The sequence below is a fragment of the Squalius cephalus genome (assembly GCF_949319135.1).
Source record: "Squalius cephalus genome assembly, chromosome: 16".
Lineage (NCBI taxonomy): Eukaryota > Metazoa > Chordata > Actinopteri > Cypriniformes > Leuciscidae > Squalius > Squalius cephalus.
Genome location: NC_137137.1, coordinates 21583764 through 21872121, shown reverse-complemented (window position 1 = coordinate 21872121; position 288358 = coordinate 21583764). Strand labels below are relative to the sequence as shown.

At 37.7% G+C, this 288358-nt stretch overlaps 11 protein-coding genes across 24 annotated transcripts in view; 4 read left to right on the top strand and 7 right to left on the bottom strand.

The window, feature by feature from the left end:
* Positions 1 to 19665, bottom strand: part of LOC307173594 (multiple epidermal growth factor-like domains protein 9) — a 48677-nt gene extending 29012 nt beyond the window's left edge. The window contains exons 1-2 of the mRNA XM_079896819.1: positions 19043 to 19665; positions 8481 to 8679 (exon numbers count right to left, since the gene is read on the bottom strand). Coding sequence (XP_079752945.1) covers positions 8481 to 8679; positions 19043 to 19490 — 647 coding nt within the window. The 5' untranslated portion in view covers positions 19491 to 19665. The remainder of the gene's footprint in view (positions 1 to 8480; positions 8680 to 19042) is intronic.
* Positions 19666 to 22504: 2839 nt separating this feature from the next.
* On the top strand, positions 22505 to 40911 carry golga1 (golgin A1). 2 transcript variants are annotated; one of them, XM_079897950.1, is made up of 23 exons: positions 22512 to 22677; positions 23326 to 23603; positions 26137 to 26227; positions 26901 to 26975; positions 29263 to 29393; positions 29500 to 29628; positions 29855 to 30024; positions 31034 to 31145; positions 32185 to 32280; positions 32733 to 32858; positions 32946 to 33041; positions 33180 to 33275; positions 33361 to 33456; positions 33728 to 33880; positions 33976 to 34071; positions 34790 to 34879; positions 34972 to 35074; positions 35709 to 35869; positions 35954 to 36109; positions 37363 to 37422; positions 37520 to 37774; positions 38601 to 38687; positions 39698 to 40911. In XM_079897950.1, exons 2-23 carry the CDS (start codon positions 23478 to 23480, stop codon positions 39773 to 39775), a joined length of 2583 nt encoding a protein of 860 aa, XP_079754076.1. In that variant the 5' UTR covers positions 22512 to 22677; positions 23326 to 23477; the 3' UTR covers positions 39776 to 40911. The 2 variants fall into 2 exon arrangements, with proteins under 2 accessions (XP_079754077.1, XP_079754076.1); XM_079897951.1 differs by lacking the exon at positions 26901 to 26975 and having other exon boundaries at positions 22505 to 22677.
* A 3459-nt stretch (positions 40912 to 44370) lies between these two features.
* Positions 44371 to 49249, bottom strand: arpc5la (actin related protein 2/3 complex, subunit 5-like, a). The gene is made up of 4 exons (XM_079896830.1): positions 48866 to 49249; positions 47048 to 47120; positions 45105 to 45281; positions 44371 to 45010 (listed from the first exon to the last, which is right to left on the bottom strand). Exons 1-4 carry the CDS (start codon positions 49006 to 49008, stop codon positions 44948 to 44950), a joined length of 456 nt encoding a protein of 151 aa, XP_079752956.1. The 5' UTR covers positions 49009 to 49249; the 3' UTR covers positions 44371 to 44947.
* A 3080-nt stretch (positions 49250 to 52329) lies between these two features.
* LOC307174329 (uncharacterized protein) lies at positions 52330 to 57170 on the bottom strand. Of its 2 annotated transcripts, none has more exons than XM_079898089.1 (2): positions 56903 to 57170; positions 52330 to 53535 (listed from the first exon to the last, which is right to left on the bottom strand). In XM_079898089.1, exons 1-2 carry the CDS (start codon positions 57064 to 57066, stop codon positions 52710 to 52712), a joined length of 990 nt encoding a protein of 329 aa, XP_079754215.1. In that variant the 5' UTR covers positions 57067 to 57170; the 3' UTR covers positions 52330 to 52709. The 2 variants fall into 2 exon arrangements, with proteins under 2 accessions (XP_079754215.1, XP_079754216.1); XM_079898090.1 differs by having other exon boundaries at positions 52608 to 53532.
* Positions 57171 to 81296: 24126 nt separating this feature from the next.
* On the bottom strand, positions 81297 to 105866 carry olfml2a (olfactomedin-like 2A). The gene is made up of 8 exons (XM_079896964.1): positions 105519 to 105866; positions 90060 to 90323; positions 87845 to 87952; positions 87582 to 87761; positions 86651 to 86918; positions 84949 to 85197; positions 83173 to 83358; positions 81297 to 82562 (listed from the first exon to the last, which is right to left on the bottom strand). Exons 1-8 carry the CDS (start codon positions 105585 to 105587, stop codon positions 81958 to 81960), a joined length of 1929 nt encoding a protein of 642 aa, XP_079753090.1. The 5' UTR covers positions 105588 to 105866; the 3' UTR covers positions 81297 to 81957.
* Positions 105790 to 110332, top strand: pop5 (POP5 homolog, ribonuclease P/MRP subunit). 2 transcript variants are annotated; one of them, XM_079896966.1, is made up of 6 exons: positions 105790 to 106284; positions 107434 to 107615; positions 107720 to 107862; positions 108030 to 108179; positions 108282 to 108365; positions 109850 to 110332. In XM_079896966.1, exons 2-6 carry the CDS (start codon positions 107467 to 107469, stop codon positions 109951 to 109953), a joined length of 630 nt encoding a protein of 209 aa, XP_079753092.1. In that variant the 5' UTR covers positions 105790 to 106284; positions 107434 to 107466; the 3' UTR covers positions 109954 to 110332. The 2 variants fall into 2 exon arrangements, with proteins under 2 accessions (XP_079753092.1, XP_079753091.1); XM_079896965.1 differs by lacking the exon at positions 105790 to 106284 and having other exon boundaries at positions 107514 to 107615.
* Positions 110333 to 110465: 133 nt separating this feature from the next.
* Positions 110466 to 121670, top strand: rnf10 (ring finger protein 10). Of its 2 annotated transcripts, none has more exons than XM_079897533.1 (17): positions 110466 to 111013; positions 112510 to 112700; positions 112893 to 113098; positions 114213 to 114303; positions 114390 to 114574; positions 115778 to 115914; positions 115991 to 116148; positions 116474 to 116608; positions 118057 to 118255; positions 118368 to 118501; positions 118678 to 118795; positions 119141 to 119242; positions 119387 to 119524; positions 119600 to 119691; positions 119877 to 119934; positions 120041 to 120208; positions 120565 to 121670. In XM_079897533.1, exons 1-17 carry the CDS (start codon positions 110863 to 110865, stop codon positions 120636 to 120638), a joined length of 2337 nt encoding a protein of 778 aa, XP_079753659.1. In that variant the 5' UTR covers positions 110466 to 110862; the 3' UTR covers positions 120639 to 121670. The 2 variants fall into 2 exon arrangements, with proteins under 2 accessions (XP_079753659.1, XP_079753658.1); XM_079897532.1 differs by having other exon boundaries at positions 110496 to 111013; positions 120044 to 120208.
* Positions 121671 to 126830: 5160 nt separating this feature from the next.
* LOC307173581 (putative aminopeptidase W07G4.4) lies at positions 126831 to 139382 on the bottom strand. Its single transcript, XM_079896799.1, has 16 exons — positions 138540 to 139382; positions 137346 to 137387; positions 136070 to 136160; positions 135843 to 135991; positions 135556 to 135664; positions 133730 to 133854; positions 133543 to 133642; positions 133378 to 133453; positions 132377 to 132462; positions 132193 to 132297; positions 132040 to 132115; positions 131841 to 131959; positions 129073 to 129156; positions 128938 to 128995; positions 128679 to 128860; positions 126831 to 127238 (listed from the first exon to the last, which is right to left on the bottom strand). Exons 1-16 carry the CDS (start codon positions 138548 to 138550, stop codon positions 127110 to 127112), a joined length of 1542 nt encoding a protein of 513 aa, XP_079752925.1. The 5' UTR covers positions 138551 to 139382; the 3' UTR covers positions 126831 to 127109.
* fahd2a (fumarylacetoacetate hydrolase domain containing 2A) lies at positions 139329 to 156020 on the top strand. Of its 4 annotated transcripts, none has more exons than XM_079896807.1 (8): positions 139329 to 139403; positions 140099 to 140361; positions 141513 to 141729; positions 141932 to 141991; positions 148660 to 148822; positions 148906 to 149014; positions 152449 to 152536; positions 155813 to 156020. In XM_079896807.1, exons 2-8 carry the CDS (start codon positions 140099 to 140101, stop codon positions 155873 to 155875), a joined length of 963 nt encoding a protein of 320 aa, XP_079752933.1. In that variant the 5' UTR covers positions 139329 to 139403; the 3' UTR covers positions 155876 to 156020. The 4 variants fall into 4 exon arrangements, with proteins under 4 accessions (XP_079752933.1, XP_079752935.1, XP_079752932.1 ...); XM_079896809.1 differs by having other exon boundaries at positions 139364 to 139403; positions 140160 to 140361; XM_079896806.1 differs by having other exon boundaries at positions 139385 to 139567.
* A 91-nt stretch (positions 156021 to 156111) lies between these two features.
* gpat2 (glycerol-3-phosphate acyltransferase 2, mitochondrial) lies at positions 156112 to 209746 on the bottom strand. Of its 4 annotated transcripts, none has more exons than XM_079896782.1 (22): positions 209667 to 209746; positions 202816 to 202923; positions 197894 to 198004; positions 194084 to 194157; positions 188254 to 188364; positions 185686 to 185820; positions 185031 to 185130; positions 181918 to 182051; positions 179372 to 179471; positions 175493 to 175678; positions 174236 to 174334; positions 172094 to 172176; positions 170732 to 170850; positions 170549 to 170619; positions 169376 to 169640; positions 168148 to 168290; positions 167649 to 167726; positions 164740 to 164865; positions 162398 to 162518; positions 162181 to 162249; positions 159043 to 159098; positions 156112 to 158846 (listed from the first exon to the last, which is right to left on the bottom strand). In XM_079896782.1, the coding sequence occupies exons 2-22, from the start codon at positions 202879 to 202881 to the stop codon at positions 158721 to 158723; spliced, it is 2373 nt and encodes a 790-aa protein (XP_079752908.1). In that variant the 5' UTR covers positions 202882 to 202923; positions 209667 to 209746; the 3' UTR covers positions 156112 to 158720. The 4 variants fall into 4 exon arrangements, with proteins under 4 accessions (XP_079752908.1, XP_079752911.1, XP_079752910.1 ...); XM_079896785.1 differs by lacking the exon at positions 209667 to 209746 and adding an exon at positions 209353 to 209469; XM_079896784.1 differs by lacking the exon at positions 209667 to 209746 and adding an exon at positions 209290 to 209310.
* Positions 209747 to 271961: 62215 nt separating this feature from the next.
* Positions 271962 to 288358, bottom strand: part of LOC307173579 (uncharacterized protein) — an 18650-nt gene continuing 2253 nt past the window's right edge. For 2 of the 4 annotated variants that reach the window (XM_079896794.1, XM_079896795.1), the window contains 11 exons: positions 287854 to 287961; positions 285897 to 286004; positions 285253 to 285360; positions 284609 to 284716; positions 283965 to 284072; positions 283321 to 283428; positions 282677 to 282784; positions 281641 to 282265; positions 277761 to 277828; positions 276998 to 277126; positions 271962 to 272178 (listed from right to left, as the gene is read on the bottom strand). In XM_079896794.1, the coding sequence (XP_079752920.1) occupies positions 277013 to 277126; positions 277761 to 277828; positions 281641 to 282265; positions 282677 to 282784; positions 283321 to 283428; positions 283965 to 284072; positions 284609 to 284716; positions 285253 to 285360; positions 285897 to 286004; positions 287854 to 287961 (1563 nt within the window). In that variant the 3' untranslated portion in view covers positions 271962 to 272178; positions 276998 to 277012. The remainder of the gene's footprint in view (positions 272179 to 276997; positions 277127 to 277760; positions 277829 to 281640; positions 282266 to 282676; positions 282785 to 283320; positions 283429 to 283964; positions 284073 to 284608; positions 284717 to 285252; positions 285361 to 285896; positions 286005 to 287853; positions 287962 to 288358) is intronic. The other 2 variants (XM_079896796.1, XM_079896797.1) reach the window with 1 other exon arrangement.

The window sequence follows — 288358 nt, the reverse complement described above, 5'->3', positions numbered from 1 at the left end:
GTTCTCATTGAGACGTGGTCTGGGAACCACATGTTCATTTTCTCGTATTTGAGGCGTGGTTTACGAATGCCCAGAGCCGTTTATTGGGCGCTACGAATGTCTATGAAATGCGCCTGTACGTAGCTCATAGCCAATCGTTTCAATTCTACCATGACGTATGTAGAGCGACAGAAATTCGACGAGGAAGAAGACGATGGCTGAAGAAGACTAAACTACTTAGAACACTATCTAAGGCTGCATCGAAAGGCTACTTCGCGTCTGCTGCCATGTTGGATCCATAGATATAAACAAACTGCTTCGGTGTGTCGCATAGACGTCGTCATCGTCTTGCTGCTCCCTCCCCGTTCTGTGATTGGTTCCCTCGCTGAGGCGAAAATCTGGTCTATGGAATCCAGGATGCCTAGCAGCGTGAATAAAATTGCGCTGTGCGCAAGGCAGCATGGGGAAACCCAGGCTACTTCTGAAGGATCCTGTGCCCACAACAAAACTGCCATTGAGACGAACGGGAATGCTAACATATAGCTATATCTAGGTATTATAGACCTCCTTGGTTTAAATCCCATACCCAACGTATCAGCAATAGCAATAGTGATGCTTGTCTTAGCAAGCCCACTAATGACCCCTTGTGCTTATCACTCTTTTATTAAGTAATTTTGCTGATTATCATGTCATTTAATGGATGCTTTAGACCTTACTCTTTCAGAACAGTCATTAGTCGACTCCCCATACACATAAACACTCCTCCATATCCTACAATCACACACATACTCACACCCCAGGGCTGTTGCGTCAGGTCTGGGGTGAAGGTTGAGGCGAGGAGGGGTTTCCAGGGGTTGTGTGATTGGTTCTTGTGTATGAGTGGAGCGAGTGATAGATGAGAGAGGGGCGACGATGACACCCGTGGGACAAGCTTAAAGTGCTCAGCCATGCTGACAGGATCTCAACACTGGAAACCCCAGAAAAACAACAACGGCCGCGATAAAAGAGCCGACGATTAGAACAAATATAAAAAGGGAAAGAGAAAGTAAGGAGAGAAAGTAAGGAGATTTTGAAAGAGAGAAAAAGAGGGTGTAATTGAGGGTGTATTTAATTATATATAGGCCTACACTTTTTTTGTAATACAGTAATGAGTTTTAAAGGGAAATGTGAGTAACTGTCATTAAAATAGCATAAAAAAACTATAGATGAATGGTCCTAAAAATAGGGGCAGGAACAACATCATCAGTGTCATCACCATCCACCCACATTTACAGACTGATTGTCGATAACATATGGAAATTGTGACACTTCTGTTCCACAGAGATGTTTCCTGTGGTGCATCAAAGAATCTCACCTGCCCTGCACCTCCATACACTCACACAATCTGTAATCTGAATGCATAAATACAGACACACGTCCTGAATTATATATTACTGGTCTAGCCGAAACAGGGGAGTGAAGTAAAGCAGAAAGAGAGACAGAAGGAGAAAAAGACAAAGAGTGCTACACCCTCCTTTGAAGACACCATTAGTAATTTGACCTGAGTGAAAATGAGGTAGTAAGGAGCAGACATATAGTCCTTTGCTTAAATGCTTGTGTGTGCATTATATTTGTACTTATTTTATTGTTTCTTAAATATATATCTATATATAGAGAGAGATACAGAGTATTTAAATATCTGAAGTCTACATTTTTGTTGCATTGTGACATTATTTTCATGACAAATTAGCATTTCTCTCCTGATTCACAGTAACCAGCTGCCAAACCTAAATTATACAAATATCTTATCATTACTGTTAGATAGTGTTCTACTGTGTTAAAAAACACATATTTTGTTTAAATATAATATGTAAAAGTATACATATATTTTTATATATTTCTATTAGTAACAATTGCTTGCTGCCATGAATTTAATGCTGTTTTTAATTAAAAATCACTGTGTCAAGACAGGATGATTTTTATCATATATATATATATAGTAATACAATAATAAGAATCCTCACAATAATGTCACAATGCAAATAGATAAATAAAATAAATAACGGTCGTAATAAGACTTCATTTTCTTTATTCATTATATTATATCTTATATTTTCCTCATCATTTTGTAGTTGAATATGATTCTCCTTTCCCTTGTTGTCATTTGAGGAGAATACAGTCTATAGCAAGTTGGTTGATGCAGTTCCCATTCTCTAGAAATGGTGTAACACTTCCTAACATTTTCCTAAAGTGTGTTGCCACCACAATAGATATATGTTTAAAAAAAATCCCCTCTGCATTGTTACCTAACACACATCCTTTTAACATTTGTGGGGTGTTAGTAGATACACTTGCACTTGCTGTGGGAGAGCGTGTGGGTGGGTGTGTGCGTGTGCACGGGCCAGTAGACAGGTTACCATGGTGATGGCTCGGCACCCAGAGCATTCTGAGGGAATGAGAGTGAGGTGTGACATATATGACCTATCAATCACAATCTCCAGAGAAAGAGCACGGGAGATCAAGAAAGAGAGAAAGACCGCCTGTTAACATTTTAATACAACCCGGAGAAAAGAGGTTTTGTGGCGGATAAAAAAAATACAAACATCTGTCCTTCCTAAAAACACTACGGATTCAAAAAACGAGTCAGTGAGAGCATATAAAGATGCCTGTTTCCCAAACACACACACACACACACACCCACACTGTATCACACACAAACAGTGATTATCAAGGTCAGATAATGATCAATCACACGCCCTTGCCTTGCATTCACATTCATTAGCAGACAGACCCCTCGTCTGTGTGTCTGTGGGACATAGACGGCTCTCTAAAGCCAGCTGTTGAACAGAACCATTCATTAGGGTGGCACATTTAGCATTTGTGTAAACACCAAACAGGGTGGCGTTTTGTAGCGTCATGATGCTTATCTAAATCCAACCACCCCCGTTCTAGAAAGCAAATTTAGCCTTTAAAAAAGACATGCGTATGGATATAAACACACCATTTTGTATTATTTAGCAAAGCCAGCTACTAAAATCCGGGCTGGCAAAAGATGTAGGCTATTTGTTGTGATAATATCAGTAAAAAATACTTGTAATACCAGAAATAAACCTGCACAGACTCTCAGGCACGTGGCATTTTGGTATGGACAGGTCATTTGTAATATGATACACCATCACACAAGTGTCACATGATATTTCACAATAAATATTTCAGTCAAGTGTTACACTGGCAAGTCAAGTATATTTGCAAGTTGATTTAACTCAGATCTTTGATTAAAGTATCATTGTTTCCACTTAATTATTTAAATTGATAAATAAACTCCACACAGCCTCAAGTTAAAGATTTTGAGTTATCAATTTAATTTAATATATTTTTAATTATATTACCATTCAAAAGTTTGATGTCAGGAAGATTTTTTAAGAGAAATTAATGCTTTTATTCAGCAAAGATGCATTAAATTGATCAAAAGTGAAAGTAACTAAATACATTTATAATGTTACAAAAGATTTCAAATAAATGTTCTTTTCTATTCAGAGAATCCTGAAAAAAATATTAAGTAGCAAACCTTTTTTCGACATTGATAATATTAAGAAATGTTTATTGAGCACCAAATCAGTGTATTAGACTGATTTCTGAAGGATCATGTGACACTGAAGACTGGAGCAATGATGCGGAAAATCCAGCTTTACCATCACAGGAATAAATTACTTTTTAAAATACACTCAAATAGAAAATGGCTATTTTAAATTGTAATAATATTTTAAAATATTACAGTTTTACTGTATCTTTGCTCAAATAAACGCAGCCTTGGTGGACATAAGAGACTTATTTCAAAAAACATAAAAATCTTACCAAACCCAAATGTTTGAACGGTAATGTACATAAATGCAAATGTTTTTATATAAACATAATTTGAAAGCCAAATACATTACTTATTTGAGTTCTAAAACATAATATTTCAAGTAATGTTTAATAAGGATCACACTGTGAATTAATGAAAATTTTAACTGACTTAGCTTAAATAATAAGATATATTCTAATAATGAGGCGTTAATTAATCAAAACTATTTAATCACTTGTCAGTAGCTACATTTACATGAACACACGATTCACGATTGATGAATCCGAAAGTAGTGTTTACATGATCGCTAAATACTGTCCTGCTCCACTTCTCATTAAACACTTCTCCCACTTTATTAGAATTACACAACACTCATTTATGACACTTCATCAAAGACTTTAGATATTCAAATATGGTGCACTCATATTACTTTGAACGGGAGAAAGTACAATGCGCAATATGGCGGAATAAGTCCAGCCTTCTATATAAAAGACCCAATCGCCGATTGGTAAAGTCTTCTATGAGACAGTTGTTGTCAGATTTCATTGGCGATTTCAAATATGAAATTTAATCGTAAGCTTGGTGGAATTTGATGTTTCCCCATTCAAAGAGATAGGAGCTGTGCTTGCATGACTGAAATAGCTAAACCACTCCTTAGTCCTTACAATAGGATTTAGCCAATTTATTCCGATTGATGTGGTTACATGTCACTTTTTTCCCCCGACTGTGCTACTAGTCTGATTACAATAGGATTATTAGAGTCCATGTAAATGCAGCAAGTGACTGTACTTGTTTGAATACAAGCCCTTATAATTTGACACACTAAAACTGATCAAATAAAAACAATTTGAAAGCAAAAATCGACCAGCATCAGGCAGCACAGCCAGATTAGTACACTAAAGCACTCAATGCAGCCGGCTTGACACATAATATATCATAATAGCATCACCAGGGGCTTCCTTAATCATTTGGATTGGTTGTTTATGTGTGCGTACGAGTGTGTTTTCAGAGAGAGAGACTGCGTTGAGCAGGCAGCAGTAGCAGAAAGCTCATTAATGTTTCAGAGACCCTGGGGCAGATCAGCAGCATATTAACTAGGTCAGTGTTACACAACGACTGGATCCCCTCTTCCCTCTCTCTGTCTCTCTCGGCTGCCATGGAGATGCCAGCATCATTCTCCTTCCTGCATCCTTCACAACCATGACAACCGTGGAACTGGGGTGCTGTGAACCTCGCCTGATGCTTTTAAAATGAAGGCTTAGATGTTTTCCTGAAGGGGTGTAGAATGCATGGAAGATTTGGTTTCTAAGCAACTGAAGTTGTGCAGATACTAAAACCTTTACTTGTTTTGCATCTTACTTTACTGACTGACTTAAACCACACAGCAATATATATTTTGGATTAGCGATGCATGATGTGTCGGCCACCTTATCGGTATCGGCCGATATATGTAAATTTTTAATGTTATCGGCCTGATAAGAAAATTTGGCCGATATATTAATCCTGATAAATAATGGATTATTTCCTTCAGATGTGCACTGTTCACCATAATGGTTTTAAATTGCTTGAAATATGATTAGAATCACTACAAAACAGGAAAATAAAATTGGCTACATAAAATTATAATTGTGTGGTTGGGACTTTTAATGGTGAGACTTTTGTTTTTGTAATCAGGCTGTCAAAGATTAGGCCTATATAAAAATGTGGATTTAGATTTATCGGCCAATATATCAGTTATCGACTTTCAAATAAAGAATTATTGGTTATCGGTATCGACCAAAATTTTTATATCGGTGCATCCCTATTTTGGATATGTCATACAGTTTATACTAATTGTTGACGGATTTGGGAACAATTAATTCCAGTCATTTAAAGTCAGCATAAAACGGAAGTAGTGATAGTCTTTTCTTCTCTATTGTGAAGTATATCAGAGTGAAATGGCTTCTCGAACAAGAAATGCCGGACTTGATAGGGACTTGATTTTGTCCATCGGGAATTGATTGGATGGTTGTGGTTTGCTATTGCTGTGATGTCATTTGAGTGTCAGGTTGTCCCGCCCTCGCGTCAGACAACGTCAACAAAGAAGAGGAGAGAGGGAGGGGAACTTATTTTGATTAAAGATTGTGACGGCACACGCATATTTAAAAAAAAAACGATATGCACGGATAAATAATTTATAATACTGCAATATAAGACTTTAATCTGATTGGCTGAACGGCCCTACTTGAGTATTGATATAACAACCCAAAAACAGAGACTTTTTACTGTGCATTTGCGGGTTCCAGATTTAAGTTCTCAACACACTTAAGTACACTTTATAATAATGTCAAATTATAAGTTTTATTTGCAGTAGTATGTAAGAATGACAACTAGTGGTCGACATGGCAAAATAGAAAATTGGCAAATTGGCAACGTGCAGTATCACAGACCAAAAAAACCCCACACATTCCAGCCTGGAAACGCACATTTCAAAGTAAAATAACTGGCTGTAGAAGCGTTTTTCAGAGAAACGAGTATGTGACCTTAGCATGTTCCCTAAATATCTGCAAACATATTATGGTATTTTTATGCTTTAGTAGAGTGAAAAAGTTACATACAGCACCCTTATTGAAAAGAAGTACACTTATTTTGATGTGTTGACTAACATACTAAAGCACATGTAAAGTACTTGATTATAATATTATAGTGTTTTTCAGTATTACATTTGAAGATAATATTAATGCACTGAATTGCAACTTCATCATTACAAATGTGTATATCTTAGTTTTCCATAAACACTTGTCAGTACATTCAGCACACTACACTTTAACTTAGAGATTAGTTTAACCATATTTCAAAGACAATAGAAGTCATTATTAAATTAGATATATAGATTGACTTTAGTCTTAAGTGGTTCAAAAAGCACTCAGTTCAGCTAATTGCATTTAATATTGACATTTTAACTATTTTCATTTAATTGCAATTAAAATGTAAATAAGTATCCGAAAACATTACATTCAGTTCACACTTGAGTTTTTTTGTTTTGTTTTTTTACGGTAAATGGACATTATTCATTTAGAAATGTTAAAATGTAGAAGAAAGAAAGAAATATAATCCCAATCAAGAGCCGATATTGAAATAAAGAGCTACTGATGGTGTACAACTGACAATTTACCTCCCACACTACTTAAATCTTGCATCAACAAAGAACACACAGCTGGCCATGGATATAATGCAGTATATGCACATTACAAAACAAGTCATGAAATGCATCTCTTCTGTTACAGAACTGCAATCACCACTGTACGATTACAATAGTCATACACATTCTCTCCTCTGGTAAATTTGCATATAATTTGTATACATCACACATGCAGTTTTTAAATGTGTAGATGCATCTTAACATGGGTACTATGCTGTTCATTGGGAAGCTAATCTCTTTTAAGAACAAACAAAAAAAAACAGCCTTGGAATTTTATTAGGATAAGAACTCATAATATTCAATGGACTCATATTGGCTATTATAATTTCCCTGAGGAGCTCTTGAGGTATGAACACAGTATAAGAACAGCCTTAGCAGACCAATGGATTCGCAGACAAAACTGTAGCCATCCAAGTACAGTATAATTAGAATTTGTATTAGAAGCTTCATTACAAAGATCATGCAACATCAAAGCTTTATTGCTAACTTAAAATAATGTGGTGGTCTAACTGAACAATGAATGACTGACTTATTACAGCTAGATATCAACTCTTTCTCCAGCGAATCAATGCTTGGGTGGGTTTTGAGAAGGTATATAACAGATCATAAATTTTGACCTTCATAATGTGAGACTGAACTAGCATCTATTATGCTGCAGTTCAAAACTGATCTTAGTTGAGCAGTCAGCTAAAAAAATTCTCAGATAGCCAACAAAACTGTGCATTTGTCCTTAAAGAAATGTCCAAATTTAGACTTAATCCTGATTATGGAATCATGGTTACTGGCTCTAAAAGCCAATTACTTTACGGCCTCATCCCAAAACAAAGACAGACCACAATAATCTGCTCCCTGCGGGGAATGTCATTTAATTAGGCTCAAATTGGCAATACACAGCATTTCTCTATGTAAATCTTCTAAACAGTTAAAGCACAGGACAGTATATGCCAACAGGAAACTGATATGTCCTCAAGGTTTTGAGAAGGCGCAATACGGGATTGAGATAATCTGCCTGATTATCTGCTTACTTAACTATACTTTACGGAGAAAATTAGCTAAATCTTACAAGACCCTGCCTTTTGGGATATCTGGGAACATTCTCAAAGGATTCTATATTCTTAAATATAGTACTTTTTTTTTGTTTTATTCTAAAAGAGTTGAGGAATAGAATGAGGAATATCATTTCAAAATGATTTCTGTAGGACACTGAAGAGTAACGGCTGCTAATAATTCAACAACCAAAGGAATAACATATATTCAAATAGAAAACAGTTATTTTGAATTGCAATAATATTTCACAGAATTACTGTACTTACTGTATTTTTGATCAAATAAATGCAGCCTTGGTGAGCATTAGAGATTCTTTCAAAAACGTACAGACCGCAAACTTTTGAACGGTACGTTTTTGATTTCTAATCAACAAACTTGCAACAACAAAAAAATAATAATAATTCAATAGCAAGACACATAAGAATGTAATTTTCCCACAATGCCTCTCACCTGTCACAGCTTGAGCTGTCCGCACCGAAGGAGTCACATGCACAGGGCAGGCAGCCGATGGTGCCATTGGTGAAGTGATCTTCCTCACACTCTTCACACTGCAGCCCAGTGTAACCCGGCATACAGTCGCACTGACCAGTCTCACGGTCACACTCATCAGGGTCCGACACTCCTTCACCGCTGCAGTTACACACCAGCTCTTCAGAGGACACACAGACAAAGGATTCCTTATGAATTTTTGACAACCAAAGAGGGGCAATGTTAAGATCATGAAATATTGATATGAAGTACAGACAAATTCACCCCGCACACTCTTAAACATAAAGGTTCTTTATAGGTATTGATGGTTCCATGAAGAACCTTTAACATTCATGGAACCTTTCCATTGCACAAAAGGTTCTTGATAGTGGAAAAAGGTTCTTTAGATTATTAAAATGTTCTTCACACTAATAAAAAACGGTTATTTTAAGAACTGTTCATTGAACGGTTCTTCAGGGAACCCAAAATGGTTCTTCAATGGCAACGCTGCGAAAACCTCCCGCCTCTTTTGAAACAATTATTTCTGCTGTGAATATCTACTCTTCGTAATTAAGACAATGTTTACCAGCCTTTTTTGTCTTACAAACCATCAAATGTAACAGACGTAACAGAGCTGTTTGTGTAAACCTCACTCCCCTGCCCTCAAGAGGAGAGCTAGCAACTAACGCTAGCAGCTGTGGTCTTTAGAGTCCTTGTTAGCGCGCCCGCCTCCCACGCCAGAGACTCCTGTTCGAGTCCCGCTCAGAACGGGTGGAATAGGACCAGTTACATTTGGTGCCGTGACCCGGATGGGAGTGAGGATTAGGGGGGTGAGTGTAACGGACATAGGCCAGTAAGAGCTGTGCGTGTAAACCTCACTCCCCTGGCCTCAAGAGGCGAGTTAGCGACTGATGTTAGAGGCTGCTGTCTTTAGTGCCGGAGACCCCAGTTTGAATTCCGATTCAGAGCAACTCGAGTAGAAATGGTCACACAAAGATCCTTCAGTACAGGTTACCCTTTATTTTAAGGTGACATAGGTACATTTTACTTACTCAAATAAGTGCTGAGTAATATTAATTAACTACATGTACTTACTATATAGAGTTAGGGTTAGGGTTTGGTTTAGGGTTAGGTTACTTGCAATTATGCATAATTTTCTGTTATTACTATAGTAAATACATGTAGTAACATGTAACTACGTCACCTATAAAGACACACACACAAAAAAACAATTGTACTATGGGAAAAAATAGGTTCTAAACTTGTATATATAATCTGCAATGAATGTCAACTAATGTAATTTCTTTGAACATTATTATTATTATTTTCACTAAAAAGGAGCAGATTTTCAGTTTTATATAGCCTGGCAAGCCAGACCTACATCAAGATGTTAGGTCTGGCAACTCACCATAGACAGGGCTCAATCCGAGGGGCGGGATAAACAGTGGTCTTTCAAATTCCCTCAGCATGCAATAGGACAGCGCTTCAACCAACCAGAGAGTTTTCCCAACAGCGGAGCTAACGTTAGTTGATAGATTCAACTTTTGCCATATCTGGCCGGCAAAACTACGGACACATCTTCCCTTTTTAAGAATGACTTAAGTGCCGTTCTTTGTTCTTTTCTCAAAGGAAAGCTTAACTCTAAATCCTCCAGAGTCGCGGCCAAAGCTGATTCGAAAGACCGCTGTTCGTCATCAGCCATTCTTTGTTTTCAAGTAGCAGGGAATTCACACGGAACCGTCACAACTCTGTCGTTATTATGTTAAGCCCGCCCACCGATGTGATTGGCCTGACCTGAGTTTGGTTTTTCCAGCTCAAAAAGTCAACGGAGAGTTGCTAGACTACCCTGGAAGCAAAATAAATTTTGTTGCTGCTAGAGTGCGTCTAGATTTCAAGGCTAAGTTTTATACACACTCTCATAGCATTTCTAACTATTTTACATTTTGGCGAATTGGTGGTGAATTCGTACAATCTCATTCGTACATTTTCGTACGATCTGCTTATGCTCCACTTCATGCTTTGCTTTGTTTTGTTTTTTATTGTATGTTTTCGCAAGACTCAAATCATACAAATGAATATGAATTTCTTATCAATTCACTAAAATGTAAAATAGTTATGGGTTGGTTTTATACACTGGAATAAATGTTAACCTAAAAACCTGCTTGCATCTAATGTGGTAACATATAACTTAATTTTATTCAAGTCAATAATATTGTAATATCACTGAATGAACCTAAATATATCAGGTTACAACAGCCAATAAATAAATAAATGCAAGGGTTAGAAGTAGGTGGAATTAGCTCCATACGATAACAACTGCAAGTTACTATTTTTGCAGTGTAGGTTTAACAAAGCGAAATCTTTCCAAGTGCCCCCTTAGGGTACACATAACCCTGGTTTAAAACTGCAACTAAAGAAGAAACCATGATAAATTGTCAACCGTAGAGTGTTCAAACATAAATCCCTGTTAATGCAGCACTCCTGCTTGGTAGTAAATTTCTCCAAGTCTGCTATGCATCACTCTACTCCATCTTGCCGATCTCTGGCAGCTATAAAGGATGACTCCCTCCAGCCTGATTCTTTGACACTTCATTAAGTTGATATTAGACTGAGAGAGTGCAGATCTTTAGTATGCAGGAGAGGCTGTAGAACCACAGAGGAAGAACACAACCTCTAAAGGCAAATCAGTGACATTATATTTCTACATGGCAGCAAATTCCAGCACAAGGGAAAAAATGAAGCTTGTGTAATTACAAATCTATACCAACTGCAATTAAATCGAAGAGGATTTTCCAGAAGTGTTGTTGTAATATTTAAATATTGATCTAAATTTAGGCTGGAAACTATTTGTCCCAGCATTTTTTAGCTAACCAGCAACAGGCCAACTTCGAATAAGCTTATAATTGAATATAGGATGTAGATTTTCTTTTCTATTATTTCTTTTCTTAACACAACTAGAGACAGTTGAGAGGGCCTGGCTTAAACTTCATGAACACCACAGCTCTGTCTTGAGTATGTGCTAATTTGCTAGGACACAGATCTGTTTGCTAATGATCAAATGTGTTTGATCTCAAAAACCAAAGTGGGCTGCATTTATAAAAATGTAAATCTGAAAGAGCACATTTTGAATCCATCTTTCATGTAATACATGTTTTTATTCATCAGCCTTTGTTCATCTGCGTGTACCCGAAGCAACCTCTTATCCCATAGAGGGAACGGCCTATTCCCTTTGGTGGTCATTTAGTTCAGGGGACAGAAATCAAAGCCAGGCGAGGTGTTAAAGGAACAGTTAATCCACAAATTAAAATTCTGTCATCATTTATTCCCAGTCATGTTGTTCCAAACGCTGATTTCTTCCATGGAACACAAAAGGAGAATTTTACTTGTCCACCATTTACATGCAATCAGTTCCCATGGGTACAAAGGCTTCAAGCTTCAAAAATGAAGCAAAAACACCATAAAAACATCACAAAAGATGTCTGTGCAACTCATGCACGATCTTCTGAAGCTATTCGAGAGATTTGTGTGAGGAACAGGCTGAAATGTAAGGTGTTATTTGATGAAAATCCAGTGTAGCCGGATCATTAGCCCCTTTCACACAGTATCCCAGTAAATGACTAGCCTGGAAATCCAGACCTAAATCTAAAAGATTAATGGTCTGGCGTCGACTAATCGCCCAGCTCGAGGGGCGGCACCAAGCGTGCATTTGAAAATCTCACTGCACGCAATTGGATAACATTACGACCAATCACAACAATAAACCCCATGCGCTTAGCTACCAGCGGAGCTAACTGGTAGATTAGACTCTTACCATATCCGGTCGGCAAAACAGCAAAAACGTCCTTCTTGCAAAGGAACGATTCGAGCGGCGTCTTCTGTTCCTGTTTTAGATAAAAAGCCAAGTCTAACTCGTTCATTGTAGCGGCCAAAGCCGTTTCAAACAACTGATGTTCATCCATAGCCAACTTGCAATGTTTATTAATGACTTCGACGTCAAAGCGCTGTCGTCATCTGTTTAGCTCGCCTCTGGCCCGCCTATATCAGATAACCCGATGTGATTGGTGCAGCTCAGATCGAGGGGCATATTTAATGAGCATCATTACTCGACACCAGAGTAACTCGCTGAGCAAATTCAACTTGTGCTCTCGCGAGAACTCTGGATTTACCAGGGTAGTAAATGACCGTAAAAATTACCAGAATGACTTTATAACATTATTAACTTGATCAATGAGTTATGACAACATACTTATTTGCATTGCTAACTCTTCAAAATAAGTTTCAACTTTTTTTTTTTTAAGTTAAACAAGGTTCAATTCTTTTTTATGTCAGTTTAATGTAATTTAAGTTGAAATTACTTAAACATCAGAGTTGATTGTACTTAAAAAAGTAAGTACTGGTAAATATGCTGTTGTTCACACAAGCAACAGAGGTTTGGCTTGTTAGGCTGGGTCTTGAGTGCGTAAGTTAGTGCATACACATTTGGAGTGAGTATTGAACACACACTGCAAACCGCGGACACACACACCCAGAGCAGTGGGCAGCCATTTTTGCTGTGGCAACTGGGGAGTGATTGGGGGTTAGGTGCCTTGCTCAAGGGCATTTCAGTCATTTCCTGCCAGTATTGAGAATCGAACCCGCAACCTTTGGGTTACCAGTCTTGCTTTCTAACCATCAGGTCACAACTGCCCATAAAAAAGCTGCAAGACATGGTGCAATGGTCAAAGAGATCCATTTAGCGCATATTTACATAAAAACTATTAAAAAGCAGCGGAGCTATCATGTCATCTCCATAAGAACTTTATGACTGGCACAAAGACTTCTTACATCAGCGCGTTCTGACTTCGTACATGCTCATACCGGTAATCTTACTTCTTTGTTCACACACAGCATCATTACAGTAATTTACTGGTAATGTTACAACTTCTCATACGGGTAAATTGGCACAAACGTTTTACTGGTATTGTTTTAAAAGGTCTCGTTCTCAATCTCACATGATCTCTTAATGGTAAATGCACCAGTAAAGACTGTATATGTGAAAGAGGCTTGTGAACTTCTTTCTTTTGTAAATAATGAATGAATTTTTTTTTTTTACAGGTGATAGCTAAGTTTTTTTTTTTTTTTTTTTGAAAGAAATTAAAACCTTTAATCAGCAAGGATGCATGAAATTAAACAAAAGTGACAGTAAAGATATTTATAAGGACTCAATGATTCGAAATAAATTATGTTCTTTTGAACTTTATATTTATCAGTGAATCATGAAAAAATCAGTTTCCACAAAAATATTAAGCAGCATTACTGTTTTTAACATTGATAATAATAATAAATGTTTCCAAAACAGCACCAAATAAGCATATTAGAATGATTTCTGAAGGACCATGATGCTGAATATTCAGTTTTGCCATCACACAAATACATTTTTGTGAAAATAATTAAAAAATATATATATTAAAATATAAAACTGTTCTTTTAAATAGTAATAATATTTCACAATATTACCGTTTTTACTCTCTTTTTGATCAACTAAATGCACCCTTATACAAGTATACAAGACTTCTTTTAAAAGTATTACAAAAATCTTACTGTCCCCAGACTTTTGAATGGTTGTGAACATATAACAACGCAATAATCAATGCACTCACACATCTATTTAGAGCATAGTCAATGTAATGTTACCAATAACATTAACAATGGCATGTTCATAGTGCAGTTTAATATGACTGAAGATTCGGAATCAGATCAATGAACTCCATTAAGAGCCATGACATCTTTCTGTGAATCTCTAAAGCCTTCATCCCCAAGATCCCATTTTAGCAGATTTACTGCAGTAGGTCACCCAGAGGGGCACCTGCCGAAAGGGAAAAGCATCATTTGTATGCACCGACAGACACACCTTCTAACACACAGAGCTGTGGAGTGTGTACGTAAACACCTTCTGCTCCTGAAGGGGGGCTGTGGAGGGTGCGGATAAGAAGCTTACAGATCCCAGTCTGACAGATTATGCATACATCCATGTAAATGAGGCTACCAGACTCATCGCTTTATGAAAAAATCATGAAATTATTAAATATGACAGTGCGATTACAACTGAACCATCTGAGAGGATGAACCTTTGATGTGAGGTAAATGCGACGTGGCTTCATTGACCTCAGACGTGACACGATAATGAACCATCAAGTAAATAAAAACATGAACTAATCATCGTTTACTGTGAAGGGTGCCGTTGTATATCAGGGGTCGTTCGATGTTACATGAAGCTAAAAGACGAGACGGACACTGGGTGTCAGACAACAAAAGAAAGAACGCATGACAAAGGTGTCAGTGTGAAAGAGTCAGGACAAACATATTCTTCTGTCCATTAGTTCCAGTGGAAATGGCACTCATCCCACTCCGGCACACAGACTCGAATCAAATGTAGGGGGTAAAGAGAGTTCACTGGGCCATCTAATGCACAGCTGCTAGCATGTAGGTCAAACCCGCTCACCTCTAAAATCATACTCATCATAAAGGATTTATCTGTTCCCATTAGAATATTTCAGATGCCCCTCTAGCTAAAGTCCTATGCATAAGAGGAAAGCTCTGACTTCTGCAAATGCATCTGGATTAGTACAACGAACAGATGTATTTTATAGGGTTGTGCAACATCTAGAAGTGAATCACCTTTTGTTTTAAGAAGAACGCCTTTTAAATTAAAATGGAATAAAATAAAAAGAAATTGCATCTTGTTGCAGTTTTCAATTATGATCTCATCTTTCTGTATGAACGACCAATCATACACAAAACGGAAATTTCCAGAGACAAATGAATTTAATTTAAACAATTCAATTTACATACAGTAAATGTGTTCTTATTGTTAATGAAATACAGCTTAAATTAAATTAAATGTAAATACTATAAAAATTAACTTTTAAATGAAAATTAGAAATGTTGCCCTGGCATTTCCTGGCAACTAACTGAAATTAAATAAGTTCCAGTTAAAGTACTAAAATTATAAAATTACTAAAACATAAATAAAAATAAACTAAAGATAAATAGAAATATTAAGTAAATAAATAAAAATTACAAAAACAAAATTACTAAAACTCAAACTAAAATGAAAATGGGTCAATTCAAAATATTAATAAATAGTATAAATTAATAATACTAAAATATTGTTGCAATTAGTTATCACAACTTAAAATGTAGTGTTTTTTGTTGTGATTAAACAAAGTGTTAAGGTAAGTTAATCTAATGTTGAATTTTAAGTTGTGAAAACTAATTGCAGCAGCATTTTTTACACATTATATAAACATATGGAGTATTTCATAGCATATGGAGTATTATACACACAAAACATATGGAGGATTTCCAGAAACAGATGATATGATGTATAAAATATGTTTCTGTAAATACTACATATGTTTCGTGTATGATAACATGGGTAGTTCATACAGAAAAATAAAACGATTATGCTGTATGATTAAAAATTTCTTATAGAAAGTTAATTTAAAAACATTACTTTTTTTACAGGATACATTACACGATCGTATCTCTTCTTGACCATCTTGTTGTTTTGGACTGATAAAATATTTGGAATGTGAATTCAATAAATTTCTCTTCCTCTCAATGTAATAAAAAAAATCCAGTTCAATATTAAATTTGCGTGGCCAATTAAGTTAAAAAACTCATGAATTGAAAAAAAGAGTCTTAAATTCTGAATTTGCCCAACCTCAGTCATAAATGCCTTCTGAACATGTTGTGGATACCTTTACAAGATGCCTGTTGTACAGTATATCAATCTAAATGGAAGTATTTAGTGTCCACTCTCAATTTCTAGCCCACTTTCTCAGACCCTGCAGAGGTTCTGTTGTGTGAAGGGCTTCCCCTGCACTTCCTGTGTCCTAATAACGGCAGGCTTAGACAGTCTATGCTTTTGTGGACATTGTCTCCTGATTATAACCTCGCCATAGGAACAATAGCTGTGGAATGTCTAATCACAATGACAGGCCAGAGAAGGGTTAAACATCTGTGGTTGACTGCTTACTCATCTGGAAATATATTAGTGTTTTTTTTTTTCATTCGGTTCGTGATAATTTCTTGCATTTTGTTTGGGAATGTGGTTGGAGATTAGTGCAAGAAAGCAAATTTAGTCAAATTTCCTTATGCAGAAACATAAGTGATCCAGCAGCTCTTCTTTTGAAAGTGAGTAAAGGTTTCTAAATGTCTACAAACATCTAAGCCTATGCAGTGTAAACTCACTGGGGTCAATGACCCTTTCATCAGTGTGCTGGTGGTAACTGTCAGTTTTGTTGTCTTGGGGATTTAGCTTTATTATGGAAAAGTAGGCCAAGTCTATAGATATTTCCATATGAACAATTGGTGCACCCAAACGACTAGGCTATGTAAATGCAAGATTTATGTAGACCTCAGTCTCATTAACAGTGTGACCTGGTTATTTTACACATACACAAAATGGATAAACTGCAGTCCTTCTTTCTCAACAGCTACTAGCAACACACTAAAAAAAAATACCATTCTAATACAAATGTTAACAATCCCAGTTGGAAATACTGGCTGATATACTGGAAATAGCTGATGTCCTTTAACTTATAAAGCCCACAGCTCCTGAATCGCTTCATACTGAAGAGTTAAAGTCAGGACAGACAGACAACTAAATAGTTAGGACAAATACCCGCAGTTCAATCAATAAAGAGCCTGTATGGGCACATTATAATATGATTTGCCATATTATATCAGTGGATAGGCCAGTTAGACATCATAAGAGCCTGTTACATAATAATGATATAAAAAAAATCAAGGTCAAAATCAATGCATTCAGATGGATGGAATGATAGATGTGGACATTATGATAGATAGATAGATAGATAGATAGATAGATAGATAGATAGATAGATAGATAGATAGATAGATAGATAGATAGATAGATAGATAGATAGATAGATAGATAGATAGATAGATAGATAGATAGATAGAGAGACAGAGATAGATAGATAGATAGATAGATAGATAGAGAGACAGAGAGACAGAGAGACAGATAGATAGATAGATAGATAGATAGATAGATAGATAGATAGATAGATAGATAGATAGATAGATAGATAGATAGATAGATAGATAGATGACAGACAGACAGACAGACAGACAGACAGACAGATAGATAGATAGATAGATAGATAGATAGATAGATAGATAGATAGATAGATAGATAGATAGATAGATAGATAGATAGACAGAGAGACAGAGAGATAGATAGATAGATAGATAGATAGATAGATAGATAGATAGATAGATAGATAGATGGCAGACAGACAGATAGACAGATAGATAGATAGATAGATAGATAGATAGATAGATAGATAGATAGATAGATAGATAGATAGATAGATAGATAGATAGATAGATAACAGACAGACAGATGGCAGACAGACAGATGTATAGATGTATAGATAGATAGGCAGACAGATAGATAGATAGATAGATAGATAGATAGATAGATAGATAGATAGATAGAGAGATAGAGAGACAGATAGATAGATAGATAGATAGATAGATAGATAGATAGATAGATAGATAGATAGATAGATAGATAGATAGATGGCAGACAGACAGACAGACAGACAGACAGATAGATAGATAGATAGATAGATAGATAGATAGATAGATAGATAGATAGATAGATAGATAGATAGATAGATAGACAGAGAGATAGATAGATAGATAGATAGATAGATAGATAGATAGATAGATAGATAGATGGCAGACAGACAGATAGACAGATAGATAGATAGATAGATAGATAACAGACAGACAGATGGCAGACAGACAGATGTATAGATGTATAGATAGATAGGCAGACAGACAGATAGATAGATAGATAGATAGATAGATAGATAGATAGATAGATAGATAGATAGATAGATAGATAGATGGCAGACAGACAGATGTATAGATGTATAGATAGATAGGCAGACAGACAGATAGATAGATAGATAGATAGATAGATAGATAGATAGATAGATAGATAGACAGACAGACAGACAGACAGAGATAGACAGACAGACAGACAGACAGACAGACAGACAGACAGACAGATAGATAGATAGATAGATAGATAGATAGATAGATAGATAGATAGACATACAGAGATAGATAGATAGACAGACAGATAGATAGATAGACAGATAGATAGATAGATAGATAGATAGATAGATAGATAGACAGACAGACAGACAGACAGACAGAGATAGATAGATAGTCTAGAGTGAGGTGAGCGTGCTATCGATACCTCATCAATATATCATGTTTCATGGCTATGACTGCTAATGAAGTGATTTCTGAGAGGCGGACTGCAGGAATGATGATGGGTGGTTAGCCTTACAGGACAGGATTATGAAGCAGGAAAGGCCTGATGTTCCACTGATTAGATAAAGGCCTAGCTACTAAATGGCATATGCTTAATAAAAATACTCTCATCTAGCATTTCTGTTGTCATAAATGTGATTTCTACATTTTGGTATTCAGTTCTTTCGCTATCCATTTGAACTCACCTTGAGAATTGTCAGAGGTTGTGCTAAAATCGGGCACGATGCCTGATCTGTCTGCTTTATTATCAGAGATCTGCGTTTCTTTCATCTGCGTGTCAATGGAGCTGAGCTTCCTCCGATAAAACGCGGCCATGTAGCTGGGATTCGACATGGATGGGGTGGTGGTGGGGTCCGTTGTTGGTGGTTTAATGGTGGCTGCTGGTGCGGCGACATTTATCGGTTTTCTGGCGGACGCGACCGTGGGCGCTGGTGTCAATGCGACAATACCGAGCCGGTACCCTGGAAACTCGCTCGCGCTCGTATCTGGATGCTCTTCTGCGATTGCTCGAGATTTCCTTAGCACTAACGGCAGCGCATCGTAGGAATGAACCGCCTCGGATAACCCCATGCACATAAACACGATGAATGGGAAAGCCGGAGATGTAAACATCATTAAGGCAAGCCACCACATAATCTCAGCGCTCCATGAAAACCTCCTCGAGACGGACTTCGCAATGCCCCCGTCCTCCAATTTCCATCGGGTTATTCCAAACCAGGTGGTTTCCAAGCCGCCCCGATGTAGCCTACTCCACCATATCCGAGAGAGACCCCCTTTTTTGTCAATGGCTCTGAACCGACTGCAAGGTGTTTGATCCGCACCGACCTGTAGTAGGAGCGAAGCGCAATGGAGTGGCACACAAACTGACCAATCAGAATGCAGGATGAGATAACCGCTGAAGTGAGATGTGTGTTTTTTCTCACCGCTTTATAGACGGTGAGGCGTCTGATTGGTTCAAATCAGGCGCATCCAAACCTCGCTGGCTGGTTCACGCAGTCAGGCGATCATTACAATATTTTAATTTTACAGCCTATTGTTGAATCAGCCGTGGAGAAAAAATAGGAAAACACGTTCCAAAATATTTAAGGACTTTCAAAACAACATTTTCAAGCAATTATACTTCATTCTACGTCCGCATGAGCGATTAGATCATCGCATTATAAGGTTGTTTAAACTCTAAAGGGATTATTATATACACCACACTGACACTAGTTTAGTGATTTAATTATTTTCTGTTTTATTATAATTTTATTTATTTATTTATGTCGTGGTGGTGGTGGTATTTGGAGCTCTGGGTTGATTTCAGTTGCCAAAGCACTGTCAGGTTATTATCATCAGCAGCACCATCTTCTGGTTGTGCAAAAGAATGAGGAACAACTCTGTGGTGCATGTGACACTATCCTGAGCCATCCATATCAGTAAGATGGAGAAGTCCAATTGTTCCACTGGATTGTAATGCCAGGGTTCTAAACAGAGTTTTAAAACAGAGCTTCCTTCACGCCTCACCCTCATCCCTGCTGTTTTGAGACCTCATCAAGGTGAAGGCCAACATCCATACGGACATCTCACGCATGTGTGGACGAACACCTGGGGCTCTGGCAGTGAGCGGTGACATTGTACAGGTGGAGACAGAATAGAATAGAATAGAATAGAATAGAATAGAATAGAATAGAATAGAATAGATCTTTATTGTCGTTGTCATTAAAAGAACGAAAGACTGTTTAGAAGCTCACAAGGATTGGCAAAAATATAAAAAGCATAAATATAAGAACCTCAGAAATATAAATATAATACCTCACTGGTATACTTTGTGCAAAAAAACATTATAGTGCTGTAACAATAGGCTATGTGGTATAGCTATATACCATAAATATGACAATATATGTAGAGATACATGTATGTATGTATGTATGTATATATATGTGTGTGTATATACAGTATGATTTGTATATATATGTATATATATATATATATATATATATATATATTTGTGTGTGTGTGTGTGTGTGTGTGTGTGTGTGTGTGTGTGTGTGTGTGTGTGTGTGTGTGTGTGTGTGTGTGTGTGTGTCAATGTCAATATAACAACATGCACATGTATGTGATAGTGCACATATGGAGTGTGTTGGTAGGGGAAGGTGGGGGTATTGTACCAGTTCGAGAGGCAGGTTTATTGCACTATTATTTGGAAGTGAAAGGAGGTAAATTTGCATTTGACTGCCTGTGGGACAGACCTTTTTTAATCTGCTAGTTTTTGTTTTGATTAGCCTATATCTCTTTCCAGAGGGCAAGGGGGAGAACAGGGGACGTCCAGGGTGAGTGGGATCATTTATAATACAACTGGCTTTCTTTTGGAGTCGGCCAGTGTAAATGTTTCTGAGGTAACCAGAGATTGCTTTTGACATGAATCTTCAATAAGGAAAAAAGGGAGAGTACAAAACATAAATGTGGGTGAAGGGGTAGAGGCGGGGGTGATGGTGGGAGGCTATTTCTAGATATGTAAATTGTCACTTAATGTGTTGTTAGGCCACCTATTTCAATTTTTATAGGTTTGCATTGATATATTTTTTCCCCTTTAGATTTTAGATCATTTATAAAACAAGGATTGAAATTCAATATACATGTAGTATTGAGAATTGACTGGGACACAATAATAGGCCTATAGGGGTTTTCGAAATAGTGATTCTCCATGGCTATAATTGAAACAACTTTTATTTGTTTTTAAAATACTTAGAGCTGAAAGGTTGTGGTTACTATAATAAAACAATTAAAAGAGTTCCAAATTATGCACAATGTTAACAGAAACACCCGCTGGAGGACAGTGCTACTCGTGTGTAACAGGCATGGGCCAACAAGAGATATGAGGGCCAAAACAGTTCACATGATTACACAACCCACATGAGAATCATTTTAAAGGACATGGTGCGGAGTATGCAAATGGCCAACCGTAAGCTGTCAAAAAACCTTCAGCCCTCATCTAGAGATCTTGAATGTCTTATTTATAAATAAATAAATAAATTAATAATTTATTGTTTTATTATATTTCCTTCTTTTGTTTATTACTGTCATTTGAGGTTTGTTTGAAATGCTGTTGTTAGTGTTTAGATGCAAAGTCACCTATAAATTCATATGGTCTTTCCAGACATTTTATATTAAAAGTGAGTTTTTGATTATTCCCCTATACATTCATATACATGGTAGGCTATATTTTATATAGGAATGTAATTACTCTCTTCTTTAGATTTATATTCTTAATTTCAATATTATATTCACAACAAAGTGATTTACAGCAGGGGTCTTCATTGGGGCTTTTTTTAAGGAAAGCATGCATTTAACACAAATATAATGTGTAAAAAAAATAGGTCATCTTTCATTGTTACGGAACATCAGAGTGTAGGCTGTTTAGTTAAAATCGTACAATCACTCATTATTATTTTAATATTTTATATAATCATCTAAACAAAGTGTAAATACATTCATATGTCATCATTATACATTTTAATAATATTATGCGTCTTTAACGTAGCAATGCTTCATCTGACAGCTTTCATGTTTGACATAAAATCACGCGAACATGTAGCCACGCCTCTCTCCTGTGGACGTCCAATCAGCGCGGGGCGCAATCGCCAAGTTGTTCCTGGAACGTCATCAGAATTCTGGTGACTGGAGATTACGTGGTGAAGTTAGTTAGCCACTAGCCAGTTGCTAGCCCCGACATAAACAGCGCACAGATGTAACGACTGGAAAAATGTTTTATTTGCGTTAAACGTGCACTTCCATCACAATAAACATCAGTTCTTTCAGAGTTTATGGAGGTGTTACGGTAGGTTCACGCTTGTATTGTTTTGTTGGTTTAGTAAGGAAGATGCACGAGCGCTAACATCAGCTAGCTCTGTTTACTATTTATCTCTTATTTTTCCGCTTTACGTTTTTTATTTGACAGTTTAAATTAGATGTTGTCATGCACTGTCTGCATGTGATGGATGAATGGTTTTGACATCAAGCTTACGTGTCATTATTAAACCTGACACTGGTTAGCTTACTACACTGTAGCATATCAAGCAAAGTCAACATTGAGTCCTTTTACTCATGTAGTCTATTCTAAAACATTGAGCCGCAGCAGAATTTGGTTTTATGAATTGATATTTGTATTTAACTCTACTGTATTGCCGATGTCTTGCTTGAAAACAATGCATCTGCTTTAAATAATTCTTAAGTCGAGTGTCAGTATAAGTGTAGTACTATTTTGATATGTCACTAACTAGATAAACAGGTGTATCATCATAATACACAGGCACAGATGTACACTAGACAGTGTTGTATACTAAACAATTCACTCTTAGAATGCAGGTTTCAAGCACAGGAGACTCATTTTATTCAAGTATCTGCTGTTTAAAAGCCTTGTTTGATTGTAGTGGTGTAGTGAATTTCTTCTGCTAATGTAATTCTAGTGTTGTGATTGTCTCCACAGAGTCAAGGCCGCAGAGAGTAACCCCAGAATGAGTTCTGCGTATGCCGTGGATATAACCCGTTCTGCATTACGAACACCCTAAAGCATCTCGAGAGAGTCATTCAAAACATTGCTTCACACACACGGCTGCAGGCTACATCTACACTACTGAGATGTTTGCAAAGTTGAAGAAGAAGCTGGCAGAGGAAGGCGCCGCTGCCCCTCGTTCAGGCCGCATCCCTCGCTCCATGAGCAAAGAGTCCATCACTTCTGTGGGCGCAGATTCAGGGGATGACTTTGTGAGTAGATCCTTCTCTTTTTTGCGATCTCATATCTTCATCATGCAATTATAAACCTTTGTGGTGTGTAGATCAATTAAGTTGCTTGGTCGGTTACAAAATTAAGAAAAAAATGATGATGAGATATTACTGCCTACAACCGAATTACTGCCAAACAATAATGTGTTAAACTTTTATAACGTTGATAAAATAATAATAATAGTTTTTAAAAAGTCTCTTATGCTCACCAAGGCTATATTTATTTGTTTATAAATACAGTAAAAGTAGTTGTATTGTGAAATATTATTACAATTTAAAATAACAATTTTCTATTTTAATATATTTAAAAATATTATTTATTTCTGTGATAGCAAAGCTGAGTTTTCCAGTCTTCAGTGTCACATTATCCCTCAGCAATTATTCTAATTAGCGGATTTCTTCTTATCAATGTTTTGCTTATTTTTATTGTGAAGACTGTGATACTTTCTTTAGATACTTTTTTGATGAATAGAAAGTTAAAAACAACAGCATTTATTTGAAATAGAAATATTTGTCTTTATTGTCATTTATTGTCAATTTAATGCATCCTTGTTGAATGAAAGTATTTATTTATAAAAAAGGTAAAACTTTAATTTACAGTGTCCTTGTTACATGTACTTACCAAGTAATAACAGTAAATTATGCATAATTACATGCAACCTAACCCTAATTCTACCCTAACCCTATAGTAAGTAGGCTACATGTTGTTAATTAATATTACTTATTAATAATTATATACATTAATATTTATATATTATAAATTATATAAATATTATATAAATACTATATATCATTACATGGTAACAATGTCACCTTAAAATCTTTCTGACTCAAAACTTATGAAGGGTATAATCTTGGCTTATTCTGATTTTGGATCAAATGGAAATAAATATGCATTAACCCTAATGCTACAGTATGTTTCTCTTAGGCTTGTCTGTATGGCGAAAAATATTCCCCCCCTAAAAAATATTATTGTGTTTTTAATTCTAAACCAAAACCTTCCAAGTGTACTTCCAAGTCTAGTAAAGTGCCAGCTGACACATTCTGATTGGTGGACAAGAAATACCTAAATATTTCCTATTGCAAAAGCAGAACTGATCTAGTAAAACAGCATGATAGTTATTCCTGTTTCAAATAACTGGCTTATCCACAGCATCCATTCTAGAGATAGTCATATGACTGTGTTTGCACACTGCTCTACATGAGGAACCTGCTAGTGTGTCTGAGGTTAGTACTAGAGGGCTGTGTTATGCTGCTTGGGAAACCAGTGATGTTATAGAAAGTGCTAAATAATATCACAAGCTTTGACAAACCAGTGTAACCTGACACTCTTGTCCTCTAGCAATTAATGGTAACACACTCAGGGTTGGGATCAGGTTGTCTTTCGCCCTAAATAATTAAAGCTGCAGCCTTCAGGCTTGATGGAGAATGAGAGTTGAAATCAAAGCCACCCTTATAGGTGTTTTATTGAGAGAAACTGATGGGTTTGGACCCCAAGGACAATGCAAATGTTTTAATTATTATAGTAAACACCTTAATGATTCTGCATGTGTGGTCAGTTTAAGGGTTTCTCCTTTTTCAATTATATAGTTCTTATGAGGGATGTGCAATTATATTGGTTTTTTTTCCCCCTCAGATAATAGTGTTTTGTATTTTTCGAATTAATTGTCTAATTTGTATATTTAATTGTTCATGCTCATTTCCACTGCTAAATGTAATCTAAATTAGCAAATCTCAAAAAAAAAAAAAAAAAAAAAAATTCTTACTGTACAATATACAGTATATACAGTACAATGTTTAAAAATGTTTAAATGATATATATTTATCAATGTTTAAAAAAATGTGTATGTGTATAAATATATATAGGCCTACATACATAAAATTTTATATATATATATATATATATATATATATATATATATATATATATATATATATATAATATACACATACATTTTTCTTGGTGCAACTGTTTTTAAATTTTTGTTTGCTGCTTACATTCACTTGCATTTTAAAAGTGTTAATATTATTTTTAGTGTGTTTTATTAAATTTTACAAACAATACTATAAGAATTTTAATATTAGACATTTATCAGTTATTGGCCATAACATTTGAAATAAAACTAAAACATACTATAAATAATATATAATCGGTAATCAGTATTAAATGGTAAAACCATAAATAATAAATAATACTAATCAGCATTAGTAAATGGGATGGTGTTATTTTTTACATATAAGTCCCTTAAAGGGGAGAGATTATAAATTTTTTTTTTTTTTTTTTTTACTATGCTACATATGATATGATGTGATATACAGTAGTGAAAGGCTGATACAAATTCAATTAAACCACCAAATATGAGGAAATATTTTAAATTATTTGGCAAAAAAAAGGCAAACTACAGCTACAGGTTTTATTTTCACAGTATTACTTCTTTAATATTGATGCATTCGTCTATTTCTATGGTGCTATTAGGATGATAAATGTCTCTTCATCTATATCTTTCGCTTTCAGGCGTCTGATGGCAGCAGCTCCAGAGATGACGCCTCTTCTCAGATTCAGCGCAGAAACGATCAGATACGAAAGCTGGAGGCCAAACTCTCAGGTATCGTCAACACAATACAGAAAGAAAGAAAGAGACTGAAAGAGGGGAATAAATATGAAAGGCCATCGTGACAAAATCTAAGATGCAGGCTGTTATTTTTACACTCTTCTTACCTTGCAACTCTTACGTGGTCTTATCTATTTCAGTCCGTATTTGGATACCTTTAAACCTTTTATACCTTTTGCCACAATGGAACTGTTTAAAGCACATAGTATTTGACAGATTTGCCAACCAATGAATCTCAATGAATGCAAATGACTGGAAAAATCAGCATGAATAATAGATACCTGGCTCTCACTATCAGCCTGTCTTGGTATGCAGTTACACACAGCCTGATCTAGAAACTCTTTTAACCCTAAATGAGCTGTGCTAGATAAGATGATTGCATTATTGACCTGATCAGGGATGATGTATTAGTTTAAAGGTCAAAGGTCACCAGTGGAAGGTAGCTGTCATTGCACAGCTTCAGTCAGTTTGGTTTTCTCATCTCAGAAAATCATTCTGTTTTTCCCTCCATTTGTTTATCTTCTCAATCATGTTTATCCCTTTGTTTTCTCGTCCCTGTTTTTGTCCCTCCTCCTCCCTCCCCTACCCGTGATCCTCCCCCTCATCCTCCTCTGCCTCCCTCCGGCCGTGTGTTTGTGTGTGTGGGTAACCCATTCCCCAACCCTAGACTACGCTGAGCAGCTTCGGCTAATGCAGAAGACCAAGGAGAAGCTTGAGATTGCATTAGAGAAGTATCAGGATTGTACGTACCGTTCTTTTCCTCCCATTTTCACCTCTTCCTTCTTTTGGCTTTCTCTCCTCTACTCCTTTCCCATTTGTTTGTCCAATGCTTTTACACAAACATGCATTCTAGCTATACATTATCAACTTATAGACAAGTGAGGTTGGTTCTTGATCAGAAACCAAAAAAAAAAAAAAAAAATGCAAAAGAAGACCGTTAAACGGTTTATTCACTTGTTTTATATCAATTGTTTTATCACAAACCTCTTGGTCTGGGTTTTATTAAGTTAAGCTCTATCAACAGCATTTGCAATCATGAACATTACCACAGAAAATTATTTCTACCCGAAGTTGTTTAACCTTTTTAGCTATTCGGGGTCTTTTTGACCCCAAATGACATTTACTGAAATAATAAAAAAAATCTAAATGGCATGAGACTTGATGTGATGGTTGACACTTGCTAGCTCTACAAACAATAAAATAAACTGGTATGATATCAGGTTGTATGTTAGTGTGAACAACAAAAAAACTCCAGAGACCCCAGAAAATAAAATGTGATTTTATAACATAATAATGTATTTTTTTATTTTTTTAACAAATGTAATATCACTCACTTTATTAATGTTTTTACTCTATATTTGTGCAGTGTTGGGGGGGATTTAAGGATTTTTTTTTATTTATATATATATATATATATATATAAGTATTTTTTTCATAGACATAAATGGGAGACTATAACTTTTTGTTACATAATTTGTCACAAAAAATCAGTTACAATGCAGAAAACACACAAAATGAAGGGGCAATACTGCAACACATCCTTGGAGTAAACGCACTCAACAGTGAGTGTACATTAAAAACGAATAGCTTAGGAGGGGTACAGTAAATAAGCTGACATGTGACTACTAAGGGCCAGTTCATACAGGTGAAAAACACGAGACACATGGCAGTGTTACTGAGAAAATGGCAAGTCTAGAGATGTGTTTTTTTAAAAGTTGCACTTCTTTTAACTTTTTTAGACTGCTTTTTTAGAACACTGTGTCATGCGTGAGACGCTGCAAAAGATGCGAGATGCGCGGTCAAACACATCCATCTAGCGCATGTTTACAATGGAAAAGTAGCGCAGTGGAATGGAAAAATGTGTTCTGTGTGAAAGTATTCTCACATCTCAAAAATGATTCTCAAAAAACCCAGTTTGCGAGGTTAATTAAGTGAATACTTATTTGGGTAGGTAAACATCTGATGTAACTTTACAAAGATAAGGTCAGTAAGTGATTATATCACGCTAGTCATTAATAATAATACAAACAAATGAATAAACTATAACAACAATATATTAATATAATACCATTTGTTACTGTAATCTTGCAATTCCCTCAGTGTTTTTTTTTTTCTTTGTTTAAAAAATTAATCAATGATTCTTTTTGGTAAATTAATCAATAATATGCCACAAATGCTGTTGGTGGAGCTCTTTAACCTGAAACCTCTTGCTTTGGGAGTTTTCAGTGCATAGGAAATATGTGTCTTTCACGTCATGGCGTCTGAGTTTTAAAGGTGAAACCTATAGAGAAAAGTCCTTTGCCACTTTTTATGACATGATTTTTTCAGCAATTGTAGATTGTGCCTATAACAAGGTAATATAAGATGCTGTTTCGCTCTGAAACGTCATGATCTGAAAACACAGATCCCATTTATAGACCCAAATTAAGAGGATAAATGCACTGAATTGAATAAATTGAATAAAACAACTGAATACAAATAAATGCATGTACTAACAATGTGTTTTACAGCTTTACTACCAAGGACGTCTGGAAATTAAGCAGTGTTGTTGTTCTTTACATTTCATTTAATGAAAGTGTGTATTTTTGTCTCTAATAACATTTAATGCAACACTAACAAAGGTAACAAAATGAATACATTATGTATTGATATGTAACACATTTACTTTACATATGTCTAACACCTGTGATAACACTTAACCACTGAGTTATAATGTTATGTCTGTTTAAAAGCTGTTTTTAGAGTCACAGGAATATTCCCGGGTTACTTACAAACATTTAGATTGCTGAAAAATCAATTTATGTGCTTTAACAAAAATACGAGCTGCAAATTTCTGCTTTTAAACCCTACAGACCTCTTTTCTGCTAAGCTTCCATTATAAATGTATTAACTGTAAAAATTGTCTTCTGAAACGGACTGTTCGCCACAGATGCGGCCCGTAGCCATTATGTTGAAAATGATCTGGATTATTTCTCTAAGAAGGATTTCGGAAAAATTTAAGCTTTTGACTTGTTTTTGTTTTCATCCAGCATCCATGCGCAAACTTCAGGACCAGAACGAAGCTTTTCAGTCTAACAGAGCCAAGATGGCAGAAGGAATGGCCTTAGCGTTAGAGAAAAAGGACCAGGAGTGGATGGAAAAGCTGGCTTCACTGGAGCAGGTTAAGATGCTTTGTGACATACTGGATAAAGTCGCTCTAATTAGTGTTTTGTAAGTCTAATATACTAATAATTCATAATTGCTTTGTTCCTCTTTCTCTCAAACAGGAGAAGTTGTCACTGACCGCTCGGTTAGACGAGATGACAGAGCAGAGTTTAAGTCTGTTCCAGAAGAGAGATGATCTGGATGAACTGGAGGGCTTTCAACAGCAGGAACTGGCTAAAGTCAAACATATGGTCAGCACATTAGTTGTATATAGCAAAAGAACATAGTTCGAAAAATTATTCACATCACCTTCCTACATTTCTGCATTCAACAATCATTTGTATACTGATGCATATCCAAGTTAAAGGAATGTTTATTCTAACACCAAGCCGTGTCAGAAAACTCAAGACTAGAATAGCTCATATTCATTGCAATAGACAACAAGAACAAATTTGTTAGTGGGCATTTGTTCTGCAGCTGCTGAAGCGAGAGGAACAGCTGAGTCATCGGGAGAAAGAGCTCAGATTGAGAGGAGAGGAGCTGAACACAGCGAGACTGACCCTGAGCCAAACCCAAGACAAGCTGTACGAGCTGGGAGAGGAACACGAGGAGATGTGCAGGGTCAACTCACAGCTACAGGCTCAAAGGTGTGTGAGGAAGCACAGGAGAACTTGACTTCCAAATTGTGAGAATGTAAAATAAGGTTTGACTCCATTTTATCAAAGATCAATGGCTACGTTTACATGCGACCAAATAATCTGTTTGTTATCGGATTGACGACTCAAATGAACAGAAAAGCCTTCATGTAAACACCTTAATTGATCCGATTGAGCTCGATACGAATGAAATTTCAATCGGATTGAAAGGGGTGCTTTATTCCTTTAATCCGATCGAGAGGACTTGTAAACACTAGATCGGATTGAAAACCGAAACTGAAAGGACTGCGCATGTGCAATGACGTTGAAATGGCGTAATGACGTATGACTTGCTGTTGTTCCTGTTGAATAAAGTGCCATATACTGTTTTTTTTTTCATTTTTCCTGCATTTTTCCTGCTTGATAAATATAAACAGCACGGCACAACGGTTCATATGTCATTGTCTCCAAATTACAACCAGAAATGGATAAATACTAAATCTGCTGTTTAAAACAAATAAAGAACCGATGTATGAGTGGTTATTATGCACAAACAGCGGGAAACTCGATCTATTCTTGCAGTGTGCACGTCAAAACATCTACGCACATCAATCCAATCACACGTTTAGCATTCATGTAAACACTTCATTTCAGATTCATCAACCGATTGAAACAAAAGTTGTGCATGTAAACATAGCCAATGTTCTTCAGACTTAAAAATAAGGGTGTGCAAAACCACATTTTTTCATAAGTTGGGCAACAAAATGGAACAGAATATGGCAGTCTCAACAAAAATATAATTTGAAAGATTTTAAATCTAGGTCATCTAGTTCAATCACCCTGATTCATTCCTACTTGAAGATATTTGGAACAGGATGAAATGTTTCAAAGAGTGTTGAAATATTCATTAAACATAAGCACTTTCAAGGCTTCCTTCTGAAAAAGCGATTGCAGTCAGATTATTCTGTACATCTGTGGAGTTTGCTTATTTATTTCAGTTTTTCTATTTGGTCTCTCTCAGGGATGAGTTGTTGAGTGAGAGAGCGGAGGCTGAGAGGAGGGTTGTGGATCTGGAGAGGAGAGAGCAGGAGTTACAGCAGCTCATCCAGCAGGTCTCGCAGGATTTCCAGAAGGTGGGCTCTTCATCAACACAGATGACACTCAGAAGCCAAGAAGGTTACTTTTGGGAGCATATAGTCACCACTCCCATATAAGTGTTTTCATTTCTTTCACTTTTATTTATGCATTATATTTATGCATTTATAACAGTGTTATAACATTGCTTATGATCGCATTGCTTATGGTGTGCACCTAAAATGTTAAATTAGCCCATGATTTACTCACCCTCGAGCCACCCTAGGTGTATATGAATTTCTTCTTTCAGCCAAACACAATCAGAGTTATATTAAAAAGTTTTTGAACTCCAAAAAGTGCATCCATCCATCATAAATGTAATCCATATGGCTCCAGGGGGTTAATAAAGGCCTTCTGAAGCGAGACATATCCATATTTATAACTCTATAAACTATAAGCACTGGTTTCCGGTAACGTCCGTACCCGAGTCTAGTTCTGGCCGAAGAGTGACCTTTGACCTGACGCAACTCAGGTTCTTTTCACTCCCATAAAGCTTGGGAGAGCCAGGATATATCACTCCAATTGTGTTTTGCTAAAAGAAGAAAGTCATACACACCTAGAATGGCTTGTGGGTGAGTAAAAATATGGGATCATTTTTGGATGTACTAACCCTTTAAAGAAGACATCTTTTTTTATTATTATTATTAAAACCAATTACTGAATTATTTCCAATATTTGCATATTTTATTATTTTTATTTCTTCTATTGCTTGTGTTTGGTCTTTATTTTATTGCTGACAGTTTACATCTCTTGTATAATTATTATTTTATAAATATCAAGCAATAATTGCATCGTGACAATCTTTGACTAATATTTTAAAAAAGCGGATAATTTATTACATTTATAAAAAATTTAAAAAAACTGTTGTTTAAATATTTTAACCCTTGATTTCACTTGCATAAATTTTTCCTAGTGTAACCATACAGTCCTGAGGAAACAGTCAATGTCTGTTTAAAGAAACTGGAATATGTTTTAAATTTTCCTTGAATGGTATGACAATAATCATTTCCACATTCTATTGTTTCTTTTGCTCTCCAGGCACAAAGCAATGCAAATGTACTAGAGAAATCAATGGAGCAACTCCAGTCTGAACACAATAAGCTAAAGCTACAGCATGAGCAGCACAAGAACAAGGTCTGATTGACTCAACAAAGAATTCCTTGATACTAATAATGTAAAGTATTTACTCGCATTTGCACGTGAAAATTACTGTCTGAGAATGTGATAAATTATTCAGACTCACATGTGAGTGGCAACCTGTAGGTTATAATATTACATCAGAATAAACTATAAATGCAAATTACATTTCTATGCTTTCCATCCTGATCCATTTTATATCCAATTTGTTTTTTTAGACAGAGTGTCAAAGTAAAGATAGTTTAAACAATGCATCTTGACACCCTTGGGCTTTATTCCCTTTCATTGCTCTGCATATAGCTGTTTTTGGACCCAAAAATATGTCCTGTTCCTAAGCCCTGATGCTAAGTTATATATATATAGTGTGTGTGAATGGATTGACCTATTTGCAACTCTTTATTTCTTTGTCACTTTGGTATAATTCTTCATACCATACTGTGATTGGTCAGGTTGCAGTGACAGAAGAGGAGCGAGAGCGTCTATTGGCTGATCTGCAGGAGAAGGCCACCTCCTTAGAGAGGAGACTAGAAGCAAACTACTCTCAGGATGAACACCTACAGGAACTGCTGAAAGAGGTCAGAGGACACGTGTTTATACATGCCTTTCATCCTACTGCAGTTTCAGTCATCTAATATCGGCATGTTTTGTTTGTGTGTGTTTAGAAGTCTGCATTAGAGCAGAGGTTAGAGGAGGCCAGAGGTCAGTTACGGGAGACGAGAACAAATCACACCACAGCAGTCAGTTCACTGGAGGCCCAGGTAACCCAGCATCTAACCTCATTCGCTGCTCTACATTATTACATGTCGTTTTTAAAATGTTCAGTGCTTAGTGCTGCCATACTGTATTGTTTCATACAGCTATTAGTGAGAGAATTCCTGTTTCTCATTTGTTTCCAGATCTCTCGACAGAAAGCCAGCATCACAGATCTGCAGACTCTGGTCAAGCACAAAGACGATTCGTCCAGGGCTTACAAAGAGAGGACAGACGCACAGGTGAGAGCACTGCGATTCTCCAGTTAACCCACACATCACATGACCGTGGCTGATTGATCTGAATGATGTGAATGTGTGCTGTCAGATCTCAGAACTGGAGCAGAGACTGGCTGACTGCGCTGAGAAGATGAAGAGTCTGCAACAGCAACTTGAAGACAGTGAAACACACACAGGAAAACTGGTACATTATGTCAGTCAAAGTCTCACCAAACGTCCCAATAGCCTGTTCAGTGCCGTCCATCGGTTTGTTACGACTACCAACTGTTTTTGCTGAAATGTCGCCCTCTTCTGTCAGAAATCTGTCATACATACTGGGACGGCAGCATTAGATGAGGAAAAGATGTTTAGGGTTATTAAAAAATGGGCTTGTTAGGCAGCTCAGTGTCTGTCTTACAAGTCAGCTTTGTTGTGAATCCCTTAAGAGTTTTGACCTTTGACCTTTGGTCCCATAGCAGGTGGAGTGGTCGGAGGAGAGAGAGCGACTACAACAGCAGGTCTCGACACAGAGACAGAGAGGCTTGGAGAAAACAGCCAGGCTGGAGGAGGAACTTCTTGCACTACAGAGAGAGAGAGAAACCGAGGTCAACAAGCATCAGGACAACCTGGTGTGTAACACATCACTCGTGTTTCTTTGACTATCATGAACTTAACATGGGGACATTATTAAAGGTTTGTCTGATGTTTGTGTCTTTCTCTCAAGCGGTTGCTGGAGGAGGAAAAGGCCTCACTGTTGAAGAGCAAAGCTGAGATTGACAGCACTGTAGAGAGACTGACAGCAGAACTCGAGCAGTCTAGAGTGAGAATCATCTGCATCTGCACAAACAGATTCACTATGTAACACTACCATGCAAATGTTTGGGACGATAAGATTTTGAAAGAAGTCTCTTTATTTGATCAAAAATGCAGCAAAAAACATAATATTGTGAAATATTATTACCATTTAAAATAACTGTTTTCTACTTTAATGTATTTTAAAATGTAATTTATTCCTTTGTTGTCAAAGCAGAATTTTCATCAACATTACTCCAGTCTTCAGTGTCACATGATTCTTCAAAAATCATTCTAATATGCTGATTTGGTGCTCAAGAAACATTTCTGATTACTATCAATGTTGAAAACCAGCCGTGCGGCATAATAGTTTTTGCAAACCATGATAATTTTTCCAGGATTATTTAATGAATAGGAAGTTCAAAAGAACAGCATTTATTTGAAATAGAAATTAGAAATGTGTAAATACTGTCACTTTTGATCAATTTATTGCATCTTTGCTGAATAAAAGTATTAATATCTTTAAAAAAAAATACAAAAATCTTACTGCCCCCATACTTTTGAAAGGTAGTGCAAGTTAAAACCGAAGGACAGTACAGTTAATATTATAAAGCGGTCCATCATAATCCCGACTGGTTGACCATCCAGTCAGTCATACCGCCCAGTCCTACTGTGCACGTTTCGAGCTTGAGTCGTGTTGCTGACCAGTATAGCATTTGTGTGACATGTATCTGTTTGTGTCACAGGCGGATTTGCGCAGCAGACAGACGGTCAGCGTTGAAATTGCCAAAGCTCTGGAGGAAACCAGAAAACAGAGGGAAGAACTCCAACAGCAGGTTCATTCGCTGGCATATTGAAATATGCATAATTGTTTTCACTCATAAAGTCATGCACCTGTTTTACTAAATGTATTGCTTGTCTTTTATAGGTCAGCAAAATGACTGAGTCTCTTGAGAAGGCGGAACAGGAAGTGAGTCGTCTTTCTCAGGATTTAGGGGCAAAGGAGGAAGAACTAAACTTGTTGAAGGAAGGTGAGGGACCAGATGTGTTCTTGCAGCAGGAAAGAAACTGGTTCAACCCCTCCATAATTAGCTATTTATTTGAATAGAAAAAAAAAAAAAGGTTTTGGCTACACATTTTAATGTTTTAAATATTTAAATATGTTTTGTTAATTTATTGCTTTTTTATTATTACTTTATATATATGTGTGTGTGTATGTATGTGTGTGTGTATATATATATATATATATATATATATATATATATATATATATATATATATATATATATATAGATATAGATATAGATATAGATATAGATAGATAGATATAGATAGATATATAGATAGATATATATATATATACTGACTTTGATACTAAGATTCTCAAACCTTAAGAACACAAAACACCTTCAGTTCATTTCTTGCTTCATTTCAAATTCAGACATGACCAAAAGTAAGGTTGTTCAGTGAGTCTGATGTTAATTTAGTATCTGCTTTGACTTATTTAATGGGTTGGTTCAGTGAGAATTTTGTTTAAATGATTTAAACAGGTAAGTAGTGTGAGCAATTTATTAAAAGAACCAACTTCAGAACGTTTATGTGCTTTATAATGGTCAGCATTAAAAAGCTTCTGTTTCTCATTGTGTGTGTGTTTGTGTGTGTCAGAGCTGAAGGCAGCCCGTAGCAGTCTGTCTTCTCTGCAGGCTGAGTGTGAGTCTCGTCGTTTGGAGGCTGAGGAGAGAGAGCGAGAACACACCTCTCAGCTGACATCACTGCAGCAGGAAGTCCTCACACACACAAAGCAACTCTCTTCTTACCAGTCCCAGGTCACTGTGTGCTTTTATGTAGTTAGATACATTGTCTTACCAATTTGATGTTTTTGTATTGACATATCTCTTTGTGTGTGGCAGGTGTCTGATCTGGAGGGTGAGGTGTTGAGATTAACAGCACAGTCACATGCAGACGAGTGTGATGGTGAGCAGAACGGGACGGTTACTGCAAGTGATCTTGACCAGTTACAAAAGGTCAATAAAGACCTCGAGCAACAACTGGCTGAAAAAAACAAGGTGAGAGCAAAGAAATGAATCAATATAAGTTCTAAGAAGAGCAGCAAAAGCCTATAATGCTTTTTGGATATTAGCTTTCATGTTGTGTGTAATCTAGCTGTTTGTTAAGGTAAAGGGTCTACAAAGCAAACTTGCTGCTTGCAAACTACATCTACCTTGACCCTTACACACTGTAGTTGTAGCTGAGGCTTGAAAGAGTTTTGTTCGTGTTGTCGTCATGTCAAAAATGTCTGTTTTATGTGCTACGAAAGCAAATTAACTTTGCATGCATTTCCAAAGAATGAGGACTCAGTCTTGAATTTATATGGTAAAACCTATGCCATTGTTACTGTTCGTATCACTGTGTATCCAAGTGCTGAGGAAGCCTTCGGGGCTAAAATTCAGATATGGTAATGGAAGTTTCATAAGCGGTCGACCAATCCCAACAGACTGGGCCGTCTGACCAATCAGAGCAGAGTACGCTCGTGCGGAAAGGAGTTTAGAGAGACTGAATTCTTTATCGAACCATTTCTGACACAGAAAATAATGATGTTGAATAAATTATCATAATTATTTTATTTTTTTTTCCTTGCATGTAAATCTTTTATTGAAGACCTACAGAACAAGAGCCTTTAAAAAGGCATAATAGGGGCACTTTAACATTTTATTTTTTTTAAATTATGAACTTGTAATTTTATGTAAGAGCATAATTTATACAGAGAACATGTTTTACAATATATTATTTAAATGAATCACATCAGTTATTTGGAGAATGTTTTAAGTGGTTTAAAATGCAATTGTCTTGAAAGACAAAATAAAAAAAAGTCTCTATTTGTTTACTTAATATGTCTAGTTTCATTGTGCACCAATCATTCTTACATATTACTGTAAAAAATAATACGTATATATGTAAAACAGTTGTAGTCAAATTTTCATTACAAATGTAATACGTTTCTCTGCATTTGAACCAACTTTGCTGACATAGCCAAGCTTGCACTGGAGGCGAAACATTGTATTCATCAATAATATTACCCTATTTTAATTATAATTTAGGTTAAAGGGTGAGGGAAGGGTCAAAGATATAATTAAATATGCAATTACAGAAATAAATTACAGCTGTAATTACATGCAGGTATTTTTTAAATTTAAGTACAATGTACAAACATGAATATATATAATGATACTACTATTTTATATATATATATATATATATATATATATATATATATATATATATATATATATTCCCTGATATTTTTTTATTTTTTTGTCAGACAATAAAGCAGTTACAGCAGAGGCTTGCAGAACTGAAGAGGACGCTACAGAAAGAGCTGGTACGTGTGTTTATTCAGATGCATTTGTCAGTGTACTGTATGAAACACAGTCCATGTCAGCTGTCAGCAAACATTTCCTCACGTGTTTATGCAACAGAAACTGAAACCAGATCCTGACTCTGAGATGAGAGAGAGACTCCAGGAGAGGTCGGCCGATAAGATGCTCACAGAGACACAGATGCCCACCACAGCTCCAACCCCAGCTCCAGGACTCCCTCAAACCCCAGGCCTGCCACCCATCACCGCCAACACCACAGTCACCAACAGTTCAGACCTCACCGACACAAGAGAGATCAACTTTGAGTACCTCAAACACGTGGTGCTGAAGTTCATGTCATCTAGAGAGGCAGAGGTGAGGGCTTCATCGCTTTCCGAACTGTTCAGATTACTTAATAAAAAACAATGTACACTACCTTTCTAAAGTTTGGGGTCAGTAGTGTGTGTGTATATATAAATTAGAACTTTTATTCAACAAGAATGCATTAATTTGATCGAAAGTGACAGTAAAGACATTATATAATGTTACAAAATATTCTATTTCACTTAAATGTTCAAATTATAATAACAGTGATAATAATAATAATAAATGTTTCTTGAGCACGAAGGGGCTGTTCACACAGAATGTGTTTTTCCATTCCACTTTTTTTCTAATGTAAACTTGCTAGATGGACATTTAACCATTGTGATCACGTTTTTTGCAGTCTCGTGCATGACACAGCATTTAAAAATACATCGCTAAAGTTAAAAGAAGTTCAATTTTTAAAAAGCTTGTTTCTAAAAGATCATGTGACACTGAAGACTGGAGTAATGGCTGGTGAAAATTTAGCTTTGCCATCAAATAAATAAAAAAAAATATATTAAAAACATTTAAATTGTAATAATATTTCACTATATTACTGTTTTTACTGTATTTTTGATCGAATGAATGGAGCCTTGATGAGCATAAGAGCCATCTTTCAAAACATTAACAATTCTTACTGACCCAAAACTTTTTTAGTGTACATCCAATCATCTTTTGTTGTCCTATAAATGTTTTTTTCGGTACATTATTTACCCTAATAATCCTCTTAATACAATCCGGTTTAGTATGTGCTTCAGTGATTTTTAAACTCCGGACTAGCGTAGATGTAAGTGATGCTTGAATGAATGAGATGTTACCTCTCTCTCTCTCTGTTCAGGCTTTCCAGCTCATCAGAGCTGTTTCAGTACTTCTGCATTTCACAAAAGATGAAGAGGACATGCTCAAACAGACACTGGAGTACAAGGTGTGTAAGAGAAACAAGTCTAAGTATGATAGAGGACGACATGTAGAAAGTCAGCTTGCTTTCTTTTCAACCCTCGTCACACCCGGCAGCGTTCTCCTACGGACGCTTGAGCTAACTAGGCCACTCTGCTAAGGCAGATAACAAGGTGGGTCAGGATATCTGGCTCACCGCACCGAATCAAACCATTAGCTCTCAGTGACACGGTCAGGAATAGCAGCACAGGCTGGTATTTATAGCTCAACCCAGCTGGAAATCACTGCACATCACTGTGCTACATTACACACGCTGCCCCTTTGAACACCGTGGTACACTGGTACTCTGTGGTGTGTGTATATGCTTTCCTGTAGCTTAGTGGTTCTCAACGGGGGCATTCAGAGAACAACGGGGATCGTTGGAAGCAAGATTTTTTAAAGGGGGGTGTTCAGGTGTTCATGGGACCTGATTAATGGATAGGGGGCGCTGGCCCAAAAAAGATTGAGAACCTCTGCTGTAGCTCAGACAGTAGAGCGTTGGTGCTTGCAACGGCAAGGTCATGGGTTTGATTCCCAGGGAAAGCAAGAACTGATAAGAATGTAAATGTGTACCTTGAAATGCAATGTAAGTCATTTTGGATAAAAGCGTCTGCCAAATGCATAAATGTAAAAATGTGTGGAGGATTTGTGAAAAAAAAAAAAAGCTTTTGCATCTGAACTCTTCATATATATATATATATATATATATATATATATATATTATCAGAAAAGCAGATTATTATCAGGGATTATTCACCTCCACTTCTGTACTCAAAATGTTTACAAAATGTTTTTGTAAAAGACATTTTCCAGCTTAATTAAATTTGTTATTTTGTTTATTTAAAATACTGTGAACTCTTTCAGTTTTTTTTTTTTTTAATATCAATATTGGATGGATATTAAAAATTAAAAGGAAAAAAAATTATAAATGTATAACATTCTATAGCTGTGTGAAGGATAGAAGCACTATTTAAGTCTAATGTTTTGTGTGTGTTTCAGATGTCGTGGTTTGGTTCCAAGCCCACACCCAGAGGAATCATACGGCCTTCCATCTCAGGAACCTCAAGTTTGAGCTGAGAGACAAAAACATCTCTGAGACAAAGCGAAAGAGGGAACGGTGAATGATCTCGGTAGGAAACTACTGACGTCTGAAGGGAACAATTGCAGACTCTGCAGTTTCAATCTCTGCCTCAGCAGTTCCTATGTAGCTCATGCCCTTTAAAGAATGGGACACAAAAACAAATCTGTCCATTTTACACTCAAATATTGCAGGGACTAAAAACAAATGCTTTATGAACATCATCTTTCTGTGACCTGAGGAGTTTCATCTTTAATGGTTAAATGACATCATCCGTCTCAACTCATGCACTCTGTAGTTTCATCCGCTTTCAAAAAACTACCACTACTGTTTCCAAGAGCCTTCAACTGAGGAAGATCTTTCAACACGAGAAGGAATATTTTTTTTCTCATTTACTTTTTTGTAAAACCAGTCTGAGCTTGAACTGGTTCAATCAAATCCTCTACTCCATTTCACTGGTACTCATGAAGACAATAATATGGCCTTTTTTCTCTTCAATACTGGACATCAGTGAAAATCAGGAACGGGATGTTATAAGATATAATGTTGTGATTTTGAATATGTGGAAGCATCTTACTTTAATCTGCCTTGTTTATGTCTAAATTACAATTACGTACATTCCATACAAGTATTTATATATGAATACCTGTATATAAGTGATAAGAGGATTTATAAATCAGTGGATACTTAAGTTATGTTTTTTGTACATCATATACATGGCATTAGTCACAATACTGTTCATGAGTGTGTATGTGTATGAGATTCTTCACTGTGGGCTTGAAACTGTAATATAGAGGCATATATGCACAGACTGAGGAAACAAGCATGCATGCCTTATACAACTGAATGCTTTGATTGTACTTTGGTTTTGAGTGTATATTGAAGCATTTGAGTACACTTAAAGCCTTAATGTTCAAGGCTAAAATACTGTCAACTGCATTTATATTTCTCTGAGAATAAGTCAATAGAAGCATCTTTTCATTTTACCTGTGAAAACAAAGTCGTTTTCGGTCAGAGCCAGTGTTTTGCTGTCAGAACGATGTCATTTTGTGTGTTTTAACACTTTAAGGAGCATCAGCAGTAAGGTTAACCACTCTAAATAACAGACTCTTCTGGTAATAATAGCTGAATTCAACATTGAATATATCTGTGGGATGCTTAACGTGCGTTTGCTGTTTTTAGAAAAAGAAACCCAAAGAATTTCTGTTTTATGTAAAGCTTGAGTCAGTCGATTCAAAAAATTTGCTGTGCCGTAAATGAAGGTTCTCTGAAATCCCATTGGAAAATGCAGATAAAATGCCCTGTGTGTGAACAGTTAGGAATGAGATCCATAATGCACTTTTCTACAACTGTATTCATGTTTGTTTTGATGTTATGATACTGTAGCTATCACGACAGTATCCATTGCCTCTGCTTTCAGCAAAATATCACTACATCCTTAATTTGGTTTGACTTCATGGTATGTCAGGAATATCAAAACTTGATAAAAATTGAAATCTTTCTCAGTGACTTAGTCTAAAGAAGACTCATTTGTACTTCTATGTGGTTACCAGTGCTGACTTAAGTGTTTTTGTTCTAATAGTGGATCTGAAAGTGATGAGACAAAGCCTTTCTAAATCATTTCAGAGCAGAACTAACAGATCAATAATTAACGATGAACATTAGCATTCAGTTTCACTTGAGAGATTATAGAATAGTTACTATATAAGTTTTTTTTTTTTTTTTTTTTTTTTTTTGTCAATTCACCTTTTAGTGCTAATCCCATTCTATACACACAGAGTTCAGTCATTTACGGGAGTGACAACTGGATTCTACAACCAAATTAAAAATTATATGCAGTGTGCACAGAACCAAACTGAACTAGTTATTAATGACGTATTTAAACACGCATCAGAGTCTCTCTTGTATGCACAAAAAAACACAGGAAAAGAGGTATGAGCCTTTACTTAGGGTATGTTTACACGTCAGTGGCGGTAACGGTATCGCTTTCAAAAACGTGCACTTTAGGGGCGTTTACACGACACCGTTTTCAACTAAAAACGGATAACTTTTTAATGCGTTTTGCCCGTTCATTTACACGACAATGGCGTATTGGGGGCCTGAAAATGGAAACTTTTGAAAACGGGTTTCAAAGTTTTGATGCTCCCAAAACACCGCTGTCAAGTCAAGTCACCGTTATTTAAATAGCGCTTTTTACAATACAGATTGTTTCAAAGCAGCGGAAATTTTTATGTAAACTGTCGTGTATGACCGGCCAAAACGCATAAATATTTTTTCAGTTTTTAGTTGAAAATGATCTTGTAAACACCCCCTAAAATAAACCTAATAAATCCAAGTGCTTTTATATTGAAAATAAGACAAAAATATCACAACCCCATTTTAATAACTCCATAATGTTGATGGCCTTATGAGCCAGGCCCAAACAACAAGCTCATTATAATAATATGGGCATGGCAATACTGCAAGAGAGTGCCCTGCAAAGCAACCTTTCAATCATATAAAGAAAAACACAACACTTCTGTTGATGGTGGTTTAGTTCAAATTGCAGAAAATAATGGCCTGGTTTCACAGACATGCTTAGATTAAGCCAGGATTAGGTCTTAGTACAGTGACGGTATTTAAGTGGCTTTTGTAAACATGCCTTAGAAAAAAAAAACATTATTGGTGTGCATCTTGAGACAAACAATAGCAGTGATATGTTTTAAGATTTGTCAGTGCAAGTTGCTTTCAGTTAAAACAGCTCAAACGTGCATTTTAGACTGGGACTACAATTAAGCCTTGTCTGTCTTTGGTCGCTTAATGTTACTTTGGTCAAGAATAGGAGATACCAAACAGTCGTGTTCCGTACACACTTAGCGGTAATTTAGGGCATCCATTCCGTATTTAAATGTGTTTGTCACTTCTGAAACTTTAGTGAGTACATGGCCAACTCAACAAGTACATAGCTGTACTCAATAATGCATATTCTTTGGCATGTTATGTGGCAACCTGTTATTGTTGCTATAGTATTGCTCTACCAGCGGCCGCCATGGGGGGTGTTGGCAGGGGTATAACTGGGAACATTGTCCCGGACCCTGTGATGAGAGGGGCCCACAAATCTTGTCTTGATCCCTCTAAATTTTAGCAGCAATAATGAGTATCACTATTAGTATTCCTCATTTTAGGATTCAGGATTAGAGCAACCTCCAACCCTATGTTTTAAACCCGATGTGAAACAATCTACATTCTGTGACATGAATGATGCCTCAAATCATGTTTGTTTTTTGTTTTTTTAAGGAGAGATATACATAAGTCATACCTAGGGGAACAATTCCAAAGAGACTTGTGTAGGTAATCCTTGTGTTGGAAAACCATATATTTTCCTCAAAAACTGTAAAGTGAAAAGACTGGAGCGCTTTATGAACAGATTCAATTTAGGCTTTTATTCACATATAAACATTTATCAATGCACACATCAGTTGTGGTAAACGAAAGTTTAAGCATGTTTGCTCGATGTGCAAGAATAAATTAGGTTTATTCTCGTGTTACGCAGCACGTTTGAGCGTCAGCAAGAACCAATGAGGTTCATCCTCGTGTTACGCAGCACGTTTGAGCTTCAGCAAGAACCAATGAGGTTCATCCTCGTGTTACGCAGCACGTTTGAGCTTCTGCAAGAACCAATGAGGTTCATCCTCGTGTTACGCAGCACGTTTGAGCTTCTGCAAGAACCAATGAGGTTCATTCTCGTGTTACGCAGCACGTTTGAGCTTCTGCAAGAACCAATGAGGTTCATCCTCGTGTTACGCAGCACGTTTGAGCTTCTGCAAGAACCAATGAGGTTCATTCTCGTGTTACGCAGCACGTTTGAGCTTCTGCAAGAACCAATGAGGTTCATCCTCGTGTTACGCAGCACGTTTGAGCTTCAGCAAGAACCAATGAGGTTCATCCTCGTGTTACGCAGCACGTTTGAGCTTCAGCAAGAACCAATTAGGTTCATCCTCGTGTTACGCAGCACGTTTGAGCTTCAGCAAGAACCAATGAGGTTCATCCTCGTGTTACGCAGCACGTTTGAGCTTCAGCAAGAACCAATGAGGTTCATTCTCGTGTTACGCAGCACGTTTGAGCTTCAGCAAGAACCAATGAGGTTCATTCTCGTGTTACGCAGCACGTTCGAGCTTCTGCAAGAACCAATGAGGTTCATCCTCGTGTTACGCAGCACGTTTGACCTTCTGCAAGAACCAATGAGGAGGTTCATTCTCGCTGATCAATGTTTATATGTGAATAAAAGCCTAAATTCAATCTGCTCATCATAAAGTGATTGAGTCTCAATTCATATGGATTAGTTTTACGATCTTTTTGAAGATTCAAAGATTCAGTTGCATAGCTGCAAATGGAGGGATTAAAATCTCTCAGATTTCATTAAAAAGATCTTCATTTGTGTTCCGAAGATGAACAGAGTCTTACGGGTTTGGAATGACATGAGGGTGAGTAATTAATGACAGAATTTTTGGATGAACTAACCCTTTAAGTGTTAAGTGTAAAGTTAAAAGCATAAAAACATTTTTTTTTTGCCATTAAAGCCTAAATGTCTAAAAATGATGTCCCCGAGAAGTATATCAGATATGTAATGACCAAATAGTCAGATAAAAAGAAAAGATATACACTCTTAATGTTCTTTATTGCACCAGGCACTTCACAATAACCCTCCCGACGCCACACTACGAATTGAATTGACCCATAAATCCACCACCTAAATACTATATATTAAACATCATCCTCTTTCTGTACAATAAGAAAAACTGAGAGTTGGAACTAAAGAAATGAGAACTACACATCCGAGAGTGAGTGTAAACTAAGTAAAACAAGCAAATAAAACTTTCATATTCGTCACAGTATTTAACGCCCTGAAACTGCTGCTCAGGGCTTATACAGCAAAGTCTCTTCATGAGACTCATAGTCCTTCTGTCTCAATTCACAGACTGTCACACAACCGCTCACCTTCATTAGTCGAGAATCGAGTCTTCCGTATATTGAAGAATCAATAATTTACATTAAATATCATAGAATATCTCTGTATTGAGTGAAACAATCGCTTGGGCTTGAGTGGTTTTCCCCCGGATAAGGTCGGGTTGTGAGAGAGGAAATTGTCCATGTCTAAGAAAAGAGAAACAAATCTGATTTCTTTCGGCTTCTCAGACAGATTTTCTCGCAGTCAGCACCCGTACGATGGACCCCAGACCCCCCACAGCGAAAGCCTGAGTGAGAATATGAGGACAAAAATAGAAATAGTCATGTGAGATGGAAAAAAAAGGCTTAAAAGAAATCGAACCTCTTTATTCCCAGACCGACCTTTTCGTGCCACTGGAGCAGGATGGCGCTGCTGTTGTCTGAGGGCTTCTCGAAGCCTCTGTAGATGTACTTCATCAGCAGGTCCACTCCGTTCTTGTCCAGGGACTTCACTGCCGGCTCAATATCGCTGCTCTTGAATGCAGTCAGCACTCGTAACACCACCGCCTGGGCCCGCTCCTGAGAGAGGAGGAGGACGGAGCGAAAGAAACAAGTGGAGGTGGTGTAAAAGAGAAACAGCTTGGACCGTTCAAATGTGCTAGTGACGCACCAAAATGAATTTGAAACGGATTTTGATCTTCTGAGAACACGACAGCATACTGAGTTCAGTTATCCGCTTCCCCAAATTTAATTTTCAAAATGTTATTTTCAGTTTTCAAAATTTCGAGTGTCTTAGAACAAAACGCAAAAGTGTCGTCAAGTTATGTTTACCACAGACTATATTTTACTCATATATTGAAAAACCCCATTATAAAACCCTATAGGACAATCTCAAAGGAAAAAGAGGCAAATTAGACTTCCGAGTTCTGACATCATCCCTGCACCACCATTTAGACGAAAACTGAAAATAACATTTTTAAAATTAAATTTGGGTAAGCGGATAACTGAACTGTTTGCTGTCGTGTTCTCAGAAGATCAATTAAACAAGTCGTAATAATTTTTTTTCAAAAAAAATTGAGCTGCCTCACGAAATTTTACATATTGCTTCTCAAGCATCATTTTTTGGTTTTCTCTGCATCACTTTCCTGTTTACTTGTTGTAGCTTATACACATTGGGGGAACAAAATAGTCACTGTCACAGTCAAAAAGCAGAGGAAATCAGAGGAGCAGAAAATAACATTTTGTCAATGATTTTCTCAATTGCCAAAATTTTGGTGCATCATCACTAATAATGATGCTTAACATTATTAAAGGAATATTTCATGTATAAGTTAGGCTCAATCGACAGCATTTGTGGCATAATTTTTGTTACTGATTGACTCGGCCGTCGTTTTCTTATATACATGTATATAAATGATATATAAAAGCTTAAATCAAAGCTACGGTGAGGTGCTTACTAAGGTAGTGAATGGGGCCAATTTTTGGAGGATTTAAAAGCAGGAATGTGAAGCTTATAATTTTGAAAAAGCACTTATATTAATCCTGTTAAAACCTGTGTACTAAGAGCTGTAAAACTTTTCAGTTTTGTATAGTCATGTCAGGCATTACGCTGTAAAATTGGATATAACTTTACACAGAAAAGGTTAGCGAGCTAATTTTTTCACACCAAAAACATGTCAACGCATACTGTTATAAATAGTATTTCATTGTTTACCAATCGGCTCCATTCATTTCCATTGCAAATGCCTCAGTATGGCCCAGATTTAGCTATTTTTGAAGAAAAAGAAAGACAAGTAGAGATTAATTTTAGTGGAATCAACATTTTGTAAATGCTGTCAAATGAGCTTAAGTTGTACTGAACCCAGAATACTCCTTTAAACCATCCAGAAGGCTGAATTTCACACCCCTCCAGCTAAAAGAACAGCACGTTTAAGGCAAACAATGATGCCATTGTCATCACAACCTGTTGTGCACAAATAGGGCCTCTAATAGAACAGTGAGTCCAAAATCACATATTGTCTGAGTAGGTACTACTACATTTCAGTTTAGCCTACTTCACGACCATTAAAATGTACATTTGATATATTATGAATATATGTAGTATGAATGAAATTCAGATGAATTACATCCGCCATGTTGTTACTGTCAAGTCATAAATCATCATAGCCATTCATAAATCCTCTCCCATGGCCTCACTGGATAGTAGTATCCATCGAATAGTACTCTTTTGGCTTACTGTTTTTCGCATTCTACATAGGCAAGAAGAGAAGTATTCGATTTCGATTTCTTCTTGAACATCTGAAATTGATAGATCAAACTGTCTGAGTAACAGAATTGGCTCTTACTTTCACTGCTGGATTCTTGGAGTTGATTGGTGAATTCCTCAAGGCTATGTGAAATGCTGACATCATGTCCCCTGTGCATCACAGTTAGTTAAGGAAAGCTGACCAACCAGTCACTCTCAAAGAACCACGAAGAGCATTCCTTAGAGAGAGGAAATCTTATTTTTGCGTGGTTTAAATTGTTTTTGATGATTATAATAAAAGTTTACATAGAAGCTGGTGTTCAGAAGTTTGGTTTGAACATTTCTGGTGTTGATTTCGCTGGCTAATCATGACTTAATATGTTGATTTGAAAACACTTCTTCTATCCCAGCTTAATATAGAGATAACTATAAATAAATCATTAGTGGGTTGATTTCTCAGGAAAATGTAAACTCTCTCGGATTCTCTGTGGTATATCGAAACATCATTCTGTTTAGAAAAATATCATTCTGACCATCCCGACACTAACTCAAATGATTTTGGGGTGGGACTATCTAAAATAATCAACTGAAAACACGTAACCTGCTGCCAAGGCAAACCTTTAAACACTAGAATAGTCCATACGCTGATGACATGAACATGAAAATCATGTCTTTATTTCATAGTGAGGGTAAAACCTCATTAAAGATCCTATAGTCTAAAAATGTGTCTCTGAGCACCAAAAATGGACACAAACGCTGATGACCTGATTAAATAAATGACATCACGCACAGTTGGAGGGAAAAGAGGGAGAGATTTTTTCTCAGAAACTAAATAACTGTTTACGTTCTGATTTGGCAACTCTGGTGTGTCATTTAAAAACACATCTGAAGATTAATGCTTATCTATAACGCGTTAAAAATACACGACCTTGTCATATTCAAGGTTATTTGAGGTTTAAAAAAAATAATGTATTTAGAAAACCTGAAACTAAATTTTGGTTATACTAACGTCCACGTTACAGTGTAATAATACATTTAAGTACTGAATAATAGTAATTAACTACACGTATTTACTATAGGGTTAGGGTAGGATTAGGGGTTCGTTTAGGGTTAGTTGCATGTAATTATACATAATTTATAGTTATTTCTAAAGTAAATACATGTAATAACATGTAACAAAAACACATTAAAATAAAGTGTTACCTAAAATGTTAATTGAATCAAAAGTAATGGCACGGTTTAAAAAAAGAGCATAAAAATATTTAAATATTCTCAGTCAATGTGTTAGAACCCCTTAAGGATATGAAACCTAAATATAATAAATTATAAAATAATTGATAATTGATATATCACTAACTAAACTAACACACAAAAAAAAAAAAAATCTGTGACAACTTACTAAAACTATTGCAAGGACAAATAAATTATAAATAAAAAATAAAAATGCGAATAAAATAGAAATAAAACCTAAATAGTCTACTTAAAAAACAAACTGAGCTATAATAAATGAATGCAGAAAGTAATAAGCATTTAGCACCAGCGATAACTCCACAAAATAACCTGTTACCTCAAATAAAATAAAAACATCAATCATTTCGAACAAACCTAAAACCACATTCCTATATCCTAACTATTTGACTATTATTAACATTCGTCTCAAACACACAGTGAGCTGCCTACACTTGGACAGCATATCTGGACAATGATGCCTATAGATAACGTTAGCTGACTGGTGTTTAAACACAACATGTGTCTAAATAATGTACGAGTTAATCTAAACTAGGACAAGGTTGTTTTTTGGGTGCCCTTAAAAGAGATGAACTTTTCCCTGCCATGTTTTCTAGAGATGATAAACAATATCCGTCATGGATAATATACAGTATAATGGATGATGACAGTGAAGGCAGCTGAAGGATATTGTCCGATGAGCTCGTCCACCTCACAGGCGTCCGGTTCCTGCTGCTGCTCGGCCGCCTCGTCCTGCTCGTCCACGAATTTATTCTCGTCGTATTCGTCGATGTCGACTCCCCGGAATCGTGAGGACAGGGTGTTTTTCGCCATGAGGAGAAGCCCGGGAATGTGCGATAACGGACAGGTCTGCAGCTTCCCTCAGTGACAGTGCAGAGAGCCGTTAATGTGTTCATCTGTCAGTGGGAAGGTGCGGCTGTTATACCTCCTCTTCCTCCTCCTCCTCCTCCTCCTCCTCTTCCTCTCTCCCAGCTCGAGCATCTCCACACATTCCTGCAGAGCGGACACAAATCCCGACTGGAGCGGAAACGGAATTGCACTCCATGGTTTACGATGTGACACTGTGTTTCCGTTTCCTGAGAGGCAACGATGAATGCGGCTTGACTCAAATGAAGTTGCTTAAAAAATACTATAGATTGTTGTAAAGCCTTGAAATGTCATAATTTTTAAGGAACGTTGTGTTTATTTTGTAATTAGAGATAGGTGACCGGTTGCATAAACTGCTGAGACTAGTCTTAAAGGTTAGTCATCTAATTGTATTCTTCAAGACTAGTCCTAACTTTTGAAGTGAGCATCAAATCAGCATATGATTTTCTGAAAGAAAATGTGACAAACTAAAGACTGCAGTAATAATGCTGAAAATTCAGTTTGGCAATTGCAGAAATAATTTAGGCTCAAACAGATCATTATTATTTTACATTGTAATAATATTTCACAACATTACTACTGCTTTTACTGTATTTTTATCAAATAAATACAGCCTTAGTGACCATACAGACTTCTTTCAAGATCATTTAAAAAACTCAATTATTCCAAACGTTTGACCAGTAGTGTTTATAGCATATTTTCATAAAAAATCGTTTTGAAATGTTCTAGTTCAGCAATGCTAATTTGTTTTATATGAAATTTATTTTTGTTATTGACATATCAGATGAACCTATTGTCTCCCAAGGTGTTTGGAAATATGAAGAGTTATAAAGTCTGGAGAGTTTGTGACTATAAATAATAATAGTAGATTTTACATTTTAAAGTGCATTTGGGGTTAACATGTTATAATAAGGTTTCATTAGTTAACATTATTTATACTTTAGTTAACATGAACTTACAATAAACAAAACTTCTACAGCCTTTATAATTTGTTAATTTCAACATTTAGGCATACTAATACATTATTCAAATCAAAAGTTGTATTTGTTAACATTAGTTAATGCACTGTGAACTAACATGAACAAACAATGAACAGCTGTATTTTTATTAACTAACACTGACAAAGATTAATACATAAAGTAACACATGTGTTGCTCATTGTCAGTTCATGTTAATTAATACATTAACAAATGTTAATGAATGAGACCTTGTTGTAAAGTGTTACAGATTTTGGGGAAAGATAAGAAAGGTAGAAATTAGAGAATAAATAGTCTATACAGTTATTGTGTCTGTTTTCCACAGGTCAAAAACAGAAAGTGACCACTAGAGGACAGCAAATGTTTTCAAGTAAATCTAATGTCTATTCAATTTCACAGATGGATCAAACCACCCCACCATCTTGAACACATGTGTTTTATTTGTTTACAAAAATACATTTGTTGAATTATATACTGTTTGACAATGTCAGACATGCAGCTTGATGATGCTATTACATTATCTTAGAGAATTGGATTTATTAAACTTTAAACAAGTAAATTAAATTATCCGGTTCATGTAAATAGAAAACATTTAACTCAAATTTGACTTTAATGAAATAGCATGCAGATCACTGAGAGTGTCTGACCCAGTCTGTTCCCATATACCATCATGATTTTCATGAATTACTTTCAGTGTTTTTCTACTTCTACATGTATGTTTTAGCAGTTGTTCTTGCCTTGCAGCTAGGTAATGTATGTTCAGGATTTATCAATACCCGGCTTACATCCTCTCTCTTTCATTTTCTGAGGGCAATACAAATATTTACTCTGAGTCTGAACTGGAAGGGAATGCTGTGAGACAGAGACCTCTGGGTATTCCACACAACCCTGCTGCTGTTTTATGAATGTATAGTGTTCATTTAATCAGAAAATCTATGGCATTGATGGAAGTCTCGAGTTACACTCTTTGAAAATGTTTCAAATCTGAATAATTCATTCAACATATAACAGTACAGCATATAGATACAAAATGAAAGTGTATAAAGAATGACTGATTTAGAGAGCTGTGAGCATGTCATTGTGTTCTTCAGTGCCTTAAAAATGAACTGATTCTTAATATATATTATTATTATTTTTGGAATGATGCATTTAAGATATTTTGAAGAATGTTTGTAACCAAACAGTTGTGGGGCACCGTTGAACTTCATCGTATGGAAAAAAAATTAATACATCAACTGCATGGTTACCGACATGCTTCAATCTTATTTTGTGTTCAACCGAACAAAGAAGTTTATGCACGCTTGGACCAACTTGAGGGTGAGTAAATGATGACAGGATTTTTACTTTTGAGTGAACTATCCCTTTAAGCAGCACAACTGTCTTCACCATTGATTATAATAAGAAATATTTCATGAGCATCAAATTAGCATATTAGAATGATTTCCATAATATAGCATATTAGAATGAAGGATCACGTGACACTGAAGACTGGAAGACACTGAAGTTTTGCATCACAGGAATAAATCATATTTTAAAATATACTAAAATAAGAAACAGTTACTTTAAAGTCCGCGTGAACCGGAAGTTGCAAACTACTTTTCTCCAGTGTTGTGACGTATTTCCCAGTGAAACGGAATATTGAACAGAGGGCAGGGTTTTACTCTAGCGCTCCTCCTCTCCACCTCTGCTCATAACAGACTAACGGTTTGAGGGGAGTGGTTAAGCGTTTCCCAACCCAAGCCGTCAAACCTACATCATCAGAGAAGGAATGCCATTCCAGACCGGAAGTAACTTTTCAGACTTTGATTAAAGATTACGACGGCAAACAATTTTTTTCTGTGTATTAACTTGCACGGATTAATTTTTCACCACAAGACTAGTAATATGCGCTAACAAAGTAAATAGGGTCAATTTTGATTTCAGTTGGACTTTAAATTGTAATAATATTTCACAATATTAGTGTTTTTATATGTGTGATCAAATAAATGCAGCCTTGGTGAGCAGAAGAGACTTCTTTCAAAAACATTACAAAAACTTACCGACCCTAACCTTTTGAACAGTAACATACATGGATATATTATGTTCACAAAACAACTCATGGAACTGATTTCAGAGAATCTGTAATTTACCTTTTAGTGTGCAATACACTTAAATGTGCCTTTAGTTTCAAAATCAACAGCTGTTTTTGTTTAATTTTTTGTTGCGTTGAGATACTTTTCTCTTTGACCTTCAAAAGTCTTATGTAATGCCACTCCCCAGTGCTAAAAGACAGTCACCAGACATGATTTTTGGATGAAAAAGATAATTTTTTTATTTTTACATCAAGTCGGAAAGAAATAAAAAGCACCAAAACCCGCAGAGATTCAATTTTCAATGAATCATAATAATCGGTGTCAATACCATTCACTGAGAAAGACCAGATGGGAGTCAGAAATACTAAAAAGTCTATCATTCTTCATTGCTGGACTGTATTGAAAGAGAGAACATTGCAGACGGTGCTAAAAACCCTTCTTCTCAAAATGTCTTAAGGCATTTGAGTTTATTAACCCTAAAGTGGTCCAACGTCCCAGTCTGAACTGATTTGATTCAATCAATCAGTTTTTTGCAAAGCAGATTTTCTGTATTGTAAAGGCATGAAAGGCAACACACATCTGTGCCGTCACGTCGCTCTCAGACTGAATCCAGGCTTCTCCACCTGTTCACATGACTTTCTAGCTCATACACTGTCTTAGTCTCTTGGGGCCCCTCTGGTCCCCACAAAAACGTCTTGGTAGTTTTCATTTTACGAGGCTGGGACCCCCTGTCAGTGCTCATTATTTTGGGGTGGGGGCTGACTGGCGCTCCAGCCCTTGTTTTTAATAAGCAGGGATTTCCTTTTATTTCTATGGTATGTCGCATGTCATTCATCGGCCGCGCAAATCTGCTGTCATCACAGGCTTTTCTGGTCCTTGTTTTGGATCGGCTGGGTTCAGACGTCGTGCTGAAGCGATAGCCAAATGAAGTTCTATAAAACGATGGCAGGACGCTAACAGAGGGAAAGGGATTTCTGTTGGTCTGGGTGGACGGGAACGTTAGAGGTGTAGCTGTGGCCGGAGAACGTGTTTTGGCATCATACGCTTTGTAAGAACTACTAATCGATATGGTCCTCCTATATATGCCTTCAGTCTTCTCTGTGACGACATATTCTGGCTTGTCCTCTATGATATTAAAAGATCTGCCAATGTCATATTGACTTTCTGTGGTTTCTTGTTGTCTGTTGGCGTCTTGTTGGCGTCTCTCCTCCATCATGTCATTCTGAAAGGTTTCCTCTGGAGTTTCGTTCTGTGTGTCATTCCGACAGGTCTCTGTAATATCATATCGCGTGACATCTGTGAAATCATTTTGTCCTTCATCTTCTGTTTTGTTGATGGTGGCGTCTTGTTTTTGGCTCTCCATGGTGATGTCACGCTCTCCGAGTTCCCCTGTGACATCTTGGTTCTCGTGGACCTCTACGCTGCTTTTAAGGAAAACAAATTGTCAACACTTGAAGGGAAAAAAAGGTACACTGTAGTTATAACAACTTAAAATTTGTTGAGATAAATATCCAACTTAACTAAACTAATTAACTAAACTTAATATTTTAAGTCAATAACTAACACATACTTTTTTAAGTTGAAAAAACACATTATTTCTTATTCTAATGTTGAATTTTAAGTTAATCACAGCAATCCTTTATTACAGTGAGAAAACAGACTGTTTAAGTCTCATCTTGTTTGGAAAATGCTGCGCACATGGACTATAAAGTTTACATATTTGTTCGTAGATTAAAAGACTGTTTTGTCTGGAGGGCAAAATAATTTTACAGCATATTACTTTTAAAACTATTTTGTTTTAGATTTCCAAAAGTCATAAAGAGTGATTACATCCTGAGGCTAAGTAAACCTGAAATCCCTTCTCGATTACAGCACCCCGGAGAGCTATGTTCAGAGAAAAGAGTTTTGCTAGCCTGGAACATGAGCAAAAGCCTAATGTGGAATTATATTTGCAGCCTGACCTACAGCTGTATTACAGCTGCTATGATACTGAAACATGCAGTGAACTATGTAGTCATGGGAAACTGAAAATATGTACAAGACAAAACGTACAAATTTCCATTGTAATGGGAGTAGATTGGAGATTAGCTCTATTGGCACTCTGAAAATGCTTTAACGGTACAGGTGGCATCAATACTTCATTAGGTTAATTAAGTCAGCGATGTGACTTATGCTGGCTGCGTTCATGTGTTTTGAAGGAGGCGTGGCTTTAGAGACGCTCTGAAGGGAGGGTGGGATCTTATGATTTCAAAACTAGCTCGCTATTGCTAGCCTCCTACCTTTGCTAATTGCCTACCCTACCTTTAATTTATTTAAAAATACAATAAGAAAAATTACTTGAAGCACCTTCCATTATGAGCATGTTTTAGTTTCTATTACATATAGGTTCAGATACATATGTATTCTAGTACATATAGACACATGTTTGAGGTATAAAGTAAAAAAATGTCAGAGTGATAGAACTGTCCTGATATCATATAAGAAAAAAAAAAGCTTAATTAGAAGAATGAACATTTTTGGCATAATCTTGTATTATTATCTCTCAATATCTGTATGTATCAAATGTAATATGGTGTGAATCCACGAAAAGTTCAATGTTTAATATTATTAATTTGTGATATTTATAGAACAAAGATAAAACAACACTGTAATAAGATCAGCAAAATTTTTGGTAAAAATGGCAGCTGTGGTTGCCAGAACTTGACTGTAAAAAATTTGGTAGCAACATTTTAAGTTTTACAGATTTAACTTAAATTTACAGTAAAAATTTGCATATTTCAATAATTGAAATAATACCAAATTACTAAAATCTGTCTTTTACCTTATAACATACTAACAATACGGAGCCCCTAGGGACGTGGTGATTATATGTCAATGCGTTACTTTGTGTTCCCTCACAAATGCTTTGGTTCCCCCGAGAAACTTTGTGTTCACATGTAAAATGTTTGCATCCTCCCAAGAAACTGCGTTCGCTCAACAACAAAATGTTATGTTTCATTTTTTTGGAGAGTAAACAATGAAGATTATTCTTTTTCTGACTAAAAATCGACATAAATTTACTTGCGGTGGGCTGTATTATGAATGGGCCCCTTCCATCCAGGCCAAATGAATAGGCAGTATCACAGAAGACCTTAGTGGGACCCCCTCACCACAGGAGTTGAGGCAATGTTCCCACCCTGACGACGACAGTAATGTCTGAGTGCAGTTGACGAGTTACATTTACTTCATCTGTGAGTGTCAGGTTAATGTCATTCCTAGCATGAGTTCCTCTAGTCTGTTGTGAGTTTCCATGGAAGTGAGAACATCATACTGTCACCATCTGAATGGCAGACACTAACCACACGGCTTACAATGTCACTTAATACTGCCTCTGTAGCACAGAAGACTCATGATATCACTCACGTATCCTTAGTAACCGCTCAAGGGGTTGGATGAATGAGTCCAATATTTTTGGCATTCGAATATGCTAGCCATCTATTTCGTTTTATGTAGTTGTTACTGTACAAGGGCTTTACACTTAATACGTTCTTACTTCCAAGGTGTCCGATACTGCCACATGTTGAAGAGATAAGGCTGCCAACCCATTGCTGTCAATGAGAAAAACTTTGGAGTCAGTAGAGTGCTGCAGGATTGACTTATTTTTGTAGGCCAAACTGGAAGTTAGCGTCACCCTGTTTCACTTGGCAAAAACCTTGTGGTGTCTGTCAGGAGTTAGTCAGAACCACACGAGACAGCAGAACTACATCCATCTTGTTTACTCTTCACTCTTCGCGTTCTCCACACATTACATCATTACACAACACTACATAAAAATAGTGACAACATAATTCACTCATGAACACAACAAACCTAATAAGATTTTTCCATTGGCGCTTGAATTACAGCATAAATTAAGCTTTATGACCAACAAACATTTATGAATCTTACGCATTTTTTGGAAGATAATCTTCATAAATGAACATACGTTTTATGAATTTTGAAGATAATCTTCACAAATGAACACCACTTTCATGAATTCTGATGCCTAAATACAATTTTAGGCATTTTTTTGTTTGTTTTGCCCTAAAAAAGTACAGTATGTCATTACTGCAGCACACTGTAGATTTACAAAGAAGTAAAAGAGTTTTATTGTTATGAAATTATATGTTGGGGAATAATATTGTCACCATGACATATGTTGAGGTATGATTTTCACTTCGAACATCCACAATAATTTTAATAACCTAAAATTTCACTATTAGCATATATGTTTAAGCACCTAACCTCAAAAGTTTTCAATAAAACAACATTATATAAAACACATAATTGGCTATTCAGATAAAAATACAATAATGTCTTCCATAAAATGACAAATATTCCAAGTATTTTGAATCCAAACTATCACATTGTTTGAGTAACAGAGGCAAATACTTTACATCGCGTCCTAAATTGCTGTCTGAAATAATGTTACAATGTGAAATTGGCCATTGGCTCTAAAGTTTGTATTTTTCTTTGAACGAAATGTGACTAGAAGATTATATGTTTGTTCGGAGCATTTGACTGCAGATTGTAATTGTAAGTGAGGTACAGTGTAATGAAAGATGTTGAAAGATGAAGAAGACAACTGTATTGGATCTGACAGCAGCTGCATCACAAACCGCAAGTAAACGATTTCTATGCTTTGTCTGCAAATGACTTTTATATGGATTATGTTTTCAAAACACAATGCAATAGCCAGTGGGAGTTGATACTGTCTCCTATGCAAAGACGTTAGCCAAATCGGTTAGTCTATCAGTTCAGTTTTAGTTTTACCTATTATCCTGTCGCGCAGCTGTGTCTTCTCCCTGGTCCTGCGGATGGTATGATGAAGGCAGGTAGAGATGTAGTGATGGGGATAGATTGCCCTCAGTAAAATGTCCATGAGTATCTTGAAGGACATTTTGGTCATCTTTTTTTCTCCAGACAATTTTACACATGGGAGTTTCTCCATAAAGAATGAAACGATTGAGAATTAGTGTGTGAGAAATGGACTAAGAATGATTTGTAAATTTGCCGCTCATGACTGTGTCTTGTAAGCATTTGACACTATTTACTTTGAGAAGGAGAACATAGCAACAACGTTCTTCCGCTAGTTTATAACTTTGATCATGAGACCTTTGAGATGACGTAAACAATTTATTCAATCTCATGTTCACAGGTCAATGACTACACTTGTCTCAGATGCCACACAAACTCTCAGTTTGCCTTTGCTAAGCGAATAACATTTCGAGCATTATCTTTCATTTTGTTATTAAATATTTAATGGCGTGTATTTAATATGGAATAGCATTTGAAAAGCAAAAAGTGCTTGTTCTACATCAAGGGGTCATAATCTTCAAAAATTAACTTTTATGAATTTTTAAACATAAATATATATATTTTTTTCATTTTATGTGGTTGTGGCTTACAAAAAATAAGTAATCCCTGCAACACTCTATAGACTTATGCAAAGGGGAATTTTATCATCATGACATTATATGTTGGGGACATTTTTTTGTCATTTGATCTTATACAGAGAGTCTTATACCTGGTGTGCTTAGTGCTCGCCGTCCCATCTGATTCTCCAGTGGGACAGTGGAAGGCCGGTGGGTTGAATCCAGCGGGACTCTCTGTCTGTGTACTCCGCTCCTCGCTCTCTCTCTGTCCTCTGTTCTTTTTATCGCAGTGTATGATTCCCATACCCTCAGTTCACCCTCTTTTTCAAAACCGTCTCTACTGTATTTCTGTCTCCTTGCAGAAGAGGAATGAGGTCTGTCTTTCTCGTCTTTATGAGGTGATGATGTGGAGCAGTTGGAGGGTCGTGGTGACAGGACACATCGCACTCCACATGCTGCGAGAACATAAACAGAGATCTTGATTAATAGGGTTTAAACGTCTTTAACTGCAGCTGCTGCCAGCATCAGCTGGATCTTGGTTAAGTATTAGGCATATTTATTTAACTGTTAAGTAGCCAAATAATAGGCAGGATATGTTAGTATCACAGGCTGATTGTGCATTTTTCCTTGCATAATATAAGGAATAATTGATGACGGGCAGTTGAATTTTTGAAAAATAATGCACACTCAAGGTGATAATGCAGTCACAATGTAAAGCTGTAAAGAAAAAAAAAATTAAAGATTAAAGAGTCCAATCGATAATAAAAGTTCATTTAATTGGAAAAATTGTAATCGTTTGCCATTTTTATCCTATTGTTAGTCGTTTTTAATTGCCTGGTCACTATCTTTTTGGGCTTTGGTTCATTTGCTGTTTTTAGGACTTTTAAAATAGCTGAAATAATTTAACTTAAACATCTTAAACATCATTAAACTTTAAACAAGTGAATTGTAGTTAAAAATGAAAGGCAGCAACTTCTTTTTATTTTTACAGTGTACAGTATAATGCATTTGTGTCATTGGTTCCTTGTTTTGTTTGTGTTCCCGTGCTTTTGTTTTGTGACTTTTAGCTTGACTTTTGGTGTGCTCTATTTTGTAGTCCCTTTGTAGTTTTCTTGTTAATTAGTTCCCTGATTTTTTCCAGGTGTGTCTTGTTAGTCTATTACCCTGTGGGTATATAAATCCCAGTGTTTCCTGTGTTCATAGTCCGGTCTTTTCTTTCCATAGCTGTTTTGTTGATGTTCTTAATTAATGTTTCCTGAGTTCTTAGATGTTCTGCATCTAGGTTGTTTTGTTAATAAATTACTACTGCAATTGGATACTACTGTCCTGCGTTTTTAAAATTGACCAAACTTTACCGTTTAAGACCTGGAACTACTTCCTAGCTTTACATTTACTGGAAAATAATTGCGTTATCATCAACCAATCAGAAGTAAGCATTCAACTGCCCTGTGGTATAATATAATGTAATGTCATGTCATGTCATGTCATGTCATGTCATGTAACACTTTAGTTTAGTGTCCAATTCTCACAATTAGCTAGTTGCTTATTGGCATGAATATATATTAGCTGTTTATTAGTTATTTTAAAGCACATATTAATGCCTTATTCTGCATGACCATATTCTACATTCATTAATCCTCAACACCCAAACATAACAACTACCTTATTAACAATTAATAAGCTGTAATTAGGAGTTTATTGAGGCAAAAGTCATAGTTAATAGTTAGTTAATAATGATAATTGGACCAAACTGAAATATAATATAATATAATATAACATAATATAATATAATATAATATAATATAATATAATATAATATAATATAATATAATATAATATAATATAATATAATTTTAAATACACAACATCTGTTTAATTGGTGTGCAAAATCCCACTAAGCATGTGTAATGTAGTGTTTAAATATATATTTCATACTTTCACATTTTAGAAAAGCATTGATATATAGTTAATTACCTATGAGCAGAGCTTTTTTGGCTGTGAATGATTTCTTGGAGGTTTTCTCTGAGAGGTTTCTTGAATCTTTAAAGGACCTCCCCTGAAGCATGCCGTTGCTATAAGCATAAGTGTTTGGAGAAGATGATCCATGTTGATGTATTGGAAATGTTTTAAGAGGTTGGACCCCTCTCTGGTTTGTGACTTGGAGCTGCAGTCTTTGTTCCAATATAGAGTTCCATGCCATTGAGCCTGCTGTTCTGATGGATCCTGTGTGGTCTCTGAAAAGTCTCACGGGACGGAACTGCATCCCATGGCTGTGCCCATTTTTGTTCATGGGTCAACAAGGGACACCTCACTGAATCTAAAGTGATTGCTAACAAGTTACACCTAGAGAATGCAAGAAGAAAGAACGAGAGAGAAAAGATACAGTCATAATAAATCTTACTTTCTGTCATTTCTGTTATGTATTACCTTTTGAACTATGTACTGTTACTTTAACAAAATAACCATACCTTTAATAACATATTTCTATAAAAGGGTATATCAGACTTCCAGAAATATGTTATGGTCAAACTCGACTTTATTAAAGATGACTTGATTATTTACACAATAGAAAGAATACGAACATGATGCAACCCATCAGGATGAAAATAAAGAGCTATATTTACCCATTGCTTAGTCAGAGATTAAGAGGGAATTTACATGCGAACATCAACTTGAAATTAATTTTGATTTGTTTTAACCATCTTTGGAAATTTTACAATTATCATCCTAATTTCTATAACAGAATGGAATGTATGGAGCCACTAAAGGGAAAGGGAAATTATATTTCAATGGGTTTGTGTTTATTGCCAAACTTGTGCATTATCTCAAAGCATTTGCATTCTCTCACAAAACGTTTGCAAGCGAAGTCAACACAAAACTAGTGTTGTAAAAAACATGAGAAGAGAGGAAAAACTGTCTGTGTCCAAAATCGTATAATAGGTACTTCTTTTGAATAAGTAATTACTTTGCGACTGCTAACAAGTATGTTCTGTATAGTATGAATGTGTATATGAATGTAATCCGGACAAATGCTGCCATTGTCATGTGACCTACTGTACCAGTGTCAGTTGCGTCATTTCATTGCCATTCACAACTCCTCTCCCGTGGCCTCATGGGATAGGAAAGTGTTCATTGTAATGGTTACTTACTGCCAGACATTTGCGTTCTGTCACAAAACATTTGCAAGAAATACCAAAACTGAGATGAGTGGAAAAAATACATATTGGGGGAACACAATGGATCAAAAGTGAAAAACTAAAATTATTTTCATACTTAAAGGGTTTATTCACCCAAAAATGAAGATCTTTTAATGAAATCTGAGAGCTTTCTGTCCCTCCATTGACAGTCTACGCAACTACCTTTTTCAAGCCCCAGAAAGGTAGTAAAGACATTGTTAAAGTAATCCATGTGACTCCAGTGGCTTAACCTCAATTTTATGCAGCGACGCTTTTGGAGTTTTGTTTCTGTTTGCAGAAAAATATAATTTACCACTTTATTTACAAAATATTAATCTCCAACGCACGTTCATGAGAGCACCAATGCATGTTGCCGCGAGATCAGATGTTGTTTCGTGAACATGCGTTGGAGATTAATATTTTGTCATAAAATTTATATTTTGTCAAAAACATTATGGGCCCTATTTTAACGATCTGAAACGCAAGTATCAAACACGAAACGCAAGTAACTTTGTGGGCGGATCTTGGGCGCTTTTGCTATTATACCGGCGGGATAAATGACTCTTGCGCCCGATGCAAATCTAAAATGTGTTGGTCTGAAGTAGCTACATTACTCATTGGTGTGGTTTGGGCGTAACGTGCAATAAACCAATCAGAGCGCTTGTTCCATGGCGGATTGCTTTTATAATGGTGGATTTGCAGGCGCACACCAGGAGCGGTTCATAGCCGAGGATACCAACATTCTCATCAGGGCCGTAAAAGACAGAGAAGTGACATTGTATGGGGATGGGAGAAACCCACCCAAATTAGCTTCGGTTAAACAGGCGTATAATAGAGCCCTGCACGGGCCAAGAACTCCAGCCCTAACCCGGCCCTGGCCCGTGGTGTTCAAGCCCTACCCGACCCCAGCCCGACAACGCCTGCAATTCTTTAAGCCCGAACCCGACCCGACCCGACCCGAGACCAACATCAATCACTTTTAAGCTCTCTCTGACGCGCGCGCGCTCTTTGATGCGCTCTCTCTCTCTCTGACGCGCGCTGTCTCTGCTACACACGCAAACACACACACGTCACACGCTACTAAGAGGTAAACTTTTATTATAGGCCTGAAACATCATGCCCAAAATATTGGACAAACTGTCCATTACACAGAAGCATAAACATGAAGGGAGAATATAGTGCTACGGGATCAAACCGCAAAAATAAGTAAATAAACGGCCTACCTTTCTTTGCTTTTCAACTCCCCACGATCCAACTTCTCCTTGATGCCCTGCATGGTCAACTGTCAGTGTCACCTGTTTAATGCACGTGAGTGACGCGCATCGCGAGTGCGTGTATGTATGCGTGTTGCGTTTGTGTTACTTTCTTAGGCGATGTATAATATTTATAATATAATCAATATAACAATGGGCTTGCAGGGCTCTAGCGTATAATAATTTTGGTAAATGTGTAAGCTAGATTTATGCCTATTTTTTCACATCTTCATGGACACCACATTGATTTCCCTCATGTGGAATATTTTCCTTGTAATTATGTATGGTTTGCAAAAATGGCAACTGCTAGCGTCTGTGTAGATGAGAGAAGCAAAGTGTATGCATGTTGTGCACACGCTACATTATGGCCAAGCATGCACCCTTAAAATAGCATCTGAACGCGCCACTGACTTTAGACTAGGTTTTTCCTGGTCTGTGGTGGAATTGTTTTCTGGAACTGCAAAATAGCACCAGGGAACGTTTGCGCCGGAACACACCTCCTCTTTTCCCCCAACCCCGGGGGTGCGCAAGTTCATTCCCTAATTTATAGACGTGCGTCTGTGGAGGGAAAAGTCCGCTGTGCGTCGGGTGCAAAATAGGAATGATACATGAGTCGGTGTACAAAGTCAGTTGCGCTGGGTGCAAGATAGGGCCCTACCTCATAAAATTGAGGTTAAACCACTGGAGTCACATGGATAACATTAATGATGTCTTTACTACCTTTCTTGGCCTTGAAAGTAGTAGTTACATAGTCAATGGAGGGACAGAAAGCTCTCAGATTTCATTAAAAAGATCTTCATTTGTGTTCTGAAGATGAACGAAAAGTCTTACAGGTTTGGAACAACATGAGGGTGAGTAATTAATGACAGAATTTTTGGGTGCACTAACCCTTTTTAATCCGATATGTAAATATACTAAAATGAGGACTGACCCGGCTAAACCTGGATTATCTGTCAGTTGGTGCTGTCAGTATGACTCTTTTAAGGAATGTAAGTCCCAGCTGCATCTGCTGCCTGCACGGAACCCATGTGCTCTCTGCGTACAACCCTCTTGCTCAGCGTTTTGATGTTTTATGATTTTGGACAGTCAGTTAAGCTCTAATCCCATGATGAAAAGGCTTCGGGATGGCATTTGGAATGTGAAGTCAACAGTAACACCAATAAGGGCTTCATCATTAGTCTTTAATTAGCTCAAGTTGTGCGGGTTTGTTTTTCTGTCTGTGCCACATATTGTAGCAAGACGTTCAGACAAACTTTAGGCAATTAGACATGATAAACAACTGCTTTCCCATGCACAATGTTTTGCATGCATCCATATAGTCATCGTATCCTGTCTAAAGGTTTATCTTCCATTGATTTTACTTTAAAATCGTGCTTTAAAATAATATACTCATGTCCGAACTGAATGTAATATTTTCAGAGACTTAAATGCATGTTATTTGTGATTAAATGAAACTTAGCCTATAGTTTAAACTGATACTAAATGGAATTAGTAGTTTTAAACCACATTTTGACTTCAGTACATCTTTATATGTAATTTCATAATGTAAAATATGGTTAAAGTGCACTGCCAAGCATGTACTGATAAGCATTTATGGGAACTAAAATATACTTTCATTTAATTTCTATTGAAACTTGTATGTCATGTATTTATTTGTAACACATTTTTTAATGATGAAGGTGCAATTTAGTACAAATATATTTTAGATGTAAAACTGCAGTTAACATTATAATCAAGTACATGTCAAGTATAATCAAATTTTTTTTTAACATAATGATTTTACTTTACGGTGAAACTTTTAATTTAACATTATTCCAAAGTGCTTAAGTGTGATAAAAAGCATAGTATTGCACTCTCTTTAAAAACACATTGTCTTTAAATTATATTGACATTCAACACAATTAAATGCACTCCTTTTTCACAAGGTTTGCTTTGAAACCATCTCCTGTAATACATTGTTTGCAGCTTTTACAATGAATCAAGTCTGCGATGTGTGGAAATACACGGAGGGCCTTCATTACACCATTCTCATGCACTCTCAAAATGCACAACATCTGTAAATCCTTAAATTATCCACCAACCAAAGAGATACATACGTTTTCTTTCATGCGGCCCAACCCTGAAAAGGGATAGTTCATGAAAACCCCACTGGTTCCTTTGAGAAACGGGAAAACATGTAGGAAGATTTCCATACAGGCTTCACTCGGTTTGTTTGAGAAGGTTGCAGCATCTTACCTGCCAATAAAGTTAAGGTCCGAAAATGGTTCCTCTGCTTTTATACAGTGTTTTAAACTCCAGTTCAAAAGTATAGATGTCTCTTTGTTGAAGGTTTGACCATCTTTGGAGTTTCCTAGGGAACTTGCAGCTTTGATTTGTGTTTTGGTTTAGTGTCTGGTGGCAAAGGTGAATGAGAAAGACCCATTATGTCGTCAATGGATACAACAACAAAACCTTGCATGAGCTCTATAATTATGTGTTTCAGTGTTAAACCAGGGCACCGTTTCAAATCCGAATGCTCAGCGTTTCCATGATTTCAGAACCTATTCCAGACAAATGTGTTCCGAATATCTATGCATCTGCAATCCACATTCTGTGCAATATATATGAAAGCTTTAGCAAACTACAAAAACACCATCTAAAGATTGCGAAACATATCGCATATGGATTAACATTCTGCCTGTTCGTTCCCCCTTCCCCACCCATTGTTAAACTGTCAGGGCATGATGATGGCTGCTAGCTAAGAAAAGCATGTTTTCGATTTATAAGCATGTGTATTCATTCCAATAGCATGTACCTTTGATTCCAATAAAAATAATGCTTTGTCCATCTATTACAATTATGTGGTCTGATAGTCTAAAGTCTGAATTTTGATTTGAATGTTAAGTGTTTTGTCTTATTCTTGAGTCTCATTTACTCGACAAATCTGTCTGTCAGCGCACTGGCCAACGCAAGCCCCCATGATCCTTTGGGGCTGCTGACTTATGTCAATTCTACAGACGTGCATTACCTTGCAGTACAAGTGATGTCATCTCCTTTGAGAGTACGCTTACAAAACAAGCTTGAATAGATATACTGGAATGTGATTTTTAAATGTTGGCATTTCAACTAGCATAATAAAATCTCTCCATCTGATGTGTTTTTACAATGAGGGAAACGTGTTTTAATAATTTTAAGGTCTGGTTTTATTCTTTCAAAAGCCTAGATCAAATTTAAACTGAGTATTTAAAAAAAACGGGTTTATAATATAAATAACATATTTGAAAAATAAATAAAATATATGTATTAAATAAACAATAAATTAAAAAATATAAAATGAATTAAAGTGAAATATTGTTTTTCTTTCAAATGTCTCTCTCTCTGTGCTCTTTGTTTAATGGCAACATTCCCAACGTTAGCCAACACTAACATTAGCATTATGAAGTGAATGTCTCAACATTTTATAGATTACAGTACAGTACAAGTTTTTGCTTTTTCATCCAAATGCTCTTTCTTTTCTTCACACTTCTGTTGATTTTCACATATGGAGCCAAGCTTGCTGCTATATAAATATGCTATCATGTGTATTATCAGTACCATGTTGCATTGAAACTGCCCACTGGCCATCTTCTTTATTATTTTAGCAGTAAAGCATGACACGCATTCTTTTTTAATGTGATTTGCTTGGTGCTGTGCTTGAGTTGGATAATATCAACGAGAACCCTATTGCACAGTTTATGCTCACTGTCAGTGGCTCGCTAGTACTTCCTTTACATTTCAGATGGATCAAAGAAGACAGTTGGCGATGGATTCAATGAGGGAAGTCTCGGGGTGAGGAATGCAACGGACACTCACTGTATCGACTTCAATATCATCTCAAACAAACAGTTCGGTGCTGTAGAAATTCAAGCAGCACATATTACAGCCTGAGGCTTAAGATATAGATCTCTTATGAATGTCCATTTCATTTTTCAACACTCAGTTTGAGGTCTGAAATGCATCAGGTTCCCTCAGCTGACCTCCTTGGATAGATTCAACATCCAATATGTTTAGGCTCAGAAAGGAGTTCGCAAGCCCTATAACAATGTTTCCTATTCCTGCCCTGGAGGCTCTCAGACTCAGAGCATCAAGGGACATGAACGGGAATCGCTGCCGTATACGATTTAAAACATGCTTTATTAAAGGTTTAAAAGGCATGTCCTGATTTTGCCGAGTTAGACGCGTTCATGGGTCAACATATTTTGTTGATCCTGTAACAACATTCCTGTCCGAAAATTTAGTCCTAACCATATCCCTACCCTTAAACCTAACCTTACCCATAAGTTATCAATAAAATCAGAGGGAAATGATAGGTGAATAACAGTGATGTAGAAGCACCTAACCCTGGTAGTAATCCTAAACTTGACATAAACTGTAAACTTGTCCCTCAAATCTGATTGGTTGATTGGAATGTTGATCTGGGATCAACATTGATGTTGATCCAGGGACATGCTGTCCGTGGTGAGATCAGGTTCGCGTCTAAAGGCATCTGAATGGATCATACTAGGCCACCATTAAAGTTTGATTCATCAAGTCTTCTGAATTTACTAATATTATGAGATATAAACACTTTTCTTACAGAAACTCATAGGATAATTATTTAGAATTTTGTTGTATATTATAATTATGAATGTTATGTTTGGCTTATGCCGTTGACTTATCTTTAGACACACACACACAAAAAAAAATCCTAAAATATTTTTAAAAACTGATTAAATATTTTGCATTTATATGCTATATACCAAATGCATATTCCTGGTGTTATTGTACAGTGCACATTTTAAATCTTTTTATTAATGCAATGCCTTCCTCTGAATAAACATTTTCTTTTCAGTCAATGTTACAAAATTTTCAAGCAGTTTTCAAAACCTGATCAGTAAAGTCTAATGTTGTCATATTTTCCTTGAATATGCATTTTCACTCCACAAAAACATCACATTTCTGACAGTAAAATATGTTTAAAATGTTGTTTAACATTGCCTTTAATGTCAACTGGAAATTTTAGTTTTTAATCCAAAAGATAGACATCAAGTCTTAAAAAGTTTCCAAACAAAAGGTAAATTCATGTTTCTCCCGCATTCAAATCATTCTGAGTATTTAAACATATTTTGGATCACTGGATACAGGTCCTGCTTTAAAACATGTGAGGTTTATTATGACGGATGCATTTTAACATTGTTTGAAGCTGGATTATGAGTAGCGCTGAAAATAAAGTGGCTGTCTTTGGCTAAGTGGAACATATTTAATAAACAGTACATGAACAGCACATATTTCAAGTTGTCACATTGTTTTAAGTTTATGCTTGTTCACATTCATCTTCTCAGCAACCTCAGGGCAGTGGCTCCTTAAAAAAATCAGTTCATATTTGTTACAGTTGGCAGTGGATAAGTGATAAAAAACAGATGTAATCAAAGAACAACTTCTATAGCTCTTCCATGGCTTTCCCCCATTAAAGGGGTCCTATTATGCCCTTTTACGAAGTCTTGATTTTGTTTTTGGGGTGTACTAGAATATATTTTCATTAATGATTGTTCAAAAAACACATTATTTTTCACATATTTTACATTATTACAGCACCTCTCTCCCCAGTCTGTCCTGAATGTGCCATTTAGTTCCTGTTTCAATGAAGCCCCTCCTTCTAAAATGTGAAATGTGCTGTGATTGGTTAGCTGGCCCAGTTGTTGTGACTGGCACTGCTTAGTGCTTGTTTGGGAAATGTCATCTCCCTTACCATAGCCGCGAGCTCTACTCAGATGTAAATATTAAGGATGCCATCAATTTCAAACCATTTCATGCCTGATTCAGACTTCAGAATGTTAACAAAGAAGAGCATTGTACTGAACGGATTTCCAGCACAGACTTTGCAAGAACGGATTTATACATCATTTAAGTGTGATATTTGTCTGAAAACTATGGTAATACAAAGTAATCGATCACAAAACCATGGTTCATTTTCACAAGGGGCGGTGAACCATCTTATAAAAGCAAGAGCTTACAAAAGCTACAGTAAACACTAAATCAATATTGTAATGTTAGTTAGCAGGCTAGCGGAGGCTTTTCCCTTAGTTTACATCATAGAAACAATATAAAACTTATAAATGTAACTGTTAATAGAAAACGGAACTACAAATAATAAGACATACTTACAAGTTGTGATCCAAGAACAACAGATTGTCCCAACAAAGAACTGCTCCATTTCAGGAGAAGCTTTTGTGTGTAGCCTGCATTGTACTCTCTTCTGGAAGCTGTTCTCCTTAAAATGTGCATCACACAGCTAAACGTTTAAAATAAATTGAAACCACTCTAAGTTCGTCAGCCTTCATCATCAGTTTTGGAAACGGGGTGGAAAAAAACAGCGTCTCTTTGACATAGCGACAACACTGTATTCTCTAATGCAGCTCAAACAGGCCTCGTCCCCTTTTTTGCGTATTGGGCGGGGATTATTTAAATGAGTAAAATTGTGAATTCAAATATCTCGAATAAACGCGTTGTAGTCTAAATGAGGCGTTTGTTGTAGTTCTTGGAAAGTGAATTCTGTTAAATAAAATATCACCCATTGGAGTGGACTTTGAGCTTTGTATTCTTGCAGATCTTTTTTATGCACAAACAGCAACATTACACACTAACTAAAGTTGAGAAAGTAAAAAAGCATAATAGGACCCCTTTAAGACAAACAATAAAATACAATGAACTGAAGGCTTATATCCACTAATGTATCCACTCTCTTAATAACTCTCTAGTGCTCCTGGATTCAGAGATGCTGCTATTTCCTTCAGAAAAACCAAACAGGCAATTCCATGGAATGAGCGTCTAGGAATTTGCCCTGGTTCTTTGTCTTCCCACTCAAATTTTACAAGTAAAATGGACTCTTGCCCTGCCAACATCTGTTCTGTGGAAGACACCAGTAAATCCACTTTTATATTGGCTCTTTATCTTTTTACCCAACACATGCGGATACTGCTGATGTCCACCTCAGCCGGTGGAGGAGATATGTGAGTGAAATAGCGATTTCAGAGCTTTATGTAACTTTGTGTGTTTGCATATGAGGCGTATAAGCTGCATCAGTTCAAGTGTTTTTATGTTATGTTAAAGGAATAGATTACCCACATTAAATGTATCATAAAAATCATCCATATGACCAGTGCGCCATACGCCAAGTCATCTAAAGTCCTATCGCTTGTGAAAAAAAGTACACTTTAGCATACTTTAAAAATGAAAATAATATACTTAAGTGGGAACTGAATGTAGCGTTTTCAGACACTTAATTGCATGTTGTTCAAAATTAAATTTAATATGATAATATAATATAATATAATTTAATATAATAATATAAATGCGATTAGCTGAACATTATAGCACTTTCTTGACACACTTATGCAGGACTTAAGTACATCTTTATTAGCCTATAAGTTCATCGTCTTTGAAATATGGTTAAAATGTAATGTCGAATGTACTGATAAGCATTTGTGGTAAACTAAAATATACATTAATGTGATTTAAAATGTCCTTTAAAAGGAAAACTTTTGTGCCTAGTTTCACAGTCTAGTCCCAGACTAAAATGCATGTTTGAGCTGTTTTAACTGAAAGTAATATCTTAAAATATGTCACTGCTATTGTTTTGTCTCAAGATGCACACCAGTATGTTTCTTTTTCTCTAAAAAGAGAAAAGCTACTTAAATGTCTTAATTTAGCTAAGGCCTACTCCTGGCTTAATCTATGTCTGTGAAACCGGGACTTGAATTGACAAGCTCAAGCGACATTTCTCTTTAAAAATTCGCGCTTTAGACTTCTAATTCGTGACCGGTGTATTGTTTTCCTCTATCCTCTGTGCTTCCACGTTCGTCAATTCATCAACCGTCGGGCCAGAGTTCACTCTTTGCCCGGAACTCGACTTGTGTACGTAAGCCAGTGATTCTAGGTTTGAAAGTTATAAATATGGATACTTTTCTTACAAAATCGCATCGCTTCGCTTCAGAAGGCATTTATTAACCCCCTGGAGCCGTTTGGATTACTTTTATGATGGATAGTTGCACTTTTTTAGTCTTCAAAATCACTGTTACTATTCACTCCCATAATAAAGCTTGGAAGAGCCAGGATATTTTTTAATATAACTCTGATTGTGTTTGGCTGAAATAGCAAAGTCATATACACCTAGGATGGCTTGAGGGTGAGTAAATGATGGAATAATTTTCATTTTTGGGTGAACTAATCCTTTAAGTATGTTAGAAACATTCATGCACACGTGTTCTCTTTAAGTACATTTAGCTAGACTTTTGTTTCAGTATACTATATTATCTCAGCTTAGTAAAGTAAATTACACTTTTGAAGTTTTTGAGTTGAAGTAGATTCTTCTGGGGCATTGCTAGTGTGGGGAAAAGTGGGACTGAGTAGAGGGGGTCCAGATCACAACGATGCCCCTCCCCGATGGCTCGATGCGATTTCATTTTAGAAAACCGGAATGATTCATTCATAAATTGGACTGATTGAGTTCTTGAGTTCAACTCATTGATGCATTTATGTTGTTGCAGTTATAAACAGCTCACTGGAGGTGGAGCTTAACAGTGAATAACTTATTTTGGTCTTTTCCTCACACAAAGCTATTATATGCCTTCAGAATATAAACCACTTGCCTGATACTTATGGTGCTTTGTGTATATTTTAAACTTAAAATCTAAGATCTTGATTTTTAAGTGAACTATCCTTTTAACTTGGGTTTTGGATAGAGCTATTCTTTCCTTCTCCCCAAACTCCAACGCTCACATAAATCAACGTTCTCCAATTCAGTTCCGGGTGATAGTACAGTTTACTTTTCGAAACCTTCCTTTTCTCCACTTGTTTGCATTGGCACAGCATCTGAATATCATTGGCTTCAAAGTCAGTTGCAGAACGAGGCATAAAATCAGTTACAAAATGACCCACAAGCATCAGAGATGCAGGGCGATCTGATTTCACAACATATGGCATCACCTGTTCTCTGGAGGCGAGTATAATGCTCATCCCACCGTATCCCACTCAAACATCTGTGGCTAATTTATCATTCTCACATTAAACAGAGGATTTTTCAGATGCCTGACTGAATCTGCTCTCAAGCCCAAGGCATTAAATCCTGTTATATCACTCACAGCAAATCTCAGCTTGTCATAGAGAGAAATGTAATATTACACCATGTGTTTGGCCCAGTTTATAGAGGGTGGGTTGGTGGATGTATTAATTAAATGTGTATTTGATTTTACCAGAGATTGGGTCTTGCAGATCAGATTAGATGAGTAAAACATGTAAGGGAGTCATGTCATCAAGTCATCATGAAGGAAAGTCGTTACAAGTACAAAATCTCAGTTTACTCAATAAAACCACACTAGAATATATTCGAATAAGGGTCATGCATAATGAAGGTAGAAGGTATTTAAAATAAAAAAATTACCAAATTAGCATATTAGAATAGTTTCCGAAGTATCATGTGACACTTAATACTAGAGTAATAGCTGCTGAGGATTCAGCTTTCCCATCACATAAATATACTACTTTTTAAAATATATTAAAATATTTATTTTAATTTATTTTATTTTACAATATTACTGTTTTTTTTTTTTTTTTTATTAACTTATATTAGACTTCTTCCATGTGGTTCCTTACACAATACATGACCTGAAAACACTACCATAGAGCTTGATTTGTAAACTCATACATCTTGATGTTTGCATCTAGCTCCGTATGTATGGATACAGCACTCGAGTACGAGTATTTATTTCACAATAATTCTGTTTTTACTGTATTATTGATCAACTAATGCAACCTTTGTGAGCATAAGAAAATTCTTTCAAAGAAAAAAAAGTGACCCCAAACTTTTGAACAATAGTGTACTCTTCACATTTTTGTATGTGTGAAATCAACTAAAATAAACCTTCCTAAAGAAATATTCACTGGAGTAAAAAGTGACAATTAGTTCCCCTTGTATAAATATGAAAATGCCCACCCACAAAATTCAACTCTCAGCTCAACTGAGCGATGCATCTCACAAATAAAAATAAACAAAAGCTGAAGTAAGAAAATAGTTGCTCATGTGTGTCATTTGAAAAACACCGTGGGCCAGATGAAGGGTTTCATTTACGTAAGGCCTCACTCGGGGCATTGGGTGATGTCATCAGGGCCTTTTCTGACTGATTCTCAAAGGCATTAGTTAGAATAATAAATGTAAGTGCATGTTATGGGTTCAGGTTACTGGGCTGTTTCCTCGTGTTGGATCTGGAGAGGAACAGGGCCAGAACAGGAAACAAATGATTAGTGTTTTTGTCAAATATTGTACACGCACTCTGACCTTGTACAGGAAATTAGTCTTTAGTGATAGAATGTGTGAGTTTTTATGTGTGAAAAAGCTAAAATAGGTGCAATAATAATTTAGCGGTATTGGGTGCCATAAAACTCTATTGCATTATATTTAGTGTGACATTCAGTGTTGTTTTTCTTTTTAAAAAGATGTCCAGAAACACACTAATTTACAACATGAGTGAAACAATGCTTTTTATTAGAAATTTGTGGTGCACAAGAGAATAAAAGAATGATTCCAACGAATGATTTTTGATTGATGGCAGAGCACATGCCCTAGGGAACAGCTGTTGTTGACAACAGCATTTTTCCAATCCTTAGAGCAAATATACGTTTTGATGTGAGTCCGATTACTCATGGCTCCCAGGAATCTGGAATCTCCTTCATCCAGAGAGAAAGCAAGAAACAGAGTCAAAATGTATCAACACTTGACATTAAGTCCACTTCTTTCCAAACAAATGAAAGAATATTTCTGCAGAGGAATAACACACATCTGTACAGGGCTGCTGATAGCGACACATTCTGCCTTTATGTCAGCTATATTAAACAAACAGTCCAAAGCTGCATCAATATTCATGTCTTAATCTATGACTTTTTTCCCCCTATAATGTTTCAGCTCTTCCTAGTTCCCACAGGATTTTTGTTTTTGTTTTAATTGCTCAGAAGACTTAATGCAGTTACATTGAAGTATCATCTTTGTTATTTCTAACTTAAATTTCTATATCTACCTATAGGCTCATTGAAAAAAATGTCTACTTACATTTGTTCAATACAACTCCATCAACTTTTCAAGAAAATTTTGATTACAGAGGCATATTATCAATTAATAAATGCTTATTTCCATGCAGTTCCTTGCACTGAGCTACTTGCACTGAGTTCCTTGCAACTAAGCTACGACCTCAAAACAATTTTACCATAGAGCTTGATTTGTAATTGTTTGCATCACATAACCAGCTTTATATGTATGGATTTTCTGATGTAGTAAACTTGCTCTGACTGTAACTCACCTGGTACCTGGTTCAGGTGTGTTTGATTAGGGTTGCAGGACAGTGGCCCTCCAGGACAGAGTTTGCCAATGGTTAGGGTATTAACCAGACATTTCATTTTTGAACTGCCGCGATACTTACAACAACCAGCGTGTTTACAAAATGTCTGATGGCTGATTACAGACTTTAGATATTTTGGCAAATCTAAGCACACTTGTTGAGACCTCTTAAATTATGGAGAAGATATTATCATCAACTACAGTCTAAAGGCCCATTCACACAAAGAATGACAACTTTAACGATAACTATATATTTCGTGTGAATGGGCCTTGAGAAAAAATGTTGAGATATTGAGGTTTTTAAGGCCTACATTTGCGTGTAGAATCTGTGTACAATTTCAAAATATAAAATACTAGTTTAATATTCAGAAAAAGCTATAAGAAGACCATTTGTAGGTTGATTCCTCTCCAATGTTGTAAACACTCACTTTGTCCGAAATCGAATACTTTTACTATATAGTATGCAAAAAACAGCACACCAACAGAGTATGTCCAAATACATAATGTTGGAAAAACCTTAGGTGAAAAAAGTCCCCGGATGACCTACAACTTGTGCATATAATGGACACTTTACAATCCCATGAGGCCACAGGAGAGGGTTATGAATGGCAGAGATGCAACTCAACTGACATTGGTAGGTTAGAAACAACATGGCAAATGTAGTATGTCTGAATTTCATTCATACTACCCATATAGAACAAATTTTTTTAATAGTCATGAAGTAAGTTCCAATTGAAATGTACCTATTCAGATAGTATACAATTTCGGATGCACGACTGTAAAACATCTTATTATTTTGAGGATCCCAATCAGCTTGACAGCTCAACCAATAGCATTATTTTGGGGTGGATCTATCCGTTTTCTGACCAATGACAGCCAGAAGGGAAACATGATGGCACACATTTGGCTGCATCCAAAAATCACATACTTCCCTAATATATATTAGGCGAAAAACAGTATGAGACAAAAGAAGTACACCGTACAGGCAAAACGTACCCGGATGACCTACTACTTCTGGCGATATTCCGAAGTGTGCATATGATGGACACTTTACTATCCCATGAGGCCAAGGGACAGGATTTGTGAATGGTAGTGACTCGATGCAACTGACGCTGGTAGGTCACATGATAATGACAACATGGCGAAGTACATCCAGATTACATTCACACTACACACACTCATACCATATAGAACATACTTTTTTAGCAGTCATGAAGTCATTCAAAATAAGTACCTACTCAAGAGAGTATGAGATTTCGGACGCAGCCAGGTATTCCATTCGGTGACACGTAAATCACACACTTCCCCTTTAACCCATGTTTCATTTACATTGCTTATTGTATCAGCCAACTCTGAAACACTGATTGAAAAATATTACCTCTTTACCTTGTTTATTGTGCTTGTCTGACCCCGCCACTCCCTGTATGTTGAAAGAGATACTTTCACAGTTGAGCGACTTGAACCACAAGGATTTTTTACAGCATTACGTTGTCTTCAGTGGTGCTGAACTCAGTCTGGACAGCACGCGAGAGTTGATTATTCTGGCATTTTACAGCACGCTTCGTGCCTGCATGTGTTTGTGTGGATGGATGGGTGATTGACCGTGTGTTTGTGTGTGCTGAGTGTGTATTTTTCTTGGCTGTTTGCCACACCATTGTGTTAAACAGAGCAGCTGGGTAACCCCGTTGCCGCGTTTTGTTACATAGTTTTGGTCTTTCAAGCGCCATTGCCCACACTGCTGAATCAATAAAAACTGGTTTTGCATCATTAAGTTTTATGTGTTTTGTCTTTTGTGTTTCTCCTTGTGTGTCATCATATGTGTCTGGAAGTAATCTGTTCTGCGTTTGTTTGTAGATTTGTTGCTCTTTACTGTACATGGAACATGTGGAATGTTTCTTTGGAAAGTACCAATTAGTTTTATTTATCACAAATTCCCTTGTGAAAAAGAAGTGTGCTTAATTGCAATGAATGTACACATGTGTGCTTCAAATCTTAAAGTCCCCGTGAAATCAAAATGGAAGTTTTTGTATAAATATGTTAGCCTTACTGTTATCTATAAGTGCTCCAAAACAATGACAAAAGTCGCTTTTAGAAGGTATAAGCATTCAAAACTTACAGTCTCTCACTTCCGACAATATGGATCAATGATTTTTATGACATCAGTTTCTCATCAGATTTTCTGTCCAATCAAATGCTCTCTAGAATCTTAAGCATCCCACCTCCTACATTATAAATAGAGGCTGCTAAAATTGGTCACTTGTTCACACATTTACTATTTTCTACTCGAATGAAGTCTGGTTCCATGTTTGTGTCACGCGAAACGCCGCAGCACACACACACAGTCTGCTCCGGTCCAGAGACACGATACACAGAACGGATCATAAGCGCGAGTCATCGCAGAGCAGAAAACGTAACGGACCCATTTGAATTCTGCACAGAATGTTATATTTTAAAGCGATATGGAGGAGAAAAGGTTAGAGATTATGAGGAAACTGTGTTTTTACCGAGCTCAACGGCTCTGGCCGAGCTGATATAAACGATACGCTATTGGCTATTTTAAAAAAGGGGAGGTGCTGTTAGATATGTCCCGCCCTGTCTTCCTGTTTCAGTGGAAATTACGCCAACGTTGAATAATGCTGCACGTTTCAAGGCACTTCAGTGGGCCTTTAAAGTATATTTTTTAAACTGTACTTATGGATTCTATATATTAATGAAATAAAAAGGCCACTTAAGGAGAGGACACTTTCATGACTGTTTCTACACTAAAGTACACTTTTAAAAAGTCCACTTTGTAATAATGTAAATTAAAAATTTTACCTTATAGTATACGTTTTAAATAATTATATTTTATATAACAACATTTTGTTGTACTAAAGCACATGTAAAGTACTTCATAATTTAACTGTAATGTGTTATTCAATATTATATTTAATTAGTACTGTCAAATCGGGATTAATCGATTTGACAGCACTACATTTAATACATTTTAAATGTACGAAGCTGCAATAGAAATTACATTAAAATATTTTAAAAGTACATTTGACATTTTAACCATATTTTAAAGACAATAGAATTATGAAATTACATTTAAAGATGCACTTTACCCCTTCTTAAGTGTGTCAAAAAAGCAACCAATTGACTTGAATATACATTTATATATTATATTTATTTAAAAATGTGTGAAATGTCTGACCTCTGTATACATTTCGCCACATACTTACCCTGGGAAGTATTTCCTTTTGCTTTCGAACACTGATTTATTAAGTGCTTTAAACCTGCTTTGTGACGAATGTGCCTCTTGTGGTTCAACCTTTTAAGACAAATGTCCCTTCCTCTATACAAACCATTCTTTTCATTTCTGTTTTCTCTCAGTTTGAAACTTTGAACGCAGTATGTTAGCCTTTGTGACTGTATTTACATCACAGTTGAACATGTTGAGCTTTTTCTGTCACAACACGGGTCATTATTCTCTCTCTCTAGACTCTCTTCCCATGGATGACATTTGCACTAAATGAAGACAAACTGCATTAATTCAGCTTCCTGTTGCAGCTGAAACTCTCAGCACTGTGGTTGATAAGTGTTACACAAAGGCCCTCTCAAACAGAGTGCACTTTATGTGAAGAATCAAACCAGACATCCCAGACATTTTTTAAACCTATAGATATCTCATCAGAAACAGCATGACTTGGGTCGGTCATATTTCTTGTCAGGGTCAGAGAAAGGGTCATATTTCTGCTATATGCCATGCTTTTTATTTCAGGCAGTGATCTATGAAAGTGACGTACATAAGTATTTGAAGCTTTAAGATGTGTGTACAGTCTGTGCAGATATTTTCAAGCTCTTTATCAAGATATAATATCTGAACATCAACCTCTCATTTGACATCATGAGTGGGAACTCTGAATTTTTCAGATTCTTCACATTTGACTCCATCAGTCCTTAAAGACAGCATTGTGTTTTTTACAATGGCTTCCTACTGTGCCCGTACACTGTGTGTGTTCGTGTTCGTGTGTGTGTGTGTGTGTGTGTGTGTGTGTGTGTGTGTGTGTGTGTGTGTGTGTGTGTGTGTGTGTGTCACGAGGTCACGAGGTCACAAGGGCTACTTCTTTTTTTCTGATTAGGTCTGGTCATACCCCTCACATCTTGTTAGTAAATGCTTGCACTACACGACAGGACACACCAAATACTTGCCAATCTATTACTGATAGAGTCCAGTTTCTTCACTCCTTTTTTTCCGCAGCAGACTTTAATCAATGTTGGGGAATCTATTTTGAAACTGTAACTTGTGACTTATAAAGTAGTTAAACTTAAGTTATTCAAGGTTTTTTTGGTATATATAAAAATAGAAAACATTAAAACTACTTGATTTTACCAAGTTTCCAGTGACATAATTTATTATATAATTTTTATACAAATTTACATTTTTTCACATTTTTTTATTTATTTTACAAATTTAACAATTACAGTGACAACTTAAATGAATAAATACATATACACTGAATATAAAAGAAAAAACCTACAGTACCACAAATTAAATTTGATAATTTTCTCGTAATCTGTAAATTTATGTGAATTGTCTGAATGAACCGATTCACTATAATGAATCAGACTTTCCAATAGGTGTGTATGACTTGAAGCGGCACTGCGCATGCCGATGACTTCAAAAGTATGACATCAAAGTACAGCGAGAGCGAATAGAGAGCAGACGACTCTGTATGCTTTTGATTCGCTCTCGTGGTAGGCTACTTTAATGTCATACACCGATCGGGAGCAGCGCCGTTTCAATTTGAACACATGTAATGCTACACATGAGAAACAGAATCACTCAGCATGAACCAATTCACAAGAAAGATTCAGATTTTTGTGTGTGTGTGTGTGTGTGTGTGTGTGTGTGCTATGAAAGAGAGGATCATTAAGAGTGAAGGACGATTGTTTAGGACAAATCGACTAACTAATAATTCTGATTTTCCAATGCTAAATGTGCTTCCAATGCTACGAGAGAAAGAAATCTTAAATGATTCAGTAGAATGATTCAGACTTTCCAACACTTATGAGATTAAGAAAAAACCATTCACTAAATTTATTCTGACTTATTCTGTCCAAAATCGCATACTCTCTACTAGGTACTTATATTGAAGTAATTAATTTGTGATCGCAAATCTATATAGTATAAATTTGTGTAATGTGTATGTAATCTGGAAGTACATTCGCCATGTTGTCACTGTCATGTGACCTACCAGCGTCAGTTGCGTTGCTTCACTGCCATTCACAACTCCTCTCACATGGCCTCACGGGATAGTAAAGTGTTCATCGTATCCACAAATCAAAATCTCGCTGGAAGTAGTAGGTCATCTAGGGAATTTTTGCCTACTCTTTTATCAGTGTGAATTCGGACATACTACTCTTGCCACTTACTGTTTTTCGCCTTCTATATAGTAGGGAATTGTGCGATTTCGTATGCAGCCGATACGTATGAAAGAGAGTGTTACATAGAGGAATGCTACATAGAGGAACAGAAACATAGTTAGATGAAAGTTTGCTGAGCACCAGTCCTGGAAGCTACTGAGGGCTTTTAATTAACTATAGCTTGTTGCAAACTTCACACATTTTCTTGTTTTGATGGGTTTCCATAGAGGGATCAAGTCGCTGTTTTAAACAAGTTCAGTAATGTAATGCATGAAATATGATTTGAGTCGAAGCCAGACATTTGCAAATGCAATTGATAAATCAAGGCTTATTTGCTCAGTGTCTTGCGTAAGTGAAGGGGGCTTTTGGGGGCTTCTAGCAGTGTTATTGTCATAATGAGTTTCAATCCTCTTGCGGTCAGCCTTCAGATTAGGTTTTGTACGCCTTAACTGCATTCTGAGAGAACTGAATTAAGGACTGGAAAACAACCTCAATGAGCTTCATTAAACTCAACAGAATCCAGTTATGCCTGTAGTGAAGGTCAAAGCCTCTGCTGGGCTGGAATGGAAATCCCCTCTTTGAGTAAACAGACATGTACAAAATTCAAGAATTTATTGATCATCTTGACATTTTTTTCTTGCATGTCAGGGAATGAGTGTTCAGTGGCTTCAAAATCTGTTTATTTAATGTTTTTAAAGGAATAGATGACTCGAGGTCCCAACACAGTGATTTGGATTAGGGTGTGTATTGGAAAGGGTGAGCAGACTCTCCGACACACATAGCGACTTGTAGGAAAGCCAAGAGGACCTTTAGGGGGTCTGGGACACTGGAGCTGCACAACACTAACCCGCCACGGCTCATTTGTCTTCTCAGTTTAATCATATTAATGACATCCTGCACCAAATATGACAACCTGCAGCTTTTATTAGGGTTGCTAGTGAGGTCTTACATGTATTGATGCCCATATTAACAAAGAGATGCAAGTCTCCAAGTGTGGCTTTCACATAAAACAAATTCTTATCCTGCTGAGCATTCGAGCTAACAGATAAATGCGGTTTATTTGTGCATCATTGATGGAGTACTGATGTTGGCTTGAAATTCTGCTGTGCAAGATTTTGGCTCACGGGGAAGTGTCTTGTGGGTTAATTCAGATGCGAAGACTCCACACATTAAAGAAGAACCTCCACCCTGTTCTACCAACAATTCTATACCTCTCCTGAGTTCCTCTAAACACACACACCGTGTCATGTCAGTCAATCATCACCACACCCAGACCTCCCAAACGCAACAATGACCTCATGAAAACACTTCTGGGTTTTATATCTGGGTTTCCTCTTTCCTGCTCAGACAGAATTAATGTGACCTCAGACCTGGAAGACAAGAAATATGCATGCCATTTGTGGATAAACACCCACTGATTTTCTGACTGAAAACAAAGAGTGTTATTAATGGGTTTGAGCATGTTACTATATGGTTGCTATAGGGTGTTCTGTGTGGTTTTTACTGTTTTTGTCCATAGACTAAAAGTCAATGGGGTCCAAAACAACCCTGGACCCCATCGATTTTCATTGTGGACACAAGACGTGTCTCAAATTATCATGTTTTAGGTTTATGATCTAGAAAGATTTGGAACAATGAAGGTAAGTAAATGATGACAGAATTATAAGTTTGGGGTGAACTAACTCTTTAACTCATAGGATTCACCCTGGTGAAAAAGCGCAATTAAATATGCGTTTGTATAGTGTACTTCAAATCTTAATATTCTAGCAAATGCTTGCTAATAATATAATATGAAATTAAAGTGTACTTAAAGAGAGTACACTTTCTTGACTATGTTTCTTAACCCTAGAATGCATAAAGGGGGTCAAATTGGGTTGATTTTTGAAAGATTTTTTCATTGAAAAGATTTATTTATTTGATATTCCATGAATTCTTCAAAAAAACTTGTTTCTGACCCTCATCAATGTAATTTTAATTTTTCTTGGCCACAAGAATGCATAAAGGGGGTCAAATTTGACCCGTATTCATTTCCTATGGAATTCTGGCTAAACAGTTTTTTTGGATACCTTTTTGTCAATAATAATATTTATTTTCTTAAAACTTTATGGATTACCTGTGAATTATTTTTGTTGCTTTTTATTACACATTTTTATTTATTTGCCATTAACATGCAATTGAGTGTCAACAAAAAAAAAAAAAACATTAGTTTGCGCTTAAGTATATTCTGTTAAAGTATATTATTTTCATAAGTACTGCTAAAGTGTACTGCTTTTTCACACAGGGCTAAAAGAAATAAATATCCATAAATCTAAATCTTACTGTACACTCTGACCTAAAGTTATTTCCCACTATGCCTTTTCCACTTTTCTCACTATGTCTATGTCTTCAATCATATGTTGCAACATTTTTAAAATGTCAGACATCTGGAGATGGGGAGATGTATGTCAAGTGACAATGATTTATTGTATCTGAATTATGTATGGTTGCATACTGTATTATACAGTATGCCACATATTGAAGTGCAAAATGCATAACATTACATTGTGTGTTATCAAGTAAAAACAGCAACTGATTTTAGAAAGTTTATTTGAACTATTTTACACAAAATGTGAAATTTTACACATACTGTAAATGCAACATACAAAACATTGTAACTCATCCAGGAGTAATCATAAGTAACCACTTATATTGAGTGACTACAATCTTAAATATCTGAGGATGATAAATCTGAGCTTTATAATAGGAATATTGTACCACAAAATATTTACAATGAGAATTTAATATTTTACAAAATGAATAGCTAAAATAATGAAATTTACATAACATTTAACATCCCACCCCTCCAAAATTTGATTGGCACAGAGTTAAATGATATTTGGCTGTTAAATGATTTCACAACACATTTCGCAAATCTTGAATGTAAGAATAAACATTATGGCACAAAGCTGTGTAAAACAGGTTACACTTTATAATTGTTCAGTATCCTTAACTGTACCCCTATTTACAGTGGTAAAGGTTTGGGGACTGATAATGAACTAGATAGAAAATGAGACATGCAAGTCCTTAATCTCTTTAGTTGAGGGTAAAAATATATTCCCAAATAACATTGACTCACTTTAACACCTCATCTCAATCATTATACCAATCAAGAAAACAATGTGCTCCTATAAATGGTGTATTTCCTTATTCACCAGGCCCAATTACGAAAACGCCCACCGCGTCAGATTTTGGACCTTCATTGGCCAACAAAGTGAACATTGTAGGTCAGCTGATGGCCATTGTCCCATGCATACAGCACCTTTTCTTTGGGATTGTAGTCCACTTGGGTAACAAATGCATACTCGTTTGTGAACGGCAAACGTGGAGCGGCCTCCGTGTTCGTGTGCGTATCGTAGGCGTACAAAATCTCGCCCTCTTTCTGGTTGTAGACGTCAATGGCGTACAGCACGCCACACACGATGAAGCAGTTTCCGTACGAGTTGCGTTTCAGCCCAGTCCTCCATGTCGTCTCCTTCTTCATGGAGAGGTCGCTTGGGTCCAGCTTGCTGATGACGATGACTTCGTGTTGCGAGTAGTCGTAATCCAGCGCTGGGTAGATCACCCAGAGGCCACTCTCGTCTACGGCGAAATCGATGTCTGAATGGCCTCGCCATTTCCAGGGAGTGGTGTCCTCGTAGACCGCATCATGAAGCTGAGTCCAAGCTGCCACGTAGCGCATGCGCAAGTCATATTTGATGATGTTTTTGGTGAAGGCTCTGTTATAATAGAAGGCACCGTTGTAGACCACATGACCAGTTCCTATCCAATTGTAGGGAAGCTTGTAGAGGTTACTCCAGCGACCTATTGATTATGATACAATTTGTTATTAGTTACACAATAAAGGCCATCATTAATATTCTCATACATATTCTCAACTGCATTTAACTCAAACCATAATGGGGGAATTTACTGCCTGTGTTTTAACACCCAATTCTCAAGAAATTATACAAATCAGTACTAAAGTTTTCGCTGAATGCCATTTTTCACAGTGTGATTCTCCATGTAGCAGGCCAGATTTTGAGGACCCCCAACACTGCAATACTGACACCTGAATTGGCTCTCAAAAATGCCATGCTCTTGCTATATGTCTGGTTTTAGCGTTCTTCTCCATGATCAATCATTATTTCATTCAATTACTGCTGCCACGATAAAAAAAAAAAAAAAAAATACGATTTAAGAAAATGTATGAATAAAACAATAAAATAAAACAAAATGTAAAAGTTTTGTGAATTAGGGATGATCTATATTCTAATTTACATAAAAAGAGACATTTCACCAATTCAAATAGTTATGGTACAGTGCTATTTTATTGCACATAATTAGCAAACAAGAATTACTGCTGTAAACTGCCATGGAAAAGGTGCACAGTTGTTTAATGAATTTACCCCTCTTTGTTTTTGACTGTTTTTACCTTGTTTGAAGTTCTCCAGGTTGCGGAACTCCACCAGGTTATTGCCGTAGTAGTAGTTTGTAACATAGATCTTGTTGTCTTTGGCCACTGGGTCTTTCATCCAGGCTCCTTCATTCCGTCCATAACTGTGATGCTTCTCTGGAATCTCCACTGAAGCAAGGGTGCCCTCACAGTCTAGAGATTTACCTATTCAAATAATAATACATAAAATTCCATTTTACACATATCCCATGAAAATCTAGAGAATGTGTGTGTGTATATATGTGTATATATATATATGTTTATGTTACATTCCCGACGTGTTTGCCAAAGGCATTCAGTGGAAGGACAGTGATGTGTCAGAGCTGACAAGTATTACACGTGACAGCTCTATATACAAAACTCTTTTTTTTCGCATCCTCGTCTTTGTTTTTTTATATTGCTTGCGCTTAAATTAGCTGGTTTCCATGGCAGATCACACAATAAATAAACACGTAATCACTTGCTTTAATGGCCTCCGTGTTTACTTCTGTATAACAGCATGGCGTCTTTTTATCGTTCTTTTACGCATGTGCAAAATATGAAAAGACAATGCAGAAAAGCTGAGTGCATGTGGCGGAAGATATAACTTGTAGTCCATTATAACATCTATACAGCCTTCATGCTTTCAATGTGGAACTAGGCAAAGCTAGACAGACTTTCTTCTCAAATATTATAAACAGAAACATAAATAACACACGCACTATTTTTGCTACTGTAGAGAGTCTAACAAACCACCCCCCCCCCCCCCCCCCCAAGCCAGATTCCCAGTGAAATGCTCTCAGACAGCAAATGCAATGAGTTTGCTTCCTTCTTCTCTGAGAAAATCTAAAATATCAGAAAGGCAATCAGCATATCCTCATGTGGCACTGAGGTAAGACAGATCAGAACACATTCTCAGAAAGTTGCTATGTCCGATTTTGAAGAAAATAATGCTAAAATATTGGAAGAAAGAGTACAGCACCTTAAAACTTCAACCTGCGCCCTTGTCACACTCCCCACCTCCTTTTTCAAAAGTGCGTTAAACTGTTTAGAAGCAGTTCTCCTAGAAGTGGTAAACCCCTCATTTCCCTTAAAAACTGCAGTTGTCAAGCCCCTCCTGAAAAAGAGCAATCTGGATAGCAACATATTGAGCAATTACAGACCGATCTCAAATCTTCCTTTCAGAGGCAAGATCATTGAAAAAGTTGTCTTCAATCAGCTGAACAACTTCCTTATCTCAAATGGATACTTTGACAATTTTCAGTCTGGTTTCTGACCGCACCACAGCACAGAGACAGCGCTCATAAAGATAATAAACGATATTCGGTTAAATACTGATACAGGCAAAACATCAATTCTGGTACTACTCGACCTCAATTCTGCATTTGACACTGTGGATCACAACATACTTCTTGACAGGCTGTAAAACTGGGTCTGGCTTTCTGGCATAGTCCTAAAATGGTTCAGGTCATACTTAAGAGGGAGAGGTTATTATGTGAGTATAGGAGACCATAAGTCTGAATGGATTTCCATGACATGCGGAGTCCCTCAAGGCTCAATTCTAGCGCCACTCTTGTTCAACCAGTACATGCTCCCACTGAGCCAAATAATGAAAATGAACCAAATTGCTTACCACAGCTATGCAGATGACTCACAGATTTACTTAGCCCTATCGCCTAATGATTACAGCCCCATTGACTCCCTGTGCCGATGCATTAATGAAGTCAACAGTTGGATGTGGCAAAACTTTCTTCAGTTAGGCTAAATAAATTGTACCTGCTTTGTGCAAATGCATCTTTCCTCCACTGCCCATTGGTTTCTCTGGAGCTGGTGTTGACAAGGTTGAATTCATGATTGGCACTTCCCTGGTGGTTGCTAGTGTGGTGCTTGTTGTTGTCACAGCAACAAGCGTAGTGGTGGTTGTTATTGGCGGTACAGTCGACGTTATTTCAGAGGCTTCCAAGACTAGCTCGGAGCCCCTTTTGTCCTCGGTTTGGTGGCCAGTGTGGGTTTTGGCTGGGTTTTCTGAAAAGAGCAGTAAGAGAAAGACAGGGAGGGTTTGAAAGGAACATTACACCTCTTGGCCTAAAGTTTTACCCCAAGCATTTCAGATTCCTCACATCAAAAGAATTATTAATGAGATGTTGCACTCGAAGAAACATCCTGCATTGTAACCCAGTCTCTGCCTGCAATGCTTGGATTCGACATTCCTACACTGAATCCATTTCATCTCATGCCATGTACAACAGATCTCCGTAAGACAATGTCAGTGGAGAGACCCTAATCTGAGCTTTCTCTTCCTGCACTGTGGGACCGTCTGGAACATTAAACATATGGACATGAGCGCAGGAGAGAGAGTACATCAGATATTAATACACACGCCATCACTGCCATCTGTCATTCAAGGACACAGGGCCATTACTGTAATAGTTTAGGACACCTCAACAAACTTTTGATTATTTTCACTTCCCTTCATGTCATGTTTTTTTAGACAGCAATGTAAATGATTTCATCCCAGAGGAAAGTTATTGGTGATACTGCTGATGAAATAAAGAAATACAGACCAGCCTTTCACTAAAATAACGTAAGTTTGTTGCCGCCTCTCAAGAGAAGCATTTAAAGAGATAGTTCACCCAAAAATGAAAATTCTGTCATCATTTACTCACCCTCATGTTGTTCCAAACCTGTATGAGTTTCTTTCTTCTGCTGAACACATAAGATATTTTGAAGAATGTCCGTAACCAAACAGTTGATGAACCCCATTGACTTCCTTAGTATTACTAATGGGGTCCATCAACTGTTTGGTTAATCATATTCAAAATATCTTCTTTTGTGTTCAGCAAAATAAAGAAATTAATACAGGTTTGGAACAACTTGAGGGTGAGTAAATTATGATAGACTTTTCATTTTTGGGTGAACTAACCCTTTAAAACAAGAGCAAAACTAATAAAACGACTATACTGTAGATTTCATGTCCAGATACCCAGATTTCATGTCCAGAAACCCATTTTCCTAACCATGGGCTATTCTGGTGTTCACAATTACTACAGTGTTTTAACAAGGAATCAGATATAAGTGGAAAGGGATTTTGGAGGATTTTTTATAGAGAACATGTCAGAGATCCAGTCTTACTAGATGTTTGTGGAATATAAACAATAAAATGTTTCTCTCAACTTTCTGCTTGTAATCTGCTTGTTCACTGTAGCATTCTCAAAGCCGTGGGTCACAAAAGGGTACAGCTGCAAACAACTATCCTAAAACTCAGCTAAGCAGTATATAAATATGAAACAAGAAATAAAAAATAGGTGGTTGCTTATTGGTCCAATCAAAACATCTCATCCTCAAGTCTCTACGATGTGTTTTACCCATTTTATCACCTACAGTTAAGCCAGTTGCGCTCGGCTCTGGTAGAACTATACTGAAGTGGCTTTCAGAACACATTAATTGAACACAGATGTGATGTGCATGGTGTCCATACCTCTCTCTCCTCTCCCTGCTGAATGTGATTCAGAGTTCTCTGTCCTGGACGCTTTGTAGTATGTGATCCCCCTGATGACTCCCGTCTGGTGGACTAAGGTCTTGGTTTTGGAGGTGGGGTCTGGCTTTGCAAGTTTTGATGCTTTGGCAGGAGCCTCTTTCTTGGGCTTGACAGGTTTCTCTTTAGGCTGTTTGGGTAGAGGTTTGACAGCTGGGGGTTTCTTGTTGGGTGGTTTTAAGACCTCCTTGGACTTTTTACTTTCTGTGCCCTGGAATCATAAAGTTTTGAATTACAAGGCTGATCTTGTGCAATTGTGCGTGTGTGCTATTGTGTTGGAGAAACCGTGGGCAATATTTTAATGATCTAAGCGCATGGTCTAAAGCGCACGACGCAAGTGCACTTAGGGCGTGTCCGAATCCACTTTTGCTAGTTTAACGACGGGAAAACACCCGGCGCATGATTTAAAAGGGTTGTCCCTATTCTCTTAATGAGTAATGGGTGTGCTTTAAGTGTAACATACAATAAACCAATCAGAGTCTCATTTCCCATTCCCTTTAAAAGCCAGTTGTTCTCGCACCATGGCGGATTCGCTATTTACATGACGGAATTTTCAAGTGGAAAAACTGAATGCTTCTCTAGCGAGGAAACGGAACTGCTGATGTGCGGGGTTAAAGCGCACAAGCAGACCATCTACGGGACAAAGTGTACGCGCATTCTGGACCCGCCTATAGGCACATATTACCAACACGCTAACATAAAAATATTGCGCCATTGACTTCAGGTTTCAGTTGGTAAATGGCGCAATCTATTTCAGTTGCCTCAAAATAGCAATGCGCCAGCTGAAAATGATAACTGCGTCAGGCTGAAACAAGCAAAAAAACACTTGCGCTGGGCCTGGCGCCACATTGTATGATAGGGCCATGTGTTTTACCTGTGCTTTACTGTCAGAGGCTGCATCTTTCTGCAACAGCTGCAGTCCCAGGCTGGAGATCTCTTTCTTGATGCTCACCATGATGTCAGAGTAGTTCTCGTAGCGCTTTAGCTGATTAGACAGATTCACTACACTGTCTCTCACAAAGTCATTTTCCCTGGTAAGGTTTGTCTTTATGGTCTATGAAGAGATCATCAAAACAGTGTCATACTTATGGCAATTTCCTTGAAGCTTGAATCTTTCATATACAATCTGATGGTTACCTCTTCTAATGTGTTCATCTGAGACACAACCTTGTTCATGTAGGCATGGACCTTCATTAGATCCATACTGTACAATGTTCCTTCTAGCAGATCCACCATGGAATGGAGCTAAACACAAACAGGATAATAAAGAATGTTTAAGCCAATATAATATTTAATATGAAACCATATCGGCATGGCTCTTGGACACTGCTCTTTTGAGCACTGTGGACAGCATCTGCATCATGCTGCTGATTACCACATAAAACCATTTGACTTTCAGTTAGGGAAAAAAAAACTAATTCTGTCCATGTGTTTTTTTGTTATTTTTACCAGTTGAGGGGTCAATATTATTTTCTGTTGTAACCAACAGCATCTGTGCCATGCTTTCCATTAACACATTTTTTTTGACTCCCAGTAGAGAGGTTATTTTGCGTTTGGCACCTCTTGATGAATATGGTACAAATTCAGGCCTAAGTATCTAAAAAATGTCAAATTAAGGCCTGAACTGCTTTATAAAATACCAAATTAAGGCCTAAACATCTTAAAAAAAAATGACAGATTAATGTCTGAATATCTTTTAAAAATGCCCAATTAAGGCCTGAACATCTTTTAAAAATACGAAATGAAGGCCTAAACATCTTTAAAAAATGCCAAATTAAGGCCTGAACATCTTTTGAAAATACCAAATTAAGGGCTGAACATCTTCAAAAATGCCAAATTAAGGCCTGACCATCTTCAAAAATGCCAAATTAAGGTCTGAACATCTTGAAAACGCCAAATTGAGGCATGAACATCTTTTTAAAAATACCAAATTAAGGGCTGAACATCTTCAAAAATGCCAAATTAAGGTCTGAACATCTTTTTAAAAATACCAAATTAAGGTCTGAACATCTTCAAAAATGCCAAATTAAGGTCTGAACATCTTCAAAAATGCCAAATTAAGGTCTGAACATCTTGAAAACGCCAAATTGAGGCATGAACATCTTTTTAAAAATACCAAATTAAGGGCTGAACATCTTCAAAAATGCCAAATTAAGGTCTGAACATCTTTTTAAAAATACCAAATTAAGGTCTGAACATCTTCAAAAATACCAAATTAAGGTCAGAACATCTTGAAAAGGCCAAATTGAGGTATGAACATCTTCAAAAATGCCAAATTAAGGTCTGAACATCTTGAAAACACCAAATTGAGGCATGAACATCTTCAAAAATGCCAAATTAAGGTCTGAACATCTTTTAAAAAATACCAAATTAAGGTCTGAACATCTTGAAAACGCCAAATTGAGGTATGAACATCTTCAAAAATGCCAAATTAAGGTCTGAACAGATTTTAAAAAATACCAAATTAAGGTCTGAACATCTTGAAAACGCCAAATTGAGGCATAACATCTTCAAAAATGCCAAATTAAGGTCTGAAAATCTTTTAAAAAATACCAAATTAAGGTCTGAACATCTTCAAAAATGCCAAATTAAGGTCTGAACATCATCAAAAATACCAAATTAAGGTCTGAACATCTTGAAAACGCCAAATCGAGGCATGAAAATCTTTTTAAAATACCAAATTAATGTCTGGACATCTACAAAAAATGCCACATTAAGGTCTGAACATCTTAAAAATGCCACATTAAGGTCTGAAAATCTTAAAAGATGCTAAATTAAGGTTTGAAAATATTAAAAAATGTTAAATTAAGGCAATGATATCTTAAAAAAAAGCCAAATTAAGGCCTGAATATTTTAAAAACAAAATCAAAGTAAGGCTTAAACATTAGGCCATTATGGCCAGAGCATAAAAAAAAAGAAAGAAAAAAAAAAGCCAAATTATGGCCTCGCATGGAAATAAAAAGGATAAATAAAAAGAAGTTAACCTTCATAAAAAGTTGCTGACCGCCCTCAGGAAGTCAAACTAAATATGTGAGCTTCTTTTATTTAAATTTATTTTATTTTGCCTTTTTTTTTGCTATGCTGTTACTAAAATGTGTCTAAATAAATAGTGTCTTAAACATTACTTTTTGGTTCATAACTGAGTGAATATAAATTTAACAGATTTGTTGAGGTGGTATGATCCAAATCCCCATTTCAGTTCTTTTAAAAATGTACTTCAGTTTGGTGGCTATGGTGCAACTTAACTAAAAATGCCATGTAACTGGAACATTCTTTTAAAATAAATTTTTTGTTTAGATTAGAATGAAAAATCAAGTCACATCAAAATCTTATTTTTGCAATTTTTTTTTACCTTGAGTAGTTCAGGAGCTTGTTTCCTGAGTTTTTCTGTTCTCCATTCATTCTCACAAGGGTTGAGTGAGGATGGAGGAGCCGTGCAAGAACATTTACAGTCAGAGCCTGAGCTCACCGTCTCCACAGTGTAAAAATCATCCACTCGCAAGCTTCCGTCTTTGAGCCTCGTGCACGCCTCAATACTCAGCGGCCGCATCACACACTTACAGCGGCAGTCTGATCCCTCAGATATCATCCGGACCGGCTCCGGCTCACCAAAAATCTGACAGAGATAGACAATGTGAGAAAGTCAAACATCAAAGAAAAAATACAAAACACCTTTACAATAGAACTTATTATAATTCCGTTCAAAGGTTTAGGGTTGTTAATGTTTTTGAAAGAAGTCTCTTATGTTACCAAGGCTACAGTAATATTGTGAAATATTATTACAATTTAAAATAACTGTTTTCCATTTGAATATATTTTCACAGTGATGGCAAATCTTAATTTTCAGCATCATTACTCCAGTCTTCAGTGTCACATGATCCTTCAGAAATCATTCTATGATATGCTGCTTAAGAAACATTTCTTATTATTATCAATTCAAGTTGTGCTGCTTAATAAATAAATAACGGATTCTTGATAAATAGAAAGTTCAAAAGAAAAACATTTATTTGAAATAGAAATCTTTTGTAACATTATAAACATTTTATCTGTCACATTATCTTGTTTTTGAATGACTGTTATATTCATATAATATGGTGTAAACATTTATATGATTTTTTTGGAATTATGTGTAAAAAAAAAAAAGGAATAATTATTATCATATCCAGCCTAAACATGAAGATCAACATAAATCCTTCAAGAGTTAGCAGAATGACGTGATGCAATTGTGAACAAAACAAGTTTAACCCTTTCACGTCCCTCTTCAATCATTAGATTCAAGTCTTTCTGCACTTTAATTCACCGTAACAGACTTTGTCTGTCGGCTTGAACCCTGGCGCTCTGGAAGTGATCAGCCGTTACACTCTGGCCTGTGAGGAACCCACTGCAGTAAAACTTTACCAGGCCCTATAACACTTGCCCACAATTTCAACTCCCTACCAGACCTTCATAAACACATACTTTTACTTGATGGATCTGTGCCATTTATAGCCTATACGTTTAAAGTCTTATCTGAAGTTCCAAGTTACACAAAACTTAAAAATCTATCTACTTTTTATGAATCAAGACTACTAACTCTGGAGAAGATACAGAAAACGACTATTTTCTCTCTCACGCACACATCTGTTGTGAGTTAGCGCTATAGCTTTTACCATGGCACTGGCTTTGAAGACGGCCTGGGGCTTTAGATTCCCATAAATTCAGCACAGTGATGGGACCTGAGTGGATTTGCACCTTCTCCCATAAACAACTTGTTTTTAAACCACATCCTGCAGCACCTCACAGTCTGACAGAACTTCTCTCATTTCTCAATAACAGCCTTGCATGACATCCAGTGAGATACATGTGAATATCATTTACAGAGTATGTATTAGTGCCATAAAGCAATAATTGGAATGATATGAAGCATCATGAAAGCCAGGTGTTGTTGAATATGGAGGTTGTCCATATATGGTGCTGTGCTCTCTGAGACGTCTACCACATGCACTTCAAAAAGATGAGGAGCTTTTTGCCTCTGTTATACCTGCCTGACGCCGACAGCACTAATAAATCCAACCTCATGAACAGTAGCAGTAAAAGCGAAAGGAATATGTCAAGCCACAGGGGAAGCAACCACAGAACGGACAAAAGCGCAATGACGGCATACAATTAAGAAAGAAGAAGTAAATGATGCGCAGATGTGCTGGTTTTTTTCTCAGGCTGCCAAAACAACCTGCTGCTGTTGAGTATGTACTGAAGAAAGGGTTGTAGGAATGATCTGAAAAGTTACAAAACCTTATTTCCTTGGCTCATGAATATGAATTAGGTGGCCTAACACTCTACTCTACTGATTGACAGAAGCTCTGCTTTGTCTTAAAGGGACAGTCCACCCAAACATGAATTTTTTACTCACCCTGTTTCAAACCTCTATGGCTTTCTTTCTTCTGTGGAACACAAACAGTGATTTTCTGAAGAATGTTTCAACTGTGTATGTGTATACAGTGGAAGTCAATGGGGTCCAAAATTGGATTGGAACAACATAAGGGTGAGAAAATGATGACAGAATTATCATTTTTGAGTGAACTTTCTCTTTAAGTTCCAAGTTCCCGGTTGTTCCAAACCTGTATGGCTTTCTTTTTTCTTCGGAACACAAAAGGTGATTTTCTGAAGAATGTTTTAACTGTTTAAGTGTGTACAGTGAAAGTCAATGGGGTCCAAAATTGGTTTGGAACAACATAAGGGTGAGTAAATGATGACAGAATTATCTCTTTAAGAACTATCTCTTTAAGATCACTATAGTCTCAATGACATCTTTAGTACATCAGCGCATCAGAAACGTTCCTTTCTGGTTGGCCTTAATATGTAAAGACAGTATGACCCTATATAAAAACCCTACTGTATTTGATTGACATCAGGCTCCGCCTCCATCTTGGCCCTTTTGCTCTCTGACTGTTTGCCCAAAGAGCTCAGGCCTGTCCTCTATCTGTACTGAGATTTAGAGGTCTCTATAAATGCCCAGCCATAGCACATATGGAACTGCTTACAGACAGTGAAAGATTTCAGCCTTTCCGAAATTCTTTATTATAAAAGATCCGCTCTGTCTTTGAGACATCCATTTGTCTGATCTCGCAACTGCCACGTAGTCGGGTATAATGGGTCCAAAGGCTCAGCGGGGTAAATGGAACTCTTGGGGTTTTTTCTCTCTCAAAACAATAAATAGCAACAAAAGACACCACAGACCTAAACACCTGTTTGTTGTTATGTGCTGTAACATTGTCCTGATCCATGAGGTCATCATGTGCAATGTCTAAAGGTTTTTTTTTTTTAGGTAATTTAAACATTTCATCTCATGAGAATCCTATAACATACATTTTTGAGACAAAAGCTTGGAGAAAAAATGCCACAAAAAACACTGAAAGAAAGAATAACTACTTGAGAGGTTTTGAAAAGTGAGTATTTAAATACTACTTATGAATTAAAATGAAAATAAATTAATAAATAAATACATAAAAATGCTATATCATATGAGGACAAATTTTGTGGCCATATATCACCTCTATACCAACCTGTAATAATAAACTGTATTACTAGGTTCTTTGGGGACTTTTACCCCAAGCTGCCTTTATTTTACAATTAAAATCAAATGTTTATTAAAGGGGTCATGATTGAGATGAGAAATCAAATTTGTCTTGATCTTTTGACATATAAGAGGTCTTTATACCATTAGAATATATACTGCAAGTTGTATAGCTTAAAACATCCTCCTCATTATAAACAAAGCATTTATTTAATCACGCTCCAAAAATGGTTTGTTTACATATAGTGTGACACATTTGCATATGACTTCCTCTAGAGCAAGAGTGTCACGTTGCGTCAAAAGCGGATAGAACCCATTATAATCACTGACGTTGTCTACACCGGATACAGTATACAGATGCATGTTCAGTTTCTGACACTCAACGGCACGCGCACGACAGTTGGAAGAGTAAATGGAAGCGTAAGGGAACATTCGCTTTGACGCGCCCCTGTTCAAACAGTTCATTTGCTCATTTCTGTAAAGACTTCAGAAGGATATACCAGCGTCATGAACAAGTGGATAGTTTACTTTTAATGGTGTCAGGGATCGCCTAGAAGGATAATATATGTATATATTATATGTATATGAGGTGTATATGTTTGCAAAGAAACTGTTGACAGATAAAGTAGCCAATTGTATTGGATCTGACAGCAGCTACATTGTGAACAAGGAAACAATTTTGTAATGCTTTGCTGTAAATAAGGGTTTTATATGGATATTTTTTAGCCAAGACATTGGCTAAAGACGTTAGCCAATCATAACAGTGGCCATTTACTGACAAGCCTTAAAGGAGCCGCGCCTTAAAGGAGTAGTTCACTTTGAAATGAAAATTACCCCATGATTTACTCACCCTCAAGCCATCCTAGGTGTATATGACTTTCTTCTCTCAGACGAATACAATCGGAGTTATATTAATAAACACCCTGATGCTTCCGAGCTTTATAATGGCAGTGGATTGCAACCATTGTAACCATCAGATTGAAGCTCAAAAAAGTGCATCCATCCATCATAAAATAACTCCACACGGCTCCGGGGGGTTAATAAAGCCTTCTGAAGCAAAGCCATGAGTTTGTGTAAGAAAAATATTCATATTTAAAACTTTATAAAGTCAAATAACTAGCTTCCGGCCAAACGAACATACGGATTCAACTTTAGTCTAAAGCACAACTTATGTGAGTAATGCGACGTACTGATGATATTTATGCTATGCCATGATGCACTACGATACTTCTGAAGTAATAAGTTGCGTAAGTTGCGCTTTAGGCGTAAGTAGACTGTATATGGCCGTTTGTCCATGCTAATATTCAATAAATTAAATTTATATCTTTAAAAGGGTCATGAACTGGCTTTTAAATTTTTTTTATATTGTTGTCTGAGGTCAACTTATGACGTTCGCTTGGTTTTTACATTCAAAAACATCAAAATGAATAAGTAATAGGCTATTTTCTACCCTGGTTTTGAGCCTAGCTCCTGAAACGATCGATTTTTATGGGCGTGCCGCATTGAAGACTTGGAAGTAAACGCCCACTGCTATGATTGGATAACAGTTTTGCATATTATAATGAGTTTCACGTAATGCGCGAATCGGTGGGCGGGCAGTGTTGAAGTAGGCGTTGATCTTCTTCTGCGGAGGTGGTGTTTGATACCCTTTGACGTCATAGATCCCCACTTTGAAAAACCTGTCGTTCGCTGTGCTTGGTGTCAATAAAAGCTTTTATTGGACTAACAAGGAAGTTTTCAGTTCTGAAACTTACAGGATATTCTTATAGTATGATGAGCTCTTACATGTCAAAAGCTCAAGGAAAATTAGATTTCTCAGTTCGTCACCCCTTTAAATAATCATTTACATCAGAACCAGAAAAAAAAGTCTGCCAGATGGTTAAATGTAGTTATTACAATTTAAAGTAAATTATTCATATTATGGGCAGGGAATCCCATATAGACTTAAAATGCATTTGTAGTTGCCATTTAATTACCTGGACTGACAGATCAAAACTCTTATATTAACAAGGCTTAAAGTCCAAGTCCTTGTGGAGACTTTAATCATGTAGTTCCATGACAACCACACAATAATGCACACAGGGTGCCACGCAGAAACTGAGCTGTCAGCTTGAAGTGGAAGGATTTAATAAAGCTTTGCTGTTCTTTTGTGTAAGCTCAGACTGATAGGGGATATTAAAACGATTTAATCTGACAGTAATTTGCCCAACTTCTTAAAAACACATTTTATCCTCTGTTGAAATGACCAGAATGGCTAAACGAGTTAATTAGGTGAAAAGTCCAGCAACGCTTGCAAACATACTCACACACACACACACACACACGTAGTGTCTATAAGGCCTAGTGGGCTTTGACAATAAGAGCCCTTGTTAACTGGAATGAAAGAATGTGTTATGGTCATTTTGGTGTGTGCATCAGGCATCAAGGCATACTCAGTTCTTTGTAGGCTCTATAGCTTCCCAAACACCCTCTAATACATACACATATGTATTATACACTGCCCAGCCAAAAAAAAAAAAAAAAAAAAAAAAGGATTAAATAGAGTCTATTGGATCATTACTACAGTGATTATTATGTTTCTAGCATGTTATTTGTTTGACAAAAGTTCTTCTACCCATAATTGAAGGAGTGTGTAGCTTTTCATTTCTTAATGTAGGAAGACACATCAAAGCCATATTTCCGGATCACAATGTCAAGATTCATCAGTTGTGAAAGAATGTTTGGGAGGGAGCATGAAGAATAATTTTCACACATGAATTGGGACCTCTGAATCCTATGGAAACTTATTTTCGCCACAGAATAAAACATTTTAAAAGATAATTGCGACTTTTTATCTCACAATTGTGAGTTTACATCTCGCAATTCTGACTTTACTTCTCAGAATTGCGAGATATAAAGTCAGAATTGCGTGATATAAATCGCAATTGCATGTTATAAAGTCAGAATTGTGAGATATGAACTCACAATCGCATGTTATAAAGTCAGAATTGTGAGATATAAACAAAATTGCGTGTTATAAACTGACAATTGCGAGAAATAAACTGACTTTTTTAAATTCTGACTTTTTTTCGCAATGGGGAGTTTATATCTCGCAATTCTTACAAAAAAAAACAAAAAAACGCAATTTTCACATATTTTCTCAGAATTGTGAGATATAAAAGTCCAATTCTAAGGAAAAAAATACTGACTTTTTTCATCAGAATTGCGAGTTTATATCTCACAATTTTCACTTTATAACACGCAATTGAGACTTAATATCACGCAATTCTGAAATAAAAAGTCAGAATTGCAAGATGTAAACTCACAATTGTGAGAAAAAAAGTCAGAATTGCAAGATGTAAACTCACAATTGTGAGAAAAAAAGTCAGAATTGTGAGATGAAAAGCAATAACCTTTTTTATTTTTTGTTCTGTGGAGGAAACAAGCTTTAATAGAGTCCAGGCTTAAATTCATTGAAAGTCTTTGGGATGTGCTGGAGGAGACTTTACAGAGTGCTTGCCTCTTGCATTGTCGAAACATATAACATGCTAGAAACATAATAATTACTGCTCTAATAAGACTTGTTTTGCGAAATTCAGCATGGTTATACATTTAAGCTGTATTTCAATAGAAAATTTCACACACTTTTTTTTTTTAAAGATATTTGTCATTATTTTACTTCCATATAAATGAACCACTAGTGCACATTAAAACGGGGTCTTTACCACACAATTTTAGGTCTAATCAATTAAACAAACAGCATTCCAACAGTTCCAGGTCATGCAAACAAACACATTTGTTATCTAAACCTGCTACACTGACATTTGGTCTAACTGTACCAGTGTACCTCAGTCTGACCAAACAGGGAATGGGCTGCTGTCCTGAGATAAGATAGTTGTTTTTCCAAAAATACTTGGCAGGAGCAGTTGTCAACATTGGCCGCTTTCCTGAAAAGGCCTCTTAACCTAATAACCCCATGCCTGGTGAAGTAGTTCAGGTTATGAGTCTGATCTCTGCTTCAATGAGGTGTTGTCAATGGCCGGCTCATCTTCTCCCTTTAATCTAGTGCTTTGAAACAACAATAAAGCAAGTTTATGGCTAGAATTCAAGATGATCCCACACTTAAAAAAACACGTGGAACTGTCTAGAGCATTCTGAAATTTCAAAGATACATTTCTTTGATGCGCACCAGGGTCACGGTTCATATCAAGTGTGCCTTCATTATTCTGCTAAACAAATAATAACATAAAAAAATTATAATAATAAAAACTTCCGCATCATCCTTCAGTGTCTTCAGAAATTATTCTAATATGCTGATTTGCTGCTCAATATATATATATTTTTAAAATGATTATCAATGTTGAAAACAGTTGTGCTGCTTAATATTTTTGTGGAAACCATGATTTTTATCATGATTCGTTTATAGAATTTAATAGAGAAAGTTCAAAAGAATAGCATTTATTTGAAACATAAATCGTCTTCACTGTTACATACATACATACATCCATCCATCCTATCATGAAAAAATATATAGTATACTAATATAATTTATCTGTGGCTAAAAAAGGTTATATTCTGGTCTGGTGAATATTGTAGATCTAAAATATTCTATCATTGTTGGATGAATTGGTTGCTTCTGTCATGAAATTTAAATCTTTCTTTTCTATATGGCGTATCTTGACATCTTTCTGTCAATACGATGACCTGATGAATCAAGGACATGGCAAAAGAGTCAACATTAGCATACCAAGACAATCTAATCCCGTGTTAGTTGAGAGTCTGGGTGGCGTTCCCGGGGTCACAAAAGACTGACAACGACTGATAATAAATCAATGTCGTAACATATCCAAGCAAAACATATCAGTGCAGAAGTATTGTATTACTTGAATCAACTGCGGTTATCACAGCCTTGAAGACACTTGACAAAATAATGAATCTAGATCTGAAGACACAGACCTCTCCATCACTCCATTCCAACAGGACACACACAGACACACACATGCCATTAGGACAGACGTGTCAATTAGCCCCAAACTAGCTTAGTGAGCACTTGTTGATTTTGGGGACACACAGCTACATTCCAGATGAGTGTGTTTATGTGTCACAGCTCTCTCTGAACCTCAAACTCTTCATGCTCTCAGCACAGCCAAGAGATGCGAGACGTTCTGGCTGAGGAAGTCAAACAGATGGTTCACGCTGAACAGAATCAGACTGCATCTCAGATACGGTGATTTCATTCAATGCGAATTATAACGCAAGCTTTTTTTGTTTGCACATCAAATGATGCATGATAATGATATCAGTATTTTCACGATTTTTTCATTCTTTTAAGGTTTTAGTACATGTAATCATTGCATGTTTGTGTCCCCCTGTGAAAAGAAATACACTTTAGCGTCCTTTTAAAAAGAGTACTTTTTATGACAATAAAAGAATATACTTTATACAAACGGAACGTAATGTTTTTCCGACCCTTAATTGCAATTAAATAAAAATGTATTATAGTTTACATTTATATTAAATGCAACTAGTTGAACTTAAGTGTTTTTGAGTAGTACTTCAATTTCATAATTAACTTCATAATTTCTTCCATTGTCTTTAGTAAAAGTGTACTAATGAATGTACTGACATTATAGTAAACTAATAAGCATTTATGGTAAACTAATATAGATTTTAATGTAATATCTGTTGAAATGTCATGTTTTTAAATATCTTTGTAATTGGACATTTGTAAAGATGTATACGTATATTATAAAATATATTAACTTTAAATGTAATTCCCTTTAAGAGCAGGCGTGCTTGTTCAATGGCGGATTGCTATTACAACGGTGGATTTGCCAGGCGCACGCCAGGAGCGGTTCACAGCCGAGGAGACCGACGTTCTCGTCAGGGCCGTAAAACACAGAGAAGTGACACTGTATGGGGATGGAGAAACCCACCCAAATTAGCTTCGGTTAAACAGGCGTGTAATAATTTGGGTAAATGTGTAAGCTAGATTTATGATTTTTTCACATCCTCATGGACACCACAATGATTCCCCTCGTGTGGAATATTTTTCCTTGTAATTATGTATGGTTTGCAAAAATGGGAACTGCTGCTGTCTGTGTAGATGAGAGAAGCAAAGTGTATGCGCGTTGTGCACATGCTACATTATGGCCAAGCATGCACCCTTAAAATAGCATCTGAATAACGCGCCACTGACTTTAGACTAGGTTTTTCATGGTCTGTGGCGGAATTGTTTTCTAAACCTGCAAAATAGCACCAGGGAACGTTTGCGCCAGAACACGCCTCCTCTTTTCGCTGAACCGCCCCCGGGAGCGCAAGTTCATTCCCTAATTCACTGATGTGCGTCTGTCGAGGGAAAAGTCCGCTGTACGTCGGGTGCAAAATAGGAATGATACATGAGTCGGTGTACAAAGTCAATTGCGCTGGGTGCAAGATAGGGCCCCAGGTGTTCTTAGACATGAGGCAAAGTTGTTTTGCTCTTCTTTGTGACAGCAACAGCATTGGCCCGGTCCCAAATGGAACCCTAAGATCTTTCTCTGAGCATCGAGTGCGAATAACGGTCACAAAGGGTTTTCACACCCTTCTGAAACCCAAAATGACATATAGGATACTCATGGTCTTGTGGACTTAACGGATACATGCATACAGCGTCCATTATAAGTACACAAGACCATATGAAGTGCATATGAAGTGTACCAATTTAATAAAAACCACCAATGGTTCAATAAAGTGTAACCAGCATAACCAGCTCTTTTGCCAAGTAATATATGATATATCTCCACGTGACCCCTCCAGTCCTACTTGCCCTGCTCAGAGGGCGTAATTTGGGACTCAAACCGGCGTCTCCAGCATGGAAGGCAGGCGCGCTAACAAGGACACTAAGGCCCCGTTCACACTGCAGGCAAAAGTGGCCCAAATCTGATTTTTTTGGGGTCAAGTGACCAGGTCAGACTTCTTCAGAGGTAGTGTGAACACTCAAATCTAGCCCAGATCTGATTTTTTCAAATCAGATTTAGACCACATACATATGTGGTCCTGAATCAGACCCAGATCAGATTTTTTTCAATGCGGCTGCAGTGTGAACAACCAAGGCGGATTTGATGCGACTTTTACGTCAATCTACGTCGACATTTGTCACAATTATGCGCCGGCGAAGCCCTAGACACAACAGACAGTAGCCTAACATTAAAAACTTGACTAGATATGGAGAACAGCGATGGAGCGAGTCAATGGAGGGAGAGTGAGGTGTTAGACCTAATTAGTATATGGGGAGATACTTCAATTCAAGCTAAACTAGAAGGATCCTACCATAACCGCTCCGTTTTTGAAAAAATTGCACACGAAATGGAAGAACGGGGACACAGGAGAACAGCATCTCAGTGAAACTATTTATTCACATTACATTCCCACCACTCCTGGCTTCGTCTACGCATCCACACAGACCTCTGTAGTGAATTTGCAGCCATAAACTCGCCAAAAAAAAAAAAGTTTTCGAACTCTTTCTCTTCGTTCTTCTCCTCAGCACCTGCTCATTAATGTTACGGCTTCCATTACACAAACATTTTGAAATAAATGCGAATATGCTTACTTCCTCCATAACCTCCCGAACTTTAGTGCAACCGCGTGCTGCATCATTCTGATGTCATTGTTATTGTTCTTTTGCGCATGCGGGTTAGTTTGAAACCTCAAACAGTTCACACTGCAATCAGATATAGGTCACATTTTAAAAGGTAATGTGAACAGCCAATCAAAAAATCGGATCTGAGCAAAAAATCTGAATTGAGCATTAAGACTTGCGGTGTGAACGTGGCCTAAAGACCGTAGTCTCAAGCGTCAATGCTACTCGGCCTCTTGAGATCAAATGAGTGATGTTTGGTATGAACATGAATTCAGGCACCAGAAAGGTTTTATACATTAATCATTGGGGCACTGATGACTCAGTTTTCAAAACGATTACGTAATTTGTGCATTAAAACATCAGTTAATTAGTATCAACAATGCTATAACACTTCCTATTTGATTTGTTATGATTTGATTTGTATGACTTTTGTTTATCATGCATCTGAGCATGATCACTAGTTTTTAAAGTGCATTGAGGAAATTTGAATGGAGCAATGTTTCAGCGAACTTCTGACTGCCTGGAACCAATTGAGACACACCCATGGTTCATTATTCTAATGCTGTTTATGTAGTGTGTATGCTGTTTATGGTTTCCAGGCAACTTGCCGCATTAAAATAGAATGAGCATTGGCTTTGAACACGGCTTATCCAATCAGAATTTAGAGTCAGAACTATCTGTTCTATAGAGTGCAACAGTGCCCGCCCACTATTTCAGCGGCGCTGGTTCCGGAAGTATTTTTTCCATTCATTACTCCCATAGGGTTAAAAAGTCTTTATTAAAGTATTATAAGCCATGAACCAATAAAATCAGCTGAGGAGAATCACAACACTACAAACTTTGATTTGAAGCAAAAAAGTATTTGAAAACCAGACAAAAATACAAAGGTACAAGACTGTGTATTCAACGGCTTTAGGAAAGAACTACAATCCCATGAAGCATTGCGTACAACATAACTGAATTAAAAAAAAAAAACGATGGAGAAATATGAAACTGTTAATTTAAAAATATTGATTACATCTAGCGCATTTTGCTCGTGGTGGCTCTCTGATTGGTGGAATTTTCTGTAGAGCATCATGGGTAATGCAGTTTTTCACCATGAATTTTCAAAAAAAATAAGTTGAAATAATGCAGACTGACAGCTTCAACAGAAGCAAATATCATCGATCAACAACCTTGTATGTCTGTCTTTAAAGAGTTTTTACTTCCAAACCCCATCTGTTCAAAGCGAACATCAAAAAACTACAATCGTTTGTTGATTTAACAGAGAGTGCAGAAAGCACTTGAAAATGAATGTCGAGAAACCCAAATGTTTTACGCAAATATGCTGCAAATAGCCCAGATTCATGCAGGCAAATAAACATTAACCAAACATCATCTGCTGTGGCAGACCATGAGTTATAATAGTGCTGGATGGTCAGTAGCTGCCAACAGAAGGGCCACCAAAGGTCCAGATCTTGCTCACCACACAACCAGTGTATTTCCTGTTCATTCACTAAACACACCGAGGTCAAAGATCAACTCTTATATAAAGGTCTATATAAAAGAATATTGGCATTGTTGCAGCGTTCTGAGGCTCAGTGTCTGGTCCGGATAAAAATATGACAGCCCTTCAGCTATGATGGCCATCATTACCGTGACGGCTCGGTAAAAGATGTGACGCATTAAATGGGACACAGATGTTCCCGGTTACTCCTAGTTTAAATCTTGTGGTAGAAGTGTTACGACAGTTTCATAAACAGGAACTGCTTGAGTCTTTGATTGGCATTGTGTGAGGTATATGTCCCAAGAAACTACAACCGATAGACTTTTTCTTCTGTTTTAGCATCAACCCTATAATTCTTCATCCCTCCATCTTTGTCTTCATTTTTTGCCATAATGTGCTAATGATAGTATATTTTATGTTTAATGTTAAATAGCATGTATTTAAATTAAAAAAATATTTGAAATCACTGCCATGACAAATCTACTCTAGTGACTACAAACCTTGTTTTTATTATAAATGACATGATGCTTTTTTTGTCTGTATTTAATAATTTATTTTAAATACATAAAAATGTATATATTAGATAGATAGATAGATAGATAGATAGATAGATAGATAGATAGATAGATAGATAGATAGATAGATAGATAGATAGATAGATAGATAGATAGATAGATAGATAGATAGCATTTATTAACATTTAAATAGCTTTTATTTTTAACAACTTTCATTATATTTCATTTCAGGTTTATTTTAATTACTGCAAATTAATTTGAATAGCCTAGTTTTAGTTAACAATAACAACACTTAGACAGTTAGACACTTAGAATGAATTACACTTTTTGCTTGATTTTTTTTTTTTTTTTTTTTCACCAAATAAGTTATTCCATCAAACATGTTCTTGAAAATGCAAAAAAAGTTCATCAACCCTCTAGGCGACATAAATGTCTAAAGAACAAACACATTCTCTTGGCTCTTCAGTTTGAGCTTTTTTTAACACGCAGATTTGTGGTTTTTACAAAATTTTCTGCTAATTATCCCACATAACAGGTTTTTGTTATCACAGCCCTGCTGCCAATGCTGTTTTAACCTCCTCACCTTTTCACACATTTAACCAACGACAAAGACGTTTTAAAAATTTTTCGCAACATAACACGATTAGTTAGGGTTACTGAGTTGGTGACTATCATTTACAATGAGTCAAGACCTCTCTCTCACACACACACACACACACACACACACACACACACACACACACACACACACACACTCACACCCAGTCATAAGAGGGTAGGGCATGTTTCTGTGGGACCGACAGGGCTGTTCTTAAGTGCTACAGCTGTGTAAGCAGACATATATTGTTTTTAACCCCAGCAGAACTCGACTCCAATTACCATACTAGGCACCAAGCCCAAAACACACTCACACACCCTATCAGGGTCAGTTTTAAAACAAATGTCATGGTTTTCAGAGGAAATGACGGCTGTGCTGTCTGTCCAAAAACGTTATTGAGGGACATCTGTCTCTGGTTGTAATCGCAGCCTCAGTTGCACTGTTAACACAGCTGAGGTTTGATAAACTGATTCATCTGAGTCTAAAACAGGGACAAACAGAGCAAAATAAATACATTAGGGAGCTTTGACAGGGACTTCGGCTACTTTACAACTCAGTGTGGTGTTTTGCAGGTGCACTGTGCATTAAAACTATCAAAGCAAGCTGCATTGTGGTCAGTTCTCACAGTTTTAGCCTAAAAGGCCTGGACTGGATTTAGAGTAAGGTCAGGGGTCTAAAATGCCAATTAAATCATATTGCCATGCCATCTCAAGGATTAAAGACTGGAATGTTCTGGCAGTGCCAGGAGTCATTTAGGCCAAGGCATATGTGCCAAAATATGTTGCCTGTATGCCGCTTTGGGAGGGGAGATTGTGTGAGAAAGCATATTTGTTAAGTGTTGTTTGAGTTATACTGAATGTTCTGTCTGTGAAACTGACTGTGAAAACCTCCCTTCTCCCATATGGGCTTTTCTGCCCAGTTGCACCACTTGCATAGTCTGATCTGGAACGCCGTGAACACGGACAAGTCGAGTGATGCAAATCCCAATGCCTTTGAACTTAACATCAGCATTCCTGGAAAGCCGCTTGGCCAATCAAATTCAAGGACTGGTGTCTGGAACTGTCACCAGAACGATTATTAAACACATAGGCCCGGTTTCACAGAAAGAGCTTAGATTAAGCCAGGATTAGACCTTAGTTCAATTAGGGCATTTAAGAAAGCTTTTATAAACGTGCCTTAGAAAGAAAAGAAAAAAAACATTAATGGTGTGCATCTTGAGAAAAAAACAATGGCAACTGACATTAAAGATTTAAGATCAGTGAAAGTTGCTTTCAGTTAAAAAAGATCAAATATGCATTTTAGTCTGGGGCTAGATTTAAGCCTCATCTATGAAACCGGGGCATAATATAATATAATATAATATAATATAATATAATATAATATAATATAATATAATATAATATAGGCCTACTGTTCAACAGTTTAGGGTTGGTAAGATTTTTTCAAATGTTTTTCTCTTATGCTCACAAAGGCTGCATTTATTTGATAAAAAATACAGTAAAACAGAAATATTGTGAAATATTATTATATAGGCCTATATAAAACTTACTGACCTCAAACTTTTGAACGGTATGTATAATGACTTAATACAGATTTCATGTTCCTTCAGAATCCTTTATTAAGTCAGATTAACATTATGCATTTGACCTCATGGAATTTCACGTTTCATTAACGCTGATTAGGACACGTTATTTCACAATCCCCAGATGAACTACCATTTCAAAATCTCACGAATGCTACAAATACAGGCACTCCCATGATCCAGCACTATTGCAAAATCAAGAAAATACTGTCTGCTCTTCATAATTTGGCTGGAGGTTTGATGTCCAGTCTTCAACTCTGCCAAAAACACCATGCGCAACAAACGAATGGCATGCCAATATTAAAGACAAACGAATCTAGTAATCAGATGATAAATGCACTTGTCAAGTAATCGAAACGAGATCATACACTAATAATCATGTTTATTGCAAAAACGTGTTTTGCAAGCTGTGCGTAATCTGTGCGTAAAAAGTAGCTATTTGTTGTTCAAAATAAAACGAAATGAAACGCCTCTTACCTTATTCATAGCTCTTGCATCTCTGGCCAAAAGAAGCATATATGTTAAAATACTTGCGTAGATCAACATTTTTCATTAACTAACCCAAGTCCTTTTTTTAATGCACACCTTCCACCTGATGATATGATTTGGCGTCTCTGAAAGCACCTGTATCCTCAGCCTGGAATTATGAGCCTAGATCCGCTAGAACACAGGTTTACGGCTCCATGATTACAGGTCGGTGCCATGCAGGGTTGTGTATGTTGTGACGCGCAACTTCAGTATAAGCAGCAGTTCGAGCTCGAGCTTTGCTCCGCGCAGATCTGTGATAAACGCGCGCACACACCCACCACCATCATCATCATCATCATCATCATCCCCATCTCGGACACGCGGTCTGTGCCAGTGCAAGGAGGGGAACCACTGGCACCACTTCTGTGCCACAAGGACATTTGTGTTTTGAGCGTATTTGTAAATCTCCAAGGACATTTAAAAGTCACCGATGACCACTATAATTATATTTCTATAATAAAAAGTTATGCGTAAGTTGCCTTCGTGGTTGATGCTAGATACAAAACCTCTCATTTTTATGTTTCATGTTGTTCTTATTAATAATAATCGTATCGATATTATTAATGTTAGTATTATATAGTTTATATTTTCAGTGACAAATAATGGGCAACGTAAAGCAACCGTCAGGTTAATTTTTGGCTGTTGTCTAGCGCCCTCTTTCAGTTAATAATGATATTACAATTATGACGGGAACATCTCGTGTGCTTAAAATATGGTGAGTAAAGTGTTTTTAAATGTACCAGACATGTTAGAAGTGCTTATGGTTCTTTAACTACAATGTATTAACTAACGAACAATACATTCGTTTCAATGTTTATTAATCTTCGTTAAGTTATTAAAAATAGTTAGCTAATGAAAATGCAACTGTTCATTGTTATTTCATGTTCATTTAGGTCCATTAAATAATAGCCTATTAATAGATACGACTTTTGATTTTTATAATCTGTTGGTAAATGTTGTAATTAACAAAGATTGATAAATGCTAGAGGCCTAGGCCATTTTTCATAAACTGATGTTAACAAATGCTACCTTATGTAAAGTGGTTAACACTTTATTTTACAGTTTTCTGGTAACACGTTACATGTAGTTACTGTACAATAACTATAAATAATGCATAATTGCATGCAACTAACCCTAAACCAAACCCTCATCCTATAGAGTACTACATCTAGTTAATTATTTTTACTCAGTACTTAAATGTAAAATTACACTGTAACACAGTCACCTTAAAATAAAGTGTAACCGTAAAGTGTTGATAAGAAAAGCATAGGCTATCTATTCTCTTTCAGAAAAAAATAATCAACTTTAATAAACAATAATACAAATTCAAATAGGCTAAATAAAACGTCAATAAATACAATAAATGGGAAATTTAATGTACATGAATAAAATGTCAGCATATGTGCATTAATGAATATGATTAAGAACTGCTTTCAAATATCAGCCTGGTTTTTGTATAGGCCTAAACTTTCTCTCCAGAAATGTTATTTACATTTTTTTTACTTACTCACCCTCAAGCTGTTTCAAACATGTATGAGTTTCTTTCTTCTGTTGAACACAAAAGAAGATATATATTTTTTTAAATGTTGGTAACCAAAGTTGATGGCACCCATTGACTCCAATAGGGAAAAAATAAAAATACTAGGAAGTCATTCTTTAAAACATCTTCTGTTGTGTTCATTAGAAGAAAGAAACTCATACGAGTTTGGAACAACTTGAGGGTCAGTAAGTAATAAAGACAAAAATTTCATTTTTGGGTGAACTATCCCTTTAAGATAACAGGACGACGAACTGGCAACTAACCTAAATCAATAACCTAAAAAACTACTAAAAACCTCTAATATTATTTCTGTTTTAACTGTAGTGATCTTCAGAAGAACGGTCTGCCACTAACGTTATGATTATTGTGTTACTGATGTCAAACTGTCACCCCGCCCATTTTGACCAACGTGGAATATTATTGGCCAAAAGCAACCCGGAAGCAAAGTGCATTGTTTTCAAAGCCAGTTATGCACGTGTTGGAAATATGGTCAGATTTAAATCGAGGTAATGAAGAAGCAAACAAATTCAAAAACTGATATTTTGCACTTTGGTAAGTTTTGAACTTCTAAACAATCCCGACCTTTCGTTATTCTTTGGACTGTGTGCAGGTATTTGCTATGCGAGGTTTGCTTCTCTGAACGGAGCAGTCTGCCACTGTTGGAGGATAAAGCCATTTACCACACAGTCCGAGCAGCCGTGAACCGAGCACACGGGGACTACGGATCAGCGCACTTCAACATAGGGGTGATGGGTAAACACTGGTCTTGTTTTCATGTTGTGCTCAACGTATAGAAGTGATCCGACTGATCATCTTGTTTTACATTACCGTTACTTTAACTCATTTAGCGACATTGCATTTACTTAGCTCAGCCTAACGTCTCGTTACAGAAAGGTAAAATCTTTTCAAATGTTCTTTAGTGAAATACCTGAATGCCCACACCGGAGTGGTCCTCATACGCTGCAGGAAAGGGCATTATCAACTCATCTGGTCTGCCCTTACTTTCATCACCTGCCTTGAGAACAGAGGCCAGAGGGTGCCGTGCTTCTTCAACTGTTTACATGTTGGAGGTACTGGTCCAAGTTTAGAAGTCTAGATGAAAGCCAACTCCCCACAATGTCTTTGCATGTATTTCTTACTGCCATCCATGTCCTTCTTGATCTCCTCCACAGGAACGATTAGAACATGTCAGAAGTTTCTAGTTAAGTACAATAGACAACAGCTGGACAGAATGCTGCTGGACTGCAAAACAGATGGTAAGTTCTTGCTAAGTTACATTAGAGCAGGGTACAGCTCAGGTGTGTTTGATCAGGGTTGGAGCTAAACTGTGCAGGACAGTGGCCCTCCAGGACCGAGTTTGAGGAACCCTGCATTAGAGCCTACAGGAGCCCTAAGAGGCAACGTGTAATTATTTTTTCGTGTTTTCTTGTGATCTCGACATAAAGATCCAATCCATTATCAGACAGCAATTAAATTTCATACCATGTGTATTAGGAGCACTGTACTTTTGCTGTAGATTAATAACATGAAAGTCCACATGAAATGGAACTTGATAGTCTTTTCTTCCTTATTGTGACAAATCTGAGTTAAATGGCTTCTAGAACAAGAAATGTACAGTAGGGCGAGACTTGGTTTTGTCCATGTGGTTGTAGTTTGCTATTGCTGTGATGTCATGTGATGTGAGTGACAGGTTGTCCCGCCCTCATGCCAATAAACATCATCAGAGAAGAGATGTCACTGCTTATCATTACTAAGTAATTTAATTATTTTCCCCTTGAAAAAGTAAAGTAAGGGATTACTCTTAATTTACTCTTTTCTGTTATTTAATTACAGTAATTGCATTAAATACTTTATAGACTATAGAACAATTCTATATAAAACAGTAGTGGATTTAACATCAACATTGAATTTCTATGTTAAAATGTATGATTGGTGAATACATGAGTTGTACATGGTATCTATTTTAAAACAAGCTAAACAAAATTGCTGCTGATGACACAAGTTTTACATGAGAATTTTACTACCCTTAGGGAGATGATTTAGGATTTTGATGTGTAAATCAAATAATTATAAAACTGAGGTTAAATTATGGAATAGAGAATTCCAAAACTAAGATTAGATTGGTATACTGTAGGTTTTTTTATTATAATTTAGGTTTATTTCCTTACTTTGTCTGTTGGTATGTTACTGTGTTATGTAAAAGTCCAAATGTTGTGTTCTGGCCGTGTTATGGAAGTCCAAGTCAAATTTCCCAGAAATGATGCAATAAAGTATATTCAGTTTAATTCAATTAATGTAAGCTCCTTAATGTAATTCTTTGGTAAGTTCAAGAATAATTTATGCAATTTTCTATTATTTATTTGAATGAATTAAAAGAGCAGTTTCATGTCTATCCTTGTATTGTTGAACTGGTAATGGTTGATATGGGATTTAGAAAGTAATTAGTAATAACTAATGCAATACTTTCTAAAGAGAGTAATAAGTACAGTAATCTAATTACTCTGTTGAATATGTAATTAGTAGCTAGTAATTCATTACTTTTTTAACACCAGTATATTAATTTCTTTTGGAAAAGAGTGGCAGATGGCAAACTATACATCTCTGGAAGTACTATAAATCCAATATTATAATATAAGAGTGTTATTTTCTTATAGTTTGTGATATTTGAGTAGACAAGGGATTTAATATGACAAGTTTGTGAGCACACCGTATTCTGTGTTTCTCTTCCCTTCCACAACAGCCGAAAAACAAGAGGTTAGGAGATCAATCCTGAGCTGTTCCCTGAGTGCTGTCAGAGAAGAAGAAGCTTACGAAGATTGGAGTGATGATAATGAAGAGATCTAAAACCCCTCATGCACAACTTTGTGGTAGTTGTGTAGGTCTTAAATGCATCTTGTAACCATGCAGTGATCAGATGTTCTGATATTTTATTGTATACAACTAATAGGACATGGCTCATGTGTGAAATAACATTAACATTTCTGATAATATACGAAACCGTTTTCATTTTATACTGTAAGTGATTTGTAAATTGAGCAGCCTATATCTTTACGTTACTTATATAATTGTGTGAAGACTATGAACTCTGGCCATGTGTTGTGTAGGTCACGTGTACTTTTTCTTCTGTACTAAAACAACTGCTGCCTTTTTGTTATTAACTCAAAACGTCTGTAAACATTTATTTTATTTTATTTTCTTCAAATAAACCAAGTATTAATAACAGAACTCTTCGCCTATAAAAAGTATGCGAGATTACACATGCATTACACCCATAGACTAAGATTACGCCACATTTTGCAGTCGGATGCACCAATCAGAAGCGGCGACTCCGCGCATGCGCACTTCGTAACCCCTGTGAGGCTTATAACCCTCATCCGGGTGTTTACGGTTCCCGTTTGGCGACCTGTCGCCATATGCCTGACTTTATTTAGCTGAAGTACAATTTGGGTTAAAACCCATTTATTCATCCGTTTTCCTCTTTCGGAGAGCGGCTAACGCCTTGTGGGGCGCAACAATTCCCACGCCAAGGAAAACTGCGCTTTTCAAGGGGCGAGGCCCCGCTTTTTGGGCACTTGTTTTTTTGTGTTAGCGCACAGCTTTTTTTTACTGAGACATTTGGATTGTGTCTCTATTTTTCTCGGTTTGTCTGTGGTCAAGATGTCGCCGTAATGGAGTCTCCGCGTTTGACAGAAATGAATAAGGGCCTTCGTCGCCTGACCCGCGTTCACAACAACCCGTTGTTCTCCCCGTTTAATGCTAAAGAGCTCCGAAGCTCTCTCCCCGGAGTTCGGCCTCAAAATGGAGAAAAACCCAAACGCAAACAACAGCAGCAGCAGCAACACGAAGATCCCGCCCCGTTCTAGCTCTACAGGCTCGACTCCTACTGACTCTAAAGCCAAAACAGGTACAGGATCAGCGTCTTATACACGCAAACACACACTTGTCTGCTTCCAGGGGAAAGTATTTATATGTTTGGGACTTGCGGCATGGTTTTGTTTGTGTCTGCCGAGATGACGTAACGTTAGCCATGGCTAGCGATTGGCCCATTTCTCGAATAAACAATGGAAAAACTCGTAAAATATCAATAAAGCTTAGCATTTAACGTGTCAGAAATTAACTGTTATTCATTAAGAGCCAGTAGTTCCACTAGAGTTGTTTTTCAGGTATGTTTGACTATTTTAGTGTACATTCATATTTTAATCAACATCAAATAAATCCATATTAAACTAGATAGACCTATGATAGAATATATCAAATATTTTATATAAAAATTATAATAATATATAAGTACATTTTAATGAACAGTGTTATATAAATTTATGGGAATTCAGTTTGTTTTAGAGAAATATTAGGTTAGTAGTTAATTGGATTTGTTTTGAATCAAAACTATTGATATCTGTTTATTTATCTATATAGAGGAGTGACAATCACTAGCCGTGTTATCAGATCATGAGTAACTGTGAGGTGGAATGGATTTATGCACTGGACACCACAATAAATTACATAAACGCATGGACTGAAAGCTGTAAACTCTTGGACAAATGTGGAACTCTGAACCTTTTATGGGATACTAGTTCAACCTTTTCCCAACTTGATCAGACTTGCTTTTCCTGTGATTGTCAATTAGTCTGGTGTCCATCTATATCAGTAAATATATATTCACAGTCCACTTAATATAAACTAATGTTCTAATAACACAACATGGGAGGTGTGTGTGTGTGTGTGTCACTCTCTTGTATAGATAAATTGATATCAAAACTGAATTCCATTAAACTAACCCAACATTTCCAACTGCATTGCCCCAAGGAGAACTGTTTAGTATTCCCCCAAGGAGAAACATATTTAGGTTTATTGTGTCTGCTACTCCTCTTAGTAGCAGATCAGATGCATGAGGATCATGGTCAGGATCTATTCTTGTCAGCAGTCTGCCATGTGACTAGACGAAAAGCTTCAGTGCTGTATTGCCCTCCAGCATATCAGAACCAAATCACTGTAGATAACTTAAACCGTGTTGTCTATGTTTTAGTTATGAGTATGACAATGTTTTGTTGTGGGCTTGTGAAGTATATGGGACAGCGATCTCTGCTGCCAGATGATAAGCAATGTGTGTTTACACCCCTTGCTCTTATCATGTGGTCCTCTGAAACACTTTAAAGTGCAGTGTGTGACTGAATTGATTAGCGAAGGCCTGTGTGAAATTCAATGTTGTCAAAAATATTGAAAAGTGCACTGGTCTTTCATTTTACATTTGACCATATATCTAATTTCAGCTTGCAGAGGGACGACACACATCACATTTTCTATATTGCAATCAAGAAAATGCTGTCAAGTAAAATGTTATGGTTGGAGTAATATATTCATGTATTTTGACGTATATCATCCTTTTCCCTGTTCTTTTAGATGGTAAGAATAATGGGGGCTCAAAGCGCTATAGCCGCAAGCGCGAGCCTACTTTTGCCAAGGCCGAGAGCTGTCCAGGCCCACGTCGCTCCCAGCCACAGAAAAGCAAGAATTTTGACAAGAGACCCCCTCAGAGAGGTGGCGGAGGGGGGCGACAGTATGGCCTCGCTGGTGGTGGCAGAAGAGAAGAGGTGTGTTACAATAAGCCTTTGGGTTGTGATTCATTTGTGCTTTCATTAAGGGCTGTTTTTATGCTTCCTTATTGCATGTTTACATGCTGGTTTGCAGTTATTATGCTGGTTAATGAACTACTAGAAAATAACACAAAGTAAACAAATAGATCTGTAGTTATGTGGAATAACTTTTGGGTTCTCTCTCATTAGGTAGCAGAGAACCGCCGGGCAGAGTTTAGCCCGGCTCAGTTCGCTGGACCCAAAAAGATAAGTCTGAACCACCTGCTCAACTTTACGTTTGAGCCACGTGGAGGCCATTTTGGCTCCGGAGGAGATGGCCATTCCTGCTGGGGTCGCCGCAACAAGTGGGGTCACAAACACAAGCCCTTCAACAAGGAGCTTTTCCTACAGGCCAAGTGAGTACAGCAGAATGTTGCATATTTTTATATAATTTGGTATTAAATCACACGCAACAATATTTAGTGTACTGTAGTGTTATATTAGTATCATTATTGCAGTATTTTATCATTTATTAAAGGGCTCATGACGTGAGAAATCATATTCGCCTTGAGCTTTTGACATATAAGAGATCCTTATACCATTAAAACATCCTGCAAGTTTTAGAGCTTAGAACATCCTCCTCATTATAAACAAATTTTTTATTAAGCTCCAAAAACTGCTCGTTTTGATATTGTGGGATTTGTGATGTCACACTTGCAAATTTGCTTATGACTGCCTCCAGAGCAAGACGTCGACAATAGTTATAGATCATCTCACCATAGTAAATTATTTCATAATGCTTTGTCTGTGAATGAAGGTTGTATATGTATAATATTTTCGAAACACAAACTTGCATGTAATAGCGAGTGGGTGATGATACTGTTTTCTAAGCAATTACGTTAGTCAGTCATAACAGCGGCTGTTTACTGACAAGCCTTAAAGGAGCCGCCTCTTAAAAACTGATCATTTCAGACAAAGGGTCAGAATGAAGGTTGAAAAGAAGCGCTTTTTTTGTGCATATATAGTTGTTTTTTGTGCAAAAAACTTTATTAATATTAAACCTGAAGGAAAATATTAAAATAAAATAAAAAATCCATGTCATGACCCATGTTTAATGTAGTAGGATTATATTATTTATTTATATTTAGAATTTTTATTTAATTATTTTTAACTACAGTTTTAGTTTGGTTTAGTTTAGTATAGTTATAGCTTTGATTAGAAATGATGCCTTGGCAACTAACTGATTTATTTACTGAAAGTATTATCTAAATTGCTTTAAATTTTATTTCAGTTAACATAAATGTTCCTTAATAGTTTTAGTTAACTGTAATAACACTTTTTAAATGTACTGTTTAAAGGTTAAATTAAACAGTTTAGGTCTGCTCCACCTTTTTCCATTTGGCCAAACTGGATTAACAGCTTGCAGTCAATGTGATGGCTTAATTTGTTCTGGTGTATTTTTGTGTCAGTTCATGTTGTCAAAAGAGAAAAATGATTAGCTGATGAGCACATCTTCCTTTTCTCGACAAGTTGCCAGTTTGTGGTGATTGACGATCAGGACTATCAAGCACACTTCACGGATCCGGACACTTTGGTGGACTGGGACTGCGTGCAGCAAGTGGTCAGTTCAGACTTTACTCTTCCTTGTATATGCTGTCAGTGCAGTTTCTTCAAATGTTGCTCATGATTTGTTCTCTTTCCACACAGCGCATCTACAGTCACGAGGTGCCGTCTTGTCCGATCTGCCTGTATCCCCCTGTGGCGGCCCACATCACGCGCTGCGGCCACATCTACTGTTGGCCATGCATGTTGCACTACCTCTCTCTGAGTGAGAAGAGTTGGTCCAAGTGCCCCATTTGCTATGAGGCCGTGCACAGCGCTGATCTCAAGAGGTTCATACTGAAACTGGCAGTTTATAATGCTTGTTTTGTTTTGGTTGAAGGTGCAGTAAGCGATTTCTGAGAAACACTGTTGATATTTGAAATCGACACCCAAACAAACACATCCCTCCCTTCATTGCTCGCCCCGAATATAACAAACATGCTGATGCTGTACATCACAGGCAACCACAAACCACATTAAAAAAGTTCACGCAAGTATGGATGAATCCTCTGCGATTTAACAACAGCTTATCTTGGTTCTGTTAAACAAAGCAAATATCAGTGTTACCCATGTATCAAGCAGAAACAAAAGTAAACTCTGCATCCATTTCCAGGCCTTCCCGCTCTCTAATGTCTCTAGCGCTGGAAAGCTTCTACAATATTAAAGCAGGTCCTAGGTCTTGCCTGATTGTAATTCCAGTTATATTCCTCTGACCATTCCCTCTTTGGTTATATCTCAGCCATCTCTCTTTCTACAAATGTCCCCTTTGCTCACACTCTCTTCTCCCTCATGATTTGATACAAGAGTGTTATGGTGTTTGGTCTAATAGGTCCGATCCACTTTTTGTTTTTCTCCTTTTCACACAGCTAGGACTTGGTACAAACACAATATTTTTTTCAGCACACACAGAACAGACATCTAGCAAATACTCCCTGAATTTTTAAAAGCGCTTATCAGAAATCGATTACTGCACCTTTAATGTGAACATCATTATGTAAACTTTAGTTCTCCTCAAAATCAAACACCTGGTACATAAAAGTGCCATATACATTACCTACTGCTCAAATGTTTGGAATAATTAAGATTTTTTTAAATTGCTTTTGAAAGAAGTCTCTAATGCTCAACAAGGCTACAATTATTTTAAGAAAAATTCAGTAATATTACGAAATATTAACATTTAAAATGACTCTTTTTCTATTCTAATGTATTGTAAATTGTAATTTATTCCTGTAACTGTAAAGTTGAATTTTCAGCACCCTTTGCTCCAGTCTTCAGTAGCACATAAAAAAAAAAAAAAAAAACATTCTAATATGCACAATATTAGATTTTATTGTGTTTTTGATCAAATAAATGCAGCCTTGGTGAGCATAAGAGATTCATTTAAGATAACAAATTAATCATGCCAAACTTTTGACCAGTAGCGTACATATTTACTCAAAGTGAACTAATTGTAATGGCTCGTTGTCAATAAAACCCATCTTGTCAACTTTCAGTGTGGTTGCAATGGAGACCCGTCAGTATGTGTCTGGTAACAGCATCACTATGCGTCTGATGCGGAGAGAGAAGGGATCGCTGGTGGCTCTTCCCAGCTCTCAGTGGGTTAAAGTGGAGGAGCCCATTCATTTCGAAGGTGAGGCATTCTGCTGCTTGCGTGAGATTTTTGTGGTGATCACTTGAGTATGTCTTATTTGACACTTTTTCTGCAGATGTGCATTTGCGCGCATACTCTAAGCTGCTGCTGGCGTCTCAGCACCAGGTTTTGGGTTTGCTGGCTGAAGAGAGGATGGCTCTCCAATTTCAGCTCAGCCAGGAGAAGGACAACCCACAGGCCTGTTTCATACAGAGCGCCTTACTGCAGCTGCAGGTACACATGCATTCACACCGGCATATGAATGTTGGGTTGGACAAGCTGCTTTGAAACTCAAAACTAGCTAAACAAGTCACACTGCTGTTTTCAAAAGTAGTTTGTATAAGTTACTCAACTAGTTTAGATGTTGACATTGAAGCTATTTAAGGGGACAAAAACATGAGTTGTATAACTCAGGTTATGCAATTTAGGTTGATGGCAGCAAACTTGAACTTACATGCAGCCAACTATATAATGTTTAAAAACTGTTTTATAAAACTGAAACACTCCAAACACTGCTCTCTTAACATGTAACCCTCACATTTCATCTCTGAATGAACAGGAGCGGGAAGAGGGTCTTTTGAAGTGTCGCCGTAAGGATGGCGGTTCTGTTGATATGGCGGACATGAGGAAACTATCTCTGTCAGAGCACTTCTCTCCAGAGGTGATTGTGGTCAAGAACCTCACTAACTCCAAGGTCAGTAGAAACTGTGCTCCTTCCTTTTAGGACTCTGCTCTGCTGCCCCACAGGCTCTGGGCTTCAGATTATAAGCTTTCCTGTAGCTCAAACAGTAGAGTGTTGGCGGTTGCATCGCCAAGGTCATGGGTTTGATTCCCAGGGAAAGCAAGGACTGACAAGAATGTCAATGTGTAACTTGAAATGCAATGCAAGTCGCTTTGGACAAATGCATAAAAAAGTAAAAAAAAAAAATGTAAATAATGATCATGATGGTCTCAATCAAAGGCTGTTTGACAAATAGTCATCATCCACTGTGCTTGCGAATTTTGTCATTCATTGTTTTTACACAGCATAGGAAAATGTCTAAGTCAAGTGCTGTGTTGCAAGTTTATGGCTAATTCAGCTCTAGCAATATGATAGACAGTAAACGGTGTGATCTGTTCAAGAATTATTCCACTGAACTCCACTTGGAATCTTTTATTTTTCTTCCTAAACCTGTGCCGCAACAGCTTAAGGCTGTCTACACTGGACGAGACAAAGCGCTGCATCCAGTGTAGACAGCATTACTGATTATAATGGGTTCTGTTTGGGTCATTCCATGTCAAATCAACCAATTTTCAGAAACTTCTCCAGCTCAAATTTTTGATTTTGTTAATAATTTTTCTGAAGAAAGATGAACATCAATGATGATGAAAGCCAAAATATTAAATGTCGTAGATATAAAAAGAAAGAAATGCTTTTTCCAATTTTTTAACTGTCACCATTGGTATAAAATGCAACAAAGATTGCAAACATAAACCGATTTAACTAATAATGATGCTGCTATCTCTCTACCTCCCTGTAATTTGGCTCCAAATCTCAGGTGAAAATGGTAATTTTGGCCCCCCTCTACAAAATAGTGGATTACTCAGGAAATATACATTCATGACATTTATTATTTTGCCTTTCTTCTTCGTTTATGTATTTCTTTCACCAGGAAAAAAAAGAAAAAACAAAAAACCAAAAAAAACTATGACTTATTATACTCATAAGTCATACTATGCACACTCATACTATGCACTTATTAGTAATTGCGATAGCTGGATAATAACTAGGTATTTAACTTGAACCTGCCCCTAAACCTAACCTTAACCCATGTAGTAACAGTATTACCCAGTACTTTCTTAGGCAAGTGCACATACTGTAAAATAAAGTGCAAACCAAAACACTTTTGCTGCTATTGAGGTGGGATACGGGTAAGGTTAGAGTGTAATTATAGATTTTACAGAATTACAGCTGTTATTACCTGTGGGTATTTTTTTCTGGTAAAGGTACAATGTAAAACATGTAAGCACACAATAAGTGCATTGTATCAAATGATTAATTTAAATGTTAGTATATAGTAGTTAGACACTTAAAATGGAACCTGAATATTGACCAAATATCACTGCGCGTCATTGGGCTTAATGTAGTGTGTCCCACCACAGCCCATCCTGCAGTATGCCTCAGCTTTTGATGATGAGCTACAGGAGGCTCATGAGGAGCCAGTGGAAGAGATGACCGCTCCGAGTGTTTCTGAGGTGGCTGAGGAGATGCCTGAAGGGGCTCTGGAAGACAAACCTGTAGAAGAGACCCCTCAGACCAGTCAGACTGCTCAGCATGGCCCATATTACTACTTCTATCAAGGTGTGTGTTAGTCTATTTGAAATGAGGCTTTAAACCTCTTTTCCAGTTATATTGTAACACTAACTATGTGTAAGCAATGGAGAGTAAATATGACTGTTATTTCTCTCTGTAGCTGAGGATGGTCAGCAGATGTTTCTGCACCCGGTGAACGTGCGCTGTCTGCTGAGAGAGTACGGGAGCCTGGAGAACAGCCCTCAGTCGATCACCGCTACTGTAGTGGAGATTGATGGACAAACGGTCTCTGAGGTACACACAGTCTCTCACATTTATGACAGTACTGTCACACATTTTCAGATGACCTCAGTGCCCAGTTAACATCCTGGCATCAACCCCTTACACCGTGAATTAATGTTCCTCTCAAAGGATCAGGATTTAAGTAATGCCTACTATGATGAAGTAATTAACACAGAGCTCATTTGTAGGATATTCGCCGTCGGCATCGTTACCTCTCTCACCTGCCCCTCACGTGTGAGTTCAGCCTGTGTGAGCTTAATCTTCAGCCACCCGTTCTCTCTAAAGAGACCCTGGACAGCTTTGCAGGTACATGCATGCTAAATAATACAATACTCCACTATAAAATAAATGTAAGTGATAAAGAAATATTAAATAAATGTAAGTGATAAAGAAATATTAAATAAGTCAAGTAAAATACATACCATACTCATGTCTTAATTTCTGAACTTGCAAGAGTTAAACCATCTTGCTTTTATTTTGATGGAAAACTGCACTTTCTGTGAAAACCATGTTTACAAAGTGGAAATGGGAAACTATTATACTACATGTCATGATTCAATGTTTTGCTATTCAAGTTTGGGGAAAAATAAATAGTGATTTATCATGTAATCGCTTTTGTGAGTTCTACAAACAATTTTGTCTGTCTTGCAGATGACTTGGAGAAACGGAAGCGCCTGAGACAGAAGAAAGCAAGGGATGAAAAGAGAAGGGAGAAGAGGATTGAGATGGAGGAAAACAGGAAACAGGGGAAATGTGAGGATTTAATTCCCCATTGCTTGTGTTTCTGAATAAACTTTTTTTTATTTTATTTTTTATTACACAATTTTTGAACTCAATTTAGATGTTGTAGTTGGTTTGTCAGGGTGTGATAATTGAATGTCTTGGTGTGTTGTTCAGATCCAGAGGTGCACATTGGGCTGGAGAACCTCCAGCATTTTCCTGCGTTTGGATCTCCTCCTCAGAGCGGCTCAGGGATGCAGATCCCAGAGTTCCTGCTGGGACCCCCGTCCCCTCTGAGCACCAGCCCTTTATCAGGTAACACTCACTCTCTCTCTTGCCCTGGCCTTCAGTGCTTTTGTCTTTTGTGCTTATTTCCCATATTTATTTCAGATGGAGTGATGTTCCCTAATCTGAGTGAGCACAGTCCGTCTTTGAGTGTCGCCAGTGTGGAAGAGGACTCTCACTGCATGTCCTTCGCTCAGGTTTGCCTAAAGCACTTTCTTTCACGTTTATAACAACAAAAGTCAATTTCGTAGCCATCACATTGTGTTCATGTTGTGGGAAAATCTGCACTAAAATGAAATTAAAACTAAATTTGAATATAGTAAGAAAATAATGCCATTGTGAGTGTCAAATTGTCCCATACTGATGATCCTCTCTGGTGTAGATGCTGAAAGATGGGAAAGCCCGTGTGGATGCCGGGCCTAAAAGCACCCCAAAGAAAGGTGAGCCTCCTGTCAACACTTGACCTGACTGATACACTTGTTTCTTGTTGGCTCACTAACTCTTATTAGCGTAGTTTTGTAGTGACGTGTGTGTTTTCCTCCATAGCAGACATGTTCCTGGCCCCTCCTATGGCAGACAGTGATGGAGAGAGTGACGGCTCTGATCGGGTCCCAGTACCCAGTTTCCAAAACTCCTTCAGTCAGGCCTTCGAGCAGGCTTTGTCTCAGCTGGACAGTGGACATCAAGGCCCAGCACAGGCTTTGCCCATTCCTGGTGAGAAAAACATTTATATACACTACTGTTCAAAAAGAGGTTAGGTTACAGTTTATTTTAAGGTGTCTTTACACTCACTTTTGCTTAATTTACTTTTTTAAAGCAGTGTCACGCCAGTTTACTTAAAAATACTACTAATAAAACATTTGTTAAACCACAAAAGTGCATAAAATACCACACAGGGACTTCTGGACAGAGACCTTTCAAATGAATCAGTAAATCTTTTCTTTGAACCAGCAGAGTCATTCAAATGAAACTCCCCTTAACTAGCTCGCTCTGAAACGAAGGAAAAATGAAAGCGGATTGAAAGTGATTTCCAGAACGTTTGTTACACATTCCCTTTCTTTTCTTTGTAGATGAGAAAGGGGGGAAGAAGAAAAAGAAAAAGCAGAAGCTTCTGTTCAGCACCTCTATGGTTCACACAAAGTAAACACTGAAGTTCACCCTTCACTCCCGTCACTTTCTTCTGCCTTATTCCTCCCATTTGCTTCGGTTTCATTATTATCCCGCAATAGCAGCTTCCCTCCTTTCAAGCCCCAGTTGAACGAGACCCTCTCCAGACGTTCAGTGACCAGCAGGAAGTTCAATAGCAGCAGTGATTCAGTATTATAGATCAGTCCCACAGTTCTCCAGCGTCTCCTACAGAAGAGACTTACTGGAAGAACTGACTCCTGTAACTTCAGCATATGTGTCTCCTATCAGCATTTAAAGAGCTTTAGATCAGTTCCATTTGATAGTTCAGTGCCGATACTACATTATTGTCCAGAAAGTGGTTGTTGGTTATGGGTTGCAGTGATGTATTTCGGGGGGTCCTGAGGTAGCAGTCAGCCAGCTGTAGAGACGTCCTGCCCCCCCTTCATCATATCTGTGACACCCTTATACTTCAACCTTCATGATTTAAATCTTGGAATAAACCTTAGCAATGCTTACAGCAGAAAAAAAATGAAGAACCTGAAGTGAGGATTATATGCATTTGAGTTATTCTTCCTGTCAGGCACAAAATATGCTGATTTCATGCTTTGTTTACACGACATCACACATTTTTCTCCCTACTCTTATTGTGAACTTCATTTTGTATTCAACTTACCAGCTGAGATCATTTGTCTAGCCTGAGAACTGCCTTTCAAAATCAGAAATTAATACATAAACATGCAAATGAGAAATCATCTTTTTTTTCTGCTGGAATTGCTGAGAACTTAGTGGGTCTTTTAAGCACTTGACTATTAGAACCTCCAACTATTAGACGGGGTTCGGAGCTGCTCATGTTCTCTAGATGTCACTGCTTGCTGCGTGTTGAGTGAACAGAATATGTAAAGACAAAGAGAGGCTATATCAAATTTTGTAGAGGGTTAATTTTTTCCTCTATTTTCTTTTCTTTCTTTTTTTTCTGATGAAACCTGTGGTAAAGAACCATATGCATATAGATTAAGTTGAATGAATAAAGGATTCTTATGCACTGGTATTCTGTTTGTCTTATTTAAAACATTTAATTTCACACCATAAAATGACAATATTTGAACATTTGCATAGAAATATATTGTATGATTGTAGTCACAAAGATGGCACTGCATTAAAAAACAGGTTTATATGGATTTTGATGTTTTCATACAGTTTATATTGTTTTTGCAATTCTTTTAAATGCATGTATTCACCATGGCTTCCTTTATAAATGTTTGTAAACAACAACGAAAAAAGTTTCAAATTTTGAAACAAATCCCTAACTACCTTACTATTAATTAGCAGTAAATTGGAGTTTGAGGAAAAAGTGAGGATAGTGTGGAAGCATTTGGGTAGCAATATTCAATTTGAAACGTAATATGCAAAATGACAATGCAATATGTAAAATGGCAATGCATTTGTATTTAAATTTACATTTTCCATTACATTTATGCAACGTTTGGTGCAAAAATGAAAATTAAATTATATAATTTACATTTGCCATTTCATACACTCAATTTAATATGTGAATTGAATCCATAGTATGGCGTTCATTCATTATTCTATTTCGGAATGAAAGATTAAATTTAAAAAAGGGTGCAGCTTGGTTTTTTGTTTAAAAGAAAAAAAGCAGAAATGGCTCTATTTTGTTTTCCGAATGTATTGTTGTCATCAAATAATAGTATTAGAAAATTGGACGACATTTCCGATCGGTTTTTAACTTGTAATATTTATTTGTACGTTTATTGTATTTCATTTGACTGATCCTATCTTTACCCGGAAGTAAATTACACCGTCGTGCGAAGCATAGACAGTAAGAAGGTGCGAAGTCATAGATATCAGAGAATGTCTAATATGAAGAGAATTTTCGAATTTTATTTACTTAATTTTCGCGCTCTGCACTTTCTTTTCTCTCGAGGCATCGATAACACAGCTGACACAGGTAAATACACGTGCTAGAAGAGTTTTTGTTTTGTTTGTTTCTAGTCCCGCTTCGGATGGCACGATGCCATCAAGCGGTATCTCTGGTCGTAATCAGTCCTTCACTGACCGATCAGCGTTCATTAGCAGAATGCTAGCGTGTTATGGGCAACAACAACTCAGCCTGTACGAAATCGAAAGGACATAAGTACTCGTTCATTCAACTTTCGACCTATAACCCATGTTGAACTTGCAACACCTACAATAAATTCTGAGATTTCTCAACGGCAATCGGTTGAAAGAGACGAATTTAGCCGTCTAGCCCCATTGACTCCCATTCATTCTGCACTCGCCCGCGATCACCTCCAGTGGAATTCTAATGGAACTGCAACCAAGATCGATACAATGGCTCTCCGTAGACGGGCTCTGTTGATACATGTCGCCTTGGCTATGGCAGTTTGGACCGCTTCAGTTGGTTCACGAGCTTCAGTTCTTCAGTTCACGAGCAATGCAATCGCGCCTGCGCCTCCATGATTATATTTTCTGCTATATTTGCCGCCTTATTTATTAAATCCAGACAACTGGTTGATAAAACATTGATTAAAATTAAGATACAATTTATACAAAACGAAATTCACTTTAAAGAAAGGCTTTCTACAAAAAATAAAAATATCTTTCTATTCATCAAAGAATCCTAAAAAAATTAAATAATTGTTTTCAACATTGATAACAATGAATGCTTTTTGAGCATTATTCATATATCATATTAGAATGCTTTCTGAAGGATCATGTGACACTGAAGACTGGCGTAATGTTGAAAATTCAGCTTTGATCACAGAAATAAATTATAATTATTCGTATTGAACTGTTTAGTACGGAGACTTCTTCAGCGCGATTTCCTACTGATAAAATATAATTTTAAAAATATCAATAAACAGCAAAGCTATCCAGCTTCCCTGGCAATAAGATCGGAATAATAACATAAAAAAATACATAAACCATGATAAGATAAGATCTCGTCGTGAATAAATGTTGATTAAACAGCTTCTTTGCTGCAGCCCGACAGGCAGAAATAATTTTGGCAATATTGGCAATATTGTTTATAAAATGTGACTCACGATGTTAATTTATTTTTAATTTAACTGTTCCGTTCCGTTTGCCTTACATACTTAATAATCGTGACGTAAACATTACGTACACCAATAGCAGCGCTTAGTAATCGTGACGTGGCCAATAGCAAAGCAAAATCATTGTGGGAAATACCGACTGTTTTAACGAATAAAGGTAGAATTTGTGTTCTTATCGTGTTTAACACATCTGTATTTGATCGCGCGAGTATATCCAACGTGAAAAATCGCAGCTTGAATTTCCAGTCACCGTCGAAGAGAAACAGAGGTCGTGTCTGCCCTATATAAATCCGCCGCGCGCTCCGTTAAAGTGTAGGGTGATGAGCAAGCGGCAACCTCCCCGTCTCTCTCTTGAAATCAACACGGAAGTGAGTTAAACTGCAATTCGTTGACTGGCCGCTTGAGGCTGTTGTCAGAAGTGAGTCAAATCTGTATCTCCCCCATGTTAAAATGCCAAATTTTACAGCAGAAAAAAACGTGTTTAAAGCCTGGTGTCTGTATGTGGATTTGGTCTATACAGCTCATTTTGCCCTTCATAACAACTGTGAGGGGGGTGAATTATTTTATAACTCGTCCGTTTAGTTGATTAATATTTAAATTTAAGGGTGTGGCCAAGCCACTTGAGTGACAGATGGATTGCCGCTGTCAGTGCTAGCCGTTTGTCTGCTGTTACTAGCCGTCACTTCACCTCAGCAATGTTAGCTGCTGAACTTGCCATCTCTGCAGTGTTTGTGCTTTTTTTCGGGATTATTATTTCATACAATTTAATACTTGGGTAACGTTACAAAGCCCACGTCTTTGGATTCCGTCGTTATCGTTCGAGAGAAAAACCAGAGCTGTATTTCAGTTGTTTTCCTCTGTGAACATGCACTAATGGATGTCTGGCAATTTCGTTGCTTTTTGGGGTTTTCAAATTTAAAACGTCAATAAATGCTCGTTCGTTCTGCTCTCACGGAACAGATGGATTATAATATGCTTATGTAAGTTACCGTCAGATGAAATCATGCAGGCGTCGGCGCTTTTCCGTCCGTGCAATAAATGCACATGAATGAGCGCGGATTTTCTAGCACATTTACTTGCACTTCAAAGGCAATATATCTATGGTTTAACGGTTAAACCATAACCCATTTGAGAGACGGCCAACATCAGAATTTAAAATGGACTGAATAAGCTACGAACTTGAGCGATGCCGCGCTGACGGACCATGAAAGAGTGACTGACATGTATGCACATAAATCACTGTCACACACAAACACTCTCGAAGTAATACACAGTCTCACTTGTAGCCATGTCTTTTAACTATTATAATATTTCGAAGGGCAAAAATAGGAACGTTTAATTGGCTTTACATCATCAGCTAACTCGATCACGTCGAGCTAGGTGATTTCAGATAGCCATAGCCAAGCTCCTCAGCTCCACTCACGCTCCGCCTGTTTGCCTATTTTCTGTTATCCGGGAGTGACGCAAAGCCAAGATGGCGACGGCCGGCTCCGCCCACTTTAGGCTTCAAAAATGCTCTTCAGAAACCTACGGGTGACGTCACGGACACTACGTCCATTTTTTTTACAGTCTATGGTGATGAGGCTACGAGCGACACCTGACATCCCATTAAATCACATTGATGGCTGATGAATTGGCTGATCGTGGTTGCCGATGATTCTGCTGATCTGGGCGGGTGACACTCATCGTTTTACACTTGTTTTTTCTTCTTCTTCTTCATGATAATGTCATAAAATGAGAAAATAAGTAAGGGATAATGTATAGAGAGGCGGTCGTTATAGCGAATAACAACCCCGACAGGCTGAACAGGACCCCGACGCGAAGCGGAGGGGTCTTGAATCAGCCTGAAGGGGTTGTTATTCGCTATAACGACCGCCTCTCTATACATTATCCCGCTTATTACATGGCTACCTACAAAATAAATAAATAATTTGCCACGAATTATTGATTTAAAAAGGAGTTTATTGATTTAAAAACGATTGTATTGCTTCCGCCAAAGAAAACAGTCCGTTCCGCGTCCATAGCAACGCGCTGTTTTTCATGGCAACGGTCTGTTATACTTCGCAGCGGTCTGTTATCAAGAAATAACAGACCGCATTCTACATTGGAATTCAGCCAAGCCATGTAATAACTAATGGTAATATTTCATATAACATTAAAACACAATACAATCATTCAATACTTTTTTGCAATTACGGTGTAATTTACTTCCGGGTAAAGATAGGATCAGTCAAATTTCAGTCAAATGAAATACAATAAACGTACAAATAAATATTAATATAAGTTAAAAACCGTTTGGAAATGTAGTCCAATTTTCTAATAATATTATTTGATGACAACAATACATTTGGAAAACAAAATACAGCAATTTCTGCTTTTTTCTTTTAAACAAAAAAACCAAGCCGCACCCTTTTTTAAATTGCATCTTTCATTCCGAAATAGAATAATGAATGAACGAAAAAGTACACGGACCTGAACTAAAGTGTGACCAGATTATTAAATTATTTTTAAACACTTGAAATTTAAAACTGTTTGTTTGATGTTTTAAATAAAGCAGTAACACTTAAGGTCTCATTTGTTAATATATTAACATGAACTAACAATAAGCAATACTCTTACAGCATTTATTATTTAACCTTTGTTAATGTTAGTTAATAAAAATATTCACATCCATGTTAAAATCAACATTTACTAAGATTAGTACATGGTTTGTTTATCATTAGTTCATTTTAACTAATTAAACCTTATTGTAAAGTGTTACAAATAAAACTAAATAGTAAATTAAAACATTTTAAATGCACATTTTAATTAGGCATTTCACAAACTTTCAAATCATATTCTACTCAGTATTCACAGAGACATTTATTCTTATGGTCACAGCTAAACTGGACTTCCAGTTGGATACACAAGGCATCATGTTCCTTTTGTTTGCCAAAATGCTTTTATTCTCATATTTTGATTACATACAAAATGGGCGGTTACACGATATGCAACATTCCTCCAACAGTATTACCAAACAAAGTCACAGATGCAATTCAATATCAAAATCACTGGCTCAACTTCCTCACCCTCTCTTTAATGTCACCTCAACTGAGAAACTGTAAGGCTACAGGGTAAGAACGGAAATAAAACTCTGCTTTGGTTAATTAATCCGAGACAGAAAACCAGCACAGGTTCAAAATGATAAAAATGTGATTAAGATGATTTTTGTGTATGAGAGAGCAGCATATAGGTTTTTTTAGGACGTGAAGAGATGAATATATGCATGAAGCGATAAAATGATAAAGATGGATGGCTTCGCCATTATTTGGCCACACACTGTCAGACGGAGCAGATATGAAAGCCATTAATTGAGAAATGGCACAAGACGGAAATGATTGAATTCACGAAGGAACAGAAAACCATTGGACGTATGTTTAGAGCTGCAGGTATTTTGCCGCCATGGCAAGTATTGGGGCTCCTGTCGGGACCCCAGGGAAAGGGCCGCTGGATCCAGCAATGTCGATATGGGAGTAAGGCAGAGGTTTGTCCGAGTCCACTCCATGCTGAGGGGCAAATGTGTAGATGGTTATTATATGTATTTTTGCAAAAGGGTTAAGATTTGAACTTTTCGCCACCAGCGTTTTATTTTTAGGTTGCCAGACAGCACCAGTTTTTTGATCATATTCACAAAACTTGCATGGCCCCCATAATGTTTTGTTGTATGATAACGTGAACAAAAAACTAAATTCATTCATTCTTTTTTTTTTTAATCAACACTTTAATGTTGGTAACATTTTGAACAAAAAGCTGAGAAAATGGTATTTTTGTCAAAGACTTTGCATGTTAAAAATGTCATTCTGTTTCGTTAAGGCAGTTTTGATTTATATGCAGTTAAATGTTTTATACGTGATATTTGGTTCACAAGAACGAGACAATATTTGAACCACTTTTAAGAAATCTTCAATGACGAAATATTGAAATAATACTGAAATGTTTAACTAATCTAGTGCTGTCGCTAATGATTATTTTGGTAATAGATTATTTTGATTACTAATCGAGTAATCAGATCATTTTTGTGGTAATAAAAATGGACCTAAGTGAACAATAGCCTTTAAAATGACTTAAATAAATATAGAATAACAATGAAGCAATTATATTTGGTTTAAAAGCAAGAAATCATACGGTTTTATTGAACAACACTATGTGATATGCTGTACATAATATAAACAAATCAACTTATGTACATTATTACAACAAATGCCTGCAGAGGGTGAGTGTTGTGGTTAAACTTTACAGTTCAAATCCTTGTTTAATATTAGCCAAACAGCATTACAATTCAAATGTCCACTTGATCTTTAATATTTGCTCACTTCTTTATGATAGAAATGCTACAGCCGCCGTCATTTCTTGAACAAGAACATTTGGACATTAAAACGTGCAAACTCAAAGCAAGGGTTTGAACTTTTATTTTGAAATCGGGATGAACAACAATTCACATATTTAGAAACATGTATTCTCCTGTGTTGGCGTAGGCTTATAAATGATTTATATTACAAATCTGGTGAAATGGCGCACGTTGTGTTCCCAGATGAACGTTATGACCAACTCAAACTCACAGCATATGCAAAGATGGAGTTTGAGACGCTCCACGCATGTAAATGCTAACAGCGCAACACTTTGCAATGAAACGAAGCGTGTCAGACTTTATATGCCTTCCCAAATGCACGTTTTTGGAAACCGAAGCAAACAGCAAGGTTTTGCCACAAACTCATCTCATGCTGATATCACCAGACAGCTTTTCAGTTCGACGAGAAATATCATCACGTTTTGGTATCGCGAGATCTCGTGGCAAGAGCACTCGTCAAACACCCCCAGCGGGGAAGTGCTTAAAGTGTCATAAATAACGAATCCTAAACTGATATTACATCAGGAATAAGGTTTTTCCCATAGTTCTCTTAACGCTGAAACCTTAGGCGAGTGTGTGTGTGTGTGTGCGCGTCTACCTTATCCAGTCCAGAAGCCATGATGAGGAATGCGCCGGGCGCCTGGTGTCCGCGTGGTGTGGCAGACGAAGGCAGGTTATTGGACTGCAGGATCTCCTCATACTCAGACTTCCCTTTGTGGAACTCATAATCCTCCCGACGGATAGTGGACACCTCAAACATGTCTCCCAGCACCTCTCCCGCTGCCACACAGACAGATTTCAGATGAATCAAACTACGTTGATGGAAACAAAAACAAAAAGGTCTTAGCTCTTCTTACCTTTCTGCCACTGCAGAGCGTTTCCTGAGCGTTGAGCAGCACCGTTATCCATTATGATCTACAGGGACACATGGAGAGGGACACGGTCAAAATGAAAGCGGAAATGATGTGTGATGAAGATGTTCAAGTACTCACAGAATAGTGCGGCCCCATGGCTCTGACAGCATGTCCGGTCAGAGTGGCAATAGTGAAGAGCTGAGGAGACACCTCCCGCAATGCCTAGAGAAACAAACACGAGATGTCCAGACCAGCAAAAAGGATAAATGTCATATTTAACTGTTTCCCTGCCATTGATGGAATTTTCCAGCTTTCCTTGTTTTCACTGTTATAGACCTTATGTAGCTCCGCCCCATTTCAGCGCTGGGCTCGTTGTGTTCTGTCTTCCGGTTTGTATTTTCAGGACATGAAGGTAAGATCTTACGGATTTATGAATGAACCGATCGTTTTAAAATCTTCCCAAGCTACTGACATTTGTTATGATGTCGCTTCAAACATTACAATGCTCATGATAACTTTCATTAACTCTACAATAAGTAAATCCACGTCACCAGCTAATTACTCTTCGACAGCGATGCCATAGAAATATATAGAGCTACCGCAAAAACAGAAGTTCAAACACAAAATTCTAAAGTTGGCTGCACACTTGTTTCTCTGGCGCATAAGGGCTATACGGTAGAGGGCACCATTACACCTCTTCTGACAGAATCTCCGGATCAAAACATAGATGAAGAAGCACAAACAAGCAATAAAACAAGCGGCAACCTCCCTGTCTCTCTCTTGAAACCAACATGGAAGTGAATTCAACGGCAATTCATCGACTGGCCGTTTGAGGCTGGGTGCAGAAGTGAGTCAAATCTGCATCTCCCCCATGTTAAAATACCCAACTTTACAGCAGAAAAAAACACATTTACAGCCTGGTGCAAAAAGTGGCTTTGGTCTATATAGCTTATTTTTCCCTTCATGACAACTGTGAGGGGGGTGAATTTTTTTATAACTCATCCGTTTACATTATATTAAGCCTTAAAGTTCTGCATAATTAAGGGCGTGTCCACTTTTGAGTGACAGGTGGATTCCTGCTGCTGTGGTCATTAGTCATCATTAGCCGTTTGTCTGCTGTCTGTTAGCCGTCACGTTACTTCAGCTCATTGTCTGACTGTAAAAATAAATAAATTCGGGAGTGACGCGCTGCCAAGATGGCGACGGTCGGCCACGCCCACTTTAGGCTTCAAAATGGTCTTCAGAAACCTACGGGTGACGTCACGGACACTACGTCCATATTTTTTTACAGTCTATGCAATAAAAGCATTGCTTATGCATGTTGTAGTCTTTGAAAAAAGAAAACGTGATTTTCTCGTTTTTTTTTTTTTTTTTTCGAAATGTTGCTTTTTTTAATGAAACTTACATGCTGATAAAAAAATAAATACATGAAGCTAGAATACATTTTTAAAGCAGAGGCTCTGTTCTTTCTTTTGATATATTGCATGTTCATACAACACAATATTCTGGGGGCCATTACATTTTTGTGAATATTATCAAAAATGCTGGCGGTGGCAAACAACTTTTTTAAAAAAAACACTGGCCGGGAAATAGTTAATATAATAATTTAACAATTGAAATAAGCATGAAATAAAATTAAGTATTACATTTAATAAAATCAAATATAAAATGTTAGATTTTTTTTTTTTTTACTTAAACTGAAAAAAAAAAAAGTTTGATTCGTGTACGAATATGTCTAAAACTTATAAACTATTATTATTATTATTATTAATTAGCCTGCATTATTATGACGTTTTCTTAAACGAACGGTGTTGAAATGTGCTGCTCGCACAGAGACGCTTGTTACTAACATATAAAAAGATATGCAGAGCTGTAGGTGCTACACATTTTAAAATAAGATGATCTTGATCTCATGATAGGACCCTTTAAATCTTAAAATAGTAATGCGTAATATTCTATATAGGGTTGGGTACCGAAACCGGGCACCGGTATGGAACCGGTACCTTAGTAACCGGTGTGTAACCGGACCGAATCAAAAAGCAGATTTTGGTGCCTCATTTCGGTGCCACTTAAATGCCTCAGCTGTCAGTTGAAATGGCTCACACCGGTATGATTAGAGGGTTTAGATCGCGTGATCATCAACTGCTAAAATTCAAATTTATGATATAATGCATTAAATAATACGTTGTTTAAATTGTTTTTAAACGTGAATACGTCTATTAAAGAGTGTATGTGTACAAAGAGAATCGCAATGCTGACAAAACTTTTTTTTTATATAAAAGTTGCTGATAACTTCTAGATTTGAAAAAAAAAATAGTGATTATGTGTTTGTGGTATAGCCGTGGATCAGTTACGCACTGCAAACGCAGCATATGTGAAAGCACTATAGCGCATGCTGCTCCTGCACCACATACACACTGCAACAGAGTGCACCGCATACACACTGCAAACGGAGTATGTGTGAAACGGGCACAAGTCAGTAGAGGTGTATTTGGCCAGAAAAGGCAAAAAATGTGAAAAGAATGGCTGAAATTTAAAGCTGGTTTGTAGCATACCAAGAATACAGTTAAATTGTGTTAAATTATTGTATTTGGGTCAGGTGGCTAAGGTTTTATTGTGTATTTGTTATGTAAATTTGTTGTGTTTTGTATTTAGACTACTTATATTTATAAATTTACACAAAAATGTAAATATATTAAATTAAGAAATTTTTATTTTATTTTTTTCAATAAAAAAGCCATTCTTTTATGTCATTCACCATCGTTTTGAGGCTCTCTTTTTTTAAAAGTATCGGTTCAGGCACCGGTTAGGCACAGGTACCGTTTTAAAAGTATCGATCTGGCACCGGTATCAGAAAAAACCCAAACGATACCCAACCCTAATTCTATATGCTGATATATGTGTACCTGCTCCTTCATCTCACACAGCAAGTCCACCATGACCATTCTTCCTTCAGCATCAGTGTTTCCAACTCGGATTCTACGACCAGCGCGAGACACCACCAACTCGTCCGCCACATAACAATCTGTCAAAGGGTAAAAAAAACAAAAAAGACTAAGTAACAGACACCCAAACTGGTAAACACATGCAGACAAAGTTGCTTACCAGACCCGACACTGTTCCGCACCATTGCCATCGCACCCACAACCTTCAGGTGTTTGGGCTTCAGTTTGGCTAAGACCTAAAACAACAATGATATTAGTCTCTAAGATTCTTCTGACCGTCAGTAACACGAGCAGGTGTGTGTGGGACCAGTACCTGGAAGAATCCAGCAACAGCCGCAGATCCGCATTTATCTCGGTGCATTCCAGCCATGACTCCACCGGCCTTGATGTCAGCTCCACCGGTGTCATACGTAATGCCCTGAAACAACATACAACGTTCATATGGACTGGACAATTCTCTGTCCTGGGTGTCCAGATACAGTGAACTGAAATATTACCTTGCCAACCACCATGAGAGTCTGTTGAATGGGTCCTTCTCCAGAGTACAGCAGTTTGATCACTCTGGCCTGATGACGCGGCACAGCTGAAGGAGAAACATCTTTTAGCACATTACAGAACACAATCACTAATGAGATCCAGAGATGAAGTCTTGGTCTGGGTCATGGTCTTATGGTTTATGGCCTCATACCTCATCCTACTTCCACTGTACTAGGTGAAAATGGGCTCAACAATAACCACATGCTTACTTTTATTGACAATGTAAAAATGTATTGTAAACATTAAAATTCCATTATGCTCACCAAGGCTGCATTTACTTGAACAAAAACTACAGCAACAGTAATATTGTGAAATATTATTTAATTAAAAAAAAAAAAAAAATTAAAAATAAAGCTGAATTTTCAGCATCATTACTTCAGTCTTCAGTGTCACATGATCCTTCAGAAATCATTCTAATATGCTGATTTGGTGCTCAAGAAACATTATTATTAATGTCAAAAACAGTTGTGTTGCTTATATATATATATATATATATATATATATGTATGTGTGTGTTTGGTTTTTTTTTTTCAGGATTCCAAAATGAATAGAAAGTTTAAAAGAACAGCATTTACTTGAAATATAATTTTTGTGACATTATAAATGTCTTTATTTGATCAATTTAATGGATCCTTGCTGAATAAAAGTATCAATTTCTTTCAAAAAATAAATGAAAATAATAAATTACATATTTTTTCTGCTTTTGGAAAAATTAAACAAATTCAGTTTTGAAATAAAATGTTATGATGAATATTTTATGAATACATACTGCACTTTTCTCTTTTTTTTATCAGACTTGGTTCTGGATCAGTACTTTGAGGGATCTAGTTTTGGCTATAACTGATCTGAAACAAGTTGTGTTTAGTATAAATTGGCTGAAATCTTTCTGCAATTTCATATTAAACCCATAATATTCAATGGATATAATATCCACATATTCCATATTAAACTGTGCTCTTACTGTTAGCACAGCGGTTGACTGCAGCCAAACAGGGGTACTCCTTCTCCAGGGTATTCAAATTACTCACTACAGTCACCTAAGAAACACATGGAGATGAATGAAGCATGCCAATGCTAACACGAGATACAGCTTCAAACTCTATTGAACGTTCACTCAAAGACTCACCGTTACAGGACTATCCTTGAAGACAGCCTGAACATACTCAGATACACGCGGGGCAGCCATGCGCTCCGGGTCAGAGCCGCCGATATCACGACAGACAAACCTGCATTATACACAAATGATATTTTTTTATTGTACAAAAATTCAAAATGATGCTCCTGAGAACACAGTAAAGGACACACACTCATACCTGCCGCTCTCCAGAGCAGTGGCCATCTCAGTAATGGCCACTCCCTCAGTCTGGTTCTTCACCCAGATGCCCAGAATCGACACCTTATGAGCGGGGGACGGCTTGGACTCTCTCACCTCTAGAGGCTGGCCACACAGATATTAACTAGGTTATGCTGGTACTGACAAGCATTAAGGTCTAAAACTAAAGAACAGATACTGTAGGTCATTAGTTCTATAAGATCCAGTGTTAGTTTAGTTTTACTTGTATAGTATTTATTAATAGTTTGAATTTTTGGTTTTTATTTTAATTTTAGTTCAAGTTTTAGTAATTTTGATAGTTTTTTATATCTCTTTTTGGCTTGAATTTATTTTAACTTCAGTTTTACTCACTGAAATTAAACATTTTATTTCAGTCAGTTGCAGTGGCAACATTTCTAAGTCTCGTTCAAGTTTCACCGTTAATTTCTTCATCTAATATTTATACATATTTTTTTATTCAGTTTTAGGTGCCCACATTATGTTTTTCAGGTACTTTATGTTTTTCAGGTATAACCTTTCATTTAGGGTGTTATAAAAGCTGTATATTAATGTAAATTTGTAAAAGGTCAAAGATGAATTGAGTTATTGTCTCCCCCCCCCAAAAAAAAGAAATGATTCTGAACCGCCTGAACGAATCGTCAGTGATTCCAGTCTTACTTTCAACTCGAACCAACCTAGGTTTGTAACAAATCTGCATAATGTCACCTATGGTCTTCAATGGCTACTTGCAAACAACGTCTGCTTTGAGCCTCAAACACTGTAGTTGTAGCTGAGACCTGGAAGAGTTTGGTTTGTGTTGTCGACATGTCGAGAAGATGCGGTTTTCTGCGCTGCCAAAGCAAACTCACTTTGCATGCACTTCGGAGGTCTACTTTTACCGGTTAGAATCCGAAGTGCAGATCTGTGAACACTCTAACGGCTAATATTGCCCACAACCCATCGTGCGTTGGACGAGGATTCGATTAGAACTACAAACAGGAGTAAAAAGTGTTTTAAAAAAACTACAGACATGGAAGATGTGCGAGTCTGGCGGTTATGTAGAGGTTAAGATAAAGAGGTTTGAGTGATTCATTATCGGTATCTAACCTGACAAAAATGTATTTATCCAATGTTGTCCACATTATATTGCATCTGCAGCTGCACTGTGAACTTTTGTAAAGATACGTTTAGCCATTAACTCTTAAATGCATCATTATATTCAAATTGCAAACACATGAGAAGAGTCTCCGCATGAAAGACCCACGACTGGCAGATCAACGTGCTACAACATTTCTCTCATTTAAATTAGACTGAATAGAGGATTTGAACTGTGACAAGATGATTGACAGGACAGTTTACAGTGACAGGATAGTTTACGGTGACAGGATGGTTTACGGTGACAGGATGGACGTAACTAAGCGGCAGATCTGTCCGTTAAAGATTGCGAAGTAGTATATCCCATAGCTTGCCTACTTTTTTGCTACACACTCAAAAGTATGGAATTTTTCTTCACAAAAATAGTACATACTTTTAGGGCACAGTATAACTAAGCGAACTGGGATGCAGCATGAATCTTCAAACGAGTTGTTTTCAGACTCTTTGGGAAGTGAGGTCACGTGCAATGTATATTATGAGAAAATGTTTTTTTAGACCTCGGATGCTTGTAAACCTATTGTAGGTCAAAATTAGGAACCTTTAAAATAGCATAATAGGAAGTCTATGTACATTTGGGGGTAAACTGAATTTTTAATATGTGACTATTTTGATGATTTGATGAATAAGTAAATATTAAAAATGTAAAATTCAAACAAAAACAGCGCTTCTTACCATGTAGAGAATTTGCAGGGCTCCTAGCACGGCTGCCAAGGTGTTTTTTGCATAGCCGTTGTGTTGGGGACAAACCAGCAGAGGGCGCTGCATGCCAGTTTTCAGAGCCCTATATGATCAAAAATCATTCAGATCAATGAAACAAAACCTTTAGATGAGTAAAAGTCTTCTTCAAACACAGAAATATGTCCTCGAAGGACAACAGGCCAAGGACATGAACATTAAAGACACGATGTTGTTTTCAGAGGATGTAAGATGATCGTCACGCATCATGTTTGCATAGGCACCTCTTAACGCCTTTAGCAGCAGCATCACTGAACCGCCTGATATCATCATAGTCCCGATTCACTGGACCGGTGGAGGCAAACAACAATCTGTTTCCAGGGAGACCAGGGGCCTTGACAACCACGACCTCTTCCCCGAAGCAACAGTCCACCTACACGAGAAGAGTGACAGAAGTGAGCAAGAGAAATATAACTCAGAGCTGGTTAGATGTGTGTGGTGTTGAACTCACTGCGCTGTAGTCCTGTAATGGTGGTTTAAAACACACCAGTTCATCAGGAAGCTGCTCATAACTTTGGGTTACTAAGATAATGCCATCAAAACTGTAAAAGAGAAGAATAATCCAAATCAACCTTCAAAATATATAAAATATACAGTATCTACTTTCACTCTAATATATAAACATCCTTAAACCACAAAAACTCGTGAAGCAGAATTGTGTAAAGGTTATATTGGGTATACAAAGGGTTATATTAAGACTTGTTTTCAGACAATATATCCATTAAAAAACCTTTTTGTTCATTGAAATAAAGCTGAAATTAAAATACAATATACTAAAGTACTCTTTAAAGTACTCTTGCACTTTCTAACTTTACAACAACGCTATACTGTGGTTGCACTACTGTTTATACTGTGTATTGTTTAAATTATATTTATATTGTTTATTTTATTCTTTATTTATACTAGTTATTTATTATTACTTATTGTTTTCTGCATCTTTTTTAGAGCTGCTAACTCCATTCCGTTGATGTGTACTACTTTGTGCATACGACGACAATAAAGATTCTTATAGATATTATGGAAAAAAGAAAAGAAAAATACTGAATTGTTGCTTTAGCAGCTAACTGAAATAAGTTTAAGCTAAAGTACAGATAATGACTAAAACTGAAGTAATATAAATTAAAGCAGTACACAACAAAAAACAATTTAAAAAAACTTAATTCAAAATATTAATAACCTCTATAGTCGTATATAAACAAGCTGCTTCTGCTGGGATCATTTTTGCTTGTTAAATGTATAAAAAAAAAAATTTGTTGTCGAGGAATACATAATAAAAACTAAATATAAAAAAGTAGATATATTCTTGAAACGCAAGTCTCATTATATTACATAATTTGGTTTTCATGTATATGAACAGGTATGTGGTTTTGAATATGTTCAAGTAATTTTACTGGAAAATACAGACACAAAAACGGATACATTTTTTTGGAAATGTAGCTCAGTTCACAAAGAGTCACACTCGACACAATCAACTATACTCTTACACATCAGGGATAAGAGAGCGGTCTAAAGTCTAAAGTCTGTGTGTTGTAGATTGCAAAGCAGACAGGTCAGGTAACAGCAGTGAAGATTGATTCATATCTAAGATAGAAAGTCACAGTTCCAGTGATGGTGATGAAATGAAGTAGTCTATCACCCTTCTGAATTAAAAAAAACACACCATACTGCACGTCTGTGAGCCAACAAGATTGCAATAGCACATTCAGTTTGAGACAGGATTTACTCACTTCGGGTCCTTGCAGTCAGAGGTCCACTGGATAGGCTGAACACTGGATGGAAGGAAAGACAAAGAAAAGATTAAAACCTTTACACATGTGCTGAGATATTTCCTTTAAGTGAATCTAGCTTAGTTATTATGCATATGGTCATGAGAGGCTCTTCAAGAATAAAAAAATAAAAATGAGTTGATGTTTAGCTTGACTCGTTTCCGCTACGCTCGTGATTTCTGATAATGTTTGATTGACATTTGAGTGTCTTTTGGCATCTGTACAGTAGGGTCCAAAGAACTGAGACTATGACAAAGGACTGTGAATATGAAAAATGTTTCCTTTTAAAAACTTGTTTTTAAACTAATGGCAATTTATGCACGTTTACAAATTTGATTTGCATCCTAGAAATTGCAGGACTTCTGCTACTGCAAATATTTAGCATTTAAATGACAATTCAATTCCAATGAATTAATGCACTGAAACATTTGCAATATTCTTCAGATGAGGGACGAATAAACAACTTGCAGCTTCCACAAAAACAGTTCCTCAATACTTAATAATTAAACAGTTTCAGCAAAAACAGTTCCTCGTTGCTGACATAATAGCGTTAAAAATACGAGCGAGGAATTGTTTTTCCTGAAGCTGTTATTTAATTATCCTTCATAAACTTGACACTCTGGATGGGGACTGCGATGGGGGATAGTGAGTGTATGGAAGACTTAGAAAAGTAAAAAAAAAAAAAAAAAAATGCACGACAGCATAAAGTTGCAATTTAGAAACTAGTAAGAAATCATATCAAATCACAAAATAATGAATTAATAAAAAGGTTAATACGTCCCCCAAATAGTATTTTATTCATATTTATAATATTTGTATTTTTCCACAGCATAAATGGGTCTTTGTCGATAAAAATACACGCCATTATATTTTACCCCCTGCTCTGGAACAAAGCGCAAAAACCCAACCAAAGGTCATTTGCATTTTTCTGCCAAGAAACAAAAGAAAAAATAAATCACAGAAAAATATTTCAACACGTCTATTTTAGCACTGACTACGTAACGAACCAGCATCTAACGTTTAGCAAGTATTACTTAAAATAATTGAATTTGAAAAAAAGATATAATGATCATACCAAACACAATATACCCCAGAAAAGAGTAGTAATGACGGAAACTTATTTTAAACATTAACAATTATAAATAATCCTCTTACCTTGCAGACATCCTCACGTTTCCTCCTCACGCCTTGCAGAAATGAAGTCGTGATGTCAGCTGAGCTGATAAAGTCTAATCACATGACCAATGCAGTCACGTGATGTATGAAAATGTAGTTTTTCCGAACTTTGTGATGAAATAAAATGCACATAAATTGTGGAATTAATGCATTTATTTATTTAAAATACGCTATTTTAATAAGCATCAATGTTTTAACCCACAAGTGTATTATAATATGACGAATTCCTTAACTAACATCCTTCTCAACAAATACTCATCAAACTACAAAATACAAACCGGAAGTCACCAGTGATGACAAGTCCAATTAATTTCTGCGAATCGGTTCTTTTGAACATTACAAACCTGTTAAAAACAACTCCGTAATTCTTTTATCACCATTTCGTGGCTGGCACGCTCTAGTCACTAAACATGACTGTTATTACGTTTTTATATTAAGTTTTATTAACAGTAGTTTTTATTATTAAGATTTGTAAGTATTATTACGATTATTAAGTATTTATTAATCCCGGTTCAGTTTGTTGAAGCCATAAAGTCTTTTCACATACTAGTAGATTTATAATGGGTGATTTAAAATTTAAATCACCCATCTTTAAAACTATACTGATTTGTTTCGTATGTATTTTAATGAATGGTCGTGAACATACTTTTTTTCTTTTTCTTTTTTTTTTTCTGAACAATATTTCTAAATCCTTCAAATCCTCACAGTGAAATCCACAGGTCATGAATCATTCTGTCCACTTTTGTGAACCGGTTCAATAGATACACTGAAAAGATCCGACTCAGAAGACGATTCTTTGACGAATCTGGACGTCACTAAAAGTCACATGACAGCGACGACAGAGTAAGCGAGCTGTACTTGTATCAAAGTACAAAGATTGTGTTATTTTAGTCAAATCACATTGAGATGGTACAGTGAGTAACACATTAAACCTGAGCTAGGTCATTTTGTTATCGGTTTTCAACGTGCACGATCAAACTATCATTTTTTCTTTGCACCAAGATCAGGTAGGATATCGCACTGCAAGAAACTGAAAGCGACCTCTTATCTAAATGCCTTGCATGATATCTTATTTCTAGCGATAAATAGGTTGTCTTAAGCAATACGTAATCTGACGATTGCTGAATATTGTTACATAATCGAAAAACCTGCTAAAGATTGGGTTTGGGCGCTGCTTTGATGTCTTCATCTTAAATAATTCTGCTTTCTGGTGCACCTGGGAAACTCGTACCTCCGAGTTGGGCATTCAAGTCAGAAACATAACAAGAGCCTAACAAACAAAGAAAATAATTATATTGTAAACAATAAACGAAGTAGATTCGTTAAAGTTGCTCCAAATTTAAATTTGACCCCTTAAAGCAGTATATATATATATATATATATATATATATATATATATATATATATATATATATATATATACATACACACACACACATATATGATTCCACTTGAAGGGCACATAACTTGTCCACTTCTCTTTTTCACTGCTGTATGTCCTTTCTTCTGTCCGTCTCTCTTTTTCTCTGTTTTAATAGATGAGAATTCTGGGTATCTCTCAGCTCAGTTTGAGGAGACTCAATGCCGTCTTTTCTGCAGGCACCATCAGAGGCACCTCAAGCTCAGCCGCTATGAGACTCGTCCAGTTCTGCCACAAAGGCGGTGAGGGGAGCGTCAGAGTCGGGGTGGAGCAGGCAGAAGGTCAGGGGGTCATTGATCTGAAAGCTTTCGACCCCTCCATGCCTTCCACTATGAGAGAGTTTCTAGAAATGGGGCAAAAGGGAATGGACTGTGCTAAGAGGTATAAACTTCAGAAACTAGGAGAACACAACATTTACAGTCACCTGCCACATAATAGAATGGTCATTTTGTCCGGATCTATTGATTTTCTATTTTTAAATAACATTAAAAATGCAATTTCTACATACAATGACTCCAATGCACCTCGTCTATGATTTTGAATTGTATTTTTATGTATTTTTTGGGACATAAAAAAAATGAAAATAATATCACAGAGAGGACTCCTTAAAGGGATAGTTCACCAAAAATGTCAATTTAGCCATGATTTACTCACCCTGAAGTCATCCTAGGTGTATATGACATTCTTCTTTCAGACGAATACAAATACAATCAGAGTTAATAAAAAATGTCCTGGCTCTTCCAAGCTTTATAATGGAAGTGAATGGCTGTATGTCTTTGGAAGTCCATCAAAGCGCATCTATTCATGATAAAAGAGCTCCACGCGGCTCTGGGGAGTTAATAAAGGCCTTCTGAAGTGAAGCGTGAGAAAAATATCCATATTTAAAACTATATCAACTAAAATAACTAGCTTCCGGCAGACGGTCGTACACATCGACTTATGCCAAAATAGCAACACTTGAACTTGATGCAACTTAATGACGGCAGTTGACGCCTCTCGCGGTTCAAACGGGACTGAGCAACCGTGTTCGTCATTACGTTGTGAAAATGATGAAATTATGAAATAATGGCCACAATTTTTGGCACCCCTAGAGTATTCCCATTAATATTTACCTTTTTTAGCACACCAGGGTGACTAGGAACATGAAATTGTCCAGCTATGACTTCTTGTTTCACAGGAGTTTAAATATGAGGAATTCCCTTAATCATCCATCACAATGACGAAAACCAAAGAATATAGTTCTGATGAGCAGCAAAAGATTGTTGAGCTTCACAAAATAGAAAGTGGCTGTAAGAGCTAAAGAATTGAAAATCCCCATTTTGACCATCAGGGCAATAATTAAGAAGATATAATCAACTAAAGATGTTACGAATCTGCCAGGAAGAGGACGTGTGTCTATATTGTCTTAATTGTGTTTATGAAGACTAAAGGCATACACACATTATTAACATGATTTGTTAATTATTAAGGCATTCAAGAGCTGATATGTATGTGGAGCGTGTTATGTCTTTATTTTACCGTGTCTCTCTCAGGGCTTTGTCCAGCGGTCAGCATGTGGTGTCGCGGTCAGATATCAGGCTTCTATCCCCCGTGACCGGCCCAGAGAAGGTGGTGTGTGTTGGTATGAATTATAAGGACCACTGCCTAGAGCAAAACGCCCCGATTCCTAAAGAGCCCATCATATTCAGCAAGTTCTCCTCCGCCATCACTGGCCCTTATGATGACATCATTCTACCGGAGGAGAGTCAGGTGAGCTCAGGATTGTAATTCAGTTTCAAACAAACACTTGGTGTCACTTTAACCCAACAATTATCCTCAATATTAAAGAATGCTCTGTATACAGTTTATGAGGATTGAAGATTTTGTACATGTAGAATAATGCTAGTGTTTTTACTCCGGTGTGCGAGAACGAAATCACATTGTGTTTCACATTGTGGCGGCTCATTCACAGGAAGTGGACTGGGAGGTGGAACTTGCCTTTGTGATTGGACGAAAAGGGAAGCATATTAAGGTAGTAAAAGAGTCATTTATATCTCCATGTGTTGACGTATCTTAAAATGAAAATGTTCTGTTAATTGATTGATCAGATTTACTATATTAAACATTACAGGTATAATTTCAGCAGCTCTAGTGAGACACAATCTCCTTTAATTTTTGACAAATGCTAAATGTGAACAGTCAAAATATGCAATATAACACTTTAACCCTATAAAATCGACTATATCATAATTGATACAAATTTCTAAGGCCTCTAATTTTCAACATAAAAAAACGTTGCTGATTAATAGTTCATATTTTTAGCAAGTCAAAGGCTTTTTAGGATCATTCTAAAAGGTTGTAGGACATGTGTCTTTTAGTTGTTAAAAGCTGGAAAACCGATTTGGTAACACTTTACGGTAAGCAGGGCTCCAAACAAAAAAATCAATTAAGGAGCCAATGGCTCCTATTGGGGAAAAAAACAGGCGCCAAATAATTTTTTTAAGAGCCACATAACAATGCACTTACTTTTAGTCACCCTGTTGTGTGCATGTCTCTCCTCTTCTTACAGTTTCAGCATTTTCATCTTGTGAATGTTCTGGGAACTGGAGCTTATTTGGTAACTGAATGTCACTTCCGACTTATGAACTATTTCATAAGTTCATATTTTGGCGCTTTCACTCAGTGAAACGTTCACGCAAAGCATCTCATTTCATGACGTTAAAGGGACACTTCACCCATTTGCATTAAGCTTTGCATTGTTAGAAACCCAGTCATACTATTGAATGGTCGTGCAACACTCTCTCATTTTCCCCTGAGACGGGAGAAATCTGTTATTTACCTCTTACACTTCCTCCTACAATGACGCAAAAATCGTCATTTTGCGTCATTGTAGGAGGAAGTGTTAGAGGGGGGGATTTCTGTTAAGACTACAGACACTAGTTTCTCATCTTTCCCAGGGTGGGGCGCGCTCACGCTACAGACCTATTACAGATCAGTGGGTGGGACTTTACTCTCTGAAACTGAAAGCAATATCCTCCATCTTGTTTGAAGCTAAGCTAACAAGCGCTGTGGAGACAGATGTAAAGTTATGACAATAGCGGAGCAGAGTGCTCAATATGATATAGAAGAAGAGGATTTCGGAAGTCTGATGCTTGAATCAGGTGTTTGTGGCTACCTTTACAAGCCGCATTATAGCGAAGAGCAGCCGAGGCAGAAGACCTGCCTGCCGCGGACGAGGAGCCCGGACTGGCTCGAGTTAGGGCGGACTGGTGGCGCCGGTGATCTCACAATGCAGCTACGAACCGCTACGAACACAGAGATAGAGTCCGTCTGCGGCAAAGAATTTCAACGATGACAATTTCTCCTGGACGAAATCTCTGAATCAGACGAGGACACGGACGTTTGTGTTGTGAACTAGTTTCCTAGTTTCGCACCGCATATGTTCTGACTGAACATCCAGGTACCATGCAATAATTCACCTTTTCGAAAGAAATACAAACGAGGAGTAATGCACTATATGAGTTCGCCAACTAACTAGACATTTTGTGTGAATGTGAAATGAATTTCAAGCTCTGGTAGTAGCTAGCCTTGTAGACGGAAGAGTGATTTCTCTTATAGGCAGATATGCGCTTTCTGGATTAGTGGGAGTGGCTTGCGGAGCTGTGCAATGTGGTGCATTGTGGGAGTTGTTGTCTTTCATACAAATGCGTTCTGAAGTTATTTTTTGTCTTTTCTCGGTCACGAAGGCACCAAATTCAAAAATTATTTTACATTTCGACTACATATATGACCCACTTTAAATAAAAAACAATGTTCAAATGGGTGAAATGACCCTTTAACAAAACAAATGAAGCGATAGGCTAGGGGTGGGCGATATGGCAAAAATATCATATCACGATTTTTTTCAGGAAAATCACAATTCACGATTTTATCACGATTCTTTTTTATGTTGGTTTTACTATTTTGTGACTGAGCATTACAGCCAAACTAATGTCCACATTTTAAAAACAAAGCTTTAGGTAACAAAATATAAAATAAAAAAGAATGGCAGAAAGGGGCGAAGATAAAAAATGTAGTCATTATTTTGTTTGTTATTAAATATTAAGATCAAAGATAAACATTACACATACACAACTTAATATACAAATGAAATAAAGAGTGTTTTGTTTTCAGCTACAGTAGGTGTATTTAACAGTAGCATTGAAGAAAGTAATTAAATTAACACATATGAAAATAAAACAAAACATAGACTTCACTGTATAAATTATAAATTGATACTTATTAAAGCTACTATTAAAGTTATCAGTCAAGAGCAGTGAGTAATTTTCTCTTTGCATTTTGTTGTTTCATTAACATTAAAGGGATAGTTCTCCTAAAAATTCAAATTGTCATAATTTACTCTCTCAAGTTGTTTAAACTTGAATACATTTTTTTTCTTCTGTTGAAAATAAGTTATTTGGAATAATGTGGGTAACCAAACAGTTGATGTACCCCAGTGACTTCCATAGTATATTTTTCTCCTTTGGAAGTCAATGGGGACCAGCTACTGTTTGGTTACCCACATTCTTCAAATTATTAATATTAGAAAATATTAGAAGGAAATTAATACAGTTTTGGAACAACATTAGAGTGCGTAAATAATGAGAGAATTTTTATTTTTGGGTGAACTATCCCTTTAAGGACAAGCGGCAGCGTGTTTACTATTGCTACTGTCTCTTTAAGAGCTGAGCGCGACACGTCTAATGTACACGCATTTGACAAGCAGATTTTCTCTCAATTTTCTCAAGTTTGCTTTCACTTTAGACATAACCGACTTTATGTAAACCTTGTGTGTATTTAACATTATTAGCACAATAAGACTCGAAAGATAACTTAGTCCAGTATCCAGGCGCTGGTAGACAGGCTTTTAGTGCATGTGAGCTTCACATGTACGCGCTGAGAAACGCACACGTTAGAACAGCGCATCAGCATGCGAATTAAATGTTTAACCGACAAGGCATTAAAGCACATGCAAATTATTAACTTTTGTGAACTGCAGTGTCCCGTTCCGCTGCGTTAACATTTTATGTGAATATACGTCGCGTTGTTCAGTATGTTGGGACAGAGGCGCCAGAACAGCAACTAGAATGCACGATCAGTGCCGGCCCGAGCCTTTTGGGGGCCCTAAGCAGAATTTGATTTGGGGGCCCCCTCCCACCACGCGGAGTCACCTGTGCTTGACGATTATTGACACAATGTCACTCTATAATGTTACATTATACATTAATACAATGAGGTTATGTATTAATACAAAATAAATATTTAATAAAAAATAGATACTTAATTTTTTTTTAACTTTTTCTTTACTCTTTTACTAACTCTTTGAAACTTCTGAGAACAAATTGTCACAAAACATATTAAAAAACTTATTTGCAAAATATCCTCAAACGTTTTGCAAGACTGCAGTTTGAATGATGTCTTGTATGAACATGACGGAGTATGTTTTTATGTTTCCACTGTTCGATCGCGCCCGTGCCACACACACACACACACACACACACACACACACACACACACAACATTGCAATCTTGACATCGCAGCCTGTTCGTTATAGCCGTAATAAAATATAATAATAAAATAGTCAACCTAACATATAAAAATTACACTGCTCTGTTTAAATAAGCCTACAATTCTTATTCAGCACTGCGTAGCCTTAGCAACGCTCAACTGTGATGTTTCCAAGCACATTTTTGCGCATGTGAAGAGAATGATTTTTTTCCCTCGATATTGGAACGTGGGTGAAGTACAAAGAAGCCTATAATAAAGAATAGTTTACCATCCAAATCCATTGCGAATTTTGAAACATTTTGATTCTAATGAGAGAGATACGTGAGCCCAACGCCGCTTTCACTTTCGCTTTAAATTATTTCGTTTTGGCTTGTTTTTAGTTATTTTTTTATTCTTGTTCTGTTCTGAATATCATTAAATTTAAAGGATAAATCATTGATCAAATCAAATTTTTGTGACATGGCTTAACATTACCGTGACTTTGCGCACGAATTGTCTATGCACGCGAGGTTATGCGCATGACTCAAACACTGGCAGACACAGCAGCAGTTGTAGGCAGGTAGGCTATATTGATCATGAAATCATAATTTTCTTGTCTTGAATTATTAATCCATTCATTCATTTATGTCACTTGTTTAATTTAATTAATATGTAAAAAAAAAAAAAAAAACTCGCTTGGGGGCCCCCTGGTGGCGAGGGGGCCCCAAGCAGCCGTTTAGTTCGCTTATGCCTCGGGCCGGCCCTGTGCACGATTCTACGGTATTTCTTCAAAAGCAGATCGTGGAGACATTTTAATCGTCCATGATCAAAAATCGTCTTATCGCACACCCCTACGATAGGCTACTGGTAATAAAACATGCACGTAGGATGCAAATTTTACAATCAAAGGGAGTAAATTTGTATTGTCGCCAATGGCGACCTTGGCAGAAATTTCACTCGCAAATAAATATTTTTGGTCGCAAATGCGACCATTTTAGTCGCAGTTTGGAGCCCTGTAAGGGTACATGAATTACCATGAATTATGCATTCATTCATGCATTAATATCTCATGAATCATCAGGAACTAACACGAGTTCAACGTTTTTCATTCATTACTTCATGGATGAACAACACCTTAATTAAAGGAGGATTAAAATAAGTACATCATCATGAATTATGATTTATTACGCATGATCATGATGTTTTCTTTGTTCACAGTTATGCAGTTATTATACAGTTATTATCACATTGTTCATCAGTGTTTCAAAGGACCTAGTCAACACTTTAGTTGAGGGGCCACACACATGATGAAGTCATTAGCCGCGTTTCCATTACCCTTCAAATTGCGCAAATTGAAATTGCGAATTGAAAATACGCTCAATGGAAACACGTCAATTTCGCAAAAACTCCCATTTATCGCAAAAAAGTTTTCACGCTCGCATGAGGTGGTTTTTCAGGCAATTCGAAAAAGAAATATTTCGCAAACCTGCAATGGAAACAGTTTTTGCGCATTTACAGGTCACCTGACTTAGAAGGCGCGGTGTGTTTGGACAGAATACGAGATGGAGTTCTTTACTGAATTCATAAAAGACAAAAAGAATGACAGAAATACTGGATTCTAAACCTCAAAGAAATGCCACAATCAAGACCTCGGAGCAGAAATGAGTGAGAAAAACCCAGAAACACCTCATATGTGCCGCTCATAAGGGTCTTTCCTTGCCATTAATGCTTGGATAACACGCCTACGTTTCCTTCCATTAATAATGATAATGTCTAGTGCGGTACATGGCTGTGATATATATAAACCTACCAACGTCCGTTGCCATGATTTTTGGAATGACTTATCGCGAGAGGAAAAAATAACGTTTTAGTCGCATAACATCGGTTAATGGAAACGCCGTCATTTCGCAATAGTTTTTTATCGATATTTAGAAAAAAAATCGCAAAAGTTTTGCGCGAATCTTTAATGGAAACGCAGCTATTGATAGATAATGCTTAGTTAATGATGACTACTGTATTGGACAGACCCCAAAATAGACCAATCACAGATCATAGCACACAAATTCTGTTGACATTCAAATACAGTAGTCATCATTAACTAAGCATTATCTATCAATGACTTCATCATGTGTGCGGCCCCTCAACTAAAGTGTTGACTAGGTCCTTTGAAACACTGATGAACAATGTGATATTAATGGTGGCATAACTGAACAAAGAAAACATCATGATCATGCGTAATAAATCATAATTCATGATGATGTACTCCTCTTAGTTAATGTTTTAATAAAGGTGTTGTTCATCCATGACGTCATGAATGAAAAACGTTGAACTCGTGTTAGTTCCTGATGATTCATGAGATATTAATGCATGAATTTATACATGAATTCATGATAATTCATGTACCCTTACTGTAAAGTGTTACCACAGAGGTTTATAAAAATAAATGTAAGAATGTTTTGATATTGTTAGTAATATTTCAAAAATTCCTGGACTGAAGTAACTTTTTACTTGATTAATCCAAGCATTTTTTTTTTTTTTTTAAATCGTGTTAAAATGTGAGTATCATATATGATACATCAGGCTTTTGAGGAATGTTTATTTGTACATCTCTTAATCATCATTGTCTTTTCCCCTTCAATAAAAACTACATAAATCTAAGCATTTTAATATCATCTTAAGACATTATTGGGAGATATAGAGTGACAACTAATATTATATGCATTTTATGTAGTCTGCAATATGGTTATAAAGATCTCATTGATTTACATTACAAGCGCTTAGAATTTCATTGTAAGAATTTCATTGTAGTTTTTGGAAATATAAATAACATTGGTTTCAAATTGCACATTTTTGCTCAGTTTGGTCCTCTGTATAAAATTCAGAGATGTTTTTCTCTTTTTTTTCCTCATTGAGTATGAGCTCCATATTCTCCTATATACTAGCCTGATCAAAAGAAAAAGAAACACAAAACATATTTGCAAACTTTTTTTTATTTAGTCTTTTATTAAATATCTTAGATATTTTATTAGTTATACCTATTATTTCATACAGTATGCCAAGCTTACATGATTAAGTATACCTCCTAGCAGCAGGACAATCTTATGCCATTCCTTTGGGAATTTCAACAAATGTCCCAACCTAATTGATGTCAAATAAATGTGTCTCTGTCTCAGGAAGAGGAGGCTCTTTCCTATGTTGCAGGTTTCACTGTAGCGAATGATGTGAGTGCTCGTGATTGGCAGATGAAGCGCAATGGAAAGCAGTGGCTGCTGGGAAAAACATTTGACACGTTTTGTCCACTCGGGCCAGCGCTGGTTACCACTGCAGCACTGAAAGGTACTTGAATATGTGAAAACAGTAGGACATACGTTATATTTGGGAGTTAATACTAGTCATATTAATCCTGCTTGTTCAAACAGATGTTCATAAGCTGGGTATCCGTTGCCTGGTGAATGGGGCCGCAGTTCAGGACAGTAACACCAGTCAGTTGATCTTTCACACCGAGAAGCTGGTGGCTTGGGTCTCACAGTAAGAAAACTCACTCTGGTTTTAAATATTTCATATAATATTCATTATAAAAGTCGTCATGCTCTCCAAGGTTGCATTTATTTGATCAAAAATACAGTAAAAATATTGTGAAATATTATCATTTAAAATGTAATTTATTCCTGTGATGAAGTAGTCATTGCTCCAGTCTTCAGTGTCACATAGGGCTGAAACGATTAGTCGACATTGTCGACAACGTCGACAATAAAAAATTGTCGACAACGTCGACAATAAAAAATTGTCGACAAATATCTTTGTTGTCGAGTAGTCGTTTGATCCCACGTGACCTAATGTAAGGGCCTGCAATATCGCGATTTGACCGCTACGGCGCTGTAGCGCTAGAGTGTAATGCAGCCGTTACAAATGCTATTGCGGTAGAAGAAAACACAGCGCGAATTATGACGGAGTGCAAACGAATCCGAACTAGCAAGGAGTGTAAAGTTTCACAAAACTTCAAACCAAGAACGCTGTCGTATGCAATACATGCAAGGCGGAACTTGCTTTTCACGGGAGCACAACATGCATGTTAAAACACTTAAAGAGGAAAAACCCGGCACGAGACGAGCCGGTGAGAGGTGAATATTCTCCAGCTGAAGCTAAATAACTAGCAGTAAATCTCTTTTTAGAGAATGCAATACTACTAATAATAGCAATAATATTAACAATAATAATATAATTACAGTAATGTGATGATTTATTTTTGCATAGAATAAAGCTTGATCGAGCTTAGGAGTCAGGGCTGTTTTTATTATTGTAACGTTAGCTCTATTAGGTAACTTAACGTTATTACAGTATTATCCCTTGCCTGTATTTTGTTACATATTCATGAAGACTTACAAAAGGAGATGTTATGAAGAATATCATGTCAGTAAATTTTTTATACTGTAAATTAAAAGGTGAATGAGAATGTCTCTGTCAGCTCAGCTCAATTGTCATATCAATTAAAAAAAAAATATTCTTATAATAATTGTTTGCAGTTTAAGTGTGTCTGTAATGCAGCTGATAATTTTTTTTGTTTATTTTTTTCTATTGAAAGAGAACAGAATATTTAACCAATGCTTAGAGAGCATTTGTGTGTGATTTGAGTTGGACAGAAATCTGAAAACTTAGAGAATTACCTGTTTAGTTGCTCAAAGTTCATTAAAACAACCATTTCAAAAGCTGAAGTGATTTTCTTTTTTTATATTAGAGTTAGAATATGTATAACTCAGTGTTTTATCTAATTGAAAAGGCTGAATAATCGTTCCAAACTTACTGATTAGTCGGCGAAATAATCGATGAATAGTCGATTAATCGTTCTAATAATCGTTAGATTAATCGATTATCAAAATAATCGTTTGTTGCAGCCCTAGTGTCACATGATCCTTCAGAAATCATTCTAATATGCTGATTTGGTGCTCAAGAAACATTATTATTATTATCAGTTGAAAACAGTTGTGCTGCTTAATATTTTTGTGGAAACTGATTTTTTTTCTTCTTCTGGATTCTTTGATGAATAGAAAGTTCAAAAGAACAGCATTTATTTGAAATGGAAAACTTTTGTAACATTATAAATGCCTTTAATGTCACTTTTGATCAATTTAAAGGAGAACTTGGTAACTTTTTTAACTTAATAAAACTGTCTAGAATTCTTTTGGATGGTTAAACAACCTGTTCTGGTGATATTGGTGACTTTCCCCGCTCCCCCCAGCGTTCCCAGGCGGAAAACCAACCTTGCAACTTGGGGACTACCGTCCCGGCAAGATAGAAATTGGAAGTCTCGTGAGAAGCGAGAACGAGAATGAGAACGAGCGCGAAACACGAATTGCTTTACGGCAGTTCGACATAAACACACACGGATGTATGATGTATTACCAGATTACCCACCTCGGTAGACATAGCTCCACACGATACAGTTGGCTTGCTCCGATCAAAACAAACGCACATGAGCAGCGGTAGAGAGGGGGAGGAGGCTGCCGCAAGTGAGTATTTTACGACCGTGTTGTGACATATACGCCCCCCCACAGCTGTAGGGGGAGCTCGTGAGGAAAACATGCGACAACAAAATGGAAAATCAGCGAAGAAGTGACTAGAGTTCGCTAGAGTTGCCGAGTTCTCCTTTAATGCATCTTTGCTGAATAAAAGTATATATACAGTGCTATGCATAAGTTTAGACACCCATGCTAAAGTTGACTAAAAAGAGGAATAAAAAATCATCTTTTGGAAATTGAACTTAATGCCTTAATTTAAAAAATTAGGAAAAATCCAACCTTTAAGGACACCAATTTTCTTTGTGAATGAATAATGTATCGTAAATAAATAAATGTTCTTCCTTAAAATACAGGGTGCATACGTCTGGACACCCCTATGTTAAATTCCCATAGAGGCAGGCAGATTTTTATTTTTAAAGGCCAGTTACTTCATGGATCCAGGATACTATGCATCCTGATAAAGTTCCCTTGGCCTTTGGAATTAAAATAGCCCCACATCATCACATAGCCTTCACCATACCTAGAGATTGGCATGGAGTACTTTCCATAAGATCATCTCTCAATGCAAATCAAACCAGCTATTAGGCTAACTGAAATAAAACCATGCCAATCTCTAGGTATGGTGAAGGCTATGTGATGATGTGGGGCTATTTTAATTCCAAAGGCCAAGGGAACTTTATCAGGATGCATAGTATCCTGGATCCATGAAGTAACTGGCCTTTAAAAATAAAAATCTGCCTGCCTCTATGGGAATTTAACATAGGGGTGTCCAGACTTATGCACCCTGTATTTTAAGGAAGAACATTTATTTATTTACGATACATTATTCATTCACAAAGAAAATTGGTGTCCTTAAAGGTTGGATTTTTCCTCATTTTTTAAATTAAGGCATTAAGTTCAGTTTCCAAAAGATGATTTTTTATTCCTCTTTTTAGTCAACTTTAGTATGGGTGTCTAAACTTATGCATAGCACTGTATATATATATAAAACAACAAAATATAAACTAAAAAACAGCTTTTTGTTCATGTTACTTCACACACAGTGCATTAACTAATGCTAACAAATGCAACTTTTGATTTTAATGTATTAGTAAGTGTTGAAATTAAATGAACATAGATTAATAAATGCTGTTGAAGTGCAGTTCATTATTAGTTCGTTAACTAATGAAACCTGTAAAGTGTTATCATAATTTATTGTGTATAATAATATTTTATGGGCTATTCTGGTCTACATTTTATCTTTTTGTTGCTGAGCAGTTATTTAAATGTATTTTATTAATATAAGTACATAATCAGTAATGCTGCAAATGTTATTTTTAATGTATTAAATTACTTAATATTCAATTGTTAATATCTGCCCCAAAAAAACAACGTTGCAACATTTGAGAGTTTTTATAAATTTGATTCTCAACTTGTAATTGTATTATTTTATTTTTTTTTCTGCAGGTTTGTGACTCTTTGTCCTGGCGATGTGTTTTTGACGGGAACGCCTCCAGGCGTGGGGGTGTTCAGAAATCCACCTGTGTTTCTAAAGGTGAGGAAAATCAATGTATATTTCAACATTGCTGGGTTAGCGTCACAGCTCACAATCACTGCACCTGGCGGGCTGTTAACACCCGTTTAGAGCCTTTCCTGAAACCTTTGTTTTGCTGCACAGATAAAGTCTTAACTCAAAACCTCTGATTCCCTTCTGTTCAAACGGTCAGAACAGTGTGACTGACGCTGACACAATGAAAACAGTTGAAACAGAACAACACAAGACCAGCTGTAATGGCCTCATGACGTTGACGCAATGCCAGTTTTCACACAAAACCTAAGTTCAAAAACGAAAGAGGCACATTTAACAAGCACTGGCTTCAGTGTTTAGGCTTTCTAATGGCCATTGATTGGGCTGACACCAATTAAAGCTGATTTACAGAGGGAATCGCAGGGCCGAACAAAACGCTGCAAAGATAGGCTACAATTACTGACTTAGTGTTGTACATCTACTTCAGCTGTTCTTCATGGTTTTCCTAGTTGTCCGTAGTTGAATCACACTCTTTATCAAGAAAAAATGTACATGAAGATCTAATCTTTATATCATCTAATCGCATTTTATAGGTGTAGACAATTCAATGAAATAAGAAAACACAATCAGCTGAAACACACAAATGCATTGTTTTATTCTAAATATGTAACATCAGAAAAAAATGGCAGGAGTAATTCAGACTAATTTGTTTAAAAAAGAAATAAAATAAAAGGTAACTCTTTACAACAAAGGTTTATTTTGTTAAAGGAGAACTCCGGTCAATTTGGAGTGCTGTCAATACAGAGAACAACGACAAAAATCGGTGTTGCCTACACCGTGTTATCCTCTTTTTAAAATTTGCACCCTGTTGACTTCAATGGGGCAAGTTTTAAACCTGCTTTTAGCCTCTTAACATCCTTGATGTGTCATTACAAGTGCCCAGCCATGTGAGTGATTCCTTCAGAGTGAACACGGTGAATCTGACTGCAGTAGATGTGAAAGATATGAATAAAAATTATGTTATTTCAGCCAGCGCACATACCTGTATTTATTTCCTGTTTTCGGTCGAAGTCCACAGTAGTCGATTGTCGAGTTCACGCGCGTGATCATAGGTAGCTAAGCAACAGTGGAGAACTCGACAATCGACTACTGTGGACTTCGACCGAAAACAGAAAATAAATACAGGTATGTGTGCTGGCTGAATTAACATCACTTTTATTCATATCTTGCACATCTACTGCAGTCAGATTCACAGTGTTCACTCTGAAGGAATCACTCACATGGCTGGGCACTTGTAATGACACATTAAGGATGTTAAGAGGCTAAAAACAGGTTTAAGGCTGCGTCTCATTTCTCTGTCTTACCCCTTACTCTTACCCCTTCCCCTCGGTTTTGCGCGTTCATGTGAGGGGAAGTGGTGTCCCAATTCTCATTTTGATTAAGGGCTAGGGCCAAGGCGTAGGGCTACATAGCCCTTGAAACGAAGTCTGCGGAGGACCACACTTGAAAGAGAGGGGTAGGAATTTCTCAGAAGTGAGTCGCACAAATTTATGTATTTTCAGCAGTTTAATGACACTCGTGTTTTATGATACCTTTAATAAAACGTTCAAGCGGTTTTAATTGTAATGTTTTTGTTTTGAATCACTAGTTAACCGCTAGCTAGCAGCTATGCGCTATTTGCCGTTTGCTAATGTTTTGCTTATGGTGTCACCGGCGCCGCCGTTAAATACAATGAAACAATGTCTTTGACTGATGGCACACAAGCGTGCAAAGATAAAGAGAGACCAGGCAATCGATATCACAACCTGAGACGACGGCATCTTCGTTTGTTTATGTCAACGCGTATCGCCTCTGTTGACGTAGCAGCCAGCTAGCGGAAAGGGAAGATGACGCAATCAAACGGTAATCGAGTGGTGTCTCATTTCTTAGAGAAACGTTCTTCCCCCTACCCTCCTTCACTCGGTATCGAGGGGCAAGGGGAAGACGCAGACAAAGGGGTAGGGGTAGGGGAAGGGGTAAGACAGAGAAATGAGATTGGCCCTAAAACTTACCCCATTGAAATCAACAGGGTGCAAATTTTAAAAAGAGGATAACACGGTGTAGGCAACACCGATTTTTGTCGTTGTTCTCTGTACTGACAGCACTCCAAATTGACAAAAAAATTAGCTCAATGTTAAAATTGACCGGAGTTCTCCTTTAACATTAGCTAATTTGTTAACTCTTTCTTTTGCAAATTTCAAGAATTTCTATCAAATAGTAAACTAAGATTGTATATAGTTGTTACTGTGATGTAAGTAGTTGAATTGTAGATTGTATTTTTAAAGGTGTAACTACTATCTATCTTTTGGCCTCTAGCAGTTAAAAAATAGTTTTGTGGAAGAATATTGTTTTGGTTGTGCTTCGCCTCTGCGTGGATGAATATGGTTCAAGGTACACGTGTATACAGAGTATGAATTTTATTTTTTGACTAATTAATTTTTGCCATTTTAAATAACCCAAATTTTTCATTCTTCGTGACGACAAACTTTAAACTTCAGGCTACTGACAACCAGAGCAGCCAGTCTAATTTTCAAAAAATAATTATTATAGGTTTATCAGCGTGTATTTGGTTAGACATGGTTTGTAAGAAGGATTTTCTTTGAACCCTCTCATTACTTAAAAAAAAAAAAAAAAAAACTTTAATAATAGTAATTGCAGCAACACATCAAACCATCAGAACAGCAGCAGCTGCTGCAACTCCAACCAGAATAAAACCAACCAGAATAAAAAATGTCTTAATCTTTCATCCATACAAACACTGTTTATTGAGCGTGCAGCATGCCGTGCCCAAGAGAAAAGCAGCCGCCACGCCACACATCATTTACACCAAATGAGCTGCTTGAGAAAATAACTAACATTAATCCTGTGTGATTAGAAATGCAATTTACACAACAGAAAAGTGTTAGTTCCTTTAGAAAACTTTTGCATTTATCTGGTACACTGGGGTTTACAAGCCCCACTGGGTAAAAGCACATCATTAGACTTGTCTGTTAACAGAAACCCTACTCTCTAAAAAATTATTATATATTTTAATGTATAACATGTATATTAAATCTGTGTCCCAGTAGATGTAGTTGGTTTATTTTTCCGAATAAAAAAGCAGCCAATTTCCTATGAATTAATTCCTCAAGTGTATAAAATGTATAATCCGTTTCCTAAGGCAGTAGATATCATTTTAAAATATTTCTTTATATCATTATATTATTGTTGTATTTACTGAAGGTCGGTATATTGTAATGAAGTAACTTTAATGATCTGTTTCAGAGGGGAGATGTTGTGGAGTGTCAGATTGACGAGATCGGATCGATACGGAACACAGTCGTGTAACAGGAAGTTCTGCAACATGGATGCGAGTGCCAATACGGAATCTAATTATTTCATATTGTCAATGTAAAAAAAAATGGATTTTTTTTAGCTGAAGTAAATCAAATAAACATTATGCTCTGGGCCACTTCTTAAATAAAAAGTTTTTAGAATGCAGCATTTTATTCTGATCATCGCTGAATCTGGCACACGTGTATTTTTCATAAAGAAGTGAATTTCATGTGAATGTCAAACTGGGGTTTTCATGAACAGGATACAGAACTGATCATTTCCAGTAGAGGGCATTACTGACCCGTGTACGTTAGCATTCTTGTCCATCTATTCTCAGCTTGGTTCTCAGAAACAATTTTGTTTGTGTGTGTGTGTTGATTTATACTGTCATTCGAACTAAGATGACTTTTAAATATGCAGGGTTCTTATTGAAAAAATTAATAAAAACCATAAAAAGGCTTTATTGATTTTTTTGTTGCTGCTATTTTGCAAGTAATGATCAGCTTTCTCTTTATGATTGCCATATTACTAGTGATGATTCTTGAACGAATCATTATTTTAAGCTGGAAACCAGTCGAGCCGGTTCACAGAATCGAACTGAATCTAACTATGGTTCTGGTTTGATGACGCATGATGCACATCTATAGTAGCCGGCACGCTCCTTGTGCAGCACTGAATGAACCAATGAACGTGTCCAGATGGGTTATTGAACCAAAGGACCGGTTCGAAATGAACAAATCAAAAAGAACCAAACGAGCTGGTCCTGTCAGTTTTCCTAGGGTTATCCTCTGAAAGCTTTGACAGTAGAACCAGCACATTTGGTTCTTTTTGAGTTGGAAATGACTGAAAAGCTGACTTTCAACTCTGCCTGTAGGTTTGATTCATTCATTTCAACGCAGTTCTCTGGTTCAATAACCCATCTGGATATGTTTATTGGCTCATTAGGTGCTGTTCACTCCTATTACTCATGAATGGGAGAAACTGCAATGCGTAATATGCTTTATTCCAAATAAAAAACTTCAGCCTCATTCAAGTTTCATTCTGAATTTAAAACATTTTAATAAATGTAGGAAGGAAAGTGGGATCAAGTAGGGGACAGTGTTAATCACGTGAATCCCTGAGAGCAGTGGCCAGCTGTTATTTCTCAACCCATCTTATTTCTTGTTAATTACCCAATTCTTCTGCCGTCTCCAGCTTTCCCGCTCATGTGTTATTGATAGCCGAGTGTCCGCGGGTCGATTGTCTGGATGTCTCTAGAGAGCTTGTTCAGCACTTCTGCACTACGAGCAGCAGCCGTCCGTTAAGTCTTTTTGTTTCAGACGAACATGTTCAGGGCCACACACTCGTTTGTTGCTCAGTATTAAGATACACAAGAATGATGTTCCTGGGTTAATGCACATTTAGAATGGTTCTCGTGTTGCACGGATGGGTGTTTATATATGAGATTGTCAAGTGATTGGTATATATATATAGAGCCAAAGTCATTTCCAGTGAGTGATAGTGCAGCGAGCCCTCAACACTGCCTGTGCCTCTGTAGCATCCATCATGATTATTACCCGTCATTTAGCGAAAACCTGAAACTCAACAAGACCAGGATGGTTTCAAAAGATTGTAGCTGTCTTTTGAATACAGAAAACCTTGCAGGGGTGATAAAATGACAACATTCTCTTTAATCTGAGATAATAATGAAAGCGGCAGAGGCAAATTATCTAAAAATCTCAAACAATTTCTCTATAATTTGGCAGTTTTGATGGCTGGTTTGACTCGACTCATTTCCTCTCACCAATTACCTAAAATTTCACTAGAGCCTGTGATGTTGAACACAGCAGGTGGGGTAATGAGTAAAGGAAAGGATGTGATTTTGGTATTGTTTTTTAAAAAAAATAGTTAATAAAAACATCTTATGAACATGACTGAAAACTTGAAACACTTCCCTCTAAAAACATGGTATATTTCTGTCATTTTATATGTTCATCATCATATCATATATAACATCATATATGAGATGTACATTTAAAGTATTGGTCTGGGTTTTTATTTATTTATTAATAAGTGCACATAAATTCTTCATATATTAGTGTACAAGTATCAATCTATATTTTTTTTACATAAACATTTTTTAGATGGTTTTGGGTGTTTAGTGTATTGTTTTATATATAGATATTTAAAGAATTATTTTGATTTGCAGTAAATAAGATGTATATTCTAATGATAATCTCACATGTTGTCATTTTCACATGACAGGTTAGAGCAGGACATGTTTTGGTCCCATGTTTCAAGATTCAGTGGAATAGTTCTTAATGGTATTCAGTGTTTGTGCTAAAGGAAGCAGAATATGCATAGGAAGGAAATGTATGTTATAATTCATCCTAATGTTTTAGGTAATGTCATAAAGATAATGCAGAATGTTTGTTCATATGAACATTTATGCAGTATATAGTGCTGTGTGGAAAAACTATAAATCAAACCATGACAGAAACACTACAAACTGGGTCAGTTGTTAGAAACTTGTGTACTGAACAGAGCCCTATGTTCATTATAAGTAAACACAAGACTCAAATAAAACAATTCAATGAAAAAAAAAAATATGCTCTTTATAAACAGAGAACAATATTTAACCATCTGAATGGTGATTATCTAACCAATAACTAAACCAAATCTGCGCTCTCAACAACAATGAACACAAAAAGCAACCTTAGCATCACATATACTGCAGAAATCAAGTGTGTTAGGCAATATGTATGTATAAACACACACAAAAAAAGCATAATTAATTATTTAAACAACCCTGAAGAACCGAATAGTAAATTCAGAAGCGCCAACTGTTATCATTCCCAGCTGAGACTGATTGAGTCTTTTACTTTTCTCTTTTAGTAATGAACTGTTTGAAAAACTGCAAGAGTTTCTCTTTGTAAGTGCGCTGAGAGAAGAGTGGACTGACGTCTAGATACACATCTTCTCTCTGTCTGTCCTCAGTCAACACCTGAAGTGCAGGAACAGAGAAACGGTGTTCAGTTAGGACAGGCCAAATTAACTGTCCTTTATTACAACACCTGCTACAGTTTGTTACACTTTACTGTTCTCAGTTTATCTGGCCTTGGGCTTTTATTTACAGCTTCTGTAGTTGTGTGTGTGTGGGGGGGTATATACAGTAAATCAGGATGAATAGAATCACTTACCCCAAGATCAATGAACGTACGAAGCGCCATTCCGACCAAGTCAATAGATGAGCTCTCTACAGAAGATTCACACAAACACATCAAATATGCAGCGCTGGAGCATCAAATGACACAAAGACTTCGGTCTTGAGGCATTATTTAATAATGCTGGAACACAATTTGATCTGCAGAAACTCTCATAAAACATCAAGGCTCTAGTCTTCAGCAGAGTTAGATTACCCAGTTACACAGAGCAGTGATTCACAAGTCTGTTAAAGACAGCGGGATTAATAATACATTAAAGAAGCTGAAGTGAAGCTGTCAGCATCTATGTAGACTGGAACGGTTAAAGCCACTTCATTTAATTTCTATCAGTGATCCTGAAGAGGAGGGATGCTTAAATCTGCTTTGACAACAGAAATGCTAACGCCAGTTGTTTACATGCACTGATTTTCGTCAATTGGAATTAATCTTATCCAATTTTTAGATACTGGTTAAAAAAAAAAACAGAATCTCAAAGCACAGGGATACGTTCACAACCTGATTGGTCGGCCTTTATGACGTATTGCCTATTTAGAAACGGAACTTACCGAACGTCCAAAACAGATCATCTAGTCTGACAGATCCTGTCAGGATTTTGCCTGATCTGTTTTTACTGGCTATGCATTATGAAATGATAAATCAGTCGAATTTAAAATGAATGTATAAATTAACATTTAGGGCCCTATTTTAGCGATCTAAGCGCATGGTCTAAAGCGCACGGCGCAAGGGCGTGTCCGAATACACTTTTGCTTTTTTAATGACGGGTTGTACCTATTCTCTTAAAGGAGTCATAACCTAGTATTACCTTGGATACCTACTGCTGTATTATAGTCTTTCAGGCCCTTTCAAAAAAGAAAAGTGGAAAAAAAATAAACACAGAGCTCCTCAGACCCTTATTTCTGAAGGCATTATTGTCTCGCGAGATCTGATGCGATATTTTGGCTGTCGTGGACGGTCATTTTAATAATGCAAATGAGGGGCGCGTTGATTGGTGGCAGGAAGGAGGGGGGTTGACATCGCAGGTAACGCTTTAGCATATCATTCCAAAATGGCATCATGGCGCAAGTTATGAATGAACCCGACCTGGCCGCGACCGGCTTCCCGGCCAGTGTATAAGTATGAGGCGCCGTTTAGGGCTTAAATCAAACTTCATTCACGCTCACGCACACATATATGAAACACGCTTGCATACATACTAAGTAGTCACACGTATATGAACTCTCCACGCACATACTCATATGAGACGCGAGCACACACACACAAACTCGCGCACATACTCATATAAGACGCGAGCACACACACACACAAACTAGACGGCCCCCTTATATAGGCTATAAGCGTTAGGCAATCAATAAACAATAGCCGAATTCATGATGATCTCAGTCATTTGTTGTTTGCAAAGTAACGTTAGCAGCCATTCCCCATGTTTACCTCGAAGCTAATACTCCCGCTAGCATACAATAGCCGCATTAGCAGTTAGCTGCTGTTTGTTACACACAGTAGAGCAATAAAAACTCAGTCTTACCGTTTCAATTTCAGGCAAGTCTCTGATGGTTGGAATTGCACCTTTTTCCAAACAGAGCTTCGAGGCCAACTTCGCCTGATATTGCCCCAAATTTGTTTATGATTCCTGTGTGAACTGTTTAGCGCAGACTCCTACCGATAAGCCAGTTGAAAGGGTTGTTGGGACAGCGTCATTAAAAATGAATTTCATCCACTGGTCCCTGATAGTTTCGTCCGTTTTTGGTAGAGAAAACACATTTACATGTTGTTTGTGGCAGTCAACCACAGAGCAACTCAGGTGTGTACTCGTTTCTCCATCTTTCTCGACTGAACTGAATATGAGGGGGAGAGGGGCGGGCTTCCCGCGGCATAGGTTTGCGGTGTCCATATATGGGATATCCTGCCCCGTCTTGACGTCAAGAGGGGGCTGAAATCAAAATCTCGTATTTGAGTGCGCGTGCACGCGCGCTGGTTTATTTACCCTGAGGTAAACAAACGCTTCACTTTTAAATATCGGCTTCCCGGCCAGTGTATAATCGTTAGGCAATCATAACATACATTTATTCTCGTGGAAAAGTGAAAATTGCAGGTTATGACTCCTTTAAAGAGTAATGGGTGTGTTTTGGGCATAACGTGGATTAAACCAATCAGAGTCTCATCTCCCATTGCCTTTTTAAAGCCAGTTGCGTTCGCGCCATGGCGGATTTGCTATTTACATGGCGGAATTTGCAAGCGGAAAGACTAAATGAGGAAATGGATCTGCTCGTGCGCGAGGCTGAAGTGCGAAAGTAGATCATCTACGGGACAAGCCTGATTCCACCATATCTTTATGTACACAATAATAATAATCTTTTACATTGTAATCCTTTTATTTTTAATATTTAGCATGTTTGTGTGCTGCTGCGCGTGTGTCCCTGTGTGTGTAATAAGCAGTGAACGCGCATTGTGGACCCGCCTATATGCACATATTTCTAATGTGCCCTTTAAATAACAAAAAAAAAAAGATTGCGCCATTGACTTTAGGTCAGGTTTCAGTTGGTCAATGGCGCAGTCTATTTCATTTGCCTCAAAATAACAACGCGCCATCAATGCGCCTGAACACACCTCGTTGTCAGACCAGCACGCCTATGGGCGAACAAATAGGCGCAAATGCATTTGCTTTTAAACAACGTGGTGCAGGACGTGAAAATGATAACTGCGTCGGGCTGAAACTAGAAGAAAACACTTGCGTCGCGCCTGGCACCGCATTGCGCCGAGTGTATGATAGGGACCTTAGTTTTTTTCAATATTTGTATTGAAATTACAGTCAATATGTATTTAAGTATATTTATTTAAACAATTAATGCATTTTGACCTTCTTTGACAGGCTTTCCCTCAGAATCAGACTACGCTTTTAGTGCTACATGGTTTTTATTCATACTTATCTGTGGTGCATTAGGACAATTAATGTCACATGCATTTTTAACAACCTCAAAATGTGGTTGAAAAAAACATTTTAGACCATGTTTACACTTGTATGTAGTGCTGACCACTTGTTATGACCACGTGGAAACATCTAATCCTTTAGCATCATGGTGGTGAGTGTAAAATGAAAAGCATGTTTTTGTTTTTTACCATAGTGCGCTTTGTCCAGCTGAGCTCGGTTCTTCAAGTGTGTGTGTAGTTGACTCAAACAGTCCGTCTCTAAAATAAACAGTTTTTAGGTTAGAAACACTCATCTGTTCACACTCAGTGTGAATAGTGACAGAGATGCTGCCAAAGAACACTTACTCATCACAAATGGCAACAGCATTGTGTGGACAGAGGTCAGAGTTTGTGTGTGTGTACTAACCTGTGATGGGTGTGGGGAGGTAATGAAGGCTTTCTAGCGCCCAGCACAGAGCTCTCAGCTGGACACTCAGTAAACTACAGAGAAAGAACAGCAGCTCTGGGCACTGAGATGGCTGACTCAACTAGAAAGCAGAGAGAGAGAAGACAGCAGAAGGGTAGAGGACAGTGAGAAAACATGCAAAGGTTACTATTAATTAGGAAACAGATGTTGTTTGGGCAGTAAAGACTTTTACATGGTTACCAAAAAATTATATTTCCAATAAATCAGTTTCCCCCCCCCCCCCCCCCCCCCCCCCCCCCCCCCCCACAGCACAACTGTTTTCAACATTGATAATAATAAAAAAAACATTGAGCAACAAATCAGCATAATTAGAATGATTTCTGAAGGGTCATGTGACACTGAAGACTGGAGTAATGAAGCTGAAAATTCAGCTTTGCATCAAAGGAATAAATTACATTTTAAAATATACTCTAATAGAAAATTACTTAAAAAGCTAATAATATTTCATAATAGTACTGTTTTTACTGTATTTTTGATCTTGGTGAGCATCTTTCAAAAACATAAAAAAAAAAATCTTACCAACCTCAAACTTCTGAATGCTGTTTTTGTTCATATTTATGTATTGTGAATGCATATAAAGGCTCATTTTCAATTATTGCATAAATGGGTTTTCGAAATGCAATAAAATGACAAATTATAAATATTTTTTAAATAGAAATCCATGCATGATGCCATGTTGTCATGCTTGGATTTCAATAAAATAAAAGGAACACATAATTATGATTATACTGTAAGCTCTTAATATGAATCATTTTAAAGTATGCATAATATGTATTTATTTATTGAACTTATATACACACACACACACATTCCCTCCAGCCACTTTAGGAGCACCTGTTCAACTGCTCGTTAAAGCAAATATCTAATCAGCCAATCTCATGGCAGCAACTCGATGCATTTAGGCATGTACACATGATCAAGACGATCTGCTGAAGTTCAAAATGAGCATCAGAATGAGGAGGAAAAGTGACTTTTTATTATTTCAGAAACTGCTGATCTACTGGGATTTTCATGAAACAATATAAAAGCATGGATCCATATCCTGTCTCGTGTCAACGGTTCAGGCTGCTAGTGGTGTAATGGTGTGAGGGATATTTTCTTGGCACATATTGGGCATCTATTGTTGCTGACCATGTCCATCCCTTTATAACCACAGTGTGTCATCTTCTGATGGCTACTTCCAGCAGGATAACATGCCATCTCACGAAGATCAAATCATCTCAAACTGTTTTCTTGAACATTACAATGAGTTCTCTACACTAAAACACCAGATCTCAATCCAGTAGTGCACCTTTGGGATGTGCTGGAACGGGAGATTTGCATCATGGATCTGCAGAAACTGTGTGATGCTATCATGTCAATATGGACAAAAATCTCTGAGGAATGTTTCCAGCACCTTGTTGAATCTGTCACAAAGGTTTAAAAGGCAGTTCTGAAGGCAAAAGGGGGTCAAACCCGGTACTAGCAAGGTGTACCTAATAAAGTGGCCAGTGAGAGTGTATATAAATATTTAATATAATTAAAACATTTAAAATCCAAGTAAGTATTCCTTAAAAAAAAAACAAGTAGTCTCTCAGTTGTAGCTAGAGTGTCCCTCATTTAATGTAAGTATGTGGGATTGTCTGTTTTATTGTCTACCAGAAGAAAATCAATAGTCTGATTACAGAAGGCGGCCACATGAATTGAGGTATCATTCATGCCCAGTTATAGGACGAATTCAACACTAACGACAAGGGAAGTATGAGCGATAGTATTAATGATGCTTGTTTACTTGGTATTTGGTAATGGTGAAGCTAGCAAACACCACTTAAATAATCGTACAAAAGCCTTAACATGTAAACGGAGATGACCCCAAAAAATCAATAAGGATAAGCTAAGACCTGAGGAAAGCCTAAACCTGTGTCCGAAATGTTTGGTTGAGGTTCTGATTCAACAGGCGCCACCAATCCACAGCAGTTTATGCCATTGACACTCCCTTCCTGTTCTGTTTCTGCTGGATTCATTGCAGATACCAAGAAACAGCAATTTGCAGACAGAAGCACACTTCAAGGGCAGCAGAGTTGTCTGTCTTAGTTATTGGGTCTTAGTCTGTCTGTGTATGCATCTATAAATTATGAATGAGGTTTGCGTGTTAGTGGTTTTTAGTGGTTTTCATCTCACTAGAACTCTGGATCTAGAGTGTTCAGAGATGATGTGAGTACTATGAATCTCAATATATGATTATTATAAACACAAAAATCCCACTAAATGTCCATTGATGATGGGTCTGTGGGTTTGTGTACCTTGTAAGAGTGTTTGTCTGGTTCCTCACAGTCTGAATCGCTGCTCTGGTCAGGGTTGTCTGAAGCAGCCCATGATAACACGCCCTGCCTCTTCATGAAGTCACATGCTGGTGTATCCTTCTGAACCTGCACACACATAACGATCAAATATCTAAAGACATGTACAAACAAGTTGAAAAATTATCAGTTTAGGGTTGAAATGACCTTTAACCATAGTAAACAAAAATAGCCTTCATCTCTGTGGGGGTCTGTGAATCAGTCAGCTGAAAACTCTGGTGGCACTTGAAAATAAATAGGCACAGACTGAATGGTCAGTGTCAGAGATTAGATTGAGCCTGAGAGCTTGCTAGATGTCTGGGCAGTGGAGTGAAAACTGTATTTTTGGCCATGTCTCTGCGAATTTACAGTTTGTTGTTTTGACCTAAGCATTGAAAACTTGTGTGTGTGTGTGTGTGTATATATATATATATATATAAACACACATATATACACACACTTGGTATTTTTAACATGGGTTCTTAAGCACTTATTAATCTTTAAGTTATTAAGCACTTTAAATCTTTTAAGTTATATTACCATATTTTACAGTGTGAGTAGTAAAGTAGAGAAACAAGATACCAGATATTTTGTGTTATAGTGTTTTTTTTGTTTGTTTTTTAAGTTCAGTTGATGCAAATTCTGGCCTTATTAGTGGAACATATATTAATCTTAAGTAATTACTGTGCAAAATTAATTTAATTTCAACAACAATTTTCACACAAACACACACATATATATGTATAAGTAATTGTCATACTATTTAACAATATTACTGTTTTTTTTGTTGTATTTTTTATCAAATAAATGCAGCCTTGGTGAGCATAAGAAACGTATGAAAAAGAAATCTCACCGATCCCAAACTTTTGAACAGCAGTGTGTGTGTGTGTATATATATATTATATAATTATAGTCTATATATATAAATTGACTGATTAAATCACACATTTTTCTGTTTTTAAAGGGATACTTAACCTCTGGGAAGATGAATGTGTATTTAAAATAGGTCATTTAAGTAGAAGAAATGTGAAGAAATTTTTGAATTTGGAGCTTTCTAGACTGAGAAAAGCCAGAAAATGCATTTTTGGCTTATGTGGATGAAAGACAACAACTCCCAGAATGCACTTGCTTCGCTGTCTCAGGAGGCCACGGCACGCCTACCGGTAAGAGTGCGTAGTTGAAAACAACAAGGCTAGCCTACGTGATGAGTTTGCCAGTGATTTAGAGATGGGCCAAAATGTCCGGGATTCGGCTTTTGCGTTCTACAGTCGCCATTCATCATGTTTACTGTGGCGAGCAGGACGAGGCTGACGGCCGCGGGAGAACGGCGCGAGGCCGGTGGCGTCATTACTGAGACGCGCCGGGTATCTCATCTCTCACGGAGGAGCGGGAATTTTCTTAGCAATGGTAAAACGCACATCAACCGATCACTTGTTTAGCGTTCATGTAAACACTACATTCAGATTCACCAATCGGAATGAATTCAGTTAGATTGAAACAAAAGGTGCATGTGCATGTAAACAATGAATGGCGACCGCAGAAAGCAAAAGCTGAATCCCGTACATTTTGAACGATCTCGCCCGCCGGACAAGTCCGGGAAAAGGAGGATGTTGTTGTTTACCCCTACTTACTCAGCTTTCTCCTACTATTCAGCTTTCTCCACAGAACAAGAGCCTGCTAGCTTAGCTTCCAAAGAAAGACGTCTGACACTGTGTACATTCTGTGAGTGAGATCCCACCCTCTATGGGCGGGCTGAAAACATGCGGAACAACGCCATCTACTGGCTGTAGTCTTTAGCCTCTGGCCAGAAAATCCTCCGATGACGCAAAATGACGATTTTTGCGTCATCGGAGGATTTTTTCCAGACAAAAAATACATAAATCTCTTGTCTCAGGGGGATATGAGGGTGGAAAGCATGGTAATTCGAAAATACTACAGGTTTTCTACTAATACAAAGCTTAATGCTAAATCCTGAAGTAACCCTTTAATCATGATTAACCACACCTAACATTAAAGTTTTTAATATATTTATATATTGTAATACTTTCACATTAAATCTCCAAAATAGATTAGATAGAATAGAGTTCAGATTTTTACCTGCACTCTGTTTGGTTTTCTTATTTTTGACAAATGTAAACATTTTTGTATGATTTTTTTTGTAGGTCTACCAGGTAAATATACAGAAACTGAATAATCAATTGAATAGTCTTCACTACATAATTCATAAATAGATTAATCCTTATTAAAGCTACAAAGGTTATTCAGTGAACAGTGAGATATTTTCTCTTTGTATTTTGTTCTTTGATTAACATTAATGACAGACAGTGGCAGGTTTATTAGGCTGTGGCCACTTTAAGACATGACGCACATGACCAGGATCTGACACACACACACACACACAAAGAGAACTCAATGCGGTGCTAGCACACTGTCTGAAGCAGCATTCTGTGCACACGTATTGGGTATTTGTTCACAGAGAGCCTTTTTTTGAGTTCTTTGTTTTTTTTGCATATCGCACTTTAATGGTTTAATAGCACTTGAATGAATGATAGCATGATCATATACTGTAGTGCAACCAAAGGATGACAGAAAAACAAACGCTGCGTTAACTGTGTTAAATATTTGTAATGCATATATATATGTATGTATTACATTTGTTTTCAATTGTACCATCTCTGTAGTTTATGATACAATGAATTTGTATTATATAATACCAAATTTTTGTATATTCTATATTCTATAGATTATTAAGATCGGCCGAACAAAAACCCACTTCGACTGACCACTGATGAGGATTTTAAAAATGCTGCATGTGTGAAGACTAACTATGATCAGAGAATGAGAGCATTTGTTTGTTAATGCAGGTGTCTTACCTCCTCCATAACAAGAACCCCACAGCGCACCATGCTGTCCACTACATCAAGAGCAAAGCTGTGAGCGTTCTGACATGGCTGAAGAGAGAGGCAGACAGATGGACAGGCAGACAGATACGAGAGAGAGAGAGAGCGAATAGTAAGGAGAAATAATTAGTTGTGTAGTGTTCTTGTTCTTCTTGACATTTCACAGCCTTTACAAGTGTTTATTTGCTGATGTAAGTATAAAATGTGCCTGCAATAATTACACATTCTATTCCCGCCGCTGAAGAACCCTTGAACGGGAAACTCGATTTGAGAGACAACGAGAGAGAATAATAAAGCGAACAGATGGGGAGCAACTAATCGATTGGAAGAGCGAGAGAGACATTTGGAGACTGTTTGAAAAAAATAAATGGATTTTTTTTTTTATTGACTGAAGAGCAAGGCAGCTGTATGAGTCACTACTTGCATCAACATGATTATACATGTCATATGTGCGTGTTTGAGCGAGACTCACCGGTATGTACCCGGGAGATAGTAAATGTGTGAGTTGGAGGCTTTTCTCCGTCAGCTCCTCCTGACCCAGGACAACATCAAACTCCTGGTCTCCACCCCCTCCACAGCCTACAACCTCACTCAGCATGGCTGAGACAGCACACGCTTCACACAAACACACATGCCTTCAGGGTTAGCACTGTCAATAAACCCTGCTGTGTACAAACGTGACTCAACCCAAACACATCAACACCCTGAAGCGCCAGAACCATTCAAACTGGGAACGTGCCCCCTCAGATTATTGAGCAGAGTAGGGTTTTTTTTTTTATCTTATATCATTAAAGGAATAGTTGCACAAATATTGTTGGTAAAAAAAAAGTGTATAAAACAGATTGGAGAAGATTAAAGTTTAAAGTTATCAAATGTTATTGGTTGTTATTGTCCTTCAAAACTGGGTAAAAGTTTTTTTGGGTAGATTTTATTAATAATAATCTTTGTTTGATTGATCGATACTTATAATCTCAAAATGATAAGATTATTCTAAATTACTTTTAAATTAAATGAAATCAATCAAGTGACAGTATATATACGACATTTATGATGTTACAAAATATTTGTATTTCAAATAAATGCAGCTCTTTTGCACTTTCTTTTCATCATAAAATCCTGATAAATGTGTCACAGTTTCCACAAAAAATTGTAACTGCGAATGTAACAACTGTTTTCAACATTAATAATAAGAAATATTTCTTCATATCATCATATTAGAATGATTTCTGAAGGATCATGTGACACTGAAGACTGGAGTAATGATGCGGAAAATTCAGCTTTGCCATCATAGGAATAAATTACATTTAAAATAAATAGAAAACAGGTATTTTACATTGTACTAATATTTAACATTATTGTTTTTACTGTATTTTTGATCAAATAAATTCAGCCTTGGTGAGCATTACAGACTTCTTTCAAAAACGTTTGAACGGTAGTGTGTGTATGTGAAATGGAATAATAAATAGAATACACCCAAATTAATTGGCATCCAATAAGGAAATCTGTATCAATATCAAGATTTGAACACTGCTTGCCAATCAAAAACATGCCGTATTCATAAAAATGACTACGTTTTCTTTTTCTCTGGTCATATCTTATCTTGCCAAGGTACAGTATACTAAAGTGTGCCACTGATTGCCCTTCAAAAGAAGATTGGTGCATGACGCCTGCCAACACCAACACCAACACACTCTGCCCACCTCCTACAGCCTCGTGTATGAAGACATGGGTGAGCAAATGGCAGTGCTGGCTCAGTGTGAGCAGAGACTCCGGGTCGGGCCGTGGTGCGATGATGGGTTCTCCTGTGGGCGGAGCTGCAGCCAGGAGCAGATACGGGCGGAGCAGAGAGAGCGCGTGATGAACCAGCCCGACCAGAGCGCCGCCGAAACCCACGTCTGTGTTTCTGAACAACACCTCCTCCAAAAGCCAACAGATGTCCCTGCACAGCACGGATACACGCACACCCTGAGAAAGATGGAGAAGATTGTTACAATCATTAGCAAAATCATTCAAGTGAGCAGAATCATGTTTGACGCTTGTATGAATCATCTACAACCGGTCGATGACTAATAAACCAATTAATGTACTATTGTAAAATAGTTCCGGCTCCTAGATGTTAATTGCTCGATACAGCTATATCGGCATAAATTAAACATGTTTTGTATTTTTATTGTGTCTATAGTGTCTATAATATATATACATATACATATATACACACACTTAACATTTTCAAGCTTCAAAAATGTCAAGGAAACATCATAAAAGTATTTCATATGAATGGAACTGTTCTTTTGAAGAGATAATTTGCTTTATATGATAAACAGATTTAATTTAGGCTTGTATTAACATAAGTATAGAAACAGTTTAATGTAACATTGTTTACATAGAGCACATAAAATATGGAAAACAGACTTGAATTGTGATGAATACTACATCTGTTATATAAATAGCAAATTAACTGACAAATATTGATAATCTATTGTCAAAGATCAATATTATGTATATACAGTGTATGTATTTAAACAATTTTGATTAGAAATAAATTGTTTTATTAAACAAATTAAGTAAAAAATTATATAAATAATAATATATATGTGTGTAATTTGCTTGATTTACTTAATTTGTTTAATAAAGCAATCTTTTTCTAAGCATTTTTTAAATTCATAATCTAGCAACATTAAGAAAAAAGTAACTCAGATACGTTGTGTGTAAATGTAAAAGTAATGCGTTACTTTATGCGTAACTTGAAAAAAAAAGTAATCCGATTATGTAACTCGCGTTAATTTTAATGCGTTAACCCCAAACACTGTTAATAGTGATATATATATACTTCATATGTGATGTGATGCTCAAGAGGAGTTTTCAAAACACACCCTGCGATGCTTGTGCAGCAGCAAACAGGACACCAGACTGGTAGACATGACGGCCATACTTGTAGTTGAAGCTAAAAAATAATAAAAAATAAGACACACACACAAAAAAGCATTATAAATAAAACACCGACTAAAGTGCAAGGGTTTGATCTTTGAGAGCTTGCGTGTGTTGATCAGACTCACAGTACATTAAATGAAGAGTCAGTGCGATAGTCTGCTGTCTATCAGCGGGAGGCAGTTCAGGCATGACAGCGGGTGGGAGGAGCCAGGACACATCCTTCTGGTTGAAGATGGAGTCCATCCTGATGAACCGCATTTCATTTTATTACAACATACTTTTGTTTAATATATAGGGGTGTACATCCTTTCATTCTCTGAAATCCCACCATTAAATTTACATTACAGTCCTCCACAAACCTGCATCACGTTCACTGTTCTCACTTCCTAACTTTTACAACAAAAGGCTTTACAACAATACATTATTACCAGCTGTCAGAATGCAAATGTCGAGCCCTGCAGGGCTGAATCTTCACGATAAGGCCTCCCCTGCTGTGGATGTTCCGCTTTAAACGTATAACAGCGCCTGAGGCTCTTAGAAGAGGGTGAAGAGCAGATGAGAAGCTCTATGTAGATTTTCCAGAATATTCCAGCTCATTATGAGGAATAACTTGCTTCTCCCGAGAACCTGAGTTGCTTGCAATGAGTGCACTGCAGAAACATTTTATGCACTTGGCTCTTGAGCTCTGCTTCTGCAGACTGGAGTCTCAGTGCTTTGCATCACATGAATAAATTATATTTTAATATATATTCAAATAGAAAACTTATTTCAAATTGTAATAATATTTCACAATATAACTTTTACTATACATTTGATCGAATAAATGTAACCTTGGTGAGCATTAGAGACTTCTTTCAAAAACATTACTCCAAACTTTATAAATATTGCTTACATTTCTCAAGTAATTGTTTAAACCAAGTGAACAGTGATAAATTAATCACAAATTACAAGGAATAGAACATAAAAACAACAATACAAAGATGCAAATGCTATGCTAAATAAGTATTAGATAATTATATAATAGTCATTCAGCAGACTGAATCAGACCTCTAGAGCCACGTGCATAAAACGTTTGTGCGACGCACTCGTTTTAAGCAACTCGAGTTACACAGGAAGTTCAAAGAAAGCGATACGTTGAACTGGCTGAAGTGGACTGAAAGGTATCATTCATCATCCTCAACCAGAATCCTTACATCACTATTACTTCTTCCTGTTATTTTTCTTGCTTTTGTGTCTTGCCAATTTGGTACATCAGATAAATAACAAAGGTGAAGAAGAACTGAACTGGAGGACCAGAACCCCAGGGACCTTCATGACTGACAAGAAAGACTACAGTGAAGGATGCAGGATGGTGAAGTGAAGTGAAATGCGTGAGCTCTTTCGTCTTTGACCATATGTGCAGACAGATGCTAGAGTGGCAAATAGTAAGAGATGGATGATAAGTGGATTCTGCCAATGAGATACAGGAACAGAGGGATTGAAGAGACCTGTTGTTCAGTATGACAGTCAACAGCAGTTCCTGTAGGGGGCGCCCTCCATCCACACGACACCTTCCACTCTCGCACATCTCCTGAGAGAGAGAGAGAGAGAGAGAGAGAGAGAACGAGTCTAAAAACTTTTCCACAGTGCCCATACATAAGCTTCAAAATTTGATTTGTCGCAGTAAGTCTAAACTGGTTCTGATTCAAGACCCAGATTTTGGACATCAAATGGCAGTACTGTACGAAAAGTACTTAAAAATCAAACATGGAATTGTATTAATATTACCACAAACTGAAAAGGTCCAACAATGTAGTTTTCAAAACAAAAAAGGAACACAACAAAAGAAACAGTACTGTATATCATCTCAATTCAATGCGTGAGTGCTGTTTGACATGTGGCCACTCACATGAGTATTCATGCTCTTAAGAATGCCCAAAATAGTTTGTCTGTGCATTAGGTCTTGCAATGTGAATGCAGTCTAACCGCAGTCATTCAAGTTGTTAATATTGATCAAACAATAGTATTAGCGAGAAAACAAGAAAAGTCTCACTGCTCTTTGGATGGATAACTTTAATATGGATAACTTTAATAATCAGTATTATATCTAAGTAAATTACTTTTATACATTTAATTTGCATATTATTTGCAACAATTAAAGGTGCAGTCTGTAAGAATGACAACTAGTGGTCGAAATAGGTACTGCAGTCCAATTCAAAATATCGGAGATCGTCGTTTCTCCCGCCACCTGCTCCTCAGACTGGACGGCTCTCACACGGGTGGCCAGTTTGAGCACACGCAACAGGAACAAGCGCAATGGACAATGAAAATTGGCAACGTGCAGTATCACAGACCAAAAAATAATAATAATTTAAATAACTGGCTGTAGAAGTGTTTTTCAGAGAAACTAGTATGTGAACTTAGAATGTTTCCTCAATATATGCAAACATATTATTGTATTTTTATGCTTTAGAACAGCGAAAAAGTTACATACAGCACATTTAATGGACAAATTGAAGCAATAATTAAACACACTACCATTCAAAGATCTGGAAGATTTTTTTATGTTTTTAATGCAAGGCTGTATTTATTTATTTTATCATTCTAAATGCTGATTTGATATTCAAGAAACATTTCTTATGATCAATGTTGAAATTTCTGCTTTTATATTTTTGTGGAAATAAAAAAAATGTTCAGGATTGTTTGATGAACAAACGTTAAAAGAACAGTATTTGTTTGAAATTGAATTTTTTTTTTTATTAACATTTTTATTAATTGTACTAAAATGAAATAAATTGTACCAACCCCAAACTTCAGAACGTTACTCTAAGTATTCGAAGGTTATGTTCCATTGTTTTATGCAATTTGTCAACAAGTATATTGATATTTAACTTTTTAAAAGAGTGTGTTCAATAGAATATTAGCATATTATCAATTCAATAGCCTATTTTGCTGTATACAAATTATTGGTATTGAGAATCATGAATTTATGAAGAAAAATGTCAATAGATATTTAATTTTAAATATTAGGTACTAAATATTTACTAAAATTTTGGTATTGCGAAAACCCCAATATTACACATATTACCAAGCTCTGGATAAATTTGCGAATCTACAAATGGTTCTCCTCCTTTTTAAAGCAATAGTTCACTTCAAAATGAAAATTCTGTGATCATTTACTCACCCTCAATTTGTTTCAAACCTATATGAATTTCTTTCTTCTGCAGAAACACAAAGGAAGCTATTTTGAAGAATGTCGGTAACCAGACAGTTGATGAACAACATTGACTTCCATAGTAGGGAAAAAAAAAATACTATGGAAGTCAATGGGGTTCATCAACTGTTTGGTTACTGACATTCTTCAAAATTTATTCTTATGTGTTCAGGGTGAGTAAATGATGACAGAATTTTCATTTAGAAGTGAACTAATCCTTTAAGTCTATTAGACAATTTATTTTGATATACTTACTACGCATTATTATACGGCTTGCATTTTATTATTTGCATTTTGTTTTATTTCCCTGCTGTCATGAATACACCAGCCGAGAACCACTGCGCTAAGGCTCTGCATTTGTATGAAATGATTATATTTTATTTGCTGGTGTATACCGATGAGCAAGCGTGTGTAATTCCATGCGTGTGAGTCATACCTTCAGAGAGAAAGCCTGTGCAAAATGGATCCTAACACTTCCTCTGTGATCACCCTTCAGCAGGGAGACCACAAACCGCAGAGCAGACATCACGCTGGCCTAGAGAGCACACAAACAAATGAAAAAATACGCTGCCACTCACACACACGAGCTGAGGAAATGACTTGGATCTAATTTGAGAAAACTATTCTGATCTTCACGGCGCTCTAATGGTGAAGAGCTATTAGAGGAGAAATGAATGGCTGAAATGGATGCACACAATAATATGGATTTCTCAGAGCCCTTTATCCCTCTCTTCCCCTCTAAATGTGAGATGAAAACACATCTCACAATCTGCATATTAAAAATCATCAAATCAAAATGCAAAAAACAAAGCGTCTGGTTTTATTTAATTGAATATTGCTGCTAATTAGTGTGTAATGAATCAGTTCACCTCAGGAATTACAAATACAAAACTGCATGACTGCAATTCCTGTGCAAAACGTCTGTGTGGTTTATAACGCATTGCTATATGTCGTCCCAAACCCGTAAAACATTCGTTCATCTTCAGAACACAAATGAAGATCTTTTTAACGAAATCTGAGAGCTTTCTGTCCCTCCATTGACAGTCTACGCAACTACCACTTTCAAGGCCAAGAGAGGTAGTAACATCATAAAAGTAATCCATTTGACTCCAGTGGTTTAACCTCAATTTTATGAAGCGACGTGACGGCTTCGTTTTTGTGCAAAAAAAAAAAAAAACGATTTACCACTATATTTACAAAATGTTAATCTCCAACGCACGTTCACGCAACAACATCTGCTCTCGCATTGTGGTGCTCTCATGAACGTGCATTGGAGATTCATATTTTGTAAATAAAGTGGTAAATTATGTTTTTTTGCTCAAACAAAGCACTTGTCTCACATCATAATATTGAGGTTAAACAGCAACAGATTGTCAAGTTTTGTTGGATCAGTGTGTTACCCCTGTTGGTTATGGTTGGTGCTAGTTTTCACCGATATCGGTAGCAATATAGTGCATACTGAGTAACATGAAAAGTTTATCACTTGAGTTAAAAGTTTGGTAAATCCTTCCCCAATTGGTCAATGATCATTATGCTTATGACCACCATTATCATGTTTGCCTTTGTCAGGAAAAATGTGGATCTACTTCTGTTTGTAATTTGTTTATTGGTTTGTTTAATAGCCCAGTGCACTGACGGTGACTGCCGGGTCATTATGGAATGGAGTGTGCATTGTTAATATTAAGGTCGTCACCTGTGGACGCATAAAGTGGCGTGGTAGGCAATCGTAGGAAACGCCCACAGGCACGATGCTAACATCAGGCACTAGACCGTCACTGATGGCCTGATGTACACGCGCCAGCCACTGCCCGCCGTGACCTCTGGCTGCGGTGATGCCCACGCTGAGAGCGGCGCCCTCTCGTAACAGCTCGCCGATGAACTGTGGAGTGGGACAAAAGAGGAGAAATGATGGATAAAAATGTTTGTGGGAAAGTAGAGAGGTTGGATAGTTTTATGTAAAAGAGATTTGAAGCAGAGAATAAATGAACTGCAATATCTGCAAAATCAGTCACATAAAAATGAATTGAAAACCTGGTGTATGTTTGTGGAGAGTGTCTATATGTGAGAGGAGAGGACAGACAGATAATATGAGCTATAGCAAGAGCGAAAGTGGCAAGCTGACAATTCTGTAGAATCAAATGGTGCTTTTCTAATGCTGGGACAAAGCATTATGACGATTGTGTCATATTTACTCACCCTTGCGTCCTTCTAAATGCATATGACTCACAGGGAGAAATTCTGGTGACGGTTTTTAGTGATATTACATGCCGTGACCAAGGGCTATCCAGCTAGGCCATAAAGTTCAAGAAAGCACCATAGAAATGGTTCATGTGACTCATGTGCTATATTCCTAGAAGTGTTCTGTCAGACTGAACATTAAGTCATTATAAATCTAGCTCTCATATCTTAATCGTGCTTGTGCATATTCAAACCATTTAAGTGTAATTTTTTGTATTATTATAGTATTTATCCTCCTGAGAACCAGATTTGTTTTACTTTATGCAGTATGCATGTAAACATGGACATAAATGCCATTCCAATTCTATGCAATGCATCGACACACCATGTAATCTGCATATTAATGTGTTCTTGGGGCAACATGTAATTAAAAAAGACATGTACTAATGGGAGTAATAATTGGGAATATTTTCATTAGACTATCTCAAAAGAATATTGATATCTAATTTATTTCCCTATTCACTTGTTGTGTCTCCAGAATCCCTGATAAAGATGCAGTAAGTTCTGGTGTCCTCTGCAGTGGACATGTATGAAATCGATGCCCTGTTTCGTATAAGAAAGTAATATTCTGATTTGAAACCCCATAACATTTTCCTGAGATGTTGATTTCTGACAAACAATTAGAAAATGAGTGTGATTTAAATGAGAATTACAAAATATTATCATATTTCATGTGCGCTAAATTTTATCATTCAGTCATTTTTAAAGAACAAGGAGAGGGAGTTGTCATGGTTACACCTCCAAACATTTGGTATCTCTGCAAAGCCCTAAATGTGCTCTTTACACGACATCAAGACTTAAAACTGTGACATGCATGTTGTCAGAGAAATTTGCTAAAATATAAATGTCCTCTACAGAAGAAAATCTCCATTGCTGGGTCTCAAGATATTTAGAATAATTTTGAATGTTCAGTTTTCATTTTAGTTTAAGCTTTTGTCATTTATGTGCTTTTGTCATTTTAATTTTTTTTGTGTCAAATATTTCTATTTAGCTTTAATTTATTTTAATTTTAGGTATTTTATTTCAGCTGTCATTGCAACACGTTTTCCAAGTTTGTTTTTCATTTAACATTTCCTCATATTTTTTTTTCATCTAAGCTTTATTTCAATTAACTTTAGTTTACATTTACAATAAAAAAACTGATTTAAACTTGTTGTTTCAAGAAGTTTTACAACAGATTTGACGTCTGTGACATCTAAGTCATTGCTCCTTGTGTGCATCGAATATGTTTTAACTAAAATCACGATTGCACATTTCCCATACAGATGTGAGGGCGATGCATCAGTATGATGAATAGAGCTCACATCTGAGAGAAGAGAATGATGTATTACCCACCTTTAGATTTTGTTTCCATATGTTAAAGACTCCACAATTAATCTTCGGACACATTCGTGTTCATCTGGCTGTTATTAGCATCTTGATTGTTGTCTTTAATATTTCAATTCCATTCTTCATTAATTCCAACTGCTCATTGTCAATTAAATTGATAGTTTAGTTAAACCAAAAATAAAAATTCTGTAATCATTTACTCACCCTCATGTCATTCCAAAACTATGACATTTAATGAAACCTAAGAGATTCCACCAAAACGCTGATGCTCCAATGAAGTGTCAAAGTTTTGGTAGAATGGACTTTCAAATGGAAGGATTAGAAATCTCTCAGATTTCATTAAAAATATCTAAATTTGTGTTTCAAAACTGAGTAAAAGTCTTATGGAATTGAAATGACACGAGGGTGAGTAGATTATGACAGAATTTTCATTTTTTGGGGGGGTTAAACTATCCCTTTAACAGCCCCTGCTCTCAGTCTGTTTTAATATGGGAAAGAACAGCATCAACACTGAATTTTTTTTGTGATTCATGCAATAAAGTACTTTATACAGGTTTTGAATTATATAAAGGTGAGTAAATGACAAAATATTAATTTTTGGATGAACTATCCCTTTATCTCTCTCGCTCTCTCTCTCTCTCTCTCACACACACACACACACACACACACAAATCCTAAATCCATCTTGAGAAGCCTGATAAGCTCATATGCTATTCCAGGCATGACAGATTATTTCCTCTGTTCATTTACGCCAATCAGAAGTCGCACATATGCACATATCTAATCAAAGCCCTTCATAGTAAAACATATCAGCCCTTCTTTCAATCAAGATTCAAATGCAGTTTGTCAAATCCTGTTTAAACCCCTACAACGTCCAAATTCTGGTAATGTTTCTTCTAAACAGCTAATAAGATGCTCCTCCAAAAAAATTCAGATAATAGTATGAAATCTTGAGGCCGAGGAGATTTATTATCCACCTCCAAGCATCAGCGAGGCAGAGTAATGGGTTCAGCGACTCATGCAATCTCCCAGTGAAACATCTGCAGTCTGCAAGTGCCCCATTGTCATGGGAACCACTGTGCCCATCAAGGCCAGGTTACTAATGTATCCTCACCCGCCCTGAAAACGTGGGTGACTGTCCGTCATGAGACTAAATCTGGTATCAATGGCATTCAAAAGCAATGTGTCTGTGCAAACGTCTTAAAGGGAGAGTTCACCCAAAATCGAACTTTCTGTCATTAATTACTCACCCACGTGTCATTCCAAACCCGTAAGACCTTCGTTCATCTTCGGAAAACAAATTAAGAGATTTTTGATTAAACCCAAGAGGTTTCTGACCACACAGAGGCAGCAATTTCATTGCAACTTTCAAGGCCCAGAAAGGTACTAAAGACCTCGTTAAAATAGTCCATGTGACTCCAGTGGTTCAACCTTAATGTTATGAAGCGACGAGAATACTTTTTGTGTGCAAAAAACCCTCAAAATAATGACTTTATTCAACAATCTCTTCTCTTCCACATCATTCTCCTACTCAGCTAAAGTAGTGTAAACAGTGCAGCGCTTCTGGGCTCTATGTCAGAACGCCGCCTCACTATTGGCTGACGCTGGTCACGTGAGCACTACGACACGTGTGTGATGCTGACACAGGAGCTAGCCAATAAGTATTCTCGTCGCTTCATAACATTAAGGTTGAACCACTGCAGTTACATGGACTATTTTAATGATGTCTTTACTACCTTAATGGGACTTGAAAGTGGTAATTAAATTGCTGTCTATGGGTGGCTCAGAAACCTCTCGGATTTCATCATAAATATCTTAATTTGTGTTCCGAAGATGAGCGAAGGTCTTACGGGTTTGGAATGACATGAGGGTGAGTAACTAATGACATCAATTTCATTTTGGGTGAACTAAACCTTTAAGCAAGAGTCTGTTTCGCTTGTCTTATCATGTGCTGAATCTGAGCAATTCAAACAGAACAGCAAACTCAGCCTTTGCGGGGGCTTACAGAGGTCATGACTGGAGAATAGAGGCTGTCCATCTCCACGTCTAGCTCTGAGCCAGTGCCTTCTGGGAGCAAGACGACACCCAGCCTCTGAAGGATGGACCTGAGAAGACAAAACGGTCTCAATTAACAGTGACTAATGGGACATTCCTTTAGGTTATTCAGCCAAATAAACATCAACACAGATGAGACTTCAAAGGGGCCATATAAAAGCACTTCCGTATCACTATTTTTTTCCCCTGATGTCTACTTAAAGACAAGGTCAGAATTTAGGGAGTCTCAATCCCATCCCTAGTTCAATGGTAGGTGCACTACAAAAGGGTTCAGCCATTTCTACTCACATTTATTATCAAAATAGTTAGAGAACTGCAATGTTTTCTGCCTAGAAACTCCCAGAATGCACCATGAAAAACTTCAAGGCTACTGATTATATTGACTTGCAGGAAATGTCACCATAACTTCAGAGCCTTTCAAGTCACAGGATGGGCAAACATGTATGAAGACAAACCTTTTATGTTTCTAATTATTGTTCACACGTCTGGCGTTTTTTTTTTTTTTTTCATGTTTTTGAAAGACGTCTCTTATGTTCATGAAAGCTGCGTTCATGATATCAATAATACAGTACAAACCGAAATATTGTGAAATATTTCAAATAACTTTTTTATTTTAAAATGTAATTTACGTGATGGTAAAGCTGAATTTTCAGCATCATTACTCTAGTCTTCAGTGTCACATGATCCTTCAGAAAATATTCTAATATGCTGATTTACTGCTTAAGAAGCACTTTGCAATTGTACTAATGTACTAATATCTTGTTTAACTGCTTTGTTCAATATAAAAAGGCAGAACAAGCACATATTTCATAATGGCACTCCATTAGATACTTTCTAACACCTACAACAAAGGTGTCATGCAGAGATGTTGATAAATACCAGCTACATTTTAACGCGCAACCCTCATAATCGTGTCGCCGGCAGATCGCAGGCAATTGAGTCATGAGTAGACTGTTGTTTAGTGGATAAGGTCCTTGCTAGTGCCTGAAATTGTGTTTACTGATTCATCTATGTAAAATGACCATTTTCCACTTTTTGCTGCTTTATTGTTATGAATTAAGAATCCAGGAACCAACAAAATTAAAAAGGTTTAAAAAGTTTAGCACTGAGAATAGGGATGGAAATCACAAAGAAATCAACGATTCTTCATCCAACTCCAATTTCTCGTACTGGTTCTGGTTCCTTAATGATTCCATTAACAATTCTAGTACTTGAACACCAACTCATTAGATCAATTCAAGCCAACAAGTATTTTTATTATTTCACCTCAGGCAGTCGTACAGTCAGATTCAATTCAGATTAAGCTCACAACACCGCTAAAACATAAATCTAGTAGCAGCACATCACCAACATTTAACGACAACTGCAGGAAACACTGTCAGAGAATTTTAATGGAAAAGGGCCCAGGGCCCACTAGGGGGCCTCAGCAAACTTCAAATGGGGCTGCAAGAAGACTAATACTTAACTAACTTATTAATAATATTTTTAAATAATCTAACTATAATATAAATTAAAATGTTTTTTGTTTTTTTTTAAACGAGATGTAAACTGAAATCACATTTTCCCCCTTTGTTGTTTCTATTCAAGAACATACAGTTATTGATACTTCCGGAATGACAACATTATTTGTGGCTAATTAAATATATAACTGCTCCCAGTTTGTGTGTATAAAGTTCGAAAACAAGCTGCTTTGAGCACCTAAAAATATCTTGCTTATATGGGAGGGGGCTTCAAATCAAAAAGGTTGAGAACATAACACATTTGACTCTTCTTTCAAAAGAGCAAGAAAAATCGTGTTTGTTTCTTTCCCCCAGTGAATTTGTGGCAGATTTGAAACTTGTACTTGGACTTTTTTTTGGCAAATGAAAAAGTGTGAACTGTTCAAGCTGCATTTTTACATTTGTATTCATGTGTGCTCCACATCCAGTGACAATCAATCAAGCATTGCACCTTAAGCTTGAAGCATATCATAAATACATTAACAATTACTGACAGGGCAATTTGTATAAACAGCTATTAAGTAATTATTGATGTAGCCTTGTAAACAAAGCACAAACTTCCCCACGGCTTGGAGTCGAAGTCTTCCGTTGACTGCAGGAGGAAACTATTTACCCCCACCACTCCCTCGCCGCGGTCGACTGCCGTTTCCAGCACTCTGTGTCATGATTCTTTAAGAATTGTATGTTTCATTACTTACCGAACCATTATGCCCTGTTAAATGCGAACAGGTGCTTCCATTGGCTGTCTAACAGACTGAATAAGTGCACTGAACTTTAGAATCTGCTGCGCTTGCACCGAACTAGTACGAAACTAATGAACTAGAATGTTCTTTTTAACAATAGTACGGCTGACACAAACAGAGCGGATATGTATTTTTACAATATTAGAGGGCAGGTAGGGAAGTAACCTTGCGAAAAGAACCTCTCTAAGCAAACTATGCATCTGTGGGTGCTACATAATGAGTGTATTGTGTTTTGAGCGAGTGTGCGCTTGTACCTTAGCCAGGTTTGTCGGACGTGGGCTGGATAAATGGTGTAGGGAACCCTCAAGTTGTGGCAGAAAAGAGTCAGACAAATGAGAGCATGATCGATGCCGCTCTGCCGAACACACACATAGACCAGCGGAGCTTTCTACAACACACACACACAGACACGGACAAAATTAGAGGACACTTCAGTGCAGGGAGAAATAAAGTTCAGTGCTAAGTGCGCACTTGAAAATGAACCCGTAAATGAACTGTTTTTGTACTTCAGAAAATGGCACTCAGATTGTGTTTCTAGACCCTTTGTACCAACTGTGCTGATATTTCTGAACTGATGCCTTCTTATTTAACAAACATTGAGAGCCAAGAGCACAGGTTAAAGGTCACAATAGCCCTATTACAACAAACAAAACATTGTTCATTTTAACTCTGATCAAGTATTCTACCCATAATTTTATATATAGAGCCTACATGAAATCTCAGATGTATTGCTGCATTTTTATAGCTATTATTTGGAATAAATATACATTTACATAGACATGAACCAAATTTTTCCTCATTAATAAAGTTTTACCCCTAACATTTTATTTAAAAAGGGTTTCAAATCATCTATACTCACATGAGATAGACGCATATCAGCCTAAAATATATATATATATATATATATATATATATATATATATATTTATATATATTTAAAACAAGGCAACAATGCTGATAATGAATAGGATTTTGTATTATATGTACTGAATTCTTTCACACTCTCTTTTTGTGGAGTTAAACTGAGTGGTGCAGAAATGTATCAGTGCTATTCAGGTGGGCGGCAACTGGCAAGTAGGTGAACAGGTGAGCTCAATACTTTCCGGAGTCATGCACATGGACTGAGGCCAAAAAGATGATTTCTGGAGAATGCATGTTTAATTGGTTATAAAACCACAAGCTAGATGAGGTCTAATCGGTTCTCTGATGTTTTGTTTCATATTGCACTTGCACCAAATGTAAGAATCACACAATCAAATGTAACAAAAAAGCTTTCAAAGTGTGCTTTTACTTCCATATAAAGGATTATCTGTGACCAAAAGCCTGAGGTGGAAAACCTGACTGCAATAAAAATAAATGTGTAAACAGGATAAATGGAGCAATAGCTTGAGAGAGGGAGAAAGAAAGTGAGGCACACACAAAAAGAGCATTTTGATATAGAGAGCAGCCTTCAGCTTCATATATTTAAATCGCAATATCATACAGTGAAATCGAGAATAACTGAGTTTTGGTCAGAAAAACACTGCAAATGTAAGAAGGAAAAAAAAGACACTTGAGGAGAAATAGTGGTGAAAGAAGAAAAGCTGTAAAGACTAACAAGATATAGGAAGAATGAAAGCATGCAATACATGAAGCACAGGATGCCTACAGGGAAGGAAAGCTGGTAATATGAGAGAATGGGGTGAAGAAATACAACCCCAATTCCAAAAAAAAAAAAAAAAAAAAAAAAAAGGGACATTTTGTAAAATGTAATAAAGAATCTGTGATTTGTTCATTCTCTGTCAACTTCTTTTTACTGACAGAAGTACAAAGAAAAAAATTCCAATGTTTTCACTTACAAACTATTATAATTTGTAAATATGAACAAATTTTGATTTTGATGGCTGCAACACACTCCAAAAAATGTTTACCACAGTGTCACATCACCTTTCCTTTTAATTACACAATTTAAATGTTTAGGAATTGGGGATACTAATTGTTTTCTGGTCATTTTTGCCAAATCTCGCCTGATATAAGACGTCTGCTCAACAGTCGGTTGTCATCGTTGTCAGATTCTCCTTTTCATGAGCCATACATTTTCAATAAGAGACAGATCTGGACTGCACGCAGGTCAGTCAAGCACATCCACTGTACAGTGTAGAGCTCATACGAAACCACTCTGTTGTAGCACATGCAAAATGAGACCTGGCATTGTCTTGCTCCCCAGGAAGGATGTCATCTTGAAGTCTCTGTACAATCCCAGTATACGCATCCAAGTCAATGGTACCTTCACACACATTCAAGTCACCCATGTCGTTTGCACTGATGCACCCCCATACCAAGACAGATGTTTGCTTTTGCACCAAAACAAACGGAAACATGGACTCATCTGACCACAGCACACTTTTCCAGTATCTTTTGGACCATCTGAGAAGAGCTCGGGCCCAGAGAACATCAGCGGCATCTCTGCATTGATCAGATGTGTAGCTTTCTCCTTGCGTAACAGAGATTCGAGTTGCATTTCTTGATGCAGCGACAGATTGTGCTAACGGTTTTCCAAAGTACTTCTGAGCACATGTGGCTATATTTAACAGAGCAGCATGAAGGTTTCTCATGCAGTGCAATCTGAGGGCTCAAAGGTCATGCACATCCAATGGAGTTTTTCCTGCCTTGTCCTACACAGACTGAGATTTCTCTGGATTCCCTGAATCTTTTCACTATATGCAGCTAGATGCAGAAATACCAAACTACTTCGCAATCTCGCATTGACAATTCTCTCATGGCACATGGTGGTGAGCCATGACACATCTTTGCTTACAAAGACTGAGATGCTCCATTTAGTGAAGTGAAGCAAAGTGACGTGACGTGAAGTGTCCTCTTCATATAAGCCATCCATGTTAGTGCACGCATATTAGGAGCAGTGAGTAGTGGACACACACACACACTGCAAGCCGTGGACAGATACACACACCCGGAGCAGGGCACCAGTGCTCAAGGGCACCTCAGTCCTTTCCTGTCGGTATTGAGAATCGAACCCACAAGTCCGACTCTCTAACCATTAGGCCATGACTACCCCTGCAGTATTATCGTTTTATACCCAAACACGATAGCCTCATTTATTACCAGTACAACTGCTAATTGTGGACCATGGCATGAAACTTTGCTTTTCTGCGATCTTTTCACTTTTATTTTGCCTCAGTCCCAACTTTTTTGGAGTGGGTTGCAGCCATCAAAATCAAAATTAGTTTATATTTACAAAATACAGTTAAGTTGGCCGGTGAAAATTTTGGAAATCTTTTTTTTTTTTTTTACTGTTGTCTGTTTAATAAACGTTAAGCAAAATGAACTTTTCTGGAATTGGGGTTGTCAAGGATGCATATTTGGTTACCAGTCGTGTGGCACGGTGTAAAGCTGCCAGCTGGTTGAGGTTGATCTGTACATTGCAGAACATTAAACTGAAGAACTTCAGCAGCATCCAGCTCACAATCCTAAAAGAGTTTGGGGAGACATCGACTAAAAAGATCAAAATATCTTAATACTAATCTGCAGAGGGACAGTTGACATGACATATCAAGCATTGACAGCAGTTTCCTTAAGAATGTCAAGCTGCCCTTCATTAAAAGCTATAATATTTTAGTTCTTAGTAAATCATATAGGGCAGTTATGTAGCCTTCATGACCTCATTTTAATTAAAAGGCTACATGGAATATCTGAGCTTTTAAAAAGTCATGTCACACTGCAGAACTGAAAAAAAAAGAAAAAACTTAAAGACGACTGAAATGCTGAAAAAAATACTTGTACAAATGAGTTCACATGGACAATGTCCCAAGTTTGCTTATTTAATTAGTGACCAAGAAATGCATGGGGTGAAATATTTCTTCATTTGACAATTCCTTTAAGGGTTAATCCCAATATCCCAAGGGTTATTTTGCATTTTTGTTACATTTTGAATGCTGAACAATCTATTAGTTTTTAGACTTGTTCATTTTTGTAAACAGAAGGATGAAAGTGATTTGCTTTAAGAATGAGAATTACGTTCAGACCTGAGTAGGCTGGGGGAGATGTAGGTCTGTGTAAGGGCCAGAAGTCTGCTTAAATAACCTCTGACCTTAGGCATCACCAGTTCCACCACCTTGGTCTCATCTGAGGAGCATGCTGCTTCCAGAGCCTGCCTCACCCTGGATAAAAACACACACAGAGTCACAGGACAACAGACCGCAGAGAAAACAAAGAGGATATTGTGTCATGGATCATCACATAAACACCACGCAACACACCGCTTATGCCTGCAGAGTGAAAAACACACCCATACTGTTTGGGAATATAAAAGGTTATTTAAATGTTAGGGCCCAAATTGGGTTAGGTGAATGGAGGAAGGGTGTGGTAGCAGGGTTGAACCAAGGTGAGAAGCAAAAAGAAAAGTTAGCATGGCATATGTGGCATACAGTTGACAGCAACATTAAAATGAATGCCATTCCAGTTGGCAATGGGACACAATTGTCCAATAGTGCTCTGTTGAACTGTTTTTGAATGCAAGAATGCATCTTATGTAATTGCTCCTATCAGATACGCACACAGTCAGGGTCAGGTGACTGTAATTGTATACAGGGCTAAACGACCGATTAGTCTTTCAAGCAACCCACCAACTTTTCAAATTAGGAAAATTCGAGTCTCTAGAAAAAGAGCATTCACCAAATGTACTTTTAGGGCTGTCAAAGTTAAAGGGTCACATAAGATATTCAATTTATTTAACATTATATTTTCTAACAGACTTACTCATTCTGCTTTCTGGGTCAGGAAAGGACAGAAAGACAATTAAAATGGTGTTGAAAAATACTTATACAAATGAGTTCCACATGGTCAATGTCCCAACTTTGCTTATTTGATTAGTGACCAAAAAATGCATGGGGTGAGGGTGTTGATTTCTTCATTTGACATTTCTTTAAACTTTAGATCCTAAAACTTTGGACTTCTAGACTCTATCAAAGGTTAATTTTTTAACCGACAGAAAGGGAGAACATTTTACATCTCTGCTACATTTTGAATGCTGAGATTATTTTATTGACGACTATTTATTTTGTTGAAATTAATTTTACTGACATACATAATTATACATTTAGCAAGTAAAATTATTGGCATCACTACCCCTTCTCTATCGGATATTGTCTCAATACTCATATTGCGAAAGGCACAAAAAATCTTAAATGATTCAGAACACCCACTTTATAAATATTTTATCCTTTTGCCTTCTGGCCGTAGGTATAGGTTACCGATGTGTAGAAAGGCCAAGTTTAGTAAGAGTTTTGTTCCTGTATCTACACGAGCTCTAAATACGGTACATAGGTAATTTTTTTTTGATTATGTTGTTAATATGTTATGTGTGTTTGTATTTGTATTATGTATGCACCTATGGTGGAAACAAATTTCCTCTTGAGGACAAATAAAGGAAATCAATCAATCAATATATATTTTTTTTAGTAAAGGCTAAATTGACAGTTTAGCTGTGTTTTATTTGTATTTTAAGCTAACATGATCTGTCAAAAGGTATTAAGTGTTAAATTACATCTGAATTGAAAACTGCTATTTAGAAACAAATTGCTAATTTGTCTCACAGTATAAACTAGCCTTTATGCTGCCTTTATATTTTACACTCCAAAAATAACCATGGCATAGTTTAAGCATTTGCATCCGTTTGATTTTATGTAAATAATCTTATTTTAAAAATGCATTCAATTTGAGAATCAACTGTCAATTGTGAAAATTTAATTTAATCAGTTATTTATTATACAAGTTTATGTTTTTGTTTATATTAAAGGTATAGCGGAGGATTTTCCCGAATTTTAGAAAAGAACCGCCCTCTCCACTTTTTGAAAAAATGCACATGCGCAACACTCTACCTGCTCCCGAGAGGGAACGCCTATTAAACGTGTGCACGAGAGAGCATGCACGAGCTAATCATAGCTTACATTAACTTTTACTAGCAGTGATTTTAAATGGATTTCTCCAAATAGCATGCCAAACTTTACCTGTCAAGTAGAAACTTCGCGACTGAGGCATCAGTGGGAAGCCCAACCTGTGTTTTGAGCGCACGCCATCGTGTGAACGAGCACGTACGACGGCCTTACGTAAACATATCACCAGAATGATTGACACTTAGGAGGACCAATAGTCTTGATGATCCACCCGGAAAAAGAAAATCCTCCGCTATACCTTTAAAACAATATAATAAAATAAACAATTTAAATACATAAATCTAAATATTAGGCATATATATATATATATATATAGATATATATATAGATAGATAGATAGATAGTTTTACATTATAGAAAGGATCCTCATAAAGGGAATCATTATATTTGAAATTTGAAGGTTTTTACATCTCTGCAAGTGACCTAATGTAATGTCGGATTAAGTGGCTACCAATCTTCTATATTAACAGAGGAGAAAGACATCTGAATTAAATCTCAATGGGAGCGCCTCTCAATCCTCAAAAGCATCTCTCTCTCTCTCTCTCTCTCTCTCTCTCTCTCTCTCTCTCTCTCTCTCTCTCTCTCTCTACACACATGGCATGTCATCTAATCAGTGAAGAGTGCTCGAGCGAGCCGCACCTCTCGCTGCCGTGGACTCTATGCCGTCTGTCTCCAGCAGGGCTGTGGTGAACTTCACGACCCCAGACAAACAGCAAACAGCACACCCTCCTTACTAACCATCCACGGTACCTAAAAACATACACACACACACACACACACACACACACACACACTACATTCAAGTATGACTGCTCTCTTTTACCCAATTAGCAAAATAAAAGGAGCCCTTGTGTAAACAGATATTGTCTCACTCACCTTGGGACAATGAAAACAATCACTGACCAATCAGAAATTGGTGAATACATCATATTCTCAGCATAATCAGGCTGCAAAATGTTAATTAGCTCAACCAATGAAAGAGCAGGCTCTGATTTGGGCCTATTAATTCAACACAAATTAAACGCTTCAGCAGGATTTGCAGAGCTCGGCTTCTGACACTTTCTAAAGTGAGAGGGGTGATTGAAAAGAAGATAAACTGGGTGCTCACAGAGTCAGTCGCTGTGTTTTGATGCGAATCCCATTTATTTGGCCTAATAAAGTGTTATCTAGGAAGTTAGAAACCACTCTTCATGAGTGCCCTCTTTCTTTTCTGGGAAACAATGACTGCATCACCACACGTCAGGATCTTTCAGCAATGGCTTAAAGGGCCATTCACACAGAACGCTGCAGTTAAAATGCGAGATGCATCAATGGAATGAAAAAAACATGCAAGGTCGTTGAAATTCTTTAACTTGAGTGCCACATTTTGGAAAACATGTTCGTCTAGTGACCGTTATTTTATCGGTCTCTTGACACACTGCAGCCACAATAGCACTGTATGGCAGATGTATCGCTTTTAATTCACTTTTACTCCAAGGAAGTGGGAGAAGAATAGAGTATAAGTTATAGTTACCAACACAATGTGTATCTGATATGAATAAAACACCTTGTCAATTTATAATTGAATGTATTGTCATTGATGCTTCAATGGACATCAGTGTGTATTTTACAAACTATACCATGTATTGTTTTGCCTGTGCTAATTAGTATTAAAATGTCTGAAACCTGAAATAAACATTATGGGGTTGAAAACACTGAATAGTTGTGAAATATGACGAGCACTGAGCGCATCTGTCTCTGGCTCAGCTCAAGCCAACGCATGAAAGCACACTTGAAGTTAGCAGTTGATCACATGATGCACTGAACGTTCTAATCACACCGATGTGATTAGAACCGATGTGAAGTTTTCGTGATGACGCGTCACGTGAGCGTTACCATGATAGAGACGATAGTCCAAAATCTCCACCAGTTGACAAATTTCTACTGGTTAATCATGTCTACCGGTATATAGCCCACCCCTAAAGTCATTGTAGTTTGACAAAGACGGCATGATGGTGGTTCTTCACCATTTAATAAATAGCCTTGTGGAACTCTTGTATGACCTAAACCGCATCTAGTAAAAACAACTTGATCATACTAAGATTTGATATTAGCTTTAACATTCTTCTTACACTAGGATTTATTTCATGTAACTTATTTCTGCGGCATACATGCCATTCCATCCTGCCAAGTTATTAATATAAGACTTTATTACTGGTCTGAGATCAGAGGTTGGCATTTGACACTCTGAAATACTCAAGCTGAAAGCCTCCTTTACAGCAATGTCTGCTTTCTCGTCACCAGATAAACAAATATGACCTGGAACCCAGCAGATAAAGATACTGAAGTTTTTCTTGCATACCATATCTACTTTAGCTAATATACTTGTAATTATGGGATGATCAATCTTTACAGATTCAAGTGCCTGAAGGCAGGATTTTGAGTCGGTAGATTAAGAAATTTCGTTCCTGTCCATTTTCTATTTTCCACAGCCAGGAGTAAAGCACAAGCTTCAGCTGTAAAGATAGAACTTTGTCTTCGGATTCGCATGCCATGAAATTGATCTCCAATTATTGCTGCTGCCGATACACGATTACCTGCTTTGGATCCATCTGTGAATAGAGGTCCATGGAGAGGAAAAATGGCATTTTACTCCAAAAATTTCTTCTGATATTCATGAGGGTGTGTTGTTGTCTTTTTGTGTTGTTTCAGGGTTGATATAACAGGGTTGATATAACCTTTTCAGATCCCAGGGAAGAATAGTGCAAACATGAGTCTGAGACAAGATGTCCAAATTTAAGCTCAGGTTTTTCAAGTAAGGTTTTGTCCAATTCTTCAGAGGCAATTATCAAGGGGAAGTGATATCCATCCACCAAGTGTTATCATAAGTCTTCTCCAGGTCAAAGAAAACATCATGTTCTTTTTTTGATAAAGGTATCACGTAAAAATTACTCCATTCTAATAAGACGATGGATCTAAAGCACTTTTACCTCGTCTAAAACCACACAGATATTCATTTATTTTACGGCCCGACTACAGTATCCACACCATTTGTTTATTAACCATCCTCTCCATTGTTTTGCAAAGGCAGCAATGCTATTGGGCAATAGTTGTTTGTCTCAAAATGGTCCTTGCCTGGTTCAGGTATAGGAAAAATGATGGCTTCTTGCCAAGATTGTGGTATATCTGCTGTTCTCCAGATTGTATTAAAAATTGAGGAGGAGTAATAATACAGCATGGAGTAGATGCTTCAGAAACTCATAGTGAATTTCATCTGGACCAACTGCAGCATTATGGGAGCATTTAAGAGCACTTGAAAGCTCTTTCATAGTGAGGACTAACATTTGCTATTTCTTGACTATTGTCATTAAAAGAATATCTCAATATTTAATATATTGTATTTGTGATCCACCTTCTTTGTTGTTCATCTTTCGAAATTATATCCCAGATCTTGTTGGTTGGTGTGTTTGCAGTTAAACTTGATACAAAACTTTTCCAGCTCTGTCTCTTTGTGTTAATAACTCTGCATGCTTGTGCCTGACACATTTTAATCTTATCAGATTTTATTAAAAATTCTTTCTGCTTTTTTACAGTTTTCATTGAACCATGAAAATCTTTTATATATACATTTTTATAGCATATTGTTTGAAAATTGTACTAATTTGCTTTAAGTTGCCATCTTGGGATTCTTTGTTGGATGTCCAATTCTTCTGAGGCAATTATCAAAAGGAAGTGGTCACTTTCGCATAAGTCATCCCAGGTCTTCCATGAGAAGTCAAGCAAAAATTTAGATTGCTATGGCAGTATATGTTCCTTGTCCCGGGTGCAAGTAAGTATTTGAACCATCATTGAGGTGGCACAAATCATTGTTACTAATGAAAATTTTCAAGTATTTTGCCCTTCGTATTTGTGTGGTGTCCTCCCCATAGTGGACTGTTAAAATCTCCCATAAGAATGAAAGGGGGTGGCAATTGATCAGCAAGTTTGTTTAAATCTTGAAGTGTCACAGATACATCAGGAGGTATATATTTATAATATGGTTCAATCAGACTGAAAAGCCTTCAGGTAAACATTAATCGATCCGATTGAGCTCGATCCAAATGAAATTTCAATTCGATTGAAAGGGGTGGTTTATTCCTTTTCTAATCCAATCGAGAGAACATGTAAACACTTGATTGGATTGAAAGCCGAAAATGGAAAGGACTGTGCATGTCCAATGAGAAATGGCGTAATGACGCACAGAACGAGCTGCAGTTGCTGTTAAATAAAATCTGTCATTAATGAATAAATAAATACAATTCTACTACCACTCATCGTCTGTGAACTTTGATTAAAGGTTTTGATCCTCTTCGAATGTTGACTACTGTATCTTTCTCCACTGACGTTCTAAGTTGTTTAAACCGTTTCTGCGGATGCTGATATTTAGTAGGCAGCTGTATGACTCAGAGATGGTGAACAGGACATGGTTTGGGTAACATTAGCAACACATTAGCTGTTTGTAAACGTAGTCAAGCAAAAGGCTAATCATATTAATTACCGTTATGTGTCAGACATTGCAAAGAGCGATACCATTGTGCAGCGTTTACTACAGTAAAGTTGACCGAGTGAATCTCTGTGCTGGTGTGAGTGAGTGGAGGCGGGCCTAATTTGCATATTCATGGTACCGCATCTACTTAATGAAGTAAGGGTGTTTAGACTGAAGCTATTTTAAAGGGTTAGTTCACCCCAAAATGAAAATTATGCAATCAATTAATCATCCTCATGTCGTTCCAAACCCAAAACACCTTCGTTTATCTTCGGAACAATTTTTTTTTTTGATGAAATCTAAGAGCTTTTTGACCCCCACATAGACTGCAATGTAATTGCCACTTTGAAGGCCCAGAAAGGTAGTAAAGACACTGTTAAAATAGTCCATGTTACTACTGTGGTTCAACCTTAATTTTATGAAGCGACAAGATTACTTTTTGTGCTCAAAAAAAGCAAAAAATAACAGTAGTGTCAGTCTTTAATGCTGTTAAAGATGTTGCACGTTGTAAACACATTGCAGCGCTTCCGGGTTCTATGTCAGAATGCCGGCTCAGTATCGGCCGACTCCTGCGTCAGCATCACACGCATGTGTCGTGGGGCTCAAGTGAACAGAGTCAGACACTGACATGGAAGAAAATAAATTGTTGAATAAAGTTATTTTAGTTGTTTTTTGCACACAAAAAAGTATTCTTGTTGTTTCATAAAATTAAGGTTGAAGCAGTTGAGGTTGAACAATTTATTTTCAATCTTTAACATTTTTACATTTTAATCTGGACTACAACATGCCCTAGATATTGATTTAAAATGTTCAGATTTTTTATTATTGATTGGTAACACTTTATAATAAGGCTCTATTAGTTAACATAAACTGAAAATGAAAAATGCATCTATTAATCTAATGTTAGTTTCAACATTTAATAATACATTATTAAAATCAAAACCTGAGCTAACATGAACTAACAATGATCAGTTAGATTTTTTTAACTAACATTATCAAAGAATAATAACTTCTGTAACAAATGTAGCTATTTTTCATTAACTCTTTCCCCATCATTGACGAGTTATCTCGTCTTTTATGAGAAAATGCTTTCCTCCCATTGGCGAGTTTTTACGGATTTTCGTGTTTTCACTGTTAGGTAGGGGCCGCTATTAAGCATCTCCTGAACAAGTACAGTCTCTCCAGATCAAATCACAGGCAAAGAACAAGCAGAAAGGAGCGATCTCATATGTAAGCAGATGCATATGAAAAAAAATTCGATCATCAACAATAAACAGCATATAAATCAGAACAGTCTAATGTTACTGAGTGAAATGTCGACCCACAAAGTGGTTAGGACTGTGCAAGCTTTGATCTAAATTTTGATCATAGGTCTGAATCTGATCTGGATGTAGTCTTTGACAAAAACGTGATTTTCTGTAGCTAGAATAAAAGAGTTTTTTTTTTTTTTTTTTAACACAGGTTCTTTTCTTTCTTTTGACATATTGCATGTTCAGATATTCATACAAGAAAGTATTCTGGGGGCCATGAAATTGTGAAAATGACCAAAAAACGCTGGCGGCGGCTGGCAACTTTTTTTTAAAACGCTGTAAGGGAAAGAGTTAAAGAATTTTTGTATAGTTTTACTGTATTTAAATGTTCTTTTTTGATATAAAAAAAAGTTATTAAACCTGTCCAGCTTTAAAGTATCTTCCCCAGCTCTGGTGTATGATAGGCTAAAAGTGTCCAAAAAGTGTACCCTTTTACAAAAGGGTAGCGGGATTGAGGATCTACACTTGATTGTGGGTCTGCGATGTAAAAAATAAAGAGAAATTTATTCTAGGGACTGAAGTACATGTGCCTGGCTTGAGTCAAACACAAACAGTAATTACACTTGAGCAGTTTGAATCTGGAGTTGAGAGGTGCATTGTTATTTTAATGGTCCGGATGTGGAGGGCTTGAGTTGAGTGAAGGATGTGCACTTACCCGGTGTGTGTCTCGTTCACACACGTCAGGTTCTGAAAGCCCAGGGGAGGAGTGTTACACAGCAACTTCAGACCCTGAGAGTGGCAAGAGGATATTTGATCAAACTTGATGGAAAGCGCGCTAACCAGCCTCCATCACAGTACAGAGAGTCTGCTCTGCTGTCCTACATAGACTGAGATAATGACACACTTTAGGGAAGCCTTTTAGTGTTCAAAATAGCACCCTATTAGTTCCACTATAAATCATAGCCTGAAAGATGTTCAAAAATTGGGCCTGAATAAAATACTTCAAAAATAAAATGTTTCTCAAAACATAGTGACATGCAAGTAACACTTTCATGCAAGTTTCTAAATGATAGAATAAAACATTTAAAACTGCTAGCTCCTGATTGCTTAGTTTTTGTCTCATTTTATTTGTTTAAAATAAATTAATAAAAAAGATTTGGGTTGTACTTTTTTTAGTAAAGTAAAGTAGACATAAAAGTGTATTTTAATCTCTGTGAAAGGGTTAGTTTAAGATAGTCTTTTCAAGCAGCTGCATCAGCTCCAAACAATTCATCACTTAAAAGTATCTTGAACAGACTTATTTGAAAAGTTGTGAATATAGAAGTTGGAACAATGTACATTTTAATTATTTGCTGCCATTTTGGTCGACCATAACTAATCCCTCGGAGCACCCGCGCTCTTAAAAGCTTCTGGAATAAAGACTAATTTGTAAAAGTTTGTTAAGTAAATTAATAACTTGTGTATTATATTTTCTGTGCAGCAGCACAGAAAGCACTCAGAAATGAAAAAGATAGTTCCTCAAAATTAAAACTGTTTATTTTAGTTTATTTACAGAATAAACTGAAATGTAGGTAACTATTCACTGAAAATCTTGTTTAGGACGGATTTTTGCATACACTACCATTTAAAATTTTGGGGTCAACAAGATATATTTATCTTATAAGCCTTTAGAAAAGACGTGTAATGTCTTGTGCTGTTCTCTTTTTCTTTTTCTTTTTCTCAGTGTGAAGAATCCTAAAAAAAAAAAATGTCAATGTTTCCACAGAAATATTTAGCAGCACAAAATTCAGATTTGCCACCACAGGAATACAATTACATTTTTAAATATAATAAAATAGAAAATGGTTATTTTAAATCATGATATTTCACAATATTACTGTTTTTGCTGTATTTTTGATCACATAAATGCAGTCTTCGTGAGACTTCTTCAAAAATATAAAAAATCTTAGCAACCCCACACTTTTTATCAGTTTGTTAAAACGGTTCCATTTACAATCGGCCACATAAATGTGTCTCCGCAAAACGGATATAAATCCAATCTTTAATTCCCGTGCTATATGCAAATTTAACGGAGGTCACGTCAATCAAAAGAACAGATATGTGCTGCATTTTACTTGTCAGCTAATTTCAAGATTAAAAACCGCAATAGGAGAGAGAGCGGCATCAGCACTGGTAAGATCATTTAGTGTCAATACTTTTAATGAAGATGATTTTGTGTTGAGCGTCTGCGACTTACTTTCGGATTAATTTGCGCATTGATTGCTGAAGAGATACTCAGCTACTCATCTGCGGCGTCGCTCTCACAAGTTTATTTACATTTCATTTTGGCTGAGTAAATTTTACATCCAGGTATGTGGTTTAAACAACCAGATGCATTTACATTTGTCCAGTTTCGTCTGAAATACGAAAGGTGGTTTAAGTGATGTGATTCTCTACAGCGTTTTTACACCTGGTCTTTTCACGATCAGATAACCATCCAATCAGAGAAGTGACCAGGTGTAAACAGGCCCTAAATTGAAAGTACAGAGATAAATTGCAACTTTAGATCTCCCACAATCTTGCAATTGCAACTTCTTTGCCTGGTTTCACAGACAAGGCTTAAAGGATTGGTTCACCCAAAAATGAAAAATCTCATTTACTCACCTTCAAGTTGTTCCAAACCTGTATACTTTACATATCCTTGCTCTGCTGAACACAAAAGAAGGGATTTTGAAGAAAATTTGAAGAGTTCAGATGCAAAAGCCTCTAAATGCCATCTGAAATTTTCTTATAGAATGATCATTTTTATCAAGCTCGTATATTTAAATTCAATAATTTCACTTAAAGAGGCTATATGCAACTTTTTCCCCAAAATAAACGTAACAATAGCCTTTTTATTTGACCATTTATGACTCAAACATCTCCTGATGAGCATACTGACACCTTGTCAGCTCACAGTGGGTGCACCTATAAGCCTGTATCCTATTTTTCCTATTTTCTGTCGGGTCGGATTTTTCGCGCGCTGTCTGCGGATGTGACGTCAAGCGCGTTCATGTTAAACGTTTCAGATCACTCTGCCACCACCGCTAGTCAGCAAACAAACTTAGTTTCTCAAACAATATATGTATTTGACTGTTCTTACCTCTGTAAACATAATGTTGACTTCTTTGCAGCGGATGACTTGTGAAGTGTGCACGTACGAGAGCGAGCAGAAAGGAAGAGCAGTTCCGTTTTTTGGCCACAGGTGTCAGTCGCAAGTTTAAATTTCAGAAAATCGCATGTAGCCTCTTTAAATGGCAATGAAGATTACCTATTAATTGTCATTTAAGTGAAATTACTGAACTTAAATATACAAGCTTGATAAAAATGATCATTCTATAAGAAAATTTCAGATGGCATTTAGAGGCTTTTGCATCTGAACTCTTCATTTGTAACCAGGCCTCTTTTGGGCACCATTGACTACCATAATAGGAAAAAAAAAAAAGGTTCCTCAGAACTGTTCAGTTTCCGATTCTTCAAAATATCTTCCTTTGTGTTCAACAGAACAAATAAATTCATGCAGGTTTGGAACAACCTGAGGATGAGTAAATGATGACAGGATGTTTATTTTTGGGGGAACTATTCCTTTAAGTCTAGTCCCAGCCTGAAATGCATGTTTGAGCGGTCTAAACTAAAAGCAACTTGCACTGACATCTCAAAATATGTCAGTGGCTTTGTTTTGTCTCAAGATGCACACTAGTAATGTTTTTTTTCTTTCTTTCTAAGGCACGTTTATAAAAGCTACTTCAATGTCCTAATCCTAACACCTAATCCTGGCTTAATTAAATAAAATTTTAATTTGTCTCACAATGTGACTATGTCTTATTTAATGTTGCAAAACAGTTTTCAAAAAAATTGAAAAAAGATACATCCTGCTAATAATTTCCTGAATAGACTTGAGTGAATAACTAAGGTTGGGGGGTAAATGCAGACATCTCATAAGTACAATTATGGTGGTTGCTACGTACCTAGTTCAGTGCAGATTTATTTGACAGGGTTGTTAAGTAAAGTCCAAGCATGCTTTTTAAATGACTTTTAATACAAACACCAGATAGCTCAAATATGATTTATCTGGCTGGCTGGTCTGAGATTAATAGATTGTTTCAGGAGAGGTTCGATCCAATAACCCTCTGATTACTGCTCCATTAGCCTCACATCCCAGCTCTCAGCACCATGTGCCCACTGGGACCAGTGCTGCTGGAAACAACCTTAGTCGTCTGCAGTTTTCTGAAAAGCTCTTCATAGCATGGGGGGGAACTATGCCTCTTGAGTGTTCATTATTTTTCTCTCCACTACTAATCCCTTTTTTTCTTGCTATCCCTACCATAAGTAACACGTTTGCTGGCGCTCTGAAATCCCTTTGATCGCCCTTCATGATATTGGTTTGTGAAAGCAGTGTCTGAGGTTTTTCAGGTGAGCCTAAATCTGTGTACTTCCCCCATCTGCCTCTGGCTGTTTGTCCTTTTATTATCTTCAAATAATCCTTTCATCCCTCTCGTTTTCTCACCAGACTCTCTGGGGTGCATTGGTGACAGCACCGTCCAACCATCGGCCTGAACCTGCCCAGGAAAGGAGCCACGCTTTTCAACTTCCTCTTGATTTTCACACACCACGACAGCTACCAAAAGGAGAAACACACACACAAAGAAACGTATAAAAGGGTTTGCCGGAACACAAAGAAATGAATAAACTGAAGATTTAAAACTGGGACTACAAGCGTCAGCACTTTCCACATGGAGAGAGATAAGAAACAATCCTCCGGGATGGAACATGTTCCAATTTTATCTTTTCTATGATCGCTTCATTTGTTTCACATTTTCCAACATCAAAGCAGGAAGGATGAATGTTTGAATGCAAACAGAGGGACGGAATATGAAATCTATTCATGAGTGGTTACAATTGATGGTACAATTTATTGGCAGTCAATTTGGGCCTTTGTGACAGAGAGCCGTCCCCTGAAAGATTTCCACTGAAGATGACATCAATTTAAATTGGTACTAATAATAACATTTTAGCACAGACGGATAGGAGACATGGCTGGAGACAGTAGGACTTATTTATCATCATTCAAAGCTGTCTCAACAACAGACGCCATTAAAATCATCTGTGTGGGAAATATCACTTACAGCAATCAATTATTAAATAAGACTGCATAATGGATGGAGGCTCCATCACCCAGGTTAATTCTTTCAATCTCCTTTTCAACGGAAAATTATTTCTGCTGGCAATGTTTCATTAGCTAGGGCTCACAGACACCATAGTGTCTGTCTTTGGAGAAATAAAAGCAAGAAAATATAGTCTGACATCCAGAGGAATTGCATTAGGTTGTAATTCACTTCACCTCAAATTTCAGAACAGATAAGAATCAAATGCTTTGGTTTTAAGAGTAAAAGAGAAATATTTTACAAATAATAATATATGAAATAGACCGTTCAAATTCACTAAATATTAAAATGATTAAATGAAAAAAAAAAAAAATTTGTTCACACTGTAGGGGAATCCGGTTATTCTTAAATTCGTTTTTTCAGATCAAACTGCAAGGTATCACTTTTGCTATCAGGTACACGGCTATTGGTTGTCACAAGTAACAAGGCAAACTTGCGAGGACTGTTCAGACTGTGACGCATTAACTTATCTAATTTCAATGGGATTTCAAACCATTTACCAAGGTTGTTTGTCTCGTGCTTGTAGAAACTGGATTTCATGTGTGTGTTTTTTTTGCTATCTGACCTGAGATTTCTTAATTGTACTAAAATCGAAATTGTGATTATGGCTTTGTGCGCTTATCAATTTGCAAAAGGCTGCAACTAAACAAAATAAGTGTATAGTGTGATGCGCTGCGGGTTTCAGAGCGATGAGAGGCACGGTGTTTTAGTGTATTAGAGAGGCACGGTTCAAAATTAATGCATCTGACTCCTTCTCTGCATGTACTGTACTGTGGGTTTAACGTGCATTTGGGAACCCAATGTGTGCCAGTTAAGCTTTATTTTCACATTCCAACATTATCATGGACAGATGATTTCCGGATGATTCATAATGAGAAGCATTTGTAAACTTGTCATAAAGTGGCAATGAAACTGAAGAATTGTGATGCACACCTGAGTGTAACGGATTACTGGAAAAAAAATATTGTTTTCTATCCACCGGATGTTGATTGGATGTTGAGATGTGGGTGTGGGTGTGGCACTCAAAAGGAGGCATATCTGAATGCAAGCTTACAGTCAGTAGTAAGAAAGGGGCAGGGTTTAAATGGACCAAATGATCGGAGAAGTCGTGAGTATGTCTGCCGCTTCACACAGTGGTTCCCACACTGGGGTATGTATTTCTAACAGGCAAAATGCCACCTCTAGTGTAAAAGCGGGAAAATGGTAGTGCTGTAAAAGGTCAAATAACCTGTGACAAATGACCTGTTTACAAATAGATCGGGTCACGGTGAATTTTCATTTCATGCCAACTTTATAAGTCTCCCAGCAGTTTCCACCAAAATAAGCATTTGAATAATAATTAACACTTGCAATTGAAGAAATTAAGACATAAAATTGCAAATTTACTACTGCAGTGTAAATTAAATAATGGATATACTTACTATGAATTAGATTTTTTTTTTAATTAAATATTACAATAGTAATATATATATCTGTATTTGAAATGATAATAATACTAATAATTACTGAGACACTCTCACAAGCTAGAAAGAGTTGAGTCTACTTTAAAGTCCAGGTATAAGTCAATGAAACTATTTTTTTTATTCTGTTCAATTTGGTTTGTTGACGTAGATACATTTGTTCCTTTGAATTAGATTTCTTATGATTTAAAATAAATGTATTTCGGCACTTGGAGCATCACTGACACCAAACGGTTGGGAAAAGACAAAAAACTATGGGAAACACTATTCTAAAGAATCCTTTTGGACAAAAAGTCTGGTTCTGGACTCACTTGAATTACATAGACTTGTCATGGCTCTGTGCAAAAAATATTATCTCGAATCTAATAGGAAAAAAAGGGGAAAATTGCTTGTTGAACCCTTGCTCAGAAAACTACGTGTATTTCTGAGTAATTCAATAATTTGGTAGAGTTATTATTTCTACAACTGTATCTAATTTGACAAGTTTTCAATCTCATTCCTGACCAGGTGAGTACATCTATGTCTGGAATCAATTATAGAAAAAAACGATATAACGATCCCACAAAGGTTCCACATGATTGACTCCTGACAGTCTGTGTGTGTGAGCTTTTTGGCCGTGTGTGCGCATTCATTAACGGAGGCAAGAGTTACCTTACGCTTACCTGGTGCTGTGCTTTGAATCTGATTATGATAATCACCATCATTACAAACACAGATAACATTTTTCAATCTGATACAGCAACACTAATGAACTAATCAAAAATGGAATACATTTCAGGTCATTTTCATCAGCGTTTGAGGGGAAGCAGCTTCTGAGAAATTTATCAAAGAGCTTTTTGACTTTGTTCACAATGAATCCAATTTTATCTTGTTTTTCAAACAATTTTGCAAGAGATGAAATCAGATCTTTTCGTTTAGACAGTCATCATCTATAGAGGTTTCCAAAGTAATGACAGGGCCAGGACACAATACTGAAATTTGATAGGACCGATCAGGACTCATTTTAATCAGATTTCCAACCCGTTTATTGTCATTCATGTGACAAACAACAAAACCAGTTTGAGTGGGATACAAAAATCAGATTTTTGCTGCTCGTCTTAAAGCTTTTGTCATTTTCAGTGTTCTTTTTCTTGTCAACATTAGTTTCATCAAAGACTAATGTCACGTTGCATTTTTTTACTACTTGACGACACAGTTGGGGACACACGATACAGGATTCAGCAATATTATTGATTTGACTGTACTGACACTATTAGATGAGAACTAAACTGAGCTGAACGATGACATCACTGTCTCTACAGAGCTGCTTTACAGCTGAATTGATCTTATTTAATTTCTGATGATCTTTACACAGTTATTGAACAGAACAGAATCAATTCTGAACTGACCTCAGCTGAACAATGACCCTTTTCTCTTTAGAGCTGCTTTACAGCAGAATTGAATTCTGTTTGCATCACTGAATCGTCATTTCCCTGTTTACCCCTGTAAAGCTGCTTTGAAACAATCTGTATTATATAAAGTGATATATAAAGGTGACTTGACTTGACAGTAGCTCATTATTTGTGTTATGTATCCAACTTGCCCTAGAATAAGAGGATTACTAGATGATCAAAGACCCAATCAAGAACCCTCAAGTGGACTGAATCACAGATAAAGTCAGCAGCTCTTCGGGGGTAAACCAACACTGCCAACAACAGCTGGGAGAAAATGGGATGGCGTTTGGAGTAATCGTCTGCAGCTGGTCTGAGTTATGAATTCAATTATCTTCTAGAAAGTAGGGGGATTTGGAGAGAGGTGGGATGAGTGAAAATATGAAAACAAGAGCAGACTTTATTGTTTAAAGATATCATGGCCTCTCTGTAGCATATTCTGCACACTGACCAGGCAATATTAACAATGGATACTAAGGGTGTAACGGTACACAAAACTGATGGTTTGGTGGTTTGGTTTGGATGGGGCGCGTTCAGTACGCCATGAGATTATCGCGATACGTACCATGTATCGAGTTTTTTCAGTTCGGTTTGAATATCGTTACACCCCTACTGGATAAATTAAATTGACCAAACATGAAAATAAAGACATTTTTTATATCAAGATTTAAAATGACAAAAGATTTAAATTTCAAATAAATGGAAATAAATTTCAAAAACAAAATCATAACGACCAAAAAGTTTGAAGGGTAGTATATGTATACACAGACACACACATTTACATATACATATATTCCTAAGTGTGCAGAGGCTTAAAGGGATAGTTCACCCAAAAATAAATACATTCTGTTATCATTTATTTACCCTCAAGTTGTTCCAAACCTGTATGAATTTCTTTTTTCTGCTGAACACAAAAGAAGATATTTTGAGGAATGTCGGTAACCAAACAGTTGATGGGCCCCATTGACTTCCATATTTTTTTTCTATACTATGGAAGTCATTGGGGACCAGCAAATGTTTGGTTAACCATATTATTCAAAATATCTTATTTTCTGTTCAGCACAAAAAAAATCATACAGGTTTGGAACAACTTGAGGGTGAATAAATGATGGCAGAATTTTCATTTTTGGATGAACTATCCCTTTAAGTTACCACTGCACCAGAGATTGAATTACTGGCATTGTCTAAAAAATTAGATTTCCAAACAAGTAACACAAAGTAATCAAAGTACACAAAGACTTAGTAAATTAAACTTTTAACCAAGTCTTAGCCTGAAGTTACTTTAATCTAAACGTTCTGCAATCTTTAATATTCAGCACTTCTAAGCCCACATATATAACAGTAAGATATGTCATGTGAAATGAAAAGTCTTACCGCGGGGCGTTTGGGCTGGAAAGAAACTGCAGTTTTACTGCAAGGATTTTCGCTGTCTGGGTCCATGATTCTTCAAACCAAGTTGCTACCTTACCATCAGAAGTAATCCTGAAGAAATAAAAATGATAGATTATTAAAATTGCATACTGTTTATCAAGAGGTGAGTTTCTTAGTAGCTGATGTAAGTGCAAGTGTTTTGTTTTTATAAGTTTGGTTTTAGTTAGTTATTTGATGCTATAAAAACGGGAGTGTGGTGTCATGATTGACAGCTGTGATTGACAGCTTCTCTGAGCGAAGTAGTCACTGAGGCACCAAAAGACTTTTTTCGGGATCCTCAGGAGGAGATTAGAGCTTAAACTTTAATTTCCCCATTTCAATAACAGTTTATTTCACACCGATTGATTGATTGTAATGATTTGTTCAGCAGTATTGTACTAACTGCAGTAGTGTACTAACTGATTCTGCAGGAGTGTGGGCGGGGCTTTTGGTGGACATTGGCGGCTTCACTTTTCTTCAATGGAAGAGAGTGAAAGTGAATCGTCCATCTTTTTTACATTAAAGTATATCATCCAATTTGTCCTAAACATGAGACATGATTTATATTAAAGGCTTCAAAATAAGTATAGTTTAATGTGGCTTGCCCCCGTCAGATGCTTGTGACGTTGCGGGATGTGAAATACCCTTTAAGATAAATACAGATTTTTTTTAATCCAAACAGGAAACAATTACAAAATACAGAGATATATAACACATATCGCCATTCAGCTCTAAAAAATACATACTGTAGACATCATTTTTTTGGCCATATCGCCCGCCCTAATACTGAATGACCTCTATTATCTGAAAAAGATGAAGCTTAACATCAGTTTTGCTGAGCTGACTGCAAAATTATTGATGACATCTAACTGCTGACCAAGCATAAAACACACAAGGAAAATGTATATAGAATTCATGGTGCCTACAAATCCTTTTTATCTACATAGCAGCGTTTATTTCATAAAATATATCTTTCTAGAAAATTGAGGGAACACATGTTGGAAGTTTTCAAGCTGTATAAATGTGTCTTTCACTGTATCGCCATTAATATAGAAATCCAATGATCTTCCTCTCTCCAATATTAACAGCACAAGCATGAACAAGACCAGACCTAAAATCTAATTCTCCCCAGCACCCTCAAATACATCATTATCCCCATCTCTCTCCAAAGCTGAGTGTATCTCACTGTTCATCAAATGCCCCTGTAGCTACAATTATTTCATGTCCGAACATCTCCATAACTCTTATTTAGTCCGGTTTTCATTTCTCACTCCTTTTCTCCACATCCACCTCTGCATTGCAGAAATGAACTATGCTTGTTTCATTTTGTTCATTGTTGCATTACCAAAGTGTCAGAAAACATAACACAACACCAAGGAGTGCTATAACAGGCATTAGTGTAAAGTAAACTGTATTTATGGCCAGTTTATGTGTTTTCCAAACCGGCATGGCTTTCTTTTTTTTTTACTGTGGAACATGAAATGGCTTTCTTTTTTTTTTACTGTGGAACATGAAGATACTTTGGGTTTTTTTTATTTATACAATGGAACTCAATGGTCATCAAAACAGTTCAAAATATCTTTTGGAATGACAAAAATGCTAGAATCTTCTATTCTAGGGTGGTAGGGTGACTAAAAATGTTAGAATCTTCTATTCTGGGTGAACTATCCTTTTAAAGTCATTTTTATATTAGCTAGTCACCTGAATAATAACAAATCCACTTTAATGGCACAAACATTTGAAGCTAACTATCACCCCATTGAGCACTAAAGTTTTTTTTACCGCCACAGCAACAGAAGAGTGCACTTTTAAGTAGCCTATGTTCAATACTTAAAAGTACTGACATCTGCATAATGAAATAAGTTTCTGGCCTTGTTTCTATGTCATCATTCATTAAAAATCAACCTAACAACACTGCCAAAAGCTCTGGCAAAAAAAACTAAAAAAAAAATTTTTTTTTGAAGAGGGTACCTTCAGGAACCTGACTTTAAAACTATGCACTAATATGGACAAAAAAGTTTTGTGGGTCATTTCTGTTATGCAGTACCTTTTGAACTCGTGGCTGTTCAGTTGTGTTTTTTTTTCACATTCCATTTAATTAGTAGCACTCATTTCACTACTAATGAGCACTTTGTATGCAGCAGAGATACATTTACTAAGTAGTTTTGTTTCATGAAATAATGTATGCGGTGTATTCTAGATCATTTTGAGGAGAACGTGCACACTATATGAATATCTATTGCTTGTCTGTCACTCTTTATCTGTTATTACTTGCAAACACTAGGTGTTAGGGCTGCACGATATTAGAAAAAAAAATCTGACATTGCGATAACAGTTTCACCAGATAAATCAGCCTATTTGGAAATAATTAATTATTGTAGAATTATTAGGGTGATTTTGTAGGGGAGTGAATCTGCATAGAAAAACTAATTCCAAGCATAGATAAATACAATAAAACAAAGATACCTGAAAAAACATTGACTAAAGCACTTAATTTCCTTTGTAAGTCTGACAGTATTCAGGTACAGAAATTGATTAATCAAATGTAAAACACTGCATATAGTCTTCACTGAATAAATTAAATATAATTAATCTTTGTTAAGTCTACAAAAGTGATTTTCTTTGTATTTTACAGCTTTGTGATAAAAGAAAACTAATATGATTTTCATATTTTAAACTGTTTAAAGTCAGCATGACATTGAAGTTGTGACTGTATTTTTCTTCCCTATCCGCTTGTTAAAGTCCCCTTGTGGTGAAAATCAAGCTTTTAATGTTTATATTATGTGGTGTTTTTAATATGCTTTAAGACAAACCATGTGCAAATTCACAAGTCAGCACCATTGCTGAGTATTTTCTCTTTAAAACTGCAGTGGAAAAAAAAAAGCGGTTTGGAATCGCTGGTGTTTCTTACGTCACCAACGTATCCAATCACGTCAACGTGCGGGCGGGGTTTAGCATATCATTAACCAATATCTGAAGCAGGGGAGTCTTGTACATTTAGCAATATAGCGGGTGAACTGTGTATTATGATATATATTACGATGTTAAGATAAACTATATTCTTTTCTCACTAACGTTCAAACAAAGAGTATAGAAGCCCAAGAGGCGAAACTCTGTTGTGTTATGGGTAACAGTCTGTAGATGGCGCTGCGGAGGCGCGTCCGCCATTATGGACTGAAAGCTGCTGAAATCGTTAGCGCCAGTTACTGAGATCTGGCACCACTTCCATTTTAGTAGTTTATAGTTCATGTGTGCACTTGCTAGATTGCACATCTTTTTTGTACCTTTCCGCCTGTAATAGGACATTCACAGATTGTTTGTGTTCTTGCCATTGAAACGTTCACTGTGTGCACTTTCACTGAAGATGTTGAAAAAACAAATTGTTAATATTTTTGTGATATTCTATAAAAGATTAACTGTCTTTAGAAATGTTCATTCATATATGGTGATGTTCACTAATTTCAAAATCAACTTACTGTGTGTCTGCCTATATATTATTTCATGAATTTTTGTTATTCATATAACAAGGAAAATGCATAATAGAACATAAATATTGATAGATTAAAGGTTTGCAGTAATTTTATAATTGTATCTTTGCAAACCGTAAGTGGTAGGCTAATGAAGCTGATTCGGTGGGGGACATACCCTTACGAAAAAGTACTATAGGAATCTTATAGTATTTTGGGACAAAATATTATAGTAATCTTAAAGGAATACTATAGTAATTTGGGACATACTACAGAAGTACGATAAGACTACTATATAAATACTATAGCAGCTTTAAAATATTATAGATGTATTACAGAACATCACAGAAGTATGTTATGTTCTGTAATACCTCTATAAAATCCTAGAGCTGCTATAGTATTTCTATAGTAGTCTTATAGTACTTCGTACTTCTATAGTAATATTTTGTCCCAAAATACTATTTTCCTAAGGGTAATTAGGCCATGCATAACCAACACATAGACGTAACATTTTCTGTCATTTAAAGGACAAGTTCGGTATTTTACACTTAAAGCCCTGTTTACAGATCGTATCTGATTAAATAGAACGGGTAAGATTAAAATTTGGACACATGCTGCTGTTCCGAGAATTTTAGGTTTATTTCGCTTTCCCCCCCACCCCCACAATGGATGTCTATGTGCACTCGAACATTCATTCCTAAAACACATTAAACTTTCGTTTACAAAGACGTGAAACTCACCGAGTGGTCAGGGGTGTTCACTGGTATGTTCACTCAAAAATCGCTGAAAATGATGCATTCCAACAGGTGTTTTACCATTCGTTGTAAAACTGTGGATCTATTTTTCCAAACGTCTCACACCCGTAAATTCTTCCGTTGAGAGCTTGAATAATAGACACTCCAGCCCAGTTGGTGGCGATAATGCACCTTTGCCAATTGCAAGCAAACCACTGGCATTTCATTGAATACACAGAAGAAGCAGAAGAAGAAGTGGCGGAGTAATACCGTACCTCACACAGCTCTTTCAATACAAGTCAATGGAGTTGGACAAAAACTACGATAAAACCTGTTGGAATGCATCATTTTCAGCGATTTTTGAGTGAACATACCAGTGAACACCCCTGACCACTCGGTGAGTTTCACGTCTTTGTAAATGAAAGTTTAATGTGTTTTAGGAATGAATGTTCGAGTGCACATAGACATCCATTGTGGGGGTGGGGGGGGAAAGCGAAATAAACCTAAAATTCTCGGAACAGCAGCATGTGTCCAAATTTTAATCTTACCCGTTCTATTTCATCAGATACGATCTGTAAACAGGGCTTTAAGTGTAAAATACCGAACTTGTCCTTTAACGCCATTTAACGTCGGTCATCCTCATTAATGTATTTTAAATTGTTTTCATATTTAGATATGACGGCCAGAAAAAATTAAGTTATGTTAAGTTTTTGTTATGTCAAGTTGGTTCAGTGCCATTGACTCCCATTATTTTTCGGCGTTTTCCTTCAGTTTTCAGTCCATAATGGCGGCCGCGCCGTCACGTCATGGGGGCAACTGTTGCTATGGAGCGTTCTATTGAGTTTCGCCTCTTGGGCTTCTATACTCTTTGGTTCTAAGTTGTTCAAAGCGTTTCTGCGGATGCTGATTGTTAGAAGGCATCTGTCTGACTCAGAGATGGCGAACAGGACATGGTTTGTGTAGCATTAGCAACACATTATAAGCTGTTTGATAACGTAGTCAGGCAAAACAGGCTAATCATATTATTTACAGTTATCTGTCAGATGTTGTAAAGGGCGATACCATTGCGCAGCGTTTACCTCTGTTGACCGAGTGGATCTCTGAGCTTGTGTGAGTGAGTGGAGGTGGGGCTAATTTGCATATTCATTAAAAATGTATTTAAATTTTTTTTTATGTCATTTTGGTGATCATATCAATGACCACCGATATGTCATTGGTGGTCAAAATTATTGACAACAGGGGGACTTTAAATGTGTAAAATAAATAAATAGTGCACATAAACTGCTGTTGAGATAGTATTCTCTAGAAGCATGGACCCGGAAACAGCATTCCTTATGTCATGATGAATTAACAAGCGGATTTTGACATATCCGAGTGAAACTGCTTGTTGAACAAGACATATGTAGGACGGGACTTGATTTTGTCCATCAGGAATTATTTGATTGGATGGTTGGATCATTGTGGTTTGTTATTGCTGTGATCTCTTGTCATCAGAGAAGAGAAGAGATGTCACTGCAAGAGGGAGGGGAACTTATTTTGATTAAAGAGGACTTATTATGCCTTTTTACATTTTCAACACAAAGTGCACTTTAAAATGGAGTTATACTCTATCTGACCAAAGAGAGCACACTGTGTTTTTCGGAAGAAGGGGCTTCATAGAGTGTTACTGACAGACTGAGAAAAGAGAGGTGCCGCTACAATGTAAAATATGTGAAAAAATAATTTGTGTTTGAAAACCTATTCTTGTCTGCCCAAAACCAAAATCAAGACTTCACAAAAGAGCAAAATACAGCCTCTTCAGATATTAAGGGTATTAAGACATGAATTAAAAAAATAAATAAATTATATATATATATATATATATATATATATATATATATATATATATATATGGTGACTTTAATATTTGACTTATGAAAACTTTTCATAAGTCAAATATTAAAGTCACCATATATAACGTACTACACAACAATAATGATCCGCGTATTTTTATTTGTCTAGAGAAGTGGCGTGACTCACCAACCCCGCATCACTCACAAGACTTGATGAGCCACGAGCACTGAAGCTCGTGAGTCAGCTCTACTTCACGCGCACAGGTCAACAACGCGCATGCGCTAAATCAAAACATAACGCACGTGCAACTCTTTTCTTTTTGATATACGACTCACGTTAGAAAACTCGAGTGTGTCATGATAATATTATTTATATGAATCATATAATATAGATAGTTTAATAACCCGGCCCCAGCAGTTCCATGTATGGAAGTGTATTTAGAAAATCATTCAGGGCACGTTGCTTACAAAAGCTGTCTGCTTCTTTGACGGACAAAAGTAGAACAGCTCAAGGGCACGATTTCCTTTAAAGTGTGGTTATCCATTATGCAGAATTAGGACTAAGAGAAAAAAAGATTTACTTCCCAATCGATTTAAGCACATTTGATAATAAACGGCCTCAGCCTTAATGTGGGAAGATATCAAGCAAAACGAGGCTAAATATCACCCGGTGCTCGTTAAAGTCCACCATGCTCCGCAAAATCCCCCAATATTTCACACAGTTCATATTAAAAGAATATCTTTATCGAGTAAAGAAAGAACGACTAACATGCATCACTCACCTGCAGCAATTAAACTTGCTGTTACTAATGCAGCTCATCCGTTCATCGCCCCCTACAGGTGAGGACATAAAGGTTTATTCTGCAGATGTACACTCATGTTATGTTATGTTATGTTATGTTATGTTATGTTATGTTATGTTATGTTATGTTATGTTATGTTATGTTATGTTATGTTATGTTATGTTATGTTATGTTGATGTAAGGAATAATTGACGACGGGCTGTTGAATTATTAGAAAAATAATGCACACCCGAGTGGTAATGTCATGTGGCCACGACGCGAAGCGGATATAACTGAAATCATTTGGCGAAGTGATAATTCGGTCAAGACCTGACTGGAACTACTTTAACCGTGTTTCCCTGAAAATAATTATTGCACACCTTAGAACTTTGGTCAACCCATCGGCATCAGAATCAAGCATTCAACAGCCCTATATTATATTATATTATATTATATTATATTATATTATATTATATTATATTATATTATATTATATTATATTATATTATATTATAGGATGGAGACAAGAATAAATTAAATTACATTTAAAATGCTGTTTATTCTTTGCTTCAGTTGTTTTTGCTTTAACCAGCATCTGCATTATTTTTCTACAGTCAGTCTCACACCTTTAGTTCCACCATGACCTTCAGTATTCACCATTTCTATTATTCTATTTTTTTTCCCCTTTATTTTGACAAGCCCTGAAACTTCTTTACTCCCTGCTGTATTGTCTTATTTTTCATTCTGTTCAGATTTTTATTTATTTATTTATTGACCTTTTTTGATTTGCCCTATCTCTCGTCTTATTTTTTTTTAAACAGGATTATGCTGGAACGGATGTCCGGATGTTGAATAAGTCATCATGTTTGCCTTACTCTCCAGGAAATTGTAAAAAGTTCCCTGTCTGTTCAAAGGACATCTTGAAGCCCAGATCTCCATTTTATAACCTTTCTTCTGGCTTTTACAACGTTTGCAAGGTTGCCATCACTTCGTCTCACAACAATCCAACTGGTAATTTCATCGTAATACTTTTAAAATGAAATCATTTTGAAAGGTTTTTGGATGTGTTTGATTTCTGCTCACCCAGAATTCACCGCGTCTTTTTCTTCTTTTGATACAGTGCCATCCTTTGGCATAAGATAATGTGACCTGATACATAAAAGGCCAGCTGCCTAGGTAATAAGAGATGCTTGCTGATTGCATTAGCAAACACTGTTTCATTTCAGTCCAAAAGCACAAACTCCATCCGAGTGGATTTATTATGACGGGCAAAACATGAATAAGTTGATATAATAAGGGATTAGACCCGATGGTTTTTACAAAAAAAGACTTTAAGATCTCCTGACATAACATAAGTGAAATAGGATTTACATAAATCCTACAGATTTTAAAAGAATCTTGGCAAAGACAGACAACAAAGGGGTTACATATTAACAGCACTAACAGATTTATCAAGAATGAATAATGACGGATTTAAAAAAATATTCTCAGCAGATAAAGATAGTATCTTATTATGGGGGGAAACTTAACTCTAAACACATTCAGAATCCTTTAAACCAGGGATTTTTGATCTTTTAGATCCCAAAGACCACCAAATATTTTCATCTGGTATTTTCTTAATGCTTTTGAAATTTGGTGCTTTTAAATTTGGAACTTGGTGCTTTTGAAATTTAAAAGGCAGCCATGTATTTTCACAAAATATGCTGTTATATTAATATTATATATAATGCGTAAATAGTATTTTGAAAGTAGATGTATTATTTATGTATTTATTTTAAATCAATGTATTTATTTTAATCAATGTTTAGCTTATTTTATTCAATTTATTTATCTTATTTTTTATTATTTTGTTGTATTTAATTTGATTTATTTTGTTTCATTTTTTACATTGTATAGACTTTTCCATGCCGTCCCTTGCAGCCCCCTTGGGATCCTTAAACCCCCCCCTGCTTTAAAGTACATCCCTTGTTTTTCTTTAGGTCAAACACATGCTCAATTTCTTCACACAGAGAGACCAAACATATAGCCAGATGCTTTGAATGGTGCTTATGGGGCAAAAGGCATTTGCGGTTCACGAGACAAAAGCAGCACACAGATACTTAGTGCGGATAATATCGACTGAAGAGAGCTCAAAATAGCTGAAGTGTTGTGAATAACACTGTGTGAGTGTCTGTAGCCTACATGTATGTTTTAATAGGTGACGCTGTCAAATAACATTCATTCGGAAAGGATATTGCGTGACGTCAAGTCAGACATTGTCCAAAAAGTTTATTTTTGACTACGTGTGTTTACCGCACTGATGACTACGTGTGTTTACCGCACTGTTGTGTGTGTGTGTGTGTGTATGCACCATGTAGGTGTAAAAGTGGGTGCTTAAAAATTAGATATGACCTGTCTGTTGAAAATAACAATATAGTGTGTTCTCTCTTTTGTCTCTTTTCTCTTTTTTTCCCCCTCACCCTTAGACCTTTTAGTTATTTTTGCTTTTTTTATGTATAGAAAAGCACTTTTCCGTTTTTCCACCCTCTCTAAAACATTCATCATCGCCCACATGTGTAAATATACACATTCAGTGGGGGGGGGGGAGTCTCATTTCTCAAAAATGATATCTTGGGATATTCTAGCAAGATTATTTCTTTAACTCACGCAAATATAAAGGCTAATGTTATAGATTCTTGTAATTCAAACATTATGTTGTATAAATTATAAAAATCTAATTGATTTGAGTCTGCAGTATCTTAATTGTGAGATATTGCAAGATTATTTCTTATATTTAAGATTTTGAGATGCAATTTTTTGGGGGGAATGTCATTTTTTTTTTTATTCTGACATGTTTTTCTCGTGTCCGAATGACAAGAAATCATACCGAAAAATACAAGAATAAACAAATGACAGAAATTAACCATTATACTGCATGCTATATGCACAAATATTTATTACAAACTCAAATAGACATTTTACATTTGCAGGCCCCTGATAATCAAAGTCCGCAGGGCATTAAAAGATCCATAAATGAAAATTCGGTCATAATTTCCTTACTGTCATGTCATTCCAAACCTGTATGACTTTCTTCTGTGAAACGCAAAAGTAGATCTTTTGAAAAATGTCTCACCAATGCTCTTCAAAATATCTTCTTTTGTGTTCTGCAGAAGAAAGAAAGTCATACAAGTTGGAAATGACACAAGAGTGAGCAAATGCTGACAAAATTTCATTTTTGGGTGAGCTATATAACCTTGTCTATTTTTTTGGTCTTAAATGATCTGCTGAGTAAAAACTAGGAATTAAACACTGGAGACAATTAGTGAATAAATTCCAAGTATATAGTCTGATGAACACTCACAGTAAGACCAACAAAAAGGCTAATCTTAAGTCTATGAGAGCTACGGATGTGTTTCTGACACAGAGATTAATGAGTGTGGGCTTGTGTCTTATTATAAAAACAGAATTGCATGCAACGTGTTAATACTGAAGAGAATAGGTTTGCTGATCAAATCCCAGTGAGAATGAATATTGAGTTATATACTGGCAAACATAGAGCAGTACCCGTCCCACACAAACAGTGATATGCAAATCTACACGCTATACACACAGCAATAGGTTGAGTAGAGTTGAACTTGTCTGTTTGTCACAGAGCGGAAATGTATCTTTGACACTGGTGACATAGATACATTCACATTACTGCTTAAAAACACATCGCACATTAACAACACAGATACAAAATTTACTAAATTCTACAATTAAACACTGTTTCAAAGAAAAAAACGCTATAACACACACGCTATGATGCCAGCCGTTCTATTGTATCACTTTAAAAAACTGTACGGTTTGTTCTTTTGCTTTAATGTTAGAGTGCCGTACCATGAAACAATATTGTGAGAATCCTCTCAATCATTGATCGATTTAGCATAGTTAGAGTGTGCGTGCTAATGTTAAAACTTCTCAGTTTCCTAAAAAGACCCAAACATTGTCTTGCCTTTTTATGGATGTACTATACGTTACTTTCAAAATGAAGTTTCTCATCAAGAATTTAAGTATTTAAAATTCGAGACCTGCTCTACAGTTTTTCCCTTTATGACAACTGGTTTATATACAGAGGCGGTACCTACTATTCTCGATTGATTTCGCAGATAGCTCTTTTGTCTTTTCAATATTAAGATGTAAGAAACTACTCTCAAACCAACAAATAATACTGTCAATATACTCAAATTATGAGGAGCAATTCATTTCTTTCTGACAGGAGACCAATGTCATATCATCGGCATACTTTATAAGGGAAAGGTTATCATCATCACACTGTAATTCATTGATGTATACAGAAAACTGTATTGGAGACAGTACACATCCCTGCGGTACCCCAGTATCTAAACCAAGCAATCTGACATGATATTATTATTAATACAGACTCGCTGAGGTCGGCCTTTTAAAAACTCCTTAATCCATAAAATCATCCAACTACTAAGACCTAAATCATAGAGGCGCTTTAAAAGAAGATAAGGTTGGACAGTATTAAAAGCAGACGAGAAATCCATGAAGAGTATTCGAACATAGGAATTTGATGATGTTGAAACTTACTTAAAAGAGTGAGAGAGGCATCCACAGTGCTCCTATTGGCCCGATAGGCAAATTGCAGGGGGTCAATGGATGTCTCAATTTGAGATAACAATTCCTTACACACTGTGCGCTCCATACATTTGCAAAGAACGGATGTGTGCAATTGGGCGAACGTCATTGAAAGATTTTGCATGGGGTATTTTGGGCACCGGGATGACAATGGAATTCCTCTAGGCTAATGGTACAAAACCATTGTCCAGAAACATTTGAAACAACCTTGTACACACATATCCAAGTTGTGATTTTCCCCTTCAGGCCATCTGGGCCAGGTTCCTTGTGCGGTCTGACTTTACGAAGCACTGTGACAACCTCTCTCTCTTGTATGGTCATAGGCTGTGATTGAGACATAGTCATTACTTCATTACTAAAAGTCAAATCATTTAAAAATATTAAGATTATTTGCAAAACAATGAGAGTCTTCATATTGTTGAGCTCTTTTCTTTTGTCCACCCATCATTGTATTCAAACCCTTCCATGCATCTCTTACATTCCCTGTTTTGTATTTCTCTTCAACATTCTCTTTATATTCATTCCGTGCATCTTTTATCTTACGTTTTACTGCTTTACTGCTTTACTGCTTAAAACAGTGCTCTTGGCATCTCAGGATAACCCTATTAGTATTGAACAAGTCTCAGTGCAAATATGTGGGGGGACAAAAGGGCGATAAACAGAGTATGTGGATGTTTGTGTGAAGATAAGAGTTCCTGACACCACTAACACCAAATCAGAAGACTAGTTCAGCCTCTATTCATCATTATCCAGTCATCTGTTTCCTGAGCCACAGTCCCTCTGGGCTTTGATGAACCATTGAAAATTAGAAATAGATTGGGATTGGGAATCACTGGCATGGAAGGTGGGTTGCTAAGTGTATACCAGTGATAATTAATGTGGGAAAGAGAGGATGAGAGAAGCCCTATAACTGGAGGGGAATGCTAAAGGGACACTCTAAGAGGGATCTAATTACTTCAGATGACATGAGGGGATAATGACCAGTGGGTTACTGATTTTACTGCATCAGAATGTAATGAATGGCTTTACAGGAGTGTTTTCAGAGTTCCCAAAGTCTCATGTTGTATATAATCACGCATGCTGTTAAACAAACTTCCTCTCAGGGTCAAAAACAGCAGCTTTGTTTTGAAACATGGTCAGTGCCTAATGATGGGTTGAGCATTTCATGTGTCCAGGAAAAAAAAAAACAATTCCAGTAAGACTTCCGTCAAAAATATAAATCATGATCATTCATTTCATAAAATGATTAAATATTTTGTAATAAATTATTAAAATAAAAGATGTAGAATTAACATAAAAATAATAAATAAAAAATGATACAAAAATAAAATGCATAAAATATTATAAATTGTTAAAATGTAGAATTGACTAAATCATAAACGATTTTGATAAAAATATATTAAAAATAATAAAACTGATGTAGAATCAACATAAAATTCCTTTTTTTTTCAAAAAAATAAAACACATTTAGAATTAAAATAAATGTAGCACTAACATAAATCATATAACATTTTTGACTGATCTGTGACATAGACAAATTTGTTAACATTAAAATATTTAAATAATTCAATTACCTACATTTCTTTTACTTTCAGTCTCAATTTTTGTCAAAACTAATAGCCATGACAATTAATTAAATAAAATTAATTTAAAAGAATAAAATAATTTCAATAATATTTAATGCTTTTCTACTGTTGAAACTTTTACTGTTGTGTGTGATCCAAAGGCTTTTCTCAAGGAAAAAAACATACATGTACAACATATAGGCTACACATGCGGTCTATGACTTCTATTGGGCCTCATTCATGAAACACACAAGCAGAACACATTTCTTTGTAAATCGGTCGTAAAAATCCTTAAATAAATGCACCACCTTACAAACATATGATTTTATGAAGGAATTAAATTCATTTTTCTCATGCTTCATGAATAATTTCCACTATTTTCTTTAAGTCATGAACAACAGAATGTGTGTAGATGCAACTCAAGTTTACATGTCACAAGGCTTATCAAAATCTTCCACCTATGCATCAGTACTACCTCAATCACATGATTCACATTATTAATTTTTAAAACCTCATTTTCTCATGCCTATTTGATGTATTTATTACATTGTCAAAACACCTCACGCGATGCTACTTCACAAACTAGCAAGACGTCTAGAAATGCTGAAATCTAGGAGACTTTTAGAAAAATATTGGTGATTTGTACATTTCAGCAAATATAACAAGAGACTTATATGAAATTTGATTAAGCCTGAACACAATTGATTTTCCTTGGGTAATTTCACAATGTGCAGGCATTGGAGACTATCAATTTGTGCATTTTAAATGATCTTGGACTACTTCTGTCAGATCATCTTCATGTACGACTACTTCCCAATCAGTCTTCTGACATTCCTTTTGAAAGATAGTTTTGGAAAACAAGCTAACAAATTTCTAGACAAGACAGCTTTTGCAACTAATGCATTTCCATTTTTTCTCTCCTAAAAGCTCAAATTTGCAATGTCATGTTGTCCTATGGGAAATTTCTCTTTTTTTTTTTTTTTTAAATAGCTTTGATTTTTGCACAAAGTGTATTTTCAAGCACTTACAAAGAGCTTCACACATGAACTGAAAACCTTCGGAAGTATTTAATTGTTAATTGTGCACAGACAGACTTTACAGACCTTAACTTCACGGGTAGTCTACTTTAATGAACTTTATCTCATAAATTGATTACATTCCCCTCACCCCACCCCTCATTGCTATTTACTTTCCTCTTACATCATCTATGATCCCGCTGATCTTCTTCAAATGCTGATTAAAACACTTTGCTCATGTGAATGCAGAGGTTGAAGGGTGACCTTTTAGCCATATAGTATAAGCTAGGCAACACTTGACAATCATCCATCCATAAGAGGCAGTGTAAAGAAGCCTTGCCTTTCTGTCATGCTGTCATACTGATTGCTAATGTATGCATGCAGTGATATCACATTCAGCATAAGATAAAGACAACTTTCAACTGAGGTTTTATCTGAAGACTGGCTTGATACATGTCTATGTTTACTTTGAAGTTTTTTTTCTGACATTGTGGCAGCATAACACTTTATAGTCATACGCATATGCATAAAAAGGGTGAAGTTTTGGTTGAGTTGCGTTAGTAGTGTGTTGAAACTCGAGGTTATGGTAATGGGTGTGACTTTTCCAAAACACATACAAAGCTGTTGACCAATCACAACACACACTGATACAGCCGACCAACCAGAGTGCATCACATTTTTCAGAAGGAGTGGCTTCATAGAGACAGAGCGTTACTGACAGACTGGGAAAAGAGGTGCTGCAACTAAAATATGTGGGGAAAAAGTGCTTTTTTGAACATTCACGCATAAAACCTATTCTATTAGACCCAAAAAGAAAAGCAAGGCTTTGTAAAAACAGCCACTCAACCGAGATTGCCCTGCTCTCGGTTATTAAAGGTTATTATAAGAGGCTGGCAAGAGCAGCTTCCCAATTATCAGTACTCATCTTGCTGGATCTGTCTGCTGCTTTTGACACATTTAACCACCAGATCCTCCTGTCAACACTCATGATGAAGGGTATCTCAGGAACTGCACTCCAGTGGTTCAAGTCTTATCTCTCAGGTAGGTCCTTCAGGGTATATTGGAGGGGTAAGGTGTCAAAATCACAGCATTTAACTATTGGGGTGCCTCAGGGCTCAGTGCTTGGACCACTTCTGTTCTCCACTGACATGACATCACTAGGATCTGTCATTCAGAAATATGGCTTTTCCTATCACTGCTATGCTGATGACACAGAATTACCTCTCATCCGACAGTAGCTGCTCACATCTCAGCCTGCCTGACAGACTGACATTTTTTGTTGGATGAAGGATCATCACCTTCAACCCAACCTTGCCAAGACAGAACTGCTTGTGCTCTCAGCCACTCCAACACTTCATCACAACTTCTTCATTCAGCTAGGCTCATCAACCATAACTCCTTCCACGACAACTTGGAGTTGTGATTAATAATCACAAGATCAGGCCCTTCCTATCGGAGAATGCTATATCCTTGTCCAAGCTCTTGTTCTATCCAGACTGGACTATTGTAATGGTCTCTTGAACTGTCAGACCTCTGTAACTGATCCAGAATGCGGCAGCAAGCTGAAGATAGCGCATGTCACGCCTCTCTTCATCAATTTGCATTGGTTGCCAATAACCACTCACATCAAATTCAAGGCACTGATGCTTTCATACAAAACAACCACTGGCTCTGCACCCTTATACCTACAGTGTAAACTCACTCACACCAATGTGCCCACCAGAAGATTGATTTCTGCAAGTGAACGGCGCCTTGTGGTGCCATCCCAAAAAGGCACAAAATCCCATTCACAGACCTTTTCCTGGACTGTTCCCTGCTGCTGGAATGACCTGCCTAACTCAACCCGAGCACCTTTTTCATCAACACTTTAGTTATTCTAACACTCTCTATTCTATTTCTATTTTATTTATTTTTTTAAAAACACCTTGCTACGTGCTAGACTGTGCTAGACTTACTAGAGCTACAAATTATTACTCTTTTGTTGTTTTAACTTCTTTTATTGCTCTCCTCATTTGTAATTCACTTTGGACGGAGGCATCTGCTAAATAATTAAATGTAAATGTAAAAGGGCATAATAGCTCCTCTTTAACTGGTTAATCTCTTGAAATTTAGTATCCAAACTAAAATAGTTGTGGTTCATAAACCATGTGATAATAAATAATTAATTACATAAATAATTGCATTACATATAAATAAAAAGTTGCGTAAATTAATTGACTAAATAAATATTTTTGATATAAAATGAAATTCAATGTTAAATAATGCACTTAAGTAATAACAAAATACATTTGAAATGTATTTGCATGAAATATATATACTATTTCATATCTGAAGAATGAGCTTGATTTTAGCAAGGAAATAAATAAAACTAAAAAAAATCGTAATGTAAAGTTTGGCTAAAAACAAAATTTTTTAAAGATGTGATTATGATAATATATCTCTGTGAATGTAGTGGTGAACAGATGACAAATTTAGCACATTTTAAAATTAAATTAAATTAGCATCATCACAAAATGTGTGATCTTTCTTATCTTGGTGATGTACAATCACTCATTATGATAACTTGAATTAAGGGCTTGCTGCACGTTATGAGAATTACATGAATCTGTGCAGATTTCCACATAATCTAAATGCCTATCAGTGACCTAATTGTCCACGTTCTACACCCATGCATGTTCATTTATTCTTTAATGATAAACGTTTCTGAATAAATATCTTTCAGCTAAAAACAGAGCTATTTAAATCCATATCATATATTTTTTATAACAAAAGGATTGGTGTGAGTCTATTTGTAATACTAAAGAGATATGAATAGTAAAATATTTATTTCAGTGAATAAATCAAATGTTAAGTTATGCATAATGACTTTAATGTTATCCCACAGGTGAGATACAGTAACACAGTACAGTGGCCAAAAAGTTTGTATAAAAATTTAAGGCGGCAAGTGAATATGCATGAATCTCTAAGCACACTAAGCTATGCATATTAAAGTCTGTCCAACTGCACAAGATTTTATCATTTATCATTTATATTGTAATTTTTTTCTTCAGAAAACTACTGATATTCTTATGAATATGCACTTTTAAAACTTTTTTGTCTTTTTTCCCCTCCTCTAATACATTGCAAAACATGTGTTTTGCATCTTCAGACATACAACCATATACTGTATGGCCCCTTTTGAGAGTATCTGATCTGGCACCAATAGTCAGATCTCATATGTGATTTACTTTCTTTTTTTAACCCTCCACTGTCGACTTTGAGTGAACACCGACTGGGAGTAACTTTTTGATCAACTGAGGAGTCCAAGTTCAAGAGTTCTAGAGTTCAGCTGCAGTGTTTGGAGGGCCAATCATTCGGACAGGAATTTTGACCTCTGACAGTTCAAAGGCATGACAGGAAGAGTGGGAGAGAGAGAAAAAGGGAAAAGGGATAAAACAAATCATGGGGATTATAAGTCACCAGGGTAGACGGTGAAAGGAATTCAAATAGCACCACTTAAAAGTGTGAGCGGAAATATCAGGAGGTCATCAGGCTTTAGGTGTTTACTGTGATTAACATCAGATGGAAGAAAACTCATCATAGATGAGAAGCAATATGCAAGGAGGTTATAGAAACAGGACAGCCTATGGTATGGAATCTCAGGCAACAGGTTTAAAAGTTTGGGGTCAGTAAGTAAGTTTTTTTATTTAAAAAAAGAATGTATGATTTATTTATTTTTAAATTAATAGCCTATTTATTCAGCAAGGCTGCCTTCTGGAAAAGTTTTCTGGTAACTGGCATTTCATGATTTTTCATTCGGACTGCCTACCTTACATAACATATCCCAATAATCTCAGGGTCTGATACCATGATTAAAATAATTAAAACAAGATTAATCTATCCGAAATATTTAATAAACAAACATGCAAGGAGTTTTCTGCACAATCTCATGCAGCCTAGTCATGGGGTACAGGATCAGTTGAGGGAAAAACAATCAAAAAGAATTTGGAATATTAAAGCAAACAAAGTCATAATGTGAGATGGCTCCAACTAGGGCCCATGCTTGTAATGACAGGCCAGAGACAAAAACTTTATGGTTGGGTGGCAGCGTAAGGACACATTTATGTCCTTCCTTTGTTGGGATCGGAAATTCTCGGGTGATGACTCAGGTGCGCGAAACTAAAAAATGCAAACAACTATCTGGACATCTTCCACACGCAATGTCTGAGGAAGGCTCATAAAATCATTGCTGACCCCAGTCATCCAGCACATCCTGTTTAACAAACTGCCACCAGGCAGGTGGTACTGGAGTATTCAATCCAGAACCAGCAGATTGAAGAACAGCTTCTACCTGCAGGCCATCAGATCTCATAACACACTGTAATGCAGACTTCACGTCTGTTCATCACAGCAATTTTTCTACTATCTACGACAGGTTCTTGCACTGTATTCTTTGCACACAAATCTTAGGCATATACTTTGATTATTTTCCCTTACAAAGAGCATTTGCACTTTAAAACATTGCACATATACCACACATTCTATTATTTAAAGTCCCCCTGTGGTGAACATCAAGTTTTTAATGTTGTTGTATGTGTAGTGTTTTTAATATGCTTTAAGACAAGCCATGTGCAAATTCATAAGTCAGCACCAGTGAACCAAAGACAGTTTAAAAAACGAGGTTTGAAATCGCTGGTGTTTCAGACATCACAAACTACCAATCACATCAACGTGTGATCGTCAACAAGTTGATCTCTGAGCTGGTGTGAGTGAGTGGAGGTGGGGATTATTTGCATATTCATAGTTCCGCGTATACTAAATGAAGCAAGAGTTACATTAAAGCTATTTTAAGACATAATTATTATTATTTCTTTTTTTTTAAGATGTCATTTTGATGAGTTTTAAGGGATAAAATGATTGACAATGGGGGACTTTAATATACAAAGCAAACATACAAGCATATAATTGTTTTGGATATAAATACTGTACATACTTTACTGTAAATATCTACTTTTTTCCCCTTCTTCCTCTAAATTATATTGTATTATTATACTGCACATGCATGAGCCTCAACCTAAACATTTCAATGTACAAATTGTTACTGACATTTGTATACGTGACAAATAAACATGAAACTTTAACTTGAAACTTGAAACATTCCTTAATTCAGCTCCTCTGAAGAAACCACTGATTCATAGTTTTAATAGACTCAAGTAATGGCTGCAGTTAAGGTTGACTCGTTGGATGGCATCACATGCTTTCCTTGGTGTCTTCTTTATGTAGATAGATAAAACTTAATAATAAAAAAAGAACCTGTGGCTAAAGACACGACCACATAAAAGTAATTTAAAACCACTATTCTTTGTGAACAATCTTTAATATCAGCACACACACTTCAGTCACATCAACGGCATTGCCACACTGTCTAGATGACATAGCCACCACTGTAATAAAAGAATACAATCTGCTCTTACACACTTGACTGAAACATCAACTGACCAGCAGACAAGGTTCAAATGTTACAGAAAGGGGAAGATTTAGTTGATCCAGGTCTTGTGATGGGCTATATAAAACAAGGAGGGGTTGATGATAATCCTCTAATACAATCAGCCCAACAGCAGACATGTGAGTTCCATCTACTGCAGGCACAAACATTAAACACTGCAACAAAACAAGAGATAAAAATATTTTTCTTCATTCCCGGAGAGAGCGAGAGAGCGAGAGAGCGTGATATCAGGAGTTTAAGAAGGACATTTATAAAGGTCTGAGCTGTGACATTAATTATCTGAAATAGAACAAGTGATAAACACTGTAAAAAAATAAAAAGCTGAATTCAGTTGAAAATATGGCAACCAGCAGCAAAGCATTTTTGAAGAAGTAGTTGTACAGTTGTGCATAACTAATCTTTCAATTGGTTGTAGGGGAGTGGATGAACTACAAGTTTAAACTGCGGTTTACCCCTGAAGTCCAGTAAACTCACAGTGGTTAGCACTCAAAATATTGAAGTAATCACTTACATCATAATTTTGAATTTAATAAACTCCAAGATTAAATCCATATAACTTTATACTGTTTTGTAAGTTAACTCTTACAATTTGATTGGTAACACTTTACAATAGGGGTTCCATTAGTTAATGTTAGTTAATACATTAACTAATAAAGACTTGCAGTATTTATCAATCTTTGTTAATGTTAGTTAATAAAAATCAATTGCTCATTGTTAGTTTGAGTTAGCTGAGGTTAAAGCAAACCTCGGGTCTTTTGTGACCCGGGACATCATTTACTATCCTCCTCCTCATTCATTTAAAAAATAAATAAATAAACAGCAACCTTTTCAGTATTCCTCAATCAATTAATTATAAAAAATATAACAAGAAAAAAATACTGAATGCCTGTCTTCACATTTATTTTATATAAAAATTGTATAGGGTCCCTAACGACCCGAGGTGTGTAACAGTGTAAGAATATATTTTTTCTTTAGAACAATAATTGAATCTTTGATGACTGAATAAGTGCAATTTACCTTTTTTTCCCCATAACGTGGCAATGTCTGATATACAATGATAAAGTGACGTTTCACTCATAGTTACAGGCACCACAGGCAGAAAACAAAAGAATAGGAAGAATCATCAGCAAAACTTGAAATGGCTCAGTGATTTACTGCAGAGCAAGTACTGAACGCAATCAAATTTTAGTGTCACTGTCACTTGATGGTGGTTCTGGTGAAGAAGATGTCAGCAATCAAAATATTGATTTCGAAGATGTTGAAAATGATATGAATGTTTTGAGAAAATTTTTGAGATTGCAAATATGAGCCAGATACTGAATGTACAAATGAACTCTGATGAGGACACTGATGATGGTATAAAACATCTGCTCAAACTGAACCCTTTCAAGTTCCAAAAGGATACAAAATATGCTTTATTTTATTCTTCTGTAATTGCTACTGTAATATCAGGAGGCAAGGCCAGGCAAGGCAAGTTTATTTATACAGCACATTTCATACACTATGGCAATTCAAAGTGCTTTACATAGAAAGGAATAAAATTAATAACAAAATAAAAGCAAGGAAAATTAAAACAGTTATTCATAATGCTTTGCATAGAAAGGAATTAAAATATCACACTATGGAAATTCAAAGTGCTTTGCATAGAAAATAAGCACAAAATAAAAGCAAGGGAAATTAAAACAGTTATATAAGGAATTAAAAGTTATACAGTTATAAAATGAATTAGAGTCTAATTAATTAAAGTAGTAAAAAGATGATACATAGAATAAACTTCTCATCTGGCAAAACACCTGTGTATCTTATTTTGCATTGTTTCATCTTTCAATTTCCCCTATCAAGTGGTTTATGTTTCTCTCTTACCCAATTCTCAGTGCCATTTGAGTTCAGTTTAGAATCAAAAGGAAGAATACAGTGCAGTCAGTTGGACGTACAGTGGATACAGTTATAAAAAGAATTAAAAGAGATAAACTGGCAAAACACTGGTGTGTCATATTTTGTACAGCTGCTGTGAGATTATCCCATGTGGATTGTACTGTGTCTGTGGTGATCTTTCTATTTGACGTCTCCAATAGACCCTATTTTTCCCTAAAATCGGACAGGGGGAGCTCTAGGACTGACTCCTTGGGTTCACTGCCCCATCAGTCCACACCCCAAAAAAACAATTTTTTCAGAAGCTCTAGGAATGGAGTCGATCAAGTCCGCACCCCACAGAACCTCGAGTTTAATTGACACATCAAACTCACTTCTACACCACAGACCCAGGTCATCAGCATGGTTTCATCTCTCAATTTCTCCAATTAAGTCATTTATGTTTGTCTCTTATCCAATTTTCAATGCCATTTGAGTTTAGAATCAAAAGATGCAGAAATAAAATACAGTGTAATCAGTCGGACGCACAGTGGCATAATACTCATTCAAATGCACAGCTAAACAGATGTGTTTTGAGTCTGGATTTGAATGTGACTACTGTAGGAGCACATCTGATCTCCTCTGGAAGCTGGTTCGAGCTGCAGCTGGCGTAATAGCTAAAAGCGGACTAATGACCCCAATGTGTAATAATGATTGGTGAAACTTTAGACATTAGATTGAAAAAAATTAAATAAATAAGTATGATAGTTTACTCCTAACTCCATCCCTAAACCTAACCGTCAGAGGGGCATAAACAGATCGTATAAAAATGTATTAATGATGTATGAAAATTCATACAAATTAGCCACCAATTTGCTAAAACATAAAACAGTTAGAGTGTGTTGAATTTACTCCACAGCAAGCTACCTTTTTATACCAAGTCACACTGCAGGAATGATTAGTTTTCTGTTTTATTTATGTTCTTTATGTGTTCAAATACTTTCTCCAATTGAAGTTTAATATGCAGAGACAACTATTGGCCATTCATAGTTTGAAAAAAAAAGTGTAACACTGTGGCCCTGTGATGTATCAAAAAATTACTCTGTTTCACCCTGACCAGCCTGGCACAGCAACAGCTCAATCAATGGCGTGAGTTTGGGGTGGGGCTACTTGTTTGTCTGACCAATGGCAGGCAGGGAGCGTTTTGTTAGGAAACCTGTTTGAAAACAGTCATTTTATTTTTTCATTACATTTCCTTTGTTGAAATGGAAATTACACCCTGCAGATTTAAAGATTGCAGTATAAGATGGAGTTATGTTATCATTACTGGTAATTAAGGAGTCTGATCATGACTTTAATACCTCAGGTAGATTAACATTAATAATGCACCACTCTTGTGAGACTAATAACATAATGTTTTAAAAACTACATACAGTATATTAACTCATAAAAAATTCATGAGTTTAGAATAAAGAGTTACCTAAATGCTTAACATCACAGTGGAATGGATGGATGAGAGGCCAACTTGCTTCTTTTCTTGAACGAAGGCTATCAGGTGTAAAATAGATCAAATTCTCTGGAGAGCTGCATATTGATGAGAAGAAGAGCAGGGAGTGAGATAGAGAATAAGAAGCAGAGAGAGAAAATTACTGCTGCACTTTTATGTGCTCATTAAAGTAACTTTTCAAGGTTGGTCAAACGTCCAACGATTGATTTTTGTGGACGTTGCTAACAGATATATGTATAAATTGGGACATATATCACTGAATCAAACACATATTTTAACAGACCAATGCTTGTACTCTAGCAATTTCTATATTTTGTGAAACATGTGATCCACAAACAGAAAAGGCTTGGCAAAGAACAACCAGTACAGCCAACATGTCCCAAACAATTAGGAGAAGTGTCTGAACACCATCACACATTTCTAATGTTTTGCTCCAGAGGTGAAGCGAATGCATCACGGGCGTACGCAATCATTTAGTCAAAACTACTCACCAACAACACTGACATGCATTCAAGCCTTTTCACGGCCTTCATAGTTAAACCACAGCAGTTAATGTACTGTGAAAGTGTAAACATGTGAGGCAAATGGAAAGTAAACACTGGTGCTAAGCCAAACTCGACAATTGTATCCATTGCAGAACATTATCAGCTGGATTTACCCTGCTGAAAAGACAGGCTTTATCCTGAAATCCATACTTTGGTGCTGGACAAACATAGCAAAACATAGCTGGTGAAGCTAATTGATCAGCCTGGTAATTTTAATGGAGCTCTAATTATTCGAACTATGATAGACTAATATTAGAATATATCTACTGTATATTTGTCTCCATTTTTTTTTTTTTTTTTTTACAAGCCATTAGCTCATATGGCATGTTTCCAGTAGCTAACTTCCCTGTGATTCACTAGAAATCTTGTCCTATTTATGGAGCGAATTCAATCCAGTTAGAAGACGACACTGCAGAAACACATCATAGCTACCATGCTGAGATAATGACTGAAATTAATGCAACAGTGCTACTTATAGGCTTTCCAGCTATGGTCTTCACTAAAAGATTTGCAGCAGAAACAGCTAATAATATATAATGCTTAACATGCTACAACTCCCACAGCCCCTTTAGAGTCCGAAAGAGATAATCAAGAGCATCTTGGGGGGAAAGCTGTTTTGTCTACAGTGTTTTTGAATAGTGCTGACTGAACAGAAAGAAATTGAGCCATGTGTCATTCCAGAATATTCTATGCAATAAAGCTCATCTGCACCCTGAGACAGAAAACTGTGGAGTTTGCAGTTCCATTCCTCAGGGATGGAGCATCTCCCCAGCTTCCTGCGACAGTGCTTCTGATCATAAAGCTGTTAATTATCTGCTATTAGCCAGTATTGGATAGAATTGGGCATGATGAATGTGCTTGGGAATAGGAGAGTTCTTCTTTTTTTTGGAACACCCACAATGCCTCTGTACAACAGATTGTTTTTTCATTGCTTTTTTCATTACAGCATTAAACCTGGAGATTTGAAAAAGAGGGGTGATTATTGGTATAAAATGTAGGTGATATAGAAACAAAGAAAAAGAGAAAATCACATTAACTATGCAGTGACTAAAATAGTAAATTAAAATGTTTCTATAGGTACTTTTAGTTCATTTAACTCTCTCCTATCTCAGTAGTTTTTTCTATATGTTAACTTATATAACAGGAAGAAAAAAAATAGTTTTAATAAAAATCAAACCCAGGGACGTGTCTTGGGTTGGAGAAACCCAGTCACAAATGTTTTAGACACTTAAATACCGGGCATAAGTAATTCATATGTAATCCTAATAGTAGCCCCCTAATTCATTCTTAAAGACATAAGGAAAATTTTAGTCTCTTCACAACAAACCTTCAGGAGCCTTACCTCTCAACCAATGACAGCTGTTTACTTCAAGATTCTCGAGGACTCCTTTTACAACCAGGCATTGTCTGGATCATTGAGCCAAAACATAATTTCTCAAGACTGCATGTAGCCCTTTGCTGATAGATATTTTGTAATGGTCTGTCCAGAGGTCTGGATGGTCTCCAGTCTTGCTTTGAATTGGTCTGAGTGACAGCAGAGAAATACTAGAAAATACAAGAAAAGACCTCAGCCTCTCAGTAGCAGTCAGCGGTATTAAAAACTGATACATCTTTTGGAATGGCATTATGTTGTTCAATTTATAATAAGTATTACTTAGAATGGTTTATAAAACTGAAATGATATCAGCTGATGAAAAAGCACAATAACTATATTTTCTAAAAATAGATTCTGGGAGACTGATGGTATCTGATGACAAATGAAATCTTATAGCTTGTAGTTCCCTTTCAAGGGAATTCGAGCTGCGTTGAGAAGCTGTGGGAACGCCCCTGCTTGATTGCGTCGTGAAGCACGTGTATAATCAGTCCAATGGAAAGACGAGGCGTCATAGGCGGGTGATGTCATCGACCAGGCACACCTGTAAAAACAGACCGCACAAGATTCTGTGCCTTCAGCAAGCGCTCTCTGTATTCTGTCCCTGTCTATTTATTGTTGTCTGGCATTGCAAGCACAATATTTCACAGAAAGATATATATATATATAATAATGGCGAGCAAACAAGAGTTTAGGCAGTGTGTTGCCCTCGTTTCATCACGGGTGGGGACACACATCAGATTTGTGTTGCTTGTTTGGGAGTGGAGCATGCCCAGTCAGTTCTCGAGGGAGCTGACAATGAGCATTGCGAGAAGCTGTCAGTGAGGACGCTCCGCTCCCACCGAGTGTTGTTTGAGGAGGACGCTTCGGACATCTTGGGGTTAGCAAATGGATCTGACAGCGGGGTTTGACATGGGCCCAGCCTTATCTCAGCCTTCACCTGCCATATCCAGTGCCTTATCTCAGGGAGAAGCACGCGCTGCAGTTTCTTCTCCCCAGGATGAGGCACCAATGCTGCAATTATCCAGTTCTGTGGAATTTGCACAGAGTGCAGCAAAAACAAAGCATCGCCACTCTGGCTCCTCCACAATCAGGGGGCCTGAGTGGCGGTCGCAGTCAAAGCCTGTTAGAGTCAGGCAAGATCTGTCATCATCTCTAAAAAGGCTCCGACAAAGAAGACGTCCTGACGCTGAGGCTATCAAGCTTCTGAGGGTGGTCCACTCCGGGGAGAGATGGGTGCCCGTTTCTCCTCGGCACCGTCTGGGGGGCGACTCTCTGAGGAGGGTCGCTGCGCTGCCAGTTCGGTTGTTCCTTGCCGGTTCGCTGCTTCAGGGCACTGAGGTGTCAGCGTCCCCAAACGATCCTCCGAGGAGGGTTGTAAAGCAGTCAGTTCGGTTGTTCCCTGCTGGTTCGCCACTTCAGGGTGCCGAGGTGCCTGCACATCTCATCATTCCTCCGAGTAGGGTCGTAGAACAGTCAATTCGATTGTTCCCTGCCGGTTCGCCGCTTCAGGGCACCGAAGTGACTGTTCGACCAAATCCAGAGGCCAGCCTCGAGAGACTGGTTCCCTTAGTAGAATATCTGGCAGCGTGGAAACTACTGCCAAATATATCTCATTGGGTCCTGCATACAATAGAAAAGGGTTACAGAATTCAGTTCGGTTCTCGTCCGCCCATATTTCTAGGGGTCCTCCCCAGCTTTGGCTCCCCTGAGACTCCAGGGCATCGGCGTGTTGAATTACATCGACGATTGGTTGATTTTAGCTCAATCCGAGCAGATGGCAGTTCGGCATCCAGATGTCGTTCTGTCTCACATAAAGATGCTGGGGTTGAGGCTCAACGCCAAGAAGAGTTTGCTCCTCCCGTCTCAGAGGACCACTTTTCTAGGTGTGGTATGGGATTCGACAACGATGCGGGCACAATTGTCATCAGCACATATTACTTCGATTCTTTCAGCCGTAAATGGGGTAAAACCAGGCCAGTCACTCACTGTGAAACAGTTTCAGAGACTGTTGGGTCTCAAGGCAGCTGCGTCCAACGTAATAACTTTTGGCCTCCTGTACATGAGAACCCCGCAGTGGTGGCTCAGGACCAAGGGGTTTTCTCCGAGGGGAAATCCGTTTTGCATGATCAAGGTCATGGAGCGTTGCCTACGTGCCTTAGTCATGTGGAACAAACCTTGGTTCCTTGCTCAAGGCCCAGTGCTGGGGGCATCTTGTTGATGCGTAACACTATCGACGGATGCTTCCCTCACAGGTTGGGGTGCGATCATGAGTGGTCGCTCGGTGAAAGGTCTATGGCAGGACCATCTACTTTCTTGGCACATAAATCGGCTAGAAATGATGGTGGTGTTTCGAGCTCTCAAGCACTTCCTGCCAGACCTGAGAGATCACCATGTGCTTGTCCACACGGACAATACATCGGTGATCTCTTATATCAACCATCAGGGGGGTCTGAGGTCACGTTACCTTTGCAAACTGGCTCATCAGATCTTCCTGTGAGCCCAGGGGAAAATACTGTCTCTCAGGGCAGTATATATTCCGGGGCATTTAAATCAGGGAGCAGATATCCTGTCAAGGCAGGGGCTGAGGCCCGAGGAATGGAGACTTCACCCCGAGGTGGTGAAGCTCCTTTGGTAGAATTTCGCTGAAGCTCAAGTCGACCTTTTCACATCGTCAGATACAACACACTGTCCCATGTGGTTCTCTCTCACGCACCCAGCTCCTCTCGTGCTGGATGCGATGGTTTAGGTGTGGCGGAGGCTACACCTGTATGCTTTTCCTCCGATATCTTTGCTCCCAGGAGTTCTGGAGAGGGTTCGCCGAGAAGGGGCCTGTCTGTTATTAGTAGCCCCGTACTGGCCGGCCCGAGTTTGGTTCTCGGATCTTGTGTCCCTTCTGGACGGCTTTCCGATGGAGATTCCGATCAGGAGGGACCTACTGTCCCAAGCAGGGGGCACTATTTTTCACCCTCGCCCGGAGTTATGGAAACTGTGGGCTTGGCCCCTGAGGGGGCCCTGCTCATAGAATCAGGTCTCTCGACCGAGGATGTGGAGACCATACATACAAGACTGTATGCACTGAAATGGAAACTGTTCTTTGCTTGGTGTGTAGAACGCCAACTGAATCCTGTTAACTGCCCTGTTGGTACAGTACTTGATTATCTGCAAGAACGTTTCTCTGCTGGATTATCTTCTTCCACCTTGAAGGTGTATGTGGTGACTATATCTGCTTTCCACACACCTCTGGGTGGTGCATCTTTGGAAAGAGATCCTCTCATTACTCGTTTTCTTCGTGGCACACTGAGGCTGAGGCCTGCACTGCGCACTAGAGCACCGGCTTGGGATTTGGCCACTGTACTGGAAGGCCTGGCTTTGGCTCCCTTCGAGCCCATTGAAGAGGTTTCAGAAAAGTTCCTTACTCTAAAAACTTTATTTCTCATTGCTATTTCTTCTATCAAGAGAAATATTTTCAAGCCTTGTCAGTTGCTCCTTCATGCCTAGAATTTGCACCTGGTATGGTGAAAGCCTTTCTTCGCCCGGCTATATTCCTAAGGTCCCTACTAATGTTACGAGCCCAATTGTGCTGCAGGCTCTCTGTCCTCCACATTTTAATACACCAGATCAGGAAAAATGTAATCTGCTGTGCCTTGTGCGGGCTTTGGATGCTTACGCACACAGAGCTGCCCTGTGGCGTAAATCGGATCAACTATTCATCTGTTTCGGGACACCCAGAAAAGGTTACCCTGCATCCAAGCAGAGGATGAGCAAGTGGGTTGTCGAGGCAATCTCACTTGCTTACGAAGCGGCTGGTCAGCCTTCACCTTTGGCTGTCCTGGGCCATTCTACCAGGAGTATGGCTGCCTCATAGGCTTTATTATCGGGGGTTTCCTTCCTAGGGTGCTTGCTTCCTAGTTTGCACAGTGACTTCACACAGAACAGGCATTTGTTATTATGGCATCATGGGGATGTTCCCACAGCGTCTCGACGCAGCTCGAGTTCCCTTGAAAGGGAACGTCTCAGGTTACGTAGGTAACCCTGGTTCCCTGAAGAGGGAATGAAACGCTGCATCACCCTGCCATACCCCCTGCATGCCTGTGATCGACTTGCTTTGGCTTTTCAGAAGCTAGCGCGGTCTGTTTTCAGGTGTGCTTTATAGTTTCCTTGTCGATGACGTCACCTGCCTATGATGTCTCGTCTTTCCATTGACGCAATCACGCAGGGGTGTTCCCACAGTGTCTCGACGCAGCATTTCATTCCCTGAGAAAGCTCGTAACCTGACATATTTAACCTGAGACGTTTCCCATTATTATGTTTGATCGGCCCCTAATACCTAAAAGCAGCAGGGAATGTAGGCTTCATACTGTGCATGTTATACAAAAAAAGATCAAACCTAAATGGATCATGGCAAGGTTGCATTAAATATTCCAGCTGTATTGAGTCTGCCCATGGAATTGAACTGTGTGTAGAAAAAGACAAAGACCTAAAGCAAAAAAATAAAATATAATCGCCTCCATAACAATGGTGGAGGGAAATTGTAACACTTGAGAAAAACAAAACATCTTTTTAATTAATTTAATATTGAATTAATTTAATTAATTTTAATATTACAAAATAATATTTGCTTTTTATGGTACTAATTATTTTAGCTTCCAAGAATGAGCCTTTTTGGAATTGATATTTGATTTGATATATATAACTAGAAACTTTCAATTAAAAAAATATATTATTCATTTTATTATTATTATTATTATTATTACTTTTTCATAACTAGTTTTACAATGGCCTTGAATCACGTATGGACCACCATCTTGGATTGTATCTGTTGTTCATGTTAATTTTCAACCAACATTTCAAATATGTTGAAATTAAATGCAAAACTTTAGACAGCAGAATAAAAAATATATCCAAAAGAACTGATATATATATCTTCTTTAACTCAATGATGCAGGAGATTTTTGGCAGGCCCCAGACTGAGTACTCTCGAGTTTACTGTGGGATGTGTTAAAGTCCCCCTGTAATTAATCATTTTATCCCTTAAAACTGATCGTTGATCACCAAAATGACACTTTAAAAAAAAAATCCTTGAATGTTTTTTTGACATGCCTTAAAATAACTTACATTTAACTCTACACCCTTGCCTCATTTAGTATACGCGGTTCTATGAATATGTAAATTAGCTTGCCTCCACTCACTCTCACCAGCTCAGAGATCCACCCGTTGACGAACATACGTTCATGTGATTGGTTACAAGGTTGTTTGTGATGTCAGAAACACCAGCGATTTCAAACCGTGTTTTTGAGACTGTCTTTGGTTTTTCTGCAGTTTTAAGGAAAAAATACTCAGCAATGGTGTTGACTTTTACATTTGTACATGGTTTGTTTTAAAGCATATTAAAAACACCACATAGACAACAGTAAAAGCTTGATTTCCTCCACAGGGAAACCCCCAAAATGATGGTTCAACCCATAAATACTCTTCCGAGTTTGCTGGTGTTTATTTACAAGTGCTCTGAAAATCCAATAGTCCAGCAGTGAAGATATACAAGTGTACAGTCCTGTAAAACAGAGTACCAAACCAACAAATAAACTTACCGAAACAACAACAACGAAGATATATAACTATACAAATATGTACACAAATTCATATCCACACTATTCAGGTAAAGGGTTTTAGCATATTTTACTCAATGAAAGTAAACTCTCACAAGGTGAAAAGATATGATGCTTTAAATTCTCAGTAACACCAGTTTTGCAGAACACTGCAGCTCAGTTCAGTTTTAAGTAACCCTGTGCGAACATGAGAACAATCCCAATCAAAAGAGACAGATAGAGAAGGTGATGAAAATGAGTGCAGACAACCATACGTAGGAGACCCTGACAAGTGGGGGAAAGAAGAAAAATCAAGGACTTTTGATGCATTTAAACCATAACATCAAAAACCGACCACATCTAAATGAAAAAAAAAAAAAAAAAAGCACAAAGGAAGAAAAAAGCATGAGCAAGGGTGTGGAGGTGTAAGAACGCAGAAGAAAAATGAAAATAGCACTAGAGATCCTTGAAATCTGTTCTGGTTCAGTCCAGTATGAAGCGTGTACCCGCACATCAGAGTTAGCAATGTTTAAATTGGGGCTCAGCGAGTGGGATCAACCAGTCATAACTCACTACAAGCTTTGTCACGTTCCACCACCACCAAACAATCACAACAGATCAGATTCTCAGACAAGTGCTAAATGCAGGATGCTTATAGACGGTAATGTATTTCTGATCTGGATGGCCTTGGATATTACCTTCTATCTCAATGTTAAAAATTTGCTGTGATATATCAGAGGTGGATCATGCATGTTTACCCACAATATTTGTTGTTTTGCTGTTATTGGCACATAATTTAAATCAAATAACTGTGTGTAAAATAGTCACTGATGGAAAAGGAGTACTGAGTATTGATTCTCTATCGATTCTGAGCTTTCTGGTGGATATAAGCTGACACAGCGTTTGCACATGCAACCTTTTATTTCCATTGTTTGATTTATGCTAATACATATAATTGATGATTTCCAATTACAGATATATATATATATATATATATATATATATATATATATATATATATATATATATATATATATATATATATATTTACCAGCATAGAAAAAAAAAATCTATAATCCATGCATTAAATAATAAATGAATATACAATACCATTCAAAAGTTCGGGTCAATAAGACCCGACCTAAAATGTTTTTGAAAGAAATCTCTTATGCTAATCCCGGCTGCATTTATTTGATTAAAATGCAGAAAAAACAGTAATATTTGTTAAATATCATTATGATTTAAGATTTTCTGTTGATATATTTCTAAATGCAATATATTCATGTGATGCAAAGCTGAATTTTCAGCATTATTACTCAGCATTATTAGTCTTCAGTGTCACATAATCCTTCAGAAATCATTCTATAATGATATATTATAATGATTTGCAGCTCAAGAAATATTTCTAATCAATACTGAAAAAAATTGTGCTGCTATATATTTTTATGAAAACTGATGCTTTGATGAACAGAAAATTCAAAAGAACATCCTTTATATGAAACAGAAATTGTTTGTTATGTAAAAGTCTTTACTGTCAAATTTTGATCAATTTAATGAACCTAGCTGAATAAAAGTATTTATTTCTTTCAAAGCATTCAGAAATGTATTCAAAATTATTCAAATGAACACATTATGGTGTTCAGAACATTAAAAGGTAAGATACAGCTATTCTAAGTCTGTATCATGATGGTTTATGTCTCATTCAGAAAATGTCTACAATATCTAAAGGGCATGAAGGGCAATGCATTTGGCAATTAGACATTTGGTTCAGAAATTATTTTTAATTTAATTAGCTGTGAAGAGATTAGGCTATTTAAAGAGAAAATACAATGAATAATTCTGGTTTACGGCAACTTGAAATTAAATAGCCATAAATAGCAATGAAAAGGTCTTTCATGAAACTATACAGAAGGTCATAAACTTGATTATGGTCTTAAATCCTCTTTTCTCAAACAAAACATTTGTTATGAAACTGCCCTATAAAAATGCACTAAATTTCTAAAAATAACATGGTTAATCAAGTTAAAGATAATGTTGCTAATAAATATAAGCCTGTCAATACAGAGAAATTCAAACTAGATCATCATATCCATTGTGTCTCGTCTGGTAAAGAGTCATGGTGACTAATATTGGGGTATCTCTCTCTCTGCCAACATTGCATCTATTTTCCCAGTGTCCATTTCCTCCCTCCAGCACATTCTCTTTTCCTCCTTCAGAGATAAATGATGGCACAGTGCCTTCTCTTTTCCTCTGCCAGCTGCATTTTACAGAGTGCCATGCTGACACCCTAAATGGGCACTGGACTCAGAATAAACACACTTAATTATTGTATAAACCATCAGTTGCCAGTCTTCAATCACACACATACACACAGACGGTTGTTTGTCATTATTCACGGTGAGCTGGCTGCTCGCTTCCTGGGTCTTGAATTTAGATCATTTTGCAGCAGGATAACACAGTCTATGTGCCATACTGAACCATTAATGTCATTTCCAATTTACAGTGTCTCACAGGGCAAAGCTGGCTTAACCCTGCAGCAATTCATTCTGTACACATTCCCATCAAAATAACTTACGTTCCAACTAATACGTTCCAGCTTAAATCACATATCACACTTATCATTCCACAAAGTCTATTGACGCAGGCGGGTTCCCTTTCAAATGGTGTTCATTTTCATTGGCCGACGACAGTCTGTGACGTCACTACTTGTGCGCCCGAGAGTATAAAAGGACACCTGTAGTACATGTCATCAGTTTTTTTTTTTTTTGTTGTCTTCAGGAGAAATTTGTTTGCATACGTGTGAAGGCGAATACTATGGGAAAGGACCCTGTCAGCTGAAGACACACTTGACTTGTGCGTTATGTGCATAGGTGTGGAGCATGCATGTTCAGTTCTCGAAGGAGCTGAATGCGCTCATTGTGAGAATTTTTTAAAGAAGAAGCTCTGGTCTCGCCTGTCCCTATTATTGAGGCATGCAGGGCAGGCTCGAGACCTGCGATGGCTGAGGCAAAACGGAGACTGAGTTTGTGGGGATTGCAGGTTGAGTTGACTGAGGAATTTGAGGACGGTATGTTCCTCTCATGTTCTTCAGTCGGTAACTCGAGTGATCTACTGGATCACTGGGCGTTCTTTCTCTTGAATATTTAGATACAGTAGATAGCACTTTATTGGCATCTAGCGTGAGGGTGAAGATGCATTCAGTGAGCCCTCCAAACCTCCCCACATATGTGGACCTAATGGAGGTTATGGACCGCACAATGGTCAAATTCGATCTGGCTTGGTGGTGCGAGAGACGGGTGAAAATATATACCTCACCGGTCCAAATCTTCACCAAAACCTCAGAGGAGCCTGGCCCGTCACAGTCTGAGGACTGGAGGCTGGGCCAGAGGGTGAGCGTTGCCACTCGCACTCGCACTCTTCTTAAGTGCAGGGCGCAGAGGAGGAAAGTGAGGTTCTCAGGAAAGTGATTCAGAGAAAGCGGTCAAAGCGATCTCGAATCGTTGAGGAGAAATAACATACTGTATCTCCTCCTTCTCTCTCATTTCTCTTACCCCCGAATAAGGGCATGAATGGGGGTAAGAGAGATATTTTCGAATGCTGATGATGTTAATGGTGCATATTATTTATTTGTGATCTGCCTTCTGATAGGTTTGGCACAGGATTTAAGAGTAAGCTGCAGAAGCAGTATCGAGTGGTTGTAGCCAGCACTTTGCAGGCTCTCCTTGGTAAGCTAGTCGTTTGGGTTAAGTGTAGAGCAGTACCCTCCTCCATTACTGAGGGGCCTAAGACCCATAAGAGAAGTAAGAGAAGTGACTTTTGCCTAGAATTTCAGGAGTGCTGGAGTCTTGAGATCCTGGACATACCCATGAAGACAGCAGTATTGAGGTGTTGCAGATAGCTCTTTGTAAGCTCCCCTTGATAAGCAAGTCTTCAGGGTCGAGTGTAGAGTAGAACTCTCCCCTGTGGTTAGGGTCTTAAAGTATGGTCTTCTGATCCCCCATGATAGTTTTCCAATCTCCTAGAACCTGGCGAGAAGTGGGTTTTGCCTGGAAATTGCAACCCTTTTTGTTGTAAGGCACCTTTGGAAGTGCTGCAGTCTAGAGATCCTGGACATATCACATATCCATTAAGACAGCCGTATTGAGTGGTAGCAGCTAGCTCTTTGCAAGCTCCCCTTGATAAGCAAGTCTTCAGAGTTGAGTGTAGAGGAACCCTGCCCCACTACTGAGGGTCTTAAAGCAGGGTCCTCTGCTCCGCAAGGATTTTACCAATCTGCTACTGCACTTAGCCAGATCATTCCTAGGCCTCCACTCACAATGAAGAGTAGTTCTGTTGGAGGCCTCTGCTCCCCTGAGCTCTGCCTAATATTCTGTCAAGCTGTTGGCCCTATTATGTAACCTCCTTGACAGGCATAGGATGTAGGTCTGAGGCCTCCGTTCCATGAGCTCAGCCAGGAGCTAAGTTTCAAGGCCTCTCACTTTAGAGAGTCGTCATGCTGATGCCTCCGTCCTCAGAGCTCTACCAGGAGGTAGTGCTGAGTCGTTAGGCTCCCTCTGAGCCTCCTTGGTTACTGCCTGTACTATGGAGCATTGTTAGGCCTCCTTTCACTTTGTAGAGGCCTCCGCTCCTCAGAGCTCCGCCTGGATAGCAATATCAAGTAGCTAGGCTCTCTGTGAGGCTCCTTGGTAAGCTGTCCTGGGTGTTGGATGTAGTCCTCGCACCTTGAAGGTCGTCATGTTGAGGCCTCCGTCCTCAGAGCTCGACCAGGCGGCAATTCCGAATTGTAGGCTCTCTGTGAGCCTCCTCGCAAAATGTCCTGAGTATGGGGCGTTGTTAGGTTTCCTCTCGATTTAAAGTCTCATCATGCTGAGGTCTCCGCTCCTAGAGCTCGGCTAATGTTTGCTAAGTTGTTTGGCTCTCTTGACACTCCTTGGCTACTGTGAGCTTTGTTAGGCCTCCTCTCGCTAAAGAGTTATCTTTAAGGCCTCCGCTCCCCTGAGCTCTGCTCAGGATAGCGATTTCAAGTGGTAGGCTCTCTGTGAGCCTCCTTGCAAGATGTACTCAGTGTGAGGCATTGTTAGGTCTCCTCTCAATTTAGAGAGTTGTCTTACTGAGGCCTCCGCTCCTAGAGCTCGGCTAGGCAGAAGGGAAGTACACTAGGTTGTAGGCTCTTTAGGAACCTCCATGACTACTGACCCTAGTCTGGAGTGTTGCTAGGCCTTCTCTCATTGTGAGAGTCGTTATACTGAGGCCTCCACTCTGCAGAGCTTTGTGGGCCAATTAGACTGAGTTCTTTAGCTCTTTCTGAGCTTTCTCTGGGATGCCCCTGGTTAGACTGATGCTAGGCCACTTTTTTGAGGCCTCCACACTTCAGGGTTGCCTGATCAGAAGTTTTGAGTGTTAGGCTCTCTGTGCGCCTCCTTGGACGCTGGCCTGAATATAACCGTAGTTTGGCTTCCTCTCTTTAGAGTCATCCTGTTGAGGCCCCGTTCTCAAGAAGCTCCGGTTTATGATCGCGTTGCTGGCGTGCACCTTAGGGATGAGGACTCCTTTGAGGCTTTTGACTCAGCCAATAGGGCAATTAATCCAGTTGTTCTCTACTAGATATATACTGTATTCCACTGAAGCACTTGGATTTATTTGTTTACCAGCAGTATCTTGTGGAAAACAGTGTACTTTTAAAAGAGTACTTATTACTGAAATAATATATAATAATATATGGAAATAATATAGTACAAACTGAATGTAATGTTTGCAGACACTGAAATTGCATGTTAAATGCAAATTAAATGAAAATTTTTTACAGTTAAAATGTATATTAAATGTGATTAGCTGAACTTTAGAGTAGGCTATTGTTAAACCCACTTACATAGGACTAAGTAAATCTTTATATTTAAGTTAATAATTATTCATAGTGTGCTGTAAATAACCTGCGTGAAGTTGGCCCCCCACCCAACGCAAAACGTCGTCAAACTATGCTCAATCGTTTGTGCTTCGTTTGTGCTGGTTTGTGCTGTAAAAATTTTCGTTTGTGCTGCTCCGGTTTTTTAGATATTAAAAAAATATTTTTAGGTCATTCTGAGGTCACTCAGCCCCCCCACATGCTCCAAATTCACCCAAAATAGTCTCGTTCGTTTGTGCTTCGTTTGTGCTGGTTTGTGCCGGTAAAATTTTCGTTTGTGCTGCGTTGGGTTTTAAAATATCAGAAATTGAATTATAGACGATGACGTCACCAGCCCCCCCACATGCTCTAAATTCACCCAAAATAGTCTCGTTCGTTTGTGCTCCGTTTGTGCTGGTTTGTGCTGTAAAAAGTTTCGTTTGTGCTGCTCCGGTTTTTTAGATATTAAAATAATATTATGTGGTCATTATGAGGTCACTCAGCCCCCCCACATGCTCCAAATTCACCCAAAATAGTCTCGTTCGTTTGTGCTTCGTTTGTGCTGGTTTGTGCCGGTAAAATTTTTGTTTGTGCTGCGTTGGGTTTTAAAATATTATACATTCAATTATTGTTGATGACATCACCAGCCCCCCCACATGCTTCAAATTCACCCAAACTATGCTCAATCGTTTGTGCTTCGTTTGTGCTGGTTTGTGCTGTAAAAAGTTTCGTTTGTGCTGCTTCGGTTTTTTAGATATTAAAATTATATTTTTAGGTCATTCTGAGGTCACTCAGCCCCCCCACATGCTCCAAATTCACCCGAAATAGTCTCATTCGTTTGTGCTTCGTTTGTGCTGGTTTGTGCCGGTAAAATTTTCGTTTGTGCTGCGTTGGGTTTTAAAATATCAGAAATTGAATTATAGACGATGACGTCACCAGCCCCCCCACATGCTCCAAATTCACCCAAAATAGTCTCATTCGTTTGTGCTTCCTTTGTGCTGGTTTGTGCCGGTAAATTTTTCGTTTGTGCTGCGTTGGGTTTTAAAATATCAGAAATTGAATTATAGACGATGACGTCACCAGCCCCCCCACATGCTCCAAATTCACCAAAAATAGTCTCGTTCATTTGTGCTTCCTTTGTGCTGGTTTGTGCTGGTACAATTTTCGTTTGTGCTGCATCGGCCTTTAAAATATTAGACACTGAATGAAAAGCGAATTATAGACGGTGACTTCACCAGCCCATTAAATGACGGTGACTTCAACCAGCCTGCATCTTCGTGAACGCACCACAGAGAAATGCACATTTCATACATACGCAGAGAGCAGTCTGTTTTCTTTCGTTTTGAATTGTTCTGTTTAAAATTAGACATGTCTGTGATGCAAGTAGGCCTAGGCGCTGAGTTTCGGTTCATTTATGAGACCAACTGCAGCTTAGGCGCCGGCGCCTCTATGTCCTGATTATCTATTGTCTGATATAGGCCTATTTACTTCTTATTTTGCCTATTAAATCCTGGCATTTGGTAGATAAAACAATGATTAAAATTAAGATACAATTAATACAAAACGAATTTCACCTTAAAGAAAGGCTTTGTGCTTTCTGTTTGAGGTCTCTGTGAAAGTTTTAAAGCAGTCTTTTAGTGCCGTTTTTAGAGCGGTCAGTCCGTAACGCAGTTCTCCGTCCGTTACATTGTTTTTTCCTCATAAATGCAAACACGAAAAATTAAATAAAATGAATAATTTATATTCTGCGGAGAGACAACGCTTCTTCATCCGGTAGGTAGGCTAGTATTACTTTTGGTTTGCGCAGTGTAATTCATAGAATTACAAAAAAAAAATGTAACGCACATGCTATTTCCCTCATAAATATAAAACGCATGAGTAGACTGATATTTTTCTAATGTCTGGACTCCTTTATTAAGGGAGAAGCATATGGATATATAACAGTACGTTTCAATATATTGGTTTTAAGTGCATTTTCTGATAATTTATGCGCAAATGTCACGTCCATAACGCTGGAATTGACCAATTTTAAAGAATTTATCCTCAACTATTTTTGTGGTGTAAGTCTATGTATTTTATAATGTTAACTTCAAATAATAGTGATATGAAGATGTAGTAGCATTGGATCTGGACTCTGGAGTTGGAAGGGGTGTGTCGCGATTCTGCCTTCTCACACCGCAACACAGGTTCGTGGATGGAGCGTCGGGATTTCGGTTTCATATTGCATATTGTTACAGCCCTTCGTTTTAGAAATGTTAAGTTCTACTTCTGTAGTTATTTTGGTGAAAGTAACTGGAGTAGCTAATGCATTACAATTCTGAGACAGCCTTTATTGTAAGGTAAATAATTACCATTAAATAAAAGTAATAAAGTAATCTGTAATGTATTACAGTTTGGGAGTGCTGCTGATATTGTGAAAAATGATTAGCCTATAAATAGATATTTTCATATAATTAATATTTTAATGTTTTAATATAATTCAAATGTAATTTATTCCTGTAATGTCAAAGCTGAATTTTCTGCATCATTACTCCAGTTTTCAAAGTCATCTTTAGAAATCATAAGATGTTGATTTTGTGCTCAATTATTATTGGTGCTCACTGCTCAGTTAAGAAAGGCTTTTATTTTGTATTGTATTTTGTATTATTTTAATAAATATTGCGTGTTTTATTTGTGTGTTTTTTTATGTTTAATATTTTTTGTGGAAAATTAAATTTTTTGATAAATTTTTCACTTTTGATTAATTTAATCCGTTTCGGTCTTACCTTGTTACTTCAACTAGCTACTGTAAAAAAAAAAAATTATATATATAATATATATATATATATATATATATATATATATATACGTTTTGCAGCACATTGAGCATGTTTGGGGTGAATTTGGAGCAGGTGGGGGGCTGGTGAAGTCACCGTCTATAATTCGCTTTCATTCAGTGTCTAATATTTTAAAGGCCGATGCAGCACAAACGAAAATTGTACCGGCACAAACCAGCACAAACGAAGCACAAACGAACGAGACTATTTTGGGTGAATTTGGAGCATGTGGGGGGGCTGGTGACGTCATCGTCTATAATTCAATTTCTGATATTTTAAAACCCAACGCAGCACAAACGAAAAATTTACCAGCACAAACCAGCACAAACGAAGCACAAACGAATGAGACTATTTTGGGTGAATTTGGAGCATGTGGGGGGGCTGAGTGACCTCAGAATGACCTAAAAATATCATTTTAATATCTAAAAAACCAAAGCAGCACAAACGAAACTTTTTACAGCACAAACCAGCACAAACGAAGCACAAACGATTGATCATAGTTTGGGTAAATTTGAAGCATGTGGGGGGGCTGGTGACGTCATCAACAATAATTGAATGTATAATATTTTAAAACCCAACGCAGCACAAACGAAAATTTTACCGGCACAAAACAGCACAAACGAAGCACAAACGAACGAGACTATTTTGGGTGAATTTGGAGCATGTGGGGGGCTGAGTGACCTCAGAATGACCACATAATATTATTTTAACATCTAAAAAACCGGAGCAGCACAAACGAAACTTTTTACAGCACAAACCAGCACAAACGGAGCACAAACGAACGAGACTATTTTGGGTGAATTTGGAGCATGTGGGGGGGCTGGTGACGTCATCGTCAATAATTCAATTTCTGATATTTTAAAACCCAACGCAGCACAAACGAAAATTTCACCGGCACAAACCAGCACAAACGAAGCACAAACGAACGAGACTATTTTGGGTGAATTTGGAGCATGTGGGGGGGCTGAGTGACCTCAGAATGACCTAAAAATATTTTTTTAATATCTAAAAAACCGAAACAGCACAAACGAAAAATTTTACAGCACAAACCAGCACAAACGGAGCACAAACGATTGAGCATAGTTTGACGACGTTTTGCGTTGGGTGGGGGGCCAACTTCACGCAGGTCTTGAAATATGGTTAAAGTGTACTGTTCAATGTACTGACAAACATTTATACTAATCTAAAATATGCTTTAATGTAATTTCTCTTTAAAATTGTATGGTATGTATTTAAATATATTTGTAATTACACATTTGTAATGATGAAGTTACAATTTATTTCGCTTAAAATATATTAAATGTAATATTGGATCATGTGCTGTGGTTGAGTGGCCCAGCCTTAACCGTGGGTGAGGCTGATGATGACATCTGCCGCTCAACCACAAACAACAGCCATCTTCATCGCCACATCGACTGAACCTGTTCCTGTGCCTTCTTCGTCAGTCCCAGTCTGCCCCCAGTAGACCCGGTGCCCGCTCATCCCCCAGAGCGTGATCCCAAAATGGCCGCCACCACATTGCCTGAGCCCTCAGCAGAGATGGTCTCCGTCACACCTCATGAGCCCTCGGCAAAGTTGGTCGCCACCACACCAGGATCCTAAGCCTTCTTCCCGAGTCCTGATCTCCCGCCTCCTCCTGTCCAGCCTTCATCCTCATCTCTTCTGCCTCCTGTCAGCCCCGTCACTCGCCCTCTAAACTCCAGTGGAATGGTGGGCTCCATCATAGGCAGTGGATGCCAGGGATCCTACTCCAGCCACCACGACCAGGATTCCACATCGGCCCATCAGGCCACTGGCTCAATCTTGGCTCCTACGTCCTTAATCTCCGCCGTGGCCCATCAGTTCACCAGTTCCACCAAGCTCCCTCGTCCCCCAGGATCCGTTTTGGTCGCTCGTCGACCTTCCATCACTTCTGGACTGTCTCCCCGTCTATGCCTCAGTCACCTGAGCCAGCGGCTTCCCCGTGTCCCTCTGAACCCTCTGCTCCACCTTGGCCCAGCAAACCTCCGTCTTTTCCCTGTCATCCTCCCTCATCGGTTCTGCCTCAGTCTGTCATTGCCCTGAAACCTTCTTCCCTTCAGCCTCCATGGCTCCTCCCTCCATCGGCTACACCATGGGTCACGGGTCTTCCTGCTGGATACACCTTCCTTCTGCCTGGACCCTCTTCTTTTTCTCCCTGTAATCTGCCTGCCTTCTCCAGCCCTTCGCGCACTCCTGTTGCCAGCCATCCACCTGCTCCTCTTCCTCCTCCCAAAGCCCCACCTCCCCACCTTCATCTCTATCTTTACGGCGTGAGGACGCACTTTGCGGGGAGGGGCGTTATGTCACAGTTGTGTTTTGTTTAGTTTGTTCTCATTCGACTTGTCTGCCTGTCATCACATGTCACATGTAATCTTCATTGTCATTATCAGTTCATCTGTATCACCTGTGTTCAGTTAATCATCGTCATCTGTGTTTACATTTAAGTTTCGTCTGTTCAGTCAGTCTTCATCCGATCTACGTTGTGTATGGTGTGTGTTGCTGCCTGTTCTACTATCATTTATATTATTACCATTAAAGCTTCGTGTTGGAAATATATTCTTATCTTCATCTGCCTTCCTGCAACCACCCGTGACAACACTACAGTTAAAATTATAATTTATTACTTTACATGTGTGTAACAAGTATAATTTAAAACACAGCAAAAAATTAAGCCGACATAAAATTATTAATTTGGCATTATTACAAGTGCACTTTTAAAAAGTGTACTAGAAACATAAGCACGAAAGTGTACTCTCTTTAAGTACACTTAACTGCTCTTTTAGTTCAGTAAAGTTATATCATGTGCAAGTGCCGCTACAGTTTTTAATAATTCACTTTTAATATCTACAAGTGCACTTTTAATAAAATAAGTACAGTTATTTTTCACAATTTGAAACCATGACATGAACTGAAAGAAAGCTTTATCATGCTTTACTGATAAGCATAAAACACTCTAGAAACATTCTCCTTTTGGCCAATGATTTTAACAGCATGCGGTGAGTTTGATGGGGGTAATTGAGAATGAATGGGGGAACGTCTCGAATCGGCCTGAATGAAGATGATGCTGTTAATAGGAATTAAAAAGTAAGTAAACAACTCAGCCACTTAGATTTCACAGCTTTATATCACGTCAAAATCAAACTTGAAATGGCCTGAAAACATGATGACTGTGGGCGTTTTAGTGAGCTATCAGCTAAGGTACATCTTCGTTTCTGTCTGTGACTTTGTTTCAATAAATAGAACATTACATAATTAGTGTTAAAATACAAAATAGAATTGAATTTGGTCTCTCTTTTTATGTAATGGTTATTTAACCAGGAAAATTAAGAGTAACAGGGACATAAATTTACTTTTGATATATAAAAAAATGTGAGGACTTTGCCTCCTCATTTTAAAACACCATCGCACACCACTGTACACAAAACATCAAGTTCAGCCACCAAATAATATAAACAAAGTAAATAAAAGCTATTAAATAAAAGACAAATAAAATAATTAAAAGACAATAAAACAGATCAGAGGTAAAGTCCATTAGCAGCCTCACACCATCAAGATAGAGTAGGCCTATGTGAATTTGTGTATTACATAAGGAGTCAGGTCTATTACCTCCTAATGGGCTGCTGTTAACCTTTCAGGCCTTTAACACTACAGAGAGAGAAAAATAGTGAGAGAGATAACACACTCAAGGCTAACCTTTCGAATTTTGGAGAGTATGAATAAGAGGAGAGAGATAGAGCGATAGAGATGGTGAAAAGACCCAGAAACGATGAGACACAGAAAAGAAGAGTGCCAAGAAGGACGAAGTGAACGCTCTGTCAAGAGAGCCGCTCTCAGGAAAATAACCTTTTTACTATGGAGGATGGAGAGCTGCAGTGAGAAATGGAGAGAGAGAGTGAGCCTGTACCAGCTCTGATACAATACTTCTCAGATTGACAGAGAGAACAGAACATTTTTATGACCCATCTACAATCATAATATAATAGCCTAATCAGTCTCATGGTACTGCTTTCCCAGAAAGCTCCCACACATATCACACAAAGTCATTTTGCCATGCTTGGTAAAAGGAAATATTCCAGTTTAATTGGAGTAGTTTGAGTTTGGTATCAAAAGATTTTCCTATATTCTAAACATCTTGTCTTTTTCCAGTCTATGAATTTAATGATGAACATTTTACATAACAACAAACTTAACAACTAGATAATTTTTTTTTTTCTGAAGAAAATGTGAGGTGCTTACCCACACAAATCTGAATGCCATGCCTATTGTTGGAACAGTAAACACCTGCTAATTGATGTTAACTGTAACCATACCATACATGGTAAAAAAAAATATTGCAACCTGGTCTCATAGAAATACGTAGGCTACCTCTGTACACTTTTTTTTTGCAGTGCCACAAAATATGTAGCCTATACCATCAGGTATATCACTGCAGTTTCTAACAGAAATGTACACTAGACGCAGTAAAACGTACTCGGTTACTAATGTAACCTCGGTTCTCTCTAGAAGAGGGAACGAGTATTGCGTAAGGTTAGCTTACGCATCGGGAAAGTCTTCTTTCTTCGAGATCTGAAGCCAAAAAATTATCCTTAATTTTGTATACATTGTCAACGCAGTGCAGCAGCCGACAGACCTAGGCAGGCTGAATAAGCGTGCTCATTGGCTGCTCGGCGGCAACTGCTTAAGCCTATCGGCTTCGCGCCCTCCACACCCTTCTAACCGTCAGAATGGGTGTGGCCAGCGTGTATATATTCAGCGCTCACAGGCTAAAATTCTGGTTTTCGCAGTCTGAAGCGCAAAAGCTCGTGGCGCGACACGGCAGGTTACGCAATACTCGTTCCCTCTTCTAGAGAGAACCGAGGTTACATTAGTAACCGAGTACGTTCTCTTACGAGAGGTCTCTCGTATTGCGTAAGGTTAGCTTACGCATCGGGAACCCTTTGTCAACGCCGTGTGCGCCGAGCATCCAGCCCATGAATCCCAGGGAAACCCGGGGAAAACACTCTGCTGGGAAATGTGGCCGGTCGGAGAGACGGGCCAGCGCAGTACAGGCACTTCATGCAGCATATGAAATAGAGCGGCGCGGCCGGTCTATAAACATATAACAGTACAAACAGTAGGGCCGGCAGAGCGAGCCCATACAGTACATAAGCACTCATAAGGGTAGGAGAAAAACGACATAGTCGGTCTCACATGAAGGGAAAAATTCCCGCGCGACAGAGAATAATACGGGCGGCCAGCAGCGCGGGCCAGCACCGACAACAGCGCGTAACGGGAAATAGGAAACAGAGCGGATCAGCCGGTCTGAGTCAAACACTTCACCCTGAGTATAGTACCAGAATAGCGCCAGCATATGAACGTAGTCTGCACACGAGAAATGGGCAGAGCATACATGTCACTTATGCTGACAGTATTTTTGCCTGTAGGGCAGGAACTTCCAGGTTATAAAACCTCACGAATGTTGACGGGGAGGCCCAGCCCGCCGCCATACAAATACCGTGATTAGAAATTCCGCTGGACCAGGCCCACGACGAGGCCATGCCTCTAGTGGAGTGGGCTCTGATGCCCAGAGGGCACTGCAGGTGTCTGGAGGCATAAGCTGCTGCTATCGCGTCCATTATCCACCTGGACAAGCTCTGCTTCGAGGCGGCGAGACCCTTGGTGCGTCCGCCGAAGGAAACAAAGAGCTGCTCTGAACGCCTGAAAGCGGCGGAGCGCGTGATGTAAACTCTCAGCGCCCGGACAGGGCATAGGAGGTTATCACTGTCCCCACTGTCGGATGCTGGCAGAGCCGAGAGGGACATAACTTGTGCCCTAAACGGGGTTCCAATCGCTTTGGGGATGTAACCGTGTCTCGGTCTGAGAATGACTTTCGAGTCATTCGGCCCGAACTCAAGACATGCAGGGCTAACAGATAGCGCGTGCAAATCACCCACTCGTTTGACTGAAGACAGAGCTATCAGAAAAACGGTTTTAAGCGACAGATACTTTAGATCCGCGGATTTCAAGCGGTTCAAAGGGAAAAAGCCTCTAGGGCCGCTAGGACCAAGGACAGATCCCACGAGGGAACCGAGGGGGGCCGCAGGGGATTCATCCGTCTAGCTCCTCTGAGGAAGCGGATAATGAGCTCATTCCTTCCCATTGCCCGGCCGCGCGTCGTCTCAGCGAACGCTGCAATAGCGGCCACATATACTTTGAGCGTGGAAGGGGATCTGCCCTTTTCCAACAGCTCTTGTAAGAAGGAGAGCACCCGCGGGACCCCGCATGCGCGCGGATCCAAGTTTTTAGTAGCGCACCATTTAGAAAACACCGACCATTTAGACGCGTAGAGCCGTCTCGTGGAGGGGGCTCTCGACTGTGTGATCGTGTTCACGACCCCTTCTGACAGGTCAACGGGTATCCGTTGATCACCCATGCATGCAGCGACCAGCGCTCTGGATGGGGATGCCAGATCGATCCACCGGCTTGGGAGAGGAGATCCTTTCTCACCGGGATCGGCCATGGGGGTGAGTGCGACAGCCTCACTAGCTCTGGGTACCAAGTTTGGTTTTCCCATCGCGGGGCTATAAGCAGCACTGAGTGGTGCGTTTCTCTGATCCTCGAAATGACCTGTGGCAACAGGGAGATCGGAGGAAAAGCATACAGCGGGAGGCTGGGCCATGTCTGGGACAGCGCGTCCTCGCTCTTCGAATAAAACTTCGGGCATTGAGCATTGTCTTTCGACGCAAAGAGGTCGATTTCCGCTCTGCCGAATAGGCGCCAGAGAAACTGGACTGTCTGGGGGTGCAGAGACCATTCTCCCGGGGGAATGTTGTCCCTGGACAGTCTGTCTGGACCGACATTCAGGTGGCCCGGCACGTGCGCGGCTCTCAGCGAGCGCAGCGAGCGGTAAGCCCACACGAGAAGGCGTTCTGTCAGCCTGCACAGATTCCTGGATCTGACACCGCCCTGTCGGTTCACATAGGATACCACGGACGTGTTGTCCGAGCGGACTAGCACATGGTGATCCCGTATGAATGGGAGGAAGCGCCTGAGCGCGTTCTCGACCGCTATCATCTCCAAACAGTTTATGTGGAGGCATTTTTCCCGGTCTGACCATAGGCCAAAAGCCGGTTTGCCCTCGAACAGAGCGCCCCAGCCTGAGGTGGAAGCGTCCGTCGAGATAACTTTGCGGTGTGAGACAGCTCCCATTGTCACTCCCCGCTGGTACCAGTCGGCCGCTAACCAGGGCTTCAGAGCTGAAACGCAGCTCTGAGTCACTCTGATGCGAATACCGGCGGAAGCCCATGCTCTGTGAGGCACTCGGGCATTCAGCCAGCGTTGTAGCGGGCGCATTCGTAAAAGACCCAGCCGAAGCACTGCTGCGGCTGAGGCCATACAACCCAGTAACCTCTGAAATGTTTTGAGAGGTACGGTGCTGCCCGGCCGGAGGAACGCGGCCAGGCGTCGAATGCAGCGCGCGCGCTGTGTCGACAGGCGGGCCGTGTACTGATATACCTGACCGTCGAAGGCGAATCTCAAGAATGGCCTGTGACGGGGTATTATCTGGATCTGAAAAGCACGCGTCTTTTAGATCGAGAGATATAAACCAGTCCCTCGGGCGAATTTGCGCGAGAATTTGTCTGGTTGTGAGCATTTTGAACGGTCTTCTCATAAGAGCCTTGTTCAAACGTCTCAGATCCAAAATTGGTCTGAGAGCTCCGTCCTTCTTGGGAACGAGGAAATAACGGCTGTAAAAGCCCGACTCGCTCATGGAAGGGGAAACCGGTTCTATAGCCCTTTTGCACAGAAGCGTAGCTATTTCTGCTCGAAGTAGATGTGCTACTTCCCCATTCACTCTGGTCTCGATACACGCTTGAAAGCGCGGAGGGCGGCGAGCGAACTGCAGAGTATAGCCCTGTTTTACTGTGCTTAGCACCCGTTCTGATGCGCCTGGAATAGCTTCCCACGCTTTTGCGTGTGCAGCCAGGGGCAGAATGGCCTCCGGGCTCCGATCGCCGCGCATCGCGGGCTCGAGAGCTCGAAACAGAGGGGTGGGCGCGGCGCGCGCGCTCTTGGTGCTTAGATACGGCGGATCGCACGCAGCGATAGCTGGCCGTTTTACACACAGTGTCCCGGTGGCTTTAGACGGGAACATAAAGTGTGAGGCGCGACGCGCGATGGCGGCGAAAATGTTCGTTAGTATGTGTGAGCGCTCGAGGGCGGGCACAGGACTTACATTCAGGGGCGGGCGCGGCGCGCGCGCTCTTGGTGCTTAGATACGGCGGATCGCACGTAGCGATAGCTGGCCGTTTTACACACAGTGTCCCGGTGGCTTTGGACGGGGAACATATAGTGTGAGGCGCGACGCGCGATGTCGGCGTCGGGGCGAAAATGTTAGTTAGTATGTGTGAGCGCTCGAGGGCGGGCACAGGACTTACATTTAAAACATGACCGGTCGTGCGAGGCCGTGTGACAGAGCGGGCAGTGAGTAGGTGTGGGCACGGAGAAGTGGACACGTGACCTACTTTTAACACTAAAGCGGCTTTTGCCTGCTTCATGAGAGTGGGCTCTGTGAGAGACACGGGATGTATAGTGCTTGTGTACAGGGGTGAGCACAGAACGTGGGCACATTCACTGTACTAGAAACACATACGGCGTCAGCCGTGCAACCAGACATTATGCTCTTTTGAAATTTCTCTGGGTTGCCGTGAGAACGGCGGATGCGCGCAGGCGAGCGGGTAGATATACCGGCTCGTTGACTGCGAGGTAAACAGCTGCAGTAGCCGTGGCAACGGGGACTGACAGAGCGTTAAGCTTCGACGGTGGTCCAGCCGCAGGGCTGCGGGATTTAACCGTCTTTTCTTCTCTCGTGTTTAGACGCTCAAAAATACTCGAGCACCCTGAGAAGGTGTGGTGCGAGAGGCGGGTTCGCTTTCTGTAAGTAAGAAAGACTGGCCGCGAGCTCGGAGAAGCAAGCAGCATAAATTTTTATCTGCCCCGAGAGCTGGGATCGAACGCGGATCTCCCGCATGAAAGCGTATGATTCTGCCACTGAGCCACAGGGGAAAACACATTAGCTTTCAGTTAGCGCGAGCATATAAAAAGCGACCTCATGTGTCGCGTCGGCGTTTGTTTGCAGGCGTGCGTGTGTTTAAAACAGGCTCGTTTACTGCAATAGTAATATTTCCAGTCGCCTGAACTTAAGAGGGGACTGAGAAATGTGTGAGGATTGGCGGTTGTCCAGCCGTAGCGAGACTAACACACTCTCTTCTCTTTTCGCCGGTGAGTGAGGCGCGCACGCTGAACGCTGCTCGTGACCGTCCGCTTTGTCATCCCTTGAACGGCGCAATCTGCGCGGCCCAACGAGGGAGAGAGCGGGCTTGTTTTCTGTATGTAAGAAAAACTGGCCGTGAGCTCGGAGAAGCGAACAGCATAAACTTTATCTGCCGCGAGAGCGGGGACCGAACCCGGATCTCTAGCTTGACAGTCTAGGATTCCGCCACTGAGCCACAGGGGAGAATACATTAGTACTCGGTTAGCGTCATCATGTCTTGTGACGGCGTTTGCTTGCAGGCGAGCGTGTATTATAACAGGCTCGTATACTGCAATAGTAACAATTCCAGTCGCCTGAACTTAAGAGGGGACTGAGAAATGTGTGAGAAATGGAGGTTATAGTCCAGGCCACGGCGGGACGAAAACACTCTGTTCCCCTTTCACCGGTGAGTGACGCGCGAGGACGGAGTAGCTTTCTTGTAACGTAAAGAGAGCTCCAAGACCGTCCGCTCCTGCCATCCCTCGTGAGCGGCTCAGTTTGCGCGGCTCGAACAGAGGGAGAGGAAACTCGCTCCGAGACCGTCCGCTTCTGCCATCCCTTGTGAGCGGCGTAGTTGCACAGCTCGAACAGAGGGAGAGTACGGGTATCTATCACATTCGCCTCATCTCCTGACCCGGCGGCGGCGCGGGCGAGAGCCGGCGGTTGAGCGGCCGGGAGGGAGAGGGCGAGAGAGAGCTCGAGGGAGAGGTTCCGGCGAGCTCCTCAGTCACAACAGTCTCCGGTGGTCGCTGCGAGCGGCGCTTCTTATTGCGCGGCCCGGCAGGGACAGGCGGAGCGACAGCTTGGTCGAAAGCTTCAAGTCGAGCCCGCAGGGTCGACATTGAAAGCTCTTCGCACTCGGAGAGTGCGGTGAGAGGTGGCGGTCTCCGTTGTTGAGCGGGGCGCGGCACGAGCCGCAAAAACGAGCCGTTTTTACAAAAACGCCTCGTGCTCTTTTAGAATACACACAGAAACAGTAATAATGTAAAGGATATGTCGCCGGATAGCGTAGCAGGCACGGATGGCTGAAGGCGGCGAAGACGGCCGGCTTCCTCAGGCGCTGTCCTAAGCTTGCTGGTCGCTGGTTTCAACGGCGGCGGCTCTCAAGATCCAGCGATGCGAAGAGCGTCGCTGAAGACAAGAAAATCAGAATTTTAGCCTATGAGCGCTGAATATATACACGCTGGCCACACCCATTCTGACGGTTAGAAGGGTGTGGAGGGCGCGAAGCGCCCTCATTGGTTGCCGCGTTCAGAGCGCTCACCGATAGGCTTAAGCAGTTGCCGCCGAGCAGCCAATGAGCACGCTTATTCAGCCTGCCTAGGTCTGTCGGCTGCTGCACTGCGTTGACAATGTATACAAAATTAAGGATAATTTTTTGGCTTCAGATCTCGAAGAAAGAAGACTTTCCCGATGCGTAAGCTAACCTTACGCAATACGAGAGACCTCTCGTAAGAGAACAGCAAGCACTTTTAATCGTTTTCATATACAATTATGATTACAGGGGCAGATTGTGGATGAATAAAGACTTTGCATCACTTAACCAGCTCCATATGTCCGGTTTTACTAATGTATCAAGCTTGCCCGGTAGCTCAGCAGCTACAGAATTGTTCTTGTGATGCGGAGAGCTCGAATGTTGCTCGAACACGAAATCCTTGAAAGACGAGTCACGATAAAAGAGCTCAAAGACAAGAGTTCAAAAGCAAACTAAAATGGCATTGTAACCATGGCGTAACGATTGCCTTTTTATGTCACATTAGCTTTTGTTAACACTATCGGGTAGGTTTAGGGTTTAGTGTAGATGTACATTATTTTAAAATGGAGCGTTAAGCTTTTAGCACCACTCACCGGACATTTCGATTCCGAACTGCGGGGAAACGTACAAACTCCAACGTAAAAAACGTTGCCATATTCACGTTCATCTGTTCTGTAAAAAAATAAACACGATTTTAACGCCACTCACTGGACATTTCACTTTGAAACTGTTGCGAAACGTGCACGACGCAACGCATTTTGCGTTTTGCAAATATTTTGAATAGTTTTCTAATGTGACCAAGCTATGAAATTATTGTGTTTGTTCAGTTTGGTGCCAAGGTTTGTGCTGCATGTCCCTCAAAAAAATATTTATTATTTAACAGGTATGCGTGAGTATTCTGTCCTTTTTAGGGTGTCATCTTCTTGTTTTTTGTTCTTGTACATGTCTTTGGTCTGTGTTGGATTCATATCAATCGAACTGCTCCAGAGTTTGTTTGGAAGCGGACCAGGACCAATCTTTTCAGCAGTCTCAGTCTGCTTGTTTGGTGCACACCAGGGTTCGGATGGCAGCTTATTCAAATGAACCGCACTAACAGAGCAGTCACACCAGGGTTAGTTTTAATCGAACTAAACATGCCAAGTGTGAAGAAACCCTTGGTTGCACCCCTTGTCGCATGCTGGATAATAGTCAGCTGTGGCTCATCGTGACTGGAAAGGGGGCACTCTTGAGCACCCTCCTGAATCATGAGATGACAAATGGGACACTCCATAGCCTTGTGGACATTGCAGATGTGTGCGAACAAAGATCATGAGACCATATTAAGCCATTTGGAACATGGCCTATGTTATACAGTAAAGATGGCTCCCTACAAAAGCCTCTGACAAAAAAAAAAAAAAAAAAAAAAAAAGGCACTTTGGCTGGTTTGTCACTGGCCCAAGTCAAAAAAGTCTCTATGACATTCTGTTCTCTATATGACTTATAGGTCCCTGCTTCAAAATAAATTCAGATTGAGGCTGTTTCCAAAAGATGAAATGCACCAAGGCACATCCGAATCCAATGATAGTGTCACATTCTGTCTAGTGAGACCTTCATCTAATCGATTTTTGAAGGCAACACCCTTCGCTGCATGCCTTAAACATCCCATAATACTGCGCATTCCATTCTGGTGTCTGAAATTTGTGGTTGGTGGTCAGTTTGTGTGTAAATGTAAATTTTTTATCAACGTTTTCCACTTTTGATGTCATTTTTATTGAGACTTTATTAATATTGTAGTAAAAAAGAAAAAAAATCACTAAGCTCTCTCTATTTGGGGTAGATCATTAAATGCTGGTTATGCTGCCTCAGAAGTCTATATCTGAAATCAGTTTTGTGATGTACCTTTGTGTGCAAACGCTGCCTGAAAAGTCATTACCTGATAAGATTTCGGAAGCAACTCGGAAGTCTTTTCACCTATTTTTTTCATCCACCAGGCAAACATTATTTGTCTGATTGTTTATAAACATGATAGCATCATCACTTATGTCCATATATAGCGACATGGTTTCAGGATGATGTACACACCAAAGTTTATAGTTATAGCTTTATTTCAGACCCATAACCCCAAGTATGAACACAAGTAATGGAGATTTATGCTTCAGGAAGCATAGCTAATTACAAAGGTTTTTACATAGTATCCATTGTTCGGTGATTCAATAGCAACCGTGAGCTAGAGAATAGAGACTGTCCGTTTTGAACACATTATCTGTCAGTGGTGTTGTGAGGGGCTGGCTGAAACAAATTTAATTTCTAATGCATGTCTCTAGAGCAGAGGCTTGTATGTAATGGCCCGTGTGTTTTGAAACCACCTTTTGTTTGGCTGACATCAAACAAAAATGAAAGCATTCACCTGACTATGATCTACGTATTCAACTCCGTTCTTTCCCCTCCACATTGTTTGCTATTTTGTATTTTCTCGCATCACTCTTTTGTGAGTTGTGTACAATGCAGGTCTTTTCATTTATATATCCACTTTTTTGCTCATGGTTATTTTTCTTTTCCAAATGAAAGTTTCTTTTTCTTTTCTTCTCTCTCTCTCTCTCTCTCTCTCTCTCTCTCTCTCTCTCTCTCTCTCTCTCTCTCTCTCTCTCTCACACGCAGTCACATCAAATTACCCTTCGGCTTAAACTCAACATTTCTCGCCTCATCTATTGTTTTTGTCACTCAACTTCAATTTCTTTCCATTTCCTCCTGCCTACCCATTCATCTAGTCGATTATCTTTTTATTTGTCTGTTTATTTGTTTCTCCCTTTATGTGTTTTCTGAAGTCCCTGCATTTTCTCCTCAGGGGGCTAATCTGGCCTTGATTGATGATCTCATTTCTTTTGCATTTGTGCTAAAACTACTCAAGTCACAGATCATAACATAAAATAACTGCATAACAGTCCTCTCTCCCAATCGCACTAATTATGGTCATAAGGAAGTGCCACATAATTATCTTCATACGCAGGGGAGAGCAGGACACAACCTAACACATTTTGGTTTTGGCTCAACTATTTAAAAAATAATAAAGTTAGATTAATCTTTTTTTTTACAAAAGTAACATCTCTGTTACAAATTAACACTTAAAGTTTTTTTCTGGGACCTACCATTTTCGTACAGTTGCACTGAAAGTGACAGAAGTGCAAATGTTACAACTTACCCCATATGCGGGGTTAATTGTAACAGAGAGAGTGGTTAGTTGTAACACTTGTGTGTAACACACATAATTCAGTACTATAATGTATCTGTATAGTTTGATATTGTTTGTACATCTGTATAGATAGATATCCATACCTCATCCAATCATCCTTCTTTTATGGATCAATATCATGGATAGAGATATAGAAAAGGGCTGCACGGTTTTGCAATAAATAAATTAAAAAAAATCATCAAATATTGTAATTGCAATTATATTTGTGTGTAACAGCTGCATGCAAAATTATTATTAATAATAATAATAATAATAATAATAATAATAGTAATCATGGTCTATTGCATGGAAAACGGGCTATATTTTTAATAAATAAACAAATGATCAATGCATAGTAAACAAATGTGAAAAAAAATCATACTTTGACATTTAAATTCGTCATATCCTACCACTTGCCCTCTAGACCCCATCCCATAACACCTTCTACAAGCCATCTCTCCCACACTTCTACCAGCACTCACACACATCATCAACGCATTTTCCCTACAGCATTCAAGCGGGCTCGGGTAACTCCATTGCTTAAAAAAACAACATTAAACACATCACTTGTAGAGAATTACAGACCTGTCTCTCTCCTTACCATTCATTGCGAAAACACTTGAACAAGTTGCTTTCAACCAAGTAACATCCTTCCTGTCTCTGAACAACCAGCTGGATGTCAACCAGTCTAGCTTCAAGAAAGGGTATTCAACCGAGACTGCATTACTGTCGGTCACAGAAGCCCTACGGATCGCAAAAGGTGCTTCCAAATCTTCAGTTCTCATTCTCCTGGATCTGTCTGCTGCCTTCGACACTGTGAATCATCAGATCCTTCTGTCCACCCTCTCATCACTGGGCATCACAGGTACTCATCTCCACTGGTTTGAGTCCTATCTCACAGGTAGGTCCTTCAAGGTCGCATGGAGAGGCGAGGTATCCAAAGCACATCAACTGACCACAGGGGTCCTCAGGATTCAGTTCTTGGACCCCTCCTCTTCTCCATCTACACCACATCACTGGGACACATCATACAGGCACATGGTTTCTCTTACCATTGCCATGCTGATGACATACAGCTCTTCCTCTCATTTCAACCAGATGATCCCACAGTAGCTGCATGGATCTCAAGCTGTCTGGCGGACATCTCAGCATGGATGAAGGAACATCACCTGCAGCTCAACCTGGCAAAGATTGAGCTTCTCGTCCTCCCTGCCAATACAGCACGACTTCACTATCCAGCCAGATTCATCGTCAATCACCCCATCAAGGTCGGTCAGAAATCTTGGAGTGATATTGGATGACCAGCTGACCTTCACAGACCAAATTACAAAGACTGCTCGATCATGCCGGTTTGCACTGCACAACATCAGGAAGATCAGACCTTTCCTTACTGAGCACGCAACACAACTTCTCGTCCAGGCTCTGGTCATCTCTAGGCTTGATTACTGCAATGCTCTTCTGGCTGGACTTCAATCATGTGCAACTAAACCTCTACAGATGATCCAGAACGCTGCAGCTCGTCTTGTCTTCAACGAGCCTAAAAGGGCCCACGTCACTCCTCTGTTCATCTCTCTGCACTGGCTACCACTCGCTAATGATGTATGTATGATGAAAAAATGTACTTGCATGGTGTCAAAACACTCTTTGTCCAGAATATTCACAAAATCTTATCAAAAATTTCCACAAATCAGAGGGAAATCAAATCAAATCACAAATCAAGTCTTCTGGCAGCGAAAGAAAAAGAGCGGAAACACAACCTGCTGACCCTGACTAACTATGTAAAATGTCTGTGTTACATTTAACCCCGCATTAGGTTGTGGCTCGCGCTCCGCTACAGCTGATGTAATAGATTTACTAGCATTTATTTTTCATACCTGCTAAAAAAAGGGGTTAATAAAACAGCAATGCAAATTAAACTTTGAAGCTGAACAGTGTTTGGAAGCCGAAGGTTTCACAAACAGAATGATTACAGTACATGTAATCTGTAGGAATGGAAATCCAGCCTTGCGGTTAAAAGAGCAGATTTAGTTCACAAATTGCTGACAGTCATGACAAACATGATTTTCATTTACAATAAGCACATTTTGAGTCAGACATGAACTTTTCAGTTAATTTTTAACTGGAGACTCAATCTGACCGTATCATTGAATCAGTGAGTTTTTGACTTGAGAGCTTCAATCATATCAGTCCAATTTAAGGATCTTTCAATGTGATTTGCGATTCAGCAGGTCAACTTGTTCACAATGCTATATGGAGTTACATGCCACACATCTACAGTTCGAAATAACTAAATATTTTTTTATGAAATGCAGTGGAGTAAAAAGTCTGATATAATGCTTTGGAGTGTAAATGTACTTAAGTGAAGTAACAATGTAAAAATACCTCCACCACTGCATTTTGTTATAGGATACATGTTCATACAGAAATAAAAATTCTGGCATCATGCCTTTTTAGACAGAAATGTGTTGAAACTAAACTTTCCTCAACTAATGGTGAAAATAGCAAGAACACTAGGTGAAGGGGTGAACAAACCAAACTTTGGGAATAGGTGGAAGGAGTATACTATAAAAAAGAAGAAAATGGTAATATATTGATCATTTGAGATTCCTTTTTTCTCTGTAATGACAGCTTGGAGCAGGTCATCCCAAACTGAAGCAGAACCTTTGCCACAGCCTGCGCTTTTTGCCCGTCAAGATGTCTCTGTGGTTCACAAAGTTCACTGCAAGCCTGCACTTCACGACAATGCACAATCCATCTGGGAAAAGTGGACTGGAGAATTTGCTTTGTCCACTTTAAGCCTGCCGTTTTATAAGAGATTTAGGTATGTGATTTGTGAGAATAATGACAAGTTCAAATGCTAAATTAAAATTTAAACACATTCTCTCATCCCAAATGCAGTGAGAAAAGGTGAATGGCCTGAGAAAAGAAGATAAGGTTTTACAGGCAGAGTCCTTAAGGGGCCGAGCAAGTGGGAGAAGAAGAATACGAGAAATGAAATAGAAGGATCTCTCTTTCACGAACATTATCAACCTCCACAGTCTCCCTCACAGCGACCAAATGAAGATTTACTGACTGTGTAGATCCGAGTTTGGGGATATGAGCGTGTGTGAGAGGGGAATGTCATTTTCCATCACAATTTATGTCCACCCTTATGGTGAGATTGGTGAAGCGGTGCCTCGAGCAGGTGGCAGAGGTCTCTTCCTGTCTTCTTTTTTTCTTTCTCAGCGAGAGAGAGATAAAGGGAGAGAGGGAGAGAAGCATAACCTGTAGGAAAAAGAAATCACAAATGAGATCTCTATCTTTACCCTATTTGTCAGGTTTTCTCTCAGGTAAATATATGTCGAGCAGATGTAGTTTGTTAATTTAATCCGGAAATGTCTGTGTTTAAATGTCTTGTTATCCTTCTCGTTGCACTTTCATTATGATTTTTAGAAGCTTATGGGTGAAATACATCAGGTATGGATCAAGTACTTCTGCCATCCCAATCGACTTAGATAAGAAATGAACTGCTCAGAACAGGCACTGTAGTAGCACCAGTACTGTTGTGATCCTCACTTTAATGGGTTTCAAGTTGCATGCATCAAGAACAAATGACCTTCCATAACGCTCACATCCAGACAACAAATACTCTCACTTCCAGTAATTGTAACGCAAACATCATATAGAAAACTAATCCTATCTGAATAGGGCTGTAGATGTACTGTAACCTAGCAAGTATTAGGTTTAAAATAAGGAGACAGTCGCTATGGTTGCGGTCAAATTGTTCCTAATTGGATTAAATGTAATTCACCAAACATCACTCCATGAAAAACAAACAGCTCTCATCAGGAAAAAACAGTAAACCTTTAAAATTAATACTTCTCACACATTCAATTTTTTTATAACAAATAAACATGAGAAATTGTTATTAACATGTTATTACACAAACAGTTAAAGTTGCAAATAGTATTTACTTTTTCAGTTTGTTTTCCTGAAGCTAAAACCGTTTAGCATGCCCCTAGCAAGAGCAATATCATGGGACTGATTCTCAGCGAACTGAACGGATAAAAAAATGCATGTTTTCAAAGTTTTAAGATTCTTTGGAATAAAGTGTGAAGCAAATGTAAATGTAAAAACCCTAAAACAGACCTAGTGTTACAGAAGACGATTCAAGATATTTTTTTAAAAAACACTATGAACAAACAAAGCACTACACACTAGTATAGTGATGTTCGATTCTTGAACGAATCGTACTTTTGAGCCGGTTCTCAGGAAGTAACAGCACAAATGGCACTCTTCATATTCACTTACAGTCTTGTGGACTTACAATAGCTGCCACATGCGCAAGTCCATGAGACGGTAAAGTGTCCCATTTGTCATTTTAGGTTTCAAAAAGGTGTTCGCGAACGGCCCCTTTGCGGTTGATATGTGCCCTCGATACGCACTTTTTGTTATCCATGCTAAAAGTGCAGTATTTTGTAGAGTTGGTTTGTGTATGTGTGTGTGTGTGTGTGTGTGTGTGTGTGTGTGAACAGATTCATTTGTATTATAGAGAGCAGGTGAGAATGATATGTCCCGGCAGCAGAAGTTTTTCAGTGAGTGTGAATCAGAGGGTATCAGAGAGCAATGTTTGCGTCATCATGCCAGCCTCGACTCTGAGCACAAATGTGATAATGTGTGTGCGTGTAAGACCATCCCAAGCAGACATCCCTGTGTGTGTGGCACAAACCTGATTCCACCAAGTTCAACATGTTCCTGGATCAACATATTTGTTGATCCTGGAACAACATTCCAATCAACCAAAAAGATTTGACAGTCTAGACAACCAATCAAAGTTTACAGTCAAGATTAGGCTTACAACAAGGGTTAGGGGCTTCTACATCAGTGTGATTCACCTATCGTTTCCCTCTGATTTTAGTGATATGTTATGGGTAGGGTTAGTTATAGGGGTAGTGTCACAGTGAGGCTCTGTGACTAGAGACTCTTATTTTGTAAAATGACTCTTATTATGACACTGGACTGAGAACATACATGCATACATACAGTTTTCATACTAACATCATAACACATTATCTGTTTTGCGCACATTTTGACACCAGTTAACACAGATATGAGTGTATCATTAATTGTTTATTGTTTAGTGTTGTTCCTGTCCTCACCATGCCCCTTTTCTTTAGTTTAACATTTACTGAGTCATTAATTACAAAATGTTGATTTATGTATTGTGTTAAGAAGGCAAACAAGACCAGTAACCATGTTAAATGTTTATTGTTTTCGATTAACCACTTGCATAATATAAATTGTCATACTTATGTACTGGAACATTTTCCCATACCAAACAGACAAAACACGGTCACCGTAACTGCCACCATTTTTGAAGATCTCTTTCCCACCAAGAGAAGACACAGTTAATTGTTCTCATGTTTGAGGGGGAGATTGGTGTTCTGTTTGATTCTTTGTTAAACATTGTTAATGTAAATTCTTTGTTAAACATTGTTCCCCCGAAGCACCAATTATATGGGCGTCTTTTGTGAGTAAGTGATGGCTTCCTTTTTGTGTATTCACGGGGTGTGCCACCGCTCATTCTAGTGGTAAGGAACCATGTTAATAGCTTAGGCTTCCTCTCAAGATGAGAGCTTTTTGAGGCCGCCACTCATTCACATAAATGTAATGTTAGCGGAACTCTAAGTGGCAGAACAAAATTCTAGAAAGAATGTAAGTGTTTTATGCTGCCGCTTGTTTTATTTCTAAGACACATCTGTGTTAGCCCTTAGGCTATTATGGGTAGAGTAGTTTGTCTCCTCCCAAAAAAAGAAAAAAAATGTGTAGTTTTGGAGTGTAGACTGATGCTGGAGCTTCAGATAGATCTTATGTCCAGCCCACGGGGCCATCTGACATTGTTTGGTCCTGAGTACATCGCTCCCCTGAGCTCTATTTGGATTTTCATACAGGCTGAGTGTTTTTTGCAGCCCTCATATGAAGCCATCTCTGTCTTGAGGCTGTGGCTTCTCCTAACCCTAAGCCTAACCCTAACCCCACCAGGGCTGCTGTAGCAACTGGCCTAGGCTATACTAGGGATACTGGAGGCGTTCTGCTAACGCATTTCTGCCTCTGGCCCTTCACTATGTGAATGTAGGCTTTTTAAGCATCCCTATATGACAGCCTCCTCCCATGGTGGGAGTCGTTCAGCCAAGGCCCACCCCCTTCTCTGCATTCGGGGGTGAGAAAAGTAATGCAGGTTGGTGCAGAGGCATGAGTAGTAAAGACCTAGGGTTAGGCCTTCAATAAGACCTGAGCTCTGTTTGTACAAAAGTCTTGATGTAAGATGTACAAAAGGTCTTTTTTTAGCAGGGTTTAGGAGGTCTTTCGCCTCACGAAGAGACTGGTTTGTTGTTTGCCCGACCCCGCTTTGCAGAACCAGTATATGCACCCAAGCCACCAGAATAGGCTCCACTCAACTCGCTGAGCTACCTGCCTGAGAGATGGTTTGTAGGTGGGTGGCTTGCAATCAAGCCCCACTTCCCTAGGCTGGGCGCAGATAAGGTTATGTTATCCCTAGAGCCACTGGTAAGCCCGAACCCTGTTGAATCTCAGGGTTAGGTGGCGGTACTCCTCTGTTGATACAGGCTAGGTAGTGAGTACCTCACTCTCAGTTCTGTACTATTCTACTTCGCACCACAATGGCTCGGGTCTAACGGGAAGTTCTAACCTTCACTTCCACTTTTAACCCACCATCAGGTAGTAGGTCTCACCAGGCCTCCCTGAGGGCTAAGTCCCAAGGACAGGCAACTGGACAGCTAGCCTGACTAGCTATCAGGTAGTAGGCCTCACCAGGCCTCCCGGAAGGCGGGTTTCCACATTTGGTGGTTACCAGGAAGTAGGCCTCACCAGGCCTCCCAGAAGGCGAGTTTACACATTTGGTGGTTACCAGGTAGTAGGCCTCACCAGGCCTCCCTGAAGATGAAGTTTCCACATGTGGTGGTTGTCAGGTAGTAGGCCTCACCAGGCCTCCCTGTAAGTGGTTTCCCAGCGATGCTGGGTTCGGGCAGCTGGTGGCCGCATGCTATCAGTTCAGCTGGCCTTAGCAGGCAGCTTCTGAAGGCGAGCTTGTGCCCTGGCTCGACTAAAGTAGTCATTCTCTGCTACTGGTTCCCTCACGGAACCTCTTTTTATCCTGCCTACAGCCTGGTTTGCCTACCAGGTGGACCATGTGCTCCCCTCACTGAGGGTCCCTATGAGTACGCAGACTCCTGAGTCTGGTTAGACGGTTGTAGGCCTCTCGTGAGGTCTCCCAGTTGGATCAGCCCTTAGGCCTTCTCAGGCCTCCTCAGTGTTTTGAAACACAAATGCTGGGTAGATCCGTGGATCAAGCAGAGAAAATCTCCTCGCTGGCAAGGGTTGTAAGCGCTATGCTGAGTCATGCTCTCTGGGATACCCAGTCTCTGAGATCTGGGCAGTGGTTAACTGTCAGTTTTGCAGTCCCTCGGGTTGGATGCCTTATCTAAAGGCAAGTGTCCAGAGGCTCTATCTTCGGACAGACAGGAAGTTGGCCAGGCTGAAGGATCCAATGTAAGTGACGCCAGGTCAGGCCTTCCTGGTGGCATTTCGGGTGAGTATGTTCCCCTGAATAGTGATCGGCTGGGACTCCTTTGGGTTACCTAGCCACATTCCCTAGAAGGGTCCCGTTCTAATTTGAAGCTGTGGTTCCAGGCCCTTGAGCAGGCCCAGTTAGGCCTTTCTGTAAACTATGTTTATGGAGGTTTTCCTGTGAGGCTTATAGCTTGGGCTATGACCGTAGGGAATGACAGCCCAGTGTGACCTGAGGGTGAGTGGTTCTAGCATTTCATTTGAATTTGCTGGTTCTGACAGTTGTCACTGCCACTTGGCATGCACTCCCCTTAGCATGGCGGCATGGGCAATTCATTCCCCAATGCGTCATTTGACGCAGTGCGAGTTCCCTTTCGAAAGGGAACGTCTCAGGTCACGACTGTAACCTCTGTACCCTGAGAACAGGGAACGAGACACTGCATCTCCTTGCCATGCCTCGGGGCCTGCCTACCAAACAGTCAGTCCCTTCAGACGATAAGATGAATGTCATGTTTGAAAGGTGCCCATTTTATACTTCTGGGTCGCACGATGATGACATCATGGGCTGTCGCAGGTCAATAGGATTGCCGTGATTCGATTGCAGTTTCAGACACCTGTCACGCCTGAGGCGTTCCCCAAAGCGTCATACGACACAGTGTCTCATTCCCTGTTCTCAGGGAACAGAGGTTATAGTCATAACCTGAGACATTTTCTGATAATATAATTCACATATTAAAGTGTGGCAATAAATTAAATGTAACAATTATATTTATACTAATTATAAAAATAGCAACAGAGTTGCTTGATGCAAGTAAATGTTGGTCTAATTATTTTATGGTTTCTATGCTGTTTATGTGTCAGAATATATGATCATGTAAAATAGGCTATAGGCTTATTTATTAAAAAAAAAAAAGTTAGTAAATGGACTTAAACTTCCAAAAACATGTAGAGTAGTGGTATGGGTTCAAACATTCCGACACGCAAAGTGAAGCATTCACGTGACTGGAAAGAAAGTGAGGCTTCGTTTTTCGTTGATCACGTGTTTCTCTGAAAACAATACGCGCTCCAGCACGGAGCTTCATGAGAAATTGCGCTGCGTACTCGATACGCGATTTGAAGCTTCAGTGTCAAATGATACATCACTACCTCTCAGTGCCGTTAGGAAGCTCGCAGAGTGAGTTGGTTTGTAGTTGTTGATCTGATTTGGGTAAATTTATTGGCATAGCCAAAAGTTTGTTTGCAAATAACTTTTATTTTGTTTATTTTTTTCTTTTTAAATTTTTTGGGGGATTTTCACTGTAAACACCATTTGCACTCTATTGAAAAACCTTTATTTTTTTCACTTATTGGAATAAAACAAAGAACTTTTGACTTCATCATCACCTCACATAATTTTTCCGCCTCCATCTGCTGGTACATTCAGAGCAGTGGTGCTGTTTGAAACATCTTTGGGGCCTCTTGTGGCAGTTGGCACACCCCTGTCTCTGTTAAAGGTAGGGATATGGTTATTAAATTTTCGGACAGGATTGTTGTTCCAGGATAAAACTTACAAATCACAGCTGTTTTGTGTCCTGAAAAACAAAACGAAAAACTCATTATTAAAGGGATAGTTCACCCAAAATTGAAATTTAGCCCATGATTTACTCACCCTGAAGTCATTCTAGGTGTATATGACATTCTTCTTTCAAACAAATACAATCGGAGTTACATTAAAAAATGTCCTGGCTCTTCCAAGCTTTATAATGGGAGTGAATGGCTGTATGTCTTTGGAAATCCATCAAAGCGCATCTATTCATGATAAAAGTGCTCCACATGTCTCCAGGGGTTAATAAAGGCCTTCTGAAGTGAAGCGATGCGTTCGTGTAAGAAAAATATCCATATTTAATACTTTAACGGCTAAAATAACTAGCTTCCGGCAGACAGCCGTACACATCGATGTACTACTAAAGAGTAACCCTTGAACTTGACGCACAACGTGATGAATGTGCTTGCCCAGCCCTGTTTGTTTGAACCGCGAGAGGCGTCAAAGCATCATACATCGTCAATTGTTACTATTTTGGCGTAAGTCAACTTGCGTACGGCCGTCTGCTAGTTATTTAGTCGATCCATAAATGGATGCGCTTTGATGGACTTCCAAAGACATACAGCCATTCACTGCCATTATAAAGCTTGGAAGAGCCAGGACATTTAGTAATATAACTCCGATTGTATTCGTCTGAAAGAAGAATGTCATATACACCTAGGATGACTTCACGGTGAGTAAATTATGGGCTAAATTTAATTTTTGGGTGAACTATCCCTTTAAGATGGCAAATTTACATTCTCTTCAACTTCAAATGTTTTAAAGGCTGTGTGAAAATGGTGTGAAAAAATCCAAGCTGATGTTTGTCTGCTGATCATTCTGTTTTTCTGTTTCACTCATTTTCCACTCTTGGCGCCTCTGTGGAGATGTATAGGTTTATAAAAGCAGTGAAATTGAATCCCACAGTTTCTGCAGCGATGGTTTTATTGCAGAATCTCAATCACTGTTTTATCACCTTTGCCTTCAGCGGAGTAACACTAGCACCCCTCCTTCAACCCCAACAAAACCGTTCCGTTAGCACTACTGGAACAACAAACACATTAGAACAATAAAAACACCCTCTTACACAATACAATGTAAAACACAATGGTTACTCTGGGGGCGATGATGTTTGGGTGTACCTGAACACAAAAGCAAAGATACAAGAATAAAATATCCAGCCTTTACTTTTTATTTCAACACTATTTATTCTGCAGGAAGTGATGGGAAAATCCCTTGATAAAGGGGGGAATGATGAGTCAAAGAACATTTTGTGTTTTCAGCAATACAAAGTTTAGGTAAATTATTTCAACATGTTGCTGGTCTTTTGGCGTTTACTTTAGGGTTAGAATTAGTTTGGCTGTCTAATGGCTTTAGAATGGCCAGTTAATTGCAGTTCATTGGGACCCTAATGTGAGAGATGGCATTAACTGAGAGTAGGAGCACTGAAGCCATCTAATGATGGCCTCTCTCCAAGTACCTTTCCTCAAGTCAGGAAAGTTCAGGGGGCTCTAATAGTTTGCCCCAATCCAGTACAATGATTTAACAGTCTCATCGTCAAAATGAGTGCACTTAGCAAGCGGGCAGAAGTGTCCTGTATATACTAATATTGAAAGCCCTTCATGAGTGAGGGTGAAGAATTCTGCTGTATAATCCATAAAATATGGATTATAATATATGGTTAAATATAATATAAATTATATATATATTATTATATTATAAATATAATAATTTATCATAATATATAATATATGGATTTTATATATATATATATATATATATATATATATATATATATATATATATATAATACAATGGTCACTGGTCACAGAGAACTGAAAGTCTTTGAAAACGAAACAAAAACAGATTAAATATGACCATGAGTTTTTTAAGGTGACCATTATTTTAGGATCTATATCACCTTATTATTTCCATGGTGACACGCCATACGTGTCACGTTACACACCGCAGCCACAATAACGCTGTGGTAGATGTATTGCTTTTATTTCGCTTTTCATTTTTTATTCACAATATTCACAAACTTGTTAGCTATGTCATCAAATACCTGATATTCTGATTCTTAAATACATGTAAGTGAATGTGATTTGTCATTTAAATAATGATCATGTTAGTTGATCTATAACATGCGATGGGCACCGCCATGTAAGTTTGCACCGCAATTCAGAGAATCGGATCTGTCGGATTTACGCTCCAGGGACCAGCCTAGACTGATCACACCGGTGTGATCGTATGTGTCAAAGGTTAATTTTCATAGGGGTTTAATAAAAAAGAAATAAAAAAAACATAAAGTCCAGGCCTGTTCCTTTCTCGTCTTCCAGACCAAACCCACAGGTTCCACGTCTCTGGTCGAGGATGGAGGATCACTCCTCCTGCCTGAGATAGAAGGTACCTCCTGACCGGAATCTCCAGAGTAGAGCCATCGAGGAGGGATACTAGGTCCGAGAACCACAACCAGCTCTGCAAGTACGGTGCTACTAGCAGTAAACTTATTCCGTCCCGGCGGACCTTCTCCAGAACTCCTGGGAGCAGAGCTATCGGGGGAAATGCGTACAGATGCATTTATTTGGCTTATCCTGTTCTGATTTAATTTGACTCCTGCACTGATTGTCAAGCACATCAACCCCCTCCCTCGCTCCTGCTAGACTAAGAGCCTGAAGTGTTGATCGCTGCTGCTGTGCCTGTCAATCTTAATCTACCGAGGGCGAACTTTGAAATCAGTTAGTGAGCGTGTAAGTGTGGGGGAAGCTCATAAACTCTGCACAAGCCATTGCTCCTCAACCACCTCCTGTTTTGTAAACCTGCTATGAAAAGGTCATAAATTCAATAAACCAGTGATATGTGACATTGATATTGATGAATACTGTATTTTTTAATTGCACTGTCAAGAACGGTTTGTGGTTTAGGACGCAGAGTGTGTTTTCTGACATTTTTGACACTCTGTTTGAGTATGTAGACCTACTTGCCACCTTAAGAGAGAAGAACTTTTTAAAGGTATTGAAAAGTATCACTCATAAAAAGTGTCAGTGAAGTGGAATGAAAAAAAAAAAAAAGCAAGTGTAACCAGTCCCTACTTCGAAGCAGGGTCTCCAGTGTGGGAGGCAGGCGTGGTAACAAGTATGCTAAAGTCGCTAACGCGCCTCTTTGGGGAGGGAGGGGGGGAGGGGGGGAGGGGGGGAGGGGGGGGAGTGAGGTTTACACGCACAGCTCTGGCTTATGTCCATTACACAAGGAAGCCATTCACCGTTTGCATCCACATCACTCAGTGTTGTAGCCATACACTTTCCATGAACACTCAAACTCTTACAGTGTTTCAAAGTGACTTTTTAACAAATAAAACAAAAACATCCCTTTGTCTCTAATCACATTTAGCTACCTTTTCAATTTTACATGAGCAGTGGCTAGCTGCTAACTTCCAGAGGCTCCCTGGAGTTGAGCGTGTTCTCAGAAGCGTAATTACTATAATGAAAAACAATGTCCTCAATGGAGACACGAAATGTGGTGGAGACAATTGGTTTGCGTCTGTGAAAGAAAGAGGTCTGAATAAATCCAAGGTTACTATCAGACAATACACCAATAGAAAAAAACAATAGTTGAAAAATACTTCTGTAAACTGAACCTGCATAAAACAATAATCAACAAAAACAATAATTACTTTTGTAGACATCAAGCACTCACGACATGGCAATCTGTGTGTGAGTGTGTGTGGGAGAAAACGTCATATCCAGATGGCGATTTGGCATGTTATGCCAGTAAGGTTAATGATACTGACACAAGTGGACTTAAATGACACTGCAAAAAGGCTGGTAGGAAATAGCAGAACACTCTGTATTCTCTTATGAACATGAACTTTCATGTAACTTTTGTGCTCTGATTTGGCTACATAAACTAAAGATGCACTCTAAAAAATGCTGGGTTGTTTCAACCAATGTTTGGGTCAAAAATGGACAAGCCCAAACATTTGGTTTTGACTTGTTAGTACATAATGTTCAGTTATGTTGGAGTTTCTGTTATGTTGAACTCTAAAATTAACATAAACAAATGTGTGTGTAACCAACCTTAAAAAAGATTGAAAATAAAAACCAACAAAGTCATAGGCCTATATCTAATGCAAACCAATAATATATTTGATTAGCCTACATAAAATTTGAGGTAAATAAAAACTGTAAGCCTGAAATGCTCATGCTCACTATCTGCCCAAGGTCTGGACCTCACTATCAATTAGGAAAGATGGAAAGGTGGAAAGATCAAAATTCATCCTACAGGTGTAAAGCTACTACACCTTTTCCAAGGGCCCATAAATTATTTACTTTGCAGACAGTATAAATGTATAATGTTGCTATGCTTTTTATGATACAATAAATCAGCTGCATTAGGAATAGGAGTGTGAGTCACTATTACACAAAACTGCAGAAGAAGCAATAAAGTCTAAACTCTGCCAAAAGAACAAATGCAAAATCTTTGCATGATTGCATAAACAGTAAACAGCCATTAAATGAACAAATGTTTCTGAAAAGACTCGGGGGGGACAAAGGTGTCAGGCCATCCATTTTACACAACATTTTTCTTTGTTACTATGATTCATTTTTTTTGTACAACATCCAATGTAGATTCATCATTTATTTTTACTACCTTATCATAAACGTTTTTGCCAACAATTATGCAGACTTTACTGCTTCATCCTTGTCCCTGATTCAGACCTTCAATCATAATTCCATCATAATATTTTAATCATGATTCCAAATTATTTCCATAATGTTTTACTTTAATGTTTTTTTTCCAGTCAAGTTGCCATGTCATATTAAGAAAAAATAATTTACACTTAGAATATATAAAATGCTATCAATGAAATGTCCACAAAATTAAAAAATAATAGATGTGACAGGGAAATACATACACATTAAAAGTATGGATAATTTATCTAGAAAGTTATGAATAAAGTATCTTATGCCGAAAGTATTTATTAACAATACAATTCATGTGTGTTCACATTTGTAGATCCAGTCAATTGTATTGAAATTGGGGCTGCCAATTTTAATGCATTGCAAAGCTTGTGATGAAATATGAAATGTGTGTAAACAAAGAAAAATCAATGTAATATTTACTTATGTACAGAAAATTCTATGTATCATTCCCAATCCAGTTGACATTTTGTCATATGCAAAAAGTGTTACATTAGGATCTATAAAATGCAAATCAATGAAATGTCCACAAACTATGAAAATGTAACAGGACAAAACATGTAGTCTTTTGAAATAAATGCAAAAAGTATGAATCATTTATCTACCAAAGTAATAAATAAAAATGCTTATAATTTGATATAATTGTGAAAATACACATCAATATTGGATATTAGGGCTGCCAGTGTTAATGAATTGCAATCACTTATGGAGAGAAAGTAATTTAGTCATATTGTGCAAAAAGTGTTAAAATATATTTAAATTTAGGATACATAAAATGCTACCAGTGAAATTAGACTTAGCAAGACAAAGGAGTCTGGCATTTTATTCCAGAATGTAATATCCAGCATGGCAATTTCCATCCATTTCTGTCATTTCCAAAAGTAGCCATATTAGAGAAGACACCCGTACACAGAGATAGCTGAGTAATTTTGCCAGTCTGAGTGTAGTCTGGAGTATGCCATAGCATGCTGTGACAATTAGCGTTCCATCATTTAGTGTTGGCACGGTAACGTATGCTTTCATTATCAGCGCTGCACACACGCTGGGACAGAGTTCCAAAAAGCATATCACTTTCATCCATTAAAACACACACACACATAAACACACATACTTCTCATTTAATAACACACAAAAGGCTAATCTGAAACAAATACACACCTCAACCAATAGGAAAAATGTTAAGTTTCTCTAAAGGGCACCTAAAACACACACGCACACGCACACACACACACGCACACACACGCATGCACGCACACACATACACACACACACACACACACACACACACACACACACACACACACACACACACACACACACACACACACACACACACACACACACACACACACACACACACACACACACACACACATACTGGTTTCCATGCTGAATGGGGACCAACTTTATGATCATCACTTGTGGGGACCACCCTTTCTAAAGGTTCTAGAGGTAAGAAAAAAATTAGGGATACTTACCATAGCTTTGATAACTTATACACGCCTTCAGATATCTGAATTGATGAAGTAATGATTTGACCATGCGTTATGGGGACTTTTGAAAAATCGAGTTGACATGTCTTATAGGGACCAACTTTGCATAATATTTGCATAATTCACACAACCTCCCATTAGATTTGTGGGGACCTAATTTGCATAATTCACACAACCTCCTATTTGATTTGTGGGGACTTAATTTGCATAATTCACACAACTTCCCCTTTTGATTTGTGGGGACCTAGATAGAACAAGAAATATATTACTAATGACAAATAATAGGCATTTATACGAAGTAATTCCTCAGATTGCATTTGTCCATTTGCCCTTAAAAAAAATGGGTTCAATCTACAACCAAGCTTCACTCTTGCATAGAACACCTATGGCCAGTTTCACAGACCAGCCTTAAGATAGTCTCAGACTAAAGTGTGTGTTTAAGCCGTTTTAACTGAAAGCACATCTTAAATTAAGTCCTTTGTGTCCAAGTGCCATTGTTTTGTCTCAAGATGCACACCAGTAATGCTTATTTCTAAGACACGTTTATAAAAGCTACTTAAATGTCCTAACTGAACTAAAGGCCTAATCCTGGTTTAATCTAAATCCTGTCTGTGAAACCAGGCCCTAGTGTTGTGCTTGTAATCATCTCCTCAACATGCAGAATATTTGTTTGGATCGATTGATTGTTCTTACAATTGATTGGAATATTAGTGTGATTGAAGTGGATTATATGTGAATGGAGAACTTTTTCACTGCAACAAAGGACTGCATGCAAGTAATGAATTATTGTCTGGATATTTTCCAACCCATTTCATACCCACAGGTAAAACATTTAAACCTTTCCACTTCAAACTATTCTTTCTATAATTGTAATTTTTTCGGCCAACCTCCCAGCATCAGCTGCTACTCATTCACCTGATACTTATAAAAAATAAAACAAAATCTACTACTAATTGAGCTTCAACACATTTATTCACTACTAATAAATGTAAAACTTTACGGTCTTCAAATCGCGGTTCTTCAGTGCTTCTGGTTCAGCTTTTAAACATTTGTCACAGTCGCTCTTTGCTTGTACAATGAACGATGTGATGAATGTGATGAATCGCTTCATGTGCCTTTCCACCGCCTGCACCTCTGTCTGCTGCCAGGGTGTCTTCTGGGTACTTTTACCTAAAAGTGGACAGAAAAAACAATTGAAATGATAAAGTGTGTGCTGGAATTCCAATCCGAAGTTCTGAATCCTATTATCAGTATTTATTAGGTCTGGTTATTACAGTTTTTCTCAGTCGCTTTGGTGCATTTCTCACATCACTATTTACATTTGCACAACAGTTAAAGCAGTTCTCAGAACAATTAGTACAAACTGCAAAACCTAGTTGATAACCTGCAAAAGCGTATCACTTGCTCAAAATGGATAGCTCATTCCTCAAAAGCAAGTATTCATGTCAATGAAAGTGTCAGTGTCATCAAGATGAAAAGTCCTGACACCATTGTTTATGAACAAGATAGTCAAATGGCTTGGTTATGTTTTCATTATGATAGTTTATTCTGTAAATGTTTTCCATTGCAAAAAAGTCAGATCTTGGTAACACTACCTGTACATGCTCAAGATAGCACTATATACTATTTGAACAGCCATTTGAAAAATACAGTAAAGTTACACATTACTGTATTTAGTGAGGTAACAGAGTACAAGACACTGAATATGTATGTTTCACATTTTTACTGCATATGCTCTTTGCAATTCTAATTTGTTCACAGCATTGTGCAAATGAAATAAATACAGCTATGCATAGAGCTATGCACAACTGTAAACAATATTGCAGTACATATTGGAACTGAACATACAACATACAGTACATAGTACTGTAATCATTCATGCACATCCAGATGTTCCTCATCAGTGAAAGCTGAGATTCACCTGAGAGAAATTATTCAATTTAGGAGGCATTTTCAGAAAAATAATAATAATAATAATAATAATAATAATAATAATTTAAAAAAAAGTGTAAAATTTGCTTGACAGATTGATAACTAGTTCAACATTTTTGTATGTAATGACTCAAGCAATGAAATGAGGACTATTAGTTTTATATGGAATGACTATTCAGCATTCACAAGTATAGTTAATTTTGACTGACATGACAAGCAAATGATAATGTTATATAACAGCAGAGAGTTGTATGAAAGCAATAGATGCATGTCCAAAAGCATTTGCAGTTTGTTGGAAGGAATGAGAAACTGCTACTATGATGTGCACAAATGACTAAATGTTGTGGAGGTTGAACTAACTGTTGTGCAAATGTAAATAGTGATGTGAGAAATGCACCAAAGCGACTATTATTATTATTATTATTTATTAGGTCTTTTATTATTATTATTTATTAGGTCTTTTATTAGTCGGTTAGTCGCAGGACATACAGGCGCCGGCGCGATCATTTAACTTTCAATACTCTTATCTGTATGAATAAAAGGACAGAGTAATGCAAACTGTAAAGGTTCAACTCTTATTTCTGTAAACTCACAATAACTACAAAATGTTGTGCTTTGTAAAATAATGAAAACAATCAGGATGTGCTTTCTGCTGTCTCAGTGAACTTGAGCATCACAGAAATGAGCCGAAACTCAGCGTATACTCGCCTCACACCAGGGTGGGAATTATACCGCGGCCACGGCCGCCGTTGCCCTAAACTTTGGCCTTCATGCCCCGTGAAAAAAAAATCATCGTACGGCCACAGTGGCCTGTGTGCCCTGGCCCTGTCCAAGTTCCATGTATAAAGCAGAGCATGTGAGCGGAGTGGAGCGGGAGCGAGCGGGGAGCGCGAGCGGGCGGATCTTGGACAGAGCGCAGAGCGGCAATTTCAAAAGGACAGAGCGTCGCCCTATTTCCCGCTCCAGTTTCGCTCCGCTCACACCACGAGTCTGAAGCATGCTTAGTCAAGCCTGACCCTGAATCCATCTGTCTTGCACAGTCATCAACAGTAGACTATTTTCAGTCAAAACTCAGCTCAATAATGGAGTTCAAAAACTCCAAACCATTATGTAGCCTACTATTAATAAGTCGCTCCGGAGTATAAATCGCAACAGTCAAAAAATGCGCCATGAAGAAGAAAAAACACATACAGTATAGGCCTAGCCTAAGTCGCACTGGACTATAAGTCGCATTTATTTAGAAATTTATTTCACAAAAAAAAAAAAACACAATGTTACAGACAAGTATAGCCTACTTGCCTCACAGACCTGAGACATATATATAAAGCTTGAAATGTCTACTTTTAAACAGAACAATTCAAAACGAAAGAAAACAGACTTCTCTCTTATGTAATCCGTATGAAATGTGCAATTCTCTCTGGCGCGTTCACTACTGCGAAGATCGCGAGTCAGCATCTTTCCAGCCGACACAGACATAAAAAAAATAAAAAACTGGTTTATTAGTAAACAATTAAAATGTCTCCTGCTATATTTTACATATTCATAATCATTAATTTTGCCGGTTCGTTGTGACAGCTTTTAGGTGCTTTATTGGCAGCAGCGCCACCCTTACATCGCATCAGCACCGAAAACATAGAGATTCTTTTCTTTTGGGGGCATTTTGTTTGTGTTCAGACTTTCTCAGTTGTTTTTAGGCGCGATGTTAGAGGATGCTGCTAATAAAGTTGCTAGTAGGCCCACACATTGGATTCACGTTTATTATTATAGGCTAAAAAAAATACCCCAGGTTTTATGCCGTTCGTATCATTTTATTTTGTTGTATTTATCCGCCACACCTTTAAGGCCGGTCCGTGAAAATATTGTCTGATATTAAACCGATCTGTGGCGCAAAAAAGCTTGGGGACCGCTACAAGTGATATACATGTAGATTTTTTTCCTTTTTTGGAGCGAGCGGGGGGCGATTTGAGTGGAGCGCGAAGCAAACTGCGTTGAGCGCTGAGCAATAATGATTGTGAGGGTGTATACCTTCTGGATGGAATGGTTCTCTCTCTCACACTCACATGATATAGAGGACTGAATGAATATTTTGAATGCTTTTATTGGCATTTGTGTTGTTTCTGAATGCTTTTATTGGCATTTATGTTGTTTCTATTGTTGTGTGAGGGTGTATACCTTCTGGATGTAATGGCGCTCTCTCTCTCTCTCTCATTAAAAAATGTTTTTTTTTATTAAAAAAGTCATAATCCATGTCTTATTCCAAATTAGGATGTTATGGTATCAATCTGAATGGGAAAACCATCGAATTGTACTCAATGGCCTTTGTGCCCTGTCATATGGCCTTGGTGCCCCTAAAAAAAAAAGAAAAGGTGGAGGCCAAATGGCCTTGCCCCTAAAATTACATAATTCCCACCCTGCCTCACACACACACACACGTGAGAAATATATCTATAGAAAGCTTGAAATGTCTGCTTTTAAACGAATCAATTCAAGTGGAAAATAAATACTCAGATTATGTAATCCGTATGAAATGCGAGTCACTGCGGAGATGACGAGTCTGTATCATCGACTTAATCTCTGCAGCCGAGAATATCAATAAATTATTACAATGTTTGTTTAGACAGTCTCCTTCTGACACAAGACACACTCAATCATTATTTTTGCCGGTGCGCTGCGGAACTTTAAGTGTGCGCTTGATCGCTAATTAGGCTATGTATTATATAGGCAATTAAAGGCTCATTATTATGAGTTATGGCTTATTAATATAAAAATGCGATTAGTTGACTAATAGCTTAATGAACGACTACTAGTCGACTAGAAAAAAAAAAAACTTTAGTCGAGGGCAGCCCTAGTATTTATGTCAGCATCTATATTGCAAGAGAAATTAATTTGCACTCTACCTATAAATAGAATTACACTGTCAATCAAACAGTGATTTTTACATTCAGTCACTTGGCCTGAAATGATCATTGGAGAAAAGGAAAATATATTAGGATCAATGTCTTGGCTGCAAGTTATTTTTATGCATCCATCCACTCAAACTGCTCCAGGGGTTAGGCTAGTTATTACTGATTCGGTGTTTTCATTTTTAGAACAGCTACAGTTCCTACTAGTGCCACAAAACACCTAGTAGATTCTAGCATCAACCAAGTAACCCTCTAAACAACTACAGATGGGTTCCTGAGCAACATGACTGTCAATCTCCCTCGGACTGGGGCTCCATGCAAGATCTCACCTCGTGGGGTCTCAATGATCCTAAGAAAGGTGAGAAATCAGCCCAGAACTACACGGGAGGAGCTGGTCAATGACCTAAAAAGAGCTGTGACCACCGTTTCCAAGGTTACTGTTGGTAATACACTAAGACGTCATGGTTTGAAATCATGCATGGCACGGAAGGTTCCCCTGCTTAAACCAGCACATGTCAAGGCCCGTCTTAAGTTTGCCAATGACCATTTGGATGATCCAGAGGAGTCATGGGAGAAAGTCATGTGATCAGATGAGACCAAAATAGAACTTTTTGGTCATAATTCCACTAAACGTGTTTGGAGGAAGAAGAATGATGAGTACCATCCCAAGAACACCATCCCTACTGTGAAGCATGGGGGTGGTAGCATCATGCTTTGGGGGTGTTTTTCTGCACATGGGACAGGGCGACTGCACTGTATTAAGGAGAGGATGACTGGGGCCATGTATTGCGAGATTTTGGGGAACAACCTCCTTCCCTCAGTTATGTAGTCAAATGATATGTAGATGAGGATCTGCATAGTAAAACTAGGCGTCGTAAGCTCCACATATGGTTATTTCGGGTGGAGATGCATGTACGCACAATCTTCCGCTGACTGGGATTTATAAAGTGAATTCTGCGCAGGTTCTGGCGTACGCACGGTTTTATAAGTCTGAATATTTTTTTGCGTACGCCATTTTTGGCTTTCGGGCGCACGTACACTTTTAGTAAGGTTCCTACGCACAGTTTTATAAATGAGGCCCCTGGTCTGAGATCTGGGTGTTAAAGTGCTCCTAAAGGGTCTAATTTAGTCTAAGAAATGTGTAAAGAGTTCACCTTTGGAAGAAGGCCTCACAGCACTGGCTCCTGTAGGCATCTCTTCATCTGATGGTGGTCTGGGTCTCTTGGGTGGTGGCGGCATGTCATTCCTCTTGGTAGGAGGAAGTGCCACCTCTGCTGATGGTTCTATGGAAAATAATCAAAGTTCAACATTTTCAGAAAGATACAATTTAAATGTACTATAGAATGCTGACAATACACTGTTATTTGTCACACTTATGCACTAATTATTTAAAATCATTAAAGTACAATAAACCCTAAACCTGTGCAATTGTTCATTATTGCAAGTATAATTGAACTACATCTTTCCAGCAGACATTTAATCAAATATAAGTGCAAGTAAATTGAGTATAACCATTTTATTTCATGTCTTAATCATCTGACATGATTCGTTTTGTGCCATGACACAACCAACACGAGAAGAGAGCAGATCAGCTAGTGTTTTATGAAAAATGAAAAATGTACAAGTTTCTCCTATGAAATATATTTTTTATGGTAGTAAACTCACAAAAAAATATTCACTCCAGAATGAATGTTTAGTGTAATTTAGTTGAAGAATAGCTTGGAGGCATTTGATTCATTACACAATGAGCCGTTTCGTCAAAAAAAACAACATTTGTTCAGCATACTAAAGCATCTTCTTTAATGTTGGCTATGATGTTAGAACAATATTTTTGTCTGTCAGGTCTTCACAAGTTACGTGACTGAAAATTATGAATAACTGCAAAATGTAATAGTGTATTTTGACAGTAATACAAACCGTCAACAGTAGATGAACAGTGTCCCTCTTGTATGCTCCCGTCTTCCTCATCACAGTCAATAACGTTTCTGTGGAAGTTCAAAGTACAGCTTAACAATGGTATATAATGGATCATAAACACCTGGTATACGAATAGATGGTAGGGGTGTAACGGTTCACAAAATTTACGTTTCAGTTCAATACGATACACTTGTGTCACGGTTCGGTACGTTTTTGATACAGCAAAAAGAAAAAAAATGCCAGAGTAATTTCCTTGATTTAATTTTTTTATTCTTTTTTTTATTAAAACTAACATCATAAAGTATGATTTTTTTTTACTTTGAGCAATTCTGGAGCTATAATTGACTCTTCTTAGGAGCATATAAAACAAAACGCTCCTTGGAAAAAGTGAAATGTAATATTGTAGTAGTTATAAACAAAGGTTTATTTTAGTTCAGATTAACATTTGAGGGCAGCAATTGTATTTACAATGTCAAGTCAAGTCATCTTCATTTATATAGCGCTTTTAACAATGTAGATTGTCTCAAAGCAGCTTTACAGAGATAAGCTTATAATTTAAGGTAACAGAGATTGTTTCGGCTTTACAGCAGAGTTAAGTTATTTCCATCTAAAGTTAGTTTTGATTGATTTGCTTCCGTCGCAACGATCAAGCAATGTAGCCGCTAAGACGACACCATTCCCTCTACACAGACTTTAAACGCGAACCTGTGAGAAACGCTGATGGCGTTCACATGCGCATTTAGAATGGGTTCTATAGTTATGTGCGTTTGAATATACGCAGGTTTGGAATTCCCTACAAGCCAAGCCTAAACAAAGTACTTGTCTTTCCTTATAAATTTTGATAAAGAATTTTATTTTATTTTGTTGCTTTGGGGTAGGAACGCGAAACGAACAACGCCTTTCCCGACAACGCCTTATCTGTAGAGTGGTAGTGGGATCCTCCATAGGGAGAGACTAGTTGGCACTTCAGCACTGCGTTGTCATCGGTCCAGGCGAAAGTCATTCGTCAGATCTGGATACGGCCTGGATCCGGCAGGCTGCAGGAAAACCTCGGGATAAACACAGACACTAAAATTAGCGTAGATGCCATTCTTCTCATGATGTAACGAGTACATCAGGATTTTTGGGAAGTGTTCCCGAAAGCTAGGTCAAAGAGATGTGTCTTTAGTCTAGCTTTGAACTGACAGAGTGTGTCTGCTTCCCGGACAATGGTAGGAAGACTGTTCCAGAGTTTTGGTGCTAAATAGGAAAAGGATCTACCGCCAGCAGTCGATTTTGATATTCTAGGTATTAGTAACTGGCCGGAATTTTGAGATCGCAATAGACGTGACGGACTATAATGCGTTAAGAGCTCGCTCAAGTACTGCGGAGCTAAACCATTTAGTGCTTTGTAAGTGATCAGCAATATTTTAAAATTTATGCGATGTTTAATAGGGAGCCAATGCAGTTTTGACAGAACCGGGCTAATATGGTCATACTTCCTGGTTCTAGTAAGAACTCGAGCTGCTGCGTTTTGGACCAGCTGTAGTTTGTTTATTAAGCGTGCAGGACAACCACCCAGTAGAGCATTACAATAATCTAGCCTTGAGGTCATGAACGCATGAACTAATTGTTCCGCATTTGTCAATGAGAGCATATGGTGTAATTTAGATATATTTTTAAATGGAAAAATGCAGTTTTACAGATACTAGACACGTGACTTTCAAATGAAAGATTGGTATCAAAGAGCACACCCAGGTTCCTAACCGACGACGAAGACTTAACAGAGCAGCCATCAAGTGTTAGACAGTATTCTAGGTTATTACGTGAGGAAGTTTTTTGTCCAATAATTAGAAACTCTGTTTTTTCAGAATTTAGAAGTAGGAAATTACGAGTCATCCAATTTTTTTATATCCGCTATGCATTCCGTTCATTTTGTGAATTGATAAGTTTCGTTAGGTTTTGAAGAAATATAGAGCTGAGTATCATCGGCATAACAGTGAAAGCTAATGCCATGTTTCCTAATGATTTCTCCTAATGGTAGCATGTACAGAGTGAACAGCAGCGGTCCTAGTACTGAGCCTTGTGGTACGCCATACTGAACTTGTGATCGATGAGACATCTCATCATTTACTGCTACAAACTGATAACGGTCAGATAAGTATGATTTAAACCATGCTAGTGCATTTCCACTAATGCCAACATAATGTTCTAATCTATTTAAAAGAACGTTGTGGTCAATGGTGTCAAATGCAGCACTAAGATCGAGTAACACTAATAGAGAGATACAACCACGATCGGATGATAAGAGCAAATCATTTGTGACTCTAACGAGAGCTGTCTCGGTACTATGGTACGGTCTAAATCCTGAATGGAAATCCTCGCAGAGATCATTTCTTTCAAGAAAGGAACACAGTTGTGAGGATACTGCCTTTTCTAATATCTTTGACAGAAAAGGTAGATTCGAGATCGGCCTATAATTGACTAATTCTGTAGGATCAAGTTGCGTTTTTTTAACAAGCGGTTTAATCATAGCCAGCTTAAAGGTTTTTGGTACGTATCCTAGAGACAAAGACGAATTAATGATATTAAGAAGAGGATCTATGACCTCTGGAAGTATTTCTTTCAGTAGCTTAGTTGGTATAGGGTCTAACATACATGTTGTAGATTTAGATGATTTAATGAGTTTAGTAAATTCTTCCTCTCCTATATCAACGAATTAATCCAATTTTTCCTCAGGGAGACTACAATGCACTGCCTGATGCGATACTGTAGTAGACGGTTGCATAGTTATAATTTTGTCCCTGATATTATCAATCTTATAAGTGAAGAAGTTCATAAAATCATTACTGCTGTGTTGCTTGGAAACTTCGGTGCTTGAAGCTTTATTTTTCGTTAGTTTAGCCACCGTTTCAAATAAATACCTAGGATTATGTTTATTTTCTTCTAATAGGGTTGAAAAATAAGCAGATCTAGCAGCTTTTAAAGCCTCTCTGTAAGTAATTGAGCTCTCCTTCCATGAAATGCGAAATACCTCTAGTTTTGTTTTCTTCCAGTTGCGCTCCATTTTTCTGGCTGCTCTCTTAAGGGCCTGAGTGTGCTCGTTGTACCACGGCGTTGGACTATTTTCTTTAATCTTCTTTAAGCGCAACGGAGCAACTGTGTCTAAAGTGCTGGAAAAGAGAGAGTTAAACATTTCTGTTGTAATATCGAGTTTATTTTAATGTCAAAATAAAACCAACGTAATGTTACTTGAAGGCATTATAGCCTACTATTCCTGCCAAACTTCCATGGTTGCAGTTAGTGTTACTACAGTAAATCCATGGTAAATCCATCTGTGGACACCGGATAGTTCATTTATGGCACAATGTTTCTCCTGGTTTCCACGTCAGAGCTGTTTGAACCGTTAATAACGGAGAAATGTGAATGTTTCTCACAAGATCTCTCAGCGATGTTATTACTTCTGTGGCGAATTCAAATGATTTCTTTACTGGATCTCTTATTAGCGCTGTGTAGTAACAGTGTCGTATGATCATGATCAGCTTGCGCTGCACTGGTCCAAACTGATAAACGGTCCGTCAACCACACAATAACGAGCAGTTTCGTTCCGCTTGCATTACGTTTGCCATTTGACGTTGGACAATGTTGTGGTCGCGCCGGCGTCTCTTACATAACGAGAGCGCTTGCCACACGCGACCCGCCTACATTTGAAATAACGAAATTTTGGTCGGCAGGAAAAATGGTCCAACGAACCGTTCGGTTTGAAAATGCGTACCGAACACAGAACCGAAAGCATCGTACCAAACAGTTCAATACGAATACGTGTATCGTTACACCCCTAATAGATGGTAAACAGAAAATCAAACAGAAAATCAAACAAAAGTCAAATAAAATACCACACCATCAGGATCTATCCCAATTTCATCCAAGTTCTTGCCATGGAACTCAGCTAATCTTCCTTGCTCAAGAGCCATTAGAACTTTGCTGATCTTGGCAAGTTGCAGGGTCTTCTCAGGGAGTCGATAGAACTCATGATGGATTCTTATGTCGTGTCCAAGAAAGTTTGCCAGCTGGTCCATCTCGGTGTCAGTCATATTCAGCACTGTTGAAAGGGTTGCGGCATGCTTTCGCAGTCTTGTAGATGTCAGTGACTTGGGACACTTTGCGTCACACACCTTTGCAAAGCCACGGAGGCAGTCTGACCCTCGAAAATATGTCATGGCTTCTGGTCTTGCAAACATATAGGAATTGTCTTTCAGAACCCCACAAGCCTCTCTCTGCTTAACAAGGAGTTCTAAGGCACATAGCATTTTTGAAGTCAGAAGAATTGGAACTGGTCGACCACGCTTCCCCCTTGCGATAACCCTTGTGAAGTGTCTGCAGAGATTGTTTTCCACTTCAGAGAGTGCCCAGTCCACATCCTCATGTGGATCAGAAGTGTCTCTTGATAGAAATGCAGACAAAGGCATGCTCGAAACCACTCCTTCCCTGCGCCGGTTAAAGAGAATCATCTGGGCTAGACACACCTTTGCCAGAAAAAAAAACAATTATTCCTGTCCAGCAAACCTTGCTCACACACACATCTTGATTAAAACCAGCTTCATGAGGACCTTTCACACACAACGTTATATTTCCTTATGGGGACTAGTTTCATCATATTCAACACACAAGTTTGAACTCAAACACTGACTGAAAGTGTGTTGTGGGGACGTCGTGAGTGTCCATTTTAAAGCAACAATTAACCTAGAAAATAAATCCCTGTGAAGGATAAAACTGGCCCTAAATACTCCACTAGCACTAAACTACAGGACACATGTCGTTACATGGTTTAATGTACTAATTTACACCAGATACGCATCAAAATATGCCTAAAAATCACTAAACCATGACAAAGAGAGACAGTAGACCTAAATCTTTAGTGATGAATGTGAACGTACCTGTTGAGGAGAGTTGATCTGAGCAGATTCATCATCCATCTGAGTCTCTGACTGGAGAGAAGGATCAGAAGCACTCGCTGCGCTGGTTTTAATGGCAACGCTGGTTATCTGTAAGAGACAACATTCATAATGACAAGATATTAGAACATGGAAACACAAGAGAGAAATCTGAAGCAGATACCACATGATTTCAGAGAAATAGACAAATCAACTTCATCTAAAACATTTATTCCTGTCCAGTCAACCCCTGTCTGCGCTCACACACATCTGGATAAAACCCGGCTTCATGGGGACCTTTCACACACCTTCATGGGGACCTTTCACACACAATGTTATAGTTCCTTATGGGGACTAGTTTCATCAAATTCAACACATGAGTTTGAACTCAAACACTGACTGAAAGTGTGTTGTGGGGACGTCGTGAGTGTCCATTTTAAAGCAACAATTAACCTAGAAAATAATTCCCTGTGAAGGATAAAACTGGCCCTAAATACTCCACTAGCACTAAACTACAGGACACATGTCGTTACACGGTTTAATGTACTAATTTACACCAGATACGCATCAAAATATGCCTAAAAATCACTAAACCATGACAAAGAGAGACAGTAGACCTAAATCTTTAGTGATGAATGTGAACGTACCTGTTGAGGAGAGTTGATCTGAGCAGATTCATCATCCATCTGAGTCTCTGACTGGAGAGAAGGATCAGAAGCACTCGCTGCGCTGGTTTTAATGGCAACGCTGGTTATCTGTAAGAGACAACATTCATAATGACAAGATATTAGAACATGGAAACACAAGAGAAAAATTTGAAGCAGATACCACATGATTTTATAAAAAGAGACAAATCAACTTCATCTAAAACATTTATTCCTGTCCAGTCAACCCCTGTCTGCGCTCACGCACATCTGGATAAAACCCGGCTTCATGGGGACCTTTCACACACCTTCATGGGGACCTTTCACACACAATGTCATAGTTCCTTATGGGGACTAGTTTCATCAAATTCAACACATGAGTTTGAACTCAAACACTGACTGAAAGTGTGTTGTGGGGACGTCGTGAGTGTCCATTTTAAAGCAACAATTAACCTAGAAAATAATTCCCTGTGAAGGATAAAACTGGCCCTAAATACTCCACTAGCACTAAACTACAGGACACATGTCGTTACACGGTTTAATGTACTAATTTACACCAGATACGCATCAAAATATGCCTAAAAATCACTAAACCATGACAAAGAGAGACAGTAGACCTAAATCTTTAGTGATGAATGTGAACGTACCTGTTGAGGAGAGTTGATCTGAGCAGATTCATCATCCATCTGAGTCTCTGACTGGAGAGAAGGATCAGAAGCACTCGCTGCGCTGGTTTTAATGGCAACGCTGGTTATCTGTAAGAGACAACATTCATAATGACAAGATATTAGAACATGGAAACACAAGAGAGAAATCTGAAGCAGATACCACATGATTTCAGAGAAATAGACAAATCAACTTCATCTAAAACATTTATTCCTGTCTAGTCAACCCCTGTCTGCGCTCACACACATCTGGATAAAACCCGGCTTCATGGGGACCTTTCACACACCTTCATGGGGACCTTTCACACACAATGTCATAGTTCCTTATGGGGACTAGTTTCATCAAATTCAACACATGAGTTTGAACTCAAACACTGACTGAAAGTGTGTTGTGGGGACGTCGTGAGTGTCCATTTTAAAGCAACAATTAACCTAGAAAATAATTCCCTGTGAAGGATAAAACTGGCCCTAAATACTCCACTAGCACTAAACTACAGGACACATGTCGTTACACGGTTTAATGTACTAATTTACACCAGATACGCATCAAAATATGCCTAAAAATCACTAAACCATGACAAAGAGAGACAGTAGACCTAAATCTTTAGTGATGAATGTGAACGTACCTGTTGAGGAGAGTTGATCTGAGCAGATTCATCATCCATCTGAGTCTCTGACTGGAGAGAAGGATCAGAAGCACTCGCTGCGCTGGTTTTAATGGCAACGCTGGTTATCTGTAAGAGACAACATTCATAATGACAAGATATTAGAACATGGAAACACAAGAGAGAAATCTGAAGCAGATACCACATGATTTCAGAGAAATAGACAAATCAACTTCATCTAAAACATTTATTCCTGTCTAGTCAACCCCTGTCTGCGCTCACACACATCTGGATAAAACCCGGCTTCATGGGGACCTTTCACACACCTTCATGGGGACCTTTCACACACAATGTTATAGTTCCTTATGGGGACTAGTTTCATCAAATTCAACACATGAGTTTGAACTCAAACACTGACTGAAAGTGTGTTGTGGGGACGTCGTGAGTGTCCATTTTAAAGCAACAATTAACCTAGAAAATAAATCCTTATGAAGGATAAAACTGGCCCTAAATACTCCACTAGCACTAAACTACAGGACACATGTCGTTACACGGTTTAATGTACTAATTTACACCAGATACGCATCAAAATATGCCTAAAAATCACTAAACCATGACAAAGAGAGACAGTAGACCTAAATCTTTAGTGATGAATGTGAACGTACCTGTTGAGGAGAGTTGATCTGAGCAGATTCATCATCCATCTGAGTCTCTGACTGGAGAGAAGGATCAGAAGCACTCGCTGCGCTGGTTTTAATGGCAACGCTGGTTATCTGTAAGAGACAACATTCATAATGACAAGATATTAGAACATGGAAACACAAGAGAGAAATTTGAAGCAGATACCACATGATTTTATAGAAAGAGACAAATCAACTTCATCTAAAACATTTATTCCTGTCCAGTCAACCCCTGTCTGCGCTCACACACATCTGGATAAAACCCGGCTTCATGGGGACCTGTCACACACCTTCATGGGGACCTTTCACACACAACGTTATAGTTCCTTATGGGGACTAGTTTCACCAAATTCAACACATGAGTTTGAACTCAAACACTGACTGAAAGTGTGTTGTGGGGACTTCGTGAGTGTCCATTTTAAAGCAACAATTAACCTAGAAAATAATTCCCTGTGAAGGATAAAACTGGCCCTAAATACTCCACTAGCACTAAACTACAGGACACATGTCGTTACACGGTTTAATGTACTAATTTACACCAGATACGCATCAAAATATGCCTAAAAATCACTAAACCATGACAAAGAGAGACAGTAGACCTAAATCTTTAGTGATGAATGTGAACGTACCTGTTGAGGAGAGTTGATCTGAGCAGATTCATCATCCATCTGAGTCTCTGACTGGAGAGAAGGATCAGAAGCACTCGCTGCACTGGTTTTAATGGCAACGCTGGTTATCTGTAAGAGACAACATTCATAATGACAAGATATTAGAACATGGAAACACAAGAGAGAAATCTGAAGCAGATACCACAGGATTTCAGAGAAATAGACAAATCAACTTCATCTAAAACATTTATTCCTGTCCAGTCAACCCCTGTCTGCGCTCACACACATCTGGATAAAACCCGGCTTCATGGGGACCTTTCACACACCTTCATGGGGACCTTTCACACACCACGTTATAGTTCCTTATGGGGACTAGTTTCATCAAATTCAACACACAAGTTTTAAGTCAAACACTGACTGAAAGTGTGTTGTGGGGACGTCGTGACTGTCCATTTTAAAGCAACAATTAATCCAGAAAAAAATCCCTGTGAAGGATAAAACTGGCCCTAAATACTCCACTAGCACTAACCTACTGGACACATGTCGTTACACGGTTTAATTTACTAATTTACACCAGATACGCATCAAAATATGCTTAAAAATCACTAAACCATGACAAAGAGAGACAGTAGACCTAAATCTTTAGTGATGAATGTAGGGATGCACCGATCCGATACTCAGTATCGGAATCGGCTCCGATACTGCCATTTTTGGCGGATCGGGTATCGGTCAGACAAGGCCGATCCAAATCCGATATTGTGCGTATACTATTCAGTGTTATTGTTAAGCCCCACAAACATTATAAAGCACCATAAGTTTTCGTGCACAATATTTTAAGTGTTCTGAAGCCATTATACAGTATAATGTGAGATATAAATTAATATTTAAGTGTTAAATTCAAGATCACGTAAACGTTTCCCTCAGCTGCGGCTGTCAATCATTCTTCATTCAGCACTCAAACAGCGCGTCGCGTCCGGTTATGACAGAACACACGATGAAACTCTCTCCAAGATGATTCAATGTTACTATTATTATACTTGATCTGTAGATAAAGGTCTATGGTTTCACATAAAACAACTTTATCTTGCTGGACTTTATTGCTGTACCTTAATCATGTTACTTTCCACCGGGTGTCTGTTAGATCACAACAGTAGAGTAAAGTCAGGTACTATTTGTTCTTCACGCGCACAGTAACTGAAATTTAAAAGAAAATGCTGAATAGACTATTGCATAGATAGATACTGTATAATACACTATGCATCATATGTATTTTCTTTGTGCTTTAAACTTTTCAATGCGGACTCGACGCGCTGCGCGCTGTGACTCATGTTGCTTCAAGAGCATCATTCTGCGCTCGGGATGCGCATAAGCGCTGTGGGCCACACTGTATTGGAGCCTTTCATATCGTAATACAGGGACGCAATGAAAGATTATTAATAGCCGTTCTTGTCCTGTCCTATCTATTATGTTGCTACCTTATTAAACAGCTGTGCTATACATTTAAAAAATGTCTCAATTTTATAGTAGGATATAAAATAATTGCTATTTTTATCTTGTTTTTCATGAATGTATTTTACAACAATACAAAGAGCAATGTGTAAAGTTTTACCAGATTTAGTGTTACACTTATTGTCTCTAATTTGTTCTCCACTAAACATTTTTTTCACAAAATGTTCAGATTTTATACAATTAATTGTGCACTCGTGATTTTTCTAGACTAAATTTTATTGCTGAATTATCCACTAATCTAGTTTATAATAGCATTTATGTCAGATTATGATCATATATTTTTTGTTGGTGTTTTTCTTTTTTTTCAGTTCTTATCAGTTTAACACAGAGTAATAGAAATTCTACTTGATAAAAAAAAAACTGCGCTGGTATCGGTACGGATCGGTATCGGCCGATACTCAGAATTTTTGGTATCGGATCGGTTCTGAAAAAATGGTATCGTTGCATCCCTAGATGAATGTGAACGTACCTGTTGAGGAGAGTTGATCTGAGCAGATTCATCATCCATCTGAGTCTCTGACTGGAGAGAAGGATCAGAAGCACTCGCTGCACTGGTTTTAATGGCAACGCTGGTTATCTGTAAGAGACAACATTCATAATGACAAGATATTAGAACATGGAAACACAAGAGATAAATCTGAAGCAGATACCACATGATTTCAGAATTAAAAAAAAAAAAAAAAAATACAAAAACATTTACAATTAAAACATGTCTTCATTTTACATAGTTAATCTTTAGTTTATTTTTGTGATTACATTTCACCCATAAGTTGCAATAAGGCCATTGCATGCCACACATAACTTGCAGAAAGAAAAGTGGCCTAAGACTGTACCACCTCACTCTTTAAATGTATAAATTTTAGGGGTGGGGTAGAAACACTGACCTAAAACGTAACTTAACTTATCATTTATAGACATGATTAGATTCATAGATTTCTAATAGATTCAAATTATAATCTATTCAACCAACAACT

Bases quoted from the DNA above. Each gene is read 5' to 3' on its own strand.
- golga1 (XM_079897950.1), top strand. From the start codon at position 23,478: ATGTTTGCAAAGTTGAAGAAGAAGCTGGCAGAGGAAGGCGCCGCTGCC. The intron at 23,604-26,136 runs GTGAGTAGATCC...TTTCGCTTTCAG, and splicing joins CAGATTCAGGGGATGACTTT to GCGTCTGATGGCAGCAGCTC. The intron at 37,423-37,519 runs GTACGTGTGTTT...TTTATGCAACAG, and splicing joins GGACGCTACAGAAAGAGCTG to AAACTGAAACCAGATCCTGA.
- arpc5la (XM_079896830.1), bottom strand. From the start codon at position 49,008: ATGGCGAAAAACACCCTGTCCTCACGATTCCGGGGAGTCGACATCGAC. The intron at 47,121-48,865 runs ATATCCTTCAGC...ACTGTGATGCAC, and splicing joins GTGGACGAGCTCATCGGACA to AGGGGACATGATGTCAGCAT. The intron at 45,011-45,104 runs GTCGGTCTGGGA...ATTCTCACTCAG, and splicing joins TGCTCCAGTGGCACGAAAAG to GCTTTCGCTGTGGGGGGTCT.
- LOC307174329 (XM_079898089.1), bottom strand. From the start codon at position 57,066: ATGTGTAAAATTGTCTGGAGAAAAAAAGATGACCAAAATGTCCTTCAA. The intron at 53,536-56,902 runs GTAAAACTAAAA...TTTCCTTAAAAG, and splicing joins GCTGCGCGACAGGATAATAG to CAGCGTAGAGGTCCACGAGA.
- olfml2a (XM_079896964.1), bottom strand. From the start codon at position 105,587: ATGTTGATCTACGCAAGTATTTTAACATATATGCTTCTTTTGGCCAGA. The intron at 90,324-105,518 runs GTAAGAGGCGTT...TATCTCTGTCAG, and splicing joins ATGCAAGAGCTATGAATAAG to ATTTTTGGTGAGCCGGAGCC. The intron at 82,563-83,172 runs GTAAAAACAGTC...CATAATCAATAG, and splicing joins CCTGGAGAACTTCAAACAAG to GTCGCTGGAGTAACCTCTAC.
- pop5 (XM_079896966.1), top strand. From the start codon at position 107,467: ATGATTATTGTGTTACTGATGTCAAACTGTCACCCCGCCCATTTTGAC. The intron at 107,616-107,719 runs GTAATGAAGAAG...GACTGTGTGCAG, and splicing joins ATGGTCAGATTTAAATCGAG to GTATTTGCTATGCGAGGTTT. The intron at 108,366-109,849 runs GTAAGTTCTTGC...CTTCCACAACAG, and splicing joins GCTGGACTGCAAAACAGATG to CCGAAAAACAAGAGGTTAGG.
- rnf10 (XM_079897533.1), top strand. From the start codon at position 110,863: ATGCTAAAGAGCTCCGAAGCTCTCTCCCCGGAGTTCGGCCTCAAAATG. The intron at 111,014-112,509 runs GTACAGGATCAG...CTGTTCTTTTAG, and splicing joins TGACTCTAAAGCCAAAACAG to ATGGTAAGAATAATGGGGGC. The intron at 119,692-119,876 runs GTTTGCCTAAAG...TCTCTGGTGTAG, and splicing joins ACTGCATGTCCTTCGCTCAG to ATGCTGAAAGATGGGAAAGC.
- LOC307173581 (XM_079896799.1), bottom strand. The intron at 135,665-135,842 runs GTGCCTATGCAA...TTGATCATATAG, and splicing joins GCTGCTAAAGGCGTTAAGAG to GGCTCTGAAAACTGGCATGC. The intron at 133,454-133,542 runs GTGAGTCTTTGA...TGTGTTTCTTAG, and splicing joins TCAAGGATAGTCCTGTAACG to GTGACTGTAGTGAGTAATTT.
- fahd2a (XM_079896807.1), top strand. From the start codon at position 140,099: ATGAGAATTCTGGGTATCTCTCAGCTCAGTTTGAGGAGACTCAATGCC. The intron at 148,823-148,905 runs GTACTTGAATAT...TTGTTCAAACAG, and splicing joins TACCACTGCAGCACTGAAAG to ATGTTCATAAGCTGGGTATC. The intron at 149,015-152,448 runs GTAAGAAAACTC...TTTTTTCTGCAG, and splicing joins CTGGTGGCTTGGGTCTCACA to GTTTGTGACTCTTTGTCCTG.
- gpat2 (XM_079896782.1), bottom strand. From the start codon at position 202,881: ATGGACCCAGACAGCGAAAATCCTTGCAGTAAAACTGCAGTTTCTTTC. The intron at 185,821-188,253 runs GTGCGGCTCGCT...GTTTTTATCCAG, and splicing joins AGAGTCCACGGCAGCGAGAG to GGTGAGGCAGGCTCTGGAAG. The intron at 185,131-185,685 runs GTCTGAACGTAA...AAACTCTTTTAG, and splicing joins ATCTCCCCCAGCCTACTCAG to GATTGTGAGCTGGATGCTGC.